The 288,358-nt window shown below is 43.1% G+C and overlaps 1 protein-coding gene across 1 annotated transcript; it reads right to left on the bottom strand.

Annotated features, from left to right (window-relative positions):
- Positions 1–52,092: 52,092 nt before the first annotated feature.
- Positions 52,093–260,918, bottom strand: LOC121540392 (insulin receptor-like). The gene is made up of 20 exons (XM_041849235.2): positions 259,711–260,918; positions 187,828–188,376; positions 105,100–105,424; positions 78,135–78,274; positions 77,758–77,905; positions 77,335–77,549; positions 76,863–76,989; positions 76,204–76,442; positions 75,800–75,967; positions 75,391–75,589; positions 59,470–59,753; positions 59,161–59,309; positions 56,846–57,002; positions 56,467–56,563; positions 56,294–56,361; positions 54,700–54,929; positions 54,137–54,410; positions 53,740–53,869; positions 53,144–53,278; positions 52,093–52,878 (listed from the first exon to the last, which is right to left on the bottom strand). The coding sequence occupies exons 1-20, from the start codon at positions 259,787–259,789 to the stop codon at positions 52,518–52,520; spliced, it is 4,074 nt and encodes a 1,357-aa protein (XP_041705169.1). The 5' UTR covers positions 259,790–260,918; the 3' UTR covers positions 52,093–52,517.
- Between the last annotated feature and the right edge of the window lie 27,440 nt (positions 260,919–288,358).

Here is a 288,358-nt window from a genome sequence, read left to right as displayed (position 1 = left end):
TCAGAATCTGTAATAACACCTAGGTTTTTCACTTGGTGTTTTATCTTTATTGCCCGTGAATAAAAATGTGCGGCCAGATTCTCTCTCTTTGCTTTGGCTCCAACAATATGTACCTTGGTCTTGTCTTGATTTAGCTGGAGGAAGTTGTGAGCCATCCAAGTATTTAAATCACTAATACAATCAAATTTTCCCATGGAGCTAAAATCCTTTGGTGACACAGAAATGTAAAGTTGTGTATCTTCTGCGTAGCAGTGAAAATCAATGCTATGCTTTCTGATAACGCTGCCAAGGGGTAACATATATAAACTGAACATTACCGAAACCAAAATCGAACCTTATGGAACGCCACATGTGATATGTATTTTCTCATAGTTATGTTCACCAATGGGTGACAAACTCTTGACCGGTTGAATAGGTCCTAAACCAATTTAGAACTGGGCCGGAGAGGCCAACCCACCTCTCCAGTCTGTACAGAAGAACATCATGGTCAGCAGTGTCAAATGCAGCACTTAAATCCAAGAGTACAAGGACAGAGAGCTGTCTGGCATCTGTGTTGGCTCTAAGATAATTTACCACTTTAACTAAGGCTGTCTCTGTGCTGTGGTGGGCGCAAAAAGCAGATTGGATTTTTTTTTAAAGACAGTTGGCACTTAAACAATTATTTAGCTGTTTGAAAACCAATCTCTCCAGAATTTTGCTTAAGAATGGAAAGTTCGTGATTGGCCGAAAATTGCTAAGAGCTGAAGAATCTAGACTGTGTTAACTAACTTACATATGAGTCTGTCCTTCTGCGGTGTGCAAGTTGGGTTCCTCTGGGTCCAGCTCCTCTGCAATACAACAGTACCACAAAAACATTTTCAAACCATGTTATGTAAAGGGTGAAGATTAAAATAATTGATCCTTGTGTGAGGGATGATGGAGCTGGTTCATGGTGTGTTCAGTTCATACATTCTGACTGCAGGATGTTTTTCTGAGGCCCTTTGGGGGTACAGGCGGCCAAAGGCAGCTCCCTCTATACACGCACACATGTACGTACACACACACGCATACACTGACCTCCTGCTGCCCTCTTAGAGGTCTCCACCACGCGAGACACGTGTGCAACACGAACACGCTCATCTGTGGCAAGGATCTCAGATCTGGAGTATGTCCTCCCAGACCGACCACACTCCTCCTACAATGATGCCAGACATACTGTTTTAATTTAAAGTTGTTTACACCTATTTTACAAAGTCGTCAATTGATTGAGAACATATTCTTATTTATTAGTGTTGCAGTTTAGTAGAGAAGAGAGGGGTATAAAGTGTAAAACTGCATACTGTTACTACTTATGGACAGTGCATAATTTGACTTATGACAGGTTATCTTTCTGGTTATCTTTTCTTCAACATATGTTTATACCCTCCGAACTGAGTGCAATGTTCAAACACGCCAGGCGTGACAGTGGTTTGGCATCATTACCGTTTCTGTCTCCTTGGCTTTAGAACTGGAGAGGTCTGTCCCATCTGGACCATTTGACTCCTCCACTTCTTGCTCAGGGCATTCTGGGTAGATGAAGGAGTGGAGGAGAGAGTCGTCCCTCTCTCCATCACTGTCTATGGCTGTTGGGTCAAGACTCAACCTATAGAGAGAGATGTGCACAGAGATGATCAAACATGAAATGCCATCTAGCAGACGGCCAATGCTTTTTTCCAAAGCGAATTACAGTAGTGTGTCATTCATTTTTGTATTGGTGACGCCAGCGGGAATCGAGCCTGCGACCCAGGCCCTGCTACTGCCATGCTCTACCGACTCTACCGAGCCACAGAGGACCATATGTAGGAGATGTTCATACTATTAGCATAAAGATATGTACATTGTTATTGCAACTTGACATGATATGCCATTGTCTCTGTCTAGATCTAAGACTGTTTGTGCATGATCTGTTTCTATTTAGGGTCGTTGGTGCCTAAAATAAAACGGCAAGTTAAATTTAGAGAAGTCTAAATGGCTTATCAGATCGTGAAAATGATATCCATCATTGCAGATGACTCATGCCACAATGAAATGGCCATTTTAAAATATGGTGGAAAAGTTGAAAGTAGAAGAAAAATGAAAAGTGAAAGAGAAAATGTATGTTGTTGTGGCTGGTGTTTGGGTATTTCATAAGTCGTTCTCTATCTCGGCGGAGCCACAGTGGCCTTGTCTGCAATGCAGTTTTCAACCCAAACTGTTACAAAAGTAGCTGACCAAACCACTAGAGAACTTTCTGAACTCATTTAAAAACAGCGAGAACTAGAAGCGGAAGTTCTCTGCTCTCTGAGATGTGACCACGCACATGTTACTTGGGGATAATAATAGCCACATCCAGGGCTTATTTGTTGTCAAGAGTGAAGTCTTAAAGTAGAAAACCAAATACAGAGAAATACAGCTCAAAACTTCCCTTTTGTACACTTACATTAAATATAATTATTATTTTATAATAATAAATAATAAGCCATTTAGCAGACGCTTTTATCCAAAGCGACTTACAGTCATGCGTGCATACATTTTTGTGTATGGGTGGTCCCGGGGATCGAACCCACTACCTTGGCGTTACAAGCGCCGTGCTCTACCAGCTGAGCTACAGAGGACCACATTTTATGTTGTGTTTAAATATTTCTGATTGATATTTACTCAGATTGATATTGTCATTACATTTGCTCAGATATTGTCCTCAATTGACAGCAATTACCTTAAGAATTGTTTGACAATTATATTGTTGATAAACGTTTAACATGATCAGACTAATAGACATGTTATCATACAGCACCGTTTTCACACAGACTGAGCTAGCAGTGAGTTGAGTGGAGAGAACCAGGCCTTACCTCCTCCCCAGGTCGATGGGAGACACAGGCATGCCCCAGCTGTGTCTGCGGGACGTGGACATGGACCTGACTAGGATGGGGAAGCTCTCTGGGTCAGAGCCCACCTCCTGAGCCCCGCCTGGTCCCCTTGGTCCATTCAGATACACCATAGTGCTCACCACTACTACTGAGTCACTGTTATGGCTGTCCGTGGCACTGCCTGACTGCAACAGATTGCGGTTGATCTCGGTGACCACAAAAGTGGGATGGGGTATGGATCTGTTTTCAGTCTCTTGGTAGGGATGGGGATGGGGGTGGGAGCTGTGTTGGGGACTATCTCTGTCTCTACTGGGAGAGCCCAGGGCAAGAGGGCTGGTTTCAGGGGCAGTAGATACAGATACCCCCTGAAGGTCTTTGTAATACTCTGAGTCTATGAGAGAGGAGCTTAAACCCAGCAGATCCTCCACACTGCTGTCTACATCCACATCCAGGCCTGGGTAATCATAGTCACTCTCATCATCCTGGGGGGGGAGGGAGGGATAGAGGGAGGGAGGGAGGGAGGGAGGGAGGGAGGGAGGGAGGGGAAAAATAGTGGGGTCATAGAGAGAGAGGGGGTGGGAAGAAGAGGGGAGGGAGAGAGAGCTTGTTTTTGAAGAAGTTGTTTTTGAATGAATAGAGTGTGAAAGAATGACAGAGAAGGAGAAGAAAGCCTCTCTACCTTCTCCTCAGTGGCGCCGTTGAAGAAGACATCCTCAGCAAAGGAGGCTGGGGACAGGGAGGAGGAGGATAAGGAGGATGCCTCTGAGACGCTCACACAGGGCTGCTGGGTAGTACTTGGCTTACACTCTGACCCTGCAATGGGAACAAACACATCTGACATGTCAGTTACCCATGATGACCAAACAGAAAACAAGCTGGCTTTTCTGTGGTCCAGGTTTATGCCCTGATAATAGGGTGCCAATGAATGGATGAAGGTGGAACTGTTTGATAGAACATGAGGTTAGCCCTGCTCTTAGGCATAAGGAGGGCATTGAGGAAGAGTGAGACAAAATCAACCCACAACAAAACCGTATAGGGTATGAGTAGTATGGCCAAGTATAGAGATCAGGCAGGATCACCAGGAATTCAGCAAAAATAAAATAAATAAAATAAAAATATGTTCCCAAATATTCCCACGAATATAGAAATATACTTTTGGGGGTTAGTTGTGGTAAATTTGCAATGTACAAATTATTATAATTATGTTTCTGGCCCCCCGACCTTCCGCTATGACAAAAATAATTGCCTACACCTGCTCTAAGGTTTCCCAGTTATGTCTGGGCTGAACAGGGAACCCTACCCATGAGGTACAGAGCCCAGTCACAGAGGAAAGGCAAAACCCCAGACCAGCTACAACACATTAAATCACATATTTATTACGGGTGTAGCGAAATGCTTGTGTTCCTAACAGTGCAGTAATATCTAACAATTCACAACAATACACACAAATCTAAAAGTAAAATGAAATTAAGAAATATATAAATATTAGGCCGGGCAATGTCGGAGTTCGGAGTATATACGCGTTGTGTGGGGGTGTGTGTGTGTGTGTGTGTGAGTGATGGGATGTATATACATTGTGGACAGCCCCCTTTCTAATTTTCTCTACTTTTGCATATGTTTGATACTGAATGTTATCAGATCTTCAACCAAAACCTAATATTAGATAAAGGGAACATAAGTGAACAAATAACACAACAATTACATATTTATTTCATTTATTTCATAAACAAAGTTATGCAACACCCAATTCCCCTGTGTGAAAAAGTAATTGCCCCCTTACACTCAATAACTGGTTGTGCCACCTTTAGCTGCAATGACTCCAACCAAATGCTTCCTGTAGTTGTTGATCAGTCTCTCACGTCGCTGTGGAGGAATTCTGGCCCACTCTTCCATGCAGAACTGCTTTAACTCAGTGACGTGTGGGTTTTCAAGCATGAACTGCTCGTTTCGAGTCCTGCCACAACATTTCAATTGGGATTAGGTCTGGACTTTGACTAGGCCATTCCAAAAACTTCCAATTTGTTGCTTTTTAGCAATTTTCATGTAGACTTGATTGTGTGTTTTGGATCATTGTCTTGCTGCATGACCCATCTGCGCTTCAGCTTCAGCTCACAGATGGATGGTCTGACATTCTCCTGTAGAATTCACTGATACAGAGCAGAATTCATGGTTCCTTCGATTAAGGCAAGTCGTCCAGGTCCTGAGGCAGCAAAGCATCCCCAAACCATTACACCACCACCACCATGCTTGACCTTTGGTATGATGGTCTTACTGTGGAATGCAGAGTTTGGTTTTCGGCAGACATTACTGGAACCATGTCGTCCAAAAAGTTATACTTTTGAATAATCTGTCCATAGAACGTTCTTCCAAGAGTCTTGATGATCATCCAGGTGCTTTTTGGCAAACTTGAGTCATCTTTTTGGACGAGATGGGTCCCATTGAGTGTAAGGGGGCAATTACTTTTTCACACAGGGGAATTGGGTGTTGCATAACTTTGTTTATGAAATAAATGAAATAAATATGTAATTGTTGTGTTATTTGTTCACTTATGTTCCCTTTATCTAATATTAGGTTTTGGTTGAAGGTCTGATAGCATTCAGTATCACAAATATGCAAAAGTAGAGAAAATTAGAAAGGGGGCAAATACTTTTTCACAGCACTGTATGTGGATAAAAATATTTAGTATATCTGTAGAATACGTAGGATAAAATAGTGTATATAGAGTGCCTTCGGAAAGTATTCAGACCCCTTGACTTTTTCCACATTTTGATAGGTTACAGCCTTATTCTAAAATTGATTTTAAAAAATTAAAAAATCATCAATCTGCACACAATACCCCATAATGACAAAGCAAAAACTGTAATTAAAAATTGCTAAATTATAATTTTAAAAAACCTGAAAAGAAATTTACAGACCCTTTACGCAGTATTTTGAAGCACCTTTGGCAGCGATTACAGCCGCGAGTCTTCTTGGGTATGACGCTACAAGCTTGGCACACCTGTATTTGGGGAGTTTCTCCCATTCTTCTCTGCAGATCCTCTCAAGCTCTGTCAGGTTGGATGGGGAGCGTTGCTGCACAGCTATTTTCCGGTCTCTCCAGAGATGTTCGATCGGGTTCAAGTCCGGGCTCTGGCTGGGCCACTCAATGACATTCAGAGACTTGTCCCGAAACCACTCCTGTGTTGTCTTGTCTGTGTGCTTAGTGTCATTGTCCTGTTGGAAGGTGAACCTTCGCTCCCAGTCTGATGTCCTGAGTGCTCTGGAGCAGATTTTCATCAAGGATATCTCTGTATTTTTCTCCGTTCATCTTCGCCTCGATCCTGACTAGTCACCCAGTCTCTGCCGCTGAAAACCATCCCCACAGCATGATGCTACCACGACCATGCTTCACAGTAGGGATAGTGCCAGGTTTCCTCCAGACGTGACGCTTGGCATTCAGGCCAAAGAGTTCAATCTTGGTTTCATCAGACCAGAGAATCTTGTTTCTCATGGTCTCAGAGTCCTTTAGGTGCCTTTTGGCAAACTCCAAGCGGGCTGTTATGTGCCTTTTACTGAGGAGTGGCTTCCGTCTGGCCACTCTACCATAAAGGTCTAATTGGTGGAGTGCTGCGGAGATGGTTGTCCTTCTGGAAGGTTCTCCCATCTCCACAGAGGAACTCTAGAGCTCTATCAGAGTGACCATCGGGTTCTTGGTCACCTCCCTGACTAAGGCCCTTCTCTAACGATTGCTCAGTTTGGCCGGGCGGCCAGCTCAAGGAAGAGTTTTGGTGGTTCCAAACTTCTTCCATTTAAAAATGATTGAGGCCACTGTGTTCTTGGGGATCTTCAATTTTGCAGAAACTTTTTGGTACCCTTCCCCAGATCTGTGCCTCGACACAATCCTGTCTCGGAGCTCTACGGACAATTCCTTCGACCTCATGGCTTGGTTTTTGCTCTGACATGCACTGTCAACTGTGGGACCTTATATAGACAGGTGTGTGCCTTTCCAAATCATGTCCAATCAATTGAATTTATCACAGTTGGACTCCAATCAAGTTGTAGAAACATCTCAAGGATGATCAATGAAAACAGGATGCACCTGAGCTGAATTTTGAGTCTCATAATACTATTGTGTCGTCTGCAAACTTGATGATTGAGTTGGAGGCGTGCCTACGCAGTCATGGGAGTAATAATAATAAATATTTAATAATATGCCATTTAGCAGACGCTTTTATCCAAAGCGACTTACAGTCATGCGTGCATACATTTTTTTGTGTATGGGTGGTCCCGGGGTTCGAACCCACTACCTTGGCGTTACAAGCGCCGTGCTCTACCAGCTGAGCTACAGAGGACCATGAGTTCAGGAGGGGGTTGAGCACGCACCCATGTGGGGCCCCTGTGTTGAGGATCAGCGTAGTGGAGGTGTTGTTTCCTGTCTTCACCACCTGGGGGTGGCCCGTCAGGAAGTCCAGGTTCAGACCCATGGCTCCGAGCTTAATGATGAGCTTGGAGGGTACTACAGTGTTGAAGACTGAGCTGGAGTCGATGAACAGCAGTCTTACATAGGTATTCCTCTTGTCCAGATGGGATAGGGCAGTGTGCAGTGCGATAGCAATTGCATCGCCTGTGGATCTATTGGGGCGGTATGCAAATTGAAGTGGGTCTAGGGTGTCAGGTAAGGTGGAGGTGATATGACCCTTAACTAGCCTCTCAAAGCACTTCATGATGACAGAAGTGAGTGCTACTGGGCAATAGCCATTTAGTTCAGTTACCTTTGCTTTCTTGGGTACAGGAACAATGGTGGACATCTTGAAGCAAGTGGGGACAGCAGACTGGGATAGAGAGAGATTTAATATGTCCGTAAACACTCCAGCCAGCTGTTCTGCGCATGCTCTGAGGACGCGGCTAGGGATACCGTCTGGGCCGGCAGCCTTGCAAGGGTTAACACGCTTAAATGTCTTACTCACATCGGCCACGGAGAACAAGACCCCATAGACCTCGAAAGCAGCCCGCATCGGTGGCACTGTGTTACCTCAAAGCGGGCGAAGAAGGTGTTTAGCTTGTCCGGGAGCAAGATGTCTGTGTCCTGGTTTTCCTTTTGTAATACACAATTGTCTGGAGTCCCTGCCACATACATCTCATGTCTGAGACGTTGAATTGCCACTTTGTCTCTGTACTGATGTTTTGCCTGTTTGATTGCCTTACGGAGGGCATAACGTCACTGTTTGTATTCAATCATATTCCCAGTCACCTTGCCATGGTTAAATGCGGTGGTTCGCGCTTTCAGTTTTGCGTGAATGCTGCCATCTATCCACAGTTTTTGATAGTCACAGTGATAAAAACATCCCCTATACACTTCCTGATTAACTCAGTCACCGTGTCAGTGTATATGTCAATGTTATTCTCAGAGGCAACCCGGAACATATCCCAGTCCGCGTGATCAAAACAATCTTGAATCATGGATTCCGATTGGTCCGACCAGCGTTGAATAGACCTTAGCATGGGTTTCTGCCTATAGGAAGGGTGGAGCAGAATGTAGTCGTGATCTGATTTTCTGAAGGGATGGTGGGGTAGGGCCTTGTACCCATCCGGGAGGGAGAGTAACAATGTGTTGATAGAACTTTGGTAGCATTTTCCTCAGATTTGCTTTGTTAAAGTCCCCAGCTACAATAAATGCGGCCTCAGGATATATGGTTTCCAGTTTGCACAAAGGCCTTGAGGGCCGTCGTGGTATCAGCTTGAGGGGGAATACACACGGCTGTGACTATAACCGAAGATCATTATTTTGGGAGGTAATACGGTCTGCATTTGATTGTGAGGTATTCTAGGTCGGGTGAACAAAAGGACTTGAGTTCCTGTACGTTATCACAATCACACCATGAGTAGTTAATCATGAAACATACACCTCCGCCTTTCTTCTTCCAAGAGAGTTCTTTATTCCTGTCTGCGCGATGTACTGAGAACCCAGATGGCTGTAGGGATGGGGACAATATATCCGGAGATAGCCATGATTCCGTGAAACAGACTATGTTACAGTGTCTCTCTGGAAGGAGATCGTCGCCCTGAGCTTGTCTACTTTATTGTCCAGGGACTGAACATTAGCGAGTAATATACTCTGAAGCGGTGGATGGTGTGCACGCCTCCTGAGTCTGACTAGAAGTCCACTCCGAATACCTCTTCTCCACCGGCGGCATCTTGGAGCAGCCTCTGGGAAAAGTTCAATTGCCTTGGGGGGTACGAACAAAGGATCTAATTCAGGAAATAGAGTGGTGTGAAAAAGTGTTTGCCCCCTTCCTGATTTCTTATTTGTTTGCATGTTTGTCACACTTAAATGTTTCAGATCATCAAACAAATTTAAATGTTAGTCAAAGATAACACAAGTAAACACAAAATGCAGTTTTGAAATGAAGGTTGTTATTATTAAGGGAAAACAAAATCCAAACCCACATGGCCCTGTGTGAAACATTTAAGTGTGACAAACATGCAAACAAATAACAAATCAGGAAGGGGGCAAACACTTTTTCACACCACTGTACGTATTTCTGGTTACCGCCACTCTGATATCCAACAGTTATTTCCGGCTGTATGTAATAACACAAAAAACGTTCTGGGCTAATAATGTAAGAAATAAAACACAAAAAAACAAAATACTGCAAAGTTGCTTATGAGCTAGAAGCAGAGCTGCCATGTCGGTCCTTTACTTTGCTGTTGCATTAACAGATTCCTAACACATTCACGTGATTTTGCAAACCACCGTTACCACGGGCAACCCTGTTAATAACAAATAATGTATTAAAATTCTATAGTGGTTTCCATAATAGAAATCTCAAAGGGCTTCATTAGGCTCCATGTCATATGCAAAAATCCAGGATTTGTCCACCCACTGGCTCTAACAAACATGGCAAGAAACTTATCGCACAGCAGACCGCATATGCTGTGTAGAGATGGTATTTTACCACATATATATATATATATATATATATATATATATATATATATATATATATATATCAGTGGGGAGAACAAGTATTTGATACACTGCCGATTTTGCAGGTTTTCCTACTTACAAAGCATGTAGAGGTCTGTAATTTTTATCATAGGTACACATCAACTGTGAGAGACGGAATCTAAATCCATAAAATCCATAAAATCACATTGTATGATTTTTAAGTAATTAATTTGCATTTTATTGCATGACATAAGTATTTGAGCACCTACCAACCAGTAAGAATTCCGGCTCTCACAGACCTGTTAGTTTTTCTTTAAGAAGCCCTCCTGTTCTCCACTCATTACCTGTATTAACTGCACCTGTTTGAACTCGTTACCTGCATAAAAGACACCTGTCCACACACTCAATCAAACAGACTCCAACCTCTCCACAATAGCCAAGACCAGAGAGCTGTGTAAGGACATCAGCGATAAAATTGTAGACCTGCACAAGGCTGGGATGGGCTACAGGACAATAAGCAAGCAGCTTGGTGAGAAGGCAACAACTGTTGGCGCAATTATTAGAAAATGGAAGAAGTTCAAGATGACGGTCAATCACCCTCGGTCTGGGGCTCCATGCAAGATCTCACCTCGTGGGGCATCAATGATCATGAGGAAGGTGAGGGATCAGCCCAGAACTACACGGAAGGACCTGGTCAATGACCTGAAGAGAGCTGGGACCACAGTCTCAAAGAAAACCATTAGTAACACACTACGCCGTCATGGATTAAAATCCTGCAGCACACGCAAGGTCCCCCTGCTCAAGCCAGCGCATGTCCAGGCCCATCTGAAGTTTGCCAATGACCATCTGGATGATCCAGAGGAGGAATGGGAGAAGGTCATGTGGTCTGATGAGACAAAAATAGAGCTTTTTGGTCTAAATCCACTCGCCGTGTTTGGAGGAAGAAGAAGGATGAGTACAACCTTAAGAACACCATCCCAACCGTGAAGCATGGAGTTGGAAACATCATTCTTTGGGGATGCTTTTCTGCAAAGGGGACAGGACGACTGCACCGTATTGAGGGGAGGATGGATGGGGCCATGTATCGCGAGATCTTGGCCAACAACCTCCTTCCCTCAGTAAGAGCATTGAAGATGGGTCGTGGCTGGGTCTTCCAGCATGACAACGACCCGAATCACACAGCCAGGGCAACTAAGGAGTGGCTCCGTAAGAAGCATCTCAAGGTCCTGGAGTGGCCTAGCCAGTCTCCAGACCGGAACCCAATAGAACATCTTTGGAGGGAGCTGAAAGTCTGTATTGCCCAGCGACAGCCCCGAAACCTGAAGGATCTGGAGAAGGTCTGTATGGAGGAGTGGGCCAAAATCCCTGCTGCAGTGTGTGCAAACCTGGTCAAGACCTACAGGAAATGTATGATCTCTGTAATTGCAAACAAAGGTTTCTGTACCAAATATTAAGTTCTGCTTTTCTGATGTATCAAATACTTATGTCATGCAATAAAATGCAAATTAATTACTTAAAAATCATACAATGTGATTTTCTGGATTTTTGTTTTAGATTCCGTCTCTCACAGTTGATGTGTACCTATGATAAAAATTACAGACCTCTACATGCTTTGTAAGTAGGAAAACCTGCAAAATCGGCAGTGTATCAAATACTTGTTCTCCCCACTGTATATATATATGTGTGTGTATATATATACTACTGTTCAAAAGTTTGGGCACTTAGAAATGTCCTTGTTTTCCATGAAAACATACATGAAATTAGTTTGAATAGGAAATATAGCAAAATGAATAGGAAATGTAGTCATTGACAAGGTTAGAAATAATGATTTTTAATAGAAATAATAATTGTGTCCTTCAAACTTTGCTTTCGTCAAAGAATCAATAGGGTTGAGCTGTGCTTTGGGTCATTGATCTGTTGTAGGAGGAAATTGGCTCCAATCAAGCGGCGTCCACAGGTTATGGCATGGCGTTGCAAAATGGAGTGATAGCCTTCCTTCTTCAAGATCCCTTTTACCCTGTACAAATCTCCCACTTTACCACCACCAAAGCACCCCCAGACCATCACATTGCCTCCACCATGCTTGACATATGGCATCAAGCACTCCTCCCACATCTTTTCATTTGGTCTGCGTCTCACAATTTTTTTTCTTTGTGATCCGAACACCTCAAACTTCGATTCGTCTGTCCATAACACTTTTTTCCAATCTTCCTCTGTCCAGTGTCTGTGTTCTTTTGCCCATCTTAATCTTTTATTTTTATTGGCCAGTCTGAGATATGGCTTTTTCTTTGCAACTCTGCCTAAAAGGTCAGCATTCCGGAGTCGCCTCTTCACTGTTGACGTTGAAACTGGTGTTTTGCGGGTACTATTTAATGAAGCTGCCAGTTGAGGACCTGTGAGGCGTCTGTTTCTCAAACTAGACACTCTAATGTGTTTGTCCTCTTGCTCAGTTGTGCACCGGGGCCTCCCACTCCTCTTTCTATTCTGGTAAGAGCCAGTTTGCGCTGTGCTGTGAAGGGAGTAGTACACAGCGTTGTACGAGATCCTCAGTTTTTTGGCAATTTCTCGCATGGAATAGCCTTCATTTCTCAGAACAAGAATAGACTGATGAGTTTCAGAAGAAAGTTATTTGTTTCTGGCCATTTTGAGCCTGTAATCGAACCCACAATTGCTGATGCTCCAGATACTCAACTAGTCTCAAGAAGGCCAGTTTTATTGCTTTTTTAATCAGCACAACAGTTTTCAGCTGTGCTAACATGATTGCAAAAGGGTTTTATAATGATCAATTAGCCTTTTAAAATGATAAATTTGGATTAACAAACACAACGTGCCATTGGAACACAGGACTGATGGTTGCTGATAATGGGCCTCTGTACGCCTATGTAGATATTCCATTAAAAATCAGCTGTTTCCAGCTACAATAGCCATTTACAACATTATCAATGTCTACACTGTATTTCTGATCAATTTGATGTTATTTTAATGGACAAAAAAAATTGCTTTTCTTTCAAAAACAAGGACATTTCTAAGGGACCCCAAACGTTTGAACGGTAGTGTGTGTAATATATATATATATATATATATATATATATATATATATATATATACAGGTAAAAGTCAGTAAATTAGAATATTTTGAAAAACTTGATTTATTTCAGTAATTGCATTCAAAAGGTGTAACTTGTACATTATATTTATTCATTGCACACAGACTGATGCATTCAAATGTTTATTTCATTTAATTTTGATGATTTGAAGTGGCAACAAATGAAAATCCAAAATTCCGTGTGTCACAAAATTAGAATATTACTTAAGGCTAATACAAAAAAGGGATTTTTTAGAAATGTTGGCCAACTGAAAAGTATGAAAATGAAAAATATGAGCATGTACAATACTCAATACTTGGTTGGAGCTCCTTTTGCCTCAATTACTGGATTAATGCGGCGTGGCATGGAGTCGATGAGTTTCTGGCACTGCTCAGGTGTTATGAGAGCCCAGGTTGCTCTGATAGTGGCCTTCAACTCTTCTGCGTTGTTGGGTCTGGCATTCTGCATCTTCCTTTTCACAATACCCCACAGATTTTCTATGGGGCTAAGGTCAGGGAGTTGGCTGGCCAATTTAGAACAGAAATACCATGGTCCGTAAACCAGGCACGGGTAGATTTTGCGCTGTGTGCAGGCGCCAAGTCCTGTTGGAACCTGAAATCTCCATCTCCATAGAGCAGGTCAGCAGCAGGAAGCATGAAGTGCTCTAAAACTTGCTGGTAGACGGCTGCGTTGACCCTGGATCTCAGGAAACAGAGTGGACCGACACCAGCAGATGACATGGCACCCCAAACCATCACTGATGGTGGAAACTTTACACTAGACTTCAGGCAACGTGGATCCTGTGCCTCTCCTGTCTTCCTCCAGACTCTGGGACCTCGATTTCCAAAGGAAATGCAAAATTTGCTTTCGTCAGAAAACATGACTTTAGACCACTCAGCAGCAGTCCAGCTCTTTTTTTCCTTAGCCCAGGTGAGACGCTTTTCGCGCTGTTTCTTGGTCAACAGTGGCTTGACACGAGGTATGCGGCAGTTGAAACCCATGTCTTTCAAGCGTCTCTTGGTGGTGGATCTTGAAGCCCTGACTCCAGCAGCTGTCCACTCCTTGTGAATCTCCCCCACATTTTTGAATGGTTTTTTTTTCACAATCTTGACTAGGGCGCGGTGATCCCTATCGCTTGTACACTTTTTCTGACCACCGTTTTTCCTTCCCTTTGCCTCTCTATTAATGTGTTTGGACACAGAGCTCTGAGAACAGCCAGCCTCTTCTGCAATAACCTTTTGTGTCTTTCCCTCCTTGTGCAATGTGTCGATGGTCGCCTTTTGGACAGCTGTCAAATCTGAAGTCTTCCCCATGTTTGTGTAGGCTTCAGAACTGGACTGAGAGACCATTTAAAGCCCTTTGCAGGTGTTTTGAGTTAATCAGCTGATTAGTTTGTGGCACCAGGTGTCTTCAAAATGTAACCCTTACACAATATTCTAATTTTGTGACACACGGAATTTTGGATTTTCATTTGTTGCCACTTCAAATCATCAAAATTAAATGAAATAAACATTTGAATGCATCAGTCTGTGTGCAATGAATAAATATAATGTACAAGTTACACCTTTTGAATGCAATTACTGAAATAAATCAAGTTTTTCAAAATATTCTAATTTACTGACTTTTACCTGTATATACACACACAGTGGGGGAAAAAAAGTATTTAGTCAGCCACCAATTGTGCAAGTTCTCCCACTTAAAAAGATGAGAGAGGCCTGTAATTTCATCATAGGTACACGTCAACTATGAGAGACAAAATGAGATTTTTTTTCTCCAGAAAATCACATTATAGGATTTTTTATGAATTTATTTGCAAATTATGGTTGAAAATAAGTATTTGGTCAATAACAAAAGTTTCTCAATACTTTGTTATATACCCTTTGTTGGCAATGACACAGGTCAAACGTTTTTTGTAAGTCTTCACAAGGTTTTCACACTTGCTGGTATTTTGGCCCATTCCTCCATGCAGATCTCCTCTAGAGCAGTGATGTTTTGGGGCTGTCGCTGGGCAACACGGACTTTCAACTCCCTCCAAAGATGTTCTATGGGGTTGAGATCTGGAGACTGGCTAGGCCACTCCAGGACCTTGAAATGCTTCTTACAAAGCCACTCCTTCATTGCCCGGGCGGTGTGTTTGGGATCATTGTCATGCTGAAAGACTCAGCCACGTTTCATCTTCAATGCCCTTGCTGATGGAAGGAGGTTTTCACTCAAAATTCATTCATTCTTTCCTTTACATGGATCAGTCGTCCTGGTCCCTTTGCAGAAAAACAGCCCCAAAGCATGATGTTTCCACCCCCATGCTTCACAGTAGGTATGGTGTTCTTTGGATGCAACTCAGCATTCTTTGTCCTCCAAACATGACGAGTTGAGTTTTTACCAAAAAGTTCTATTTTGGTTTCATCTGACCATATGACATTCTCCCAATCCTCTTCTGGATCATCCAAATGCACTCTAGCAAACTTCAGACGGGCCTGGACATGTACTGGCTTAAGCAGGGGGACACGTCTGGCACTGCAGGATTTGAGTCCCTGGCGGCGTAGTGTGTTACTGATGGTAGGCTTTGTTACTTTGGTCCCAGCTCTCTGCAGTTCATTCACTAGGTCCCCCCGTGTGGTTCTGGGATTTTTGCTCACCGTTCTTGTGATCATTTTGACCCCACGGGGTGAGATCTTGCGTGGAGCCCCAGATCAAGGGAGATTATCAGTGGTCTTGTATGTCTTCCATTTCCTAATAATTGCTCCCACAGTTGATTTCTTCAAACCAAGCTGCTTACCTATTGCAGATTCAGTCTTCCCAGTCTGGTGCAGGTCTACAATTTTGTTTCTGGTGTCCTTTGACAGCTCTTTGGTCTTGGCCATAGTGGAGTTTGGAGTGTGACTGTTTGAGGTTGTGGACAGGTGTCTTTTATACTGATAACAAGTTCAAACAGGTGCCATTAATACAGGTAACGAGTGGAGGAGAGAGGAGCCTCTTAAAGAAGAAGTTACAGGTCTCTGAGAGCCAGAAATATTGCTTGTTTGTAGGTGACCAAATACTTATTTTCCACCATAATTTGCAAATAAATTAATTACAAATCCTACAATGTGATTTTCTGTAAAGAAAATGCTCAATTTGTCTGTCATAGTTGACGTGTACCTATGATGAAAATTACAGGCCTCTCTCATCTTTTTAAGTGGGAGAACTTGCACAATTGGTGGCTGACTAAATACATTTTCCCCCCACTGTGTGTGTATATATATATATATATATATATATATATATATATATATATATATATATATATATATATATATATATATATATATATATATATATATATATATACAGTACCAGTCAAAAGTTTGGACAAACCTACTCATTCCAGGGTCTTTATTTTTACTATTTTCTACATTGTAGAATAATAGTGAAGACATCAAAACTATGAAAAAACACATATGGAATCATGTAGTAACCAAAAAAGTGTTAAACAAATCAAAATATGTTTTATATTTGAGATTCTTCAAAGTAGCCACCCTTTGCCATGATGACAGCTTTGCACGCTCTTGGCATTCTCTCAACCAGCTTCAAGAGGTAGTCACCTGGAATGCATTTCAATTAACAGGTGTGCCTTGTTAAAAATTAATTTGTGGAATTAATTTCCTTCTTAATGCATTTGAGCCAATCAGTTGTGTTGTGACAAGGTAGGGATTGTATACAGAAGATAGCCCTATTTGGTAAAAGACCAAGTCCATATTATGGCAAAAACAGCTCAAATAAGCAAAGAAAAACGACAGTCCATCATTACTTTAAGATATGAAGGTCAGTCAATCCGGAAATTTTGTGCAGTCGCAAAAACCATCAAGCGCTATGATGAAGCTGGTTCTCATGAGTACCGCCACAGGAAAGGAATTCCCAGAGTTATGTGTGGTTCCCACCGTGAAGCATGGAGGAGGAGGTGTGATGGTGTGGTGTTGCTTTGTTGGTGACACTGTCTGTGATTTATTTAGAATTCAAGGCACACTTAACCAGCATGGCTACCACAGCATTCTGCAGCGATATGCCATCCCATCTGGTTTGCGCTTAGTGGGACTGTCATTTGTTTTTCAACAGGACAATGACACAAAACACACCTCCAGGTTGTGTAAGGGCTATTTGACCAAGGAGAGTGATGGAGTGCTGCATCAGATGACCTGGCCTCCACAATCACCCAACCTCAACCCAATTGAGATGGTTTGGGATGAGTGAAGGAAAAGCAGCCAACAAGTGCTCAGCATATGTGGGAACTCCTTCAAGACTGTTGGAAAAGCATTCCTCGTGAAGTTGGTTGAGAGAACGCCAAGAGTGTGCAAAGCTGTCATCAAGGCAAAGGGTGGCTACTTTGAAGAAACTCATATATAAAATATGTTTAACCCTTTTTGGTTACTACATGATTCCACATGTGTTATTTTATAGTTTTGATGTCTTCACTATAAAAAAATAAAGAAAAACCCTTGAATAAGTAGGTGTGTCCAAATTTTTGACTGGTACTGTATATATTGCATAGTCTGTAATATTTCAGATCAAATATAAAACCTAAGTTTGGTGTCCCTGTAATTAAAAATGACCATAGCTAGACTGTTTAATCACTTACTCTCAGCCAATGATGTGTTATTAGTCTACTAAGTTATTAGTTTGATCTCTGAGTTGTTCATGTTCAGTCTCAGAGAGATGCCTACCTGTGGAAGGCCTGCCCTTGGATGTCTGGTTGGTTGTATAAGACACATTCAGACACAGCCAGCCCCAGTCTGAGGAGAGGAGCTGAGGTTGAACTGAACTAGGGTTTCCTCACATAATGTTGAGCCCAGGTAAGATATAAACCAGACCACACAACCCCCAGGCCACACTAGAGACTGGAGACAACCCACTCCACACGTCCTGCCTGCTGCTATAAACCAGGACCCTGCTCTCCGCTTCTCTGCTCCCCGACGCCACGGCCAAAGACGCTCTTCTATAAACAACAAATGATTGTTGTGGTTGCGGAGTGCGACGTGGATGTATTTTCTAGCGTAAATCACTCTCTCAGTCCAAAGGAATTACAATGTCCCCTGCAGTGGAGAGAGAGTTTGTTTGCGTCATCCAGATCCAACTGGCTACAGATGTAGGATCTTCATTTTATCATCCTGTTGCTGGAGAACTTAACACAAAATGTAAAACCTGTAGTGTATTTGAGGTTTAAAAAGGCTTCTGAAGTTTGTAATTTCCACTTTGAAATGTCAGACTTGATTTTCCCTTACGAACATTTTTGCAACCCCTACAAAAATGTCCATGAAATGTTATCCACATTTCCTATTGCTGCAGGGTTATTTTCCTGCTGTAGCAAACTGGCTCAATTTAAGATCCTACATCGGCAATTGTAAACCTGCCTGAGTTTGGGCTGCAGCTTGAGGCTTGTAGCACCAGCAAACATAGCCTTTTATGGTAGGCCTCTCATATCTACAATGCATTGAGGGAGATTAAACAAAGGGCCTGCCAGGCTCTTGGAGTGCTTTGGTTCAGCCTGTTATGTTCTGTTCCCCCCATGTAGACACACACAAACCTCTACAGACCCATAGAGAACTGTTGACAAACTAGCTTTACATTTAACTACGGTTGTGGAGGTTAGGGCCCTATTCAATCCATATCGCGGATGTTCAGCTTTACAGCGTGATTGAAATTTAAAGGCAATGTTCCCGCTTTAGCAGAGACGCAGCATATGTTGGCTCAATTGGAGAGAAAAATACCCACCTTTTTTATCATATCCCATTATCCAGCAACTCCCCAACAGGCTCGGGAGAGGCGAAGGTCGAGTCATGCGTCCTCCGAAACATGAACCCCCCCCCACACCAATGTGTCAAAGGAAACACCATTCAACTGACGACTGAAGTCAGCCTGCAGGCGCCCAGCCCGCCACAAGGAGTTGCTAGAGCATGATGAGTCAAGTAAAGCACCCCCGGCCAAACCCTCCCCTAACCCGGACAACCCTGGGCCAATTGTGCAACGCCCTATGGGACTCCCGGTTTTGACAGCCTGGGATTGAACCCGGTTCTGTAGTGACGCCTCAAGCACTGCGATGCAGTGCCTTAGACCTCTGCGCCACTCGGGAGGCCCTACTTTTACATTTTTAATGCGGAATCTGTAATGCTTCAGCTTTACAGATTGAATAGAGCCCTAGGCACAGTATGAAGTGACCTGTTGTGGTGCTATGTGGTGTTAAAATGATTACAGAGACTAGCCAAAGGCAGAACGGTTTGTTTCTGTACACTGATTTGTTGTACTCTACTTGTACCTGATTCCTATCCTTACAGGGGCAATCTGCAGTTCAAACAATAACAAAGCCCCACCCTGCCACTGTTTTTGGCAACAGCTGAGGGATGGGGCTGCAGAAATGTAACCACTCTCACATTCACAGCGAGCGCTATGGATGCAAGGAATGACCATCCATGATATTACAATTATATATTTAACCATGTTTTGAGGCTATACAGTGTTTGTTTACAATTACATTGTTTACACACAGTGGAATAAAATAAGCTTGTATTTTAGGTTCTGATGAGGTACGACTGTTGAACTAAGCTCATGAGATATATATGATTGATATTCTTCAAGAATCAATCGGTATATAAAACTGGATGTAGCAATTGTAGATTTCCCCTTTAATAACTGCATTTTAGTGGTTAAGTATACTGCTAAACCATTACTGGCTTATAACACAATATATAACACCTAGATAATCTTAGGTTCTATAGATCCTCCAAATGAACTCAAACTCTGACAACATAGATGTACTTTAGCTAAGAAAGCCTGTATAGATAGGCCACCAATGAGCCGTATTCAAAAACATTGATGACGATGGTATGTGTTTTTGAGAGTCCAGAGAGGACAGTTCAATGCAGCAAAGAGACAGTATAAACAAGGAAATTACAGATAACAGTCTTAACCACACCACACCAGCCAAAGATGCTCATTTGTACACAGTCATCAAAGTCAATGTATCACCCATGACCTAAATCAGAAGATGCTGATACAATCAGGCATGATATGATATGGCAGTTGACTTTTGCCTACATGAGCTAAACTGACCCTTGATCATAACTGTTTTACAACATGACTCATAATCAGATCAGACACTCCAGATGTGCTATTTGTTCATGATATATTTCTACAGACGCAATCTCAAGCCAAACCATCAACATCATGACAATCAACCCATTGCTAAGTATAGTTAAGAAGAGGTAAGACCATTCATGTGAACAGAGCTATGCATCTGAATCACATATCCTCATTAGCTACCATATGTGTTGAAGTAGCATGATGAAGCAATAAAATCATTCTTGTCAGTTGGTTTGTGTAAATATACAATTCACTACATTGCCTCCAGGATAGAGTATTTACATAAAGATTGCAATGACCTTATGGTGTCTTTTGCGTTCATCTTTAAAGATGCGTGACAGATGTATTGTTAAGGTGAAAGAAAAAACACGTGACATGAAATATGTGGACAGGACACACATCAAAACATCTATCATCGCACATCCCTTTGAGACAGGCACTTTGATCATCAATTCATTACACTGTCTGATAGCACTGAGCTCTCCACACCAAATGCAATAGAAAAAGCATCATTATACAACATCAATATAAAACATGCTGAGATATAGTATATATATTTGCTCAGGTTAATAACAGAAAGACAAAAAAATATATGATTTCTTTGCAGCCGAGCACACATAATGCATGTTCAGACAGAACCATCCAGGGACAACCATATCTAGAACCCTGTAGATAACAAAAATGTAAATTCAAGACGTAACCCTAAAGATGCCATTATCTGAATAGACTGTAAGACCACTGTCTGCATGATATCAAAAAACATAATTTTCAAAGTGAGATAAATAAAAAAACTGAGAAAGACAGAAACAACATGCAGTAGCAGCAGCTGAAGATTATACCTCTCTTGAAGGACCATCGTTTCATCCAGAGCTTGGAGAAAGAAGGCCAGGAGTTGTTTAAAGGAGAATCCGCCATAGAGAAGACTAGCTGGAGCTGGTCAGCTCACAGAGCAACACTGAGACTGGGGCCGAGTGAGTGAGGGACGGCGTGAGAGGAGGGGGGACGAACAAGTATCCAAGGCAGAGTCGGATCAGGGAGCTGCTGGGGATTACCTAACCTCAGATAGGGTGCATTCCAAATAGTACCCTGTTACCTTTGTAGTGCACTACTTTTGACCAGGACCAGGGAATGAGGGGAGAGAAAGAGAGAGAGAGAGTGGTGCTAAAGGACAGAGGGCAGCAGCAAGCTGAGAATTAGGAGGGAGAATTAGTGCTCAGGGGCCTCATTTATAAGCATTGCATACATTTTTTACTAAATATCTGCATGCACCATTTCCGAAAAGACTGGGCATGCACAAAACTATAAAGATTTTTAAACTTGGCGCACGCCATACAGTGGTTCCTCAATTATTATTTTTTTGCTTATGCCGCGACACGGAGGGCACTTCTCGAAAGCGTATTCCGTTTGTACATATTTTGAAGCATGGATCGATGCAAGCTTCAATGGAAAGTATGCAAAGAAATATGACGCAACCATGTAAAAAACAACGTAACATTTCTTGAAATCAGTGGCGGCCATTATTTAAGCTGAAGCGAGAGAAAATACACTCCGACTTTGGAATGAAATGTTGCCTATTCACATCTCATATGTTGCATAACTGCAATATTTTATATTGATACGTTAATAAATACATGCTGTGTTAATTTTGGCATGTTTACCTGACTACGTACCAAAGATCGCAAGCACATAATACAGTGCTTTGCAAAAGTATTCATCCCCCTTGGCAATTTTCATATTTTGTTTCATTACAACCTGTAATTTAAATGGATTTTTATTTGGATTTCATGTAATGGAAATACACAAAATAGTCCAAATTGGTGAAGTGAAATGAAAAAAATAACTTGTTAAAAAAAATTCAAAAAAATTAATAATGGAAAAGCGGTGTGTGCATACAGTGAGTGTCACGCCCTGACTCAGGGGACGCTTATATGTTGAGTCAGGGTGTGTATATTCGTTGTTGTGCTTTTTCTATGTTGTATTCTAGTATGTATACTCTATCGTTTACTCTGTCGTTTACTCTATCTTTGTTATTTCTCTTTATCATTGTTAAGTAAACCTTGACCTTGTTAATTCCTGCGTCTGCGTCCTGCCTCTTCGTATACTCAGTACGCGTCACACTTCCATGCAAAATACCAACTGTCTGTTCACCTCTTAAATTCTATTGTTATGTTATAAACCACGCTCCCTTTCGGATGCATAGAGTAAAAACTAGAAAGTATAATAGCCTATTTAATAGTGTAGTATCTAGACAATTTATGACTTTGCTGATGTTTGCAAATGGTGTGTTAGAGGAAGTTGACTCAGCTTGAGGAAGCATCTGGAGAGCATTTCTATAGGGGCACCCTAAAACAGAAGAAGTATGTTATGTGGAGTCCTGGGATTGGCCTGTAGGGAAAACCACCCATATCAGGTTACATAGGATATAAATACCTTGGTTGGGACAAAGGATGGGGAGAAACAACATATTAGAGATTGGGTCCAGTTGTTCTCCGGATTTTCTGCAGAAATCTGTAAATTGACGCTGAAAGTAAAGATGTAATAAACAATTATATTTGAGGACAGTGTCAGCGGATTTCTTGTCATCACAGCATCTCAGCATCGTTCTCGACACTACATGAATGGCGACGAGGATTTTGGGACGTGTTGCGTCTTTTCTCAGCGTTCCATTCATGGGCGCCGAGCTGACTCCCGCTCAAGAAGAATGCAGATACGGTGAGCTTTCTCACAAACTTTGGCCGCTGGTCAGTTCGTGTGCTTGTGTGTGTGTGTGTGTGCGTTGAAAGACTGCACCGTCAAAGGACTTATGTGTGCGCTTTGCTGTTATTTTCTGTGTGATGAGAATCCGTTCTAAATTTCTAAATTTGTTTGTGTTGAAAGCAACGCAAACAGGGGGGAGTGTCTATAGGAATTGATAACAGCGCCGGAGAAGATGGCTGCCGTTTTACAGCCCTCTAACCAATTGTACTATTATGTGTGTTTTTCCGCGTTATTTGTAATTTATTTTGTACATAATGTTTATGCCATCGTCTCTTATAACCAAAAAGAGCTTCTGGATATCAGGACAGCGATTACTCACCTCGCATTGGACGAAGACTTTTTCTTCAACGAGTCGGACGCGAAGGATATTCTACAGACACCCGGCAAGGCCCAGATCCCCGTCATTCGCCTGAGGAAGAGACGGAGATATCGTGGACGTAGGTCGGGGTGCCTTGTAAGGATCCGACGGCAGCGAGTAAACTGCCTCTCCCATCAATACTATTAGCCAACGTTCAATCTTTTGAGAATAAAATTGACGATTTAAGATTACGGTTATCCTACCAACGGGACATTAAAAACTGTAATATCTTATGTTTCACGGAGTCGTGGCTGAACGACAACAATGATACCATTCAGCTAGCAGGCTACACGCTACATCGGCAGGACAGAACGGCTGGCTCCGGTAAGACAAAGGGTGGCGGTCTCTGTATATTTGTAAACAACAGCTGGTGTACAAAATCAAATACTAAGGAAGTCTCGAGGTTTTGCTCGCCTGAGGTAGAGTATCTTATGATAAGCTGTAGACCACACTATTTACCAAGAGAGTTTTCAGCTATATTTTTCATAGCTGTCTATTTACCACCACAAACCAATGCTGGCATTAAGATTGCACTGAATGAGTTGTACAAGGCCATTAATCAACAGGAAAACGCTCATCCAGATGCAGCGCTCCTAGTGGCCGGGGACTTTAATGCAGGGAAACTTAAATCCGTTCTACCTAATTTCTACCAGCATGTCAAATGTGCAACCAGAGGGAAAAAAACTCTAGACCACCTTTACTCCACACACAGAGACGCATACAAAGCTCTCCCTCGCCCTCCATTTGGCAAATCTGACCATAACTCTATCCTCCTGATTCCTGCTTATAAGCAAAAACTGAAGCAGGAAGCACCAGTGATTCGGTTAATAAAAAAGTGGTCAGATGACGCAGATGCCAAGCTACAGGACTGTTTTGCTAGCACAGACTGGAACATGTTCGGGGATTCTTCAGACAGCATTGAGGAGTACACCACATCAGTCACTGGCTTCATCAATAAGTGCATCGATGATGTCGTCCCCACAGTGACCGTACGTACATACCCCAACCAGAAGCCATGGATTACAGGCAACATCCGCACTGAGCTAAAGGGTAGAGCTGCCGCTTTCAAGGAACGGGACTCTAACCCGGAAGCTTATAAGAAATCCCGCTATGACCTCCGACGAACCATCAAACAGGCAAAGAGTCAATACAGGTCTAAGATTGAATCATACTACACTGGCTCTGACGCTCGTCGGATGTGGCAGGGCTTGAAAACTATTACAGACTACAAAGGGAAGCACAGCCGCGAGCTGCCCAGTGACACAAGCCTACCAGACGAGCTAAACCACTTCTATGCTCGCTTCGAGGCAAGCAACACTGAAGCATGCATGAGAGCACCAGCTGTTCCGGACGACTATGTGATCACGCTCTCCGTAGCCGATGTGAGTAAGACTTTTAAGCAAGTCAACATTCACAAGGCCGCTGGGCCAGACGGATTACCAGGGCGTGTACTCCGAGCATGTGCTGACCAACTGGCAAGTGTCTTCACTGACATTTTCAACATGTCCCTGACCGAGTCTGTAATACCAACATGTTTCAAGCAGACCACCATAGTCCCCGTGCCCAAGAACTCTAAGATAACCTGCCTAAATGACTACCGACCCGTGGCACTGACGTCTGTAGCCATGAAGTGCTTTGAAAGACTGGTCATGGCTCACATCAACAGCATAATCCCAGAAACCCTAGACCCACTCCAATTTGCATACCGCCCCAACAGATCCACAGATGATGCAATCTCTATCGCACTCCACACTGCCCTTTCCCACCTGGACAAGAGGAACACCTACGTGAGAATGCTATTCATTGACTACAGCTCAGCATTCAACACCATAGTGCCCTCTAAGCTCATCACTAAGCTAAGGATCCTGGGACTAAACACCTCCCTCTGCAACTGGATCCTGGACTTCCTGACGGGCCGCCCCCAGGTGGTAAGGGTAGGTAACAACACATCTGCCACACTGATCCTCAACACGGGGGCCCCTCAGGGGTGCGTGCTCAGTCCCCTCCTGTACTCTCTGTTCACCCATGACTGCATGGCCAGGCACGACTCCAACACCATCATTAAGTTTGCCGACGACACAACAGTGGTAGGCCTGATCACCGACAACGATGAGACAGCCTATAGGGAGGAGGTCAGAGATCTGGCCGTGTGGTGCCAGGACAACAACCTCTCCCTCAACGTGACCAAGACAAAGGAGATGATTGTGGACTACAGGAAAAAAAAGAGGACTGAGCACGCCCCCCATTCTCATCGACGGGGCTGTAGTGGAACAGGTTGAGAGCTTCAAGTTCCTTGGTGTCCACATCACCAACGAACTATCATGGTCCAAGCACACCAAGACAGTCGTGAAGAGGGCACGACAAAGCCTATTCCCCCTCAGGAGACTAAAAAGATTTGGCATGGGTCCTCAGATCCTCAAAAAATTCTACAGCTGCACCATCGAGAGCATCCTGACTGGTTGCATCACCGCCTGGTATGGCAACTGCTTGGCCTCTGACCGCAAGGCACTACAGAGGGTAGTGCGTACGGCCCAGTACATCACTGGGGCAAAGCTCCCTGCCATCCAAGACCTCTATACCAGGCGGTGTCAGAGGAAGGCCCTCAAAATTGTCAAAAACTCCAGCCACCCTAGTCATAGACTGTTCTCTCTGCTACCGCACGGCAAGCGGTACCGGAGTGCCAAGTCTAGGTCCAAAAGACTTCTCAACAGCTTCTACCCACAAGCCATAAGACTCCTGAACAGCTAATCATGGCTACCCGGACTATTTGCACTGCCCCCCCACCCCATCCTTTTTACGCTGCTGCTACTCTGTTAAGTATTTATGCATAGTCACTTTAACTCTACCCACATGTACATATTACCTCAACTACCTCAACTAGCCGGTGCCCCCGCACATTGACTCTGCACCGTTACCCCCCTGTATATATAGCCTCCCTACTGTCACTTTATTTTACTTCTGCTCTTTGTTTTTCTCAACACTTTTTTTTTGTTGTTGTTTTATTCTTACTTTTTTTGTTTAAAATAAACGCACTGTTGGTTAAGGGCTGTAAGTAAGCATTTCACTGTAATGTCTGCACTTGTTGTATTCGGCGCATGTGACCAATAAAATTTGATTTGATTTGATTTGATTTGATAACACTTGGCACAGGGATATTTGGAAAATTGAAAAATAATACAATGAAAGAATAGAAAGGCCAGGAACTAAGGAAAAATGTATACTAATTAGGACGTCGTTGATCTATGGTAAACCCTCAAACGAGGCGATCATTAGGATGGGCCGAAAATCCTGAAAACTCACTAGGTTGATTTTTGAGGTCAGTTCTGGGGACTGGTGTTTGTGGTAGATACATTAGGTTGCAAGTTACCCCTCGACTTATAGTTGACGAGGTATATGTTCGATGTAACCTCTCATTGGATATCCGCAAACTCGAGGTAGCATACATTTAGGAAGGAATAATGAGAAATAAGGAACGACGGTAGCATGCTTTAGAGGACCGTAGGAGCGGATACAAGCCTCTTGAATTGTGTGTGTGAGAGAGAGAGCCTGAGTGTGTGTGGGGAAGAAAAAATAATAATAAAATAAAGACGTCTCTGTTGTGTTTAAACTGTGTGTCCACTCATGTTAGGATAAGATTTATGTTAGAGATATATACATATATAAGTTTTGGTTGAGAACAGGGGTTTTAGTTTTTTGTAAGGAAATATGTAAGTTAAGGTTAAAATCTTATGAGCCTCTATAAAAAGAGAACGTTTAATTACTGTTAGAAGATTATGAGCCTACAGGGAGGAGTTTTAAGAGTGTATAGAGATGTTTTGTAATGGATAAGAAAATAACTATAAATCTGCAGATTAGGATAAGTGAAGATAAGTAACTTCGAAGTAGGATTTGTGTTCTATGTTTTGTGTTGGTTTGTGAGTTCTGTTAAGTGTTACTGTTTGTCTGTTTTGGGGGAAATAACGGAGGGACAGCTGGTCTGTCTACTTTCTGTTGTTTAGCTGCTTGGGAGCTCTTCTCACTCTGAAATCGCATTGGTGAATGAACTGCGCATGTGTGGGATTTTATGAGTTTAGAGTTACGTAGAGTAAATATGCCACTCCCCTACCTGCACTGAGCTGCTGTGACATGCAGACAGAGAAGAAGGGGGAGACTTACACACGAATAAAGTATTCTGTTTGTTAAATCGGCTGTTGCTTAACGATGAAACTATTTGATTGAGATCTATTGAATTTATAAATGAGAGATATGTTGACGGATTAAAAATAAATAAAATAAAATGTTATTGAGCTATTTATAATATTCCTGAGTTAAGCTGTTTGCTTATTTCTTAGCGCGAATGTGAACATAGGAGTGCATAAAATACTAAATTCTTGTCTGTTCCTTTGTTCTCCTGTGATATGAGAGACGATAAGGAGGAGAAAGAGAGAGAGAGGAGGTGCTGACGAGTGCCTCACGCGACAGGGTGTGCTGCAACGGATCAAGTCAAATTAAGGCTAGTACTGTTCTGTTCACAAAACTTACCTTCCCATAGAGGATATTTTGTGTGCCTAGCTTATTTCATGTTGTGACAATTTGACAGGGACTTGGCAACAGACTGATCAATTGATGTAATTGAGAATTGCACATTGGAGTTTTTTGTGTATGAGTTGGTTTGATTCGAGTTGTGTTGGAAATCCAGCACTGACATTATTCTGTAAAATTAAGGTCATTGGGTGCTTATTAAGCAATTGGTTTGTGAGTGCTGTAGTGTTGCTGGATTAGAGGTCTTTCTTTTTTTGGATTGCTCTGAAGTTGACTACTTTCATTTACTTTTCCTGATCGGATGTGGTAAGATTGCCACTAATCAATAATTTGGTAAAATAAAATATAATAAAAATGAATAAATAAATTAATTGATGAATAAATTAATTGATTAATTAATTAATTAATTTGGGGGGGAAATGAAAAAAAGAGGGAAACATAAGCTACATAGTCTAAAGTATTTTTTGGTTTACAAATTAATTGGTTTAAAATAATAATAATAATAATAATAATAAAATAATTCACAATAAAGGAATATAGAAGAGTTGTTACAATGGGGAAAAAGGACAAAAACTGATGAAAGATACCAACGATAAAAGAAACAGAGGTATAGAGAAAATAGTAAAAGAGGTGAAGGTAACAGAAAAACTAATGGCAGAAGTCAATACACCTTTCTCACATACGGATTCAGCAAAAAGACCCCCACCTTACGAGAAAGAAGTAGAGTTTAAGGACGTCTATCCTCAGCTTCCAATGATCATTCAGGAGGGTGATTATTGCATCAGAGATGAAGATGAACGAATAATAGAGAGAGGAAAAGCAGAAACGACCATAAAGATGAATCCAAACTCCAAAAGTAAGAAGAAAACGAGATGTCTGGAAACTAAGGGTGGAGTGAGGTTCAGGAGAATGGAACTTGAAGATGATGATGATGATGATGATCAGAGTGATTCAGATGAGATCATAGGTGGATATGACCCTGTGATCAGAAGGAGGTTGGCCAGAGAGGAAAGAGGGGGTGATGGAAGTTGGGAGAAAGATACAAGAGATTCGATCTCTGATGAAAGTGAAGATGGAGAAAGCAATGAAGATTTGGAGATTAAAGGTGCTTTATGTTCGGGAGGATTTTATTCTACAATGACTAGCACAGAAGAAATAGAAAGAGATATAGATCATATAGCCCATCAAGTGGATCTATACAGGAAAAAGGAACACAACCAGAAAGAACAGGACAAAGAAACTCTCAGAAAACTCAATGAAATACAACTGGTGGAGAATAAGAAGGAGAAGAAATAAGCTTTGGTTATGTAGAATCAGTGTGCACCAAGTCAACAATCACTGCTACAGCTTCAACTGGACCAGGTCAAATGCAATTGTACCAGCCACAACTAGTGGTACAAGTTGTTTCATATCCATAGACAGTTTCTGGAGAGACACAGAATTGGAGAGGAAGAGGACGAGAAGGCTTAGGAAGAGGAAGAGGAGGAAGATTTAAGCCATACTTCCAGCAATCTTTAGAAGTGTGTTATAATTGTGGACAGGTTGGTCACTTTGTCCGTGAGTGTAATGGGCCAGGAGGAAACATCAGAGGGAATTTCAGAGGAAGATATAGGGGCCAGTGAAGATCATCTGCAGGACAGGTGAACCTTATAGGGGCCTGGAGCAAGGATTCTAGGGGTGCCGAGAAGATCCGAAAGGGGGGTGTCAGCTGGTAGCACCAGTTAGGGGTAAAATATCCAACAATTGAGGTGAAAATAAACAACCGACCATTGGAAGTGATGGTGGATAGCGGAGCTGTTTTTATCTGTGTTCAGCCTGAAGATGTTACACATCTCACTATGTCAAATCAACTAATTAGGACAGGGATTTGAGGGAGTGAAACAGTTGATTCCTCTTACGGAACCAATTGAGCTCTGCTATAAAAATCAGAAAATTACAATACCCATACTGGTATCAGAACATACACCTATTGCATTGTTGGGAAGAGATGCATTGTGTAAGTTGAACTGTAAAATAAAAAGTACACCAGACGGCTGTCTGGTAGAAGTGCCAAAGGAAAAGGGTTGTCAATTGTTGATGATGACAGAGATGGATTCGTCTACAGTATTCTGGATTGGAAATCTCAGTGAAGATTTTTTGAAGCAGGCTAAAATATGGGATAAATTTATTGTGGCAAATATGCCAGATGCGAGGCTTCCGGAATATCGATTTCATTGTACGCTCAAGTATTTCAAGAATGCTGCCCAATCGAACTCAGAGGAATGGTTGAGTCATCAACCAAAGAAAGTTCAACTCAGCTTATGTTGAATAATTTTAGGTCCACAAGGAGCAGCTATGAAGATAAACTTAGACGATTATCTGGATAAAGAATTGGAGATTGAGAAGAGTGTGCCACATGTGACCTTGTTGGTTTCTGAAAGCTATGAGCAGAAGCAAATAGGAGAAATGATGACAGAAGCAGAGAAAGCTGTTTTCGTACTGATGAAAGAGAATTTGGCGGATTTGGAGGAGTGAAGATCAGCGATTTCTCAAAATAATGATTTCGGCTCAAGGACAAGGAGAGTCATAAGCTGTATGGATGACACATGAATCTATTTGCAGTGTGAAGATGGATTAAGACCCTATGAAAGAGGAGATGTTGCAACAAGTTCAAGAATGTTTGTTGTCTTTGGAGAAACCATGAGGGGTTGATAGTAGCACCTCTAGACCTATTAGGTCTGATGATTTAGGAAGCTATGGGTTAGCTAATGTTGCAAGGGGGGAGAAAGGAGAAAGATAACAAAGGAGTAGGGTTTTTGGGAACCATATTTGCTTGAATAGGTTGACTACGTCATAGGCAGGTGCACAATCTGTCTGAAAAATAATGTTCGCAGGGGTGTGACTGTTATTCTTGGTTACATTCCTACACCAAGAGGTGCATAGGATGTCCAACTAAGCTAAAATATGCTCAATCGTTTGCCAAGTTTTTGTGTAAAGAAGTCATAAGCAGGTGGGGACTTCCCGATCAAATATCCTCAAATTAGTGGTAGAGAGTTTTGTGGATAAATCAGTGAAATGGTTTTTGGAAAAATTGGGGAGAAAGGTCAGACCAAAACGTTACGAAAACTAGGGTTGAAGTAACTCTAGGACAGTTAGCTCAGCTTCAATGTAAGTGCACGAGAGAGAACAGTGGTGAAGGGAAATTTAGAGTTCAGTGGGAAGATAGATATGGCAGGAGTTTAGATCTGTTAGGAGCAGTTGCATTGAGAAAGTACAATTCCCAGCAGGAGGATCAAGGTGATTATAAATGTATTTTTTTATAATCAACAGTTTGAAAGTGAGCGATTAGAGTTGGGACTGAGAGTTAATGTAGTGAGACTAGTGGTGATAGATGGAAATATAAGTAAAGAGTTCAAAGCTTTAGGGAAAATAAATGAATCAACAACAATGACATCAACACTTCAGCCTATTACAACAACAGTGAGAAGCAATTCAACTCTTTCAACATTGACAGATATTAAAGCTATAAATGTATCACATTTGATTATAATGGAGCGAATCGCTCCAACACCAATTTTAGAGGAAAAGACTGTCATTAGGGTTAGGATGGGTGGTACAGCTCATCTTCCTTGTAGATGTGAGAGAAGGAGTGGGGGAGGTGATATTCCTCCCACGTAGAGAGATAATTATGGAGAAGAAGTGTTGTTATCAGGACCAGAAGTAGAAGCTGTTTCATCTAGTGAAAGGAAGTATATTTTGTACAACGACATGAAGTGGAAGAGGGTTATGAGTGATTGCTAACTTATTTTGAGTAATGTTACAGGGGTAGATCAGGGAGAATATGTGTATATCAAGTATGTGTCAATCTTATGCTTTATCATGGCTGTTGTATCAGCAACAATCATTAACAGATATAATGATGTCGTTGTCGAAGCATTTGTTTAGGCCTAGGTTTAAGTGTTCTTGGTTAAATGAATTACCCTATGTGAATTTGTTAGATAGGAGGGAAAATCAGTTAACAGCGATTCCTGAAGCATTGGAGGTGAAACCCGTGAGGGCTAAAAGCTGTTTTTGTTCAAATAAAAATGATGGAAAAAGTATGTTTATGGGAATATCAGATTGTGATGATTATATGATGACTTTGGGTAAGCATGAACATAAGGTTAGCAATGAGAAATATAATGTAACTTCTATGTTCTAGTTAGTAAGAAGAGCAGGACTTTGAGGGTGAAAGATCAGCTTTTGCATGGCAATGTGACTATTGGGAAATTTAGAAACATCTGGGGTTTGTGGTGATAAAGCATATATATTCTTACCCTATGGATGGACAGGATGTTGTTACATGTCGACGTTGAAGCTTCCATATGAGGTTTTTACCATTAAAAGAGGGGAAGCACCGGACACAGATACATCTGATTCTAGGTTTGGAAATAGGGTGAAAAGAGACATGGCGAAGTTTCATAGTCTGGAAGCCTACCATTGGAGGATAAGTCTAGGAGAGAAGTGGGGACTTTGAGTTTTTCCATGGTATGGTGTAAAATTTTTGGCAGATCACATTGATAATATTACCTATACTTTGCAGGGTTTTGCAAATGAAACGATAAGAGGGTTTGACCTTCTTTCAAATACTCAAAGAAGTCACAGACTGACGCTGTTGAAACATGACATGGCTCTTGACTATATTTTAGCAAAACAAGGTGGGTTATGTTTGGCTATGAACTTGAAGGGGGATGATTGTTATACTTTGATCTCCGATAGTTCCGATAATATTACTGGTGTTATAGATGCATTGAAGAATATAAGGGATGCGTTTGGTAGATCTGAAGGAGCTGGATGGTCAGCGAAGGCTTGGTTGCAAGATCAGTTAGGCCAAGTGGGAGAAGTGATAGTTCAGATTTTAGTGGAAGCTCTTATAGCGCTGTGTGTGATGTTTTGCTTTTGTACTTTGTTATTGACTTTTGCGAAGGCTATGATATTGAGATGGGTTAGAGTTGTGATGCCTGGAGACAACAGTCAGATGCAGTTGTTAACTGTTACTGATCTAGATGGAGATTAACAAGTGGGACTCAAAGGAGTATTGATGGATAGATATCAATTTTGAATATCCGATCATTTTTCACATGTTTTTACATATTATTGTGATATTTAGTATTTTGTGATGAATCAAAGGGGGGAAATGGAATGTGATTAATTTTATATATCATTTTTATATCATTGTTGTTATTGATGTTTTAATTTGCATGTGTTGTTTTGCAAAATATACTGTTTGGTGTTTTCTTTTCTTCCAGAAGCATATGGGGGAATGTAATAATAAAAATAAAATAATATGCCATTTCGCAGACGCTTTTATCCAAAGCGACTTACAGTCATGCGTGCATACATTTTTGTGTATGGGTGGTCCCGGGGATCGAACCCACTACCTTGGCGTTACAAGCGCCGTGCTCTACCAGCTGAGCTACAGAGGACCACGTAGAAGGGGGGGATGTGTAGAGGGGATTCAAATACTCAAACATGGACAATATGAATGGACTGGAGGAAGTGGAACAAGGAAGGTGTGGAAATGTTCAGATTCCATCATCGACGCTGCATTGAAAGTCGACACTGCTGAGGAGCTGCAGTGTAGTGGACTACATTCCAGTGTTTGCACTGATATGAATACATATTTGCATGTGTAATACATAATTTGTGTCATATTCTTTCTGTATTCATTTTTGAAGAATGATATTTGCTGTTGTTGGGTACATGTGGGGATCTCAGATGTTTTTTGTTTATTTCGTGGATGCTTAGGGATATTAGGTCTAGGTAGGGACAGAGAGAATCCACAGGAGGGTCCGATGGGTTGACCAGCCTGAATGTGGACAAGTTTGATTGTATTTTGTTTTCTGAGGCTTTCATGTGTATTCAATTGTATCATAGTTTAAAATGCATTGATCAAGATTTATGAATTGATCTGGAGTACTTAAGTGGTTGCCTGGGGCAGAGGGGCCGTGAGAGAATTTTACTGTCTTGATTGATTGATGGATATTTGGAAAGAAAGCTGCCAGACAGGTTTTTCGCTCTCACACTCCATAAAGATTTGTTCATATTTCATTGAAATTTATTCACACTCCATAAAGATTTGTTCATATTTCATAGAAATGTATTTACACTCCATAGAAAAATGTGTTTACTCTCCATACATTTTGGTTTATTGTTAAAGTTACTCAATAAGAGAAATTGTTACTTGTCATAATCCTATTCTTTTTGTTTTCGGGGGGAAATATGTAGTATCTAGACAATTTATGACTTTGCTGATGTTTGCAAATGGTGTGTTAGAGGAAGTTGACTCAGCTTGAGGAAGCATCTGGAGAGCATTTCTATAGGGGCACCCTAAAACAGAGGAAGTCTGTTATGTGGAGTCCTGGGATTGGCCTGTAGGGAAAACCACCCATATCAGGTTACATAGGATATAAATACCTTGGTTGGGACAAAGGACGGGGAGAAACAACATATTAGAGATTGGGGCCAGTTGTTCTCCGGATTTTCTGCAGAAATCTGTAAATTGACGCTGAAAGTAAAGATGTAATAAACAATTATAATCGAGGACAGTGTCAGCGGATTTCTTGTCATCACAGCATCTCAGCATCGTTCTCGACACTACAATAGCCACAATTTAAATGAGAGATGTCATGGTTGTTGTATGGCTACTTCGGGAATATGAACTCATCATGGTCAGAAAAGGTGCAGAATTTATTCTGCAATGATCATGGAAATGAAATAAATAACAGAAAATAGATGCCTATTTCTAATAGTTTAGAATGCAAACATAAAATAAATAGATTTTTCGCTATTCCCACTAATGCAAATGATTGCATCTTGTTATATTTAGTTACCTGTTTTTTTGTTTATGAGTAAGAGTGTCATCATATATTCCCCATTTGCACAAGGCTACTAGGCTACTTTTGCCTTCTTGCAATGCAATAATTCAACATCTAGAAACTGTGCCTATGCATGGTCTAAATTTTGCAGGAGGATAAGCACTTTCTCACGTCATGTTCAGTTATTATAAATTACAACTTTTGCGTGAAAACTGAGGCACGCATGTTTTGGGGCATATTTTGTGCTCAAGCAAGGTTTATAAATGAGGCCCCAGGAGAGTGATGCCTCATCACACCGACAACAACTTTGCGTTTTGGTACACCAGAAGTACATTCATTTCCAATGGAACGATGCGTTTGCCTTGCAGCATTGCATTGCAGAGGCAGTTGCAGTGCGTTCTGTGTGGTGCATATGTTGGATTTATCGAACGTATGCATCCAATTGTATGTGTAGACGAATTGACAGAAATGGTAGTCCTCTGTAGCTCAATTGGTAGAGCATGGCGCTTGTAACACCAGGGTAGTGGGTTCAATCCCTGGGACCACCCATATGTAAAAATTTATGCACACATGACTGTAAGTCGCTTTGGATAAAAGCGTCTGCTAAATGGCTTATTATTATTATATTATTAAGGTGAATGTTGAACTTTTGTTGCACACATATCCAGATGATGCTGCACACCATTTTGCGCAATGACACTATCAGTGTGATTGAGGCATGAGCTCTCTGGCAAGATGAGAGCTTTGCGATCACAGTTGATCTTAATATGCTTGATTTGAAAAATAAAGTAAAAGCTCAAAACTGCTACCTGGATCCCAAAGTGAATAGAAATAGAGTGTTTTATTGCCATCATATAGTAATGTGTAAGATTCACAAGAAGTGGACACTTATGAGTAATCTACTCTGTTAGTTAATCAGTCCACTTATTGGGTTGAGCATGGAGAGGAACTGTAACTAGAGGTGATTGTCAAAAGTAATGCAGATCAAGTGGAATAGTTGCTTGACTTTCCCACTGGCAGAAAACAGGCAGTTTTACCACACATTGAACAAGACATTTAGAAATGTTCAAGACATTTCTAACTTGCAATACCTAAACATGTGCAATGTAATAAATCACAATGAGTTATGAGACATTGCTCATGTCCAAGTATGACCCTGCTAAAATGTGTGCCTCTTATTAGACAATGTAAAGGATATGATATGTGGTGAGATATGAGAACATAAAAATGTTTTACTCACCTTCAATAGATTTGAAACCCTATCCAGACACCACCCAGACAAATACATTAAAAGCAACTGGGCAGCAGAGAATAGAGATGATTTTATCCAAAAGGTTATTGTGTTCTAACCATGTTCCCTTGATGAGCGTACGAACTGCACAGTGAGAAGATATACAAACAAACTAAACCGCAGGTTTTAACATCTCATTAAAGCTTCCTCTTTATGCTTCTCTAGGGGAGAGTGGTGTAAGTTGAGCTGTTTTTTTTTACATTCATCATCACTCCGTCAAGGGAATTATAGTATTCTATCTAACAAAGATATCAACATATGCACTATACATACAAAAGTATGTGGGCACCCCTTCAAATGAGTGGATTCGGCTATTTCAGCCACACCCGTTGCTGACAGGTGTATAAAATTGAGCACACAGCCATTCAATCTCCATACACAAACATTGGCAGTAGAATGGCCCGTACCGAAGAGCTCAGTGACTGCTAGAGCTGCCCTGGTCAACTGTAAGTGCTGTTATTGTGAAGTGGAAACATCTAGGCGCAACAACGGCTCAGCCGGCGAAGTGGTAGGCCAAACAAGCTCACAGAACGGGACCGCCGAGTGCTGAAGCGCGTAAAAATCGCCTGTCCTCGGTTGCACCACTCACTACCAAGTTCCAAACTGCCTCTGGAAGCAACGTCAGCACAAGAACTGTTCGTCGGGAGCTTCATGAAATGGGTTTCCATGGCCGAGCAACCACACACAAGCATAAGATCACCATCCGCAATGCCAAGCGTCGGCTGGAGTGGTGTAAAGTGCGTCGCCATTGGACTCTGGAGCAGTGGAAACGCGTTCTCTGGAGTTATGAATCATGCTTCACCATCTGGCAGTCCAACGGATGAATCTGGGTTTGGCGGATGCCAGGAGAACGCTACCTGCCCCAATGCATAGTGCCAACTGTAAAGTTTGGTGGAGGAGGAATAATGGTCTGTCACTGTTTATCATGGTTCGGGCTAGGCCCCTTAGTTCCAGTGAAGGGACATTTTAACGCTACAACATACAATGAGATTCTAGACGATTCTGTGCTTCCAGCTTTGTGGCAACAGTTTGGGGAAGGCCCTTTCCTGTTTCAGCATGACAATGCCCCCGTGCACAAAGCAAGATCCATACAGAAATGCTTTGTTGAGATCGGTGTGGAAGAACTTGACTAGCCTGCACAGAGCCCTGACCTCAACCCCATCGAACACCTTTGGGATGAATTGGAACGCTGACTGCGAGCCAGGCCTAATCGCCCAACATCAGTGCCCGACCTCACTAAAGCTCTTGTGGCTGAATGGAAGCAATTCCCCGCAGCAATGTTCCAACTAGTGGAAAGCCTTCCCAGAAGAGTGGAGGCTGTTATAGCAGTAAAGGACCAACTCCATATTAATGCCCATGATTTTGGAATGAGATGTTTGACGAGCAGGTGTCCACATACTTTTGGTCATGTAGTGTATTTCAGGATGTTGTGAATCCCTGGAAATAATCAGAATTAATGTAAATATTACAGTTTTGAAAACATAGCTTGTCCAAAAAAAAGTGGTCTCTTGTCACAACTTACTCTGGGTATGGTTAAGCCGCCTACACATTTTTATACTAAATGAAGTATTAGCACTACCTTTTGAAAACCATGTCTATATTTATTTCCCAAACACATTTCAACACAATCACAATGTTTTTTTTTGTATTTTAATCATTTTAAACATCTTTAACACAAGCTTAATACCTAACAAACATTTTGTACTTTTGTAAACACTTAACATAGGCCAGGTCCTGTTGATACCTCATATCCCAGCAATAATGCCTTGCATTACGCCTGGGAAGAAAACATTTAAATTTGCTCAACTTGCCATTGGCTCAACTTACCCCATGGCCGTTGGCTCAACTTACCCCAAGGCAAACATTTTGAATATATTAGCCCACACAGCTACAAGGATGCACTTTCATGCTAGGTGTAGGACCTCATACTGAAGCTTACTGAGACCCCAACTGATGTATTGAACAATCTTAAAATTATCTACTTTGGTTTAGGTACAAGCATCATTGAACCTCTAACACAATACATTTATATGACTTGGTGAAAATAACCATTCTTAACCATGCATTTTCTCAGTTCATATACTTTCACAAGCATTGAGGACAACTTTATACAAATTCCACGTGGCTCGTTTACAAGCTTTAAGCGTTCAACTCTGTAAAGCCAATAATTCTGATAAGGTTTCACTACTAGTGTGATGCTAGTACTAGTTCTCTCTATCTGTCATAATGCATAACATACTCAAACAGAGACAGGCTGTGCAGGCTTGGGGAACAAGTTGAGCGGAACTTGTGCGCTCTGTAGTGGTTTTAGTGGGGAGATTAGACCTTTACATTGACACTGTTTATTGTACTTGAGTGTGAGACTACAAAGGGTGTTGATTAAGATGTAGACCTACTGTCTTGCCTCCTTAATGTTTTAACTTCAGACCTGCCTACTTCTCACTTAAAATAGTTTTTGTGTTTAATAGAATAGGGAATGGATCATGTCAGTTCTATACATTGCATTTGGGTCTACAACATGCTCCAGTTCACTAGCAGTGGGATATGGCATTCACTCAGACAGCAGATATCTGCATTGAACTAATATACTTGGAATGACCCTGTGATTTACATTGGAGAAACACTGCTCTTAACAATGTGACACACCCACATTTTGATTCACGTGTGGCTTGACAGTCCATCTATGCAGTGTCAAGTCACCATTTAGTGGCCTATTGACGTTGATGTAAGTCAGTGTTTGGCCCTGGGCCAAATTCACAAAGCGTCTCAGAGTAGGTGTGCTGATCTAGGATCAGGCCTGCCCCTGTCCATATAATCTTATTCATTATGATCTAAATGGCTAAACTGATTCTAGATCAGCACTCCTATTCCTACTGTTCCTGGAGGGCTGTATTTACGTGTCTTCACTGACATTTTCAACCTCTCCCTGACCATCTGTAATACCTACATGTTTCAAGCAGACCACCATAGTCTCTGTGGAGGGCCGAGCACACCCCCATCCACATCGACAGGGCTTTAGTGTAGCGGGTCGAGAGCTTCAAGTTCCTCGGTGTCCACATCACTAAGGAATTATCATGGCATCCGACCACAAGGTGCTACAGAGGGTAATGCGTACAGCCCAGTACATCACTGGGGCCGAGCTCCCTGTCATCCAGGACTTCTATACCAGGAAGTGTCAGAGGAAGGCCCTAAACATTGTCAAAGACTCCAGCCAACCAAGTCATAGAGTGTTCTCTCTGCTACCGCATGGCAAGCGGTACCGATGCACCAAGTCTGGAACCAACAGGACCCTGAACAGCTTCTACCCCCGAGCCATAAGACTGCTAAATAGTTCATTAAATAGTTAACCAATAGCTACCCGGACTATCTGCATTGACCCATTTTACACTAACTCTCTTGACTCATCACATACGCTGCTGCTACTGTTTATTATCTATCCTGTTGCCTAGTCACTTTATCCATACCTATATGTACAGTACCAGTCAAAAGTTTGGACACACCTACTCATTCAAGGGTTTTTTCTTTATATTTGTACTATTTTCGACATTGTAGAATAATAGTGATGACATCAAAACTATGAAATAATACATATGGAATCATGTAGTAACCCAAAAAGTGTTAAATAAATCAAAATATATTTTATATTTGAGATTCTTCAAATAGCCACCCTTCGCCTTGATGACAGCTTTGCATACTCTTGGCATTCTCTCAACCAGCTTCATGAGGTAGTCACCTGGAATGCATTTAATTTAACAGGTGTGCCTTGTTAAAAGTTAATTGCATCTATAAAGAAAAAGCCTGGATTGAGTATGTTTGTCCAAACTTTTGACTGGTGCTGTATATATCTACCTCAATTACTTCGTACCCCTGCACATCGACTCGGTACTGGAACCCTGTGTATATAGCAAAGTTATCGTTGTGTTATTATTTTTCTATTATTTCTATTTCTTTCTCTCTGCATTGTTGGGAAGGGCCCGTAAGTAAGCACTTTGCTGTTAGTCTACACCTGTTGTTTACGAAGAAGCATGTAACAAATATTTGAATAAAGAGGTCACACGAGGATCCTATTCAGTTAAACATGAGTTGGTCCAGTTAGTCAATGTTGACCTTCCAGGACCAGATCCAGGATCAGTTTACACGTCCCAAATCCCATCGGGGGGGGTGGGGGGGTGGGAGGGTTGCAAAACCGGCCTTAGACCAGTCTAAAATGAATATGAAATAATGGAATTTAAGAACAGCTCATGTTCTGTTGTTCTCTCTCTGGTTATGAAAAATCTGCCCCTACTCCTAGTCAGAGGCATATATTTAGAGTTTCGCCAACTTACAATTTTAATATTATTCTAAATCTAGACATTCAGTTACATAGCATTGAATAAATATTTCCCATATTATGTTAATAGTGAGCTAACATGGCTGCCATACAATGTTGTAATGTCATGTAAATGCATCATAATGCAGAAACCTCAATGTCCTAACTCTCTAAATGCATGGTTCTACTCCTAGTACTGTACAAACAGTTTGGCAGATACTAGCGGTCTGCACTGCAGTTCACTCAAGTGGATCAGTTTAAAATGGCAATGGCGTCACAGTATCATCTGGAGAGTGATTGCTACATTTAGTTAATTTGACCTAGCTGACATAAAAAAATTGAAATGTCCACCACAATAAGACTAACAGGTTCTGCTTTAGTGTAATCATGAGAATGTCACGGATTCAGCCGAGGCTGCCCCTCCTCCTTGCTCGGGCAGGCTTCGGCATTCGTCGTCTCCGGAGTACTAGCTACTACCGATCCATGTTTCTATGTTCGACTTGTTTTGTCTCTATTGGTCACACCTGTTTCCCATCATGTAGTTATGTGCGTAAAACGGCGAAATAGATATGCCGAACATCAACGAGACAAAATGACAATAACACACAAAGGCCAAACGTAAAACAAGGAACTTATATGTTACACAATCAACACAAAATAAGCAACAGGTGTATAAACTAGACAACACAAGACAAACACCGAAAACATCGATCGGCAGTAGCTAGTACTCCGGGGACGACGAACGCCGAAGCCTGCCCGAGCAAGGAGGAGGAGCAGCCTCGGCAGAATCCGTGACAACAACGGCCGTGGTCCCACATATCGGTGGATTTTGTTACGGACCTTCCCCCCTCACAAGGGAACACCACGATCCTGGTCGTTGTGGATCGGTTTTCTAAGTCCTGCCGTCTCATTCCTATGCCAGGTCTCCCTACAGCCCTACAAACTGCTGAGGCCCTATCTTCCGGCACTATCGGGGTACCTGAGGATATTGTGTCGGTTCGGGGTCCCCAGTTCACCTCAAGGCTCTGGAGGGCGTTCATGGAACGTCTGGCGGTCTCGATCAGCCTGACCTCAGGTTTTCACCCCGAGAGTAATGGGCAGGTGGAGAGAGTTAACCAGGATGTGGGTAGGTTTCTGCGGTCCTATTGCCAGGACCGGCAGGGGGAGTGGTCGGGTTATATCCCCTGGGCAGAGATGGCCCAAAACTCACTCCGCCACTCCTCTACTAACCTTACTCCTTTCCAGTGTGTGTTAGGTTATCAGCCAGTCCTGGCACATTGGCATCAGAGCCAGATCGAGGCTCCTGCGGTGGATGAGTGGTTTCGGCGCTCGGGAAGAGACCTGGAACGCTGCTCATGTACACCTGGGGCGGGCCATCAGGCGACAAAAGGCGAGCGCTGATTGCCACCGCAGTGAGGCCCCGGTGTATGCACCGGGGGACCGGGTCTAGCTCTCAACCCGAAACCTGCCCCTTCGCCTGCCCTGCCGGAAGCTGGGTCGGCGGTTTGTGGGGTCATTTAAAGTCCTGAGGAGATTGAACTAGGTTTGTTATAGGTTACAGCTTCCTCTTAATTACCGTATTAACCCCTTGTTCCATGTGTCTCTCCTCAGGCCGGTAGTAGCTGGTCCACTCCAGGAGTCTGAGGTACGGGAGGTTCCTCCGCCCCCACTGGACATCGAGGGGGCACCGGCGTACTCGGTCCGTTCCATCTTGGATTCGAGGCGTCGGGTTGGAGGCCTGCAGTATCTCGTGGAGTGGGAGGGGTACGGTCCGGAGGAACGGTGCTGGGTCCCTAGGAGGGACATCCTCGATCCCTCCATGTTGAGGGATTTCCACCGTAGTCATCCGACTCGCCCTGCTCCGCGTCCTGCTGGCCGTCCCAGAGGCCGGGGTCGGCGTCAAGGGGGGGTACTGTCACGGATTCAGCCAAGGCTGCCCCTCCTCCTTGCTCGGGCAGGCTTCGGCGTTCGTCGTCACCAGAGTACTAACTACTACCGATCCATGTTTCTATGTTTGACTTGTTTTGTCTCTATTGGTCACACCTGTTTCCCATCATGTAGTTATGTCTTCCCTATTTAACCCTCTTTCTCACACTGTGTGTTGTGCGTGTTTGTTCATGTTTTGGTTGTCGTAGTGAGCGGGTTTGTTCCTCCCTGAGTGGAGGTTAGTTCTTTCATTTTTACCTACGAGGAAAGTACGTTTTTCGATTAGCTCTGTGTCCTGCGCCTGACTTCGTCCTACCGCATTACACTGACGCCTTGACAGAGCAGCAGGACATAAGGGTTCTTAGTTCCATTATGCCTGAAACATATTCCTCAAATACACTTTGAGCTTAAGGAGCACAACAAGAAAAACATATTCTCCAATAATTGTATCCATAATTTTAATATAAACAGTTAATTGTAGAATAATTTACACACAGCAATAATTTTTTTTTCATATCATTCCAAAATGTTCTGTACATGTCACTGCTTGGCTCTCCTTGAAAACATAGAAAAAATAAATTGTCAAGCGTTATTTAGTCATGGCACATTTTGATCCTGTACATATGCGTTTGTGTAATTGTGTGTGGATGTGACAAGATAGTTAATATGATATTTATATGTGTGATATACATAAAGATAATGGCACATTTTGATCCAGTGTTGGGATGTAGCTATCTTTGTGGTGGTACATGGGTGTGGTACACATACACATATACATGTCACCTGTATATGCATCTATGTGACAAATAATGTAGCTATACATAATGTATCAATGATGAATACATCAGTATATCTTCTAAAAAGAACATGGCAGAGGTTCATAAAGAGGTATCCTGCCAGCCTACACACACAGCATTCTGTGGCCATCTATGTTCACAGAGGGAGAAGGAGCAGCAATCAGATAAATAAACACAACCCATGGCAAGACTTTAACCGAGGACGATACAGACAGCTACAACTCCACCTAGGGGCTAGAGCTACCTTAACATGTAGCGAGCTGTGTCAAAATGGAGTAGACCACTGACAAGATAGCATGACTAGGATCCCTTTACGCCCTAAACCCTCAATATCATCACGACCACCCCCACCACTACTATACTGAACCCCCCACCTACCCCTCATCCATCTGTCAAACAATTACGCTTCAATAACCTTGTTGACTTGACATTGAATAACAAAAACAAAAACTTTCAGCAAGGGCAAATATAATATATCATTATTACATCAATGCCTATGTAGATGTAGACTCGCTGAATCCGTTTTAAAAGTGTTGTCTCTTTCTTTAAACCATACCAACTACAACCTTACCCACGTATACATTTCATTACACTACTAACAGACATTGTACATAATACATAGCTGAAGGTGTTTTTCTTCATACTGGCCCATGGTCATGTTAAATGCTTGGCAGTGTTATTAACACTACCAGGTTAAGAACCACCTACACATTAGATTGGGATATAACCATAGTTTCTGATATTCGTTATAGCTTATTTATTTATTAGGATTTCATGTTGTGTTTTCCTCAACGAACGTGCAGTGGTCTTTTCCAGTTTTTCACATTGAAAAGCGAATGTCAACTAAATCTAGATTCGTTTTCTGTAGGCTGTTGGTCAGAAAGAAATGATGTTTTATTCCATAACATAGCAATGGGATGATATTTTGAGATTAAAAATATAAATAAAATACATGCTTAACTGGTGGGCGGGGGTGGGTAAAAACACATGAGTTGTTCACAAACATGGGAACATGCATTTACAATAGAATAGAACATGATCAAATGAATGTTTCAGGCCACATGTCATATGATACACAGGTAGCACATCCAGCCAGAGTTGTGCTGCTCCAAAGTACATCTACAGTACAGAACTTGTATCTGCTCTGCTCTGCATAGTGGGGGTAGTGTCATGAGTAAAAAACATCAACTTTTAAATTTTATTTAGAGAAAGTTATATACATAGATAATAATGTTCAATTCAATAATGTACAAGAGTAGTAAAAGTTTACAGACAGAAAAGTTATTGTATTAACCCTCCTTATTTTGGCAACAAAAAAAAAGGAATAGAAATCAACATCTCTAAATGTAATACTTTTTTATTTTTAAAACAATAAAATACATACAATGCTTTGTTCTCAACCTGCACCGCAGCACTAGCATGCTCTGTCAAACTGCATTTTTAGGTTATCAGAGTAAGTAAGCATTTCACTGTTAGTCTACACCTGTTGTTTACAAAACGTGACAAATAAAATTAGATTTGATTGATTTGAGTTTCAAACTAAACCTAAACTCACCTAAATCAAGTGATTCGATTTTTCACGGATATTTGCCACTATTTACAGTTCTTAACGTTTTGATTAGTTAAAAAAAATGGACAGTACGCATTTTAAATGGGAGTTATATTCTCCCCATGTCATGCAATCAATTGTTGCTAATTATACATGATCCCATGTGCTATGGGTGTTGGGCTCTAATCAACAAAGAGAGATGGTCGAGATACAAAATTCTATTAGCATCAAATTAAAAAACTATCAACTGTGGATGGTTGGGTTCATGCACAATTCAAGCAAGAACTTTCCCCCAGTATAGACAAGAAGTTCAACATTTTGGTGAAACCATGAATATCATTCACATACAGTAATTATCCCAATACAGTTATATCATGAATCATCCAGCCAAACAAAGGGGATGTGTTACTTCCCTCCCTCTGACTGCAGCTACAAGTACAGAACACACCTATCTCCTGTCTTAGAATGCATAATATGTTAATACTCCAGTATTCTCCTGCTGTGACGTTGGGGGTGAGGAGAGGAGACAGTCCAGACCAGAGCAGAGCAGACTAGTCCAGTCCAGGGCACTGAGGGTCTGGCTGGCTGTGTAGTCAGGAGGAGGGCGGTCAGTCTGAGCAAGGCACTATGGGACAGAGCCCTGGCTACGCACTCGAGTCCTGCTGCTAAACTTCAACATCCAGCCAGCTGGGGGTAGTGAACACCACTTATCACAATGAAAACAAGCATTCAATCAGATCATCATGTTGATTATCTTTAAAGGCTGAAAATTAGATTTGCAAGAGGTTGGTTGTTTGTTGACAACTTGTAAGCTACATCTCCCAAAAAACATAATTTGCTAGGATGCCAAGAGAACTTGCACTTCAGTCAGAGACAGGTAGGTAGCTCCTTCCATCCTCCAACCCCCCATGCTAATGCCTCCCTGAGAAGTTAAAATCTATAATTAATGTTTCTGTTTTTATGGCACACAGGATTGTCCTAGTCCAGCTCTCTTAAGGTAAAAAGTCATTTGACCAGCGGAGGCATGCAGTGTCCAGACAGACCCAATCCATGGCATTGATATAATAATAAGGTAATTTCTTGATATTCACAGTAGAAAAAAATACATACAACATTAAGGGAAAACAACAATAGAACAACAGAGAAATAAAAACACTTCTGGAGGATACATTAAAAGGCCTTGAGACTAAATGCTGTCTGTATTTGACTGAGCAGAACCGGGAACTCTGGGAAAGATATATATATATATATATATATATATATCACATATATATACACAGTGGTTTGCGAAAGTATTCAACCCCCTTGGCATGTTTCCTATTTTGTTGCCTTACAACCTGGAATTAAAATTGATTTTTTGGGGGTTTGTATCATTTGATTTACACAACATGCCTACCACTTTGAAGATGCAAAATATTTTTTATTGTGAAACAAACAAGAAATAAGACAAAAAAACAGAACACTATTCACCCCCCAAAGTCAATACTTTGTAGAGCCACCTTTTGCAGCAATTACAGCTGCAAGTCTCTTGGGGTATGTCTCTATAAGCTTGGCACATCTAGCCACTGGGATTTTTGCCCATTCTTCAAAGCAAAACTGCTCCAGCTCCTTCAAGTTGGATGGCTTCCGTTGGTGTACAGCAATCTTTAAGTCATACCACAAATTCTCAATTGGATTGAGGTCTGGGCTTTGACTAGGCCATTCCAAGACATTTAAATGTTTCCCCTTAAACCACTTGAGTGTTGCTTTAGCAGTATGCTTAGGGTCATTGTCCTGCTGGAAGGTGAACCTCCGTCCCAGTCTCAAATCTCTGGAAGACGGAAACAGGTTTCCCTCAAGAATTTCCCTGTATTTAGCGCCATCCATCATTCCTTCAATTCTGACCAGTTTCCCAGTCCCTGCCGATCCCACATGCCTTTTGACAAACACCAAACGTGTTTGCTTATTTTTTTCTTTAAGCAATGGCTTTTTTCTGGCCACTCTTCCGTAAAGCCCAGCTCTGTGGCATGTACGGCTTAAAGTGGTCACATGGACAGATACTCCAATCTCCGCTGTGGAGCTTTGCAGCTCCTTCAGGGTTATCTTTGGTCTCTTTGTTGCCTCTCTGATTAATGCCCTCCTTGCCTGATCCGTGAGTTTTGGTGGGTGGCCCTCTCTTGGCAGGTTTGTTGTGGTGCCATATTCTTTCCATTTTTTTATAATGGATTTAATGGTGCTCTGTGGGATGTTCAAAGTTTCTGATATTTTTTTATAACCCAACCCTGATCTGTACTTCTCCACAACTTTATCCCTGACCTGTTTGGAGAGCTCCTTGATCTTCATGGTGCCGCTTGCTTGATGGTGCCCCTTGCTTAGTGGTGTTGCAGACTCTGGGGCCTTTCAGAACAGGTGTATATATACTGAGATCATGTGACACTTAAATAAAGTCAACCTGTGTGCAATCTAACTAATTATGTGACTTCTGAAGGAAATTGGTTGCACCATATCTTATTTAGGGGCTTCATAGCAAAGGGGGTGAATACATATGCACGCACCACTTTTCCGTTATTAATTTTTTAGAATTCTTTGAAACAAGTAATTTTTTTCATTTCACTTCACCAATTTGGACTATTTTGTGTATGTCCATTACATGAAATCCAAATAAAAATCCATTTAAATTACAGGTTGTAATGCAACAAAATACGAAAAACGCCAAGGGGGATGAATACTTTTGCAAGGCACTGTATTATGGGCTTGCAATCTACGGTACGTAGGCAGGTAAACAGCATGTATTTATTAACGTATCAAGAAAAAAATATTGTAGTCTGGCAACATTTCATTCCGAGGTCATTTATTACGTGGTTGCGTCATATTTCTTTGCATACTTTCCGTTGAAGCGTGCATCGATGCATGCTTCAAAATATTTACAAACGGTGTACGCATTTGAGAAGTGCCCTCCTTGCTCCGTTTCACATACTTTGATTTGGACTCATCCGCCGACCCTCTCGTGGTCCAATTTGCGTGCTCGGAGCACGGTAGTATGCATTTTGAGAAACACGCAGGTCTTATCTTTTTAATTTCTTTAAAGGGGCTGCGTTGGGTTTAGTGGGATTCTATATTCTGATAGTATTATGATGATGTCACAGCAGTGGTCACAGGCGGGCAGAGTCCCTGTCCTCTGATTTGGACTACAGGGATACCAACAGACTGATAGACGGAGAGAGATGCTGTAGTCTCGAACTGATTCCTGCAAACACACACTGAGGTAGACTGTGGCCAAACACAGAAAATACAACTACCAACTCCTTTTCACATTTATAGCTCTACTCTTTTTTTTATTTTATTTTTTTACCTGACTTTCAATATTTAAAACACTTTGACAAAAAAGCTAACTGTGATTTTTGTACAATGATAATAAAATAAATAAAATATGAAATATCTGTAATTTTTCAAAGATGATGGTGATCTTCTGAATTAAAAATTGCATACACTTGTATACACCGCCATAAAGAGACAATGGCAGTATGTAGAGATAGAGATCCACCATTTATCTCTCGTTATGGGCATGTACTGTATGCACAGTTGCAAGGGAGGTTTCCCACTTTTCCTTTCTTTTTTACCGGACACTATATTCTTTAGTATTTATAAAGTAAAAAAGTATGAGAGTGTAACTGATTGAGGGAAAAAAACATTTTGGGGGGCATTCGAGTAACATCTAGAATTGGAGTAGATCAAATTCTCAAGAATCAGCGAAAACCAAAAAGGTGTTTTAACACTGTTTAAACTTTGAACACCATAGCACTAAGTGGACTTGCCATTTAACCCTTACAACAACAGACCAACAACTAGCCCACTAGCCCACAAGCTGATGTTCCCCATAGAAACAGATTGATGTAATTTAAGTAGCAACTGTCATATATCTTTCAACATCTCTAAATACCTCGTCATCTCTAAATTCTACTTGAGATTTACGGTATGGATTTAGCTCCCATCGACAAGTGATATTTCTCTCCCTCTGTCTAACATGTATAAATACACACACACACACACACACACACACACACACACACACACACACACACACACACACACACACAGTGTAGCTACACGCATTAGCATGAGTATGTGCCAACAAACAAACAGTAACCAGCCTGTACAATGTACATCCATCTCTCTGGTCTGTGGTTGGTTGAGAAGGCACTGGGTGGAGGATGATGCGGTTCCGCCATCTCAGATACAGACAGACATACAGTGGTTTGCGAAAGTATTCACCCCCCTTGGCATTTTTCCTATTTTGTTGCCTTAAAACCTGGAATTAAAATGGCTTTTTGGGGGCTTTGTATAATTTGATTTACACAACATGCCTACCACTTTGAAGATGCACATTTTTTTTATTGTGAAACAAACAAGAAATAAGACAAAAAAACAGAACTTGAGCGTGCATAACTATTCACTCCCCCAAAGTCAATAATTTGTAGAGCCACCCTTTGCAGCAATTACAGCTGCAAGTCTCTTGGGGTATGTCTCTATAAGCTTGGCACATCTAGCCACTGGGATTTTTGACCATTCTTCAAAGCAAAACTGCTCCAGCTCCTTCAAGTTGGATGGGTTCTGCTGGTGTACAGCAATCTTTAAGTCATACCACAGATTGGATTGAGGTCTGGGCTTTGACCAGAGTACCTTCTTCCATATGTTTGGGGAGTCTCCCACATGCCTTTTGGCAAACACCAAATGTGTTTGCTTATTTTTTTCTTTAAGCAATGGCTTTTTCTGGCCACTCTTCCGTAAAGCCCAGCTCTGTGGAGTGTACGGCTTAAAGTGGTCCTATGGACAGATACTCCAATCTCCGCTGTGGAGCTTTGCAGCTCCTTCAGGGTTATCTTTGGTCTCTTTGTTGGCGCTCTGATTAATGCCCTCCTTGCCTGGTCCGTGAGTTTTGGTGGGCGGCCCTCTCTTGGCAGGTTTGTTGTGGTGCCATATTCTTTCCATTTTTTAATAAAGGATTTAATGGTGCTCCGTGGGGATGTTCAAAGTTTCTGATATTTTTTTATATCCCAACCCTGATCTGTATTTTCCACAACTTTGTCCCTGACCTGTTTGGAGAGCTCCTTGGTCTTCATGGTGCCGCTTGCTTGGTGGTGCCCCTTGCTTAGTGGTGTTGCAGACTCTGGGGCCTTTCAGAACAGGTGTATATATACTGAGATCATGTGACACTTAGATTGCACACTGGTGGACTGTATTTAACTAATTATGTGACTTCTGAAGGTAATTGGTTGCACCAGATCTTACGTAGGGGCTTCATTGCAAAGGGGGTGAATACATATGCACGCACCACTTTTCCATTATTTATTTTTTAGAATTTTCTGAAACAAGTAATTTTTTTCATTTCACTTCACCTATTTGGACTATTTTGTTTGTTTATGTCCATTACATGAAATCCAAATAAAAATCTATTTAAATTACAGGTTGTAAAGCAACAAAATAGGAAAAATGCCAAGGGGGATGAATACTTTTGCAAGGCACTGTACAGAGATAGAGGGGTAAACAGTGATAACTGGGAGATGATGAATGGGCAGGTTAGGGTTAATAACACCAGGCCTATAACTGTAAGCTCTAAACAGCCACACAGGCTCAAACTGCTGAGTGGACGCAGGTCAGATTTACTTACCCTTAGCTCCTGTCTGTGCTTTTCTGTCCCTTATCAATGCTTCTGACAATAGACAATGAGTACCACTGCCTTTGGCTAGAGGGTTAATGGGACAAATAGAGATGTGTGTGTGAACTACTAATGATTGGGCTATTTGTACTTCTCAATGGGAATGCCTTGTAGACACTTTTCAATCAATCTTTATGTAGTTAACACCAATTTGTGATTTGCGCCACATACAATGTGCGTGTGTGTGTGTACTTTAAAAACAATCAGGGCTTTGTCTTGTGCTGGGAAGAAGCTGACAGGAATGTTTAAATGTCTGTATGGAACATAATAATATGACTGTAAATGGACAGAGGTTTACACTTTCATGACCCATCTTTAGATATTGGAGTGATGGGTTACAATCCAAATTGTGGGGAGGGGTACACCACAATCCAAACGGGAGGGTGTGGGATTGAAAGAAACCCAAATCAAAGGCGGGGGGAAATAAGTTCAATATCTTTTTCTTTAGGGTAGGAGGGAGAAGGGGTTATGAATAATGAGCACACAGCAAGTCCGAACACGGACTCCACCGCCAATAGTAGAATGTCACCTCAGCCCTGGGGGGAAAGCAGCACTTGTACAGCTACAGCGTGTCCAGGTGATAGAGGGAGTGGGATTAACAGTCCCCCCCCATTACCACCACCACCAGTAACACCACCTCCCTCCTTTAGTACACACACACACACCTTCATCTAACTGCTCCCTCCCTCCCTCTCTCTCGCTGCTGCTGCTGCCGCCCGCTATGAACTCTGAATGCAATAGGAACTTTCCGGAATGTTCGAATCAAAAGCATTCAACCACAGTAACATGGAAAATTCCACCAGCAGCCTGATTCTGACCTCCTTCCTGTGTCAGCGAACAGTACAGCCAATGGGCTGTCATTATATGGGGAGGCGGCGAAGGGTGGTGGTAGGGTCAAAACAAACCCAGTTGTATGAGGACAAGGGGGTTGTGATGCTAGCCACTCATATAAAGCACTGCAGTATATCTCTCTCAAAGTCCTGATGCTATGTGGTCCTGCAATACATCCACCTATATGGGCTTCTGACTCAATCTCCAGCGGAGGAGATGGAGAGCTAGATCGATCTCCTCTGACCCTACTATAACCCTATTAACACCACTACCAACAGCACAAGCCAAGACAGTGAAGTACAATCATCAGGCCAAGACAAACTGTCTGTCCAAGCAAGCAGACATCACATCTCTAGCCCCACCGATAACATCAATCAATCAAACAGATAGCTAATGATCAACCAAAGATAGACACATTTTAACACAATCACATAAATGTTAAACAATAGATAACAACATGGACGTCTACACCATGGCTCCATCAGACCAAGGCACCATTCATTCCCATTTCAGTTTTTGGTAATTGTCGTTCTAGCATAGTGGCCACCCAAACTCTTCCAATGACAGGAAGAACAATATTTGAAAGATGCCGTGATTTTTCTAAAATAGTGGGCTGCCCTTTGTTGCTGAGGAGAACAGGGTTCTCCTGAGGGTTTGAAAGAGAAGTAAAACCACGTGTGGAGGTCTAAGACACAACAGAGCACTGGCGGCCGATTAGTGTGATATCTGGGGTTAGAAAAAATATATATAAAAAAAGAGACTGACAAAAAAAAAACATCTTACCAGCAAAGCCTCTGATGAAAACATTACAAATATGAACTATGTACAAAAAAATCAATATTGTATATATTCTATATAAAATATTGATATAAATACCAATATTCCATATATACTATATATATTATATATATTCTATACCCACTAAAATATATGAAAGCAGCAGCTATTGGTCAGTCTGAGGAACTATTTTGTCCAACTTTTAACTGTTTAAATATCCTTCAGCCATAATGTGAGGACACAGAAATAAAACTGAAAGAGAACAGAGACAAAAAAAAAAGCGAATAAATTAGAACTATTCACTAAACACCAAAATAATCTCTGTAAAGTTTGGAATTCTGCACAAAACAAATAAATAAAACGTTTTCCTCTACGAATGGACATTTGTTCTAGAGAGTCTTTGCCATCCCATGGTTCAAAACTGTTTAGTCATTGTTCAAAGGAAATTAATACAAGCATTGATAGACACTTCTCTTTGTTTACAGGCCACGTATAAAAAGGCCACTATCTGAAAAGGTTTTCACTTGAAAAACAAAACAAGAGAATGGAAGAGATGGGACAGCCTGGAGAAAAAGAGAGAAGGAGAGAAATAAGAATGTTCACAGTTTTTTTTCTTTTTCCATCAACCAGTCCTGGAAACTTGGCAATAGTGAAAACAAAATAAAGATAGTAGAAAGTTGTAGTAGATGATTCTGGATAAATGCAAAAATGTCTTTCAACATATACCAAAATGTTTGCATCCCGTGTTCCACCATGCTTGGCAGCTGTGGGGAAGAAAATACATGTCCTGAGATCAGTTTTTTTGAAGGGCTTCTGCATTAAAATAGTTTGAAAGCATAGAATGAAGGGGTGAAAAGAGGAGGAGGAAAACCTTAGGAAATGTTAGGAAGGGCTGGATCTGGGTAATGATAAGATTCGTCCGTTTTTCTTGCCACCGTTCATGTGCGTGTAGGGCACGTGTTCCTCGTAGTTGCCCCTTAGGCTCTGGCTGGGTCCATTGTCTCTGGATAGACTGTCGCTGTCGTCTCTCTGGGAGTAGGATGACGGGTCCAGTGGGATGCTCTCCATGTTCTCCAGGTCCAAGTCAAACTCCTCTGTCTCGGGGAGCTTGTTCTCCTCGCTGTAGAAGAAGGAGACCTCCTGGAAGCTGGGGTGAACGTCCTCCTTCAACATCTCGATGATCTCCTGGAAGGTGGGACGCATCTTGGGGTTGTACTGCCAGCACATCGTCATCAGGTTGTGGCTGAGGGAGGAGAAGAGGGAGAAAGATGAATGAATGAGAGAAAGAGAATCTACGGGCTCTATCCACAAGCAGCTCACCTCTGTTGGTCCCCATTGAAGCAAAACTAGCCGTAGGAATACTGTAGGCATGTTGTAGTGGTAACTCAAACGCTTAACCAAGTCAAAATATATACCTCATGTACTTTGTATGGTTGGTACGGCATATCAATGTAAAAGACTACAGATCCCACAATGCACTAAAAGTATACAGTGTTTGAGACACTTACATCCTCTCAATACAGTTCTCTGGTCTGTCCAGGTATCCTCCGTCCATGACGAACTTGAGGACCTGTTCGTTGGACAGGCCCTGGTAAGGCTGCTCTGCTAGGGTGCTGACCTCCCACAACACCACACCAAACGACCTGGGGACAGACATGTACAACACATTATTATCTCAAGCCAAAAACAATAAAAGGATGTGAATAATGAAATAAAGGACTAGTGCCCTCAAATTGAAATCTGGACATCAAAGCCAGTTCCACTGCCCTTTTCATTATTCACCACTAATAAGGGACTGATTTAGACCTGGGACACCAGCTGGGTGCAATTAATTATCAGGTAGAACAGAAAACCATCAGTAGTCTGGATCCACGTCGGCTGTAGGGTAAGATTGAAATACCCCTAGACTAGTGTAACAACTGAAAAAAAAAAAAAGTGGTTATAGAGTTACTGTAGAAATTAAGAGGTTAAGATGGGGGGAGTGGAGAAAGATGTTCTTCTCTCAAAAAATAGGTTAAAGAGATTGAATAGAGTGGAATAAAAAGATTGAGCAGAAAGGCCCATCTGACATCCGTGGCAGCCAGGTGTGTCCTGCTGTACTCACCAGCAGTCTGAATGTGCGGTGAACACTCCGTCCTTCAGAGACTCAGGAGCCATCCACCTGACAGGAAGCAGACCCTTCCCTCCCTTACGGTAGTAATCCGTCTCATATATGTCTCTGGTCATTCCAAAGTCTAAGGGGATGGAGAGGAACAGTTAAAAGACAACCTACAGTAAATAGCATCATCACATCATAACCCTAACCTAATCCTTCCTGTAGTAGTCTGTCTCATTGATGTCTCTGGTCATGCCAAAATCTGGGAGACAGTCATACATCAACCACAGACACACGAGACACAGTCGTTATGAACCCAAGGCTCACACACAGTCATGATTTACTTGTTGAAACTGTAACACCACAGAAAGAATCACATGCACTCTTTTATTCTACTGTACTCTACCTCCGATCTTGACGGTGTTGTCCTCAGCCACCATGCAGTTCCTGGCGGCCAGATCTCTGTGGACAAACTTTTTGGCGTTGAGGTAGGCCATGCCGTCTGCTATCTCCCCCGCCATCTGAATCATCTCCTTCAGTGTGGGAGGGGGTTTCCCTGTGGGGTTATTCTCAGAGTCTGGTCTGAGGCAGCGTAGGAAGCTCTTCAGATCCCCGTGGGTCATCAGCTCCATCACCACCAGAGTGGGCTGGCCTTTAGACACCACCCCCAGCAGACGCACCTACAGACAGAGAGAGCAGGGAGAGTTAGGACCATTGAGATATTATACATTTCTCTATATAAAAACTTGAGAAAATCTACTCAATTTAAACGTATTCCAATGCATGGCACGTACGGCCATGAAACAGTTTCTGTATGTCTCCATCTTGCTGAAAACTATCAATCTACAGTACAGCGTATCCACCCTGTCAACCTTCTTACCAGAGAACACATTCTCAGTCATCATACCCAGATAATAACAAGGTAATAGCTACTGGTTAGTAATGAAAGTGAATGAATAAGCTCCTAACCACGTGGTGGCAGCTGAAGGCCTTCATGACAGACGCTTCGTTGAGAAACTCTATCCTCTCTCTCAGACTGGCCGACTCGTTGACCGTCTTCACCGCCACGCGTGTGTCCGGCTCGCCCTTCACGATGTCTTTGGCGATGCCCTCGTAGACCATGCCAAACGAGCCCTGACCCAGCTCCTTCAGGATGTTGATCTTCTCCCTCGCCACCTCCCAGTCATCAGGCACGTACACTACACAATACAAAAGAAGAAAGTTGTCCTTTTAGTACACACTTTTTTTTGTATTACCGTAATTTTCGGACTATAAGCAGCGCCTTTTTTCCCATTTTTCGACCCTGCGGCTTATATAACGGTGCGGCTAATCTATGGATTTTTACAGCTAACGGCCACTAGAAGACCTCCTAAATCTATGGATTTTACAGGTTACAGTCCACCAACTTTAACTCTATGGGCTCTATGACCGGTCCGCGCCCCCCACCTTTAAGCGGCGGGCTCCAGCAGGAAAAGCTGGAGGCCGGAAAAGAGTGAGACAGGTAGCTCGCAAAAGTAAAAGTGGAACCGAGAGTGGTACAAGAGACAGAACGAGAGACAGAACGAGAGCAAGACAGACAGACATTACGAGAGCGAGACAGTTTGTGCAAAGGAAGTTTTCATGCACAAACCCTCATTATGGAAAACAAACGTAGAAATGCATATGATGCAGCTTTTAAGTTAAAGGCAGTCAATCTGGCTGTAAAAGAAGGAAATAGAGCTGCTGCACGTAGCCTTGGCATCAATGGTGAGACGTTGGAGACGCCAGCGGGAAGAACTGTCTCAATGCAAAAAGTCAAAAAAAGCTTTCAGAGGTAATAAAAGCAGATGGCCCGAACTTGAAGACTTTCTTGAAGATTGGGTGAACACACAGAGAGCAGACGGCCGAGGTGTTTCCACCGTGCAGATCCAACTGAAAGCTGAAACAGTCGCCACCGAAATGAAAATTGAACATTTTAGAGGTGTACCATCCTGGTGTTTCAGATTTATGAGACGAAAGAGACTCTCCATCAGGGCGCGGACGACTGTGTGTCAGCAACTCCCTCCCGACTACCAGGAAAAAATAACAAACTTCGGCGAATTCACACAAAGAAAGATGGAGGAATATTCCATCGGACCGGACCAGATCATAAACAGTTTACACAGCACAGTATATGTTCAATTTGTAAGTCGCTCTGGATAAGAGCGTCTGCTAAATGACGTAAATGTAAATGTAAATGTAGCTACTATTGCACTAAATGGTAACACTTGAATACGTTATGCAAATATGCAACTTGTTTGTTGAAATGTTAATAAATGGGAGCTTCCTCAAGCAGCCATCTCTTTCCCGACAATCCCCTCTGTGCACGAATCCTTACATATGGTAATTAAACATTAAAACACCTGCGGCTTATAGTCCAGTGCGGCTTATATATGTACACATCATTCAATTTAGCTGCTGCGGCTTATACTCCGGTGCACCTTATAGTGCGGAAAATACGGTACACTGTTTTTAGCACGTACACTATCTCACAGTAAAACAAACTTGCAAAAATAGTTTGAGGTGTGGGGTTGGTTGTCCTTACCGTCATTAGCGCTCAGGTACTCTGGGTTGGACGAGGCGATCAGAGGTCCAGTGGGTCCCTCAGTTTGTCTGGAACACACAGTCCTTGCATATTTAATTTGTCTATTTGTCTTGCCAGGCTGTCATTGTAAATAAAACAATTAGACCAAAAATCGAAAATCAATCAATTCTTACTTCTTCTTGAAGATCATGAAGACTCCGCCTCCTACGAATAGCAGCAGGATAAAGCAGATGACTGGGCCAATGATAATCTTCAGTGAACTGGTGTCCTCTGCAACAAACACAGCAGCCATTGGTCAGTAATTTACATTTGAGTCATTTAGCAGACGCTCTTATTCAGAGCAACTTACAGGAGCAATTAGGTTTAAAGTGCCTTGCTACCCTAGTCGACTCAGGGATTCGAACCAGCGACCTTTTGGTTATTGGCCCAACACTCTTAACCTCTAAGCTACCTGCCGACCCAGTCACTCTCATAGAAACATGAACTGGTCAAATGTGTTCCAGAAAGTGTAAGCAGGTCCAGTGCCCATTGGAGCATGCAGGCATGACTTACCATCGGGCATGAAGAAGAAGGTGGGTTCGGTCCAGGAGCCGTTTCCTGCCAGCGACGTGGCACGGATCCTCACGGTGTAGTTCCCAGGATGCACCACTCTCAGCCTGCAGCCTCCAATCTGGGTGTAAGTCTTCCTGGACACGCAGTGATGCAGCTCCTGGAACACATTATTATTACATGGTTATAGAGTGGTTATAATATGGTTACATCATGGTTATAGCATGGTTATTCCACTAAGTCACACATAAGGCTTTGTATAAACAGTGTGACTGTGAACACCAGAGTTTATAATACAGATGTGTGTCTTTCCCTGAGGCTTCTCCTCAACAACAAAGTAGGTGCCTGTGAATCAAACAGCTTTTAACCTAGCATACTAGCACTCAAGCTTGTAAATTATTTTATTTACATAAAACAAAAACAAAAAAAGCATATCTTCTTATCTCTCACACTGAAATATTTGAAATAGCTTCCTTTAACCCCTTACACTCCTGGAAATTGGCCTATATGGATAGGGACAAATTGTAATGTTTCTAACAGAAGAACTATAAAAAGCATATGCATGACTATGGTAGCAATTGAAATAGAACACTTTGTAGATAATCAGACCAAAGGCGAGGACACAATTGTTCCAAACATTACACTGTTGATTTTATTAGCATTTTACATTTTCTGTACTTTTCACAGTATTTGTCAATAAGGAAATCTGAAAATACTCTGGATACATTCAGTAACATATTCTTCGAAATGTTGGAATAGGTACAAAATAAGAAAAATTATTAAAAAGGGGTTGAGTGAGAGGTCTAACTGGTGTCTCCAAGTGGCCACACACCTCTCAAAAACTGTGCACAGTTCCTAAGTAATTTAGGAACACCTGTAGTTTTTTGTTTGGAAGACAGCCCTGCGTCCCAACCATCACACAATTACTGTTGTTGTTTACGCAATCCAAAAACGTTCTATTATAAATCGCAATCTGGGTCAGGTGGGCATCACGTTGAAAGCTTATTATTTTACCAACATGGCTAGCTAACTTATAAAATACAATCTTACAGTGTTAGGCTTTCAAAAGGAACTTCATACAAACAGATTGTAATTTTGGTGCGCATAGAATGGAGTCTTGAATGCATTCAAGTGCATGTTCTGCGTCAAATGTTCTTCACAATACAACAAACATTCTGTTCAGGACAACCCAGTGTATAACGCATGTCATCCTTGTAACTGTGGATCAAACATAGCGATCATAAACATTGATACTGTACATGACATGAGTTTTCAAATATGGAAATGTGAAGTACACATTTGGACTCATGGGTGTGTGGTTAGCTTGTATGACATCAAAACGGTATTTATTATAATCCTCAACGTCTCATCTTGCAGAACACATCGACTCCTCTCGATTTACAGCATTTCCCTCACTCAGACAACAACAAATGTAAAAGTAGCCCAACTAGCAGGTGGAATGGGGATATCTTCTTGTCGCACACGGTGCTCAAGTTTATAATGTCTGTCCGTCAAAACCTGCGAACTGTGAACTGCGCTGTGAACCTGGAGAACCTGCGTTCTGACGTCATGTTTAGCATGTTACTGTGTAGTCACTGGGTTCCAATTTAGGCGTTTATCAATGACAAAATCTGCCATTTTCAACCCATATACAGGATGACAGGGGCTGTGAGTGGAACGGGTCAAGCCACTGAGTGTCAGTAAAAAGACCAACACATTGTTATTACAAAGCAACCAAAGCTCTTCATTCTTTGGTTACTGAGATATCTATTTGATTACACGAGCAGACAGAGGCACAGGGAGCTTCCTGCTCTCCCTCAGATTGGGGAGAGGGGGGGTGGGGGATGCAGGGGGGGAGCACACTGTCTCTTCCACCTCATTCTAGTCTGTTCCTGTTTCTATCTCACAGCCCCCCCCCGGGTCAGGCAGTGCAGTAGTGAATAGCAATGAGTGATGAGTCCACACATTCATCACAGCAATGAACACACACACACACACACACAAACACACAAACAAACCCACACACACAAACACCAATGTATAAGGGGTGACAGTCAGGACTATAGACAGATCATTGATTTCCTTTAATGGTTGTGGTTGCTTTTCAGCATAAGGAACAACACCATGTTTATGAGCCCGGACAATATGGTTGAAAAAGGATGAGCAAAGATCAAATTCAGACTGTAGCTACCATCTATACAAGTAATACATTAAACAAAAACCTTCAAATTCTGTAGACTCAAAAACAAGAAAGAGCAAAGGGGAAATCGATTGATAGAAACACAGTTAAGTTATTTCATCCTAGTATTCATACTAACCTCAAGGTCTCCCAACCTCTTGTAGTTGACTTCGTACAGGATGATCATGCCATTGGGGGCTTTGGGCTCCAGCCACTTGATGTGGACAGAGTCTGGGTGCTCCGACACCATCTCATGGGTCACCTGGCCCACAATGTCATCAGCTTTCTCTGCAGGGAGCGGAGCAGAACACAGGAAGAACCATCAGCAAGGGCAATATGAAAGAAGAAATAAGTGTGTCTATACTGTGTGGTGTACAAACATGCATAATGTTACTCGCAGACAAGCTGTTGTTTATTAGTGTGGGTCTGACTCCGTGTATAGCCTTACTCTCAGGCATGGTGCGGGCGCTGACGTAGGTAGCCATGCTGCAGCGTTGGGGGTCTGTGGGGTGGTTGCAGGCATGGATCTCAATCTGGTAGCTGGTGAAGTGGCGCAGGTTGGAGATGACCGTCGACTCCTTGGCGTACACCACCAGCGTCACCTTGGAGCCTTCCGCCCCCTCGCCCTCTGGGCTGGGCGTGGTGGACGCGTTGGGCAGCGTGGGGGGAGTGGTCAGGAAGCGCGGAAGGGTGGCGTTGGCCACGCCCACTGAGCGGCGCCGACGAGACGGTCTGATGGAGAAAGGGGGAGGAGAGAGTGAGGAGGGAGAGTAGAGGACAGGAGAAGGAGATGAGAAGCCAGGTGAGATGAGGCGTATTATGGTAACAAAGAGCTAAGACGACAAATTTGTCAGCGGAAGTCATTATGAACAAACTTTCAAAATAACCAATAACCTGGTTGTCCTATACTGGGACTTACCTACCTACCTACCGACCTACCTACCGACCTACCTACCGACCTACCTACCATATAGATCTCTGCTGAAGATCAATGTTAGTTACTCCAACCCAGAAACCCATTGTATCTACCCAACACAGCCCACAACACCTAAATCACAGGTGTTTGACCAATTACATTCATGGTCTTCCTATTCTCCATGCAGGGTTAGGTGAAGATAATGGTAAGCAGTCCTGTTCTCTGGTCACAGTTAACTCAGCTATGCTGCCTGACCTTTAAAACAAAAAACATCTCCTCTACACCCATCACCACTAGATGGAGCGCCGGAGCCTTCAGCTAGCCTAGCATCCAGACGTCACTGGGTTTGTTTACATCGGAGTTGAGTGCAGACTGAGAAGTGCTGGGAACAGAACAGGGAGAGGCTGATGGAGAGAGTAGCTTGCTACATTATGGTCCTGCTGCTACAGAGAGTAGTAGAGGGAAGATCCAACTTCCCTCTGGGTCAGAAATCTGCGTTGTGTTTTTTTCTCTTTCTAATGGTTGAGGTTCAAATTGAGGGATGTTAATCTGACCTTGGATCAGATCCCGTGGTTAGACTAAGGCAACTTCTTCCTCAGCAGGCACGGTGACAGCTGCATGGAGGGGCTCTATCTATCTGTATAACAGTGAGTCTTCAGAACGCTGGCTGCCTGGCTGGGCCCACAGTGATGATGTCACAGGCCTACCTAGATCTAATTACAGGCTCTCTTTGACAGAGTGCTTGCTGCCTGGTGATGCACAGACAGACAGCAGAACTGAACATACTCACCCATCACAGCCATGTCACTACACTGCACTACCAGAGAAATACAGACAGTCAGTAGAACAATAGACAGAAATCCACTAACTGGAGTCAACCAAAATGGCAGCAAAAAACAGAACTAGCCAGGTCTGAACCAGGTCTGGACTGGGTCACGGTGGGTTCCAGACAGTCCATTCATTCACATGGTCCTCTGTAGCTCAGTTGGTAGAGCATGTCGCTTGCAACATCAGGATAGTGGGTTAGAGTCCCGGGACCACCTATACGTAAAATGTATGCACGCATGACTATAAGTATTTTGGGATAAAAGCATCTGCTAAATGGTATATATTATTCCCTCTACTGTTGTCTCTCTCTGCCAGTCATAGCAGCACCAGTAGGGTTTAGAGGGGATGAGGGGAATGAGGAGATAACTAGGCATGATGATGACACCAGCCATACTGGATCACCCCAGGTAGAGACAGGTTAACATACTGTGAGAAGGAAGTCTGAGTGACTGTTTCAGCCCAATACCTTCATAAGAGAAGGTGGGAAAGCCATTAAGTTGTGGTGCCATTTCCAAGGCAGGGGTAGCTGTGTTTTACGTTAAGGGATTACAGTGGAGAGACAGAGTGTCTATGTGGTCCTGTCATTGCGTGACGGAGAGGAGATACAGGAGGCATACAGGATTGTCACTCACTAGGCTGTCACTGTTGTGTGTCTGAACTCCTTGTTCACAAGGCTGTCACTGTTGTGTGTCTGAACTCCTTGTTCACTAGGCTGTCACTGTTGTGTGTCTGAACTCCTTGTTCACTAGGCTGTCACTGTTGTGTGTCTGAACTCCTTGTTCACTAGGCTGCACTGTTGTGTTTCTGAACGCTTTGTTCACGAGGCTGTCATTGTTGTGTTTCTGAAGGCCTTGTTCACTAGGCTGTCACACACACCACACACAGGGTCGGGCTAGCTGGATGGCACGCTAGAACACACACACACACGCACACGCACACGCACACACACACGCACTGTATAATCCGGGGACAAACAAAGGGAGAGCAGGGCCCCTGCCTGTGAGGCTGTGCTGTGATGGAAGGAGCACAATGTTCCTGTGACCATGTGAATAACAGCTACAGGGTCACTCTCAGTCAGGGCTCAGACACCCTAACCAGCTACTAGACTACAGCTTGCCCAGCCAGCCTAGCAGTTAGCATAATTACCCTCGCCTCAGCAACTATTACACAAATGCCTTCCTATGGTTAAAAGGGGAAAGTGTGTGTATGTCACAGTGTGTGTGTGTGTGTCTATTTATGTGTGTGTGTCACAGTGTGTGTGTGTCAGCCCAGGGGCCTCTCATGTCAGTCAACAGTGCATCTGAAAGCCAGCTCTGCTTGCTATTCCACCTGCCAAATCAAATCAAATCAATGTTATTCGTCAAATGCGCCGAATACAACAGGTGTAGACCTTACAGTGAAATGCTTACTTACAAGCCCTTAACCAACAATGCTGTTTTAAGAAAGAATACCCCCCCCAAAAAATGAATTAAAGAGCAGCAGTAAAATAACAATAGTAAAATAACAGTAGCGAGGCTATATACAGGGGGTACCGGCACAGAGTCAATGTGCGGGGGCACCGGTTAGTCGAGGTAATATGTACATGTAGGTAGAGTTATTAAAGTGACTATGCATAGATAATAAACAGAGAGTAGCAGCAGCTTAAAAGAGGGGGTGGGGGTTGGGGGTGGGGGACAAAGCAAATAGTCTGGGTAGTCATTATTATTAGATGTTCAGTAGTCTTATGGCTTGAGGGTAGAAGCTGTTTAGAAACCTCCTCCCTATAGGCTGTCTCGTCATTGTCGGTGATCAGGCCTACCACCGTTGTGTCATCGGCAAACTTAATGATGGTGTTGGAGTCGTGCCTGGCCATGCAGTCATGAGAGAACAGGGAGTACAGGAGGGGACTGAGCACGCACCCCTGAGGGGCCCCCGTGTTGAGGATCAGCGTGGCAGATGTGTTGTTACCTACCCTTACCACCTGGGGGCGGCCCGTCAGGAAGTTCGGGATCCAGTTGCAGAGGGAGGTGTTTAGTCCCAGGGTCCTTAGCTTGGTGATGAGCTTTGAGGGCACTATGGTGTTCTCACATAGATGTTCCTTTTGTCCAGGTGTGAAAGGGCAGTGTGGAGTGCAATAGAGATTGCATCATCTGTGGATCTGTTGGGGCGGTATGCAAATTGACTGGGTCTAGGGTTTCTGGGATAATGGTGTTGATGTGAGCCATGACCAGCCTTTCAAAGCACTTCATGGCTATAGATGTGAGTGCTACGGGTCGGTAGTCATTTAGGCAGGTAACCTTAGTGTTCTTGGGCACAGGGACTGCTTGAAACATGTTGGTATTACAGACTCAGACAGGGAGAGGTTGAAAATGTCAGTGAAGACACAGCGCATGCTCGGAGTACACGTCCTGGTAATCCGTCTGGCCCTGCAGCCTTGTGAATGTTGACATGTTTAAAGGTCTTACTCACATCGGCTATGGAGAGCGTGATCACACAGTCGTCCGGAACAGTTGATGCGCTCATGCATGTTTCAGTGTTACTTGCCTCAAAGCAAGCATAGAAGTAATTTAGCTCGTCTGGTAGGCTCGTGTCACTGGAAACCTTGTGGCTGTGCTTCCCTTTGAAGTATGTAATAGTTTGCAAGCCCTGCCACATCCGATGAGCGTCGGAGCCGGTGTAGTACGATTCGATCTTAGTCCTGTATTGACGCTTTGCCTGTTTGATGGTTCGTCGGAGGGCATAGCGGGATTTCTCATTCGGGACTCGGTGCGGATGTTGCCTGTAATCCATGGCTTCTGGTTAGGGTATGTAAGTACAGTCACTGTGGGGACGATGTCATCGATTGACTTATTGATGAAGCCAGTGACTGATGTGGTGTACTCCTCAATACAATCGGAAGAATCCCGGAACATATTCCAGTCTCTGCTAGCAAAACAGTCTTGTAGCTTAGCATCTGCTTCATCTGACCACTTTTTTTATTGACTGAGTCACTGGTGCTTCCTGCTTTAGTTTTTGCTTGTAAGCAGGAATCAGGATGATAGAATTATGGTCAGATTTGCCAAATGGAGGGCGAGGGAGAGCTTTGTATGCGTCTCTGTGTGTGGAGTAAAGGTGGTCTAGAGTTTTTTTCCCTCTAGTTACAAATTTAACATGCGGGTAGAAATTAGGTAAAAGTTTCCGGCTACTAGGAGCGCCGCCTCTTGATGAGCGTTTTCCTGTTTGCTTATGGCTGTATACAGCTCATTGAGTGCGGTCTTAGTGCCAGCATCGGTTTGTGGTGGTAAATAGACAGCTACGAAAAATATAGATGGAAACTCTTGGTAGATAGTGCGGTCTACAGCTTATCCTGATATACTCTACCTTAGGCGAGCAAAACCTCGAGACTTCCTTAGATGTCGTGCACTAGCTGTTGTTGTTTTTTTTAGGGGGTAGATCAGCTTTAATATTGCAGATAGATTGTAACTTCCATCAATGTAATTGTCTGCATCACTTCCAATCCCCCATATGTTTTTTTTTCTGTTTTTTCCTTGCATATATATACACATTATCTCACAAAAGGGAGTACACCCCTCACATTTTTGTAAATATTAGAGTATATCTTTTCATGTGACAACACTGAAGAAATGACACATTGCTACAATGTAAAGTAGTGAGTGTACAGCTTGTATAGCAGTGTACATTTGCTGTCCCCTCAAAATAACACAACACACAGCCATTAATGTCTAAACCGCTGGCAACAAAAGTGAGTACACCTCTAAGTGAAAATGTCCAAATTGGGCCCAAAGTGTCAATATTTTGTGTGGCCACCATCATCTTCCAGCACTGCCTTAACCCTCTTGGGCATGGAGTTCACCAGAGCTTCACAGGTTGCCACTGGAGTCCTCTTCCACTCCTCCATGACGACATCACGGAGCTGGTGGATGTTATAGACCTTGCACTCCTCTACCTTCCGTTTGAGGATGCCCCACAGATGCTCAATAGGGTTTAGATCTGGAGACATGCTTGGCCAGTCCATCACCTTTACCCTCAGCTTCTTTAGCAAGGCAGTGGTCGTCTTGGAGTTGTGTTTGGGGTCGTTATCATGTTGGAATATTGCCCTGCGGCCCAGTCTCCGAAGGGAGGGGATCATGCTCTGCTTCAGTATGTCATAGTACATGTTGGCATTCGAGGGGGCCCCAAAACCATGAGTGCTGCCGGCACTGTAGATCCCCAGTGCCGGCAGCACTCATGCAGCCCCAGACCATGACACTCCCACAACCATACTTGACTGTAGGCAAGACACACTTGTCTTTGTACTCCTCACCTGGTTGCCGCCACACACACTTGACACCATCTGAACCAAATAAGTTTATCTTGGTCACATCAGACCACAGGACATTGTTCCAGTAATCCATGTCCTTAGTCTGCTTGTCTTCAGCAAACTGTTTGCAGGCTTTCTTGTGCATCATCTTTAGAAGAGGCTTCCTTCTGGGACGACAGCCATGCAGACCAATTTGATGCAGTGTGCGGCGTATGGTCTGAGCACTGACAGGCTGACCCCCCCACCCTTTCAACCTCTGCAGCAATGCTGGCAGCACTCATACGTCTATTTCCCAAAGACAACCTCTGGATATGACGCTGAGCACGTACACTCAACTTCTTTGGTCGACCATGGCGAGGCCTGTTCTGAGTGGAACCTGTCCTGTTAAACCGCTGTATGGTCTTGGCCACCGTGCTGCAGCTCAGTTTCAGGGTCTTGGCAATCTTCTTATAGCCCAGGCCATCTTTACGTAGAGCAACAATTAATTTTTTCAGATCCTCAGAGAGTTCTTTGCATTGATGTGCCATGTTGAACTTCCAGTGACCAGTATGAGGGAGTGTGAGAGCGATGACACCAAATTTAACACACCTGCTCCCCATTCACACCTGAGACCTTGTAACACTAACGAGTCACATGACACCGTGGAGGGAAAATGGCTAATTGGGCCCAATTTCGACATTTTCACTTAGGGGTGTACTCACTTTTGTTGCCAGCGGTTTAGACATTAATGGCTGTGTGTTGAGTTATTTTGAGGGGACAGCAAATTTACACTGTTATACAAGCTGTACACTCACTACTTTACATTGTAGCAAAGTGTAATTTCTTCAGTGTTGTCACATGAGAAGATATACTCAAATATTTACAAAAATGTGAGGGGTGTACTCACTTTTGTGAGATACTGTATATATATATATATATATACACTGCTCAAAAAAATTAAGGGAACACTAAAATAACACATCCTAGATCTGAATGAATGAAATAATCTTATTAAATACTTTTTTTCTTTACATAGTTGAATGTGCTGACAACAAAATCACAAAAAAATTATCAATGGAAATCAAATGTATCAACCCATGGAGGTCTGGATTTGGAGTCACACTCAAAATTAAAGTGGAAAACCACACTACAGGCTGATCCAACTTTGATGTAATGTCCTTAAAACAAGTCAAAATGAGGCTCAGTAGTGTGTGTGGCCTCCACGTGCCTGTATGACCTCCCTACAACGCCTGGGCATGCTCCTGATGAGGTGGCGGATGGTCTCCTGAGGGATCTCCTCCCAGACCTGGACTAAAGCATCTGCCAACTCCTGGACAGTCTGTGGTGCAACGTGGCGTTGGTGGATGGAGCGAGACATGATGTCCCAGATGTGCTCAATTGGATTCAGGTGTGGGGAACGGGCGGGCCAGTCCATAGCATCAATGCCTTCCTCTTGCAGGAACTACTGACACACTCCAGCCACATGAGGTCTAGCATTGTCTTGCATTAGGAGGAACCCAGGGCCAACCGCACCAGCATATGGTCTCACAAGGGGTCTGATGATCTCATCTCGGTACCTAATGGCAGTCAGGCTACCTCTGGCGAGCACATGGAGGGCTGTGCGGCCCCCCAAAGAAATGCCACCCCACACCATGACTGACCCACCGTCAAACCGGTCATGCTGGAGGATGTTGCAGGCAGCAGAACGTTCTCCACGGCGTCTCCAGACTCTGTCACGTCTGTCACATGTGCTCAGTGTGAACCTGCTTTCATCTGTGAAGAGCACAGGGCGCCAGTGGCGAATTTGCCAATCTTGGTGTTCTCTGGCAAATACCAAACGTTCTGCACGGTGTTGGGCTGTAAGCACAACCCCCACCTGTGGACGTCGGGCCCTCATACCACCCTCATGGAGTCTGTTTCTGACCGTTTGAGCAGACACATGCACATTTGTGGCCTGCTGGAGGTCATTTTGCAGGGCTCTGGCAGTGCTCCCCCTGCTCCTCCTTGCACAAAGGCGGAGGTAGCGGTCCTGCTGCTGGGTTGTTGCCCTCCTACGGCCTCCTCCACGTACTGGCCTGTCTCCTGGTAGCGCCTCCATGCTCTGGACACTACGCTGACAGACACAGCAAACCTTCTTGCCACAGCTGGCATTGATGTGCCATCCTGGATGAGCTGCACTACCTGAGCCACTTGTGTGGGTTGTAGACTCCGTCTCATGCTACCACCTAGAGTGAAAGCACCGCCAGCATTCAAAAGTGACCAAAACATCAGCCAGGAAGCATAGGAACTGAGAAGTGGTCTGTGGTCACCACCTGCAGAACCACTCCTTTATTGGGGGTGTCTTGCTAATTGCCTATAATTTTCTCCTGTTGTCTATTCCATTTGCACAACAGCATGTGAAATGTATTGTCAATCAGTGTTGCTTCCTAAGTGGACAGTTTGATTTCACAGAAGTGTGATTGACTTGGAGTTACATTGTGTTGTTTAAGTGTTCCCTTTATTTTTTTGAGCAGTGTATATACACAAACATACACATACATACATATACGCATATACATACATATATATACATACATATCCTTTAAAAATATATTTCCCTTTATTACTTTCCAACCCCACCATCCTAATTGGAGTAAACTAGTGAACAACAATGCTTAGGCCTCTACTTCATGCTTATACATACTATATACATTTTATGGACACAGTCAATAATTATATTTTGTTTGTTTTTACTCCTGAACTTCCACCGATCATTTTCATGATGTCCATCTGGTATGCTTCTATATGCCATATCTTTCTAACTGTGCTCTTACACAAAAGCTCACAATATATAACCTATATACTTATTATGGACACAGTATGTCTTAGTTGTTGTTATTAGTCCAATCCTTCAGCTCCATTCAACACCTCCCATCTATCTCTTAACACCATCCATATTGGATTTCTATTTGCCATATATTTTTCTACTGTACTGTGATGTTTTACAAAAGCTCTGAACCTTTCTATTCTCATTGTTTCTACAGTTTGTGAATTGAAAATAAACATTTTTGCTAAAAGTATTATTATATTATTGATCGATTGACTATGTCTTTTCAGATCACCCAGTAGTGCTATCTGCAGGGTCAGCTCCATGCAAATATTGCAATCCTTCAGCCATTCCTGGACCTTTGTCCAGAAACAAGCAACAAATGGACAGTACCAAAACAACTGATCTAATGATTCTGTCTCTTCACAGCAAAATCTGCAGAGCTGGGAAGATTGTATCCCCCACACAAATAATATTATATTGGTAGCAAGAATTTTATATAATAATATAAATTGAAAAAGTTTTGAATCCGACGTCGTTTTGCGTAACAGTTCATAAACACTATGCCATGGAATCGGTACGTCAAAAATCTCTTCCCAACTATTTTGCAATCTATATGGGACGGCTGTCAATCCTTTGGTCCTTAAATGAAACTGGTAAACTTTTTTATCTATCACAATTTTCTTTAACCAATTATGTTCTTTAATGCAGGGCTGACAGACAAGTTCCTTACTTTATCCCCCCTTCCACTTTCCTCTTCCATTTTTGCGTTAATGCTGCAATTATTTGGTTGTAATTTTGGGTAGAGCAGACATTTCCATATGTTTTTGTTAGCTGCATGTGCGACATAACTCCACCATTCCTACCGATAATATCATTTACGAAGATTATACCTTTTTTAAACATTTTCAAAAAAAATAACGGTTTTTATTAATTAGTATATTTGAGTATAACCACAATATTTGTTGCATTATTTGTTCTGTCATTTCTGGAGGATTAAATTGAAATTGCAACGAACTTTCTATGGCTTGTTTTAGAAATAGTGATATTTGGGAGGTGATTTCCTTTTCATACAGTGGGGAAAAAAAGTATTTAGTCAGCCACCAATTGTGCAAGTTCTCCCACTTAAAAAGATGAGAGAGGCCTGTAATTTTCATCATAGGTACACGTCAACTATGACAGACAAATTGAGGAAAAAAAATCCAGAAAATCACATTGTAGGATTTTTTATGAATTTATTTGCAAATTATGGTGGAAAATAAGTATTTGGTCACCTACAAACAAGCAAGATTTCTGGCTCTCACAGACCTGTAACTTCTTCTTTAAGAGGCTCCTCTGTCCTCCACTCGTTACCTGTATTAATGGCACCTGTTTGACCTCAAACAGTCACACTCCAAACTCCACTATGGCCAAGACCAAAGAGCTGTCAAAGGACACCAGAAACAAAATTGTAGACCTGCACCAGGCTGGGAAGACTGAATCTGCAATAGGTAAGCAGCTTGGTTTGAAGAAATCAACTGTGGGAGCAATTATTAGGAAATGGAAGACATACAAGACCACTGATAATCTCCCTCGATCTGGGGCTCCACGCAAGATCTCACCCCGTGGGGTCAAAATGATCACAAGAACGGTGAGCAAAAATCCCAGAACCACACGGGGGGACCTAGTGAATGACCTGCAGAGAGCTGGGACCAAAGTAACAAAGCCTATCATCAGTAACACACTACGCCGCAATGGACTCAAATCCTGCAGTGCCAGACGTGTCCCCCTGCTTAAGCCAGTACATGTCCAGGCCCGTCTGAAGTTTGCTAGAGTGCATTTGGATGATCCAGAAGAGGATTGGGAGAATGTCATATGGTCAGATGAAACCAAAATAGAACTTTTAAAAACTCAACTCGTCGTGTTTGGAGGACAAAGAATGCTGAGTTGCATCCAAAGAACACCATACCTACTGTGAATCATGGGGGTGGAAACATCATGCTTTGGGGCTTTTTTTCTGCAAAGGGACCAGGACGACTGATCCGTGTAAAGGAAAGAATGAATGGGGCCATGTATCATGAGATTTTGAGTGAAAACCTCCTTCCATCAGCAAGGGCATTGAAGATGAAACGTGGCTGGGTCTTTCAGCATGACAATGATCCCAAACACACTGCCCGGGCAACGAAGGAGTGGCTTCGTAAGAAGCATTTCAAGGTCCTGGAGTGGCCTAGCCAGTCTCCAGATCTCAACCCCATAGAAAATCTTTGGAGGGAGTTGAAAGTCCGTGTTGCCCAGCGACAGCCCCAAAACATCACTGCTCTAGAGGAGATCTGCATGGAGGAATGGGCCAAAATACCAGCAACAGTGTGTGAAAACCTTGTGAAGAATTACAGAAAACGTTTGACCTGTGTCATTGCCAACAAAGGGTATATAACAAAGTATTGAGAAACTTTTGTTATTGACCAAATACTTATTTTCCACCATAATTTGAAAATAAATTCATTAAAAATCCTACAATGTGATTTTCTGGAATTATTACAGGCCTCTCTCATCTTCTTAAGTGGGAGAACTTGCACAATTGGTGGCTGACGAAATACTTTTTTTCCCCACTGTAAATATGCACTAGCTGTTGTTTACAAATATACATAGACCGCCACCCCTTGTCTTACCAGAGGCTGCTGTTCTATCCTGCCGATACAGTGTATAACCCGCCAGCTGTATGTTATTCATGTTGTTGTTCAGCCACGACACGGTGAAACATAAGATATTACAGTTTTTAATGTCCCGTTGGTAGGATACACGTGCTTTTAGTTCGTCCACTTTATTATCCAGCGATTGTACGTTGGCCAATAGTACCAATGGCCAAGGCAGATTAGCCACTCGTCGCCGGCTCCTTATCAGGCACTCTGATCTCCCGCCGCGATATCTCAGTCTCTTTCTCCTGCGAATGACGGGGATGAGGGCCCTGTCAGATGTCTGGAGCAAATCCCTCTCGCCCGACTCATTAAAGAACAATTATTTGTCCAGTTCAAGGTGAGTAATCGCTGTTCTGATGTCCAGAAGCTATTTTCGGTCATAAGAGACAGTAGCAGCAACATTATGTACAAAATAAGTTACAAACAATGCGAAGAAACGAACAAAATACCACGGTTGGTTAAGAGCCGATAAAACGGCAGCCATCCGCTCTGGCGCCATTACAACAAAGAGCTTTTGGTGCCGTCAAAACATTATGCTACACGGAGAATCTCTTCTCACTGTCACGGATCCCTCCGGTACTGCTGCTCATTCCGTTCACCAGTTCCGGAGGTCTAAGTCACCTGCTTTCTAGGCGTCACTGACATGGATCATTACCACCAACCCCGGACTGTCTTGGCTCTTTACACACACCTGGTTCCCATTCCCCCTGATTAGTATGTGTATATATGTGCCCTCTGTTCCCCATTGTCCTTGTCGATTATTGTCCCATGTCTGTTGGTCTCGTGAGTACCGTGTATTGTGCTCTTGTTGTTTACGGGTGTCGTCCCATGTATTGTGTAGAGATTACACCTTGCTCTTTGTTTGGGTTACATCCCTTTTATATATATATATATATATATACACGTGTTTGTGTTGGGTGGAGTAATAAAACCCCTAATACGTATTCATGCACTTGTCTTCCTATCATTATACAACGTGACAGAATAATCGACCCATAAAAATGGAGACAGCGGGAAAGGCAGAGCTGGAGACCATTGTAGAGACAGTCCAGCATCACGAGGACTGTGTCTCCAGACTAGGCAGCACCATGAACAGCGTGCTGGCAACCATCCTGCGGTTGGAGGGGAATGTGCAGTCCCTCCAGTCTCCAGCACTGGTTACGGTACCAGCCCCCACACCACCACTATCTGCCTCCGTTCCATCTGAGCCGGTCCGCAGAATACCCCTGTCCTTCCCGGAGCGCTTTGACGGTGAGCCAGTGAGATGCAAGGGACTCCTTCTGCAATGTGACCTGTACCTCGCTCGCTACGCCGAGGCTGTCTCCGGGAGAGACAGGGTTGCCACAGTCATCTCGGCACTGACCGGACGGGCCCTGGACTTGGGTGCAGCGTTTTGGGAAACGGGTGGACCCGAGGTCGAGTCCTACGAGAGCTTCACCCTCCTCTTCCTCTCGGTGTTTGATCATCCTGTGGAGGGCCGAGAGGGGGGTGAGGGTCTACTCCGGCTACGCCAGGGATCTAGGACCGCCTCGGAGTTCACCCTGGAGTTCTGGACCATCGCGGCCTCCACCTGCCTTCCGCAGCGGACTGCAGGAGGAGGTACAGATGGAGTTAGCCTGCCGTGATGACAACCTGTCACTCGACCAGCTCATCAGCATGGCGATCCGGTTGGAGAACCTCCTGCGGTACGGACGAAGACCTGCACGGAATCCGGAGCCCATGGCTACACCTGCTCCGTGGCCAGAGCGTAGGAGAAGGAGGAATTTTGGCATCTGCTCCTATGGTGGAGAAAGGGGTCATTTCTCCCCGACCTGCGCTCTATCCACTAATAGGCGAGGAGGTGACAAGCCAGGGAATTCCCCTGCTCCAACCCAGGCAGAGGAGAGGCAGGAAGAGGAGACCCCCATCATCCCTCCGTTCCGTATCATCGCGCCAGTGGTATGGGACGTGGACGCCGACATACGGCAGGCCCTGCGTACGGAACCCGCACCTGCACAGTGCCTGGAGAACCGCGTCTACGTGCCCACGGGTGTGCGGGACCGACTCCTTTCCTGGGCGCACACAGCGCCTGTGTCGGGTCATCCTGGGATAGGCCGTACAATCGCCTGCCTGACTGAGAAGTACTGGTGGCCAACCTTGGCTAGGGATGTTCGGGTTTACATCTCTTCCTGCTCCATCTGTGCCCAGTCTAAGACACCCAGACACCTCCCTTATGGAAAGCTCCTTCCCCTGCCGGTTCCACAAAGACCCTGGTCTCACCTCTTGGTGGACTTTGTCACTGACTCACTGACACCCCCCCACCAGGGGAACACCACTGTTCTCGTCGTTGAGGACCGGTTTTCCAAAGCTTGTCGCCTCCTTCCTCTGCCTGGGCTCCTGTCGGCCATGCAAACCGTGGAGGCTCTTTTTACGCACGTCTTCCTGCACTACGGGATCCCGGAGGACATTGTATCAGACCGTGGTCCTCAGTTCACCTCACGCGTATGGAAAGCGTTCATGGAACGCCTGGGGGTCACGGTCAGTCTCACCTCTGGGTACCGGCCTGAAGCTAATGGGCAGGTGGAGAGTGTCAATCAGGAAGTGGGCAGGTTCCTGATGTGTTACTGTCAGGACCGGCCGGGGGAGTGGCCGGATTTCTTACCTTGGGCTGAGTACGTGCAGAATTCCCTCCGCCACTCCTCTACTAACCTCACTCCTGTCCAGTGCGTGTTGGGGTATCAGCCGGCCCTGGCACCTTGGCATCCGAGCCAGACTGAGGCCCCTGCGGTGGACGAGTGGTTTCGGCGCGTTGAGGAGATCTGAAACGCTGCGCACACTCATCTCCAGGGGCCGTGCGTCGGCCGACCGCCACCGCAGTGAGGCACCTGTTTTCTCTCCAGGTGACCGGCTCTGGCTCTCCACCCGGAACCTGCCCCTCCGCTTGCCCTGCCGGAAGCTGAGCCCGCGGTTTGTGGGGAAGTTGAAAGACCTGAGGAGGGTTAATGAGGTAATGCACCATTTGCAACTCCCGGGTGATTACCGCATTTACCCGACTTTTCATGTGTCTCTCCTCAGGCCAGTGGTGCCTGGTCCCCTCGCTGAGGCTGGACCCAGTGACGCCCCGCCTCCTCCTCTGGACATCGAGGGAGGTCCGGCGTACTCGATCCGTGAAGTCCTGGATTCGAGGTGGGGCGTCTCCAGTACCTCATTACCTCATCGACTGGGATGGGTATGGCCATTAGACATCGTGGACGCTTTGCTGACCAGGGATTTTCACAGTCAGCGCCCTGACCAACCCGCACCGCGTCCGTGTGGTCGTCCCCCGAGGCCGGTGCCGTCCCGCTGCACCGCGTCGGGGGGGGTACTGTCACGGATCCCCCCGGTACTGCTGCTCATTCCGTTCACCAGTTTCGGAGGTCTACATCACCGGCTTTCTAGGCGTCACTGACATGGATCATTACCACCAACCCCGGACTGTCTTGGCTCTTTACACACACCTGGTTCCCATTCCCCCTGATTAGTATGTGTATATATGTGCCCTCTGTTCCCCATTGTCCTTGTCGATTATTGTCCCATGTCCGTTGGTCTCGTGAGTACCGTGTATTGTGCTCTTGTTGTTCACGGGTCTCGTCCCGTGTATTGTGTAGAGGTTACACCTCGCTCTTTGTTTGGGTTACATCCCTTTCATATATATATACACGTGTTTGTGTTGGGTGGAGTAATAAAACCCCTAATACGTATTCCTGCGCCTGTCTTCCTGTCATTATACAACGTGACACTCACATGTTCCTGGAATCCCAATCAAAGGGGAATGGAACGCATAGAGCATAGAGAGGCTTTCACTAATTAAACCTCCTTGGTCTGCTTCAGAGCTCCTCCACAGCCCTGATGCTCCATCATCACGCTTGGGTTGAGCAGGCATTTCATTTGTCACACGGAGAGAGAGACATTTCCATTTTCCCAGCGTTTTCCGCCAAGGCTAGATAACACTGCTAGGTGTGAATTACCCCCTCCCACTCTCCCATGAATTAGTGCTTCAAATTATGCATAACACCACAGACACAGAGCTGCTGGCTGTTGTGCTCTGATTGGCTGACAAGGTGAGGGGTGCTGGGCATTAACTAATCAAAAGGGGACCATCGCGCTCTCCCAGAAGCTTGGCTGGTGTGTAAAACCTGTGAATTACGACAAATAAAAGGTGTAATGGGTTCGCACTCAAAAAGATGTCTCATAAAACTTACTTCATTCTTAGATTGTTTCATATTTTTCACTGCATCAAGGATAGCGTACACAGACGTTTCGGCTTTGCAGCCTTCAGTGTGTAGGATCAAATATTTTTATTTCAAAACTATTCTGAGGTAGTGTACCCCAAGTTCCCCTATGCACTCACTGCTAATTGCGGAGCGGTAATGTGCTTAACCATGCCGCTGCTAAAAACTCTGGGTTAAAAATTGGTGCAGTTCGCACATATTTAGGAGTTGAGAAATAAATAAAGTAGGAATGGAAAGCTGGGATCGCCCTCTTTTTAACAAAGGCCATTACAACTGCTGTTTTCGCGATTGCAAGAATTGTTGTGCATTGACTGCTTGTCAGAATGCATGTTTCCCTCCCTATGGCACTCGTAACTTCAATGCACCAAGAGAGGAATATTTTTCTCACATAGAACACACAACAAGCCGACTAGGTAAATAGATAAACTATTCTACTATGGGGTAGTCAGATATTTATATTAATTACTCGTTTTGTTTGCAGAGGAAAACCAAATGTGGGCTGTTCTAGCATCTACAAAGTGCTCCTCAGCAGAAAATATTTTTCATGTTCCATTTCATTTTTTGTGGCGGCAATTATTTTTCCGTGGCTCAGTGCCACAGCAAAATGAGTGCAGTGGAAACACTGTGCTATCATACCTGACTTCAAACACTTCGTTGTGGATGTAGTTTTCGAAGGTTTTGCGGTACTCAGACTCTTCAGCCTCCTTCTTGAGCTGGGTGTCTGTTTTGGGGCAGGCACAGCAGTGGCTCCCTGGCCCAGACTCATCTGTCTGGTTCCACTTTTGCTCCTCGTCAGTGTCTAGATGGGTGGGCGCCCGCGACGGCAGCTTCATTCCTGCACACAGACAGAGAGAGATGGTTACAATCACAACTGTCACGTTCCAACTGAATCCCAACCCAAAATAGTGGACCCTGAAACCCCTTTCTCAATGGTCAACAGATCATCAGACACAAAACCATGAGATCATTTGATATGATTGATTTACCTTTTTTTAACTATAATATGAAGTAAACATCTGAATAATGACAATCCTCTGTGTCTCACCTTTTTGACAGTAGTCAAACTTGTAGAGGTCGCTGTCCTCGGGCTGCTGCTGACAGAACACCAGGTAGTGAGTGATGTTGCCATTGGGGTCCGTGGGGGGCTTCCACTTCAGGATGATCTGAGAGGACGAGTTGGATGAGGAGATGGGGTCCAGCGGCACTGACGGCTCTAAAACATAACAACACACAACAAGGTTAAAGTAGGGTTTGTCATCATACTGGCGGGTTGGGACGTATTGGTGGATCGCATCTAGTTTCCCGAGTCTTTGGTTACGTAAAAATACAAATTACTTGAGTTAAAGCTAGCTAGCTAGATATATTGTTTTGTGTATTTGTTGGGTCACAACAAGATTTGATATGTAGTAGATTAGAATGTTGTAAGGACGGAAGACTGTTTTGACTCACTGGTGGCATTGGTGCGGACGTAGATGATCTCACTCTTGGCCCCGAGGACCTGGTGTTCATCTGAGGCGGAGAGCTGGGTCTTGACCATGATGGCGTACTGGGTATAGGGCTTTATAGTATGGATGAGGTAGCCAGGCTCCCCCTCCGTGGCCCGGGGTGGAGGGTCTACGTCAGCTATCACCCAGCTGTTAGAGCCACACGCATCCTGGCCATCAAACTCTGTCACATTCTTATAAGGCCTGGAGAAGGAAGGGGACAGAGAGAGACACACAGTAGAGATATACCGTAAGCCAAGTCAAACTCTGTCACATTCTTATAGGGTCTGGAGCTTTCTAAAGTGTTCTTAAATAATGACATGGTATGTTTGTCTTTTAATACTGCTTACCGGCATGTCCATCACACAGTACTTCTACCTCTTTCTGAATGTATTTGTGTTTCTTCTTAATTTATATGTATTCATGTTTTTCTACCTGCAGTACCTTGCCATAGAATAACGTCCGCTCCAGGGGTGTACATGTCCATCAAGCTGCCTCACCCTATAGAAACAGATGATCGGCTCCTTCCCTATGGGCCATTCTGGCTCAGACAAGGGTACTAACTTACTTGCAGCACAGTACACCTCTAGGTATTTATGTATTCATGTATTGTTTCCTACTTACGCCTCTTTGTAGAGGACCATGAAGCCTAGTAGGTCTCTGAAGTCCGGCGGCCAGAACGGTTCCCACTTGATGAGGATCTTGTCTGACTGCGTGCGCACTGTGGTGAACTTCAGGACCTGGTTCTCACCTGGAGACCAACAACAGAGACAGACATCAGCCAAATGAGAGGATTGATCAGGGCGAATCAGGGAGGTGAGAGAATAGCAATATTGTAGAAGAAGTAAAGAAAACTGTAAATACAGATCTGACCTACTGACCGCTTTTATCCAAAGCAACTTACAGTCATGCGTGCATACATTTTAGTATCAAACCCACAATCCTGGCGTTGCAAGCGCCATGCTCTACCAACTGAGCCATAAAGGGCCACTAAATACGTAATAGTAAATGTTAACCATAAGTAACCTTTGAGTAATAGCGTCTACTACATGACCATATGATTATATTTTTTGTCTAAAGTGTTGTCTGGTCTTACAGGAGGCCTGGTCTCCATTGGTCCTGCCGGCGATTTCATTCTTGATGTCTCTCCCCTTGGTGCCCGTCACCTCCTCCATCTTGCGGATCTCAGACATGCACAGCTTGGAGTTGTGAAGGAAGAACATGCGCCCCTGGAGGATGGTCAGGTTATGTTTGTTCCAGTCCCACAGCTGACGCAGGTTCTGGTTGTCAAGCGCGTAGAACGAGTAGTTCCTGAGAAGGTACATGTTGAGAAAAAGAACAAACTAGTCAGTCTGTAAGACCTAAGGCACATCTGATATGGCAGTAGAAGCAAAAAAAAGAAAAATAATCTGCACACTGGTCTATGCTCCCAAGTACTATGTTAATTTGGACAATGTTTCAACCCAAAATCTGATATGGAACCTTTTCCCTATATAGTGCACTTCTACCCGAGACCTACCCATCTTGGGTCAAGGTCTCCCCTCGGATGATGTGTAACTTGCGGAGGAAGGAGAGAGAGACGAGGGCATAGGCTCTCTTGATGGTCAGGTAGCCTGTTATCTCCTCCAGCTGACCCAGGTTAGCCTCCAGCTCTGCTGCTATGTTGTCTGATGGAAAGAGGAGAAACAGACAGTCAGTTCACATTGGTAGTGGATGAGGTGAGTTTCAATTACTTTCAATGTAAAGCATTTTGAGCACCTGGAAAAATCACTAAGAGAGTCTTTTAAGTGACTAAATAATATACTAGGTAGGTGAGGGTCGTTGAAAGGACCCTGAATTTGATAAGGGGTGGATAGATGATGGGGTATTGAAGGGGTAGGTGTATACTGTACTTACTCCCTCCACGGATCTTGATGATCAGGCTGCCGTTGAGCACAGTGCATCCTCTCAGAGCCTGGGCTGCTGTCACAGAGTCCACTGTCTTCAGCCCCGTACACATCTTAGGACACAGCCCTGCACACGGGGTACAGTTCAACCTGCAGAGAGAAAGACACACACACAAACACTAGTTGTGGCCCACTGTCACACACTCATAACACATGGTGTCACCTCACAACAAGCTAGCTGATAAGGAAATGTCATTTCATCCTAGCAAAGGAATGAAATAACGGTAGTCGGTGTGATCAAAATCAGTGTTGTCAAGTTTGAGACATTCCTCAAAAGATGCCAAAACCCCTTGAGGAACTGATTGTTGTTACAGCCCCACGCCATTACCCAAGAGGTGAACAATGTCCCCAGACAAGGAACACTTTCTCCTATCACCTCTATATCACTGTATACCAGTGGTCACCAACCGGTCGATCGCGGTCGATTACATTCCTAGTCGATCACCAACATTTCTGTAAAAAACCCAATGATAAAGCCTTGCGTTCCAATTTTTTAAATTAGTTTTGTGCTGTTGGCGGTAGGTGCACTTGATTCAGCAGCCCTAGCACCGGGAAGGCAAAGTGTTTCATGTGTCTGAAGTTAGAACTCCGCCTACCCGGCAGGCCCAGAGAGCAAATCAAGTGCACCTATAGGCCTACCGTTGGCCAATCAAATAGCTCAGATGACTCTGTTTGCAAAGTTGATACTGTGAGATTTAAACACTTTTAAAACCATTACTAGAGACAGACTCAATGAACACAACAAAGAGCTGCTGTTTTTATAAGTAAGTTATTCAGCACTGTCAACACTTTGTTTAACACTTTTGTAAGCCATAAAATGCGCATTCTCCCTACTTCCACTCATGCTACAACCAGCACTGCAGCTGCAATGAATGAGTATAGCAGTGTTCCGATAAGCTTGCGTTGTTCTTATTAGCAGCTTGTGTCTTTTTTTTATATAGAGGAATAATTCACTTTCTCTGGTAATACACACAGACTAAAAACATGAATTGGAGCATGAGGCTGAAATAATGCAATGCTACTTGAGTTTTGCCATCAGCTGGAAGACTGTGTCCACTTTTCTAAGCGGAGGGAGGGAGAGCGGAGGGACGGTGAGTCGGGTGAAGCCTTGTTCACAATACCCATAAGGTTCACATTTCAATGGGGACGTCTACAACGGAGTGGAAACGCAACGCCCCCTTCCGGTTAAAGGCTCCATTGCGAGACGGACGCCGTATACTTTGACATTTTTCTAACTTTGTGTCGTCTTCAGTCCAGCTAGAGTCTGTTGAAGAACAGGAAGTTACCAAACCACAGAATAAGATGAAACTCTGTGGTTTTCGGCTTTATGGGATAGCTAGCAACTTCAAATCCAATCAAATCAAATTGTATTTGTCACATACACGTGTTTAGCAGATGTTATTGTCACGTCCTGACTCAGGGGACGGTAATTTGTTGAGTCAGGGTGTGTATATTTCGTGTGGTGTTTATTTCTATGTTTTGTTTCTAGATCGTTTAGATCTATGTTGGCCAGGGTGGTTCCCAATCAGAGGCAGCTGTAGCTCATTGTCTCTGATTGGGGTCCATACTTAGGCAGCCTTTTGGCACCAGTCAGTTGTGGGATCTTGTTCCGTGTGAGGTATGTTATTAGTCTACCTTGGACGTCACGTTTCGTTTGTTGTTTTGTCGTGTTTTCAGTACGTGTAATAAAGATGAATGCATATCTCGCTGCGCCTTGGTCCTTCTCGTTCATGAGCGATCGTGACAGTTATAGCGGGTGTAGCAAAATGCTTGCGCTTCTAGCTCCGACAGTGCAGTAAAATCTAACAATTTCACAACATATACCTAATACACACAAAACTAGTAAGGAATGGAATTTAAGAAAATATACATACACAGTGAGGGAAAAAAGTATTTGATCCCCTGCTGATTTTGTATGTTTGCCCACTGACAAAGAAATGATCAGTCTATAATTTTAATGGTAGGTTTATTTGAACAGTGAGAGACAGAATAACAACAAAAAAATCCAGAAAAACGCATGTCAAAAATGTTATAAATTGATTTGCATCTTAATGAGGGAAATAAGTATTTGACCCCCTCTCAATCAGAAACATTTCTGGCTCCCAGGTGTCTTTTATACAGGTAACGAGCTGAGATTAGGAGCACACTCTTAAAGAGAGTGCTCCTAATCTCAGCTTGTTACCTGTATAAAATACACCTGTCCACAGAAGCAATCAATCAATCAGATTCCAAACTCTCCACCATGGCCAAGACCAAAGAGCTCTCCAAGAATGTCAGAGACAGGATTGTAGACCTACACAAGGCTGGAATGGGCCACAAGACCATCGCCAAGCAGCTTGGTGAGAAGGTGACAACAGTTGGTGCGATTATTCGTAAATGGAAGAAACACAAAAGACCTGTCAATCTCACTCGGCCTGGGGCTCCATGCAAGATCTCACCTCGTGGAGTTGCAATGATCATGAGAACGGTGAGGAATCAACCCAGAACTACACGGGAGGATCTTGTCAATGATCTCAAGGCAGCTGGGACCATAGTCACCAAGAAAACAATTGGTAACACACTACGCAGTGAAGGACTGAAATCCTGCAGCGCCCGCAAGGTCCCCCTGCTCAAGAAAGCACATATACAGGGCCATCTGAAGTTTGCCAATGAACATCTGAATGGTTCAGAGGAGAACTGGGTGAAAGTGTTGTGGTCAGATGAGACCAAAATGGAACTCTTTGGCATCAACTCAACTCACCGTGTTTGGAGGAGGAGGAATGCTGCCTATGACCCCAAGAACACCATCCCCTGTTTTTCATTCTCTCGGTCCCAGCTTTGATGCACCTGTACTGACTTCGCCTTCTGGATGATAGTAGGGTGAACAGGCAGTGGCTCGGGTGGTTGATGTCCTTGATGATCTTTTTGGCCTTCCTGTGACATCGGGTGCTGTATGTGTCTTGGAGGCTGGGTAGTTTGCCCCCAATAATGCGTTCGGCAGACCGCACCACCCTCTGGAGAGCCCTGGGGTTGCGGGCGGTGCAGTTGCCGTACCAGGTGGTGATACAGCCCGACAGGATACTCTTAATTGTGCATCTGTAAATGTTTGTGAGGGTTCTAGGTGCCAAGCTGAATTTCTTCAGCCTCCTGAGGTTGAAGAGGCTCTGTTGCGCCTTCTTCACCACACTGTCTGCGTGGGTGGATCATTCCAGTTTGTCGGTGATGTGTACGCCAAGGAACTTGGAAGCTTTCCATCTTCTCCACTGCGGTCCCGTCGATGTGGATAGGGGGGTGCACCCTCTGCTGTTTCCTGAAGTCCACGATCATCTCCTTTGTTTTGTTGACGTTGAGTGAGAGGTTATTTTCCTGGCACCACACTCCCAGAGCCTTCATCTCCTCCCTGTAGGCGGTCTCGTCATTGTTGGTAATCAAGCCTACTACTGTTGTGTCGTCTGCAAACTTGATGATTGAGTTGGAGGCGTGCTTGGCCACGCAGTCATGGGTGAACAGGGAGTACAGGAGGGGGCTGAGCACGCACCCTTGTGGGGCCCCTGTGTTGAGGATCAGCGAAGTGGAGATGTTGTTTCCTACCTTCACCACCTGGGGGCGGCCCGTCAGGAAGGTCAGGACCCAGTTGCACATGGCGGGGTTCAGACCCAGGGCCTCGAGCTTGATGATGAGCTTGGAGGGTACTATGGTGTTGAATGCTGAGCTATAGTCTATGAACAGCATTCTTACATAGGTATTCCTCTTGTCCAGATGGGATAGGGTAGTGTGCAGTATAATGGCGATTGCATCGTCTGTGGATCTATTGGGGCGGTAAGCAAATTAAAGTTGGTCTAGGGTGACAGGTAAGGTAGAGGTGATATGATCCTTGACTAGTCTCTGAAAGCACTTCATGATGACAGAGGTGAGTGCTACAGGGCGATAGTCATTTAATTCAGTTACCTTTGCTTTCTTGGGTACAGGAACAATGGTGGCCATCTTGAAGCATGTGGGAACAGCAGACTGGGAAAGAGGGAGATTGAATATGTCCATAAACACACCAGCCAGCTGGTCTGCGAATGCTCTGAGGACGTGGCTAGGGATGCTGTCTGGGTCGGCAGCCTTGCGGGGGTTAACAGGCTTAAATGTCTTAATCACGTCGGCCACGGAGAAGGAGAGGCCACAGTCCTTGGTAGTGGGCCTCGTCAGTGGCACTGTGTTATCCTCAAAGCGGGCGAAGAAGGTGTTTAGCTTGTCAAGATTGTCTGTAGACCCTGCCACATACGTCTCGTGTCTGAGCCGTTGAATTGCGACTCCACTTTGTCTCTATACTGATGTTTTTCCAGTTTAATTGCCTTGCGGAGTGAGTAGCTACATTGTTTGTATTCTGCCATATTCCCAGTCACCTTGCCATGGTTGAATGCGGTGGTTTGCGCTTTCAGATTGGCGCGAATGCTGCCATCTATCCACGGTTTCTGGTTAGGGTAGGTTTTTAATAGTCACAGTGGGCACAACATCACCTATACACTTCCTGATAAACGTAGTCACCGTTTCAGTGTATTCGTCTAAATTATTTTCGGAAGCTACGCGGAACATATTCCAGTCCGTGTGATCAAAACAATCTTGAAGTGTGGATTCCGATTGGTCAGACCAGCGTTGAATAAACAATGACCCATTCCTAGTGAGTACTATTTTAATAGTAATGTTAAATAATAAATAAAGGCTGTTAAGACTATTATATTATATGACTTTTGACTTAGAGAAACAAGTTGAGGAAAAAGTAACTAAACAAAATACATTTTATTATCCCCTGAAAAAAAATACACTGCTCAAAAAAATAAAGGGAACACTAAAATAACACATCCTAGATCTGAATGAATGAAATAATCTTATTAAATACTTTTTTCTTTTCATAGTTGAATGTGCTGACAACAAAATCACACAAAAATGATCAATGGAAATCAAATGTATCAACCCATGGAGGTCTGGATTTGGAGTCACCCTCAAAATTAAAGTGGAAAGCCACACTACAGGCTGATCCAACTTTGATGTAATGTCCTTAAAACAAGTCAAAATGAGGCTCAGTAGTGTGTGTGGCCTCCACGTGCCTGTATGACCTCCCTACAACGCCTGGGCATGCTCCTGATGAGGTGGAGGATGGTCTCCTGAGGGATCTCCTCCCAGACCTGGACTAAAGCATCCGCCAACTCCTGGACAGTCTGTGTTGCAACGTGGCGTTGGTGGATGGAGTGAGACATGATGTCCCAGATGTGCTCAATTGGATTCAGGTCTGGGGAACGGGCGGTCCATAGCATCAATGCCTTCCTCTTGCAGGAACTGCTGACACACTCCAGCCACATGAGGTCTAGCATTGTCTTGCATTAGGAGGAACCCAGGGCCAACCGCACCAGCATATGGTCTCACAAGGGGTCTGAGGATCTCATTTCGGTACCTAATGGCAGTCAGGCTACCTCTGGCGAGCACATGGAGGGCTGTGTGGCCCCCCAATAAATGCCACCCCACACCATGACTGACCCACCGCCAAACCGGTCATGCTGGAGGATGTTGCAGGCAGCAGAACGTTCTCCACGGCATCTCCAGACTCTGTCACATGTGCTCAGTGTGAACCTGCTTTCATCTGTGAAGAACACAGGGCGCCAGTGGCGAATTTGCCAATCTTGGTGTTCTCTGGCAAATGCCAAACGTCCTGCACGGTGTTGGGCTGTAAGCAAAACCCCCAGCTGTGGACGTCAGGCCCTCATACCACCCTCATGGAGTCTGTTTCTGACCGTTTGAGCAGACACATGCACATTTGTGGCCTGCTGGAGGTCATTTTGCAGGGCTCTGGCAGTGCTCCTCCTGCTCCTCCTTGCACAAAGGCGGAGGTAGCAGTCCTGCTGCTGGGTTGTTGCCCTCCTACGGCCTCCTCCACGTCTCCTGATGTACTGGCCTGTCTCCTGGTAGCGCCTCCATGCTCTGGACACTACGCTGACAGACACAGCAAACCTTCTTGCCACAGCTCGCATTGATGTGCCATCCTGGATGAGCTGCACTACCTGAGCCACTTGTGTGGGTTGTAGACTCCGTCTCATGCTACCACTAGAGTAAAAGCACCGCCAGCATTCAAAAGTGACCAAAACATCAGCCAGGAAGCATAGGAACTGAGAAGTGGTCTGTGGTCACCACCTGCAAAACCAGCCCTTTATTGGGGGTGTCTTGCTAATTGCCTATAATTTCCACCTGTTGTCTATTCCATTTGCACAACAGCATGTGACATTTATTGTCAATCAGTGTTGCTTCCTAAGTGGACAGTTTGATTTCACAGAAGTGTGATTGACTTGGAGTTACATTGTGTTGTTTAAGTCTTCCCTTTATTTTTTTTAGCAGTGTATTCATTCTGTCTTGAATGAAAAGGTCATATTTTGCAACTACACTTGTCCGTTCAGTAACGGGCAAGACTCTGTGAAGATTTCGTACGGCGTAATGAAATGTACGATGTAAACGGTGCATGAGAGGCAGTCTTACCGCTGCTCCCTCCCTCCCCTCAGACTGACCATCAGATGCAGGCCATCAGTCCAGTAAAACAATTAAGTGGCAATATGTTGCTCAAAGTGGCTAGAGAGGATGCAGTAATGAGAGAGAAAATAATATACTATGGAGAAATAGTATGCTACTGAAAATATTAGGATAAGCTATTCATCTTATAGGATGAACCATGAAAGGATTTCGATCTTATCTCATCGCTGCAACTCCCCAACGGGCTCAGGAGGTGAAAGTCGAGTCATGCGTCCTCCGAAACATGACCCGCCAAAGCGCGCTTCTTAACACCCGCCCACTTAACCCGGAAGCCAGCTGCATCCAATGTCTCGGAAGAAACACCGTTCAACCGAGGTCAGCCTGCAGGTGCCCGGCCCGCCACAAGGAGTCGCTAGAGCGCGATGAGCCAAGTAAAGCCCCCCCGGCCAAACCCTCCCCTAACCCGGAAGACGCTGGGCCAATTGTCCGCCGCCCTATGGGACTCCCGATCATGGCCGGTTGTGACACAGCCTGGGATCGAACCTGGGTCTGTAGTGACGCCTCTAGCACTACGATGCAGTGCCTTAGACCGCTGCGCCACTCAGGAGGCCCTCAACCAATTTTTTTAAACTAATAGGCCTAGGCCTATTCGAGGAGAGAAGCATCGATCGATCCTCTTGCTTGCTGAATGGCTACAAAATTGTCTACAGCATTGGTAATGACCTGGCAGGGAAGTTTGAATGGTGAAAACGATGTGTAGCTCTGGTGTGATGTGATTACATTGGCAAAATTGATACATTGCTGCACTGATTAATTGCAAACGTACAATACAGGCAGAGAGAAATGCATTAATTCACACTGTCAGTGGCCATGTGCAATCTGTCAGTAGCTAGATTTGCATCAAATTTGCGACATATTTTCATACAAATATTCAACATTTTCCCTCCAGAGATGTGTTTCCATCAAATTGCCTTGTTGCAGATAAAAGGCTGTGAGTGATGATGTAGTGCACATATAAAAATACCTTTTGAGGTTAAATTCCCATGTAGGCCTACTGAATAAAAATGTAAAGTTAAAATGGGTTTCCATGGCATTTTCAACTCTACTGATGGTTTTCTCACAATTCTTTTTTGAATTATATAGCGAGTTTGCCCACTCTGGTATTGCTACATGCACAGCGCTATCTGCGTGCTGTTGGCTAGAGCGCACGTATAGCCTGCCCTACATGATGAGATTATTATTATGGACATAAAAGCAATATTATTTTTATTCGTCAAACGGCAGCCAAGCATCAATTATCATATCACCAGAATAAGACCCTCGATATTTATTGGAAAGAAGCATCAAGCTCATCACCTTGCACTTTCACTACCCTGTGAAGTTCATCATCATTTATTTAATCTGTAGCCTAATAAACTGCATGCTTTCCCGACAAGTCGTAGTGGGAGGACCACACAACCTGTCACCAAGTTTACTTCGATATGATGGTTATTATATCAATATTTGTGCATAAAAGCGTCTCCACCGACATTTCTTGCATAATTCATTTTACCGACACAAAAAGATCCCACCTTCTCTAGCGTATTGTGTTTTGTCGATATTTGAAAAGTTAAATGTTCTGTTTCCATCAGGTCTGCCATTACATATTGACGGATTGTGGCAGGACAATATTTAGCAATTGGTGTGAACGGCGTCATAAACAAGACGTGCTCGTATTAATTTTTTGCATACAAATTATTTGTGAGAAAGGGTCTTAAGAGAAGAATTCCTTCTGATGCTCAACAAGTATCAAACAAGACCTTGAAATTGAATGACAAATAATGAATGAGTGCAGATCTGGGGATTTGCATAATTCTGTACATTATTTTGATAATTCATTAAATGAAGCCATAGGCATTCGGGAGAATTTGATTGTGTAATTCCCCTCGTCTACAGTAGCTAGCTGGGTGGACCTGGGAGACTTCCTCATCCCTCTCTTCCCCTCCTCCCTCGTTATTTTAGAGTTCCGACACACAGACACCAGACAGCACAATAACATGTCCCACCGGCCCTCCAGCTCTCTCTTTCCCCCTCTCTTTGTGTTTTTCCTCTCTCTCTCGCTCTCTCTCTGGAATCCAGGATGAAAGACGACAACATTCGGCAATAAAAGATGGGAAGAGTGCCTAATTGAAATAAGTGAGAGCGAAGGAGAGAGAAAGACAGGAAGTCAGCTAGAAAGGGAGAGAGAGAGAGCATGAAAGGGAGTGTGCACGAAAGGAAGCGACTGAGTGACAAGAGAAACAAAAGGGAGTGGGAGAAAAGGGGGAGAGAGAGTGAGGAAGTGGTTGCATAGTGGAAGTGTTTATGCGGTGAGGCTCAGTGATTGCCTTTCTCTCTGACACACAGAGAGCAGAGCTGAGCTACAGAGCTCTGATAGCTTTGCCTTTCAGGAATTCATTCACAAAACAGCCGAGCAGCCAGGGACCTAGTGAAAAGGGACTCGCCAGTTCATTCACAAAACAAGCACTAGTTTTTCTATTCACTCAAAAAGAACATAATGCTGCTCTTTAATACCACTTTCAGTCTTTGCATCCCTGACCACACATATCTGTTTTAGACATAAGCTAAAAGGCAATCGTCCACCCTAGTGTTGGTGGGGGGGCAATGGCAATCTGGCTTCCAAAACTCAACGATGTCGATGGGGAAGACAATGGCATCAAACGCCCCCTTTATCAGCCACCTATTTAATGCAGTCCACCACGTTTGCTGGCTGTCTTAATTGCCTGTTTATGAGCGTGTTAATAATCCCAGCACAGCACATGAAACCTGTAGAGTATGTGTTAGCCAGCGTGTGCTGAACCTGGCAATCTGGCTTCCAAAACTCAACGATGTCGATGGGGAAGACAATGGCATCAAACGCCCCCTTTATCAGCCACCTATTTAATGCAGTCCACCACGTTTGCTGGCTGTCTTAATTGCCTGTTTATGAGCGTGTTAATAATCCCAGCACAGCACATGAAACCTGTAGAGTATGTGTTAGCCAGCGTGTGCTGAACCTACCGGACGCTTCCGTTCATATCGAACCAAATGCTGCCGTGGGATTAGAGGTTCCATTTTATCAAGCTTTGCTTTATATATATTTTTGCATTTTTGTCATTTTAGCAGACGCTCTTATCCAGAGCGACACAGTTAGAGAGTGCATACATTTTTCATACTGGCCCCCCGTGGGAATCGAACCCACAACCCTGGCGTTGCAAACGCCATGCAATCTGGCTTCCAAAACTCAACGATGTCGATGGGGAAGACAATGGCATCAAACGCCCCCTTTATCAGCCACCTATTTAATGCAGTCCACCACGTTTGCTGGCTGTCTTAATTGCCTGTTTATGAGCGTGTTAATAATCCCAGCACAGCACATGAAACCTGTAGAGTATGTGTTAGCCAGCGTGTGCTGAACCTACCGGACGCTTCCGTTCATATCGAACCAAATGCTGCCGTGGGATTAGAGGTTCCATTTTATCAAGCTTTGCTTTATATATATTTTTGCATTTTTGTCATTTTAGCAGACGCTCTTATCCAGAGCGACACAGTTAGAGAGTGCATACATTTTTCATACTGGCCCCCCGTGGGAATCGAACCCACAACCCTGGCGTTGCAAACGCCATGCTCTACCAACTGAGCTACACAGGACGAGACCCGTAAACAACAAGAGCACAATACACAGTACATCAATCAGCCAAATCTGTCACGGATCCCCCCGGTACTACTGCTCATTCCGTTCACCAGTTCCGGAGGTCTATGTCACCTGCTTTCTAGGCGTCACTGACATGGATCATTACCACCAACCCCGGACTGTCTTGGCTCTTTACACACACCTGGTTCCCATTCCCCCTGATTAGAATGTGTATATATGTGCCCTCTGTTCCCCATTGTCCTTGTCGATTATTGTCCCATGTCCGTTGGTCTCGTGAGTACCGTGTATTGTGCTCTTGTTGTTCACGGGTCTCGTCCCGTGTATTGTGTAGAGGTTACACCTCGCTCTTTGTTTGGGTTACATCCCTTTGGTATATATATATATATACGTGTTTGTCTTGGGTGGAGTAAATAAAACCCATAATACGTATTCCTGCCCATCTTCAAATCATTATACAACGTGACAAAATCTTCTTGTTTTTACACTGACATTAAAATGTGGCCGGGTGGATAAACTCCATAATGATCATGGAAAGAAAAAACGAAAAACTTTACAGTAATACCCATTGGTCAACAACTTAGATTTTGAATCCAAACAACTCAGATGTTATAAAAAGGTCTCAGATGCAAAACAAATTATATTTTGTTCCTAGCGAGATTCTCTCCCTCTCTCACACACACGCCATCCACACACATGCCATCCAGTATGATGGGAAGGAAGTTGCTAGATTATACTTTTCATTCTGCAGCCAATGCGACATCAGGGACTGTTGGGAGTCCTTCGCTACTGCCTACCAGTCACAGCCCTGTCTGTGTGTCCGTGAGGGTGATTTGTGAGTCTGGTTACGGATGCTCCCTCACTCGGCCCAGCAGCGAAGGATAGTCCCTGATGTCGCAACGGCTGCAGAATTAAAAGGATCATCTAGCAACTTCCTTCCTATCATACTGGATGGCATGTGTGTGAATCGCTTTAAGAACGTATCGTACTACGAGACTTTAAGAAATGGCCTTCGGAACACTGTGTGAATCTCTCTCTTCTTTAAGCAATGTTCCTCATAAGCCTTAAGGCATGGACAGACCAGTAGGATTGCTAAGTGTCTGCCGGTCCGAGAGTACTTAGCACCTCTGAACAGAGTGCCAGACGTAATTTGCAAACCGAGTGCAAACCAATTATACATGTAGAAACGGGCAAAAATGACATCTGTCAGTCCCACACCGGTGGGGTAGTCCCTATAACACACCGTGCCGTCAGCAAACAAACGGCCCCCTACTGTACAGACCGACAATCAGTCTAGTGAGTTTTCTCCTTTAAGCACCTGGTCATCTCTATTAGTTGGCTGGATGCTGAGGAAAAGCCTTCAGCAGTGTGTAAACAGTCAGGAGGGAATTTAAGTAGCCCTATATTGCTCCCTCAAGTGGTTAAGAGTACAATAAAGAGCAATGAACTAATGAGAGGAGAAACAGGGGAAAATAAAGGTAAACAAAATAAGAAAAAAAAGTGGAGGAATGCAGCAGGTGGGTATACAGTATGAGTGTGTGTACACTCCAGGACTTCCAGTAAGTGTGTGTGTTTGTGTGTGTGGTGTTTGCCTATGTTTGCCTCCTCAATACATCTATTTCTACCTCTCCATATTTGGATGATGGGTATTTCCCCAGACTAGCCCAACACTCAGACGCTGTCCTCTGGAAAAAGCAACATAGCGCAGCTCACACTAGAGACACTGCCTAATACATTCAGCAACACGTTCAGTCCACAGCGGCCTGTCGACCTGCCTGCTGCCTTCCCTACAGAACACACTAAGCTATATGATAAACACACAAACACCATCAATCATGAGCCAGCGTGTGGCTTTGGGAGGGGGTCATGTCTCCACGTCTCTGCTCAACCAGTCTCTTCCTGTGACTTAACTGTCTACACTGTCCAAATGAAGCCAAATATCCAAGACTGTAGGCCTGATCACCGACAACGATGAGAGAGCCTATAGGGAGGAGGTCAGAGACCTGGTAGTGTGGTGCCAGGACAACAACCTCTTCCTCAACGTGAGCAAGACAAAGGAGATGATCGTGGACTACAGGAAAAAGAGGGCCAAACACGCCCTCATTCACATCGAAGGGACTGTAGTGGAGCGGGTTGAGAGATTCAAGTTCCTTGGTGTCCACATCACACCAACAAAGTCATGAAGAGGGCACGACAACGCCTTTTCCCCCTCAGGAGAATAAAATGATTTGGCATGGGTCCCCAGATCCTCAAAAAGTTCTACAGCTGCACCATCGAGAGCATCCTGACCGGTTGCATCACCGCCTGGTATGGCAACTGCTCGGCATCCAACCATATAACCCAATACATCACTGGGGCCAAGCTTCCTGCATCCAGGACCTATATACTAGGTGGTGTCAGAGGAAAGCCCAAAAAATTGTCAAAGACTCCAGTCACCAAGTCATAGACTGTTCTCACTGCTACCGCACAACCCCCCTTCATGTACCTGGCGCCGACGAAGATGGCGGCCTTGCGACTAGCTCTTAGGAAACATTGCAGTATTTTGTTTTTTTATGTATTATTTTTTACATTATTAGCCCAGAAAGTGTTTTGTATCATTACATACAGCCGGGGAAAACTATTGGATATCAGAGCGGCGGTAACTCACCAGCATTACGACCAGGAATACGACTTTCCCGAAGCAGATCCTTTGTTTGCTCTCCCCAGGGCAACAAAACTGATCCCAGCGGCTGACCCAAAACATCGATGGCGGAGGAGAGGCACTCGGAGCGGCCTGCTGGTTCGACTTAGGAGGCGCGCACACCACCCACCGCTTCCAAGTATACTACTCACTAATGTTCAGTCTCTGGTTAACAAGGTCGACGAGCTCCGGGCAAGGATTCTTTCCAGAGACATCAAGCCCTGTAACATACTTTGTTTCACGGAAACATGGCTCTCTTGGGATATTCTGTCGAAATCGGTCCAGCCAAATGGGTTCTCAGTTCATCGCGCAGACAGGAATAAATATCTCTCTGGCAAGCAGAAGGGCGGAGGTGTGTGTTTCATGATTAACGACTCATGGTGTAATTGTAGTAACATACAGGAACTCGAGTCCTTTTGTTCACCCGACCTAGAATACCTCACAATCAAATGCAGACCGTATTATCTCCCAAGATAATTTTATTCGGTTATAGTCACGGCCGTGTATCTCCCCCCTCAAGCCGATACCACGACGGCCCTCAAAGAACTTCACTGGACTTTATGCAAACTAGAACCACATATCCTGAGGCTGCATTTATTGTAGCCGGGGATTTTAAAAAAGCAAATTTGAGGACTAGGCTGCCGAAGTTCTATCAACATATCGACTCTTGTACTCGCGCTGCTAAAATCCTTAACCATTGCTATTCGAACTTCCGGGATGGTTATAAGGCCCTCCCCCGCCCTCCTTTCGGCAAATCTGCCACGACTCCATTTTGCTCCTCCCTTCCTATAGGCAGAAACTCAAACAGGAAATACCCGTGCTAAGGACTATTCAACGCTGGTCTGACCAATCGGAATCCACGTTTCAAGATTGTTTTGATCACGAGAACTAGGATATGTTCCGGGTAGCTTGCGAAAATAATCTAGACGAATACACTGAAACGGTTACTGAGTTTATCAGGAAGTGTATAGGTGATGTTGTGCCCACTGTGACTATTAAAACCTACCCTAACCAGAAATCGTGGATAGATGGCAGCATTCGCGCAAAACTGAAAGTGCGAACCACAGCATTTAACCATGGCAAGGTGACTGGGAATATGTCAGAATACAAACAGTGTAGCTACTCACTCCACAAGGCAATTCAACTGGCAACACATCAGTATAGAGACAAAGTGGAGTCGCAATTCAACGGCTCAGACACAAGACGTATGTGGCAGGGTCTACAGACAATCACGGACTACAAAAGGAAAACCAGCCACGTCGCCAACACCGACGTCTCGCTTCCAGACAAGCTAAACACCTTCTTCGCCCGCTTTGAGGATAACACAGTGCCACCGACGAGGCCCACTACCAAGGACTGTGGCCTCTCCTTCTCCAAGGCCGACGTGATTAAGACATTTAAGCATGTTAATCCCCGCAAGGCTGCCGGCCCAGACGTCATCCCTAGCCGCGTCCTCAGAGCATGCGCAGACCAGCTGGCTGGTGTGTTTACAGACATATTCAATCTCTCCCTTTCCCAGTATGCTGTTCCCACATGCTTCAAGATGGCCACCATTGTTCCTGTACCCAAGAAAGCAAAGTGACTAAGCAACTAAGCAAAAACTAAATGACTATCGCCCCGTAGCACTAGTCAAGGATCATATCACCTCTACCTTACCTGTCACCCTAGACCCACTTCAATTTGCTTACCGCCCCAATAGATCCACAGACGATGCAATCGCCATTACACTGCACACTGCCCTATCCCATCTGGACAAGAGGAATACCTATGTAAGAATGCTGTTCATTGACTATAGCTCAGCATTCAACACCATAGTACCCTCCAAGCTCATCATTAAGCTCGAGGCCCTGGGTCTGAACCCCGCCCTGTGCAACTGGGTCCTGGACTTCCTGACGGGCTGCCCCCAGGTGGTGAACGTAGGAAACAACATCTCCACTTCGCTGATCCTCAACACTGAGGCCCCACAAGGGTGCGTAATCAGCCCCATCTTGTACTGCCTGTTCACCCATGACTGCGTGGCCAAGCACGCCTCCAACTCAATCATCAAGTTTGCAGACGACACAACAGTAGTAGGCTTGATTACCAACAATGACGAGACCGCCTACAGGGAGAAGGTGAGGCCTCTGGGAGTGTGGTGCCAGGAAAATAACCTCTCACTCAACATCAACAAAACAAAGGAGATGATCATGGACTTCAGGAAACAGCAGAGGGTGCACCCCCCTATCCACATCGACGGGACCGCAGTGGAGATGGTGGAAAGCTTCAAGTTCCTTGTCATACACATTACCGACAAACTGAAATGGTCCACCCACGCAGGCAATGTGGTGAAGAAGGCGCAACAGAGCCTCTTCAACCTCAGGAGGCTGAAGAAATTTGGCTTGGCACCTAAAACCCTCACAAACTTTTACAGATGCACAATTAAGAGCATCCTGTCGGGCTGTATCACCACCTGGTACGGCAACTGCAACGCCCGCAACCGCAGGGCTCTCCAGAGGGTGGTGCGGTCTGCCCTCCAAGACACATATAGCACCCGATGTCACAGGAAGGCGAAAAAGATCATCAAGGACATCAACTACCCGAGCCACTGCCTGTTCACCCCGCTATCATCCAGAAGGCGAGGTCAGTACAGGTGCATCAAAGCTGGGACCGAGAGAATGAACAGCTTCTATCTCAAGGCCATCAGACTGTTAAATAGCCATCACTAGCACATTAGAGTCTGCTGCTGCCTATTGAAATCACTGGCCACTTTAAGAAATGGAACACTAGTCACTTTAATAATGTTTACATATCTTGCACTACTCATCTCATGTATATACTGTATTCTATTCTATAATATTTTACTGTATCTTAGTCCATGCCGCTCTGTCATTGCTTGTCCATATATGTATATATTCTTAAATTCCATTCCTTACTAGTTTTGTGTGTATTGGGTATGTGTTGTGAAATTGTTTGATATTACTTGTTAGATATTATTGCACTGTCGGAGCTAGAAGCACAAGCATTTCGCTACACCCGCTATAACATCTGCTAAACACGTGTATGTGACAAATACAATTTGATTTGATTTGAGTGCCAAGTCTAGGTCCAAAAGGCTCCTTAACAGCCTCTACCCCCAAGCCATAAGACAAATGACCACCCAGACTATTTGCATTGACACTGCTGCTACTTGCTGTTTATTATCTATGCATAGTCACTTTATCCCTACCTACATATACAAATTACCTCGACTAACCTGTACCCCCGCACATTGACTCGGTACCTGTACCCCCTGTACATAGCCTCGTTATTGTTATTTTATTGTGTTAAATTTTTTTATTAACTCTATTTTCTTAAAACTGCATTGTTGGTTAAATGCTTATAAGTAAGGTAAGGTTAGGTTATATTTGGCGCATGTGACAAATACAATTTGATTTGATTTGTATCCCAAATGGCACCATATTCCCTATATAAACTAGTGCACTACCCTATGGGCCCTGGTCAAAAGAAGTGGACTACATAGGGAATAGGGTGGCTTTTGGCAAGCAGACTAATGAAACCCAACAGAGGCGCTGTGCACTTCCTGTTCCAGAGCCTGCTGTTTACTGTGAAAGCGTCAGGTGACACTCACTCAGAGCCAAACAGGGAAAAGTATTTGGGGACACAGAGGAGCACGGCACACGGTCGGTGTTGTCACTCTGAGTGGGCGTGTGTGTGTGTGAAAGGAGTGTGTGTGTGTGTGTGTGTGTGTGTGTGTGTGTGTGTGTGTGTGTGTGTGTGTGTGTGTGTGTGTAAGGAGTGTGTGTAGAGTAGAGACTGTTTACGTCCTAGCCAGGTCAGGGGACACATATGACAGTGAGACGTGTGATGTTTTACCCTCCTCCTCTATTGTCATACTAATCTCAACTCTGCTGTGAGGTCAGACTTTAAACGTTAACTATACATGCTGGAAAATGACAGTAGTGTCACCCAGTCGGTGTGACTAATGTGGCCAAAACAAGAGTTGCCCACAAAACACCCAAACAGATTTGACCCACATAAACAGACTATGTTAACCAAATGACTATGAGTCTAGCTGAAGCTGACTGCAAGCTGACTGTGTTCTGTGAGCCATGATACGTGTAGAGGTGTACAGTACACAGTATGGGTTCAGTGAGTGCTGTAGTGTCTGCTGACGTCGCTGGCTGCTGACGCAGGTGATGGAGCTGACACGTATGGAAGGGGTTGACAGTGGTACACTGACTTCAGATTGAAGTAGTTGAGTTGATGGTGGTGTATCTACATCGAAGACTATCAACGTAGAATCCTGATGACTCTACACACTTCAGAGTGCAGCTGTGATCCTGCCGTGTTTGTAATGGTGATTAGACTGTATGTCACTGCACGTTTGTGTCCACTATGGCACCTGGTGTGACATCACAGCAGACACGTACATGGTAGAGTTGATGGTGGTATTAGCCCTTGATTATGACTCTCAGTTCCATTCCATTACACATAAGAGTTATTGGAGTCATTGGACGAAGGCGTCTTCTGTACGGGGGAGTTTTGTTAAGAGCCCCGACACTCTGTCTCAACATTAACACACATCGCTTGCGGTACGGTTTTGGAAGCATAAGGACCTTATCTTTCATATCAACGAGAAGTAATAATAATAATAAAAAAAAAGGTTAAACTGATACACACCTTTATAGGGTTAGTGTTCCAACACGGTCATATATCCATGTTACAGTGCTTGTTTACGGAAAACAGACGGAAGACAGAGGCGACCACCTGTGCTAATTAGCTACAGTGGGGGAAAAAAGTATTTAGTCAGCCACCAATTGTGCAAGTTCTCCCACTTAAAAAGATGAGAGAGGCCTATAATTTTCATCATAGGTACACGTCAACTATGACAGACAAAATGAGAAAATGTTTTCCTGAAAATCACATTGTAGGATTTTTAATGAATTTATTTGCAAATTATGGTGGAAAATAAGTATTTGGTCAATAACAAAAGTTTCTCAATACTTTGTTATATACCCTTTGTTGGCAATGACACAGGTCAATCGTTTTCTGTAAGTCTTCACAAGGTTTTCACACACTGTTGCTGTTATTTTGGCCCATTCCTCCATGCAGATCTCCTCTAGAGCAGTGATGTTTTGGGGCTGTCGCTGGGCAACACAGACTTTCAACTCCCTCCAAAGATTTTCTATGGGGTTGAGATCTGGAGACTGGCTAGGCCACTCCAGGACCTTGAAATGCTTCTTACGAAGCCACTCCTTCGTTGCCCGGGCGGTGTGTTTGGGATCATTGTCATGCTGAAAGACCCAGCCACGTTTCATTTTCAATGCCCTTGCTAATGGAAGGAGGTTTTCACTCAAAATCTCACGATACATGGCCCCATTCATTCTTTCCTTTACACGGATCAGTCGTCCTGGTCCCTTTGCAGAAAAACAGCCCCAAAGCATGATGTTTCCACCCCCATACTTCACAGTAGGTATGGTATTCTTTGGATGCAACTCAGCATTCTTTGTCCTCCAAACACGACGAGTTGAGTTTTTACCAAAAAGTTATATTTTGGTTTCATCTGACCATATGACATTCTCCCAATCCTCTTCTGGATCATCCAAATGCACTCTAGCAAACTTCAGACGGGCCTGGACATGTACTGGCTTAAGCAGGGGGACACGTCTGGCACTGCAGGATTTGAGTCCCTGGCGGCGTAGTGTGTTACTGATGGTAGGCTTTGTTACTTTGGTCCCAGCTCTCTGCAGGTCATTCACTAGGTCCCCCTGTGTGGTTCTGGGATTTTTGCTCACCGTTCTTGTGATCATTTTGACCCCACGGGGTGAGATCTTGCGTGGAGCCCCAGATCGAGGGAGATTATCAGTGGTCTTGTATGTCTTCCATTTCCTAATAATTGCTCCCACAGTTGATTTCTTCAAACCAAGCTGCTTACCTATTGCAGATTCAGTCTTCCCAGCCTGGTGCAGGTCTACAATTTTGTTTCTGGTGTCCTTTGACAGCTCTTTGGTCTTGGCCATAGTGGAGTTTGGAGTGTGACTGTTTGAGGTTGTGGACAGGTGTCTTTTATACTGATAACAAGTTCAAACATGTGCCATTAATACAGGTAACGAGTGGAGGACAGAGGAGCCTCTTAAAGAAGAAGTTACAGGTCTGTGAGAGCCAGAAATCTTGCTTGTTTGTAGGTGACCAAATACTTATTTTCCACCATAATTTGCAAATAAATTCATAAAAAATCCTACAATGTGATTTTCTGGATTGTTTTTCCCTCAATTTGTCTGTCATAGGTGATGTGTACCTATGATGAAAATTACAGGCCTCTCTCATCTTTTTAAGTGGGAGAAGTTGCACAATTGGTGGCTGACTAAATACTTTTTTTCCCCACTGTATCTAGCGTGCTCCGAACACCTGTGTGTAAGGATAACTCTGGAAGAGTAGCGGAAGTGTAGTTTCATTGGATGGAGGCACCCATAGCTGTATAGATCTGTGCAAAAATACTACAGTAAGTGTATCTTTTTTATTTGAAGGATTCTTTCTCGCTGATGAAAGATAATGGCCATATGTTTCGAAAGCCGTATCGCAAGCGACAATTATTATTATTATTGACGTTTCTAAACGTTAAAACACAGCGTCGGGATTCTAGTTCACATGAGCCAGTCATGGGTGAAGCTAACAGCTGAAAACTGTAGGAAGAAGGCAGAATGCCGCCTAGAGTTTTCGAGAGCTAATGGTGGTATATGGCTGTCAAGTTATAGATCTAAGACTTACATGGTAGAGTTGATGGTGGTATATGGTGGGATGTGCATCTTTCCCTTTCAAGACGATTCGATATGTATCTAGATACAGTACATGGGCTCCGATACGATACAGGAACGATACATTTTACTTTGAAACGAATCGATGTGATTCGGTTCGATACGATGCACTAACATTTGTTGCATAAACACATTCATTTTCCATTCTAAATTAAAATCTGCTGCTGATGGAGTTCATGAGCTGGGCCTCTCTGAGCTGTATCTGTCTGAGCTGACTTCTGTTTGTGTGTGTGTGTGTAAATGATGTAGATGGTGTATGTAGGCACCTGAGCTGAGCCATAAGGGAAACGGGGCATCTACCAGCCCACTATCAGTTAGGGGGAAATGTTTGCTTTTTGTCCCACCCCACTTTTGATCTGAAATCATCATCACCCACTACATAATTTGTTAGTTTTGCAGCAATTTTTTTTTAGAGCTAGTAATTGTCACGCCTACTCCCGCTCCGGTGCTCAACGTCGCCGGTCTGCTAACCACCGGTCCTGGCAACCCTCATTACGCACACCTGACAACCATCATTGTGCACACCTGCTCCACATCGTTAAGCACACCTGGACTTCATCATCACCCTGATTACTCTCCCTTTATTTAGCCCTCAGTAGCCTCAGTCTTCAGGCAGTATTGGTTTTGTTTACGTTCAATACGCTATTCCTGTTTTGATTATCTTCATGTTTCTTATTATTAAACTCACCTTCTGCACCTGCTTCCTGACTCCCTGCGTATACGTTACAGAATAATGCCTCTCAAGATATGGAATCTGCAGAAGTTAAGGATATCTCCCAGATGGTCGACGAACAGGAACACCTACTCCGTCAACACCACGACCAGCTGGCTTAACTGGTTACGGTAATGGATACGGTCCTCCGCGTTCTCCACCATCTCGACAACACCTGAGAGGATTCATCTCCAACTAGCGGAGGATCCTCTACCACGAGTCGTCCCAGAGAGCCAGTCCCCCAGCCCATCCAGCAGTCCACCCAGGGTCAGCGATATCACATGACCGTGGCAACCTCCCGTACAAATATGACGGGACTCCATCGAAATGCCGTGGCTTCCTACTCCAGTGCTCTCTCTATTTCGCCCATCAGACAGGAGCCTCCACCACCGAGAGGTCCAAGGTTGCCACGGTCATTTCCCTGCTGACCGGAAAGGCTTTGGAGTGGGCTACGGCCGTCTGGGAGAGAGGAGAGGAGGAGCTGGGTTCCTATGAGAGGTTCATGGCTCTTGGTTTCATCCGCACCTCCTCCTCCACTGCTTTGGCAGGCTTGTTCTTCGTGGCCAAGAAGGACGGAGGTCTACGCCCGTGTATTGATTACAGAGGCCTCAATTCCATCACCACTAAGTACCGCTACCCTCTCCCGTTGGTGCCGGCTGCGATCGAACAGCTCCGCGGTGCCCGTTTTTTAAACCAAATTGGATTAATGGAAAACGGTGATGCCTTATGGATTAGCCAATGCTCCGTCGGTGTTCCAGGCATTCATTAATGAAGTGTTCCGCGACATGCTCGGGCGCCAGGTGGTCGTGTATATCAACAACATCCTGGTCTACTCGGCCACCTTGGAGGATCACATCGCCCATGTCAGAGTAGTCCTGGAACGCCCCCTGGAGGATCACCTGTATGTGAAAGCGGAGAAGTGCCAGTTCCATCAGGTTGCTGTCTACTTCTGAGGATACCAGATCAGTCCACGGGGAGTGATGATGGAGGAGAGGAAGGTCGATGCAGTCAGGTCATGGCCAGTCCCATAAAGGGGCTACGATGGTGTTTGGGGTTTGCCAACTTCTGCCGCTGCTTCATTAGGAACTTCAGCTCTATCGCCTCTCCTCTCACCTCAAGGGTGGTACCTGTAAGTTGGTGTGGAGTCTTACAGCCGATGACGCCTTCCGTATACTGAAGGGGTGTTTCACCTCCGCCCCGTTGCAGAAAACCCAGATCCTATGCTGCCCTTCGTGGTGGAGGTGGACGCTTCAGCAGTGGGCGTGGGGGCCATCCTGTCCCAACGTCAAGGTAACCCACAGAAATTGTATCCATGTGCATACTACAAAAAAAAAACTGTCTCCTGCTGAGAGGAACTATGACGTCGGCGACCAGGAGCTCTTGGCGGTGAATTTGGCATTAGAGGAGTGGAGACACTGGCTGGAGGGTGCCAAGGACTCATGTCTCATCCTCACTGACCATCGGAACCTGGAGTACATACGGACAGCGAGGCGGCTGAACCTTCTGCACCTGCTTCCTGACTCCCTGCGTATACGTTACAGTAATGTATCAATATTTATCTTTACAAATTTGCTATGACATAGCCAATGAATATACACTGCTCAAAAAAATAAAATGAACACTTAAATAACACAATGTAACTCCAAGTCAATCACACTTCTGTGAAATCAAACTGTCCACTTAGGAAGCAACACTGATTGACAATACATTTCACATGCTGTTGTGCAAATGGAATAGACAACAGGTGGAAATTATAGGCAATTATCAAGACACCCCCAATAAAGAAGTGGTTCTGCAGGTGGTGACCACAGACCACTTCTCAGTTCCTATGCTTCCTGGCTGATGTTTTGGTCACTTTTGAATGCTGGAGGTGCTTTCACACTAGTGGTAGCATGAGACGGAGTCTACAACCCACACAAATGGCTCAGGTAGTGCAGCTCATCCAGGATGGCACATCAATGCGAGCTGTGGCAAGAAGGTTTGCTGTGTCTGTCAGCGTAGTGTCCAGAGCATGGAGGCGCTACCAGGAGACAGGCCAGTACATCAGGAGACGTGGTGGAGGCCGTAGGAGGGCAACAACACAGCAGCAGGACCGCTACCTCCGCCTTTGTGCAAGGAGGAGCAGGAGGAGCACTGCCAGAGCCCTGCAAAATGACCTCCAGCAGGCCACAAATGTGCATGTGTCTGCTCAAACGGTCAGAAACAGACTCCATGAGGGTGGTATGAGGGCCCGACGTCCACAGGTGGGGGTTGTGCTTACAGCCCAACACCGTGCAGGGCGTTTGGCATTTGCCAGAGAACACCAAGATTGGCAAATTCGCCACTGGCGCCCTGTGCTCTTCATAGATGAAAGCAGGTTCACACTGAGCACATGTGACAGACGTGACAGAGTCTGGAGACGCCGTGGAGAACGTTCTGCTGACTGCAACATCCTCCAGCATGACCGGTTTGGCGGTGGGTCAGTCATGGTGTGGGGTGGCATTTCTTTGGGGGGCCGCACAGCCCTCCATGTGCTCGCCAGAGGTAGCCTGACTGCCATTAGGTACCGAGATGAGATCCTCAGACCCTGGGTTCCTCCTAATGCAAGACAATGCTAGACCTCAAGTGGCTGGAGTGTGTCAGCAGTTCCTGCAAGAGGAAGGCATTGATGCTATGGACTGGCCCGCCCGTTCCCCAGACCTGAATCCAATTGAGCACATCTGGGACATCATGTCTCGCTCCATCCACCAACGCCACGTTGCACCACAGACTGTCCAGGAGTTGGCGGATGCTTTAGTCCAGGTCTGGGAGGAGATTTCTCAGGAGACCATCCGCCACCTCATCAGGAGCATGCCCAGGCGTTGTAGGGAGATCATACAGGCACGTGGAGGCCACACACACTACTGAGCCTCATTTTGACTTGTTTTAAGGACATTACATCAAAGTTGGATCAGCCTGTAGTGTGGTTTTCCACTTTAATTTATAGGGTGACTCCAAATCCAGACCTCCATGGGTTGATACATTTGATATCCATTGATAATTTTTGTGTGATTTTGTTGTCAGCACATTCAACTATGTAAAGAAAAAAGTATTTAATAAGATTATTTCATTCATTCAGATCTAGGATGTGTTGTTTAAGTGTTGCCTTTATTTTTTTGAGCAGTGTATATAGGACAACTTTGGATTCCACCCCCGTCTCATAATCGAATGGTTTAGACCGTTTGGAAGTTTTGATTACTTGGAGTGAGCTTCTCTTCTTCAAAGTCTCCCGCTTCAACCATGCAGTGCAGGTAGCAAAAGTTATTGTTGTCCTCATTATGAAATGATCAACTTGACCCAGCATATAAAAAATAAAAAATAAAATGATTGTTTCAAGCAAAACTACCAAAACTATTGCTGATGATGAACCTGAACAATCGAAATGAAATCTAATGATCAGCCTGTATAGCCAGATGAGAGTTCTCTCCGGGGGTAGTTTAGGCATTTGATCAAAATAACCTAGCAAATTACATTGGTTGTCACTCAACTGTGGCGTACCGCGGACAAGCCACCAGGGGGAGACTCGTCAAGGCCTGGTGACAGACGGAGTCTATATCACGCGGCGGTGGCTCTCTCTGCTGGATGTGCCAGGTCTCGACGGGTCCTCTGGCCAGGATTAATTGGGGCTGATTGAGTCTGGTGAGTAAATCAACGGGCCGATTGCTCACCAGCCATACGGGGCCCATAAAGCTGCCAGGAGGGCAGCACACGGGAGGGTTGGAGGTAGTGAGAGGTTGCTACTGGATCGACGTCCTCACGGTCTGCTAGAACCGAGGGGCTCTGTGTTCTACCCCAGAGGAGACAGCATTCCCCGGAGCCCAGAAGACGGTAACCCGGAGGAGGTCTCCTGGAGGAGACCGGTTTCTTTTCTTTTTCTTCATTGTTTTAAATAAACACCCTTGAAACTGAGGTATCGCACTTGTGTCCATGTCGGATCTGTGTAAACGTCTTGATCGAACCCCCGGTCTGCCACACAACTAATAAAGCCAACCCATTTTACAAACATTTTGAATGCTGAAGGTGACCCGCAGATGTGCCAGATCAGAAATAGGCCTACCTCTCGTTGGTCAGCATGCGAAGCTGCACAGTTTGACTAGGCTAGGGTTGTTGTTCGGCATGCAATATGACTTGTCGATCAATGACTGTCAACACAATTACATGCTTAGTTCGACGCTGAAGGAGAGGACGCAGTATTTTTTCGGAAGGTATAGTAAATTATTCGTACAATTATTTTTTGGCCCTTTTTCATGATATCCAATTGGTAGTTACAGTCTTGTCCCATCGCTGCAACTCCACTACGGACTCGGGAGAGGCAAAGGTCGAGAGCCATGCGTCCTCCGAAACACGACCCTGCCAAGCCGCACTGCTTCTTGACACACTGCTCGCTTAACCCGTTAGCCAGCCGCACCAATGTGTTGGAGGAAACTCCGTCCAGCTGGCGGCCGGAGTCAGCTTGCAGGTGCCTGGCCCGCCACAAGGAGTCGCTAGAGCGCGATGGGACAAGGAAATCCCAGCAGGCCAAACCCTCCCCTGACCCGGACGACACTGGGTAAATTGTTCGTCGCCTCATGGGTCTCCCGGTCACGGTCGGCTGTGATACAGCCTGGGATCAAACCCGCGTCTGTAGTGATGCCTCAAGCACTGCGATGCAGTGCCTTAGACCGCTGCGCCACTCGGGAGGCCGGGAAGTTATAGTAAATTGAGCAAAAACACTTAGTGAACTGGCAATTCATAATGTTTGAATCAATTTCCTGACCAATGCATGCTACATTTGGATGGGTTTGGAGTCCCGCGGACCTACAGTGGGGAAAAAAAGTATTTAGTCAGCCACCAATTGTACAAGTTCTCCCACTTAAAAAGATGAGAGAGACCTGTAATTTTCATCATAGGTACACGTCAACTATGACAGACAAATTAAGATTTTTTTCTCTCCAGAAAATCACATTGTAGGATTTTTTATGAATTTATTTGCAAATTATGGTGGAAAATAAGTATTTGTTCGACCTACAAACAAGCAAGATTTCTGGCTCTCACAGACCTGTAACTTCTTCTTTAAGAGGCTCCTCTGTTCTCCACTCGTTACCTGTATTAATGGCACCTGTTTGAACTTGTTATCAGTATGAAAGACACCTGTCCACAACCTCAAACAGTCACACTCCAAACTCCACTATGGCCAAGCCCAAAGAGCTGTCAAAGGACACCAGAAACAAAATTGTAGACCTGCACCAGGCTGGGAAGACTGAATATGCAATAGGTAAGCAGCTTGGTTTGAAGAAATCAACTGTGGGAGCAATTATTAGGAAATGGAAGACATACAAGACCACTGATAATCTCCCTCGATCTGGGGCTCCACGCAAGATCTCACCCCGTGGGGTCAGAATGATCACAAGAATGGTGAGCAAAAATCCCAGAACCACACGGGGGGACCTAGTGGATGACCTGCAGAGAGCTGGGACCAAAGTAACAAAGCCTACCATTAGTAACACACAATGCCGCCAGGGACTCAAATCCTGCAGTGCCAGACGTGTCCCCCTGCTTAAGCCAGTACATGTCCAGGCCTGTCTGAAGTTTGCTAGAGTGCATTTGGATGATCCAGAAGAGGATTGGGAGAATGTCATATGGTCAGATGAAACCAAAATATAACTTTTTGGTAAAAACTCAACTCGTCGTGTTTGGAGGACAAAGAATGCTGAGTTGCATCCAAAGAACACCATACCTACTGTGAAGCATGGGGGTGGAAACATCATGCTTTGGGGCTGTTTTTCTGCAAAGGGACCAGGACGACTGATCCGTGTAAAGGAAAGAATGAATGGGGCCATGTATCGTGAGATTTTGAGTGAAAACCTCCTTCCATCAGCAAGGGCATTGAAGATGAAACATTGCTGGGTCTATCAGCATGACAATGATCCCAAACACACCGCCCGGGCAACGAAGGAGTGGCTTCGTAAGAAGCATTTCAAGGTCCTGGAGTGGCCTAGCCAGTCTCCAGATCTCAACCCCATAGAAAGTCTTTGGAGGGAGTTGAAAGTCCATGTTGCCCAGCGACAGCCCCAAAACATCACTGCTCTAGAGGAGATCTGCATGGAGGAATGGGCCAAAATACCAGCAACAGTGTGTGAAAACCTTGTGAAGACTTACAGAAAACGTTTGACCTGTGTCATTGCCAACAAAGGGTATATAACAAAGTATTGAGAAACTTTTGTTATTGACCAAATACTTATTTTCCACCATAATTTGCAAATAAATTCATTAAAAATCCTACAATGTGATTTTCTGGATTTTTTTCCCTCATTTTGTCTGTCATAGTTGACGTGTACCTATGATGAAAATAACAGGCCTCTCTCATCTTTTTAAGTGGGAGAACTTGCACATTTGGTGGCTGACTAAATACTTTTTTCCCCCACTGTATGTACTCATATCTTAAACATTTGAACAGGGGGCCGATGCGTATTGGTGAATTGTTACACCCCTAGTATACGGCTTGTCATGTCATAGATCTAAGACTTACATGGTAGAGTTGATGGTGGTAAATGGCTGTCAAGTTATAGATCTAAGACTTACGTGGTAGAGTTGATGGTGGTGTATCCTGAGGGGCACTCTGGGATGCAGGCTTTGTTGTGGATGACGTACTCGTGGCAGTCGCTGCTCTTTCCATTCTTGCACTGATTGTGGAGGTCCTGGCAGAAGGAGAGAGAGACACATCGCCAGCCCTTGAAGGTGTAGTATCCCTGGGGACAGCGGTCTACGCAGGTGTCCTGGTGCTGGAGGTTCTGGCAGGCCACACAGCTGCTGGCGTTGCCTGCCTCCAAGCAGCCCCCCAGACACTGGTCATGGCAGCAGTGGCCATGCTGGGTACAGGCCCGATGCTTACAGGTGGAGGGACACACTGTGGAGGGAGAGAGAGAGAACGAGAGAGAGGGATGATGGTTAGAGTTCAAACTCAATACAGGGGGCTGTCTGAATTCAGTCTTGTCTCGGCTCGGACTGTAGATATTACTAACATCTGGATCAAATATATTACCCGGTCTCCCTGAATAAAAAGCATCCCCCCCAAATGAGTTGACTCACACCCAAATGTTTGTAGAGGTGCTGACTAACGGAGAGTAAACTGTGTAAAAAGAAAGAGCGTCGCACACTATATATGGGCATTTCCACTGAAAAGGACCCATGAGCACCAACATTTGAAGTTCATAGGAGCATACCAAATTGGGTGTCATATGAAAGCTAAGAGTCTACATTTTTGGGAAATGAAGGCATAGATAACATTTTCAACCATTTTCCATCTTAGACATTTGGCATAAGTAAAGGCTTTGATTTCTGGATAAACAAATGTAAAAGGGGGCTTAGAAAACATCTATCCGAAAAAGTAAAGGTATTAGAAATACATCAAAACACAATAATGTTGACGTAAAGAACGCTGCCAACTAATATCAACACTTAGATTTCGTTTTTGAGAAATTGTTTGCCTTCTGTAAGTTTAAGAAATACTGCCTTGTGCCTTGTAATTCCGTTACCAAAAACACACATATCTTTAAGATATTTTCTATATTCTCTCGCTCATTAGGAGGGAGGATAATGAAAGTTCACAAAAGTAACAAGTAAAGGTAGAACTATTAATTAGTTATAGTGATTTTACTGATACCAAGTTTGTTTATGAATTATTTAGTGATTCAAACTCATAATTCCATTACCAAATTGTAATGGAACAATAACAAAAATATGTAACGGAATTACTGCATCTGAATTGGCTACAATGGGAAATCATAATAGCCAAAAACCACAGTTGGGTCACCTGCTACTGTCCTCCCTTCCACTGGCATACTGTTATGTTCAGCTCATAACTGTTTTCTTTGTCTTTCTGTTGTCTGGTGGACAAACCAAGAGTGTTAAAACAGTATGTCTGGACAACCCCTCCCCCACTCTCTTGCTCTCTCTCTCACTCTCCAGTTAATGTCACCACTCCCAGCTCTTACTGACAGCTATCCATGAGCCCCCTATCTTTCCATTTATTGTAGCCAGAATCTTCACCAACTGAGCACCGACCTACACGGACGTCGAAAAGTAATTGAAATTTGGTTAGTCCACCCTGGCCTTGATGTTAACGTCCACAGGCGGACCGGACTGGACCAAATCTGAACCTATCATAGAAGAATGTTTCACAAGTTTGGATAGCACAGTGCAGTAGAATGCAGTAGAATACAGTAAAATACAATGCAGTACAGCACAATACAGTACAGTGAGTAGAGCACAGTCCAATACAATACAGTAGTACAGTAAAGGGTATAGTACAGTACAGTAGAATGCAGTATATTGTACTGTACTCTACTGTACTATACTTAACTGAATGCTACTGTACTGTATTCTACGGTACTCTACTGCACTGTACTGAACTCTACCCTACTCTGCTCTGCTGTGCTGTGCTGTATTGCAATGCACTGTACTCTACTGTGCAGTGCTGTCTTGCGCTGTGATGTCCAAACTTGTGAAACATGAGGAGAATGACATTCATATCCATAATTATGCATTTCTGTGTAGTATAGATCAGGGACCCATTATGTAATTCCGTTACCATAATGCCTTTACCGGGTGTAAATCCACTTCACTTACTGTAGTTTCAAACTCAAGGTGCCATGACATAGCAGACATCCCATTCTTTCTTTATCTTTGAATCTTAATTCGGAGCAGAGTTTTTTTTTTTTTACGTGGTCGCATATAAACGTGAGGGAGGTTTTACTGTCATTCTGTTACCAAAGTTTGCACCTGCCCAGTTCTTCCACTAAATTAGTTTTTGTAAAATGTTCAGTGCAAATTGTTAAGCGTAGTACTTGTGCATAGTGTTGTATGGTGTGTTAAACCTTTCGGGATGTAGTGTCTCCCTCAGCCATACAGCTGATCTCACTCCTGCTATTGGAACAATACAGCTCTTCTAACGGTAGCTAGAAACTGCCTTCCCAAAGTGCAGAGTGGATCGCCTCAGAGCCAGAATATCTCTTTGCTGTGTTTCTCAGGTAACGCTGGGGGGATATAGGTTAGGATCTGGGTCCCAGTCCAGGCTGGGCTTCCGGTAACGGTAACCGGAGCTGGCCCTGCAGCACTGCTGGGAGTCACCTCCACGGCCCACCGTGGAGACAGACACCCCAGACGAAACAGGCAGAAAAAAGTGAGGGGATTTGAGAGGCTGCAGTATAAAAGCTCTGTGTCTGTCCCGCGTGTTTGGCGAGCAGGAGAGACAGGAGCTGGCTGGGTCCAACTCAAACAACCACAGCACTCTACTCTCCTTTTACAACAACAGAATGGAAACGGGAGGTGGGAGGGGACAAAACACTACACCCAAAAATGGAGAAGGAGGAGAGAATGAGAGGTAGCGCTGAGGAGGGAGGTTGGAGGTTTCTGGCTCTGGGATCCAGGCTCTCGACTGCATGTTTTGCCTGTTTTTGTTGTTGTCAGCCGGTCGGTCTGTGCCTTAACGCCTCACAAAACATTATGGGCAGGAAGGGCTGGGGCTGGGCGGGAGGGGAAACCTCAGGGTTCTGTATGTATGGCTGCCTGCCGGCCAGTGCCCTCTGTGGAGGGAGGGAGCATCAAACGCACACCGACCCTGACCACACCACGGGCGGGAGCAACACAGAACGGAGGAACTGGCGAATGAGGAGGAGAGGAAGCTGCTGTCATCTGTTCTGTTGTAACTATTACTATTTCTGCTACTGCTACTTTTTACAGGTCTGTTAGTTTACTACTACAGTGTGTCTGTTGCCCTATGTTATATGAGAGAGTCCAATGGATGGAGGAGCTTAAGTGTGTATTGGATCAGCAGCATTAAAGTGAGGGGCCTGAAAGAGGTCACAAAAAGTATAACGTACCACCCCACAAAAAGCCTAAAATAGTCACAATACATGGGGCCATTGCTAGGGCCATCAGCACACAAAGGACAACCACATTCCTGCTTCTCACTGAGCTGAGCTGGCTTGAGGAAAGCTAGGCTGGACTGGGCAGGGGTATAGGCCTGGTCTGAGCTGGGATGGGGGTAGGCTGGGACTGGGGCTGGACTGGACAAGGCTAGAGTTTTGCAGATGAGAAATCCAGCTGTTTGGCCTGACACAGAGGTCCAGAGAAACCACCACACCACAGAGTGTCTTTCTCTCTCTCCCAGTTGCCTACAGCACATGCCTGGTGGGATGACCCCTTTCTAACAACAACCTAGTTCACAGTCAGAGCTACCTGGTCCCCGGCCATGGTAAAAATAACCCACCGCAGCGCAGCCTCAGCTGGGGTCGGACACAACACAACCATCCCAAAAACAGTGTCAAAACAACTTGCATCACAACTACCACATATATAAATATGGCAGCAGGACTTTCAGCTCTCCGTTAGTTACGCAACTTAAAGCTCCTTTGCTTTAGGTTTTCTTACGAGGGCGTCTGAGACAGTAAACATTCCACTTTACTCCACAAAGTTCCTTTTGACTGACTATATCCCCCTCCTGTTTATTTTACTAATGCCCATTACTCAGGTCTGCTCCAGTCACCACAACAACCACAATAACATGTGGTTATCTGCACACTTTCAGATTAGCCTAACCCATGTCTTCAAACAGAAACCCTGGTTAAAAATGTACTATAAACTTAATTCTAGTGATACAATACAGTGGTGATGTCAGCGAAGGTATGACTCTATACAAAAGCTAGCAGTCATTTGTGGCTAGAGCATTGTAAAACCTAAACTGAAACTGTAGAAAAAGTCCAAGTCACTTTTTCAAACATTTGTGTTGTGACCTACTTATTGTTTAAAAAAAGTGACGAGGTATGTGTGTATGCGTGCATTCTAGTATACAATATGGGGCTATCTGGGGCCGCTGTTAGCAGGGTGTGACGAAACAATCAGACAGACATCAGGCTGGGAGTCATCATCTTCCTCCTCAGGGCAAGACAACACACACAATTCTGAAATGTCCACTGCTGTGCTCACCCCAGCGGAAAACCTTCCAGGCCTGAAGCAATCCTTTGGTTTTTTGGGAAGGGTGATGATGCTGACTGAGCTCACTATTCCTCAACAGTTGAGAGGAAATATACTATTGGGAAAGGAGATGAATTGAAATGAGCCAGCCTTCGAGGGATGACATACGGTGAGGACATCACACGCTTACTGCCAGCAGAATAACAAGGAAGGACCCTTCTGCCTCTCAGCGAGGAGGCAGGGCCAGGCCTCCTCACTGCCTGTCTGAAATGAGAGAGGACAGATGTGGGCGTTGGTGATGAGAGAGAGGGAGGGAAGGACGGAGGGGGCTGGAGGAGAGATAGTGTGAGATCTGAGAGGGGTGGGGAGTTGAAGGTGGAGGTTGGGGAGCAGGCTGGCTGAAGGAAATGAAAGAGGGATAGAGGGATAAGCGAAGGACGGAGGTCAAAAACACGAGGGAGAAAAACAACTGAAATCTAAAACAACACCTAAGGCCTTATCCGACATACAGTGGGTTACGAAAGTATTCACCCCCCTTGGCATTTTTCCAATTCTGTTGCCTTACAACCTGGAATTAAAATAGATTTTTGGGGGGTTTGTATAATTTGATTTACACAACATGCCTACCACTTTGAAGATGCAAAATATATAATCCCTATAAGGGGCCACTGGGATTTTTGCCCATTCATCAAGGCAAAACTCCTCCAGCTCCTTAAAGTTGGATGGGTTCCACTGGTGTACAGCTATCTTTAAGTCATACCACAGATTCTCAATTGGATTGAGGTCTGGGCTTTGACTAGGCCATTCCAAAACATTTAAAACTTAAACCACTCAAGTGTTGCTTTAGCAGTATGCTTAGGGTTATTGTCCTGCTGGAAGGTGAACCTCCGTCCCAGTCTCAAATCTCTGAAAGACTGAAACAGGTTTCCCTCAAGAATTTCCCTGTATTTAGCGCCATCCATCATTCCTTCAATTCTGACTAGTTTCCCAGTCCCTGCCGATAAAAAACATCCACACAGCGTGATGCTGCCACCACCATGCTTCACTGTGGGTATGGTGTTCTCGGGGTGATGAGAGGTGTTGGGTTTGCACCAGACATAGCGTTTTCCTTGATGGCCAAAAAGCTCCATTTTTGTTTCATCTGACCAGAGTACCTTCTTCCATATGTTTGGGGAGTCTCCCACATGCCTTTTGGCAAACACCAAACGTGTTTGCTTATTTCTTTCTTTAAGCAATGGCTTTTTTCTGGCCACTCTTCCGTAAAGCCCAGCTCTGTCGTGTGTACGACTTAAAGTGGTGCTATGGACAGATACTCCAATCTCCGTTGTGGAGCTTTGCAGCTCCTTCAGGGTTATCTTTGGTCTCTTTGTTGCCTCTCTGATTAATGCCCTCCTTGCCTGGTCCGTGAGTTTTGGTGACCTGTTTGGAGAGCACCTTGGTCTTCATGGTGCCGCTTGCTTGGTGGTGCCCCTTGCTTAGTGGTGTTGCAGACTCTGGGGCCTTTCAGAACAGGTGTATATATACAGAGATCATGTGACACTTAGATTGCACACAGGTGGACTTTATTTAACTAATTATGTGACTTCTGAATGTAATTGGTTGCACCAGATGTTATTTAGGGACTTCATAGCAAAGGGGGTGAATACATATGCACACACCACTTTTCCGTTATTTTTTTTTTTTTTTTTTTTTTAAGTTATTTTTTTCATTTCACTTCACCAATTTTGACTATTTTGTGTATGTCCATTACATGTAATCCAAATAAAATCCATTTAAATTACAGGTTGTAATGCAACAAAATAGGTAAAATGCCAAGGGGGATGAATACTTTTGCAAGGCACTGTAGGAGTCAACCGTCTCTGCGATCAGAGCCTTTTTCTTTGTTTTTCTTCACACTGAGTAGTTAACACACACACACACAAAAATGCAACATACTTCCCTTCCCCTCCCTCCTCCCCTCTCTGTGCAGCTGCGTACATGCTGTGACCACGATGTGCTGTGTGTTGGCAGTCAGATTCCCAATCTCCCAGGAGGAGTACATGCCGGAGTACAGCTCCCACCCCAGATCCGCCCTCACCCTTAACCAATGTGTTTGCTGGCTGTGGAAAGCAGCCATTCAATGGCCCCTTCCATGTCGGGGAGGAGAGCCGCCCAGGGTTAACCCTTCGATAGACAGAACAGACTGGGCGCAGACAGAGGCACACTGGGAGAATACGTGCGGCCACCGCTCGCTGTCTAGGGGGAGCTCCCTCCTCTCTCGCTCTCCACTTCTTAGAGAGAGGGAGAAGAGGAGAGCGAGAGAGGAGCGAGAGAGGAGGGAGCTCCCCTACACAGTGAGCGGTGGCCTCACGTATTCTCCCTTTTACCCCCAGGCCTGCTCAGAGCCTACTACTCGCTAGCACAATGCTAACACTGCAGCTAACACTGGCCTGCAGCATTCCTATTCTGGTCACGCTAACAGTGCCAAACACAGCCCATTCATTCATTCCCCTCCTCACTCTCTCTCCATCCACAGCCCCAGCTCAGCCTGCGTCTCTCTCAGTGGGTCTCTCTCTCTCTCTCTTTGTGTGTTTGTGTCTGTCTCTCTCTCTCTCTCTCTCTGTGTTGTTGTCTCTCTCTCTCTCTGTGTCTGTGTTTCTCTCTCTCTCTCTCTCTCTCTCTCTATGTGTGTGTCTCTCTCTGTGTGTTTGCGTGTCTCTCTCTTGCTCACACACACACACACACACACACACACACACACACACACACACACACACACACACACGACACACAGGCACCAACAAGCTCTCATAGTCTCACATCAGAATTGTGAGTGTGTGCATATGTGTGTCTCTCTCTCTGTGTGTGTGTGTGTCTGTCTCTCTCTCCCTGTGTGTTTAAGTGTGTGTATGTGTGTGTGTGTGTGTGAGTGTGTGTGAGAGAGAGAGAGAGAGAGAGAGACACACACACAAGACACACTCACTCTCTGTGTGTGTCTCTCTCTCTCTCTCTCTCTCTCTCTCGCTCTCTCTCTGTGTGTGTAGCTCTTTGTGTCTGCGTGTCTCTCTATGTGAGTGTGTGTCTCTCCCTCTGTGTCTCTCTCTCTCAGTTTGTGTGTGTTTCTCGGTGTGTCCCTCTCTCTCTCTCTCTCTGTATGTGTGTCTCTCTCTCGTTATGGGGCTATTTTGCTTCCACTGGGCCCCTTGTTAAGGTCAACGGCACCATGAACTTTACCCAGTACCAGGATATTTAAGCCAAAAACCTGGTTGCCTCTGCCAGGAGGCTGTAACTTCTCTCTCTCTGATGTTATGGGGCTAATTTGTTTCCACTGGTCATGGGCCCCTTGTTAAGGTCAATGGCACCATGAACTTTACCCAGTACCAGGATATTTTAGCCATAAACCTGGTAGCCTCTGCCAGGAGGCTGAAACTTGGCCGCAAGTGGATCTTCCAGCAAGACAATAACCCTAGGCACGTATGAAAATCCACAACTAAATGGTTAATTGGCCACAAAATCAAAATTTTGCAATGGCCATCTCAGTCTCTGGACTTGAAACCCATTGAAAACCTGTGGTTTGAATTGAAGACGGCAGTTCATAAGCAGAGATGAAGGAAATCAAGGATCTTGAAGAATACTGTATGGAGGAATGGTCTAAGATCCCTTCCAATGTGTTCTGCAACTCATAATTTTTGGGGGGGAAAAAGGTATTGAAAACAGGGGTGTCAATAATTTTTAACCCTACCTTTTTGAAAAAGTATTACTTGTTAAACAAAATGTATTTCTCTCAGCAATTGTATTAGTATAAAATAAAATAATTTCCTAATTTTTTTGGAGCATACAATATAGCTCAGTATTTGAATGATATATTTTATACAGTCATTTTTGCTCATTATTATAAAGACTGTCAATAATTTCAGACCCCACAGTATGCGAAAACGTGCCTTTTGAATATGGCTAATGTTAATAGTTAGTAGCCTAGACAATGATGCATCATGCAATATTGGCACACTACACTTGTGGAAGACCAAGTGGAACAAAAGTAAATGTTGAAATTGGAGGTTTAAAATACCACTCTGGTAGCCAAGTTGACCTATTTTAAAAATAAATTCCATTGGTTGGTGGATATAACGTAAAATCAAATCAAATCAAATTGTATTAGTCACATACACATGTTTAGCAGATGTTATTGTGGGTGTAGCGAAGTGCTTGTGTTCCTAGCTCCAACAGTGCAGTAATATCTAACAATACAGAACAATACACACTAATCTAAAAGTAAAGGAATAGAGCTAAGAAATATATAAATATTAGCACGAGCAATGTCGGAGTCCGGAGTATAAATATACAGTGCCATCGGAAAGTATTCAGACACCTTGACTTTTCCCACATTTTGTTACGTTACAGCCTTATTCTAAAATGGATACATTTTTATTTATTTTTTGCAATCTACACACAGTACCCCATAATGACAAAGTGTAAACAAGTTTTTTTTTGTTTTTTTTTGTGCAAATGTATTAAAAATAAAAAACAGAAATACCTTATTTACATAAGTATTCAGACACTTTGCTATGAGACTCGAAATTCAGCTCAGGTGCATCCTGTTTCCACTGATCATCCTTGAGATGTTTCTACAACTTGATTGGAGTCCACCTGTGGTACATTCAAATGATTGGACATGATTTGGAAAGGCACACACCTGTCTATATAAGGTCCCACAGTTGACAGTGCATGTCAGAGCAAAAACCAAGCCATGAGGTCAAAGGAATTGTCCGTAGAGCTCCGAGACAGGATTGTGTCGAGGCACAGATCTGGGGAAGGGTACCAAAACATTTCTGCAGCATTGAAGGTCCCCAAGAACACAGTGACCTCCATCATTCTTAAATGGAAGAAGTTTGGAACCACCAAGACTCTTCCTAGAGCTGTCCACCCGGCCAAACTGAGCCATCGGGGGAGAAGGGCCTTGGTCAGGGAGGTGACCAAGAACTCGATGGTCACTCTGAAAAAGCTCTAGAGTTCCTCTGTGGAGATGGGAGAACCTTCCAGCACTCCACCAATCAGGCCTTTATGATAGAGTGGCCAGACGGAAGCCACTCCTCAGTAAAAGGTACATGACAGCCCACTTGGAGTTTGCCAAAAGGCACCTAAAGGACTCTCAGACCATGAGAAACAAGATTCTCTGGTCTGATGAAACCAAGATTGAACTCTTTGGCCTGAATGCCAAGCGTCACGTCTGGAGGAAACCTGGCACCATCACTACAGTGAAGCATGGTGGTGGCAACATCATGCTGTGGGAATGTTTTTCAGCAGCAGGGACTGGGAGACTAGTCAGGATCGAGGCAAAAATGAACGGAGCAAAGTACAGAGATCCTTGATGAAAACCTGCTCCAGAGCGCTCAGGACCTCAGACTGGGGCGAAGGTTCACCTTACAACAGGACAATTACCCTAAGCACACAGCAAAGACAACGCAGGAGTGGCTTCGGGACAAGTCTCTGAATGTCCTTGAGTGGCCCAGCCAGAGCCCAGACTTGAACCCGATCAAACATCTCTGGAGAGACCTGAAAATAGCTGTGCAGCAACGCTCCCCATCAATCCTGACAGAGCTTGAGAGGATCTGCAGAGAGGAATGGGAGAAACTCTCCAAATACAGGTGTGCCAAGCTTGTAGTGTCACACCCAATAAGACTCGAGGCTGTAATCACTGCCAAATGTGCTTTAACAAAGTACTGAGTAAATGGTCTGAATACTTATGTAAATGTGATATTTCAGTGTTTATATATATATTTTTCATATACATTTGCAAAACTTCTAAAAACCTGTTTTTGCTTCGTCATTATGGGGTATTGTGTGTAGATTGATGAGGATTTCTTTTTTAAATACATTTTAGAATACGGCTGTAATGTAACAAAATGTGGAAAAAGTCAAGGGGTCTGAATACTTTCCGAATGCACTGTATATACATATATCCAGTATATACATGAGATGGGCTGTATAGACATTATAGACAGTATGTGGATTGAATATATAGTATATCTGAAGAATACGTGGATATAATAGTATATACAGCAATAATTAAATAGGATGGACTTGACGGAATACAGTATATACATATGAAATGTGTAATACAGTATGTAAATATTATTAAAGTGACCAGTGTTCCATTATTAAAGTGCCCAGTCTTCCATGTCTATGTACATAGGGCAGCAGCCTCTAGTGTGCAGGGATGAGTAACCGGGTGGTAGCCGGCTAGCGACAGTGACTAAGATCAGGGCAGGGTACTGGGTGGAGGCCGGCTAGTGATGGCTATTTAACAGTCTGATGGCCTTGAGATAGAAGCTGTTTCTCAGTCTCTCGGTCCCAGCTTTAATGCACCTATACTGACCTCGCCTTCTGGATGATAGCGGGGTGAACAGGCCGTGGCTCGGGTGGTTGAGGTCCTTGATGATCTTCTTGGCTTTCCTGTGACACCGGGTGCTGTAGATGTCCTGGAGGGCAGGCAATGTGCTCCCGGTGATGCGTTGGTCTGACCGCACCACCCTCCGCGGACGGTGCAGTTGCCGTACCAGGCGGTGATACAGTCTTACAGGATGCTCTCAATGGTGCATCTGTAAAAGGTTTTGAGGGTCTTAGGAGCCAAATTTCTTCAGCCTCCAGAGGTTGAAGAGCCGCTGTTGCGCCTTATTCACCACACTGTCTGTGTGGGTGGACCATTTCAGATTGTCAGTGATGTGTATGTCGAGGAACTTGACACTTTTCACCTTCTCGATGTGGATGGGGGTGTGCTCCTTCTGCTGTCTCCTGAATTCCATGATCAGCTCCTTAGTTTTGTTGACGTTGAGGGAGAGGTTATTTTCCTGGCACCACTCTGCCAGGGCCCTCACCTCCTCCCTATAGTCTGTCTTGTCGTTGTTGGTAATCAGGCCTACCACTGTTATGCCGTCTGCAAACTGAATGAATGAGTTGGAGGCGTGCGTGGCCACGCAGTCATGGGTAAAAAGAGAGTACAAGAGGGGGCTGAGCACGCACCCTTGTGGGGCCCCTGTGTTGAGGATAAGTGTAGTGGAGAAGTTGTTGCCTACCTTAACCACCTGGGGGTGGCCCGTCAGGAAGTCCAGGACCCAGTTGCACAGGGCAGGATTCAGACCCAGGGCCCCAAGCTTAATGATGAGCTTGGAGGGTACTATGGTGTTGAAGGCTGAGCTGTAGTCAATGAACAGCATTCTTACATCGGTATTCCTCTTGTCCAGATGGGACAGGGCAGTGTGCATTGCGATGGCGATTGCATCATCCGTGGATCTATTGGGGTGGTATGCAAATTGCAGTGGGTCTAGGGTGTCGGGTAAGGTGGAAGTGATATGCTCCTTAACTAGCCTCTCAAAGCACTTCATGATGACAAAAGTGAGTGCTACGGGGCGATAATCATTTAGTTCAGATACCTTTGCTTTCTTGGGTACAGGAATAATGGTGAAAATCTTGAAGCAAGTTGGGACAGCAGACTGGAATAGGGAGAGATTGAATATGTCCGTAAACACTCCAGCCAGCTGGTCTGCCATGCAGCATGGCTAGGTATGCCGTCTGTGCCGGCAGCCTTGCGAGGGTTAGCATGTTTACTCACGTCGGCCACGGAGAACGAGAGCTCACAGTCCTCGGCAGCTGCCCGTGTTGGCGGCACTGTGTTATCCTCAAAGCGGGCGAAGAAGGTGTTTAGCTTGTCCGGGAGCAAGATGTCGATGTCAGCGATGTGGCTGGTTTTCCCTTTATAATCCGTGATTGTCTGGAGTCCCTGACACACACGTCTCATGTCTGAGCCGTTGATTTGCGACTCCACTTTGTCTCCGTACTGACGTTTTGCCTGTTTGATTGCCTTACGGAGCGCATAACTGGACTGTTTTTATTTGATCATATTCCCAGTCACCTTGCCGTGGTTAAATGTGGAAGTTCGCACTTTCAGTGTTGACGCGAATGCTGCCATCTATCCACAGTTTTTGGTTTCGATAGGTTTTAATCGTCACAGTGGGAACAACATCCCCTATACACTTCCTGATGAACTCAGTCACCGTGTCAGTGTATACATCCATGTTATTCTCAGGGGCAACCCGGAACATGCCCCAGTCCGCGTGATCAAAACAGTCTTGAAGCATGGATTCCAATTGGTCAGACCAGCGTTGAGTAGACCATAGCACAGGTACTTCCTGTTTGAATTTCTGCCTATAGGAAGGGAGGAGCAAAATGGAGTTGTGATCTGATTTGCCGAGGTGAGGTCGGTGGATGGCCTTGTAGCCATCCCGGAAAGGAGAGTAACAACGGTCGAGTGTTTTTGAAGCATGAGTACTGCAGGCGATGTGTTGATAGAACTTCGGTAGCGTTTTCCTCAGATTTGCTTTATTAAAGTCCCCAGCTATAATAAATGTGGCTTCAGGATATGCAGTTTCCAGTTTGTACAAGGTCCAGTGTAGTTCCTTGGGAGCAGTCGTGGTATCGGCTTGAGGGGGAATATACGCGGCTGTGACGATAACCGAAGAGAATTCTCTAGGAAGGTAATGCGGTCGGCATTTGATTGTGAGGTATTCTAGGTCGGGTGAGCTCGTCTACTTTATTGTCCAGGGACTGAACATTAGCGAGTAATATACTCGGAAGCGGTGGATGGTGTGCACGCCTCCTGAATCGGACTAAAAGTCCACTCCGAATACCTCTTCTCCGCCAGCGGCGTCTTGGAGCGGCCTCTGGGATAAGTTCAATTGCCTTGGATGGTACGAACAAAGGATCCAATTCTGGAAAGTTATATTCCTGGTCGAAATGCTGGTGAGTTACTGCCACTTTGATATCCAATAGCTCTTTCCGGCTGTACGTAATAATGCAAAGAACATTTTATGCTAATAATGTGAGAAATAACATTTTCACACATGGTCCTATTCAGACAATTCTTGTGAACTCAGTGTGGTTCGCTCAATCTTTTCCCACTGTGAACACGCCAAAGGAACTCAGACCCCTGTAAAAAAGCCTCTGAAATGAACTGAACTGAGACCATCTCGAGAGGTGGTCTGAGTTCGGTTTGCTTTAAATCCTCGGTTCGTATCTCTTTTTTAGGGCAATGTGATCACAAAGCTCCCCAGGTTCGCTTGTCATTATTACAGCACCACACTAGACTACTGCAACACCGTTTTCCCTGCCATAATCTCTCACATTGGCGCCACAAAATATCAAATAAAATAAAATGTTAATTGTCACATGCGCCAGATACAACCTTACCGTGAAATGCTTACTTACAAGCCCCTAAACAACAATGCAGTTTTAAGAAAAATAAGTTAAGAAAATTGTTTTTAAATAAACTAAAGTTTAAAAAAAGTAACACAATAAAATAACAATAACGAGTCTATATACAGGGGGTACCAGTACCGAGTCAATGTGCGGAGGTACAGGTTAGTTTTGGTAATTGAGGTAATATGTACATGTAGGTAGGGGTAAAGTGACTATGCACAGATAATAAACAGCTAGTAGCAACTGCGTAAAAAAAATTCAATGCAAATAGTCCGGGTAGCCATTTGATTAACTGTTCAGCAGTCTTATAGCTTGGGGGTAGAAGCTGTTAAGGAGCCTTTTGGACCTAGACTTGGCGCTCCGGTACCGCCTGGTATAGAGGTCCTGGATGGTAGGAAGCTTGGGCCGTATGCACTACCCTCTGTAGCGCCTTGCGGTCGGATGCTGAGCAGTTGCCATACCAGGCGGTGACGCAACCAGTCAGGATGCTCTCAATGGTGCTGCTGTATGACTTTTTGAGGATCTGAGGACCCATGGCAAATCTTTTCAGTCTCCTTAGGGGGAATAGGCATTGTTGTGCCCTCTTCACGACTATCTTGGTGTGTTATTTCCCTCATTAAAATGCAAATCAATTTATAACATTTTTGACATGCGTTTTTCAGGATTTTTTTGTTGTTATTCTGTCTCTCACTGTTCAAATAAACCTACCATTCAAATTATAGACTGATCATTTCTTTGTCAGTGGGCAAACGTACAACATCAGCAGGGGATCAAATACTTTTTTCCCTCACTGTACCAATAATATTTATATGTTAATAGTATCTTCTGATTACAATTATTATGTCTCATCTTTTAACTAACTAAATGCAACCTATTTGCTTCCAAAATGTTAGTAGGTACAGAGCATTTGGAAAGTATTCAGACCCCTTGACTTTTACCACATTTTGGTAAACTATTTAATCCATTTTAGAATAAGGCTGTAACGTAACAAAATGTGGAAGAAGTCAAGGGGTTTGAATACTTTCCGAAGGCACTGTATGTGAAAACACCCTAAGATCTTTGATAAGCTGATGCAAAATTTGTCACAGGGAAATAATCACTGCCAGCTGGTTAGGTTAGCATAGGGCTAAATGTACCAGGTTATCTAATGGGAACAACTAACATGTAGTGTTTTATCACGTGCAACTACATCCACGGTTTTAATTGGATGATGCCCATTTTGAGACTGAGAAAAAGTTTAAACTTGTTCGCAAGTATGGACCCACTGAAGAGGAGCTGTGTTTTTGTTGTATGAGGAAAAAGGCCCCAGGCCACAGATAGTTGTGTTGGGGATAAGGCTGTTGCAGTGACCGTATAAACGGCAGGTAGCTTAGGGGTTAAGAGCGTTGTGCCAGTAACGAAAGGTCGCTGGTTCTAATCCCCGAGCCGACTAGGTGAAAAATCTGTCGATGTGCCCTTGAGCAAGGCACTTAACCCTAATTGCTCCTGTAAGTCGCTCTGGATAAGAGAGTCTGCTAAATGACTAAAATGTAAAATGTAATGTAAATAAACGCCACACCGGCGCTCACGAGTTATGAAGGCAGTCAAATTCCACATGACTGTTTAGTGACAGTAATTAGGCTTCTCCAAGCTCTGATGCTGCTGCTGGTCATTAGTAGCCTACCAAACTTGCTAACTGCCTGGTACTCAGCACTCTATTGTTCCTCTAATCACTCTGACATCAATGCAAATCTAATCAAACACTTCATGAGAGCCCATGAGCTCATGTTGCACAACATTTCTATAGGCTATGCAATTGCGCGAGAAAACAGAGTGATGGCCTCTACCAAAAAGAGTAGGGATCCCATCAGCTTTCCATAGGCTAGGCCTACTATATTTATTTCTCAACTTTCCTAATATTAAGCACATTGCTTATATTTACAACAGGAGTATAGCCTATCTGGCTGGCATGAAAATGAACCATGCGAAAAGCATCCTCCATTTGCTATTTAAGTGAATAGATGACATATATTTTTTCCCGCTGCCCCTATTTCGATACAGGTGCATGATAATGGTCCATTCTAAATCAAAACACATTTCACACATATATTATTTAGTATATGTAAAGACAAGATTAAATCAAGAATAGTCTGATGGGTGACAATATTAGCCTATCACTTTTGAATTATATATTATCACTTGTGAATGATGCCCAGCATAAGAAACAAAGCCTTTTTTTTCCCACTTTTTCTAATCATTGTCGCACACCTCATGTAGCCTAGTCCATAGGCCTATATGTTTTGATAAGGTTTGTATTACAACTAAAGTGCCCAAATAACTTCCTAAAATTAAGCACATTAATCACCTTTACAAGGGGTGTAGAGCCTAACTGGCATACACTACCAGTCAAAAGTTTTAGAACACCTACTCATTCAAGGGTTTTTCTTTAATTTTACTATTTCCTACATTGTAGAATAATAGTGAAGACGTCAAAACTATGAAATAACACATATGGAATCATGTAGTAACCAAAAAAGTGTTAAACAAATCAAAATATAAGTTATATTTGAGATTCTTCAAATAACCACCCTTTACCTTGATGACAGCTTTGCACACTCTTGACATTCTCTCAACCAGCTTCACCTGGAATGCTTTTCCAACAGTCTTGAAGGAGTACCCACATACGATGAGCACTTGTTGGCTGCTTTTCCTTCACTCTGCGGTCCGACTCATCCCAAACCATCTCAATTTGGTTGAGGTCGGGGGATTGTGGAGGCCAGGTCATCTGATGCAGAACTACATCACTCTCCTTCTTGGTAAAATAGCCCTTACATAACCTGGAGGTGTGTTGGGTCATTGTCCTGTTGAAAAACAAATGATAGTCCCACTAAGTCCAAACCAGATGGGATGGCATATCGCTGCAGAATGCTGTGGTAGCCATGCTGGTTAAGTGTGCCTTGAATTCTAAATATATCACAGACAGTCAGCAGCAAAGCACCTCCAACACCTCCTCCTCCATGCTTTACAGTGGGAACTACACAAGCAGAGATCATCCGTTTTTGGTTAGAACTAAAAATCTCCAATTTGGACTCCAGACCAAAGGACACATTTCCACCGGTCTACCGTCCATTGCTTGTGTTTCTTGGCCCAAGCAGGTCTTTTCTTATTATTGGTGTCCTTTAGTAGTGGTTTCTTTGCAGCAATTCAAAACTGATTCACGCAGTCTCCCCTGAACAGTTGATGCTGAGATGTGTCTGTGACTTGAACTCTGTGAAGCATTTATTTGGGATGACATTTCTGAGGCTGTTTACTCTAATGAACTTATCCTCTGCAGCAGAGGTAACTCTGGGTCTTCCATTCCTGTGGTGGTCCTCATGAGAGCCAGTTTCATCATAGCACTTGATGTTTTTTGTGACTGCACTTGAAGAAATGTTGAAAGTTCTTGAAATGTTCTGTATTGACTGACCTTCATGTCTTAAGGCAATGATGCACTGTCATTTCTCTTTGCATATTTGAGCTGTTCTTGCCATAAAATGGACTTGGTCTTTTTCCAAATAGGGCTATCTTCTGTATACCCCCCTACCTTGTCACAACACAACTGATTGGCTCAAACACATTAAGATGGAAATAAATTCCACAAATTAACTTTTAAGAAGGCACACCTGTTAATTGAAATGCATTCCAGGTGACTACCTCATGAAGCTGGTTGAGAGAATGCCAAGCGTGTGCAAAGCTGTCATCAAGGCAAAGGGTGGCTATTTGAAGAGTCTAAAATCTAAAATATATGTTGATTTGTTTAACACTTTGTTAGTTACTACATGATTCCATATGTATTATTTCATAGTTTTGATGTCTTCACTATTATTCTACAATGTAGAAAATAGTAAAAATAAAGAAAAACCTTTGAATGAGTAGGTGTGTCCAAACTTTTGACTGGTACTGTATATAGTTTCCTGATCTTTCATATATCTCTCAGATATACGACAGACACTTCAGAACAAACTTCCTGTTGATAATTGTTTTTACTATCTGTTTATCCATGTATGAAGCTGTTATTCAATGTGTTTCTATGGGCTAATAGCAGGCCGAATTCAAGGTTTCATCAAAAAACATTTTTATATATACAGTGGGGGAAAAAAGTATTTAGTCAGCCACCAATTGTGCAAGTTCTCCCACTTAAAAAGATGAGAGAGGCCTGTAATTTTCATCATAGGTACACGTCAACTATGACAGACAAAATGAGGGAAAATAATCCAGAAAATCACATTGTAGGATTTTTAATGAATTTATTTGCAAATTATGGTGGAAAATAAGTATTTGGTCAATAACAAAAGTTTCTCAATACTTTGTTATATACCCTTTGTTGGCAATGACACAGGTCAAACATTTTCTGTAAGTCTTCACAAGGTTTTCACACACTGTTGCTGGTATTTTGGCCCATTCCTCCATGCAGATCTCCTCTAGAGCAGTGATGTTTTGGGGCTGTCGCTGGGCAACACGGACTTTCAACTCCCTCCAAAGATTTTCTATGGGGTTGAGATCTGGAGACTGGCTAGGTCACTCCAGGACCTTGAAATGCTTCTTACGAAGCCACTCCTTCGTTGCCCGGGCGGTGTGTTTGGGATCATTATCATGCTGAAAGACGCAGCCACGTTTCATCTTCAATGCCCTTGCTGATGGAAGGAGGTTTTCACTCAAAATCTCACGATACATGGCCCCATTCATTCTTTCATTTACACGGATCAGTCGTCCTGGTCCCTTTGCAGAAAAACAGCCCCAAAGCATGATGTTTCCACCCCCATGCTTCACAGTAGGTATGGTGTTCTTTGGATGCAACTCAGCATTCTTTGTCCTCCAAACATGACGAGTTGAGTTTTTACCAAAAAGTTATATTTTGGTTTCATCTGACCATATGACATTCTCCCAATCCTCTTCTGGATCATCCAAATGCACTCTAGCAAACTTCAGACGGGCCTGGACATGTACTGGCTTAAGCAGGGGGACACGTCTCGCACTGCAGGATTTGAGTCCCTGGCGGCGTAGTGTGTTACTGATGGTAGGCTTTGTTACTTTGGTCCCAGCTCTCTGCAGGTCATTCACTAGGTCCCCCCGTGTGGTTCTGGGATTTTTGCTCACCGTTCTTGTGATCATTTTGACCCCACGGGGTGAGATCTTGCGTGGAGCCCCAGATCGAGGGAGATTATCAGTGGTCTTGTATGTCTTCCATTTCCTAATAATTGCTCCCACAGTTGATTTCTTCAAACCAAGCTGCTTACCTATTGCAGATTCAGTCTTCCCAGCCTGGTGCAGGTCTACAATTTTGTTTCTGGTGTCCTTTGACAGCTCTTTGGTCTTGGCCATAGTGGAGTTTGGAGTGTGACTGTTTGAGGTTGTGGACAGTTGTCTTTTATACTGATAACAAGTTCAAACAGGTGCCATTAATACAGGTAACAAGTGGAGGACAGAGGAGCCTCTTAAATAAGAAGTTACAGGTCTGTGAGAGCCAGAAATCTTGCTTGTTTGTAGGTGACCAAATACTTATTTTCCACCATAATTTGCAAATAAATTCATTAAAAATCCTACAATGTGATTTTCTGGAAAAAAACTTCTCAATTTGTCTGTCATAGTTGACGTGTACCTATGATGAAAATTACAGGCCTCTCTCATCTTTTTAAGTGGGAGAACTTGCACAATTGGTGGCTGACTAAATACTTTTTTTCCCCACTGTATATTATTGTGTTACCTTAAGGGGTCCTAAAATTCTAAATCAAATAGCTAAATGATCCTCTCACTGCTTAGGGCTCCATATGACAAACACAAAGGGATTAGGCTCTGGTCAAAAACAGTGCACTATATAGGGAACAGAGTGCCATTTAGGATTCACTCCCAGTCTTTCTGTCGTGTCAATCATTATTAATGTGAGAGAAAGTTATTTTGTTGGCAGACCTGTTAATAAGGTGCATGAAATGGTAACACACACACACGTCCGCACAAGGCACACGCACACGCGGAGGGTCGGTGCTTCGCCTGAGGTGTTATTAAACTAGTGTGTGAGAGAGGCGGAAGGAAAGAGCTATCTTGTTCATCTTGGTGTTCTGAGCATTGCGCAACTTCCTCCCCCCAGAATGTCACTGTGACACAGTGTGTACAGAGTCATGCTGCAGACATTTTTTTTTTTTTTTGAGGAGAGACACCAGGGAACAAACAGGCCAAGATCTGTGCAGAGCTATAATGTCCTACTAGTATCCACAGCACAGACCAGCTATCTTGCCATCTAGCCACCTAGCACATGTCTGATGACATTACTGCCTCCAGGGGAGAGAGAGGGGCTGTGAGTCACCTGGCCAGTCACGCCTAGGCTAGCTAACCATTGCTTGTTAAGGACCCATCACCATCACCACTGACATGTATTGAGCCCCAGCACACCAGAGTTTGAATAATGATAGACAGGACTACAGCAGGCTAGCAGGCAAGTCTTTCCTCTTCCGACACAGGATAGGCCCAGGATAGTGTCGTGTCGTGCTGCCAGACAGACAGATCTCATTACAGACATTCAGGAGGAACGAGTATCAATAAATACACCCCCTCCTCACCTTCTCGCTCCCTCCCTTCCCTCCCCCCTTAACTTTGTCCCATCGGCCACTGACCACAGCATTTGATGTATGCAGCCCTTTTTCGCCCCAGGTCTGGACACACAAGCACACGTCCTGGCTGTGCTGAGTGGACAGAACAGTGACAGTGGGACGGTGGCGGAAAGTCAGCAGGAGCACGGCACAGGGCCGTCGGCCACCACACCACACATCACATCACAGCCATCCCCTGCCCTGTCAAACCAGAAATCATCTGACTTCACCTGTAAGGGACACACACTGCCGACCTACTTATCATCATCATCATCATCATCATCATCATCATCATCATCATCATCACACACAAACGGAGACACAGACACACAGAAGCATTACGCACAGCCACAAGCCCAAAGACAGACATCCCCACACAAGTAGGAATTGGCATGGGTAAGGTGGTTTCAAATCTTCCATGTACTCCATATCAATTGGCCAATTGTGCAGCCTGTGCAGTGCAGGCAGAAAGCAGATAAGAAACAGGAGGATTTCACAAACCACAATCAATATTTCACTGGGATCAGAAAACCCTAAACTACGAACAGTTTGCTCTTTTTCTAATTAGAATGTGATATTTTCCTATTTTCCTTTCAGGAAGCTTCCAAAGATTCTCCCGTTGCTAGTAGCGACCATTTCCTCTCACTTAGGACTGATCTCAGACACCAATTCCATGGCTTAACTCCCGCCATCTTAATACACTTTATTGACTGCAGTTTGCTAGATAAATATAAACTTAATCTGGGAAATTCAGTCACTTTAGCTGAAAGAACGGCCAGTCATGAGTAAGGCGTTTTTAAGCCATCGCCTCGGTCTGAATGGGCCATTATCATGTCATATTAGCAACAGTAACAGACAGTGAGCCTGGATACCCAGTCAGTCAGTCAGTCAGTCAGTCAGAGACAGACCAACTCGCCAGTCCCAGTCCGACCCAGCATCACTGTCCTGAGGTGACACAGAAGACAAATACCATTATTTATCAACTGGCTAATTGTCATGTTTCTCTCTCTTTCCTCAGCTTCCCCCCTGTTTCTCTCTCCTCTCCTCCTCCTCCTGTTTCTTTAGTCCTTTCTATCCTTCTCCTGTTTCAGGGGCGCTGGGTTCAGACTGACAGAGTCCAGCACAAACAACGAAGGGGGATGGATGGATGGAGATGGAGAGAGAGAGCGAGGAGAGAGAGAGGGAGGGAGAGAGTCCTGGATCCATACTGATTCTAGGGTATTTTTAATGTAATTTTGTATGACATACAGACAGATGCACACAAAAAAATCAGATGCAGTCATACAGAGATTGAGATGCCATACAGACAGAAGAACAGCGAGAGAAACAGACATTCAGGTAGACGTAAACATTAAACAAAGATGCAGACAAAGGCAAAGAGATGAAAACAAACAAAAAAACGATTGCAGACACAGATGTACACATACAGCCTCACCCCTCCTGTGTGTGATTGGTGGGGTTGCAGGCAGGGCAGGCTAACCGTCTGTAGTGCTGCAGCAGGAAGCACAGAGCAGCAGTGGAAGCAGTAGCCGAGTGGGATGTGTTGTAGTGTGGCGGATGGCTGCAGGGCAGTGGCTGGCTGGCTAACCTGCTTCATATTCACAGCAGCACAGCATTAAGCAGCATTGAGACTAGCCCAGCTAACACTGGGCGCTGAACCCAGGCAAGCACACAGCAGACAGAGGTGACAGACAGACCACTGCCTCCCTATAGGGCTACACTGTTTTACCAGTGACATACCGTGTGTGTTCTCATCCCTAACAAGCTACACTGACTTAACCCACGTGTGTGGAGTTTCCTGTCCTCTACTACGTTGTTGGTAATAGATTAGACCAGTTCACCAAGGTCAGCCTGACCTCCCTGTGCCCTTCTCTCTCTCTAATCCAATCTCTTCTTTACTGACCACCGGGAGCGAGTGATGGGGGATGAAGGGATGAGGGGAGGCGGAGAGCGGAGGGCAGGCTGAGGGGTGGAGTTGAGTGGGGGTAATAGATTCAATTGAGCATTAATTGAGCCAATTGCTGTTTTTTTCTATTTAAGCAACGCTTACAGTGTCAGTGCTCTTCACCTGTAATGTATAAAAATGTCAGGGCCATCTTGATAAATCACTGGTCTGTAGTCTAGCAGAGCCATGACCAGCCAGAGCGAGGGGAGGGGAGGGAAAGCCAAGCCCAGGCAGAGCCCTGGCCCCCTGTCCCCTGTGCTCCTGACTGTGTTCCAGCGGCAGCCTGGGGATTATCTCAGGGGCAGCAGCACACTACTACACTTCATCATACTTCCAACCCCGTTCATCATCATAGCATAGTACCTCATCCCTGCTCCTGTCCCCATCACTCCTCCCTCCCTACCCTCTTAACTATGTCCTCCCTGACTTCTTGCCACTCCAACCCCTGGTATTTCCCCCACCTCTCACCCCACTGTCCCACCCTCGCTCTTCTACTGGACTTCCACGTGTCCTGTTCTGTGTCATTGGGTCCTATGGAGAGAGCATTAGTTACTCTGGGTCACATACAACCATAATAGTACAAGCCCTGGTACGTACGACCGCATAGAGAACAAAAGGCAAGGATTTTTAACAATGTTATTCTGTTGTGTACGTTGCCAGGAACATCATCCAGGCCCTGTGGATGCCTGGGCCCATTTACGACTCCTCTCCTCTTTTCTCCTCTCCTCCTGGTTCTGTTTATTCCTTTTTCCCCTACCTTTTTAAGAGGGCGAAATAGAGCCGCTAAGAACACTCTAGCTTGCCTGCCTCCTGGTTATTTGCTGGAGTTGTTTTTGGATGTAAAGAATGGTGAACCGCAGGTGTTGATGGCCGCTGGGTAAAGTACAGTATGAACTGTAATCACTGCTGTTTAGGCCGCGACAGGGAGAGACAAGAGAGGGAAGGAGAGGGGGAAGGAGAGAGGAAAGGAGAGAGGAAGGAGAGAGGAAAGGAAAGAGGAAGGAGAGAGGGGAGGAGAGAGGAAAGGAAAGAGGAAGGAGAGAGGGGAGGAGAGATGAAAGGAAAGAGGAAGAAGAGAGGGGAGGAGAGAGGAAAGGAAAGAGGAAAGAGAGAGGGGAGGAGAGAGGAAAGGAAAGAGGAAGGAGAGAGAGGAGGAGAGAGGAAAGGAAAGAGGAAGAAGAGAGGGGAGGAGAGAGGAAAGGAAAGAGGAAAGAGAGAGGGGAGGAGAGAGGAAAGGAAAGAGGAAGGAGAGAGGAAGGAGAGAGGAAAGGAAAGAGGAAGGAGAGAGGGGAGGAGAGAGGAAAGGAAAGAGGGAAGGGAAGCCCAGTACAGGAGTATGGAGAGTTGAAGCACTAAGAGGTGCGACAGTGACTACAACACTGGGGTAACAGTGGAGGACTCAGAGCTAGATCAACTTTTCCATGAGAGAGTGTGAGCGTGGGTGTATGTGTCTTTGTCTGCAGCCTCCATTGTGGTGTGCTGTTGCATGGAGTTCACAGAGCGACTGTAATGTGGAACAAGTGGAACAGCCAAGGGCTGGAGTCAGTGCTGGGAGCTCTGTGGAGAACAGAGTACTTTCCACACTCCATATTGTCATGGCTAGCACCACACTGTGTGCAATAAGGCTACAAATCTGCCTCTGGCTCTCTCTGGACTCAACTCCTACAGTGCATTTGTGCTAAATGATTCAATAAATAACCTTGTTTGCAGATTAAGGCACAAGACTATCTGGGATATTGAGCCAACCCAGCGCCAGATGAGGCAAGGTGGCTGTCCTCACATTGTTATCTCTCCTTTCCTTCTTCTCACCTACTTCTTCTCCATCTCCTTTCTTCTATCCTCTCCTCTTCTCCCCTCTGCCTCTCCTTCTCTCTGTCATCCCTCTCTGTCCTCCTCCTACCCCTCTCAGTTAGAAGCGCCTCATTGTCTTCCTGCCCTGTCTGCCCACTAAATATGTCACTGTTGTAATGGTAATTCAAGTTCCAATAATTGCCGCACTAAAGACATTTCTCATCCAGACAGACAATTCATTGTGGAGAGGAGGGGAGATGAGGGTGTATGGCAGACGAGAGATATCGGAGTGTGTGTGCAGCTGACCGGCTGTTTCATGATGAGAGGAGAGGGATGGGCCCCCAACACATCAGCCATTACGGCTGTGGCGTGCAAACACACACACACACACACACACACACACACACACACACACACACACACACACACACACACACACACACACACACACCCCAGCAGGCCTCCTGGCCTCCATGTTAAAGACTGAGAGCAGCCGTGGCACAGCATAGCTATAAACAAACTATCATCCCATCCAGTCACCTGACCTGCCCTAACACTACCCTGGGAGATTGGGATGAGAGGAGGAGAGGGCTGGGGTTGACGTGCCATGTTAAAAGGGAGACACACAAACAGAAGGGGTGATGCGGCCGGAGAGCGAGGGAGGTAGGGATGAAGGGACGGGGGATAGACAGAGGGGTGAAGAGGGCGGGAGAGTGAGAGAAAAGCACCAGTAGCGTGGTGGGCGTCAAAAATATATACTGACAGAGTTGGCGTGAAGGCAGAGAGAGCGGGAGAGAGCGAAGGGAGGGAGAGCAGGACGGCGAGAGATCGTCCACTTTAGTCTTTTCTATCCAATTAGTAAAACAACATGAGAGGAATGCTGATTTGATGTATTAGGATCCCCATTAGCCGACGCCAACGGCGAAAGCTAGTCTTACTGGGGTCCGACACATAACAAGAAACATACATTACAGACAATATACTTTACAATTTACATACATTTAACAACATTAACATGTAGTGTGTGTGTGTGTGTGTGTGTGTGTGCATCTATCAGTTACACATACATGTCAGTACATACACACAACAAGTAGGTCACATGGGGGAGAGGCGTTGTGCCGTGAGGTGTTGCTTTATTTGTTTTTTGAAACCAGGTTTGCTGTTCACTTGCGCTATATAAGATGGAAAGGAGTTCCATGCACTGATGACTCTGTATAATACTGTACGTTTCCTTGAATTTGTTCTGGACCTGGGGACTGTGAAAAGACCCCTGGTGGCATGTCTGGTGGGGTAAGTGTGTGTGTCAGTGCTGTGTGTAAGTTGACTATGCAAACAATTTGGAATTTCCAACACATTAATGTTTCTTATAAAAACAAGAAGTTACTTTTCTCTTCTTTTTTTTTAAACTTTTCGAATCATCGCACACCTCATGTTTTGATAAAGTTTGTATCACAACTAAAGTGGCCAAATAATGTATAAAAATTAAGCACATTAATCCGCTTTACAAGGGGTGTAGAGCCTAATTGGCATACATAAGCAGCGCGTGAGTTTCAAGTTTGGGGAAGATAATTTTCACCATAAAAATGCACCCTCATAATTAAATAACTACATGCATAATGATTGGAATATTCATTTCTCGCACAGAATAGGTCAACTTTTGTACTATGGGGAATAATAGATTGACATAGGCTAGTGCTTTTGCTGTTTGTTAGGCCTCCTCATCTTGTTGGCTGACGAAAAGTAAATGTGGACAGTTCTTCCAATATCTTCAATATGCACCTCGGAATTGGATAAGGACAAGCACAGTTGCGTCCCCGATGTGTCTGTCTTCACTTGTAGCCTGTGAGAAAGACCCGATCAGTGATGGACAGCCATGTGAGTGAGAGGTGCTTCGGGGAGAAGGGCACAACGCAGCACTCCGGGCCAAGGGCACAACGGCCACTGGCCGCAAAAGGCATGGATTTTTTTAGGGTGCATTACGGCCACACAAAGGGGATACCACTGTGAAATTCAAGGCATTATTAAGTGCTTGTCAAATTGTGAATGCAAGACTGATGAAGAGTGTGCAGCCTGCGCAAAAAACAAAGCAGAGCTCATGCCTTTCAAGCAACTTTTTTCAAATCATCATTAGAGTCGCATCATGCAGCCTTACAATGTATTAAAAATCAAAACATATAGCCCAACAATTGTAGAAAATCTAAAGTTATATTAATAACTCTAAATTAAGCATATAGAAGTATCTGTTTATTTGTTAACCGCTCAACACAGAATAGCCGCATGTGCACACTCCCTCAAACTGTTTGGAGAAAATATCCTTTCTATTTTATTCAGCTTTGTTCAATTGTATTCTTCATTCTATAAAATAATATAAAATAATGCCACGGAATTCTAGGCAAATCTTGTCTGCTAAATGAACTACTGTAGCACCCAGCCATTTGGCATAGCCAGATCAGGACCTAACATAAGGAAAACTCAGAGTATGTTATTCTGTTCTTCTGAAATAAGACTACATTTTCTTCATATCATGTTTCTTTAGACCTGTCTAAAATAAAACATGGATTTATTGTGATGGTGAAGGCTATATTATATGATTTATTATACTTTTTTTTAAATGTAGATGTTCCAAAGGTCTGCATCAGTGGCTTGTAGGCTATGTGTGGAAGCCAGGAGATGCTAAATGTGTTTATGTTAATTAATGGTCAACTACCGTGAGACCGACAGTTATTTGCTTGACAATCACCGGCTGACAAATTTTCATGACCGCCACAGCCCTAGTTACCACCTCGGCTGAGAGGCCCTGCTGAGAGTCAACTCACTCTCCAAAATGGACGCCTGGGTTCAGGGACAGGCCAGAATTGCTGCTGTCAGCCCAGTAACTCCAGCCCACTCTGCTCTGCTCTGGCCTCATGTGATTGATGTGAATTACGCTGGATCGCATGCAGCACATAGGGCAGGCCACGCACAAGGAACGCTTCTCTCTTGTTTTTATTTTATTAGCCCCAAAAGATGAGTGTGTACACAAACACGCAGAGTAAAAAAGCCTAGAAAACAACATTAAAACACACAGCACATGACCATGACAAACTCCACGTGAGATCCTTGTTCTAGTTTTCCCTCCACTGATAAATCGCACAACAGATCTAGTCAGCTGATTTATAGTGGACACACAACGAGTAGGACACCGAAACACACACACACACACACCTCTTGAAATAAAGGGGGGCCAAGTAGTAATATGGAGTAGTTGTGTGTTGCGGTTATGACTTAATACAGAGATTTATGCAAGCAGTGTGTGTGTCTGTCACGCTGACAGTACTGGGAAATTTTTTTGCCACAACAATGCCATCATGAGAACACCGACAGTGGCACTCAGAGATGGGCCCGGCCTGCGCAGGCTAGGCCAGCCATGCTGAACATAAGCCATAAGACTGGCTGGTGACATACACACTGTCCCTTCCCACGCAACCAGCCATCCATACACAGCCTATGGACACCTCAGCCACAGGGTAAGCAGTTGTTTCTGGAGCAGAGCTGAGGAAGGTAAAGCAGAGGGGCAGTCCTCGTGGCCAAAAGCGGTCTACACAGAATACGCAAACGGAGCGTAGCACAATGTCGCAATGTCGTTTTTTGTCACAAAAGGGGTGGCTCCTTGTAGTGCGCTCCGACATTTGACGTACTCCCATGCCACATTAAAATTGTAATGCGCCATATGATCCCTTCCGTAGCCGTGGGGGCAATGTTGCGCAGGCAATGAAGCCTGCTTGGTTCCTTGATCTGATATTTAGGCTATAGGCTATGCATCAAAGTAGCCTATTTTGCACTGATAAGCAAATATAATCTTAGCGAAACAACATTGTTGTCACACCCTTATCTGTTTCAACTGTCTTAGTGTGGCAGACTACGCGGCAGTGTTTCAGACTACGCGGTAGACTTTAGCATGTTGGCCGCCAAGAGTGCCTGGAACCCGGAGTCTCTGTTCGATACCTTTCTTCATGGATTATCAGAGGAAATTAAAGATGAGCTCGCAGCTCAGGAGTTAACCCTGGACCTCAACTCCATCATTGCCTTAACCATAAGGATCAATGGGCGCCTACGGGAACGCAGGAGGGAGAGGAGGTCTGTTTTCGGCCCCACTCGTTTGTTTATGGCTGCTTGCTCGCCCCCGAAGAACCCCAGAAGTCCCTGACGCCTGCATTTCAGAGAGGATCCGAAGTCACCCGAGTCCCCTCGGGAATTATCGGGAACGGGCGACTCGCTTTCTACTGTGCCTATGCAACGGGGCAGAGCTAGATTGTCACCTCAGGAACGATTACATAGGCTTAACTCCAGCAGTTGACTGTATTGTGGTGCTACAGGGCATTACAAATCCACCTGTCCTGTAAAAGACCAGACTCATCAGTTAGGTACGAGTACTATGGTGGGCCATACTGGGAGTTTTCTAACTACCATTACTTATACTCCCTTTCATGTTATCCTGCTGTGGGGTGATCAGTCTAAATCTCTCCGGGTGCTCATTGACTCTGGGGCTGATGAAAGTTTTATGGACGCTACTCTGGTATCGGAGCAGGGTATCTCCACACAACTCCTCTCCGTTCCCATGGATGCAGGAGCACTGGACGGATGCTCCATTGGCAGGGTCACTCACAGTATGGTTCCCATTAACCTGCGTGTGTCGGGCATTCACAGTGAGTCCATACAGATTATTCTCTTTGAATCTCCCCATGTTCCTGTTGTTTTGGGATTTTCATGGCTCCAGAGGCACACCCCGTTATTGACTGGACCACTGGTTCTATCCTGGGTTGGATCCCATTCTGCCACTCACATTGCCTTAATGCGGCACAGCCAACCCCGGGACGTCCTCCTGTGGGCTCTGGTAAAGCCTCGGATTTCTCCACCGTTCCCACGGAGTACCAGGACCTCCTGGAGGTTTTCAGCAAGGCTCGCGCTACCTCCCTCCGCATCGTCCCTACGATTGCGCTATTGATCTCCTCCTGGGCACCACACCGCCTTGTGGGCGGCTATATTCCCTGTCTGGCCCTGAGACCAAGGCCATGGAGGAGTACATTGAGGACTCTGGCTGCTGAGAGCATTTGTCCTTCTGCCTCCCCTAACAGCGCAGGATTCTTCTTTGTGGAAAAAAAGGACAGGACCCTGCGTCCATGTATCGACTACCGGAGCCTCAATGACATCACGGTTAAGAATTGTTACCCTCTACCACTCATCTCCTCAGCTTTCAAACCTCTCCAGGGGACAAACATATTTTCCAAGTTAGACCTTCGTAACGCCTACCACCTAGTTCGGATACGCGAATGAGATGAGTGGAAGACGGCCTTCAACACAGCTAATGGACACTATGAGTACCTGGACATGCCATTTGGACTCACCAACGCTCTCACAGTGTTCCAGGCCCTAGTCAACGATGTACTCCGTGAAATGTTCAATCGATTTGTGTTTGTCTACCTCAACGACATCCTTGTTTTCTCCCGTTCTGCTCAAGAACACGTCCTCCATGTCCTCCTGGAGAACCAGAAGTGCGAAGTCCACTACTCCACTATTTCCTTTCTGGGATATGTCATCGCTGAAGGGAATGTTCAGATGGATCCTGAAAAGGTGAGAGCGGTGGTTGATTGGCCCCAACCCACATCCAGAGTGCAGCTGCAACGTTTCCTAGGATTTGCTCATTTCTACCACCGCATCATTCGGGGCTACAGCACCCTGGCGGCTCACTTCTCTGCACTCCCGTCAGTTCGTGGTTGAGGTTGACGCTTCTGATGTTGGAGTGGGGGCCAAAAGCTGCATCCCTGTGCCTTCCTGTCCCATCGTCTCAACCATGCTGAGAGAAACTATTACGTAGGAAATCGGGAACTTCTGGCAGTCAAGATGGCGTTGGAAGAGTGGAGGCACTGGCCGGAACTGGCCGAACATTTTAGAATATCTCTGCACCGCCAAGCGCCTTAACTCTAGGCAGGCCCGTTGGGCTCTGTTATTCACCAGGTTCAACTTCACCATCTCCTACCGCCAAGGGTCCAAGAATGTGAAGCCTGACACTCTCTCTCTCGCCTGTATAGTTCCGCTGCCACACCTTCTGATTCTGAGACCATCCTCCCTACCTCATGTCTTGCAGCTACAGTTGTCCCGGAGCAAAAAGAAGAGGTCAACATATGTTCGTCCGCTGCTGTCGGCGTCCCTGGAAGAGAGCTTGGTCTGCTCTTCTCAAGACCACCTCCAATATCGTTGACAAGTGGATCGCCACCGGACTCCGGCTCCCCACTATCGTCTCAGGCAGAGGGTATGGCTGTCTACACGTGACCTGCCCCTCCGGGTGGAGTCCCGTAAACTTTCCCCCCATTTTATTGGTCCCCTCCCCATCTCTAAAGTACTTAGTCCCACTGCCGTTCGTCTTCTGTTGCCCCGTACCCTCCGGTACATCCCACATGTGTCCAGGATAAAAGCCCTTGTCTCACAGCCCTTTGTCTCCTGTTTCCAGGCCCACCCCTCCTCCCAGTCTCATCGACGGCCATCCGGCGTAGGCGGTGAGAGGCCTCCTGAGTGTTCGGCAGGGGTTTCCAGTACCTGGTTGACTGGGAGGGTTATGGCCCGGAGGAGAGGTGCTGGGTCCCCACTAAGGAAATCCTGGACCCGGCCCTCATCGCCGAACGCACCATTGGGTGCACACTGCCTGCCCTACAGGACACCTACAACACCAGGTGTCGCAGGAAGGCCAAGAAGATCATCAGGGACCCCAGCCACCAAAGCCATGTCCTGTTCCCCTCGGTTCAATCACTCAGACACGAGCAGTACAGGAACATCATGGCAAACACTTAAAGACTGGCCAATAGTTTTTACCCTCAGACCATCAGGCTGCTGAATAGCCACCACTAGTCAGCTACTTGCTCCCCCCTCCTGCTACTCCCCCTATAGACACCCCCACACCTTCAACTCTCACTTACCTTACCTTATGCTCCCCCTATGGACATTCTCTCTCTTACTGCTCCACCCCGCTACTCCCCCTATGGACATGCCCCCCCTCCCAACAGACTTTTACTCTGCCCCCAGCCCCAACGACATTCATCACGGTTCCAGTTGTTAATATGTATATTATTACTTTTTTTTTTTTATTAAAATATTTGCTTATATTTCACTCAATGGTCATGCTGCTGCTCCCCCTATGGTCATTCCACCCTACCCCCTCAACAGTCTTTACTTTGCCTCCACCCCAATGGACATTTATTTATTAATCACTGCCACAGTTGTTATTATGTATGTAGTGCTATTTATTGCTGTTTTTTTAAATTACCTTTTTCATTATTTTATTTCACTTAGTCCTACTTGTTGGAGCTCAAAGCCTAAACGTTTCACTGTACCCTGCAATCACACCTACAACCCTGTACATGTGACTATTAAACATTCTGAATCGCTGAATCTTCTTTTGCTTTCACAACAAATGAGAAGACAACAAGAAAACCCAAGGATCCACCCAAAAAGTTATTTTGTCTAGAAGTATTAAGTAGTGATTGCAGGCTACTGTGAAATGGTAGGACCTGCTGTAGCCAACCACCTAGCAGTGTGCTTTTTCTCCATGACCAAAACATGATGTTCTATTTTTAGCTGATATGGGAATGGATACACAAGCAGTATATGAAACTGGGATAATGTTTTAGGTTACACCTGCAAGTATAAGAATATTTACCGGGCATATTTTTTAAAATTATAAATCTGATTATTTCACATGGAGATGAGGGAAGCTAAAAAGGCTAGCTAGCTTGCTATGTTTTTAGCCAGGCTAAAGCCAGCTAGGCAGGCTGTCAGCTAGCTACTACTATCAAGTAGGGCTGTCCCGACAAAAAAAAAATATATTGGTGACCAAAGGTTGTCTGTTCTTTTGACCAATCGATTGCTAGAAAAAAATGTTTTGTGTATTTTTCCATATATGTGTTTTAATAAAATCAACTATGTGCATTGAGCTTGTCTGATGCTTTAAGCTTACGTTTTGATGCCTCAAGAGGGTGCCAGAGATCTAGATAACCAGAAGAAAAAAACCTTTACCTGCTGGCTTTCGCAGATTCTGCCATTACTCTCCTGATGTTGCAGTAATAGGCTACACGAGGAGTTGGCAACCTTTCTCATGTGGAATGCCAATTTATCTTACCATTTCTACCGATCTGCGTGCCAGTTATGGTTTTCATATGCACATTTTCGTGAAACAGTTTCATTTAATTGATGATAAAGTCTTCATATCTCAAAATCATTGTCATGTGGTTAATCAAAATTCTATCCAAATCTAAATGAAAATAATACAAACCTAAAAAGTAACTTCTATTGCCATTGCCAACTATGTAAAAACAGCCTACATAAAGCCAACAAATAAAAACATTGCAGCCTACAGTTAGAAAAAACACATACATTTGTTACTGCTCGACTAAAACAATCTCGGTCAACCAACAGCCTAACGACCAAACAATAGACTAATTTGGGTCTGCCCTACTATCAAGGGAAGGTGCCTCTTCCTTGTGTTCATAAAATGAAAAGACAAAAATAAAATACTTTGCTATCGCACCCTTGTGAATCGGAGTGGGACCAAAAGGTGTCCGCTACTCCAAAAATCCCACTCCACCCACGTGCACACACGCACATAGATCAACAGAGTGGAGCTTGCAGTGACCTTAACTCTGCTTCCGCCTCCAACTCCAAACCTGGCTGGGCTGTATTCACTAGGGCCCAAAATAGTCACATCTTGAAATGTAAAATGTACAGTACGTTCAAGTTCTCCTCCGTTTCAAAAGTTTTTCTCCCGTTTTGGACATGACTCTGGAGCTACATATTGACCAGTCTCCATCTAGTAACCTACATACATGGAGTAGTTTAATATTGAGTGTCTCGGTTACCCTACATATTACAGCCTTGGTGGCCTGTTCCTATCAGCATAGTCCCATTTGGCACAGCCTGATACAGTTACTCTGAAGCATTTTTCGCATACGCCAAGATCACATAAGACACACACATGCCAAGCGGAATGTGGCGTAGCACTGGTTAGCAATTAACATTTCAAGATCATGACAAGGAGAGCCTTAGTCGCAGATGAATAACTGATTAGTCCCAGAAGAGAAGAGTAGAGAGAGAGCGAGAGAGACGCCTCGATCACACCAACAGCATATTCGCGCAAAATGGAACGCAGCATCATCTGGATATGTGTGCAGCAAATGTTCAACATTCACCTTCTGCTACCATTTCTGTCAAGCCGTCAACGCATACAGTTTGATGCATACGTTCGATAAATCCAACGTATGACCACACAGAGCGCACTGCTGCAAGGCAAACTCAGCGTTCCATTGGAAATGAATGTACTTCTGGTGTACCAAAAAGAGAGAGAGACGGGAGAAAAGAGAGAGAGAGAGAGAGAGAGAGAAGCAGGAGAAGAAAGAGAGATGGGACACACACCCAGCCATGCGATAGATACTTTATCACTTGTTTTACCCAGCAGACAGGTTATAGGGGTGAATTTGGCCATCAGGGTCAGGAGGGGTAGCCTCGTCTGCCAGGCTTACAGCAATATAGGTTGTTGTAAATTATACTGTAATATTTGTTGTGTGTTACAAATGATACATAAGACATACATAAAAAAGGTGTTATGACTAGTTTCATAAAGGTGTTATGAATGCCTTATGTATACCCCATTCAACTAAAGCAGTGATCACCGACCTTTTCTGAGTCAAGATCCCTTTCTGAGTCAAAATGCAAGCCGAGATCTACAGCTCAGATATTTTTTTTTTTAAACATGACTTTGAAAAACATATTAAGCCTATGCAACATTAACCAATTAAAAACAGTTCTGTAGCAATGAGGTTTGTGCAGTAGGCCAGAGACCCAATACATTATCACTGCATTATTTCTGCCTCATGCACAAATTCATGTTGTTACTCCTATGACCAGAAAAAGTTAAATATTCCTCAATATTAAAAAAACACACAAGCCGCTAATAATAACAACGCAAGCTTATTGGAACACTTTGCTATACTCATTCATTGCAGCTGCAGTGCTGCTTGTAGCATAAATGGAAGTAGGGAGAACACACATTTTATGACTTATAAAAATGTTGAACAAAGTGTTGACAGTGCTGAATAACAACTTAAACATGACCTTACTCATAAAAACAGCAGCTCTTTGTTGTATTCGTTGTCTCTCTCTAGTCATGGTTTCTTTTTACAGTCTATGGCTTGAGGAAAATGTGCAGACACGGTGATCTGAGCTATCTGATTGACCAGCGGTAGGCCTATAGGTGCACTTGAGCCTACCGGGTATACGTAGTTCTACCTTCAGACACTTGAAATGGTTCAAAATGGGAACACATTTATAAAATAATGTATTTTAAAAAACGTATTTACATAAGTATTCAGACCCTTTGCTATGACACTCGAAATTAAGCTAAGGTGCATCCTTTTCTAATTACCTGTGGTAAATTAAATTGATTGGACATGATTTGGAAAGGCACACACCTGTCTATATAAGGCCCCACAGTTGACAGTGCATGTCAGAGCAAAAACCAAGACATGAGGTCAAAGGAATTGTCCGCAGAGCTCCGAGACAGGATTGTGTCGAGGCACATATCTGGGGAAGGGTGCCAAAACAGTAAAAGACACGACAGCCCGCTTGGACGTCTCTGACAGAGAGAGCAGCTTTGTGTCTGAGTACATCCCCGAGGGAGATTTGCTTCCCTTACCTTGGAAGATCTGGAGAGAATTTCAACAGATCCAACCATATGTGTTCGAGCTGTTGGCTTCTAGCAACAAAGATGTTCGGAAAACGAAGTTCAACAACCCCTGCCCCGCGACGTGTCTGAATAGTATGCAACATAAAATGTAGCCTAGCTAACGTCGTAATAGCTAGCTAATGTTAGCCTGTATATAAACATTAGCCGTAAACATTATAAACCGGAGCCTTACCGATTTGTTTATTCACTGGTTCTCAGTTTATAGATAATGGCAACATAGCCATCAGTCTAAGCGTAAATCTGGCGATCATGACAGTGGTTTGATATGAGCTTCTTAGCTAACTAGCTATTTGCTTACTTTATCCATGCCAGTGTATTTCCAAGCCACTGTTTAGAATGAATGGAGATTTATTCATTAGCTGCAGTGATCTGCTTCTTGCTTACAACATATTTTTTTAACCCATAAGTGTTCTTGTGTTGGCCACTGCGAAAATATCTGCTGTAGAAATGTGCCTCAGGTAGGTTTCTGTAGCTTGACTAGAACTGATTAGTTCCAGTGACCATGTGTTGTGTTGCCTATGGGTTACCAAGCTATACATGTCCCATAGTCATCCTTATTTAGGCCTAATACACTAACGCAAACATTTATTGTTATACAGGTCATTGAGAAAATAGAGGACTCCAAGTTACAAGACCCTGTCCAATGCATGACCCTGCACCCTGTATTTGCTGAAGTGTGTTTGGCCCGATGGGCACTGCAGCATGCCTACTACATGGACAGATAGAGGAATGGGGAAGAGGAGTAGCAGACCAAAATAAATGAGTAGAGATGAGTCAGGCACCATGTTTCAGAAATGTAATGCGACATGACAGCAGCAATCACAACAATACAAAACAGTAATTGCTTCATGTTTTCTCTATTTACAGACATACTGCATCTCACAGTTTTGTTGGCTGGTGTTGGCAGTATTTGGGAAGGGGGATTTGCGTCGTCCTGCATTGTCCTCAGGATCCGTGCAGAGTTCCCTGATGTGACAGGAAACTACACTGGCTTCATTGCCCCTCACCACCACTGAACCTGGACCTGTGTCTTGCCACCGCAACACTTTTCTCTGGCGTAGCTGGAGCAGAGACTGTCTGGCACCTGTGCCAACAGAGCCTGGATGTGCCTGGGCACAGACAGAGCAGGCATTAACGTGTGATAAGGGACAAATCTCAAAATGGCTGGCATTAGGACTACTTTGTTATACAGATTAGTCTCTCACTTAAGTATAGAAAAACAGCCCATCATCAAAATGAAAGTAACAATGGCCTACCTAATGTCACGTGTTAGCAGACTTCTTCCCTCTCCATGCGGATGCTGTTGCCTACTTCACTGCTCTAGAGCAGGGGTACCCAAACTTTTTCACTCAGGTCCCCCTTCCAGCATTGGGGAACATTCCGTGCACCACGTCAATTTCTTTGGGCACAAGCACTGTTCATGAAACAAACTGTTCACACGCCTCGTTGGCGGAGATAACATTTTGCAGGTTTTAAAGCTCATTTTCTTGCAATTCTATACATTTTGCCATGTCTAATGTGTATTCATGTGATATTTGAGTGACTCAAACATTACAACAAAATCTATGGGCTAAAAAACCTAGCTAAAAAACCTTAGCTGACATGGGCTAGTTGATATGGACATTTCTGACAAGTTATAAATAGTTCTCTAAGGCAGGGTTTTCCAAACTCGGTCCTGTTTTGGCACCCTTCCCCAGATCAGTGCAGTAGCACTACACAGCTGATTCAAAGCTTGATGAGGATTTGGTTATTTGAATCAGCTCTATAGTGCACCCAGGGGAGGCCCCTGGACCGAGTTTGGGAAACCCTGCTCTAAGGTACACAATGACTGTCATTACAAGAGGATTCTACTATTACAACTTTCAAGAGAAACTGAGTTCCTAAAAAAAGTAATAATAATAATAAAACAATTGGGAGTGAACTCAGTTTGGGTGCCACTGCTCTAGAGGAGAAAAGGTTTTGAACCTACTGCAACGCATATCTACAGCTTTGGAACATAGATAATAAAATATAATTATAACTCACCTGAACAAGTTGGAGGTCCAGTACTTTGTTAGTTGTAAGGCACATTGATGTATAGCTTCCATATGTTGCACCGTGACCTATAGGGGTGAGACGGTACACTCAGTTTACTCTACAAGGGCAAATCATAAAGACCTTCTGATATATAGTACCGTGGTACATGTGGTGCTTACCTGGTGTGTCAGCTCTCATGTCCCCATTAAGTGTCACTGAATCTTGCTCTGAAGCCAGCTGAATGAAGACCCTCGGGTCAGTCTTCCACTGCCAATAGATAGTGGGATTTAGCAGTTTGCTGAGATGGTCGTAGTATGTTGATGAGCAGATAGTCTTCACCTGCAGCGCTGAGATTTACTGGAAAAAGGCAGGCCATCAGAAACCAATGCAATGTAGATTAGCACCAAGTTGAATATTGGTAAGTGAGTAAAGATCCACCTTATTGATTTCGACAAAGGATCCACCACTGAATGCTGTGGCTGCTGACACATGCACATTTCCAGCTGGGAGGTTGGTGTTGGCAATGTAGGGTTGACTTCTCCATTGCTTTTTGTGTTCACAATGAGGGCAGCTCTGCTTCACAATAAGTAGGGTGCCTACGGTGGTTATATGAAGGCTACAGGTGCAGGAGCATACAGGGCAGGAACGAAGTAACTGCAGGAGACAGTCTTCATAGACAATGTACTTAGTAGCCAAGGGTTCGGGATGACCTGAAACAAGCAAATAGCTACATAAACATAATGTTCTATCTGTGATAAAGCCTAGCTAGCGGGTGCAGGTCTACTACACTTCATGTGATTAGGCATCATGATACCATAGGTAAATGGGGTTAGTTAGCATAATCTTTTGACGATGCAGCTTGTAGCAAGTACATGCCAAGACAAACACTTTGCAGGTCGTTGTGTGTCTAGCTAGCTAGCTAGCCCATTTGCGAGGCAATGTTATTTTGCATTGTCACTGAAGGATGGTCGGCAATTATATAGGAATGTTGCTAACACGTTCCCATTATCATGCTTTGTTTACAGAATTGGCTTTGTTTAGCAAGCCAAATACTCAAAACAGTTTTTAGATGACCAGGGCAAAACATTTACACCAAGGAAAACATATTACAACAGCAAGGGTGAGCTAGCATACCTTTCTTGTCCGTCCTCAGCGTCTGTGATGGTTTCATCCAGAATAAAAGTACTATCCGACCCCTCACTAACGTTAGAATTGAAGGATTCGTCTACGCGTGGCCTTTTTACTGTTGTTGTTGTGGGGCAGGTGAATGCGGCATCATCAGCATCATCAGTCTCGCAAGAAACAGACAGACTTTTGCACAGCTTGGCTTTCTGTTAATTTAATATAGACGCTATTAGTGTTGAATTACCAGGTACAGCAATAACAATGTCACTATAGCTCAGCTGGTAGAGCATGGCGCTTGTAACGCCAAGGTAGTGGGTTCGATCCCCGGGACCACCCATACACAAAAATGTATGCACGAATGACTGTAAGTCGCTTTGGATAAAAGCGTCTGCTAAATGGCATATTATTATTATTATTATTATTATTATTAGCTGCATTGTCTGAAATTACTAAAGCTATAGCGTGACGTATAGGTAAAGTAATTGAAGTCAAATTTCACCTGCTGTCAGTTAGATATCCGATCTCTCCTGTGGCTTACAAATATATAAAACTGTTCCACATCAATATGACTACTGTAGACTAGGCCATGATAACAGGCTGTGATTAGGTATTTGTTTTTTTATTAGGATCCACATTAGCTGTTGCAAAAGCAGCAGCTACTCTTCCTGGGGTCCGACACAAAACATGAAACATGACATTATACTGAACATTAATAGACAAGAACACCTCGGGGACAGAACTACATCAATATTTATTTATTTTTTAACAAACGGCACATGTAGCATACATATCAATACATACACAAAAACTATCTAGGTCAAATAGGGGATAGGCATTGTGCCGTGAGGTGTTGCTTAATCTGATTTTTGAAACCAGGTTTGCTGTTCATTTGAACAATATGAGATGGAACGGAGTTCCAGGCAATAATAGCTCTAAATAATACTGTACGCTTTCTTGAATTTGTTCTGGATTTGGGGACTGTGAAAAGACCCCTGGTGGCATGTCTGGTCGGGTAAGTGTGTGTGTCAGAGCTGTGTGTAAATTGACTATGCAAACAATTTGGGATTTTCAACATATTAATGTTTCTTATAAAAAGAAGAAGTGATGCAGTCAGTCTCTCCTCAACTCTTAGCCAAGAGTTGTCATGAGCCCTCTCACTCCACCGGGTTACCACCTTAATTGGTTTCCACTATCTTCCACTCTGCTCACCTCCCTCTCTCTACTCAGCCTAACTAGCTCCACCTGTCCCTGCTCTGCTCGGCTCTAATTACTCTGCCAGCTGCGCTGCATTACCCACTAACCTCTCCCAGTATTTAAGGCCCTGTCTTTCAGCTCTCCGGTGTCAGATCGTCTGCAAAGCTCACACCCGGAACCTGTTTGCTCGCGCTTCTGGCTCACCCTGGTTTTGTGACCCCGGACCTGCCTGTTTTTTGGATACTCTTCTGCCTCAGGAGATCCAGACCTGCTTCTGCCATTACGACTCCTGACTACTCTTCAATCCCGGACTTCTGGACCACCAACCACCGGCGTCATCGGACGCATCGCTGCCACTGGGGGGAGGCACAGACCCAGCACATCGGACGGGATAACCCCTGGAGCCTTCACTCACTCCCTACATCCCTTTCCCCTTAAGTTTAAATAAACTTTCTGGTGTGACGCAATTGTGGTCCTCTTGTCGTCTGTCTGAACCGTGACAAGAGTGACTGGCATGCATAGTACTTATATCAGCCCTCTGATTACAATGAAGAGCAAGTCGTGCCACTCTGTTCTGGGCCAGCTGCAGCTTAACTAGGTATTTCCTTGCAGCACTCGACCACACGACTAGACAATAATCAAGATAAGACAAAACTAGAGCCTGCAGGACTTGGTTTTTGGAGTGTGGTATCAAAAAAGCAGAGCATCTCTTTATTGCGGACAGACCTCTCCCCATCTTTACAACCATTTTATCTATATGTTTTGACCATGACAGTTTACAATAAAAGGTAACGCCAAGTTAGTTTCCTCAACTTGTTCAAAAGTCACACCATTCATTACCAGATTCAGCTGATGTCTAGAACTTAGGGAATGATTTTGACCAAATACAATGCTTTTAGTTTTAGAGATGTTCAGGACCAGTTTATTACTGGCCACCCATTCCAAAACAGACTGCAACTCTTTGTTAAGGGTTTCAGTGACTTCATTAGCTGTGGTTGCTGATGCGTATGGTTGAATCATCAGCATACATGGACACACATGTTTTGTTTAATGCAAGTGGCAGGTCATTGGTAAAAATAGAAAAGAGTAGAGGGCCTAGAGAGCTGCCCTGCGGTACAACACACTCTACATGTTTGACATTAGAGAAGCTTCCATAAAAAAAAGGTTGAAAAGCAATAACACATATGTTTTCTCAACAACAGGTTATGGTCAATAATATCATAGGCATCACTGAAATTTCAGTACAGCTCCCACAATCTTCTTATTATCAATTTATTTCAACCAATCATCAGTCATTTGTGTCAGTGCAGTACATTTTGAGTGCCTTTCTTTATAAGCATGCTGAACATCTGTTGTTAATTTGTTTACAGAGAAATAGCATTGTATTTGGTCAAACACCATTTCTTCCATCAATTTGCTAAGAGCTGGCAGCAAGCTTATAGGTCTGCTGTTATAACCAGTAAAGGATTTACCACTCTTGGGTAGCGGAATTACTTTTGCTTCCCTCCAGGCCTGAGGACAAAGTCTTTCCTCTAGGCTCAGATTAAAGATATGACAGATAGGAGTGGCTATAGAGTCAGCTACCATCCTCAGTAGCTTACCATCTAAGTTGTCAATGCCAGGAGGTTTGTCATTATTGATCGATAACAATAATTTTTCCACCTTTCCCACACTAACTTTACAAAATTCAAACGTGCAATTATTTTCTTTCATCATTAGTTTTTTTTTATGCATGAGTAAGATGGCTCACAGTTCGTTGCTGGCATTTCCTGTCTAAGTTTGCCCACTTTGCCAATGAAGTAATCATTAAAATAATTGGCAACATCAAATGGTTTTGTGATGAATAAGCCATCTGATTCTGCCCATAATTTCATTTTAAGTACTCCAAAGTGTTTTTCCATCATTCTTTATATCATTGATATTGGCTTCATAATACAGTTTCTTCTTCTTTTTGTTGAGTTTAGTCACATCATTTCATTTTTTTTTTTGGGGGGGGAGGATGGATCAGCTTAATATTGCAGATAGATTGTATCTTCTATCAATGTAATTGTCTGCATCACTTCCAATCCCCCATGCTTTTTATATATATACTCCCCTTTATTACTTTTCAACCCCGCCATCCTTTCCCTACTTGGAGTAAATTAGTGAACAACAATGCCCAGGCCTCTACTTCCGGCCTATAATTACTATCTACACCTTATGGACACAGTTAATTTTACAATAATTCTATTATATATATATATATATATAAAAACAATTTTTTATTTGTTTATTTTTGCTCCTGAACTTCTTCTACTCTCAACCTCTCCGATCATTTTCATGATGTCCATCCGGTTTGCTTCTATATGCCATATCTTTCTAACTGTGCTCTTTTCCAAAAGCTCCCAACATACAACCTACAGTGGGGAAAAAAAGTATTTAGTCAGTCACCAATTGTGCAAGTTCTCCCACTTAAAAAGATGAGAGAGGCCTGTAATTTTCATCATAGGTACACGTCAACTATGACAGACAAAATGAGAAAAAAAATTCCAGAAAATCACATTGTAGGATTTTTAATGAATTTATTTGCAAATTATGGTGGAAAATAAGTATTTGGTCAACAACAAACGTTTCTCAATACTTTGTTATATACCCTTTGTTGGTAATGACACAGGTCAAACGTTTTCTGTAAGTCTTCACAAGGTTTTCACACACTGTTGCTGCTATTTTGGCCCATTCCTCCATGCAGATCTCCTCTAGAGCAGTGATGTTTTGGGGCTGTCGCTGGGCAACACAGACTTTCAACTCCCTCCAAAGATTTTCTATGGGGTTGAGATCAGGAGACTGGCTAGGCCACTCCAGGACCTTGAAATGCTTCTTACGAAGCCACTCCTTCGTTGCCCGGGCGGTGTGTTTGGGATCATTGTCATGCTGAAAGACCCAGCCACGTTTCATCTTCAATGCCCTTGCTGATGGAAGGAGGTTTTCACTCAAAATATCACGATACATGGCCCCATTCATTCTTTCCTTTACACGGATCAGTCGTCCTGGTCCCTTTGCAGAAAAACAGCCCCAAAGCATGATGTTTCCACCCCCATGTTTCACAGTAGGTATGGTGTTCTTTGGATGCAACTCAGCATTCTTTGTCTTCCAAACACAACGAGTTGAGTTTTTACCAAAAAGTTATATTTTGGTTTCATCTGACATTCTCCCAATCCTCTTCTGGATCATCCAAATGCACGCTAGCAAACTTCAGACGGGCCTGGACATGTACTGGCTTAAGCAGGGGGACACGTCTTGCACTGCAGGATTTGAGTCCCTGGCGGCGTAGTGTGTTACTGATGGTAGGCTTTAGTACTTTGGTCCCAGCTCTCTGTAGGTCATTCACTAGGTCCCCCTGTGTGGTTCTGGGATTTTTGCTCACCATTCTTGTGATCATTTTGACCCCACGGGGTGAGATCTTGCGTGGAGCCCCAGATCGAGGGAGATTATCAGTGGTCTTGTATGTCTTCCATTTCCTAATAATTGCTCCCACAGTTGATTTCTTCAAACCAAGCTGCTTACCTATTGCAGATTCAGTCTTCCCAGCCTGGTGCAGGTCTACAATTTTGTTTCTGGTGTCCTTTGACAGCTCTTTGGTCTTGGCCATAGTGGAGTTTGGAGTGTGACTGTTTGAGGTTGTGGACAGGTGTCTTTTATACTGATAACAAGTTCAAACAGGTGCCATTAATACAGGTAACGAGTGGAGGACAGAGGAGCCTTTTAAAGAAGAAGTTACAGGTCTGTGAGAGCCAGAAATCTTGCTTGTTTGTAGATGACCAAATACTTATTTTCCACCATAATTTGCAAATAAATTCATTAAAAATCATTCAATGTGATTTTCTGGAATTTTTTTTCTCATTTTGTCTGTCAAAGCTGACGTGTACCTATGATGAAAATGACAGGCCTCTCCCATCTTTTTAAGTGGGAGAACTTGCACAATTGGTGGCTGACTAAATACTTTTTTTCCCCACTGTATATACTTATTATGGACACAGAATACTTACATTATTAGCTATCTTTGTTATTATTTGTTGTTATTTGTTATTAGTCCCATCCTTCAACTCTATTCAATACCTCCCATCTATCTCTTAACACCATCCATATAGGATTTCTATTTGCCATATATATTTCAACCGTACTGTGATGTTTTACAAAAGTTCTAAACCTTTCTATTCTCATTGCTTCTACAGATTGTGAATTAAAAATAAACATTTTTGCTAAAAGTATTATTATATTATTGATCGATTGACTATGACTTTTCAGATCACCCAGTAATGCTATCTGCAAGGTTAGCTCCAGGTAAATATTGCAATCCTTTAGCCATTCCTGGACCTGTGTCCAAAAACAAGCTACAAATGGACAGAACCAAAACAAATGATCTAATGATTCTGTCTCTTCACAGCAAAATCTGCAGAGGTGGGAAGATTGTATCCCCCATATAAATAACATTCTATTGGTAGCAAGAATTTTATATAATAATTTAAATTGAAAGATTCTAATTTTTGAATCCGGTGTCGTTTTGCGTGTCAGTTCATAAACACTATGCCATGGGATCGGTACGTCAACTATTTTGCAATCTATATGGGACGGCTGTCAGTCCTTTGGTCCTTAAGTGAAACTGATATACTTTTTTATTTATCACAGTTTTCCTTAACCAATTATGTTCTTTAACGCAAGGCCGACAGACAAGTTCCTTACTTTCTCCCCCTTCCACTTTCCTCTTCCACTTTTGCGGTAAGGCTGCAATTATTTGGTTGTAATTTTGGGTAGAGCAGACATTTCCATATGTTTTTGTTAGCTGCATGTGCGACATAACTCCACCAGTCCTACCGATGATATCATTTACGAAGATTATACCTTTTTTAAACATTCTGTCAAAAAATAAAGGTTTTTTGTCAATTAGTATATTTTAATTTAACCACAATATTTGTTGCATTATTTGTTCTGTCATTTCTGGAGGATGAAATTGAAATTGCAACCAACTTTATATGGCTTGTTTTAGAAATAGTGATATTTGGGAGATTATTTCCTTTTCAAATAACTGCAAATGAGTTGTTGTAATCTGAATAAAGGGAAAAAGGCCTTTCTTGAACATTGGGTGAGACAATCTTACTAATTTGCTTGAGAACCAGTTCGGATTTAAGTATAACTTTTGTATGACTGAAGCTTTTAGTGATAGGTCTAATGCTTTAATATTTAATAATTTCTGTCCTCCGAATTCATATTCATTATATAAATATGCCCTTTTAATTTTGTCTGGCTTGCCATTCCAAATAAAATTGAATATTTTTTTCTCATATAATTTAAAAAACTGTTCTCTAGGCGTAGGCAAGACCATAAGCAAATAGGTAAACTGGGATAATACTAAAGAGTTAATCAGGGTGATTAACTCTTTGGTAGTAAGATCTTATCTATTTTTGCTAACTTTCTTTTAAAATTTATTGAAGTGAGATCATTTATTTCCTTTGGGATATGTATTCCGAGTATATCCACATCACCATCAGACCATTTTATTGGTAAACTACATGGTAATGTAAAAATTGTATTTTTTAGTGATCCAATACGTAATACAGTACATTTGTCATAATTTGGTTGTAATCCAGAGAGGTTAGAAAATGTATCTAGATCCTCGCTGTGGAGGGATTCTAGTTGTGGATTTAAAAGAAAACATGAATCATCAGCGTACAATGACACCTTTATTTTTAAGCCCTGGATTTCTAATCCTCTGATATTATTATTGGATCTGATTTTAATAGCTAACATCTCGATGGCCACAATAAATAGATATGCCGATAGTGGACAACCTTGTTTCACTCCTCTTGACAGTTTAAAACTTTCTGAGAAATAGCCATTATTTACTATTTTACACCTAGGGTTACTATACATGATTTTGACCCATTTTATAAGAGATTCTCCAAAATTGAAATGCTCCAGGCATTTATATATAAACCCCAGTCGAACTTTATCAAATGCCTTTTTCGAAGTCTGCTATGAATAGCAGGCCTGGTTTCCCATATTTTCCATAGTGTTCTATTGTTTCCAATACTTGCCTTATATTATCTCCAATGTATCTTCCATGTAAAAAACCTGTCTGATTAGAATGAATAATATCCGACAATACCTTTTTAATTCTATGCGCTATACATTTTGCTAGAATTTTTGCGTCACAACACTGAAGTGTAAGGGGCCTCCAATTTTGTAAATGGACTGGATCTTTATATTTTCCACTTGTATCCTGTTTCAGTAATAATGAGATCAGACCTTCTTCTTGAGTGTCAGATAATCTACCATTTACATAGGAGTGGTTAAAACATGCTAATAACGGTGCTCTTAGTATATCAAAAAAGGTTTGGTATACCTCGACTGGTATGCCATCCAACCCTGGAGTTTTCCCAGACTTAAAGTTTTTAATTGTATCCAGAAGTTCCTCCTCTGTAATTTCACCTTCACATGAGTTTTTCTGTGTGGCTGTTAATTTGACATTATCAATAGAAAAAAAATCTCTACAATTAGCTTCAGTTAGAGGAGATGGAGGCGACTGAAAAGAAAACATATGCTTAAAGTACTTTGTTTCTTCCTTCAAAATATCATTTGGTGAATTATGGGTGACTCCGTCAATTGTAACCAGTTTCATTAAGTTCTTTTTGGTAGCATTCCTATGTTTTTGTGCATTTTTCCCCATATTCCATCCAGTTTGCTTTATTGTTAAATTTATATTACACTTGATCTTTCTTGAATAAGTTTCTCCATTTCTTTTAGTTTTTCCTCTAATTTATTCTGAGCCTCTATGTTACAGTTTTTATTGCCATCTATCTGTTCTGTTAGACTTTCTATTTCCTTTGTTAGTATAAACTCTTTTGACCTAAATTGCTTTTGTTTTCGAGATGAGTACTGAATTGCATGGCCTCTAAAGGCACATTTAAAGGTGTCCCATACAATAAGGGGATTCGCTGTACCTATGTTATGTTGGAAAAAGTCACTTATAAATTCCTTTGTTCTAATTATAAATAAATTATCATCCAATAGGCTTTGATTAAATTTCCAATATCCTCGCCCACGTGGAAATTCAGTCAGAGTAATGTATATGCCTATTATATGATGGTCCGACCGCATTCTGTCCCCTATCAACACTTTTTTAAAACTTTTGGTGCCAACGAGAATGACATAAGAAAGAAGACAAGACGACTAGCTTGATTGAGTCTCAGCCATGTATATCTTACTAGATCAGGATATTTAAGCCTCCATATATCTACTAGTTCTAATGTATCCATGACGTTCACAATTTCCTTAAGAGCATGTGGGTGATTGTTTGTGGTGTGATTTCCTTTACGGTCCATTGAGCTATTTAAAACAGTATTATAATCACCCACCATAATAATATTGTCTTGAATTGCTTGCAGGGTTGATAATTTATTATATTGTCAAAGAATTGAGGATCATCAATATTTGGTCCGTAAAGGTTAATGAGCCATATCTGTTGATGGTCCAATAACATATTTAAAATAATCCATCTACCTTGCGTATCTATTTGGACAATTTGCACATTCGGATCGAAATTACTATTAATTAATATCATCACCCCTTTTGAATTTCTTTGCCCATGGGAGAAGTATATTCACCCCCCCCATTCTTTTTTCCACGCAACTTCATCTCGAATGAGTTTCCTGTACACAATAGATATTATATTCCTTCTCATAGAGCCATGTAAATATTGTTCTTCTTTTGTTATTATCAGCTAAGCCATTACAATTATAACTGGCTATACTTATTTCACCATACACCATAATGAGATACAAGTTTCAAGTCTATTTATCATTATATATGTTTGTAAATTTACCAATGAAAAATACCGTAATGATTGAGTGTCCATATAGCTGTACCGTGATATTTGCATTGCTACGGAGTAACCCTTCAATTGTACTCCACTAATTCCCCCGCTAAAGCCCCTCCCCATCCCAAGTTGAGCCGTCATCCCAGTGATCAGCATCCCACCCACATAATTTCTCAATTTGCAGTAATTTAGCCAGTCAGATGTGCAGCCAGACATACCAGCCACTCCTTTTGCCCCATCTCTTTCAACCATACATTTTTTCAATTCCTCATCAATCCATGGAGCCTTAACAGTTCTAACAGTCAGTTTCTTAACAGGTGCGTGTTTATCAATAATTGGAAGAAGCAATTTCATAAATTCATCAAGTGCAGCGTCTGGATGCTCCTTATTAATCACATCAGACCAACAAATATTTTTAACATCATCCACATAAGAGTCACAGAAAAATATTTTGTATGATCTCTTATACACTATTTTAGGCCCAGCTTTTGGAATTTTAGCTTTCCTGGATATAGCCACCATGATCACTGCATCCAATGGGTACGGATATAGCCTTAGAACAAAGTTCTACAGTGTTAGTAAAAATGTGATCAATACATGTGGATGATCTTGTTCCTGTAGTGTTTGTAAACACCCTGGTAGGTTGATTAATAACCTGAACCAGATTACAGGCACTGGTTACAGTGAGAAGCTTCCTCTTGAGTGGACAGCTTGATGAAAACCAGTCAATATTCAGGTCGGCAAGAAAGTAGACCTCTCTGTTTACATCCCATACACTATCAAACATTTCACACATATTATTTAGATACTGACTGTTAGCACTTGGTGGCCTATAGCAACACCCCAAAAGAAAAGAAAAGGCTTTATATGTGCCAAGTGAACCTGCAACCACAACACTTCAATAACACTTGACATAAGATCTTCTCTAAGCATTACAGGGATATGGCTCTGAATATATACAGCAACACCTTCCCCATAAGCATTTCCGTGTCTTCTATAGATGTTACAGTGGGGGAAAAAAGTATTTAGTCAGCCACCAATTGTGCAAGTTCTCCCACTTAAAAAGATGAGAGAGGCCTGTAATTTTCATCATAGGTACACGTCAACTATGACAGACAAATTGAGGAAAGAAAATCCAGAAAATCACATTGTAGGATTTTTAATGAATTTATTTGCAAATTATGGTGGAAAATAAGTATTTGGTCACCTACAAACAAGCAAGATTTCTGACTGATGTGGCGTACTCCTCAATGCCATTGGAAGAAACCCGGAACATATTCCAGTCTGTGCTAGCAAAACATTACTGTAGCTTAGCATCTGCATCATCTGACCACTTCTTTATTGACCGAGTCACTGGTGCTTCCAGCTTTAGTTTTTGCTTGTAAGCAGGAATCAGGAGGATAAAGTTATGGTCAGATTTGCGAAATGGAGGGCGAGGGAGAGCTTTGTACGCATCTGTGTGTGGAGTAAAGGTGGTCTAGAGTTATTTTCCTCAGTTTGCACATTTAACATGCTGGAAGAAATTAGGTAAAACGGATTTAAGTTTCCCTGCATTAAAGTCCCTGGCAAATTAGGAGCGCCGCCTCTGGGTGAGCGTTTTCCTGTTTGCTTATGGCCTTATACAGCTCATTGAGTGCGGTCTTAGTGCCAGCATCGGTTTGTGGTGGTAAATAGACAGCTACGAAAAATATAGATGAAAACTCTCTTGGTAAATAGTGTGGTCTACAGCTTATCATTAGATACTCTACCTCAGGCGAGCAAAACCTTGAGATTTCCTTAATATTAGATTACGTGCACCAGCTGTTGTTTACAAATATACACAGACCGCCACCCCTATTCTTACCGGAGGCAGCTGTTCTATCTTGCCGATGCAGCGAATATCCCGCCAGCTGTATGTTATCCATGTCGTCATTCAGCCACGACTCGGTGAAACATAAGATATTACAGTTTTTAATGTCCCGTTGGTAGGATATCCGTGATCGTAGTTTGTCTATTTTGTTATCCAATGATTGTACGTTGGCTAATAGGACTGATGGTAGAGGCAGATTACCCATTCTCCGTCGGATCCTTACAAGGCACCCCGACCTATGTTCCTGATATCTCTTGTCGGGTGTCTGAAGAAAATCCTTCGCGTCCGACTCATTTGACCGTAAGAAAAAATATTAGTCCACTACGAAGTGAGTAATCGCTGTACTGATATCCAGAAGCTATTTTCGGTCATAAGAGATGGTGGCAGAAACATTATGTACAAAATACGTTACAAATAACGTGAAAAAACACAAATAGCACAATTGGTTAGGAGCCTGTAAAATGGCAGCCATCTCCTCCGGCGCCATTCTGGTCCAAATGTAAGCAAGGTTTGAAATGATTATGTTTTAATCAAATAGTATATCTGTTTGGGCTTCTTGCGGTCAATTTGCAGTCTACAAATTATTTGTAATTATGTTTAGGCCCCATGACCATCCGCTCAACAAACAAATATCGTCCCGCGGCTGAATCTAGTTGATGATCTCTGCCTAAATCTAAAATTGATTGTGAAGCTCAACAAAGTCACGTTTGGATCATTTGAACATTCTCATTTCGGTACCATAACTTGATTGGGATTTGGGATTTCCTCAGAAACCGTTGTCCAATGTCCCACCAGTGTCACTCCACCTCAAAGCAGCCAATGAGATTCCTGGTATTTACCGAACAGCACAAGCATCAGATGTCCCAAATACTGTACATACTAGACATGCTTACCGGCAGCGTGAAGCTAAGCCTCTGAGGCAAATCGTTTGTTTCCCCAGCGGAGAACACAGAAGCACTTCTCAATGGCTGTTAAGAAGACTTATAACAGCAACTGAGTACACTACAGTGATAATTAACTAATAATTAACTCCATTTGCAGCCCATGATGAACCAATACAATGCTTTTCAAGCTTTGACGAGGAGTGAACGAGTGCACACTTACTTCAGGGAAAAGGGGGAGAAAAAATGGCAGTGGGCTAGTGAAGAGTTTTCATATATATATACCGTGTTGCATTCGCGAGCGTTGCAAAAGAAATGTACACATACATTTTATTAAATCAATTCTTCCAAACTGCTCGTGCGCATCAACAAGCGTAGCCATGCGCTAAAATAAAACGTTGTTCTATTGTAGACGCGCTGCAAGTCCCGCCTCTCTCATGTTCTCATTGGTTTTTAGGAGCATTTACCCACATGGGTTACTGAAAGATGAACGAGGGCCACACTCCAGTCCATTTGGTGGTGGTAATGCACCTTAAAGTTGGTTGCCAACTGCCATATAAAATCCACAGAAGAATAAACTAGTTTCCCCTTTTTATCTGTGTATTAATTGTCGGAGTAGAGAGCACACAATTTTGTTTCAACATGGGTCAAAATTATACAAAAACCTAGCAAAAAAAAGGAACATATGAATTTCAGGTAAAATAACAACCCAATGTTTATTTTCCAGGTCAAATTAGCTAGCAACAGCAAGCTAGCTAAATGTATATGAATGTTTCATGTGTGTTTCGATCTGTCCCCAAATTAATATAGTTGGTTCACAGTTGGTTTTGGTATTTTAACCTGCGAGTCATAAACGTGTCTGGTGGGGATCAACAAAATCAACACACGCGGAGCCAGTTTGGTCAGCATGTAAGACCACACTCAACGAGCTGTATAGGGCCATTCGCAAACAAGAAAATACACATCCAGAGACGGCACTTCTCGAGGCCGGTGATCCGTTTTACCTCAACTTTACCACCGTGTCACCTGTGCAACTAGAAGCAACAAAAGTTGTTCACCTTACTCAACACATAGAAACGCATACAAGGCTCTCCCTCGCCCTCCCTTTGGCAAATCTGACCATAACTCTATCCTCCTGATTCCTGCTTACAAGCAAAAACTCAAACAGGAAGTACCAGTGACACGCTCAATTTGGAAGTGGTCCGATAAAGCGGATGCTAAGATACAAGACTGTTTCACGATTCATCCGATAACATTGAGGAGTTTACCATATCAGTCACCGGTTTCATTGTCCCCTACGATGGAATCGGGGAGTGGACTGTGGATCGGTCTCCGTCTGTTCGTCTTTATTTTTAAAATTTTTGTTCGTACTTTAGTCACACAAGATATCTCAGACAGCACAGGCACTAATGTATTTTTTTTTTCACCAAGCAAGGACTTCTTGTATGGAGGTCAATGAGAGAGTGTTGAATTTGGTTAACAAAACATTTAATGGCTTATGAATGTTTCATGTGGCAGGTATAGCAAACTATCACAGATTACCAAGGGAAACCCAGCCGCAAGCAACACTGAACCACGCATGAGCGCACCAGCTGTTTTGGACGACTGTGTGATCATGCTCTCCTTTAAACAGGTCAACATTCATAAAGCCGCGGGTACAGACAAATTACCAGGATGTGTACTCCGAGCATGCGTGGACCAACTGGCAAGTGTCTTCACTGACATTTTCAACCTCTCCCTGACCGAGTCTGCAATACCTACATGTTTCAAACAGACCACCATAGTCCCTGTGCCCAAGAAAGCAAACATAACCTGCCTAAATTATTACCGCCCCTTAGCACTCACGTTGGTAGCCATGAAGTGCTTTGAAAGGCTGGTCATGGCTCACATCAACACCATCATGCCGGAAACCCTAGACCCAGTCCAATTCGCATACCGCCCCAGCAGATCCACAGATGACGGAATCTCAATCACACTCCACACTGCCCTTTCCCACCTGGACAAAAAGGAACACCTATGTGAGAATGCTGATCATTGACTACAGCTCAGCATTCAACACCATAGTGCCCACAAAGCTCATCACTAAGCTAAGGACCCTGGGACTAAACACCTCCCTCTGCAATTGGATCCTGGACTTCCTGACGGGCCGCTCCCAGGTGGTAAGGGTAGGCAACAACACATCTGCCATGCTGATCCTCAGGGGTGCGTGCTTAGTCCCCTCCTGAATTCCCTGGTCACCCACGACCGCGTGGCCAAGCACGACTCCAACACCATCATTAAGTTTGCTGACGACACAACAGTGGAAGGCCTGATCACCGACAACGATGAGACAGCCTATACGGAGGAGGTCAGAGACCAGGCAGTCTGGTGCAAGGACTGCATTGTTGGTCCACATCATCAACAAACTATCATGGTCCAAACACACCAAGACAGTTGTGAAGAGGGCATGACAACACCTTTTCCCCCTCAAGTGACTGCAAAGATTTGGCATGGGTCCCCAGATCCTCAAAAAGTTATACAGCTGCACCATCGAGAGCATCCTGACCAGTTGCATCACCGCCTGGTATGGCAACTGCTCGGCATTTGACCGTAAGGCGCTACAGAGGGTAGTGCGTACAGCCCTGTACATCACTGGTGCCAAGCTTCCTGACATCCAGGACCTAAATTATATACTAGGCGGTGTCAGAGGAAGGCCCAAAAAATTGTCAAAGGCCCAAAAAATGGTCAAAGACCATTTTGTCCCAGAGGGCCAAATCTTGGACCAAAAGGCTCCTTAACAGATTCTACCCCCAAGCCATAAAACTTATGAACAAACAATAAAATGGCCACCCAGACTATTTACATTGACCCCCCCCCAGCAGTGTTTTTACACTGCTGCTACTCGCTATTTATTATCTATGCATAGTCACTTTACAAATTACCTCGACTAACCTGTACCCCCGGACATTGACTCGGTACTGGTACACCCTGTATATAGCCTCGTTATTGTTATGTAATTTTCTTGTGTTACTTTTTATTTCATTTTTTAGTTTTAGTTTATTTAGTAAATATTTTCTTAACTCTATTTCTTGAACTGCATTGTTGGTTAAGGGCTTGTAAGTAAGCATTTCACGGTAAGGTCTACACCTGTTGCACGAACTCTTTCCACTTATCACATACGCTGCTGCTACTGCTTATTATCTATCCTGTTTACGAAGCATGTGACAAATACAATTTCATTTGATTATGTTGGTCTGTGTGAATGTCTGGGCTGAACATAGAGCTAGACAGAGGTTGAGCTTAGTGTGTTCCACTACTATATCCACTTAATTAACTAGGCTTTTATGCCGAGCTCTCTCCCACTAGAATGAACGATATGCATCTTCTAGCGATCTATTGATAGGATAGGTGCCTGTCATTCACAAAGTAAGCGATGACAGGGAACACTGCTGGTTTGACAGTCTGCTGTCTGTCCTGCCTCTCAGTACCTGGGTGTGTGTTTTGTGCGCTGAAAAACATACCAACACCATGCTTCACCGTAGTGATGGTGCCAGGTTTCCTCCAAATGTGACGCTTGGCATTCAGGCCAAAGAGTTCAATATTGGTTTCATCAGACCAGATAATCTTGTTTCTCATGGTCTGAGAGTCCTTTAGGTGCCTTTTGGCAAACTCCAAGTGGGCTGTCATGTGCCTTTTACTGAGGAGTGGCTTCCGTCTGGCCAGTCTACTATAAAGACCTGATTGTTGGAGTGCTGCAGAGATGGTTCCCCTTCTGGAAGAGGAAATCTCGAGCTCTGTCAGAGTGACCATCGGGTTCTTGGTAACCTCCCTGACCAAGGCCCTTCTCCCCCGATTGCTCAGTTTGGCCGGGAGGCCAGTTCTAGGAAGAGTCTTGGTGGTTCCGAACTGCTTCCATTTCTGAATGATGGAGGCCACTGTGTTCTTGGGGACCTTCAATGGTGCAGAAATGTTTTGGTACCCTTCCCCATACAATGCCATTCTAAAGAATAAAGTAATGACTTGTATTGCTAAATAATATTACACAGCTTTTTAATACATATCATAATAACAAAATGTAGCCTATTAATAGCTGAATATAGAGAGTAAGCATTTCAGCCTATAGGCACTGCATGACCCCAATGCATTTAACGGTGTTTTCACATATAGTCCTCTTTAAAATACCTGATCTCAGTCCTCTTTAAAGTTCACTGGGGTAAAAAAAAATAGTAAAAGCAAAATAGCTCAGTTCTCTTTGTATTCACACTGCCCTTGCCTTTGAATGAGGACTCAACTCTTTTGTAAGTTCACTTCACCTATTTTGTGGACCGAGTCCTCTTTGCATTCACATTTCTATGTTTAGAAAGGAACCAAGATCTTTTTCCAACATGCAATCAGAATGTGTTATCGGACAGCTAGATATACCTACTTACATTTTGGAAGCTATAGATTGCATTTAATTAAAATGTGAGACATAATAATTGTAAACAGAAGATACTATTAACATGTACATGTTATTGCTAACAGAACAAATAGCAATAGAATAACTGCAGAATAAATTATGATGTAATTGAAAATTGTACACCCAAGGTAGGCTACTGCCCCTTTAAGAATTAGAATAGATTTTGTACCCTATATTGCGATTCTCACCAAATAGGTTGTCTTCTCACACTATTCAAACCCCACAATCAATAAACAGCTTATGAAGCTCTTTTAGCCTATAGATCACATATAGCAAACAAATAATCTGAACTAAAAACTCCACACATTTTGGAATTTCTGTGCGTCCTTAACAATCGCTAATGAATATCCAAAAACAGCACACATTTTTTCCTGTGAACCTGCACATCATCATCTTCTCTTTTGTGGCACCAATGTGAGGTTATAGGCAGGGGAAACAGTGTTGCAGTAGTTTATTGTGTGGTGCGGGAATAATGACAAGCGAACCTGGGGAGCTTTGTGTTCAAATTGCCCTAAAAAAGAGAACCGGACCGCGGAATTCAAGCGAACCGAACTCAGACCACCTCTTGAGATGGTTTCAGTTCGGTTCGCTTCGGGGGCTCTTTTGAGGGGTCTGAGTTCCTTTGGAGTGTTCACACAGCACAAAAAATTAAGTGAACCGCACTGAGTTCACAAAAATTGCCTGAAAGGGACCAAGTGTGAAAACACCCTAAGAACTACACCATGTCCGGGCCAGTAGAAATTCTGTTCGGGCCAGTACATTTTTGGCCAACTGGCCCTTTTGGGCCAGTGAGAAGAAAAGTTCAAATTGGGCCCTGGCGTGCTTCATATGCAGCCACGGAGTGGTGGCGCATAGGCTATTTACTGTGCTTTGATTGACGAACAGGTGTCGAACTGACTGAATAAAGTCAATCTCATATCCTTGCCATTCATAAATCATACAACATAGTTACTGTATGTCCATGGTATCGCATCGGGACAAGTAAACTAAAGATCTCGTTTGTATTTTATATATGAAGTCCATCAGGACTTGCCAGACAATGATAATAAAGGGATACTTCGAAAATTTGGCAATGAAGGCTTTTATCTACTTCCCCAGAGTCAGATGAACTCATGGATATCATTTTTATTTTCAGTTCAAGGTAGCTTTGCGAGCCAATGCTAACTAATGTTAGCGCAATGACTGGAAGTCTATGGTATCTACTAGCATGCTAGCAGTTACCAAATACTTCCAGTCATTGCGCTAACGCTAGTTAGCATTTGCGCTAACGCTAGTTAGCAACTTCCTTCAAACTGCACGCAGAGACTTAACATTTCTATCCACGAGTTCATCTGACTCTGGGGAAGTAGCTAAAAGGCTTCATTGCCAAAATACTGAAGTATCCCTTTAAAGTGAGTGACTCGTCAGTAGCCTACCGAATCGCATCGGTAAGAGAGCCGTTTATTTCGCTCCCTAATTTGCATACTGGTAGGCTTTTTGGCGATTATCTGCAGATAAATTATAAAAACATTTGATGAAGATGGTGAATCCTCCTCACTGCTGGAACAATAGGTAGTGGAGAGATAGCCTCACTCTGGATCCAAAATATGATAACAGAAAACAGACTGAATTGTTTTAAAAGCAAATGATTCTTATATGGTATTTTAGGTCTACTGATTTAATCAAAGTGTTGACAATGGAATAATTAACTGCTGCTTTCTGTGTAGCAAAGCCCATGATTAAACACCTGCTTCATTCTTCAATAATACCTGTATTGCAGATAGCTGAGAAAATCCTCTTAAAAGGAAGCTTGAAGTCTGTAGAAGTTGATGAAACGAACACTGTAAAAGCGTGATTTAAAAAAAAATCAGTGTTCTTTCCTGATAGTTGCTGGTTGAAAATACAATCTAGCATTAGGATGTACCAGAGGCCACCAAAATAGAGCTTGTTCAGCAAAAATGTATAAACCCGGGGGGCAAGCCCATCCCACAGCCTGGGGGAGCCTGGCTGGCTACCTTTTCTATTTGTCTGGCAACTCCATGTGCTTCTGGAAAACACTGTGGGCTGTGAATGTTTGGGCTGAACACAGAGCTAGACAGAGGTTGGGCTGTGTGTATAACTGAGCTGAGCCTAGAGGGCATCAGCATGTCAAACCAGATATGAGGTGACAACTACAACAACAGGTAAACACACAGAGGAGAGGCCTGCCAGTAAACAAGCAGCTTTAGCTGGGAGCTAATATGTGTAGCTATATGGTGTAATAGAAACAGTCGTTTTGAATAGATCTTTACTCTTTACTCATCACAGAGGTGTGTGGGCGGGAGGAGTGCAGGCCGGCAGGTACTGTATTGTTTGTGGTACCCACAGAAAGGCTGAGGCCAGGGAACCGTTTGTGGACTGATAGTCGGGCCTGTTGACACAACACTGGACAGAAGGACAGTACTGGTACTACAACCTACCTACATGATTATTACAACTCTATCTCTCTGTGTGTGTGTGTGTGTGTGTGTGTGTGTGTGTGTGTGTGTGTGTGTGTGTGTGTGTGTGTGTGTGTGTGTGTGAGGTGAAGGAGGGGAAGGTTTACAGGATAGGTGACCAGCGGTGATTTGATCCTTCTAACACTTAAAAACAATCCCCAGCCCTCTTCTCCACTGGCTAAGGGAACATGGTTTTTCCTTGTATACGTCATGCAATCCCCCCTCCTCTCTCATACACACACACACACACACACACACACACACACACACGTCCCGTGGTTGAGGCTGCTGTATGCTAGATACCTAGCCGGCCTAGCCTTCTGCTGCTGGGAATAATCGGTGTACACACAAGCACACACGCATAGGAACATCATGTTCATACACACACACTTACAGTTGCTCTTCTGTTGCCTAGCAGCAGAGAAAACACACACCATCCACAGGTTCTCCTCTCCTGGCCCCACCCTAACCCCTCCCCTCCTCTATACACTCTGCATTTATCTGTTATTACTCTCCCAGCCAGCTATGGAATGCCGTTTGGGTCTTTGCTTGTCAAAAAAGATACACGTCAAATAACACTATTTGACGCCTCAAATAACACTATCTGACGCGTCAAATAACACTATTTGACGCCTCATATAAGCTTGTCGACCAATCAGGACCTGGATATGACTGCATGTCACATAATAATTTAACATGTTCATCAATTTTTTTATGATTACACTATCATTCGTATTTCATATGTCACAGCGATTCACTGATATGTATGCTATGATGCTGGTAAAGTTTTGTCTTGCGCACCTGCCACTGCCGCACTTCCCCAAGTTCTGGGACAGTGCTGGTCAGAAAACAAAAGTTAGCTAGCTGATGGATGCAAACAATGTTCTCCCCTAAAAACATAGCAAAAATACATATGTTTCAGTAGCTATAGTTAGCTATCCACAAACGATTCCCTTGCCTCAGCCTTTCTGTTGGCACCACAAACATTACAGTACCTGCACTCCTCCCTCCCACACAGCTATGTGTCATCATTTAAAATACCCCACGTTATGGACAGTTTTCGTATTTGGTTGATGATGGTCGGACCCGGTCCGGTCGAGCCACCCTAGTCAGATGAAGCTAGCTAGGTGCTTATAACGTTAGCTTGGGGCAACATGGCTAGGTAGCTGGCTAGCTTGTTTATTTCATTATTTAGCTAGTTAGCTAGTTATTTTCATTAACTGAAGTTCTATTTCATTAGGAGAACAACAAGTGGCTGCCTAGCTAATACTTAGTCACATGTATTCCTAAATCATTGCTAAGAATATTGAAAATGATTGCAGTTTCTGGTAATTGTTTTCAGTCTGGTTGCATTGGTTCTAGCTCAGTACCAAGCCAAAGCTAGCTAGCCCAGAAGTTGCAAATAACATCAAAGGTATGTGTGAGTGACTTTCTCACACTGCAAACCGAAGTCAACGTAGTAGGGAGACAGCCTACCTCCAGTTTCCAAACGGTCATCAATGTTGACAAAATTCTTGATTATTACCCTCACAAAAATTTTGCATGGTAGTACAATGAAAAAAATACCATGGTACTATCATGTTTTTTTGGTCACTGCCATGGCAGGAAAATACCATGGTATTTGCACCAATACCATGGTATGTTCCTGCCATCGTAGTGACCAAAAAAAAACCATGATATTATTCCATTGAACTAACTACCATGGTACAAAAAAATACCATGGTTTTGTACTAGCAGCATGTAGTGAAACATGAAAGCATGGTAATTGTTTACAATGTATTATGATGGTCTGTATCCCACCATTTTTGGGGTAAAGTGACCAAAAACATAGTAATTTATGATACTCACAAAATGCAACATTGACTACTCACTCAGCAAATGGCAAAGCATAGGTCTAGTACCCTCTTAAACCCCTTTAGCTCATAGTGAAAAACCACAACACACATGGTCTAGTAGTGTAGTGTACCCTCTTAAACCTTGGGACCTGGATAGGGTATAGTGAGAAGAATGACGGGAGTCTGAAACATTGAAGATATGAAATAATCTGGTGCTTCTCTCTTCAATACAGTTTTCAGTTGTCTCTCTCTCAATCAACTGACTTGGCTACTCTTATAAAATTACCCCTTTTTTCACAGCAACTATTTCCCTTTTTCTTTGATATTACAGACAAATTAGGACCAACAATAGTAGCCTGCCTCTGACTTTATCAGAAACTTGCCCATACTGGTATATAAATTCATCAATATAATACCAATCAACCTCTTTTGACCTTGGGGGTTTATTTATTTATTGCATTATACTGGTAATGCACAATTAATAAAGATGGTACCATATGATAATTCTTGGTACCATTTATCATAATCGTGCATTACCATGGTAGAATGTATAATGTGGTTTAAATCCACGTTTTTTCCATGACCCACATCTATACCATGGTATAAATGAGGCAATGCCATGGTATTATGTAGGTGTATGGCAGTACCATCATACTTCAAAGCTACAACCATGGTACATTTCCATGATTCAGATCTATACCATGGTATAAATGAATCAATACCATGGTAATATTTAGGTACAATGGCAGTACCATCATACTTCAAGGCTAAACCAATGGTACATTTCCATTATTCAGACTATACCATGGTATAAGTGAAAGTACCATATTAATACCATGGTATGAATGAAAGTACCATAGTAGTGCCATGGTACATTTTTGTAAGGGTATTCTGTATTTTGACTAGCTAGGATGAATCGGGTGCAACTGCTTGGGATGTGGCTGGCTGGCAGGCAGAAACAGCAGGGACTCTGATAGCAACAGGATCACCATCCTTTCTCTGCTGCCTCTGTGATGGTTGCATGTCGGGGAAAATGTTGGACTACTAAATAAGATACTGATCTTATTTAAATGCTCACACAGACATTTACCCATTCGATCAAACACATAATGGCTTATTACCAATGCGGTATGCAAACACATCATGGCCTGTTTGCAGACAATATTTTTTACAGCTTTGACAGTGCTACTGACCGTAGTTGTGACGCTTGGCTTGCGCATGCAAATTCAGCAGACATAACATTCTATAATAGAATTGTGTTGTTTGACAGGAGAGAGAGAGAGATGGAGAGAAACATTTTAAGGACTTGACAGGACACTCCTAGTCAGTGCTTTCACACCCAGTTAGTGAGCTGAACCTCACACTGTTATTGCAGTCTGGGTACTAGTGGAGCAGCTGGTAGCGTGTAGGCACCCACACATACACACACCTCCCTCGCTTGACGGGGGTGGGTTGTCCGTGGAGCCAGGAAATAGATGCATTAATAGAGGAGAGGCACACACATACAAACAGTAACAGGCAGGCATCATTAAAAAAAATGGTATCCTTAGAAACCCTTTTCTCTAAGGGTTTCTAAGGAAAGGGTTTGAAATAAATGCATTAGGCCCTAATCTATGGATTTTACATGCCTGGGAATACAGATATGCATCTGTTGGTCACAGATACCTTGAAAAAAAAGGTATGAGCGTGGATCAAAAAAACTGTCAGTATCTGGTGTGACCATCATTTACCTCATGCAGCACGACATCTCCTTCGCATAGAGTTGATCAGGCTGTTGATTGTGGCCTGTGGAATGTTGTGTCACTCCTCTTCAATGGCTGTGCGAAGTTTCTGGATATTGGCGGGAACTGGAACATGCTGTGGTACACGTCGATACAGAGCATCCCAAACATGCTCAATGGGTAACATGTCTGGTGAGTATGCAGGCCATGGAAGAACTGGGACATTTTCAGCTTCCAGGAATTGTGTACAGATCCTTGCTACATGGGGCCGTGCATTGTCATGCTGAAACATGAGGTGATGGATGGCACGACAATGGGCCTCAGAATCTAGTCACGGTATCTCTGTGCATTCAAATTGCCATCGATAAAATGTAATTGTTCGTTGTCTGTAGCTTATGCCTGCCCATACCATAACCCCACCGCCACCATGGGGCACTCTGTTCACAACGTTGACATCTCAAACCGGGCCATTGGCCCGGAACAGTTGAAACCAGGATTTATCCGTGAAGAGCATACTTCTCCAACGTGCCAGTGGCCATCAAAGGTGAGTATTTGCCCACTGAAGTCGTTTATGATGCCGAACTGCAGTCAGGTCAAGACCCTGGTGAGGACGACGAGCATGCAGATTAGCTTCCCTGAGACGGTTTCTGACAGTTTGTGCAGAAATTATTTCGTTGTGCAAACCCACAGTTTCATCAGCTGTCTGGGTGGCTGGTCTCAGACGATCCCGCCGGATGTGGAGGTCATGGGCTGGCGTAGTTGCACGTGGTCTGCAGTTGTGAGGCCGGTTGGACGTACTGCCAAATTCTCTAAAACGACGTTGGAGGCGGCTTATGGTAGGGAAATGAACATTCAATTATCTGGCAACAGCTATGTTGGACATTCCTGCAGTCAGCATGCCAATTGCACGCTACCTCAAAACTTGAGGCATCTGTGGCATTGTGTTGTGTGACAAACCTGCACATTTTAGAGTGGCCTTTTATTGTCCCCAGCACAAGGTGCACCTGTGTAGTAATGATCATGCTATTTAATTAGCTTCTTGATATGCCTGTCATGTGTATGGATTATCTTGGCAAAGGGGAAATGCTCACTAACAGGGATGTAAACAAATTTGTGCACAGAATTGTAGAGAAATAAGCTTTTTGTGCATCTGGAAAATGTCTGGGATCTTTTATTCCAGCTCATAATAATATGCCATTTAGCAGACGCTTTTATCCAAAACGACTTACAGTCATGGGTGCATACATTTTTGTGTATGGGTGGTCCCGGGGATCGAACCCACTACCCTGGCATTACAAGCACAGTGCTCTACCAGCTGAGCTACAGAGGACCACATGAAACATGGAACCAACACTTTAGATGTTGCGTTTATATTTTCTCATTCAGTGTACTTCCAAACTAGAGAACGTATTTTTTCTTGCTATATTTTTTTTAAATTCACAAGCTAAGTACAAAACCTGGTGGATTTGTTGTTCATCAGCGTCGTGGGAACCCCCATACCATCTCAGGAGCTGTTACATAAGGCTGAGGCAGACACCAGTACCGCTTCATAGTAATGGAGCACACTTGAATCAGGTTGGTCACATTTGATCTGGTTAATGGTCAAAATACAATCTGTCCTGGAATTAATCTAACCACCATTGATAATGTAATCAGTGTTGTGTGTATATATGTGTCTTCTATGTTGTAAGGAGGTGCCCCCTTCCACTGTGCCAATGAACTACTCCTGGGCCTGAGTGAGTAATGCCAACCAGTCAGTGCTATGCTAGCACGTGTCCCTTGTGAATAAGCTGTGAATCCGGATCTCTGATTGGCTATGCTAAACCGTGTATTTACTGTTGGCTTCCATGACTGTGTGGTGACAGTCTCTCTCTCTCTCCCTCCCTCTGTGATACAGGAGCTGGGTCGGATATAGTAGCCAAAGTCGTGCTGCTTCATGACCCGTATCTGTGACGAGAGGAGCCTGGTATCTGCCAAGATACTTTCAGTTGTCTACAGTGTCTACCACCTGGCCCTTGATAATAGTGTTCTGAGGAGTAGGGGGTTGACGCCTGAAATCAACACACATATCTGTCACGTCTAGTCATGCACCTCCCCTCCAGCGTTTGACGTCGCCGGTTTTCTAACCACCGGCCTTGGCTACCCATCATTACGCACACCTGCGCCTCATCATCAGGCACACCTGGACTCTATCACCTTCCTGATTACTCCCCATTTATAGTCAGGTCCATAAATATTTGGACATTGGCCAAGTTATTATTATTTTAGCTGTCTACCACAGCATATTGGAGTTGAAATGAAATAATTAATATGAGCTGAAAGTGGGTATTTACATCCAATCGGATGAACGATGTAGGAATTACAGCACTTTTTATATGTTGTCGTCCCCTTTTTAAGGGACCAAAAGTAATTGGACAATTGGCTGCTCAGCTGTTCCATGGCCAGGTGTGTGTTATTCCCTCATAGTTCATTTACAAGGAAGCATATAAAAGGTCTAGAGTTGATTTCAAGTGTGGCATTTGCATTATGTTGCTGTTAACCCTCAATATGAAGTCCAAAGAGCTGTCACTGCCAGAGCTGCACTGGTAGAGCATGGCGCTTGCAACGCCAGGGTTGTGGGTTCGATTCCCACGGGGGGCCAGTATGAAAAATCGATGCACTCACTAACTGTAAACAACTGTGGTGGATGACAGAATAATTATTTCCCTGGTGAAGAAAAAACACTTCACAACAGTTGGCCAGATTAAGGCTCTGTCGTAGCCGGCCGCGACCGGGAGACCCATGCGACGGCGCACAATTGGCCCAGCGTCGTCCAGGGTAGGGGAGGGAATGGCCGGCAGGGATGTAGCTCAGTTGGTAGAGTATGCCGTTTGCAACGCCAGGGTTGTGGGTTCGATTCCCACGGGGGGCCAGTATGAAAAAATAAAAATAAATAATGAATGAACTCACTAACTGTAAGTCGCTCTGGATAAGAGCGTCTGCTAAATGACTAAAATGTAAATGTAAATGTAATCAAGAACACCCTCCAGGAGGTAGGTGTTAAAGTCAACAATCAAGAGAAGACTTCACCAGAGTAAATACAGAGGGTTTACCACAACATGTAAACCATTGGTAAGCCTCAAAACCAGGAAGACCAGATTTTGCAAAAGAAAAAACCTGTACAGTTCTGGAACAACATCCTATGGGCAAATGAGACAAAGATCAACTTGTACCAGAATGATGGGAAGAGAAGAGTATGGAGAAGGGAAGGAACTGTTCATGATCCAAAGTATACCACCTCATCTGTGAAGCATGGTGGAGGTAGTGTTATGGCGTGGGCATGTATGGCTGCCAATGGAACTGGTTCCCTTGTATTTATTGATGATGTGACTGCTGACAAAAGCAGCATGACGAATTGTTTAGTGCTATGTTGTCTGCTCAGATTCAGCCAAATGCTTCAAAACTCATTGGACGGCGCTTCACAGTGCAGATGGACAATGACCTGAATCATACTGCGAAAGCAACCCAATACTTTTTTAAGGCAAAGAAGTGGAATGTTCTGCAATGGCCAAGTCAATCACCTGATCTGAATCCAATTGAGCATGCATTTCACTTGCTGAAGGCAAAACGCCCCAAGAACAAGCAGGAACTGAAGACAGCTGCAGTAAAGGCCTGGCAGGGAAGAAACCCAGCATCTGGTGATATCTATGGGTTCCAGACTTCAGGCAGTCATTGACCGCAAAGGATTTGCAACCAAGTATTAAAACTCACAATTTAATTTATGATTATGTTAGTTTGTCCAATTACTTTTGAGCCTCTAAAATTGGGGGGCTATGTATACAAATGGTTGTAATTCCTTCACGGTTCATACACTAATTTAGACAAAACCCTTAATTTAAAGATGAAAGTCTACACTTAAAGCACATCTTGATTGTTTCCTTTCAAATCCAGTGTGGTGGCGTACAGAGCCAAAATGATGCAAATTGTGTCACTGTCCAAATACTTATGGACCTGATTGTATACAGCACAATATTGTTATTTTCCATCAGGCGTTATTGACTCTGTTTCCATGTCCCAAAGCTACTCCTGTTTCTGTATTGTTTATTGTTCGCGTTCTATTAAACTCTCCAACTGCACCTGCTTCCTGACTCCCAGCGTCTACGTTACAATATCTTTAGTTTTTATCACATTCAGTTGTAAGAATGCACTGTCACACCAATGTACAAAATCATCAACAACAGTCCGTGGGGCAGTTTCATCGGCATGAAGGAGACTGACTAATACAGAGTCGCAGACAAACCTCAGGATGTGTCGTTTCTTATACTGGCTACAACAATCATCAGAGTACAGGATATAGAGGAGAGGTGAGAGGACACAACCCTGGGGAGAGCCTGCTGATGACGACAGCTCCCCTGACAGGCACCCATTCACCCTCTGGGTTCTGTTAATAAGAAAGTCAAGGATCCAGCCCACTACATTAGTTAGCATCTACACCAAAATGATAAGTTTGTTCACTAACAGGTGGGAATAGTGTTATAAAAGCCGACGAAAAGTCAATAAATAACACCTTGGCATGGGTTTTGCTACCCTCTAGATGCTTCCATAGAAGGTAAAGTTGGGCGACAGTAGCATCCTGTACACAACACTTATCCCTGTATGCACACTGAAATGGATTAAGAAGGTGTTGTGTTTTGTCCAGAAGCTCCTTCTTAATCAGTTTCTCAAAGGACTTGAGACCAAGGATGTCAAGGCGACTGGTCTGTAGTCATTGAGAACCTTTGGGGGACTGTTTTTGGCAACTGGGATCACAGTAGACTGTTTACATAGTTTTGGTACCCTCTGGTGGCTGGGTGATACTTAAAGATGTGATTAAAGATGGGTACTCAGCTGACATATGGAATTGTTTTAGTTATCAAGAAATAAAAATATTACATAAAATATTGAATTTGGCCTTTACTACTATAGCCCATAGAAATGCATCGAATAACACATTCATAAATGGCAAAAAAGACAGTCAAAAAAGAAATCATAAGGAATAAGGTTTTGAAGTGTCTGTCCTATATCTGAGACATATAAGAAATAGGCTTGGGCGGTATACTGTACATACCATATACTGGGGTATTTAGAAAAATACAGCTGAAACTATTTCTTTGTTTTTTTTTATATATTTGAATATTTGTAGCTACTTTTTAAGTAAATACCTGCATTCAACTTATGCAATGCGTTAGGAAATAAATAAAGAACATTGCGTTCTTCATTTCACCAGTCACATTATCATGTAGCTTATGGTAGTCCCCAGTCACGTGTCATGTGTTGTTGTTTGTTAACAAGCACACAATGACGAAATGCCGGAGCCTCGTGAGTCACTCACTGTCGTGCAGCATGTGCCAGGTGATCTAATTACAGAATGGAATTCACAACTAAATGTTTGCCAGCTAGATATCTTATAACTATTCAGTTAACTGTTTAAAATATGCTAAATGCTCTGCAGTTTGCATTTGGTTTGTTCATTTAGTAGCTAGTTAGCTATCTAGCTAAGCAGTTAGCTTCTTCCAAAAACAAGCATTCGCTTGATAACAGCAGAGAATCCCCCTCCTGGATCAAGAACCTTGGTGGCTAATGTTCGTTTTGCGCATGAGGTTCGTCTTCTGTTACATCCCACTTTTCATGTGTTTAGGATTAAACTTCTGTCTCACAGCCCTATGTCTCCTGTTTTGCTTTCTAGTCTTCCCGGTTCTGACCTTTCTGCCTGTCCTGACCCTGAGCCTGCCTGCCGTTCTGTCCCTGATTGACTCTGCCTTGGATTACGAACCTCTGCCTGCCCTCGACCTGCCCTTTGCCTGCCTCTTTGTTATAATAAATATTCAGAGAATCGAACTATCTGCCTCCTGTGTCTGCATCTGGGTCATATCCTGAGTCGTGATACCTACAGCTCGATGGTGGTTATACAAGGCTGCTATACTAAGCCTACTAATTATAATGACATTACTTATTATAATGTTGATCATAATAATAATAGTAATAATAACAATAAAAGGAGATCAAGAACAAGGAGGGTTATTATTATTACAACAATTTTAAAAATCTGACGATTTCAAACAGTGTAAACACTAAATTCATTCTAAATAATACCAGAGAGGCTGTTCTCACATAAAGTAAAGCCTTTATTACAGCAGATTAAAAACAGCCGAATTTGTGAAATTGTTTATCCGACATGTTGTGGATGTGTGAGGCTATTAAACAAACACTCAAACAGGCAACACAAGCAGGATCTGTCTTATTTCTGTAGATATATATGGATGATTTCTAAAGCCAGGCACATTTAACAGTTAGGCTGTTGATTATAGACCTAATTAAGTTGCGGTTTCCTCTCTCCTCACTTTTCTTAAGACAATTAAGGCAAGGGCTGTTTTCTCGTCTCCAAACTCCACTGCTGCCTCCGCCGCATTGTTCTCAACACCAAATATGCTGGGTAACTTTGCAATTATGCACATAGCAACATGGTCTAGGAAAAGGCGCCAATTCAACATCACACTGATGTTTCAGAACCGCGGACAGCTACCACTATCCAACTTGGGAGAAAACGCATTTGTTATTAAATAATATTATTTTTATTAGTGTTGCACCATTGTTCTTGTGTAATATAGCCATATACAATTTCAATAGCACATATCTTAGAGTGATGAACTGTGCCATCCCCACGGCCTCCACAATAGATTAGTCCACGCAGGCAGGTGTGAATCTGACAGGTTTCTTGTACACCATCAAAAAAAGAAAAGAAAATGTTGCTACAGCTCGACTAAAGAAATCTTGGTCGACCAACAGCCTTTCGACCAAAGAATCGACCAGTCAACAAAATGGGGTCAGCCCTAATGTATTTATAGCCTAATATAGACTAATTTATTTGTGTTCTGAGGAAATGTGAAAAATTGGTTTATATTCAAACTTTGGGTGGGAATAACTTTTTAATTACAGATGCAAAGGCCTACATGATGCAACCCTGCATAAAGCAAGCTCAGCCCTGTTATTAGTTATATTGTCCAATCATCAGCATTGTTTGTCTCTTTGTCTGTATGAATTCATTTGAACAAGTACAAGGTTGCTACAGTTTGACGGGGTTTTAATGTTTTCATCCTCCCTAGGGTCAGAAGTTTTTCCAGGAGATAAAAACAACATGACTTGATTAGAAAGAAAAGCTGGTCCCATCATAGCTCATTGCGTTTTTTACAGCTGATTAATTACTATGTCCTACCCTACTAGGGTCCAGAGTTGGTTAGTTTAGGCCCTACCAGATCAGGAAAAACTCTGGGCCACAAGAAAACAATTCCCCCACACCACTCTAGGACCTGAAATCAACACATAATTTTAAAATTGCAAAAACATATATTTTTTGTATGATCTACTATCGACACTATACATTTATTTTGGTGGTGGGGATGGGCTTCCATAGTTTACGTGGCTCAGTGCAGGCGGCAATTTCAGAATGTGACAGGCTGTTACTACGATTACTACAATAATCTACTGGGAGGCACAGTCAATGGTCCCAGCCTGCTAGCAGATACCCATAGACTTCCAGTCATTGCGCTAACGCTAGTTAGCATTAGCTTGCGAAACTACCTCTATATTCCTTCATATTGGACATAGAGACATAAAAATGGTATCTACTCGTTTATCGCACTCTGGGGGCCTCATTGCCAAAATCCCAAAGTATCCCTTTAAGAGCGCTGGGCCAGTAACTGAAAGCTCGCTGGTAAGTGAATCCACTGCAGCGTAATTATCACATCATAGCATATCCCATTGCTGCGGCAACAGGAGGGATTATTCCACCACCAGGCAGGCCAGAGAGATCATGTGATTCAACAGGGTGACAGCCTCTTGTAAAACCACCTGTAATTAAATCATAGAACAGTGGCGATATGAAAGGAGGTCATAAGGAACTAACCACATATCCTCTGCCTTTTTATGGCTCACTAAAGAAATGCGTGGAAGTAATCTATATTTTTTTATACAATCACTATTAAACTTCCAAAGATAAAGATCAAAACACTATATAAACTCCCTATAACAAGCATACCACTGGGCAGTGACAGCCATGTCCTCTCAGCCAACATGTGCCTGTGAGTTCCATCTCAGAGGAGTTCCAGAATGCTGAGCCCTGTGAGAACCTGATGAGAGAAAAATGCAAAATGGCCACCGACTGCCATAGTCTAATTAACGGTGACTAACCCCAATTCGTACACATTTGTGTATCTATTCAAGCATTGATTGACATGGTAATGGACCAATAGTATTGGAGAAAAGTAGAAATAACTGACCCCTCTGACGCTGTACGTTAAATTGTGATGTGTCACGACATAACGTACGGCACGCATTATGAAACTCATTCTGTGCCGTACAGCCTCTTTCCACCAGGTGTAGCGCTTCTCTCGCAGATTAAAAACAAGAAATGATCAAAGGTGAGTGTAATGGTGATTGTAAAGTTCATTACTTGTGAGTTCATCAATAGTTCATTCAATCAATTGTTAATTTGTTACATAATCACTGCTAGCCATCATGACTCTAAAAAAGAACGTGACAGCCAAGGTTTAATTGTGAAGATACATTTTGCGCCGCCCTAAAAACCCTATTCAAATTCGACCCAAACCTTCAAATAGGTATGTAATGAGACATTATATAAACTATTTATAGTGTTTTATTTCAATTTTAGAGGTGATAAGTTGGACAAATCAGGTGAAAAAAGCCGCTTCCCCACACGACATATCTCCCCCTTTCACTATCACACAGTAGCTTTCGCTTCCCCACCCGCCATTTTTAAAAGACCCGGCGGAGCTCCATTGCCTTCTTCAATCATGCAGAGACGGGCAGCATGAAGGTCTCGTCAATGATTTTGCTGGAAAGGGGAGAAATTGTGCTTTACAATGGTTTTCATATTACAGTTGACCTGGAAGTATTACGTTTTTGGGGCGCTAAAATAAAGTCAAATGTATGGAACAGCGCAATGTACGAATGTTCGTTAGCTAACGTTAACTGGCTGGGCCCTGTAGCCTATCATTCCTTCCCTACCCTCCTGTGATGCAGCAGCAGGAATACCAGAGGTTGGCTGGCTGGCCCAGCAGGCACTGACAGGAATGCTGTGTGTACCCGGGAGCAACACTTGAAAAGCACAGCCATGTTTGTTTTTCATTATTTGTTTTGTTTTGGCCCCTTCTTCTCTTCTATGGACTCTTACTCTTCTCTTCTTCTCCCAGTCTGCCTGTTTGCAGGCAGTACTCGTCTCGGGTCCTCCTTCCCTCTTCGTTCCTTTTTTTTCTCCCTCTGTCCTTTTTTTCCACCCACTGAAAATATATATATTTTTAAAGAAAACCACACTGGGCCACACATTTCAGCAGATGAGAGTGATATGGCGGCCACTCAAGGGAAACTGGGTTCATCAGTGTAAATAACGTGGAGATGACCCGTGGTGAGTTTTCAGCCCGACACTTGAAAGAGAGAATGATAAAGAGGTGCTGACTGGTAGAGCAGGACACTGATCTATGGAGGAGGAAGGTGTGTGTGTGTGTGTGTGTGTGTGTGTGTGTGTGTGTGTGTGTGTGTGTGTGTGTGAGACAGTGATCTGTGGAGGGAGGTGGCAGGAGAGAAACTTATTAAGCAGGACAGAGGTGAGTGAGGGGGAAATCTAAAACAGTCTCCCATCACTAGACTACATCTGCATCCAGAAACTCTGCATCCAGAAACTATTGGCCCTGTTGGTAGCCGATATCAACAGTAGGGGTTTACATACATTTTTCCTTGTCAAGTGGTCACATGGTCAGGAAAAACTCATAAAAGCAAAAGACAAGGCGACACAAGCTTTCATGTGTTGGATTCTAGCTTGAAATACACTTATTCATGTTACCATACTAGAACTTATTGATTACTTTACATGTATAATGAATGTATATGTTGGGGTCAATGGAGGGAGGATAAGAACTAGGTGTATGGAGAGTTACTGAGTGAGACAATGGGGGAGGCAGGAAGTTTACATTCTGTCAAATATGTTATTGTTAAATCTCATGGATCCTATGGAGGGAGGCAACAGCCTGGTTTCAGTCACTGATAAGGTAGGCCAGCCGTGGAGTAGGGAGGAGTGAGGAATTCGGCCCGAGGTCAGGTCAGATGAAGTGACAAGGAACAGTCCTGTTACACACATATACTTACATGCACACGAAGGCGCTAGCAGGAGGCGGGGCCATGACTACACCAGTGAGAGGAACCAATTAAGTTCCTGACTAGCAACAGAGGTGTATTGGCTGTCTAGATGTGCAAGGAGTTGACTCCGCCTAGTAGAAGGGTATAACTATATGTGCTTGTGTAAACATGTCTTTGTCTTTGCAGCTGTTTGACCCAGTGGGGAAATAAACTTGGTTTGAGCTTTTCCTTGTCATCCGTTTGAGTTTTTTCTCTGTTGTTTAGAAACTAACACATGTAAATCAACGCTTTTATGCTATAGCTTCTCTAACTGCCATTTCAGAACCAGTGCAGCCCCTGGCTAGCTACTAGCCTAGTGTGTGTATGGCCCTATGAAATATTGTATCAGTTTTTTCCCAAATTGCATTTTATCCATTTCGTTTTTCCAGGTTTCTGTTTTTCAGGTTTTCACTCTCAAAATATCACTGTTGTTATAGAAAAACAACAAAATTGGATGTTCTAAGTCCACAATGATGTTTAAACCACATCATGAGACCAATTTTGAGGTCTGGGAAATATCTAAGAAATGGGTGAAGATAACCTTTAAAGTAGATACCCTTTAATTTAAGTGTGCACCAGCAAGAGACTTGTTTGGTTAGTGGTGTTTCTATAGCACATGAGTTTGCTAAACAAATCGCCACTGGATTGCTGCAAATAATCATGATATCATTCTGCCGGGTAGGCATAGGCTACTTTGTAGTAAACATTTAATTTAGGTTTTTGGGAAAGCTTTTGCATCTACCAGAAGACGGTTATCATTATTAGCATCATCGCTAACGGCTACCCAAAGTGGTAGACAAATGTGCACACACAGACAGGGGCATTCCCACGTTGCCTCTTCAGAAAGTTAAAGGAAAATATGAATCACTGATGCATTTTGTTCATGTCTTATGATAACTAAGTTCAATAAATGTTTTAATATTGTTGAATTCCGTTTCAATGTCTGGATTCTGTGATTCCGTCCGCGTTCTATGCATCGCTGATTTTATAGTGCCCTATGTGTGTGTGACGCTGCAGAGAAGGATGGTACTGACAGTGACAGAGCCTTCATCTGGGACAAAAGCTGGGGGGGCAATGGTGCTCTGGGCGGCATGCGGACGAGGTGGCTGAAAAACAGTTGGAGGCAACAAAAGAGCACAGCCCTCCACAGCCTATGAACTTTGACCTGGAAAGTGCTCTCAGTGGCACAAGAGAAGGCTGCCTACGCGGCCGAATAACATTCACAATAGCAGAACACTGTGTGCCAGTGGAACAGACATCAACTATCTACACAGGAGATCTGCTATGTTTACTCTCTCTTACCTTTCTCTCTCTCTAGGTCAGTCTTTCCTTCCCTCTTTCATCAGTTTACCACTCTAATGTAATTGTTATAGGAAGAGACTCTGGATATCCCTGTTTTCTGTCTAAGAAATCTGTTCATAAGAGGAGAAAGGATCAGCTAATAGTTATCTTTGCCTATAATTAGCCTAGACAGCAATTAGTAGCTGAACAAACACCCCCCAGACCTCCCTCCTACCCTGAGTTGGCCTCCATTTCAGGCTGCGCTGCCTGGTTGAGAGTGAAAACCTGTTTACAAAGGGAGGGGAGAGGAGAGAGGGGCAGGAGGTAGTATCACTCGAAGTGTCTTATTGTGAGTTGACATCACCAGGGCCCAGTTGGTCCACTAGCCCTGCGTGTGCCCAACCAAGCCCTGACTTTACACACTGAAGCGGGCCGCAGCACCGATTGATGGAAGCCCTGCCCAGATCAGTCACTTGTCTGGCATCCATTACATGCCTGAGAAAAGGGACATTTTTATCATCCACGTGTGCCTGCCATCTTTCACACTCTCTCACTTTCTCCCAATCTCTCTTTTCAAAGCCGTGAAGAGGGTGAGAGCAAGAGAGCCTCTCCAGACAAAGAGAGCATTCACTTCTTCATTAGGGGGCATTCCTCCATCTCTCTTTCTCCCTCCCTCGGCCTCTCCGTCTCTCTCCTCTCAGGACACCTCAGGTGACAGAGACCTCATTACAGGCGGTAATCAAGGCTTATAAAAAAACATCAAACACCAGCGCACGTTACCATTAATAACCAACATCCCTTCTGGCATGAACATACCTACATCTATTCACAAAGACCTGATGACATGTTACTGGAGCAAAATAGTACAAAGCTATAAATGTCATCGCTATACAATTCTATACATTCTTGGAAAGTGAATATTTAACTTAATCATGACATTTGAGCCCTTTTCAAATAAAACATTTTATCCAAGAAATGCATGAAATCTAGGATAATGCATTTATTTATACAGTATCTTTAAGACCGTTGCCTTTTAATTTTAGGTCTAATCACTATCAACACACCACAGCACACTTATGGTTACGTACACTTATACATGCCGTTCAAGTCAACCAGAAAATCTGCAAAGACTTGTGACTGCTTGTAAAACCGGAGGAAATTGCAGCCTGAGCATGGTTTACAAAACCTACTCCATAACAAGAATGACCTCCTCCACTTCTCTCTGCTAGCTACAGTGGGGGAAAAAAGTATTTAGTCAGCCACCAATTGTGCAAGTTCTCCCACTTAAAAAGATGAGAGAGGCCTGTCATTTTCATCATAGGTCCACGTCAACTATGACAGACAAAATGAGAGAAAAAAAATCCAGAAAATCACATTGTAGGATTTTTATGAATTTATTTGCAAATTATGGTGGAAAATAAGTATTTGGTCAATAACAAAAGTTTCTCAATACTTTGTTATATACCCTTTGTTGGCAATGACACAGGTCAAACGTTTTCTGTAAGTCTTCACAAGGTTTTCACCACTGTTGCTGGTATTTTGGCCCATTCCTCCATGCAGATCTCCTCTAGAGCAGTGATGTTTTGGGGCTGTCGCTAGGCAACACGGACTTTCAACTCCCTCCAAAGATTTTCTATGGGGTTGAGATCTGGAGACTGACTAGGCCACTCCAGGACCTTGAAATGCTCCTTCGTTGCCCGGGCGGTGTGTTTGGGATCATTGTCATGCTGAAAGACCCAGCCACGTTTCATCTTCAATGCCCTTGCTGATGGAAGAAGGTTTTCACTCAAAATCTCACGATACATGGCCCCATTCATTCTTTCCTTTACACGGATCAGTCGTCCTGGTCCCTTTGCAGAAAAACAGCCCCAAAGTATGATGTTTCCACCCCCATGCTTCACAGTAGGTATGGTGTTCTTTGGATGCAACTCAGCATTATTTGTCCTCCAAACACGACGAGTTGAGTTTTTACCAAAAAATTATATTTTGGTTTCATCTGACCACATGACATTCTCCCAATCCTCTTCTGGATCATCCAAATGCACTCTAGCAAACTTCAGACGGGCCTGGACATGTACTGGCTTAAGCAGGGGGACACGTCTGGCACTGCAGGATTTGAGTCCCTGGCGGCGTAGTGTGTTACTGATGATAGGCTTTGTTACTTTGGTCCCAGCTCTCTGCAGGTCATTCACTATGTCCCCCCGTGTGGTTCTGGGATTTTTGCTCACCGTTCTTGTGATCATTTTGACCCCACGGGGTGAGATCTTGCGTGGAGCCCCAGATCGAGGGAGATTATCAGTGGTCTTGTATGTCTTCCATTTCCTAATAATTGCTCCCACAGTTGATTTCTTCAAACCAAGCTGCTTACCTATTGCATATTCAGTCTTCCCAGCCTGGTGCAGGTCTACAATTTTGTTTCTGGTGTCCTTTGACAGCTCATTGGTCTTGGCCATAGTGGAGTTTGGAGTGTGACTGTTTGAGGTTGTGGACAGGTGTCTTTTATACTGATAACAAGTTCAAACAGGTGCCATTAATACAGGTAACGAGTGGAGGACAGAGGAGCCTCTTAAAGAAGAAGTTACAGGTCTGTAACAGGCCATTTTGAAAGTCTTGCCATAGAATTTCAAGCCGATTTAAGTCAAACGTGTAACTAGGCCACTCAGGAACATTCAATGTCGTCTTGGTAAGCAACTCCAGTGTATATTTGGCCTTGTGTTTTAGGTTATTGTCCTGCTGAAAGGTGAATTTGTCTCCCAGTGTCTGTTGGAAAGTAGACTGAACCAGGTTTTCCTCTAGGATTTTGCCTGTGCTTAGCTTTATTCCATTTATTTTCATCCAACAACAAAAAAACTCCAGAGTCCTTGCAATTGACAAGCATACCCATAACATGATGCAGCCACCACCATGCTTGAAAATATGAAGAGTGGTACTCAATGCTGTGTTGTGTTTGCCCAAAACATAACGCGTTGTATGCAGGACAAATAGTTAATTTCTTTGCCATATTTTTTGCAGTTTTACTTTAGTGCCTTATTGCAAACAGGATGGGAGTTTTGGAATATTTTATTCTGTACAGGCTTCCATCTTTTCACTCTGTCAATTAGGTTAGTTTTGTGGAATAACTATAATGTTGTTGATCCAACAACAGTTTTCTCCTATCACAGCCATTAAACTCCGTAACTGTTTTAAAGTCACCATTGGCCTCATGGTGAAATCCCTGAGTCAGTTTCCTTCCTCTCCGGCAACTGAGTTAGGAAGAACACCTGTAACTTTGTAATGACTGGGTGTATTGATACACCATCCAAAGTGTAATTAATAACTTCACCATGCTCAAATTGATATTCAATATCTGCTTTTTATTTTGTTTTGACCCATCTACCAATAGGTGCCCTTATTTGCGAGGCATGGGAGAACCTCTCTGGTTTTGTGGTTGAATCTGTGTTTGAAATTCACTGCTCGACTGAGGGACCTTACAGATAATTGTACATGTGGGGTACAGAGATGAGGTAGTCATTCAAAAATCATGTTTAACACTATTATTGCAACATATTATGTGACTTGTTAAGCACATTTTTACTCCTCAACTGTATTAAGCTTCCCATAACAAAGGGGTTGAATACCTATTGACTCAAGACATTTCAGCTATTCATTTTTTATTAATTTGCACAAAATTATAAAAACATAATTCCACTTTGACATTATGGGGTATTGTGTGTAGGCCACTGACACAAAATCTCAGGCTGTAACACAATGTGGAAAAAGTGAAGGCTTGTGAATACTTTCTGAAGGCACTACTCTATTCCAGGCAGTGTACTGACTGAACAGAACACAGTAAAAACAATACAACTATTACTCATCCCAGAGTTTCCACTCAGCCATTAAGTTTAATGCTCCATCTAATGTACCTCCATGTCATGTGTGCGGAAGTCTTCATTCACTAAGCCCTAATTAAAAATACTCGCACCCAGCAGAAAGGAGAGAGAGAGAGAGAGGGAGAGGGAGTGCCTGCTTGTGTGTGTGCGCACCGCATGTGAGCGTACAGTTGGAACATTGCACAATCACTCAAGTAAATGGCATTTCTCCCCCTCCGTTAGTTACATTTTTACATTTACATTTTTAGTCATTTAGCAGACGCTCTTATCCAGAGCGACTTACAGTTAGTGAGTGCATACATTCACTAACTGTTACAAGAGGTGCCTTTCAGAAGTCAAATACAAGCCCTTCTATTACTGTTCCAGTTGGAGTCCTAGAGGACGGTGGAAGGGACTTGGGCAATGGCGGACGTGTAGATAGATAGAACACATGTCGGAAGGAAGGAAGGGGGGAATGGAAACTCTCTCTTGCCCTCTCCTCGGCTGAAAGACTAGTATGCACACTCCCCAAACACACACACACACCCCTCGCTGTGCGTGCGAGAAGCATTGCATCATGTTCTAAAATTGGCTCCTGCTTTGACACACACCACTTGACTAAACTAGTGCCTATCACATGACGGGGAGAGGACCATCAAACCTGCTCCGCTGCCCTTTCCCCATCAAAGGACACCACTCTCTCACTCCATCCATCTCTCCCTCTCCTTTTCTCACTCTATCACCCATTAGGGCAATTCCACTGTAACAGATTGATGCTGAGACTCTGATTTTTTACTTTAAACCAATGATTGCAAAGTTAAATAAACCAACTCTATGCACAAGGACGACCGAATTTCCACTGAAAATGGTACAGAAATACATTTACTTGAAGAACAGTGCAGATGCAAAGTTTAGTAACAGAATGATGGCACAAACAACACAAACGGTCATTCTGTTACCAAACTTTGCATCTACACTGTTCTTCAAGTAAACTGTGTTTTTGTAAAATTGTATCTACAGTGAGGGAAAAAAATATTTGATCCCCTGCTGATTTTGTACGTTTGCCCACTGACAAAGAAATGATCAGTCTATAATTTTAATGGTAGGTTTATTTGAACAGTGAGAGACAGAATAACAACAGAAAAATCCAGAAAAATGCATGTCAAAAATGTTATAAATTGATTTGCATTTTAATGAGGGAAATAAGTATTTGACCCCTCTGCAAAACATGACTTAGTACTTGGTGGCAAAACCCTTGTTGGCAATCACAGAGGTCAGACGTTTCTTGTAGTTGGCCACCAGGTTTGCACACATCTCAGGAGGGATTTTGTCCCACTCCTCTTTGCAGATCAAGTCATTAAGGTTTCGAGCATGACGTTTAGCAACTCAAACCTTCAGCTCCCTCCACAGATGTTCTATGGGATTAAGGTCTGGAGACTGGCTAGGCCACTCCAGGACCTTAATGTGCTTCTTCTTGAGCTACTCCTTTGTTGCCTTGGCCATGTGTTTTGGGTCATTGTCATGCTGGAATACCCATCCACGACCCATTTTCAATGTCCTGGCTGAGGTTCTCACCCAAGATTTGACGGTACATGGCCCCGTCCATCGTCCCTTTGATGCGGTGAAGTTGTCCTGTCCCCTTAGCAGAAAAACACCCCCAAAGCATAATGTTTCCACCTCCATGTTTGACGGTGGGGATGGTGTTCTTGGGGTCATAGGCAGCATTCCTCCTCCTCCAAACACGGCGAGTTGAGTTGATGCCATTTTGGTCTCATCTGACCACAACACTTTCACCCAGTTCTCCTCTGAATCATTCAGATGTTCATTGGCAAACTTCAGACGGGCATGTACAGTGGGGAGAACAAGTATTTGATACACTGCCGATTTTGCAGGTTTTCCTACTTACATAGCATGTAGAGGTCTGTAATTTTTTATCATAGGTACACTTCAACTGTGAGAGACGGAATCTAAAACAAAAATCCAGAAAATCACATTGTATGATTTTTAAGTAATTCATTTGCTTTTTATTGCAAGACATAAGTATTTGATACATCAGAGAAGCAGAACTTAATATTTGGTACAGAAACCTTTGTTTGCAATTACAGAGATCATACGTTTCCTGTAGGTCTTGACCAGGTTTGCACACACTGCAGCAGGGATTTTGGCCCACTCCTCCATACCGACCTTCTCCAGATCCTTCAGGTTTCGGGGCTGTCGCTGGGCAATACGGACTTTCAGCTCCCTCCAAAGATTTTCTATTGGGTTCAGGTCTGGAGACTGGCTAGGCCACTCCAGGACCTTGAGATGCTTCTTACGGAGCCACTCCTTAGTTGCCCTGGCTGTGTGTTTCGGGTCGTTGTCATGCTGGAAGACCCAGCCACGACCCATCTTCAATGCTCTTACTGAGGGAAGGAGGTTGTTGGCCAAGATCTCGCGATACATGGCCCCTTCCATCCCTCCCCTCAATACGGTGCAGTCGTCCTGTCCCCTTTGCAGAAAAGCATCCCCCAAAGAATGATTTTTCCACCTCCATGCTTCACGGTTGGGATGGTGTTCTTGGGGTTGTTCTCATCCTTCTTCTTCCTCCAAACACGGCGAGTGGAGTTTAGACCAAAAAGCTCTATTTTTGTCTCATCAGACCACATGACCTTCTCCCATTCCTCCTCTGGATCATTCAGATGGTCATTGGCAAACTTCAGACGGGCCTGGACATGCGCTGGCTTGAGCAGGGGGACCTTGCGTGCGCTGCAGGATTTTAATCCATGACGGCGTAGTGTGTTACTAATGGTTTTCTTTGAGACTGTGGTCCCAGCTCTCTTCAGGTCATTGACCAGGTCCTGCCGTGTAGTTCTAGGCTGATCCCTCACCTTCCTCATGATCATTGATGCCCCACGAGGTGAGAACTTGCATGGAGCCCCAGACCGAGGGTGATTGACCGTCATCTTGAACTTCTTCCATTTTCTAATAATTGCGCCAATAGTTGTCGCCTTCTCACCAAGCTGCTTGCCTATTGTCCTGTAGCCCATCCCAGCCTTGTGCAGGTCTACAATTTTAACCTTGATGTCCTTACGCAGCGCTCTGGTCTTGGCCATTGTGGAGAGGTTGGAGTCTGTTTGATTGAGTGTGTGGACAGGTGTCTTTTATACAGGTAACGAGTTCAAACAGGTGCAGTTAATACAGGTAATGAGTGGAGAACAGGAGGGCTTCTTAAAGAAAAACTAACAGGTCTGTGAGAGCCGGAATTCTTACTGGTTGGTAGGTGATCAAATACTTATGTCATGCAATAAAATGCAAATTAATTACTTAAAAATCATACAATGTGATTTTCTGGATTTTTGTTTTAGATTCCGTCTCACACAGTTGAAGTGTACCTATGATAAAAATTACAGACCTCTACATGCTTTGTAAGTAGGAAAACCTGCAAAATCGGCAGTGTATCAAGTACTTGTTCTCCCCACTGTATATGTGCTTTCTTGAGCAGGGGGACCTTGCGGGCGCTGCAGGATTTCAGTCCTTCATGACGTAGTGTGTTACCAATTGTTTTCTTGGTGACTATGGTCCCAGCTGCCTTGAGATCATTGATAAGATCCTCCCGTGTAGTTCTGAGCTGATTCCTCACCGTTCTCATGAGCATTGTAACTCCACGAGGTGAGATCTTGCATGGAGCCCCAGGCCGAGGGAGATTGACAGTTCTTTTGTGTTTCTTCCATTTGCGAATAATCGCACCAACTGTTGTCACCTTCTCACCAAGCTGCTTGGCGATGGTCTTGTAGCCCATTCCAGCCTTGTGTAGGTCTACAATCTTGTCCCTGACATCCTTGGAGAGTTCTTTGGTCTTGGCCATGGTGGAGAGTTTGGAATCAGATTGATTGATTGCTTCTGTGGACAGGTGTCTTTTATACAGGTAACAAACTGAGATTAGGAGCACTCCCTTTAAGAGTGTGCTCCTAATCTCAGCTCGTTACCTGTATAAAAGACACCTGGGAGCCAGAAATCTTTCTGATTGAGAGGGGGTCAAATACTTATTTCCCTCATTAAAATGCAAATCAATTTATAACATTTTTGACATGCGTTTTTCTGGATTTTTTGGTTGTTATTCTGTCTCTCACTGTTCAAATAAACCTACCATAAAAATTATAGACTGATAATTTATTTGTCAGTGGGCAAACGTACAAAATCAGCAGGGGATCAAATACTTTTTTCCCTCACTGTAGGCCAGGGGTCGGCAACCTTAGGCACGCGTGCCAGCCTTATATATATATTATTTTTGTGGCGTGCTAAGCCTTGGCTGGACGTTTATTATCTCAATTATTTTTGCCAGTTTAATAAATAAACTGGAAAAATCTTTTAAATTGCGTGCATTGGTTTCGAAATAGCATTGGTATTCACTGCAACGTTGTAGTTCCCAAGGTATGTCAATCCTGATTAGCCTATGGGCTTTCATGAATTTGCAGGAGTTTCATATTATTAGTTCAGCGCAAGATGACCCGCCTCTCCCGCCAAATTCAAAACCAAGGCAGCACTGAAGATGAGAGCTAGCAGCTAGCAAGCCTTCTTTTGTTATTTAAAAAAGTTCAGGGTGCTAAATGTCATCAGCAAAGATAAATAAGGCAGATGTCCGCTCATTTATTGCCTTTTGGACAAAGGAATATGGATTTGTTTTGCTGAAGGACCGGTCTGTTCGCGCTCTCTGTTGTAAAACTGTTGTTTGTCGGACATTAAGTGTACGGAATTATTTTGAAACGAGACATGAGAAAAACTTCAAGGATGAGGCGGACAAGGCTGAAGGAATCAAGAGGGCCGTGTCCAGGTATGAAAAGCAAAGCAGTGTGTTTACAAATCTACATGCAGTCAAAAATGTAGCTACAGAGGGGAGCTACAAAGTTGCGCAGTGCATTGCTAAACATGGAAAACCATTTACTAATGGGGAATATATCAAGGAGGCTTTCCTCAGTAGTTCACAGGCTTTATTTGATGGACTGCCTAACAAAGACAATCATCAAAGATTAAAGACATGCCTGTGTCTGCCAGAACTGTTGAAAGGTGCGTTACCGAGATGGTTGAAAATGTAAAGGTGCAGCAAACTGTAGCGTTAAAAGATGCACCTGTGTTTAGCGTGGCTCTTGATGAGTGTGGATGTTAATGGCATTCCATATCAGGCAGTTGTTGCAAGATACTGTGACTCAGAGCAGGTACGTGAGGAGCTGCTTTGTCTAAAACCCATGCTTGGTACTACTAAAGGGGAAGATGTAGCAAAAGCTTTCACAGATCATTTTGAGGAGAGAGGTGTCGATATTAAAAACATTTTCGCTATTACAACTGACTATGGTGGGGAAACATAAGTGATTCGCAAAGCTGATTGAAGATAAGATTGGCACTATATCATCAGTTAAATGTCACTGTATCATTCACCAAGAAAATCTGTGTTCCAAGATCAAACCCATGGTGCTAATGGACATCTCCTCTGTTTAGCAAGCTATGGAATTATTCAGTTTGTGGGCAATTAGATATTCAGTAGACACAATTAGTTGTTATGCACATATGAAAATCATAACTGGCACGCAGATCATTAGAAATGTTAGGATAAATTGTAAATTGGCAGTCCACACAAAAAAGGTTGCCGACCCCTGATCTAGGCCTATGTGCTAGCTAACAAGGTAGAACAATTTAACTGTTATGAACACACCCTCCTGTCAGTCTCCAACAGTTTGAACAGCATGCTAGCCTGTCCACATTGTTTAGATGTTGAATACCTGGATAAGATGCTTATTTCTCAGAATTAGTTGCCAATTTCTTATATAAATGCTTATTTTAATACTCATTGCACATTTATAAAACACAGACTAAACAGTTAGCACATAACAGTCTGTAGCTAAAATGCTGCTAGCGGTACATGGTGCCGCGCGTGACAGAAACTGAGCATTCATTTTCCAGAAACAATGTTCATTGATACTCCCGGTCTGCTCTCCGTCAACTGAGTCATAAAAAGGGTATAGTTAGAAAGGTTATGTTCTCCTCTATTACAGTAAAATAATGTCTCAATGTGTTTCGGTGTCCATATGGCTGATTCTGTTAGACAAACCATGAAATGCAAATAACAAATTCCAACTGCTTGTTGTCAGAGAGGAAGAAGTGATCTTTCATCTGTGTTGTTGTGAGTGGCAGGGGGAGGGGCTTGGTGTATGAATGGGAAGGTGTCATTGTGACATGAAGCACAGAAGTAGCGAAGGAGACAAGACCAAAAAGACAAAATGAGAATAAGCGGACAAACGCTCATAAAAAATATATTAGAATAATACTTGATTCTTGCGATACAGGCATTTGGAATTTCGCGCAAATCATACATTCAAATTAATCAAATTACTTTGATATATCGCCCAGCCCTAACATGCATACAAACACTCACACACACTGACCCTTCACATGAACTGATTCACACACACACAGATCCATCACACACACACAGAGAAGAGAGCGGATGACAGCAAGGGAGTGTGCAGTAAGATTTTTATTGGCACAAGCTACACCTTTCACCATCACCCCAGCTCTCTCTCTCTCACACTCCCTCCCTCATCTCTCTCCTCTTCCTCTCTCTCTCCTCTCCCAGCAAAAGCCTTTTCTCTTTCCAATGATATTGTCAGCATGCTTGTCTGCCTGAGAACTTTGAATTGTGTATGAGGCCAGCCTCTCTCTCTCCTTATTCTATAGTTACAAAAAACATTCCCTAAATGCTCCAGTCAATGAATTCAAATCAAAGGGGGTAGGCATGGCCCGTGACTTATTATAGAAAGAACAACAATCCCTCTCATTTCAAAAGCCATCTGTGCAAAAGCATCATTCATCTGAATTCACTGGGGAGGAAATCTCTCTTCCACACGGTTATCATTATCTCTCTGTCTCTCTCTCATCCATCCTGCTACTTTACAACAGAGAGACAGCCAAACAGACAGCTCTGGAGAATTCCTGCTAGCATGAGGTGAAATAACTTACAGGAATGGTCAGAGTGACATCCAGGCAGAGCTGAAGTTATTCTATATTTAACATCATAACCTTATTTTAATCTTCAAGTTGGCACAGGTAACAAATGAAATTGGATGAAAATGCCAAGCAATTAGGCCTGGACCTTCATACATTCACATATGCCAACTGAACATATCAGGAAAGTATCAGGAAAGGACCAAAGAAAACGTGTGGGCTACCAATGTTTGAGATATAATCATTTATATACAGTACTCTCTTTTGTGTGTTCTTTACCATTCTTTCAGAATTCCTTTGAGTATCTAAAAAGGCCACTTACTTCTCTGGCAGTGGTTCTGAGTCCAGCAGCGTTCTCCAAAGTGTCCGTTGATGGTAGTCTGAGGACAGGTGGTCTTCCCATGGGCTGTGCCCGGACACACGTCCCCACACTCCCGGTCGTTCTTATTGGCCATGATGTAATTGTCCTCCACCGTGTCCAGGATCTTGGACCAGTCCAGGGTGGAGAGGTAGCAGAGGTCCGGGTTCTTCTCCACCCTCACGGCTCCCCGGGTGATGTTCATGAGGCTGTGTAGCCCCAGCTCCTTCAGGTCCACCATCTCAAACAGAACCAGGGCATAGTTGAAGAACAGGTTGTTGCCTCGGATCACCGTCAGGTTGGGGAACAGGTCGCTGAGCGATTCTAGACCGTAGACCCTAAACAGGAGGAGGAAGTCGGTGACCACGGTCAGCTTGGGGTAGCTGAGGCCCTTGAAGTCCTCGGGCTTGGCCTTGAACATGAGGAGGATCTTCAGGTGGCCCTCGATTACTGTGCAGTTCTCTAACAACTGCAGGTTGGTCACGTTGTTACGGATGTCCTTACTCTGACAGACTGGGGGAGAGAGGAGAGAGAAAATAGAATGGGGAGAAGAGCGGGAGAGGAGAAGAGAGCGTGAAAATAGAGCAGGATAAAAGAGAGGAGGAGACACGTCAGTAGCCACCTTGATGAGTAGTAGTAAGACATTGTTTTATTTTGTAATTTCCTGGAACACTCAGCTGATTCAAGACAAAAATGTAAATAAATTGACGTAACATTGGGTTAGGGTTGGTTTTTACAACACAGGATGAGTGTAGAATTGTTCTGCTAAAAAAACACAAGAGGTAGATAACATCACTATTTTCTCTCTTCCAGCAACAACCATAAAACACTAATACATTACACACCATTCATAAGACTGCTGCATCCTCTTAGCTACTACTGCACGGCACCACAGCACCACGCAAAGCAGAGGGCCAGTCAACCCATTTACCTGTGACTATTTTCATGATACAGCACAATCCTTATTTAACACTGTATTATAACACTGTGTTAGCCCACTAAGTTATAGGTCCAATGCAGCCATTTTTATCTGAATATCAAATCATTTCTGGGTAACAATTGTGACTCGTTGCAGGAAACTAGGCGTATGTTGTGTGTCATTACTTTACAGGAGAGGCATTTGAATGTAAACATTTATTTTTTTTAGCAAAATGCATTTTTGGGGCAGAAATGCCTTCTGGAACATGTGAACATTCATGTGCCTTAATAACAAACGTTTATGCTATCTGTAAATACGAATAAAATTGTGAAATTAAGAGCCTAAATGGTTTAGCCACGGAAAAAGACAGCAACCTTCCCGCTAGCCATGATTGGCTGAGATAATGGATGGGCTGGACATGAGTTCAGATTGGAGATGAGTTCAGATTGGTCTGCCATGTAGCTCGCTTCTGTCTATAACATGAGCTGCTCAGTATGTGTAGGTAATCCTTTCTAACGCAGCTTTTTTGAAAGATATCATGAAGAACTGTGATAATGCTGCTAATGCTCTCCACTCTCTGGAGGACCGAGTTTTGAAGTCAGTGGAATGCCCGGTGGAAGCAGAGTATGATAGCTAAGGAGATGGAGAAAATGCAGGTGTTTGATTGCAAATATATGCAGAGGGAGTCGAAAAGAGAACACACAAAGGCTGTTGTATAAAACAACCATCTCTGGATTACATCTTTAAACTAAGGGCAACCATGGCATCTGTGACAGAGAGGGAGAAGCGTTCATCCATGTATACGGGTAAGAGAGTCTAGCTAGCTACATTTTCCGATATTATACATTTCAAAAATTGGGATTATGGTTCATTGTTTAGCTAGCTAGCTATAAACAAAATAATCCTCTATGCAAGTAACCATTTCACTGTACCGTTTACACCTTCTGTATCCTGTGCATGTGACAAATAAACTTTGATTTTATTTTATATAGTGTGTATTTACCAGAGACGGTAATGTGAAGAACAACATGACCTGCATCAAAGTCAAAGTAGGATATAACATTAGGCAAATGAGACAGTGTCCATGTTCAAAAATTCTCTGGTAGAATGCCCTGCTTTTATATTGTCACACTCACAACCGTAAGCTATTTTCTGTAATTAGCTCGACATTAACTTGTAAATAAGGATCTTGTTGTGAGTTTATTTTCCTGTAATAATGAATACAAATTAGCTAGTTAAGACGTTGTCAGCTTTATGATATGATCATTATTTGAACTGGCTAGCCAGCTAACTTAACGTTAGCTAGCTAGCTTTCAAGCTAGAAACTAACCAAAACATTGTTTAGAATGTTGTTTTTAATTGCCTGGTTTGCTAGATTGACATATACTAAATTAATTTTTAAACAGATGAGTTTATTGGTGTTAAAAAACACTATTTTAGACCACCAGGCTGCTGATGTCATTCAGCCTGTTGTTTTTGTGTGTATACTTTTTTCATAACGACAACGACAAGTTTGATGTCAGACGACAATAGAATGTTCATTGATATCACTGCGACAACTGTATACAGACATGTCGATAGACAAAGTATAAACCAGCTTTTAGTCTTGAAATCTTTGGTTGTTTAGTACACTACCGTACTGTTTAGCACATGGCCTCATGTGAATCCTTAAAGAGATGGGTGGGACTAAGGCTTAAGAAGGTGTGAACGATGCTGAATGGGTGTAGACAAAGAAGAGCTCTCCAGTAGGTGCACCAAAACATTCAAGGGCCATTTTCTCAAAAGTGGGGTTAGAAGTTCAAACCAGAATTACTTTCCCATTGTTCCTCCACTCTAGTGTATGATATACAATTTTATAGCTCTGAGTGTCTACTTCTATCCAAAGTAAAAAACACCATTTCAAATTTTGCTACTTAAGACCGAATCGAGCCGGTCGATTACAATTAAGTACCTTACTGTTATTGTTTTCAATTAAAATGAAAAATAAATAAAATAATAGCTTCTTAGCTAAATGCAATTTCTCAAGCAAGAATTTTGTTAGGACTGTCTGAGAGTGGTCTGAGAGAGAGGCTTAATTGGAGGAGCCTAATGGGAGGGATGTGTAACCTGAAAATTAGCTGTTATTGGCAGAGAGGAGGGCACACTCTTTGTTATTGGTCTATTAACTTATACCGCCTGGTGATGTCACCAGGCAGTCCAACAAGCCCACCCAGTCAAACAAGCTGACATTTTCAAGCATTCTTTTCAAACAGCTACAGTGGGGAAAAAAAGTATTTAGTCAGCCACCAATTGTGCAAGTTCTCCCACTTCAAAAGATGAGAGAGGCCTGTAATTTTCATCATAGGTACACGTCAACTATGCATTGTAGGATTTTAATGAATGTATTTGCAAATTATGGTGGAAAATAAGTATTTGGTCACCTACAAACAAGCAAGATTTCTGGCTCTCACAGACCTGTAACTTCTTCTTTAAGAGGCTCCTCTCTCCTCCACTCGTTACCTGTATTAATGGCACCTGTTTGAACTTGTTATCAGTATAAAAGACACCTGTCCACAACCTCAAACAGTCACACTCCAAACTCCACTATGGCCAAGACCAAAGAGCTGTCAAAGGACACCAGAAACAAAATTGTAGACCTGCACCAGGCTGGGAAGACTGAATCTGCAATAGGTAAGCAGCTTGGTTTGAAGAAATCAACTGTGGGAGCAATTATTAGGAAATGGAAGACATACAAGACCACTGATAATCTCCCTCGATCTGGGGCTCCACGCAAGATCTCACCCCATGGGGTCAAAATGATCACAAGAACGGTGAGCAAAAATCCCAGAACCACACGGGGGGACCTAGTGAATGACCTGCAGAGAGCTGGGACCAAAGTAACAAAGCCTACCATCATTTTGAGTGAAAACCTCCTTCCATCAGCAAGGGCATTGAAGATGAAACGTGGCTGGGTCTTTCAGCATGACAATGATCCCAAACACACCGCCCGGGCAACGAAGGAGTGGCTTCGTAAGAAGCATTTCAAGGTCCTGGAGTGGCCTAGCCAGTCTCCAGATCTCAACCCCATAGAAAATCTTTGGAGGGAGTTGAAAGTCCGTGTTGCCCAGCGACAGCCCCAAAACATCACTGCTCTAGAGGAGATCTGCATGGAGGAATGGGCCAAAATACCAGCAACAGTGTGTGAAAACCTTGTGAAGACTTACAGAAAACGTTTGACCTGTGTCATTGCCAACAAAGGGTATATAACAAAGTATTGAGAAACTTTTGTTATTGACCAAATACTTATTTTCCACCATAATTTGCAAATAAATTCATAAAAAATCCTACAATGTGATTTTCTAGAAAAAAATTCTCATTTTGTCTGTCATAGTTGACGTGTACCTATGATGAATATTGCAGGCCTCTCTCATCTTTTTAAGTGGGAGAACTTGCACAATTGGTGGCTGACTAAATACTTTTTTCCCCACTGTACATCTGGCCCTTCATTGGACACTGTGTTAACAAACCTCCAAACGAGCTTCAATGCCATACAACACTCCTTCAGTAGACTCCAACTGCTCTTTAACACTAGTAAAACTAAATGCATGCTCTTCAATCGAACGCTGCTGGCACCCGCCCACCCGACTAGAATCACTACTCTCGACGGGTCTGACCTAGAGTATGTGGACAACTACAAATACCTAGGTGTCTGGTTATCCTGTAAACTCTCCTTCCAGACTCACATTAAGAATCTCCAATCCAAAGTTAAATCTAGAATCGGCTTCCTATTTCGCAACAAAGCCTCCTTCACTCATGCTGCCAAACATGCCCTCGTAAAACTGACTATCCTACCGATCCTTGACTTCGGCGATGTCATTTACAAAATAGCCTCCAACACTCTACTGAGCAAATTGGATGTAGTCTATCACAGTGCCATCCGTTTTGTCTCCAAAGCCCCATATACTACCCACCACTGTGACCTGTACGCTCTTGTTGGCTGGTCCTCACTACATGTTCGGTCGTCAAACCCACTGGCTCCAGGCCATCTATAAATCACTGCTAGGCAAATCCCCGCCTTATCTTAGCTCATTGGTCACCATAGCAGCACCCACCCGTAGTCTGCGCTCCAGCAGGTATATCTCACTGGTCATCCCCAAAGCCAACACCTCCTTTGGCCGCCATTCCTTCCAGTTCTCTGCTGCCAATGACTGGAACGAATTGCAAAAATCTCTGAAGCTGGAGACTCTTATCTCCCTCACTAACTTTAAGCATCAGTTGTCAGAGCACCTTACCGATCACTGCACCTGTACACAGCCCATCTGAAATTAGCCAACCCAACTACCTCATCCCTATATTGTTATTTATTTTGCTCTTTTGCACCCCAGTATCTCTATTTGCACATAATCTCTTGCACATCTAGCATTCCAGTGTTAATACTAATTGCAGTTATTTTACACTATAGCCTACCTCCATAACTTGCTACATTTGCACACACTGTATATATATTTTCTGTTGTATTTTTTGACTTTATGTTTTTTTTACCCCATATGTAACTCTGTGTTGTTGTTTTTATCGCACTGCTTTGCTTTATCTTGGCCAGGTCGCAGTTGTAAATGAGAACTTGTTCTCAACTGGCTTACCTGGTTAAATAAAGGTGAAATAAAAAAAATAAAAAATAAAATAAAATAACAGCTGAATCTTCTCCTATAATGCGTAATGAGGTTGGAGAACACATGGCAAGGGATCTGAGACCATTCCTCCATACAGAATCTCTCCAGTTCCTTCAGATTCCGAGGTCCACACTTGTGGACTCTCCTCTTCAGCTCATCCCACAGGTTTTCTATGGGTTTAGGTCAGGGGACTGGGATGGCCATGGCAAAACCTTGATTCTGTGGTCAGTGAACCATTTTTGTGTTGATTTTGAGGTGTGCTTTGGATCATGGTCCTGCTGGAAGATCCAACCACGGCCCAGTTTAAGGTTCCTAGCAGAGGCTGTCAGGTTTTGATGGACTATCTGCTGGTACTTGATGGAGTCCATGATACCATGTATCCTAACAAGTTGTCCAGGGCTTTTGGAAGAAAAACAGCCCCACAACATCAAAGATCCACCACCATACTTCACAGTGGGGATGAGGTACTTTTCTGCATGACTATCTTTCTGTCTACGTCAAACCCACCTCTGGTGTTTGTTTCCAAAAAGCTCTCTTTTGGTCTTATCTGACCATAGAACCCAGTCCCATTGAAAGTTCCAGTAACGTTTGGAAAACTGTAGGCGCTTGAGTTTGTTGTTTGATGACAGCAGTGTCTGATCATAGTTTTGGAGACTTTCTGACCCCAAGACCCAACTAACTTCTGCAATTCTCCAACTGTGATCCTTGGAGATTTTTTGGCCACTCGAACCATCCTCCTCACTGTGCGTGGGGTCAATATAAACACACGTTCTCTTCCAGGCCGACTGTTAACATCTGCAGTTGCTTTAAACTTCTTAATTATTGCCCTGATAGTGGAAATGGGCATTTTCAACCGTTGAGCTATTTTCTTATAGTCATTTCCTGATTTGTGCAGCTCAACATCCTTTTGTTGCACATTATTACAATATTCTCGGGTCTTTCCCATAGTGACGGATGACTATGGGAATTTGGCCAGTGTGTCACCTCATATTTATACCCTAGTGAAACAGGAAGTCATGGCTTACCACTTAAGTGTTCCTAATCACTCAGGTGAACTTACAAATGTAAATATGAATGGGAATATACTTCAGTTAGATTTTACTTATAAGAGTTTCTAGGGGTGCCAATAATTGTGGCACGTTTCGGAGAAAAATATCTTTCATTTATTTCACATTCATTTTTTTCAATAATTTCACTTCAATTACAGGTTTGATTTTTGTGAATATTTTGAATGAAAGACCAAGAGGATAAACAGCAAATACATTTTTTTCACAGCCTGTTTTGCTCATATTTACCAAGGGTGCCAATATTAGTGGAGGGCACTTTGTGCTGTATTTCGAGAATAAAGGCAACATTTTATTTAGAGAATAAAGTTGCAGTTATATTTCAAGATTAAAGTAGGGGATATTTCACTCTGGCTCCCTGTTGCTGTGTGCGTCATCGTTGAAATGCCTGCAGTTAGATGAGCTGGTGAAACTATATTTTAAAATTGGCTTTAGTAACAAGGAAATCCTTTCTCTTTTAGCACATAATAACCATATTATTATAAGTAGGCATATTAGGAGGACCTGGAAGAGGTTATGCCACAGATTCTTTTCAGAAGGAGGAACCACACGGACAAGCTATTTCATCCAAGTCAGTGTGGTTACATACATAGGTAGAGACAGATGGCTTGTGTGTGTATGCATGTGTGTGTGGTATCCCCAAAGCAATACCATTCTAACGGCCATGGTGCATTGTCAGACTGCAAAGAGACATGGAGTTGCGTGCATCAGTCCATGTCACGGTGCCCTTCAAATTCTCTACAATGATATCCTCAATCCCCAGCGTATGTCAACATCTTGCATAGTATCTTTTAGAGAGTAACAGCTAGGCCAGCAGCCTATATGTAGAAATTAACGGTTAACTTACAAATGTGTGCGTAATGGCATGGTGTTTTATGTAGGCTAACTTCCAATGAAGTAGTCTCATAGGCCTATGCTTATTATCTTGTGTCACGGATTGCGTGAATAAAAGGATTGCACGTCCCTGTCGAGCTCAAGGGCTGCCCCCAAACCCATGTCACAGACCTTGCATAGCCACGGGGCATGGGTTTGGGTAAAGCCCTGTCATTATTTGAACCTAACAGCCAACAGGTCTAGTCACTAGCCTCTATAAGGTGAACAAGTGGGCCGCTATAGGTTTATAATAGGCTGCAAAATAGCGGTGTTGTAGCGAATGTGGAGAGCAACTTGACATTGGACACATACACATGCATAGCCCTCGGTCTCCACCAGGATGCCAAGATAATTTGTTTTATTGGGTGTGCTCACGTAGCCTACTAGCCTATAGTTATTAGAAGGATAGTTGCCATGAGGGGGGAATATTATTGTTAGTAAAGCACCATGGTTAAGGTTTTTGATAATTACCATTATGCACAGATTTTTTGCAAGTTGTTCGCCTAGGCTATACAGCAGAGTGATGTATAGCGAATTCAGAGGGCAGACTGACAGAGACTCAACTTCAGTTCTTTTCGCATTGTAACAGTGCCAAGAAAGTTTTTTTTTGTTTGAGCTCATAACGCACCATGGCCGTTGGAAGAGTGTATGCCTATTGTCTCAAATTTCCAGGGGGGGAAACGTGGTGTGTGTGCGCGAGTTCTTAGATAATTAGATTGATAAGCGTGAGTGCGCAGTGACGCCTGTATGAACAAGTGTATCAGATCATTAGATTGATGGCCATTTGTTGGTTTTGACCCAACTTTTTACCGCCCACACACAACCCGCCCATCTCTACCTATGTACAGTGCATTCGGAAAGACCCCTTTACCTTTTCCACATCTTGTTACGTTACAGTCTTATTCTAAAATTGAATAAATTGTTTTTTCCCCCTCATCAATCTATACACAATACCCCATTATAACAATGCATTTTAGCTAACAACTGAAAAATACATTCATTCATTCAAAAATTCAGACACTTTGTTGAAGCAACTTTGGCTGCGATTACAGCCTCGAGTCTTCTTGGGTATGACGCTACAAGCTTGGCACACCTGTATTTGGGGAGTTTCTCCCATTCTCTCAAGCTCTGTCAGGTTGGATGGGGAGCGTCGCTGCACAGCTATTTTCAGGTCTCTCCAGAGATGTTAGATCGGGTTCAAGTACGGGTTCTGGCTGGGCCACTCAAGGATATTCAGAGACTTGTCCCGAAGCCACTCCTGCGTTGTCTTGGCTGTGTGCTTAGGGTCATTGTCCTGTTGGAAGGTGAACCTTCGCCCCAGTCTGAGGTCCTGAGCGCTCTGGAGCAGGTTTTCATCAAGGATCTCTCTGTACTTTGCTCCGTTCATCTTTCCCTCGATCCTGACTAGTCTCCCAGTCCCTGCCGATGCCACTACCATGCTTCACCGTAGGGATGGTGCCAGGTTTCCTCCAGACGTGAAGCTTGGCATTCAGGCAAACAAGTTCAATCTGGAAGGTTCTCCCATCTCCACAGAGGAACTCTGGAGCTCTGTCAGAGTGACCATCAGGTTTTTGGTCACCTCCCTGACCAAGGTACTTCTTCCCCAATTGCTCAGTTTGGCCGGGCGGCCAGCTCAAGAAAGAGTTTTGACATGATCCAACCCTGCTCAAACACACTTGAGTCAGCCTATTTTTTACAATATGTTAGAGCAGGGCTGGAGCAAAGCCCTGCACACCCAATAGCTCACCAGGCCTTTCCTGGAGGATGGTTGGAGACCCTGCAACATTAAAATTACAAGCAAATACTTTGTCTTTATAAAATAATTCCCTCAATCAATGAACCAGGAATCAAATGGCTAAGGTGGGCGACTTCAAACCAAAGTAGCTAGCTAACTAAGACATGTTCATTTACAAGGCTAAAATATAATGTTTTCAGGGGAGATCATGTCAATTAGGCTATTCTAAGACTATTTTTTGTACGTTGTCAGAATTACATGACCAGTATTGAATAGTCTCTCTCTCTCACAAATTTGCTTTAACTGGGCAAATAACTCAATAACTACCAACGAATATCAATAAATGTGTACACGCAGCTCTCTTTGAAATCCAAAACGCATCTCGCGACTGTATAATTAAAAGACAGTTCGTGCCTGTCAACGCAGGCCTATAATAATTCAACTGTGATGCACTCTGCAGAGATTGGGAGGACAGTGCACAACACATTGCATCCAGAGGACACTTTGATCCAATTCTAAACGGAGTAGCCCAATATATCATGATTTTCGAGTGTGTTTTTTTTTTACTTGTCCATTCGGACAACTTAAATCTATAATCTGCATGTCCGACAATTTGTTTTACTTGCCCCGGGCATGCAGACAAGCGTTAATGTCGAGCCCTGGATACTGTATACTGGTTGTTGGGGTGGGATTGGCGTGTCTGTGGGTGGCTTTTTATCATTTTATTGGATTCCTCATGTCTTACTAATTGTTAGGAAGAATGATGGTCCAAATCAGATGTTAGGTACTATATTTATTGAAGATTATAAGAATCCTATATATTTAAATGGCCAATTTGACTCGGTTTCAGACTCTGTCACAGCCATAACGGAGTCCATGATAGTTTTTCCTCTCAAAGTAATAATGTAAGATTACTATTTTTTGAAAATGATTGTTTTTGTGTTCAGCCAAGCCTTTCCTTCAGAAAGGCTATCCATATTTTAACGTAAGACTGACACATTCTGACTTTTTCTAATATGTTTAGTCTCCACAAAAATCTTGTCTATTTCATGTCACACCCATAATACTTATTATTTGCATTTTTCCTCCAACATGCCAATATTTAGAAGTCAGCTTTTTTTGGTATAAGCTCCCCCAAAGGGGTACTATAGACACACACATCAAAAGTTTCCTTTATGTTTTGTTTGTCCATTCTGTGAGACATTTTGTTTGTGATTGTGTGTGTAAAAGTTACATCCATAACGCTGGAATTGCCCATAATTTCCTTTGTACCAAATATTTTTTCTAAACAACAAAAGGTAGAACTAACAACAAACCAACCAAAAAAACACTAAATCTCTCATGTGCTGTGTGTTGTCTCTCTCCCTCTTTGTGCAGTGGGAACCTACACTACAGTATGAGCAGGGAGCCAAAATCAACTCGTAAAAAGACAATGAATACAATTTCAGCTTATATTTAGCAGCACAGAGATAAAGATTGCCTGGTCGACCTGCATTAAATAACTGTCACAGTTTAGCTTTATTCTGTAAACAAACAAAATATTTTTTTTCAGAGGTGGAGAGAGAAAAAGTCACAACCAACAGGCTGTCAGTCAATTAGAAAGGAGACACGTTAGCAGTTATATAAACGAACCAGTCAATGGCACTCCACTCAAACACACACACACATACAGAGCACCTGCTGCCCTCTGACTAACCTCCCAAGCTTAATTGGATGAGTGAGGAAACGAATCAGTTAAAGAGAAATTGCAGAAAGGCAGAGCGGAAGTGGAGAAACTCCAAGTTGCAGGTCCATTATGATATTCTGAGAGAGCAACTTGGCATATATAACAAGGCAATTAGAAATGTCAGACAGGCTCATTTAAAAAAACTTGATCACTATTAAATCAGAATAATAGTGAGTGCTCTTCTCGACCATTGATGGCCTGATAAATCCTACCCCCTCAAACCTATGTGAACTTTCCTCCACATCTAAATGTGATGAGTTTGCTGCATATTTCAGAGATAAGATAACCAACATTAGGCTGGATATCAGTCACGCAACACCTGATGAGAAGTTTGATGATATGTGCCCTAGCCTACCGAGCAAAGGCACTATGGATTTATTTTCCCTGGTTGACACAGACATGCTCAGGAAAGTGATACCACAACTTAAGCCTTCTACCTACCTTCTCGATCCTATCCCCACCACCTTCGTCAAAACAGTTTTTTAATTGATTATCTGAAGAAGTGCAAGCTATTGTTAATCACTCCATGTTTACAGGCACTTTCCCCACTGCATTAAAAACTGCTATGGTGAAACACCTTCTGAAGAAAAGTAATCTAGATTCTTCAGCCCGTAGCAATTTTCAGCCAATCTCCAACCTTCCATTCTGAAGCAAAATTCTGGAGAAATTGGTGTTCAAAAAGCTAAATGATTTTTTAAGTGCCAGCAGTATTTTAAAAAAAATCCAATCTGGTTTTCATGCCCACCACAGCACAGAGACAGCCTTAGTTAAAGTGGTAAATTATCTTAGAGCCAACACAGGTGCCAAACAGCTCTCAGTCCTTGTAATCATAGATTTAAGTGCTTCATTTGACACTGTTGACCATTTTGTTCTTCTGGACAGACTGGAGAGGTGGGTTGGCCTCTCCGGTCCAGTTCTAAATTGGTTTAGGACCTATTTAACCGGTCGAGAGTTGTGTCACCCTTGGTGTACATGTCACGTGGCTTTCCACAAGGTTCGATTTTGGGTCTGGTACTGTTCAGTTTATATATGTTACCCCTTGGCAGCGTTATCAGAAAGCACAGCATTGATTTTCACTGCTACGCAGATGATACAAAACTTTCAATTTCTGTGTCACCAGAGGATTTTAGCTCCACGAATACATTATTAGACTGTATTAGTGATTTAAATACTTGGATGGCTCACGACTTCCTCCAGCTAAATCAAGACAAGACTGTGGTACTTATTGTTGGAGCCAAAGAACAGAGAGAATCTAGCCGCACATTTTAATTCACGGGCAATAAAGATAAAACACCAGATAAAAAACCTAGGTGTTATTTTAGATTCTGAACGAAATTTAGAATCACAGATTAGGGATGCTTTTTACCACCTGAGGAACATTGCCCAGGTGCGGCCGTTTCTTTCTCAGGCTGACACAGAGAGATTCATCCATGCTTTTATTACAAGCAGGCTTGACTACTGTAATGCTCTCCTGTCTGGTCTAGCCAAGAAAGCCATTGGTCAACTGCAAAACATGCAGAATGCTGCAGCACGGGTCCTGACCAAGACCAGACGGAGAGCACACATTACACCGGTTTTAAGGTCTCTGCACTGGCTGCCTGTGAGTTTTAGAATTAATTTTAAGATTATTCTACTGGTTTTTAAAACAATCCACGATTGTGCACCCGAATACATGTCAGACATGCTTTTAAGTTATGTACCCAGTAGGTCCTTCAGGTCTGGCACTGGCCTTTTAACTATCCCAAAGCCTAAGACCAAGAGGCATGGAGAGGCAGACTTGAGTTATTATGTCCCCAGCCTCTGGAACCTGAGGGTGCCGAAACCGTGGACATATTTAAAAGAGCTCTTAAAACACATATTTTTAGCTTTGCTTTTCCTTTGGGTCCATTTTTTTTTTTCTTATTTTTTTTTTTCTTATGTTTGTTGTGTAGTAAATATTTCAGCTTTTATTTTCATTGTTGAGTTGTTTTTTTCTGTAAAGCACATTGTGTTGCATTCTATGTCTGAAATGTGCTGTATAAATAAAGCTTGATTTGAAATGGTGGCCAGACCCACTCGCATTCCATTTACAGAAAGAAAGAAAAAACGTAGGAATACCCTGGATTCACATCACAACCCATTCCCTCTACAGGCGGTGTGCGGGGATGGGAGAGATAGAGGCTGAGAGGGAAACTCAGAGTGGGCCTGGTCCTTGTATAGGGGGCCTTGTTGTGGCATGGTTTAAATCCTCATCTCTAACTATTTTCCAAACATGGAGCATCCCCCGAGACTTTGGGTTAGTTCAGCTAAAGATGTTAGGCTAAAACACCATTAATACACATTACGCCTGCAGCTTTTTGGTAGTCAGAGATATTAGGCATACAGCCCACACGATTTATAACAATCTCTTGGGATTAGCTAGAATAATTTACTCAGTATCTGCCTAATATTACATCTTTTCATGGGTGGCCATTATAAACATGGTGATAAAAAAATCCTGGTTAGTGATATTTGAGGGGCTAAGCAAGGGAATTCCTAAACCAGTCCTTATCTTATTAACACATCTAGTCAGGCCCACAGGCAACATGTGCAACACTAACTGCATTGTCTTCAACTGGATACCCATTGCGCAATACAACATCAATAGAGTGCAAGAGTAACAACAAATTCTAACTGTCCAGTTTCTTCAACCACTAAATGAAACATGAGGACTAAAACAGGAACATTTGTTACCTACATGACAGAAACAACAGTTTTCCTGACTAGTGAAAATTTGTTCCTAAACATGACTTTGATAGTAAAGACAGCCTAGCTCCTCCCGTTGTAAGCTAATAGTCTACTTGTTACAAAGTCCTGAGAGGAACATGACAAACACAGAGCCATGAGGGCAATTCCAGCGTTATGGATGTGACATTTGCACACAAACTGAGAAACAAAATGTCTCACAGAATTGACTTATCAAGCATAAATTAAAATGTTAATGTGTATATTTGTAGAACCCTATAGGGGAAGTGTAGACACAATTACAACATTCTAAGTAATACTACTTTGAAGTAACGGAACAACTTATGGATGTGACGGAAATGGACATGCATGTTTCAGACAATGGGACACATCAGCAAAAGTCTGTGAATCTCAAAGTCTTAGAGTAAAATATTAATAGCCACTTTGAAAGTAAGGTTTGGCTACACACAAAAGCAACAATGATGAAAATATATATCCATTATGGATGTGACATTCTCCGTTATGGATGTGACGCTGTGCAAAATGAGTGTTTATATATTAAAGATTACTTCACAAAACTTAAATCATAATACTTTTGTTGTCATCTGAAAATGCAGTGTACCTCAAAGAACCAAGAAATCACCAGTATATTGAATAGTTATTCCAAAGGCTATCAAAGTGCACTCGTGGGTCCCACCTTAAAAAAACACAAATGAACAAATGTGCTAAAAAATGCATTTACAATTCTTTATTTGAAAATCTCTATTTTCATTGCGAATATGAGTGCTGCATACCTACATTTTACATTTTAGTCATTTAGCAGGCGCTCTTATCCAGAGTGCATACATATTTTTTTGTTTTTCATACTGCCCCCCCCCCCGTGGGAATCGAACCACAACCCTGGCGTTGCAAATGCCATGCTCTACCAACTGAGCTACATCCCTGCCGGCCATTCCCTCCCCTACCCTGGACGACGCTGGGCCAATTGTGCGCCGCCGGCCATTCCCTCCCATACCTCAACAATTATTTAAATAATTGCACTTTCATAATAACACTAGAAGTAAATGTTGTTATGGATGTGACATTCTGCATTATGAATGTGATAGGGTCCCAAAAGACAGACAGCAAATGATGACACTGCACTCAATTTCAAACGTACAATGTTTTAGTAATTTCATTCTAGATCATTAATGACAGATGTTTTATTTAAAATATTAAAAGTTATTATCAATCACCTACTGAGTAACAGAATAAAAATACAAAAACTCAAACTCAATTCAAAGTTGTTTTATAAGATCACGCTTTGTATTCATCTCACACCCTTTAATCTGCCAGTACAGTCTCTATGAAATGGTACCTCCTCCCCCTGCTGTCCACAAAAGGACACAGGGACTGGGCAACTTGACCTGCTGACACCCAAGCATTGTCGTCCTTGGCTGGCAAGATGTACACAAATCATGTGTGGTCATTTCTCCTTAAGAACTGCATTTCAACAGCATCGAAGTCAGTCTTTATCTGTTACCAGTCCCACAAACTGCCGGTATATACAGTGAATTCGGAAAGTATTCAGATCCCTTGACTTTCTCCACATTTTGTTATGTTATTGCCTTATTCGAAAATTGATTGAGTAAAATGTTTTCCTTATCAATCTACACACAATACCCCATAATGACAAAGCCAAAACAGGTTTTTAGAAATGTTTGCAAATGTATTAAAAATAAAAAACAGAAATAACTTATTTAGATAAGTATTCAGACCCTTTGCTAGGGTGCATCCTGTTTCCGATGATCATCCTTGAGATGTTTCTACAACTTGATTGGAGTCCACCTGTGGTAAATTCAATTGATTGGACATGATTTGGAAAGGCACACACCTGTCTATATAAGGTCCCAGAGTTGACAGTGCATGTCAGAGCAAAAACCAAGCCATGAGGTCAAAGGAATTGTCCGTAGAGCTCCGAGACAGGATTGTGTCGAGGCACAGATCTGGGGAAGGGTACAAAAAATGTCTGCAGCACTGAAGGTCCCCAAGAACACAGTGGCCTCCATCATTCTTAAATGGAAGAAGTTTGGAACCACCAAGACTCTTCCTAGAGCTGGCCGCCCGGCTAAACTGAGCAATCGGGGGAAAAGGACCTTGGTCAGGGAGGTGACCAAGAACCCGAAGGTCACTCAGAGCTACAGAGTTCCTCTGTGGAGATGGGATAACTTTCCAGAAGGACAACCATCTCTGCAGAACTCCACCAATCAGGCATTTATGGTAGAGTGGCCAGACGGAAGCCACTCCGCTGTAAAAGGCACATGACAGCCCACTTGGAGTTTGCCAAAAGGCACCTAAATGACTCTCAGACCATGAGAAACAAGATTATCTGGTCTGATGAAACCAAGATTGAACTCTTTGGCCTGAATGCCAAGCGGCATTCCATCCTTGATGTACAGAGAGATCCTTGATGAAAAACTGCTCCAGAGCGCTCCGGACCTCAGACTGGGGCGAAGGTTCACCTTCCAACAGGACAACGACCCTAAGCACACAGCCAAGACAACGCAGGAGTGACTTCGGGACAAGTCTCTGAATGTCCTTGAGTGGCCCAGCCAGAGCCCGGACTTGAACCCGATCGAACATCTCTGGAGAGACCTGAAACTAGCCGTGCAGCGACGATCCCCATCCAACCTGACAAAGCTTGAGAGAATGGGAGAAACTCTCCAAATACAGGTGTGCCAAGCTTGTAGCGTCACACCCAAGAAGACTCGAGGCTGTAATCGCTGCCAAAGGTGCTTCAACAAAGTACTGAGTAAAGGGTCTGAATACTTATGTAAATGTGAAATTTCAGTTGTTTCTTTTTAAATATAAATTACCAAAATTCAAAAGGCATTCGCACATCTGAGAAAAAAAGAAGAAACCTGCACACTGCTCTTGATAGTATCACTGTTCTTTAATAAGCTTTACGTATCGGCCTCAAGGCCTTCAACAGAGCTTTTGTGAGTTTTTTTAATTAGCACCCTTATGTACACATTTTGCTTTGTCATTATGGGGTATTGTGTGTAGATTGATGAGGGGGAAAAAACAATTTCATCCATTTAGAATGAGGCTGTAACTGAACAAAATGTAGAGAAAGTCAAGGGGTCTGAATACTTTCCGAATGCACTGTATATATAAAACGTATATCCCTTAAACAATGTAAACTACGCTTTGGTCCTATTATTTCTATTTGGCGCAAAATTGAAAAACAATGTAACTGGGAATCAAAATGGCATGCCCATACTCAGGCCTGGTCCTGGCCAATATACTGCCCGAGGTGAGAAAAAAATTGACACCCTCCCCGCAAAGATGAATAGTAGCCTAAGCTATACAGTGTCGGCCAGCAATGCACTTTAAGGAATGCCTATCCATGTGGTTTTTAAAACAGGCAGATGCATTGGCTTTATAGTCCTGATACCTGACAAAGACGTACGACTACTCATTTTGGCTATTCATGCTCTGGTGTCAAAAAGTAGCCTAAATTGAAAAACATTTGCCTAAATTATGCTGGAGGCCTATATAATTAGGCCTACTCCTGTCTTTACAGAAATGAATCAAATCATTCAAATTACTTCACAAGAGAGCATGGATTAGCCGCAGAGGATCATTAGCTTCTTAAAAAAAATAGCTGTGGATTGTTTCAATTCACTATGCCTAGTTGGGAAGCCCACAATTTCAGCAGCACATCTGGCAATAGGCCTAGCTGATTATTGCGTTTCGGCTGTCGGTGAAAAGCATCTAAAATACAGTACCAGTCAAAGGTTAGGACACACCTACTCATTCAAGGGTTTTTCTATATTTTTACTATGTTCTACATTGTAACACATATGGAATCATGTAGTAACCAAAAAAGTGTTAAACAAATCAAAATATATTTTATATTTGAGATTTTTCAAATAGCCACCCTTTGCCTGCGTTTGAGCCAATCAGTTGTGTTGTGACAAGGTAGGGGTGGTATACAGAAGATATTCCTATTTGGTAAAAGACGAAGTCCATATTATGGCAAGAACAGCTCAAATAAGCAACAAGACAGTCCATCATTACTTTAAGACATGAAGGTCAGTCAATCCAGAAAATGTCAAGAACTTTGAAATTTCTTCAAGTGCAGTTGCAAAAATCATCAAGCACTATGATGAAACTGGCTCTCAAGAGGACAGCCACAGGAAAGGAAAACCCAGAGTTACCTCTGCTGCAGAGGATAAGTTAATTAGAGTTACCAGCCTCAGAAACTGCAGCCCAAGTAAATCCTTCACAGAGTTCAAGTAACAGACATACAGTTGAAGTCGGAAGTTTACATACACCTTAGCCAAATACATTTAAACTCAGTTTTTCACAATTCCTGACATTTAATCCTAGTAAAAATTCCCTGTCTTAGGTCAGTTAGGATCACCACTTTATTTTAAGAAGGCTTTGGGATGGCCACTCCAATACCTTGACTTTGTTGTCCTTAAGCAATTTTGCCACAACTTTCGAAGTATGCTTGGGGTCATTGTCCATTTGGAAGAACCATTTGCAACCAAGCTTTAACTTCCTAACTGATGTCTTGAGATGTTGCTTCAATATATCCACATAATTTTCCTTCCAATTGATGCCATCTATTTTGTGAAGTGCACCAGTCCCTCCTGCAGCAAAGCACCCCCACAGCATGATGCTGCCACCCCTGTGGTTCACGGTTGGGATGGTGTTCTTCGGCTTGCAAGCTGCCCCCATTTTCCTCCAAACATAACGATGATCATTATGGCCAAACAGTTCAATTTATGTTTCATAAGACCAGAGGACATTTCTCCAAAAAGTACCATCTTTGTCCCCATGTGCAGTTGCAAACCTTAGTCTGGCTTTTTTATGATGGTTTTGGAGCAGTGGCTTCTTCCTTGCTGAGCGGCCTTTCAGGTTATGTCGATACAGGACTCGTTTTACTATGAATATACAGTGGGGAGAACAAGTATTTGATACACTGCCAATTTTGCAGGTTTTCCTACTTACAAAGCATGTAGAGGTCTGTAATTGTTATCATAGGTACACTTCAACTGTGAGAGACGGAATCTAAAACAAAAATCCAGAAAATCACATTGTATGATTTTTAAGTAATTAATTTGCATTTTATTGCATGACATAAGTATTTGATCACCTACCAACCAGTAAGAATTCCGGCTCTCACAGACCTGTTAGTTTTTCTTTAAGAAGCTCTCCTGTTCTCTACTCATTACCTGTATTAACTGCACCTGTTTGAACTCGTTACCTGTATAAAAGACCCCTGTCCACACACTCAATCAAACAGACTCCAACCTCTCCACAATGGCCAAGACCAGAGAGCTGTGTAAGGACATCAGGGATAAAATTGTAGACCTGCACAAGGCTGGGATGGGATACAGGACAATAGCAAGCAGCTTGGTGAGAAGGCAACAACTCTTGGCGCAATTATTAGAAAATGGAAGATGTTCAAGATGACGGTCAATCACCCTCGGTCTGGGGCTCCATGCAAGATCTCACCTCGTGGGGCATCAATGATCATGAGGAAGGTGAGGAATCAGCTCAGAACTACACGGCAGGACCTGGTCAATGACCTGAAGAGAGCTGGGACCACGGTCTCAAAGAAAACCATAAGTAACACACTACGCCGTCATGGATTAAAATCCTGCAGCACACACAAGGTCCCCCTGCTCAAGTCAGCGCATGTTCAGGCCCATCTGAAGTTTGCCAATGACCATCTGGATGATCCAGAGGAGGAATGGGAGAAGGTCATGTGGTCTGATGAGACAAAAATAGAGCTTTTTGGTCTAAACTCCACTCGCCGTGTTTGGAGGAAGAAGAAGGATGAGTACAACCCCAAGAACACCATCCCAACCGTGAAGCATGGAGGTGGAAACATCATTCTTTGGGGATGCTTTTCTGAAAATGGGACAGGACGACTGCATTGTATTGAGGGGAGGATGTATCGCGAGATCCTGGCCAACAACCTCCTTCCCTCAGTAAGAGCATTGAAGATGGGTCGTGGCTGGGTCTTCCAGCATGACAACGACCCGAAACACACAGCCAGGGCAACTAAGGAGTGGCTCCGTAAGAAGCATCTCAAGGTCCTGGCGTAGCCAGTCTCCAGACCTGAACCCAATAGAAAGTCTTTGGAGGGAGCTGAAAGTCCGTATTGCCCAGCAACAGCCCCGAAATCTGAAGGATCTGGAGAAGGTCTGTATGGAGGAGTGGGCCAAAATCCCTGCTGCAGTGTGTGCAAACCTGGTCAAGACCTACAGGAAACGTATGATCTCTGTAATATCAAACAAAGGTTTCTGTACCAAATATTAAGTTCTGCTTTTCTGATGTATCAAATACTTATGTCATGCAATAAAATGCAAATTAATTACTTAAATATCATACAATGTGATTTTCTGGATTTTTGTTTTAGATTCCGTCTCTCACAGTTGAAGTGTACCTATGATAAAAATTACAGACCTCTACATGCTTTGTAAGTAGGAAAACCTGCAAAATCGGCAGTGTATCAAATACTTGTTCTCCCCACTGTAGATACTTTTGTACCTGTTTCCTCCAGCATCTTCACAAGGTCCTTTGCTGTTGTTCTGGGATTGATTTGCACTTTTCGCACCAAAGTACGTTCATCTCTAGAAGACAGAACGCGTCTCCTTCCTGAGCGGTATGACGGCTGTGTGGTCCCATGGTGTTTACACTTGCATTCTATTCTATTCTATTTTTTTTGTTCTGAGGTCTTGGCTGATTTCTTTTGATTTTCCCATGATGTCAAGCAAAGAGGCACTGAGTTTGAAGGTAGGCCTTGAAATGCATCCACAGGTACACCTCCAATTGACTCAAATGATGTCAATTAGCCTATCAGAAGCTTCTAAAGCCATTACATAATTTTCTGGGATTTTCCAAGCTGTTTAAAAGGCACAGTCAACTTAGTGTATGTAAACTTCAGACCCACTGGAATTGTGACACAGTGAATTGTAAGTGAAATAATCTGTCTGTAAAACAATTGTTGGAAAAATGACTTGTGTCATGCACAAAGTAGATGTCCTAACCGACTTGCCAAAACTATAGTTTGTTAACAAAAAATGTGTGGAGTGGTTGAAAAATGTGTTGTCATGACTCCAACCTAAGTGTATGTAAAATTTCGACTTCAACTGTACATTCAGTAATCTTGCTCTGATTTGTCATCCTAAGGGTCCCAGAGATAAAATGTAGCATAGTTGTGTTTGATAAAAATATTTTTTTTATTCAAATGTAGGAACTGGGTTCTACAATTTGAACCCCTGCTGTCTCTGGCTCCACACCCACCCCGCCCTGCCATCTAGATGTGTGAAAGTTAGTGTATATGCTAATGATCCATCATGTATGACAATTTAATCTATTTTAGAATAAGGCTGTAACGTAACAAAATGTGGAAAAGACAAGGGGTCTGAATACTTTTCGAATGCACTGTACATTAAATGTTGTCCTCTTACTTCATGTAGCTAACATATTCATGTGTCGCCAATTCCTCTGATTTAGAAGATACTGTTGCACAAACAACATGCTGATTTAGGCCTACAATAGCACTGGTATCAGGCCGTTTGCTCTGACTCAGTACATTTATTAGCTAACTTGCGATTAGCATTAGCGGTTAACGCGAATTATTTTAGCCACAACTTGCTAAGAAAAGACAAACTAGCTGTTTGCAGACAGTAAGATGCACAAACTAATAGTGTCATTATAGAACGCTTGTGGATGTATATTAAGAAACAAAGTGGACAGCTGCATCGTTGTCATCAACATATTGTTGCATCTGCGGCATTGACCATGCAGACTGAAGAAGACTGTCGGCAAATGATCTCGAGCAACAACAGCTGCGCTCCTTGTGTGACAAGGGGCGGGGCTTGGTGAGAGAGAGGGAGAGAGACTACTCAAGTAGCGGAGTAAACTACCAAACAAAGTGGCGTATCACATTTAACAAACCAAATACTGAAATACCGTTATAGAAGGTAAAGTAAAAACCCAAACTGGTCCGTGCATCAATACCGGTATAGTAATATACGGTATACCGCCCAGTCCTATGTCTAGTTAATGTGCAGGCTGCAGGCCAAGGCATGGCAGATGGCACCACTGATAAAACAGCAAAATTCAAGGGCCATGCTGTCAAATGGGCTAAATTAAATCACAGTGGTGACTTTGGCTCTGCCTGGCCCTCCCAGACCCAGAACTCTGCCTGGCCATCCCAGACCCAGAGCTCTGCCATGCCCTCCCAGACCCAGAACTCTGTCTGGCCCTCCCAGACCCAGAACTCTGTCTGGCCCTCACAGACCCAGAACTCTGCCTGGCCCCATCAGACCCAGAACTCTGCCTGGCCCCATCAGACCTCTGTCTGGCCCTCCCAGACCCAGACCCAAGGAAGAGAAGGAAGCCAGCAAACCTCTCCTGGGGTGACCTTCCCTGTACCGACAATGTCACAGAGGAAAGGATGTCTCTCCGTCTGTTGGGTCTTTGAGGTATTCTGAGGCCAAATCTTTGTGTTAATTCCTTAGCTCCTTTGACTATACACAACTCACACAGTAACAGACAGTATTCTAAGCTGTCTCTTCAGCAGGCAGTAAAGTAGTAATAATGTACTGAATTTATTACACAATGTCCAAATCCAACCTGAAAATGTTCTCCTCAATTCTGCTGAGAAAAAAACAACTCTGGACGCCACTCACAAAACTTACAAACCAGGTGCTGCTCCAAACAAATAAAAACAGAACTCCAGGAAACGGCATTCCTCAAATAGTTTGGACACAAGAGAAAAGCCTATGAAACAAAGAAAAGCCTATGAAACGGGAGCAGGTAATGAACAGCAAACTGGGAGTGGCCTAAAATATGGGCCTGCGTGAGACAACAGACACAGAGGATAACATCAACACAGAAACATGTGATGCTCCTTTTCATCTTCCCACTTTACTGGCGAGAAGCAACAAGCAGCCTCAACAGTCTCCCTCAGGGCCTGAACAGACACACAGCCACCCCACAAACTAGAGGTATGCTGCTGCTGCTGGTAATACACCCTCCCTCCCAGCCCAGTCAGAAACAGATGGGTGTCGGTATCTCCACTATTTGGCCATCTCTTTCAACTTCCTGCCAAAGTCTTGGGAAGATGCTGCCAATAGAACTAGCCGCCATGTTTACAATACGACATAAATCAGGAGAGAAAAGTCTTTAGAAATGACTTTCTCTGAATTCAGATTTCAGAGGCAAAACCATTCCTCTGACGGTGTGGCCTTAGATGCTCCTATTAAACCCTTATGGCTTCCTCTCCTGGAAGGAAGAAAGGGAGGAAGGAAGGAAGGAAGGGGAGGAGGAAGGAAGGAAGGGGGGGAAAGGAAGGAAGGAAGGAAGGGGGGAAGGAAGGGGGGAGGAAGGGGGAGGAAGGAAGGAAGGAAGGAAGGGGGGGGAAGGGGGGGAGGAAGGAAGGAAGGGGAGGAGCAAGGAAGGAAGGGGGGAAGGAAGGAAGAAAGGGGGAAGGAAGGAAGGAAGGGGGGGAGGAAGGGGGAGGAAGGAAGGAAGGGGGGAAGGAAGGAAGGAAGGGGGGAGGAAGGAAGGAAGGAAGGGGGGGAGGAAGGAAGGAAGGGGGAGGAAGGAAGGAAGGGGGGGAGGAAGGGAAAGGGGAGGGAAGGGATGAAGGAAGGAGGGGGGGGGGAAGGGATGAAGGAAGGAGGGGGGGAAGGGAGGAAGGAAGGAAGGAATGAAGGGTGTCACACAGAGAGATGAGCATTAAGTGCAGGAAGAATAGCAGCTAACAGACGAGAGAGTGTTTTCTCTCCTCCCACACAGAGTGGCTGCCCGGGCTAGCCCCTTGGAGTCCTACTCTGCTCTGCTCCTGACGGCCATTACACTTAAAGGTCCAATGCAGCCGTTTTTATCTCAATATCAAATCATTTCTGGGTAACAATTAAGTAAGTTACTGTGATTTTTTTCAATAAAAAATGGTAAAAAAATAAACAAAAATAGCTTATTAGCAAAGAGTAATTTCTCAAGCAAGACTTTAGCTAGGACTGTCTGGGAGTGGTCTAAGTGGGGAGGGAAAAACTGAAAACTAGCTGTTATTGGCAGAGAGGTTTGGAACTCTTTCTTATTGGTCTATTAACTCATTTACCGCCTGGTGATGTCACAAGGCAGGCCAAAACTCTATCCCACCAAACAGGCTGACATTTTAGGTGGTCTTTTCAAACAGCTCTTACACTAAAAGGGCATTATCATAATTTTAAGAATTTCACAGTGTTATTCCAATCTCAGTGTGGAAATATAAAAACACAGGAAAATCACATTTCTGACTGCACTGGGCCTTGAATTATATGTCCACATAAAACACCAGCAGGGTCTGACACTCATGTCTGTGTGTCCGCTCTACTCCCTCCCTCTGCTGAGCAGAGCCCATTCACTCACTCAGACTCAGCAGCATAGTCTAGTTAGCTCAACAGCTAACAGGAACAGACAGATACTGCATGGGACAGAGACAGACAGTTCATGAGCCAGACAGACAGACAGACAATTATGCACTGGTGTCAATTGGATAGATAAGCCCTGAATGTTGACAGGGAAGCGAGTTCACATCTCAAATTACAATTGACCCTTCGCTAAGCCCCGCCACCCTTGGTTACTATTGCAACCTCGGACAACATTCTCCCGGGAAGCCCAATTCCCCATTCAACCACCGGCGAAATCCCTTCACAATGATCTCAAACTGTGTTTCTAATACACAATGAAATAAACACAGACCACCCTTTTGCTAATCAGGAAACTCTTGGGTATGTTGTGATGGACTATCATTACAATTGCTTCAAGGGAACCTGGTAAACGTATGTTTATAGCTAGTGTAGCTAGCCACTGAATGGCTCTGGATTCACTGTCAGCATGCATTCAAAGCTATAACAACTTGACATTTACATTTTAGTCATTTAGCAGACGCTCTTATCCAGAGCGACTTACAGTTAGTGAATGCATACATGTTTTTAATTTTTTTCATACTGGCCCCCTGTGGGAAACGAACCCACATCCCTGCCGGCCAAACCCTCCCCTACCTTGGACGACGCTGGACCAATTGTGCACCACCCATGGGTCTTTGGGAGCTAACTTTGGGAGCTAACTAGTACTCTCAAATCGTATCCTGATGTCAACAGCGGATGGGAGTTGTATTCATATACATTTTAGTCATTTAGCAGACGCTCTTATCCAGAGCGACTTACAGTTAGTGAGTGCATACATTTTCATACTGGCCCCCGTGGGAAACGAACCCACAACCCTGGCGTTGCAAGCGCCATGCTCTACCAACTGAGCTACAGGGGACTTCAAAACATAGCTAACTTAGCTAGCTAACATACAGTACATTTAGAAAAAACAAGTTATATTAAGTGGCTAGCTAGCTAGCATTAGCAAAGTTTGGTGGTCAATGAGACAGAGCTAGCTAGCCAGCTGAGCTGGCAAACAATCTAACAAAAGTATAATTTCAGATTCTAAAAATACTCCATCAACAGGCTCTGCATTTCAGGAATCACAGTAGCAAGTACTCCTGGTGCACTGTTTAAATTAACATTTATTTTTGTAAGAAAGGTCTCTGTTGTTGTCATAGTCTTCACTGGCTTTCATGCGATTTAAACATGAGCTTGTCCGAGGTGTCGGACTCGACGACAGTTGCTATCCATTGGCGTGCTATGATTGGTTACCCAAAATTCTGGTGCGGGGCTTAGCGAACAGTCAATTACTCAAAACAATATTTCCTGGGTGTAATTGTCACTTCTAGGCTTGAGCCAGGTGGGTGTATCAGTGACATATTCCCCTGTTATCAGGATTGGATGACAGGACATGCCAAGCCGTGGTCGATTCCACAGGGGTCACATCCAACGTCACAGAGGGAGTTACAGACAGTTTAATGCAAGCTCAAAAACAGCAAAGAAGACAATGGTACAATTCTTACAGCCTTGAAATAAGTTTGTAGTTATACTGGCATTCTCAGCATGTTAGGAGTGTGTAGCATACAGTAGTATGCCTCTGCTACAGATGATAAATACGATCAGTGTTACTGCAGCCACTCCAGCCCTCTCTGTGTGTGTCTGGAACAGGGCCACACTATGGAAGGAGACACTATGAGACGGAAGGAGGGAGAGACGGAGGGAGGAAACAAGAGGGAGGTAGTGAGACATGGAGGGAGAGATCAAGGGAGAGAGGCGGACGTGGAGGGAAACAGCCAGGTGAGCTCAATGGGGTGCTTGTCGGTGCTGTAGACCAGCAGGTCACACTGCCTACTGATGGAAAGCCTCAGTCTACCCACAGACCATGCCAAGTCACAGTCCCGCCGGCCCTCTCTCCCCACCTCTCCTCTCCTACTTCCCTCCATTGCCATCTTCTCTTCCTCTCCTCGGCTTGTGTGTCTGTACACCCCTCCCCTGCTTATTCTCCTGCCCAGGTCAGCAGCCCTTAACTCAGCATTTGTCTTCTTATTAGCCTCGCTGGCACCGTGAAGATTACAGCTCAGATCACATACATAGCAGCCCTGCCCTGTCCGTCAACACATTCCTTACAGGCAAACACCAGGGGCAACTAACACTTGGCCTGAAGGACCCCTAGTAAGGAGAGGAGAGGACGGTCCTCTTGGTAAAGACAGCTGCATTTAAAAATGCACAGGTAGGGTATATTATTAACACGTTGGCCATATTCGGGAAAACTTAACACTTACTTCTTTAAACTTTTTGGTTCCAATTAGGTCGTTCCATGTAATTTCAGCAAGCAAATTTGGGTGCAATCAATTCTCCTAATTTCTCAGAGATCAAATTATACTGAACAAAAATATAAACGCAACACGTAAAGTTTTGGTCCCATGTTTCATGAGCTGAAATAAAATAACATTTTCCATATGCACAACAAGCCAAGAAGAATCCATCCACCCGACAGGTGTGGCATACAAAAAGAAGCTGATTAAACAGTGTGATCATTACACAGGTGGACCTTGTGCTGGGGACAATAAAAGGCAGCTCTAAAATGTGCAGCTTTGTCACACAACACAATGCCACAGATTGGCATGCTGACTGCCGGAATGTCCACCAGAGCTGTTGCCAGAGAATGTAATGTTAATTTCTCTACCATAAGCAACATCGTTTTAGAGAATTTGGCAGTACGTCCAACCGGACTAAAAACCGCAAACAACATCAGCCCAGGACCTCCACATCTGGCTTCTTCACCTGCGGGATCGTCTGAGACCTGCCACCCGGACAGCTGATGAAACTGAGGAGTATTTCTGTCTGTAATAAAGCCCTTTAGTGGGGAAAAACTCATTCTTATCGGCTGGGCCAGGCTCCCCAGTGGGTGGGCCAATGGCCTCCCAGGCCCACCCGTGGCTGAGCCCCTGCCTAGTCATGTGAAATCCATAGATTAGGGCCTAATGAATTTATATAAATTGACTGATTTCCTTATAACTCAGTAAAATCTTGAAATTCTTGCATGTTGCGTTTATATTTTTGATCAGTATATATTTCAACAAAATAATGTTGCAGGAGTGCTAATCTTATCTGTTCCTAAAAACAAATTATTTCAGAACAATTTGTGATGGTGGGTGTCAAAAATCTCTTTCTTGTGATTTTGAGGTGGAACAACCCCATGTGTACTTTAAAACTGGTTTAATATTTTTCCATGCTCTACCACAGGGGATTCAAACATACGGCCTGTGTGCCGGAACCGGCCCGCGAGGGGGTCCAATCCGGTGGTTTGAGTAAATTTGTTTACGAACTCAATATATTTTCAAATGACTAAAGCCAAATCTAAAATGTGTAGAAATGATAACGGACCTATATTCATACAGTTTCTTGACTGTCAAGCACGCTAATTATCAGTGTGCACAGTCAATGGACCTACATTCATACAGTTTCTTGAATGTCCAGCTTGCTAATACTCAGTCAGGGAGGACTATTTTGGGGAAATCTTTAAGGCAAGGAAATACAGTGCCTTGCAAAAGTATTCATCCCCCTTGGCGTTTTTCCTATTTTGTTGCATTACAACCTGTAATTTAAATGGATTTTTATTTGGATTTCATGTAATGGACTTACACAAAATAGTCCAAATTGGTGAAGTAAAATGAAAAAAATACCTTATTTCAAAGAATTCTAAGAAATAAATAACGGAAAAGTGGTGCATGCATACGTATTCACCCCCTTTGCTATGAAGCCCCTAAATAAGATCTGGTGCAACCAATTACCTTCAGAAGTCACATAATTAGTTAAATAAAGTCCACCTGTGTGCAATCTAAGTGTCACATGATCTCAGTATATATACACACCTGTTCTGAAAGGCCCCAGAGTCTGCAACACCACTAAGCAAGGGGCACCACCAAGCAAGCAGCACCATGAAGACCAAGGAGCGCTCCAAACAGGTCAGGGACAAAGTTGTGGAGAAGTACAGATCAGGGTTGGGTTATAAAAAAATATCTGAAACTTTGAACAGCCCACGGAGCACTATTAAATCCATAATTAAAAAATGGAAAGAATATGGCACCACAACAAACCTGCCAAGAGATGGCCGCCCACTAAAACTCACGGACCAGGCAAGGAGGGCATTAATCAAAGAGGCAACAAAGAGACCAAAGATAACCCTGAAGGAGCTGCAAAGCTCCATAGCGGAGATTGGAGTATTTGTCCATAGGACCACTTTAACCCGTACACTCCACAGAGCTGGGCTTTACGGAAGAGTGGCCAGAAAAAAATAAGCAAACACGTTTGGTGTTTTCCAAAAGGCATGTGGGAGACTCCCCAAACATATGGAAGAAGGTACTGGTCAGATGAGACAAAAATTGAGATTTTTGACCATCAAGGAAAACGCAATGTCTGGCGCAAACCCAACACCTCTCATCACCCCAAGAACACCATCAAAGCTGTCATCAAGGCAAAGGGTGGCTATTTGAAGAATCTCAAATATAAAATATATGTTGATTTGTTTAACACTTTTTGGGTTACTACATGATTCCATATGTGTTATTTGATAGTTTTGATGTCTTCACTATTACTCTACAATGTAGAAAATAGTAAAAATAATGAAAAACCCTTGAATGAGTAGGTGTTCTAAAACTTTGGACCGGTAGTGTAAGTATTCACACCCCTGAGTCAATACTTTGTAGAAGCACCTTTGTCAGCAATTACAGCTGTGAGTCTTTCTGGGTAGGTCTCTAAGAGCTTGCCCATTATTCTTTTCTAGATTCTTCAAGCTCTGTCAAGTTGATTGTTGATCATTGCTAGACAACCATTTTCAGGTCTTGCCATAGATTTTCAAGTAGATTTAAGGCAAAACTAACTCGGCAACTCAGGAACATTCACAGTCTTCTTGATAAGCAACTCCAGTGTAGATTTGGCCTTGTGTTTTAGGATATTGTCCTGCTGAAAGGTGAATTAATCTCCCATTATCTGGTGGAAAGTAGACGAAACCAGGTTTTCCTCTAGGATTTTGACTGTGCTTAGCGTCATTCCGTTTCTTTTTATCCTGAAAAACTCCCCAGTCAACGATTACAAGCATACCCATAACATGATGCAGCCACCACTATGCTTGAAAATATGGAGAGTGGTACAGTAATGTGTTGTTTTTGATTTGCCAAGATACTATTCTGTGCAGGCTTTCTTCTTTTCACTCTGTCATTTAGGTCATGGTGAAATCCCTGAGCGGTTTCCTTCCTCTCTAGCAACTGAGTTAGGAAGGACGCCTGTATCTTTGTAGTAACTGGGTGTATTGATACACCATCCAAAGTGTAATTAATAACTTCACCATGCTCAAAGGGGTATTCAATGTCTGCTTTTTTGCGATGCATTGGAAAACCTCCCTGGTCTTTGTGGTTAAATCTGTTTGAAATTCACTGCTCGACAGGGGTACAGAGATGAGGTAATCATTCAAAAATCATGTTAAACACTATGTTGAACACAGTCTATGCAGCTTATTATGTGACTTGTTAAGCAAATGTTTACTCCTGAACTTATTTAGGCTTGCCATAACAAAGGGGTTGAATATTTAATGACTCAAGACATTTCAGCTTTTCATTTTTAATTAATTTGTAAATATTTTGAAAAACATAATTCCACTTTGACATTATGGGGTATTGTGTGTAGGCCAGTGACAAACAATCTAAATGTAATCAATTTTAAATTCAGGCTGTAATACAACAACATTTGGAAAAAGTCAAGTGGTGTGAATACTTTCTCAAGGCACTTTAAGAATAAAGTTAGAGGTTTTAGACTAATCTGATCAAATCTGCAATAAAACATAGAACTTCTTATATTCAGGCATGGCATCCAGAATCTGCTGTAATATTTCCTGTGTTTGTTCTTCCATAGCAACCCTCTAGGTCTTTCACTGTACTTACATTTGACAAAGAGATCCCTAGAGTAGCCAGACTGCAATTGTAAAATTGGTACAATTAATTAGTCTGTCATTTCTAAGTAACCTAAAATTCAATATGCACCTATAAGTAAAGGTCTGTGCTCAATGGAGGCACATCACGTACCTCATGTGCAGTACTTACTGTACTTGAATCCAATTTACTGCTGCACTATAAAGTGTTACTTGAATTGCACTCAATTTAATTCATATTGCTTTTGAAAACGCTGCATGACAGGAAGCATCCCTATACAGTAAAAATCATACATACCATAAAACTTCAATGAATAGCCAAGGCGTTTATTTGCTTAAATCACTGAACAGAACAGGCCCTTACAAGAGACAGGCTTCTATTTGAGTGAGGCATCTATTTCCTTAATGCACACAGCTTTTGCTCATTTGCATAGTTAATTGTTTAATTCCACCATTTTAATCAATTTATTCATTTCCTGCACTAATGTGTTATCATTTACACAGTGTCACTTATTTTTGTCTTAGTATGCTTTTATTTAAAATACAATAAAAACTTGTAAACAATTAATGGTAATCTCGTAAACAATTAATTTAGACCCGGCACTTATTTGAAACAGCCGTTTATTTGCTGAAATGTGTTCCATTGCACGGCTATTAAAAAGGGACAAGCGGCTGTTTGAGACTGCATTTAAATGTTTTACAGTACAAAAGAACAACACTTTCACACTCCTTGTCGCAAGTGCCGGTGGTAATGAGTGCATGGTTCCCAGCTTTCTCTGCCCCACTCCTTCCTCCCTCCCTCCTCTCCCTCTCCCCCCTCTCTCTCCACAGTAGAAGTGGTGCTCCAGCCTTGGCACACTGACAGTGAGCTGAGCAGCAATACTACACTTCAGGTCTCCCTGAACGCACCGCACGTCTACCAGACCTGCTCCCTCCTCCATCTCCCCAATCTTCCTCCTTCCCTCCTTCCTCCGTGCATCTCCTCTCAGCCTTGCTCCCTCCATCTTCCTGTACCCTATCTTCTCCGCCTCTCAAACTGGTGTTGAGGTTAGTTCAGTGTTCATTTTGGCACTCTTTTTTAGATTTAGTCTATACTTAGTAATTTTGAGAAAAATATCATTGTCTTAGTCACATTTTTGTCATTTAAATAATGATTTAGTCTAGTTATTGTCAAAATGACAAAAACAGTGGGCAATTTAAGTCAACTAAATGTCCTTTCATTTTAGTCACATTACATTTGTACTGCCTCATTAACCTATAGTAAACATAAATCACTGACTTCCATGTGCACAAACAAACATAGCCTTGTCTTACCAACATATTTTTCTACATAACATCCTTTTCTCTTCCCAACAGCAGAAATATGACAAACATATATAAAAGTAGTATGGATTACACCTCTGTCACGTCATTGCCATTGTTATCAATGTTCCACAGACGCCGCAGCCACATTGGTGTCCAAAGTAGAACGGGAACTAATGACTGTTTCGACCAGTGATGTAGTCGAGTCAATAAACATAGAGTCCGAATCGAGTCCCAAGTCCCCTGTGCTCGAGTCCGAGTCCAAGTCTGAGTCACCAATGGTCGAGTCACAAGTCCCTACTGAAGTCCCAGTCCCAGTGCTCGAGTCCTGGTCCAAGTTTGAGTCACTGGGTCCACATTAACTCACAATAAAGTTATTTACCCAGTCAGATATAGTATAGTGGCAAGATTAATTTAGTCAATAAATTGTTTGCTATCCTTTTCGTTCTGTGCCACCAAATGTTTGCATATAGGCTACTGGTAATGTTACCAGGGCAATGCTCAGTTGCAAAACGTTCTCGAACGTTGCAGATAGATATTCCATGAATATAGACAAAGTTATACGGCAAGGACCAGCCCTGATCGGAGGCAGAGCGGAGCCACACTCATCTCACCAGCTGATGTAGGCTGTGTGCCGGTTGTGGCTGGTCATTCCTACTGCTGATCAGAACTGTGCTGCTAATATGAATTGTGCTTCTCACTGAAAAGCTCTCAACTTCTCCGAAAACTCTTGTCTAGTCCACTTAGTAGTCAGATTTTAGTCACAGAGATAATTTAATCTAGTCTCATTTTAGTCAACTGAAATGAAAAGTATTTTTTGTTTAGTTATATTTTCTTCTGGGTCTGTTTAGTCAGTTATATGGTTCTATCTTAACAAACCTAACGCAATGGTAAATCTAAGCGCAGGCGCTAGCGCTATAGGTTCAGGAGTGTGTCAGAAATATTTTACCTATTTTCAATATTACAATTATCGGAGCACTTGCTGGCATGGAGTTTGGATGAATAAACAAGTTGTGGGTATGTCGAGGCTTAATCAGAATGTGCTCCATGGCTAAATATGTGGTTGCTTCGAGTTGTGCATTTACGGTCTTCTATGTATTGCCTTGGAATCAACTCCACAGTTTTATTTTATTTTATTTTATTTTTTATTTATTTTTTATATTCAACTCCACTGTTAGTCCGTTGCAGTTTGTTTAATGGCTTACAGAAATGAAATAACAAAATGTAGACTTATCTTTGCTAAATACATTAACTTGGACACAATTGCAGTCCACATTATTCTAAGTAATTGCATGGCTTCAATAGCATTCACACTGATATAGGGGCTAGGCCTACTGTAAATTGCATTATGGTTGAGCATGGACATGCCAAACATTGTCAATAAGCAATATTAAATTCATTATTGATAAGGCCTAAAAAGAGAATGCATTAGTCTAATCAAATTCTAAAGAAAACAACTTGTTTTAAAAATAGGTTATGTCACACTTACAGCCACCATAATCTCTTCCTGTGGGCATATAATATTAAAACATTGCAGCCTATGGAGGGTTTTTATGCACATCCAAAACGGGACCTGCATGGCTAAAATAAAGTGGGCCTGTCTACAATGCATGTTTTATTCCTCTCATACTTTATATTTTAATAAAGCTTTGGTGATTAAGATTTGATTTCCAAGCGGTCTCAGGAGCCAAACCCTTTATCGACAGTCTTGACTACTTCTCGATTGCATTGGGAAGACAAAAAAAAGCCTTAATTGAGAGAGGAGGCTATGCTTGGTGTTTAATCAAATAAAACAAAATGGTAAAAAACGGTTTCTGTTCCTAAATATGAAGTATACAGGCACCAAAAGCACATTAGGCTACTCTTGTTCCATTCCCATATGGGCAGTGTGCCTCACGGCTGGATAGGCTCGTTTCCACTGTCAAAATTCATGCCATAACCAACTGTGTTACCGCTAAAACCAGCTTTTAGTTGGTCTTAAATATCCCTACCAGCACTGACTGAAATTAGCACCTTGGATCATGTTTTTAAGGACATGCCTAAAATATTTCCAACCCGACTCGACGCGGGGAAGAGAGTAGGAGAGCGAGAAGGCAAGGGGACATAAAAATAAATAAATCTCCAACAAGTGTACAATAATTAATAATAGATTTAGTGTTTGGGCAACAGTATTGTAAACCATGGTTAAATTCTCCTGCTGTAACAGAGCCAAGCACAACATGAGTCGTGTCTTTGGCATGCTGTAGTATTTTGACTTTTGACTGAGCACACACACACACACACACACACCCTCTTCTGCAGCTAACTGTCTGCCGCGAGCATGGAACAGTATACACGGCAGGAGGAAAGCAGGAGAGGAGGCTCCATGTATGTCGGTCCATCTGTCTGCTTCTGAAGTGCATAGTACAAGGTCTCTACCTGCTTCTCTGTTTGATGGCTGCAAACAGGTGGAGGATTCCATGTTCCACATATTATTGTGCATGGTAGACCTTAATGCAATAAATGTATATAGCCAATCCTGCACAGAGTTATTAACATTTTGGTAGTCACTCAGCTACTACTGTCCACCTTATCAATAAAGTGTAGGGTGAAAACACGCTTTGGTGATTAAATGTCACTTCCTTATGTTATAAAATACATTTTACCAATACAAATATGATTATTCATGTTCTGAATTGTTCAGTGGGGTCTCTCTCTAAAATATGATTAACATTATATCCAAAAAGTCAGATTTCGTAACCTAATACATCCGATAATAAGCACCGAGCTCTGTTGAGATACGCTTGTTTTTCTGAGAAATCTTGGAAAAATAAGAGGTATTTCGCAATAATATGAAAAGCATATACTAAAATATGAAAATACTACATGTCATGTCTCAAAATCCATATCTATCTTACCTCTATATTGTTTTATGTCCTCCGGATTTAAGAAGAAAGAGGAGTTCAACGGTGAGCCTGTCAGTTTGCCTTAATTCTCGCACAGCATCCAGCCTACACTGACGCAATGCTATTTTCCAGATTTTTTTCCCTCTGGCCTCCATTGATTTAGTCATCTTAATCTCGGCCATCCTACAAGGGTAAAAACTCTAAAAACGATTGAACGGATTATGATATAGACATGAGGTTTGGACCATTGTTTTTCTTAGAGGAGTATCTACACAATTAACATATTATTTTACCCATTGGTCAACAGACTGCTTAAACTGAGAACATTGTATAAGTAAGGTAGCCTACAAACAGCATTTAAATAGTGTCAGTTTGCTTCAATCTGAACTCCCCACACCAGTCTGTTAAATCCACATCCTCCCTCATGCTAATCGAGAGTATTCATTCTAGGGGTGTGAACGTTTAAATGTTAAAACGTTTAAACTAAGTTAGGATCCTTAATGTTAAGAAATATCCTTAACCAAAAAAAGTTTTTTATATTTTTTCCTCCACATAATTATAATCATAGTGCAGTTATCACAAAACATACATGTGGTATAGCCTAACTAGACGATAGGCTATAAAGGCCTAGGGAAAGTTGTGTAATTTAAATAAAATGACAGAGGAAGAGGTGAACTTTAAGCTACTTGTGAATATGAGACACATGCAAGACAAGACATTGCGAGATGCAGATTACCAAGACATATGCGCACGGTTCTGACTGCCCCTCTTCTCTCTCCCTCACGCTGCCTGCTCTTTCTCTTCGCTAATGATGCGAGTGTGTGTTCAGTCTTCAGTCTGTTGCATGCAGAATATCCTAGCCTATTCATGGCACAGATGTCGCCGAGATTAGGCCAGTCTTGCGAGCACGGGGTACTCGTCGTTGCTGACTGGGTGGGGGTGTTTTTGTCTCATAATATTACAGTAGGCTCATTACAGTAGGCTACCGGTAGCCTGTATCGATGACCCTTTTCAGGCATAATGGAATGTGGCCCCCCTTGAAAGTGCCTCGGCTACGGCATGTTTGTTTGTCTGATATACACTACCAGTCAAAAGTTTGGACACACCTACTAATTCAAGGGTTTTTCTTTATTTTTACATTGAAGAAGAATAGTGAAGACATCAAAACTATGAAATAACACATATGGAATCATGTAGTAACCAAAAAAGTGTTAAACAAATCAAATTATATTTTATATTTGAGATTATTCAAATAGCCACCCTTTGCCTTGATGACAGCTTTGCACACTCTTGGTATTCTCTCAACCAGCTTCATGAGGTAGTCATCCGGAATGCATTTCAATTAACAGGTGTGCCATCTTAAAAGTTAATTTGTGGAATTTATTTCCTTAATGCGTTTGAGCCAATTAGTTGTGTTGTGACAAGGTAGGGATGGTATACAGAAGATAGCCCTATTTGGAAAAAGACCAAGTCCATATTATGGCAAGAACAGCTCAAATAAGCAAAGAGAAACGACAGTCCATCACTACTTTAAGACATGAAGGTCAGTCAATAATGAACATTTCAAGAACATTGAAAGTTTCTTCAAGTGCAGTCGCAAAAAACATCAAGCGCTATGATGAAACTGGCTCTCATGAGGACCGCCACAGGAATGGAAGACCCAGAGTTACCTCTGCTGCAGAGGATAAGTTCATTAGAGTTACCAGACTCAGAAATTGCAGCCCAAATAAATGCTTCACAGAGTTCAAGTCACAGACACATCTCAACTATTCGGAGGGGACTGTGTGAATCAGGCTTTCATGGTCGAATTGCTGCAAAGAAACCACTACTAAAAGACACCAATAAGAAGAAGAGACCTGCTTGGGCCAATAAACACGAGCAATGGCCATTAAACTGGTGGAAATTTGTCCTTTGGTCTGGAGTCCAAATTGGAGATTTTTGGTTACAACCGCGTGTCTTTGTGAGATGCGGTCTGAGTGAACGGATGATCTCCGCATGTGTAGTTCCCACCGTAAAGTATGGAGGAGGAGGTGTTATGGTGTGGGGGTGCTTTGCTGGTGACTGTCTGTGATTTATTTAGAATTCAAGGCACACTTAACCAGCATGGCTACCAAAGCATTCTGCAGTGATACACCATCCCATCTGGTTTGGGCTTAGTGGGACTATCATTTTTTTTTAACAGGACAATGACCCGACACACCTCCAGGCTGTGTAAGGGCTATTTTACCAAGAAAGAAAGTGATGGAGTGCTGCATCAGATGACTTGGCCTCCACAATGCCCTGACTTCAACCAAATTGAGATGGTTTGGGATGAGTCGGACGGCAGAGTGAAGGAAAAGCAACCAATAAGTGCTCAGCGTATGTGGGAACACCTTCAAGACTGTTGGAAAAGCATTCCAGGTGAAGCTGGTTGAGAGAATACCAAGAGTGTGCAAAGCTATCATCAAGGCAAATGGTAGCTATTTGAAGAATCTCAAATATAAAATAGATTTTGATTTGTTTAACACTTTTTTGGTTACTACATGATTCCAAATGTGTTATTTCATAGTTTTGATGTCTTCACTACTATTCTACAAAGTAGAAAATAGTAAAAAATAAAAAACCCTTGAATGAGTAGCTGTGTCCAAACGTTTGACTGGTACTGTACATCTTTCAAACCAAAACGTTTTTACGCTTAACTTTAGTATGGCGCCAACTTTTTGCAGACGTTTCTTTATATATGAAATGTATTGCCAGTGACAAAGCCTCTACTTTTATTAACGCCAAATACCAAAGCTGTGTTCGAATACCCATACTAACATACAGTATACTACATACTTAATGAGTATATACACTACATAATATTAGTTCGTTTGGGCACCCAAGATGGGCACCCAAGATGGCGTAGCAGTGCGGTCGTGTACTCTGTGTGTGTCCGTGTAAATAGCCTGTTTTTTGTATTTTTTATTTATATTTTTCGTACATATTTAAATATCACACTTTTCATCCTTCTACTAAATATACTTTCCTGCAACCCGCCTCACTCAATGTGGAACGGATTCTATTATTGGCTTACCTTTTATCTAGAATCTCCAGTTGAAACTAGCTAGCCATTGTCCGTGGCCTGCACTACCTACCAGCCGGCTCTAACCTGGATTATTATCGGCCAGTCTGCACTGTCTGCACAGCGCGTTATCGACCCAGAACATATCGGTTTTTCTGCCGGAATCACTGAATCACTGGACCTTTAACACCGGATCATCGCATACCTAGCTGCAACCAAATGGATGTTGTTGTTGGCTAATTAGCCTTGAGCTAGCCTCGAGTCAGGCCCATCTCCCGGCTATCTACCTCTCTGTCAACTGGACGTCACCTCCTAGAGTCGACACGGAGCCCCGCCGATCCATCACGACTGGTCTGCCGACGTAATCGTCTGTGGTTTCAACAGGCTTTCCGTTGCGACGACCACGAAGATCCATCTGCTAGCCCCGGGCCGCTAGCACACGCAAACAACAGCCGTGCTTCCTGCTAGCCTGTGCTGTAGCACCAATTCGAACTGCTCTCGGACTCACATATTGCTGTTCACTGGACCTTATGATCACTCAGCTGCACAGCTGATGCCTGCTGGACTGTTCCTTTACACGGTACCCTGTCCTGTTTATCTGTTTAGCCTCAGCCCAAACTTTCATCGCCATTACCAGTTGTTGTCTTAGCTCTCTCGAATAACATCTGTGATTGCTTTATGCCTCTCTCCCATGTCAATATGCCTTGCCTATTGCTGTTCCAGTTAGTTCTTATTATACAATTTCACTGTAGAGCCCCAAGTCCCTCTCAAACTGCCTCAAATAGCTCCTGTGTTCCACCCCCCATACACGCGGAGACTGGCTCAATCGGTGCCTCCAGTGATGCTCTCCCTTTCATTGTTACCCAACGCTTAGGTTTACCTCCACTGTACTCATATCCTTCCATATCCTTGTCTGTACAGAATGCCCTGAATCTATTCTACAACGCCCGGAAATCTGCCCCCTTTATTCTCTGTACTCAACGCAGTAGAAGACCAGTTCTTAAAGCCTTTAGCCGTATCCTTATTCCAGTCCTCCTCTGTTCCTCTGGTGATGTAGAGGTTAACCCAGGCCCTGCAGCCCCCAGTATCACTCCTACTCCCCAGGAGCTATCATTTGTTGACTTCTGTAACCGTAAAAGCATTGGTTTCTTGCATGTTAACATCAGAAGCCTCCTCCCTAAGTTTGAGTTATTCACTGCGTTAGCACACTCCGCCAACCCTGAAGTTCTAGCAGTGTCTGAATCCTGGCTTAGGAAGGCCACCAAAAATTCAGAAATGTCCATCCCCAACTACAACATTTTCCATCTAGATAGAACTGCCAAAGGGGGTGGAGTTGCAATCTACTGTAGAGATAGCCTGCAGAGCTCTATCATACTATCCAGGTCTGTGCCCAAACAGTTGGAGCTCCTACTTCTAAAAATCCACCTTTCCAGAAATAAGTCTCTCACTGTTGCCGCTTGCTACAGACCCCCCTCAGACCCCAGCTGTGCCCTGGACACCATATATGAATTGATTCCCCCCCCATCAAATTATCAACGAACCTACCAGGTACAGCCCTAAATCCGTAAACATGGGTACCCTCATAGATATCATCCTGACTAACTTACCCTCTAAATACACCTCCGCTGTCTTCAACCAGGATCTCAGCGATCACTGCCTTATTGCCTGCGTCCCATGACGGGTCCGTGGTCAAACGACTCACCCCTCATCACTGTCAAACGCTCCCTAAAACACTTCAGCGAGCAGGCCTTCCTAATTGACCTGGCCCAGGTATCCTGGATGGATATAGATCTCATTCCGTCAGTAGAGGATGCCTGGTTGTTCTTTAAAAGTAATTTCCTCTCAATCTTAAATAAACATGCCCCATTCAAAAAATACAGAACTAAGAACAGATATAGCCCCTGGTTCTCCTCAGACTTGACTGCCCTTGACCAGCACAAAAACATCCTGTGGCGTACTGCATTAGCATCAAATAGCCCCCGCGATATGCAACTTTTCAGGGAAGTTAGGAACCAATATACACAAGCAGTCAGGAAAGCAAAGGCTAGCTTTTTCAAACAGAAATGTGCATCCTGTAGCACTAACTCCAAAAAGTTTTGGGACACTGTAAAGTCCATGGAGAATAAGAGCACCTCCTCCCAGCTGCCCACTGCACTGAGGCTAGGAAACACTATCACCACCGATAAATCTACAATAATCGAGAATTTCAACAAGCATTTTGCTATGGCTGGCCATGCTTTCCACCTGGCTACCACTACCCCGGTCACCAGCTTTGCACCCTTCGCTGCAACTTGCCCATGCCCCCCCGCTTCTCCTTCACACAAATTCAGACAGCTGATGTTCTGAAAGAGCTGCAAAATCTGGACCCCTACAAATCATCCGGGCTAGACAATCTGGACACTTTCTTTCTAAAACTAGCCTCTCTTTCGTAACGTCTGAGATCCCAGGAGATTGGAAAGCTGCCGCGGTCATCCCCCTCTTCAAAGGGGGTGACACTCTAGATCCAAACTGTTACAGACCTATATCCATCCTGCCCTGCCTTTCGAAAGTTTTTGAAAGCCAAGTTAACAAACAGATCAACGACCATTTCGAATCACACCGTACCTTCTCCGCTATGCAATCAGGTTTCCGAGCTGGTCATGGGTGCACCTCAGCCACGCTCAAGGTCCTAAACGATATTATAACCACGATCGATAATAGACAGTACTGTGCAGCCATCTTCATCGACCTGGCCAAGGCTTTCAACTCTGTCAACCACCGCATTCTTATTGGCAGACTAAATAGCCTTGGTTTCTCAAATGACTGTCTCGCCTGGTTCACCAACTACTTCTCAGATAGAGTTCAATGTGTCAAATCAGAGGGCCTGTTGTCTGGACCTATATGAACCACAGGGTTCAATTCTTGGGCCGAATATTTTCTCTGTGTATATCAATGATGTTGCTCTTGCTGCTGGTGATTCTCAGATCCACCTCTACGCAGACGACACCATTTTGTATACATCTGGCCCTTCATTGGACACTGTGTTAACAAACCTCCAAACGAGCTTCAATGCCATACAACACTCCTTCCGTAGCCTCCAACTGCTCTTAAACACAAGTAAAACTAAATGCATGCTCTTCAATCGAACGCTGCTGGCACCCGCCCACCCAAATAGAATCACTACTCTCAACGGGTCTGACCTAGAGTATGTGGACAACTACAAATACCTAGGTGTCTGGTTAGACTGTAAACTCTCCTTCCAGACTCACATTAAGCATATCCAATCCAAAGTTAAATCTAGAATTGGCTTCCTATTTCGCAACAAAGCCTCCTTCACTCATGCTGCCAAACATGCCCTCGTAAAACTGACTATCCTACCGATCCTTGACTTCGGCGATGTCATTTACAAAATAGCCTCCAACACTCTACTCAGCAAATTGGATGTAGTCTATCACAGTGCCATCCGTTTTGTCACCAAAGCCCCATATACTACCCACCACTGTGACCTGTACGCTCTTGTTGGCTGGTCCTCACTACATATTCGTTGCCAAACCCACTGGCTCCAGGCCATCTATAAATCACTGCTAGGCAAATCCCCGCCTTATCTTAACTCATTGGTCACCATAGCAACACCCACACGTAGTCTGCGCTCCAGCAGGTATATCTCACTGGTCAGCCCCAAAGCCAACACCTCCTTTGGCCGCCATTCCTTCCAGTTCTCTGCTGCCAATGACTGGAACGAACTGCAAAAATCTCTGAAGCTGGAGACTCTTATCTCCCTCACTAACTTTAAGCATCAGTTGTCAGAGCACCTTACTGATCACTGCACCTGTACACAGCCCATTTGAAACTAGCCCACCCAACTACCTCATCCCCATATTGTTATTTATTTTGCTCATTTGCACCCCAGTATCTCTATTTGCACATCATCTCTTGCACATCTATCATTCCAGTGTTAATACTAATTGTAATTATTTTACACTATGGCTTATTTATTGCCTTACCTCCATAACTTACTACATTTGCACACACTGTATATTTTCTGTGGTATTTTTGACTTTATGTTTTGTTTTATCCCATATGTAACTCTGTGTTGTTTTTATCGCACTGCTTTGCTTTATCTTTGCCAGGTCGCAGTTGTAAATGAGAACTTGTTCTCAACTGGCTTACCTGGTTAAATAAAAGGTGAAATAAAAATTAATAAATAAATGTAGTATACTGTAAACGAACGGTATCCTTTCAGTTGAGCGTACTAGCACTACTTCTGTCTACCAGAAGTTGATGCTGTTGCTATGCAACCACTTGCTAGCTTGTTAGCATAACATTACTAGCTAGACATCTTACGACTTCGGGTGTGTTCGTTAATTCAATCTGGAGTGCTAGAGTGCGCTCTGGCATTCGTAAATTCAGAGAGTTTCGCTCTCATTATGGGCCCTAAAAGCATGGAAATAGTGTCCACCGTTTGTATACTTCGTATTTTGGCGACTGTAGTGCGACATCCGGGAACTTTTGGCATACTAACTATATCCATACTATGACCAATAAGCATGCTACATACTCAATTTAAGTCACAAATAGTATGGTTAGAGGTTAGTATGAGTATTTGAACACAGCTCTAGTCATGATTGTGGTAAAGTCCTGCCTACGGCTTAGTATGAAATGCAGCCGTAATGCTGAGAGGGCATTGGAACACAATATGCTCTTATGTTCTTAATGGTTGCTAGGCAGAGCCCGTTACTACTATCCTCCTGGCAGTTCTAAACTTTGCGAGGCATGTCACTTCACCCATCTCTTCACATAGACCACCACAAGCACTGTTTTCTTAAGCACAACTGGATGGATCCATAAATAATAACTGTGGGAATAAATATCACTGAATGACCAAAACCTTGGAATAAAGTAAGCTAATGCAATTGAAGGCAACAAATTGTTGCTTACTGAAATTCCCAAAGTCATCCAATTGTTATAATAGGATTTGAAGCAATAGCCTACCCACGTGTGGTCAACTATTTCAGCACCGTTTCGCGCTGCTTTGAGACAAACGTGGGGACTCGTCTTGAGAAATCAATCAATGTCAGATTTTTCTTTTCACTGAATCTCCATTTGGATATTGGTTAGGCTACAATTAGGCTGTAGAAATGTTAGCTAAAATGAGTGCTGCTCATGATCATCTCGTCTAGTTGGCTCATTTATTAGCACTGATCAGACAGATATTCAGTGAAACCAAATCACATTGATTGATTAAGTCACAGGCTTTTGGACGGAAGTAGGCCTAGGCTACTAAGTGAGTGGAGCAAAATAATGTACTTGTTAAGCTACATAACATGCTGGCCAAATTTTCTGATGACATTCTTTTTTTTTTTACCCCTTTTTCTCCCCAATTTCGTGATATCCAATTGGTAGTTACAGTCTTGTCCCATCGCTGGAACTCCCGTAAACATTCGGGAAAAGCGAAGGTCGAGAGCCATGTGTCATCCGAAACCCGACCCTGCCAAGCCGCACTGCTCGCTTAACCCGGAAGCCAGCCGCACCAACGTGTCGGAGGAAACACCATAAAACTGCCGACCGTGTTAGCGTGCATGGTGTACTGGTGTGGGGAATGTTTTCCTGGCACCTTGTAGAATCTATGCCCTGAAAAATATAAACTGTTCTGGAGGCAAAGGAAGGTCTGACCTGGTACTGGGTGTACCTAATAAAGTGGCCAGTGAGTGTATATGTGTGTTGACATCAGGGTAACCTAGTGTGTCTTGTCTGTTTAATTAACTATGGATTTCATGTGCATGGTGCAGCTATGTAGCTTATATGCTGCACAGACCAGTAACATAATTAAACTCCAAATATTAGTGTTATAATGTTTCTTTGGACCTGCCTAAAACAAATTAATAATGGATTTATTTGTGATGGTTTATGTTCAATGGATTTATTAAAGTAGACGTCCACCCACATCGGCCCACGTCTACTCCCACTCCTAAACTTGCCGCCATGTGCAAGGGAGATATAAAGGCTTATCCCGGCAAGAATGTGGTAAGAACGGAACTGTATGAATTGGGCTTTTTTTTACAGGCAACATACCGTAAAGTCTTATGTAAAGAGTATTAGGGTAGGCTACACTATGGCTTTTTAAATGCTGACACGAAACCTTCTCTGGAGATATGAATGGGCATTTTACTTGTCTGTAAATGAATGCCACTTCCGAAGCGGGACTAACGTCCATCACTAGGCGACCAGGACTGTCAATCAAATAATATCAAGCTGCTGCGCCAGAGATTTGTATAACTAACCCAAGATAGACCAGAGCCTGTCATTTCCCATGGTAGCAAATTAATCATAGTGGGCAGTACAAGCAAGGAGGTGGGCAGAGCCAAGCACGAGCTAGTGAGATCCTATTGGCGCGTTCTACCATTTATTTGCATATTTCCGTTAGGGAACGCCTAATCTGTGAAGTGCGCGTGTGCAATAACTCAATTCGCCCTTGCAATTCTTCAAAACAATGCTATTTTTATCAACTTTGGCAAAGGGTAAAGTCTACATAAACGCAGTCCACTCTGTTACAGATTCTAGTTTTGGAAACAGAAAACTGTATGGAGATCAAATGTTTCATTGATTGCTTCATCTTCTCCCAATGCCGGCCACTGGGCTTCCTCTCATCACCATATTTGGTAGTGAGTGGAAACGCCAACTGGATGCGTCACATTTATACATCCGGTGAAATATCTGGCTCATTGTTCGATCTGTGGCTGCACACAGCCTGCCTGAGCACAGACCAGTCTCTCCTAAAAAAAAAAGTACTTTAAAAGATTGTTAAATACCAAGACATTTAGTAGAAAGAAAACACATCTAGCTACCCTACCATTAGCATAAAAATGACCAACAGCATAAAAACAACACAGCAGCACATCAATCAGCAACGTTTATTGTTGTCAGGGAAACAATACAGAACATTCTATGCCGGGGCAGAATTCTACTGTCTAAAAAGGTACAAACGCTTCTGATGCAGCACTTTTTTAAATTGTCTCAATTTCAAATCAATGTTACTGTAGCTGCGTTTCACATCAGTAAAGGGTTGAGGTAGATAGTAGATATAACTTCATTGCCAGGCCCTAACGGTCATACATACAGTACGTAACAGGCCCATTATTCAAAATTGTGAATTGACGTGGAATTTTTCTTATCGTTTTAAAGGAAGATTTTACATTTGTCACATCCCTAATTCATTCATATTTTTCCTGTAGCTAGCAGGTTCCATTATTCAAATGGAAGCTTAGTTGAACGCATTTAGCTCCGTCGCTAGCCATATCAAGCTTACTGTACTTTCTCTACCACTCAACTCTGGCTCCACACAGATCACTGAACAGCCCTGTTCAAGCCAGGGAAAATATATTTATTTATTCATATCATTCTTGTTGCGAGACAAAACAGGTCATAATATATGCTGAGAGAGAGAGAGAGAGAGAGAGAGAGAGAGAGAGAGAGAGAGAGAGAGAGATGCCTGTGTGCATCTGCAGTGTGAGGGGAAAAGAACCACTGGATGAGAGTGAAACCCTCTCACCCTCCATAAAAACACAGAGCAAGGGAGGGATGGAGAGGAAGGGAGAGAGAAAGGGAGGGAGAGCTAGATGAATAGAAAGTGGGGAGATAGAGGAAGAGGGGGAGGGAGTGGAAAAGAGGCAGGGACAGAGGGAGAAAGAGAGGGAGATACAGAGAGGGAGGAAGAAGAGAGGGAGAGTGTGAGGTAGATCAAATCAAATTGTATTTACATTTTAGTCATTTAGCAGACGCTCTTATCCAGAGCGACTTACAGTTAGTGAGTGCATACATTTTTCATACTTGTCACATATTTGTTACATACACGTGTTTAGCAGATGTTATAGCGGGTGTAGCGAAATGCTTGTGCTTCTAGCTCCGACAGTGCAGTAATATCTAACCATTTCACAACATACACCTAATACACAGAAAACTAGTAAACACTTTCTGAGCTAATAATGTTAAAAATAATACATAAAAATACACAAAATACTGAAAAGTTTCCTAAGAGCTAGTCGCGAGAACGCCACCTTCGTCGGCGCCAGGGGCTGCGTGCGGCTCCACAGCAGCTCGCCCACATTAAGGGGCGGCCATATCCTGCACAGTAGGGGTAGAGTAGAGACAACCAGACCTTGTTATGGGTCGCACACACACACACACACACCTTTGTGTTTCAGCATTCCCCATCACCACTGATAACTAACACACACACGTGACCGCCCAGTGGGTCCATTAACACATGGATAACATTCCTAGAGAGTGAGGTTGGGCTCTAGCTCCCAGTCTGCAGTGGTTTTATCCTCATACAGACACATGCCAGGCCAGGCCAGGGAATGAGCCAGTCAGTCACCATATTGGGCTCCATTAGAGCAGTAAATAAAGTGTACGTCCATTTGGTGAAAGCTTGTCTTGCTACTGTTTTAGAAATATTCTTGAAGTAGTTTTTTTTTTAATGCAGAGACCAAGTAATTCAATTTACAAAACGTTTACTTTAGTCCACTCTTTATTTATTTGTCTTTATTTAATCATGTGTGTCCTTGAGAACACATTCCCTTTAACAATAATGACCTGACCGTGATAAAGCGCAATGAATCGTAGAGCAAGCCAACAGAGAAGTGACAACGTCAGACAACGCAGAAAAAACTCAACTCAAACTCTGAACAGTTAACATAGTAAACTAACAAGGGGATGAGGGTAAGGCTGGGGGGCGGGGTTGACTTTATAAACCAATTAGCATACCTGTGTTCTCTACCTGGAGAAACCCACCAAAGAGAGCGAAAGGAGGGGCCTCCAGTAGTGTGTGTAATGTTGACATGACATGTTATTGAATAAAGTGAAGACATTTGCATCTCCTGAAGGATCTGTGCTTTAAATAACCTGAAAATCAGCACTGTGTCTGTTCTGTTTTCCAGAATGATATCACTTTATTTAACCCTCTCTTAAAGAGAGAAACTGAACAAGTAGGCATAGTTTGACTGTTTCAAGCTCTCTTCCTAAACATATAAAACTTAAATTAGAGTGTGCAGGCAGGAGCACAAATTCTTAGAAAACATGGATATTATATTCCTTTGATAATAATAATAATAATAATAATAATAATATGCCATTTAGCAGACACTTTTATCCAAAGCGACTTACAGTCATGCGTGCATACATTTTTGTGTATGGGTGGTCCCGGGGATCGAACCCACTACCTTGGCGTTACAAGCGCTGTGCTCTACCAGCTGAGCTACAGAGGACCACAGTTGGTTAAGGGCAATATTCCATGGTAACAGAACGACGTAGAGACTCAGATTTCTCACCTTAAAAGGTATGCCAAACAAAATCTATTTTGCTAAGGTAAACAAACCACCCTTTGCATGTTTGGATATTATTCTACGCATATTATTCTAATGAGCTCCCCCAAAAAAAAAAAAAAAAAAACAAGACCAAACTGTACTGTAATGTGCTGTCCAAACTTGTGAAACATAGACATCTATGATTGGTTCAGATTTGGACTGACCAAATAACAACGTCCAAGGTTGTCCGATGCTCAGTGGTTGAGGATGTTGGTTACACTAAATGGAAAGAGGGGGCTCATGGGCTCATTAGGGCGGCAGGTAGCCTAGAGGTTAGAGCGTTGGACCAGAAACCGAAGCTAGCTTGGGAGCTAACTGGGAAGGGCTCATTAGGGCAGCAGGTAGCCTAGAGGTTAGAGCGTTGGACCAGAAACCGAAGCTAGCTTGGGAGCTAACTGGGAAGGGCTCATTAGGGCAGCAGGTAGCCTAGAGGTTAGAGCGTTGGACCAGAAACCGAAGCTAGCTTGGGAGCTAACTGGGAAGGGCTCATTAGGGCAGCAGGTAGCCTAGAGGTTAGAGCGTTGGACCAGAAACCGAAGCTAGCTTGGGAGCTAACTGGGAAGGGCTCATTAGGGCAGCAGGTAGCCTAGAGGTTAGAGCGTTGGACCAGAAACCGAAGCTAGCTTGGGAGCTAATTGGGGAGGGCTCATTAGGATGACTTGACTCTCGCTGCGCGACATACGTCATCAATTTTGACTACCAGGCGTGTCCGTATAGCCTCTCCCCTGAACATAACAGTAGGCCAGAAGCAGGTGACCAAACTGTGGTTTGTCATTACTATAATTTCCCATTTTAGCCAATTAAATTGCAGTCATTCTGTTCAATTTTACAGATTTTGTAACAGAATGCACTATGCAGAAATCACTCCACCATTTCCTGGTTGCTAAAATCCCCAAAATAGTTTAACCTGCTTTTTTACATTACTCACTGATCTGGCTTTCAAGTCTGTCTATGAAAATGCCCCTTTTGTAAAAAAAAAAATACCTGAACAATGCATAATGCACATTCACTAATAATGACTAGACATGATAGAAAATTAACACAGGTCTCATTAACAATCTCTCAAGTACAAGCCCACATGCTAGTGAGTAGCCAGCTAATCTTTATATTTCAACAGTTTAATTGTTATGAACACACCCTTCAGTCCATCTCCAACTGACTGAACAGCATGCTAGCCTGTCCACTTTGTTCAGATGTTGAAATCAAGTAGCCTACCTTATTTCTCAGAATGCGAATGAGTTGCAAATTCCTTATATAATTCTGTTTTATGCTTATTGCACATTTAGAAAAAACAGACTAGACAGCTAGTATAACAGTCTTTGGCTAAAATGCCTCTAGCAGTATGTGGTACCGCAATGCCGCGTGCGACAAACTGAGCATTAATTTTCCAGAATCAATGTTCATTGATTCTCCTGTTTTAGTAGTGTCTGCTCTGTGCGCAATTTGAGTTGAGACATAAAAAATATATTGTTAGAAAGGTTAACTTCTCCTTTATTACAGTAAAATAATGTTTTACTGTGTTTCGGGTGTCCATATGACCGATTCTGTTGGACCAAACCTCAAATGAAAATAGCAAGTTGAAACCGCTTGTCAGAGAGGAAGAAGTGATCTCTCTATTTAGTTGGCGTGAGTGGCAGGGGGAAGGGCTTGGTGTACGTGTTTAAATCGAGAGGAAGAGGCAAAGCGAGAGGTTTCACTCTCACCAAAATCTGTCCAAAATAATCCCAATGCGTTTCTATGGGCTTATTTTGGACCCAAGCTTGTCGCCTGCCTTCCCGCCTTTGGGACAACGACTCCCATTGTTAGGGCGGAGACATGAGCATCTTGTCTTTATATTCAGATCTCTGGTGTAAATGGGAAAGTGCACACAGTAGAGAAGGAGCGAAGGAGACAAGACCAAAAAGACAACATGAGAACAAGCAGACATAAAAATACAAAAATCTTGATTCTTGCGATACAGGCATTTAGAATATCGTGCAAAAACATACATTCAAATTAATCAAATTAATTCCATATAATCGCCCAGCCCTAGTTTGTATTTGTGGGGCTTTAGCTGAGATTGTTCTTTACAGAGTCAACTATATTTGTCCAGGCCTCAATTATTCCTTGACAAGCACCATTCATTACCCCTGTCGATAATTCTAATGTTTTAACTTCTAATAGTAACTGTATCCAATGGTTAAATGGGAGAGTGAGGTGGTTGCCATCTTTGAGTAAAAAATGTTTTGGCAGTAATCTTCTCTGATTGAGAGATTCAAGGGCTATCATCATTACATAACATAATATGTTGAAAGCATTGAATATTTAAATTCATGCACTGCCACATCATATGTAGGAATGTGCCTACCTGATTTAGGGGACACAGTGAACAGTTGGGAGACAATAGGCAATATTTCTTAAACTTACAGAAGGTACTTTCCAGCGTTATGGATGTAACATTTGCAATGAGAAACAAAATGTCTCACAGAATTGACTTATCAGGCATAAATGAAAATGTTAATGTGTATATTTGTAGAACCCTATAGGGGAAGTGTAGACACAAAATTCTAAGTAATACTACTTTGAAGTAACGGAACAAGAAATCTTATGGATGTGACGGAAATGGGACAGAGTCTTAGGGTAAAATATGAATAGCCACTTTGAAAGTAAGGCTTGGCTACACACAAAAACATTATGAAAATGTACCGTTATGGATGTGACATTCTCCGTTATGGATGTGACGCTGTACAAAATAAGTGTTTATATAAAGATTTCTTCACCAAACTTCATCATAATACTTTTGTTGTCATCGGAAAAAATGCAGTGTACCTCAAAGAACCAAGAAATCACCAGTATCTTGAATAGTTATTGCATAGGCTATCAAAGTGCACTCGTGGGTCAGATCTTAACCAACCACAAATGCGCAAAAAAATGAATTTACAATTCTTTATTTGAAAATATCTATTTTCATTGCGAATTAAGAGTGCTGCATACCTCAACTATCATATAAATATTTGCACTTTCATAATAACGCTTGAGGAAAAGGTTGTTATGGATGTGACATTCTACATTATGTGATAGGGTCCCAAAAGACAGACAGCATATGATGACACTGTACATTTGAAACGGAGTGCAATGTTTTAGTAATTTAATTGTAGACCATTAATGACAGATGTTTATTTTAATTAAATATTATAATCAATCACCTACTGCGTAACAGAATAAACAAAAAAACTCAAACTCACTTCAAAGTTTCTTTATAAGATCATGCTTGTATTAATCTCACACCCTTTAATCTGCCAGTACAGTCTCTATGAAATGGTACCTCCTCCCCCTGCTGACCACAAAAGGACACAGGGACTGGGCAACATGACCTGCTGACACCCAAGCCTTGTCGTCCTTGGCTGGCAAGATGTACACAAATCATGTGTGGTCATTTCTCCTCAAGAACTGCATTTCAACAGCATCAGTCAGTCTTTATCTAGCAGTCCCACAACCTGCCCTTACATCCACCGAGTATACCAAACATTAGGAACACCTTCCTAATTAATTTGCCCCCCTCCCTCCTTTTTGCCCTCAGAACAGCCTCAATTCGTCGGGGCATGGACTCTACAAGGTGTGGAACGCATTCCACAGGGATGCTGGAACATGTTGCCTCCAATGTTTACCACAATTGTCAAGTTGTCTGGATGTCCTTTGGGTGGTGAATCATTCTTGATACACATAGGAAACTGTTGAGCGTGAAAAACCCAGCAGCGTTGCAGTTCTTGACACAAACCGGTGCGCCTGGCACCTACTACTATACCCCATTCAAAGGCACGTATATGTTTTGTCTTGCTTATTCACCCTCTGAATGGCACACACACACACACACACAAGTCATGTCTCAATTGTCTCAAGGCTTAAAAATACTTAATTTAAGCGGTCTCCTCCCCTTCCTCTACACTGATTTGAAGTGGATTTAACAAGTGACATCAATGAGGGATCATGGCTTTCACCTGGTCAGTGTGTCATGGAAAGTGCAGGTGTTCTTAATGTTTTGTAGACTCAGTGTATACCTCTAACACTAGACAGGGATTGGTACACACATTTCATTCCCTTGTTTCTTTGAGCGAGCTGGACTCATTCCTCACTCATCCCTTATCTCTCCTATATCTTGACATGTCATTATGTTTATGTCTTTCCAATGAAGGGTTAACCTTCATTTTCATTACGTGAAATGGTAATAAATAAAAAAAGCAGTTTAATTTAATTATAACCTACCAGTGGCACAGGGTTTGCACTTTCGTAGACATTTGTCAGATTGTAAATCACCTCAGGCTTGACAGCTGCAGACTACACAGATAAAGACCAATATTGTCACTGGGGGGTACTCATACTTACTCAAGGAAGTAAACAAACTCTGCATGACCGGTGAAAGTTTATGGATTTTTAAGACATGAATTATGTTTATGAATTTTAAGACCTTTATTATGCCATGCAATGCTCCAGTTAGCAGAACAACGTGAGCACACCCGAAATAGATCACACACACCGATAAAGATTGTCTACTTGCTTCTTTGCTAACATAAACACACTTCGGAAGCAGTAGGAAGGGCATGAACATTTTATCATGATCGCGTTATGCAGTGATGCTGACAAGCGTTATGAAGCGTCCGTGGTCACATCAGTTACGCTTAGAACGAGTACTGACAAGGCCTTGATGAACGTTAGCTTTGGACAGAAAGTTTGCATACAATCACACTCAAAACACATCCACAATAACAACCTTTCCTCAAAAACGTTACGGATGTGACACTGCCTGTCCAAATCAGCGTTCGATCTTCACTACACTGTAGAATTCAATACTTGCACTCAAATTGACTTTTGTTTGATATTGTTTTATTAACCTTCCGACTTGGTCAGAAACACAGGGGTACAGATGTGAGTACCAAAACAAGTTATGTGAACCATAGCCAAATGCTATGAAATCTGGTTGACTGAAAATACTTATTTTGAGACTTTGTATCCTACTTTGTAGTAACAATAACATTCAATTTGGCAAATATAAAGGCCAAATGTAGTCTTGACTTCATAAAACACATATTCAAGGTAAATATGAAAGTAGTTTAATTAGGAAATAAGCACATTTGTTTTTTCATGCTCAGGTTGACCTTTGCTCAGAAGGCAAATCATTTTGCAAATGTATACATACAGTTGAAGTCGGAAGTTTACATACACCTTAGCCAAATACATTTAAACTCAGTTTTTCACAATTCCTGACATTTAATCCTAGTAAAATATTCCCTGTCTTAGGTCAGTTAGGATCACCACTTTATTTTAAGAATGTGAAATGTCAGAATAATAGTGGATAATTATGTATTTAAGCTTTTATTTCTATCATCACATTCCCAGTGGGTCAGAAACTTCCTGACTGATGTCTTGAGATGTTGCTTCAATATATCCACATAATTTTCCTTCCTCATGATGCCATCTATTTTGTGAAGTGCACCAGTCCCTCCTGCAGCAAAGCACCCCCACAGCATGATGCTGCCACCCCCGTGCTTCACGATTGGGATGGTGTTCTTCGGCTTGCAAGCGTTCCCCTTTTTCCTCCAAACATAACGATTTGTGGAGTGGTTGAAAAACGAGTTTTAATGACTCCAACCTAAGTGTATGTAAACTTCCGACTTCAACTGTTAATGTTTATATTAGTTGGCAAGGGTCTTAACTTAAACATTGTGTTTTGATGTATTTCTACTCCGCTGTAAAAGGCACATTACAGCCCGCTTGGAGTTTGCCAAAAGGCACCTAAAGAACTCCCAGACCATGAGAAACAAGATTCTCTTGTTTGATGAAACCAAGATTGAAACTCTTTGGCCTGAATGCCAAGCGGCACGTCTGGAGGAAACCTTGCGCCATCCCTACGGTGAAGCATGGTGGTGGCAAGATCATGCTGTGGGCGAAGGTTCACCTTCCAACAGGACAATGACCATAAGCACACAGCAAAGACAATGCAGGAGTGGCTTCGGGACAAGTCTCTGAATGTCCTTGAGTGGCCCAGCCAGAGCCCGGACTTGAACCCGAACGAACCTCTCTGGAGAGACCTGAAAATAGCTGTGCAGCGCTGCTCCCCACCCAACCAGACAGAGTTTGAGAGGATCTGCAGAGAAGAATGGGAGAAACTCTCCTAATACAGGTGTACGAAGCTTGTAGCGTCATACCCAAGAAGACTCAAGGCTGTAATCACTGCCAAAGGTGCTTCAACAAAGTACTGAGTAAAGGGCCTGAATACTTATGTAAAATTGCATTTTCTTATATTTAACAAATGTAAGTAAAAGGCCACAATACTGTGTACAGAACATAACTTCAGAACATAATAAAAAAAAAAAAATTCTGTCCAGGACTTATTTTTCCTCAGATTCATCTGGGGGAAAAATAAACAAACTATACTATGTGTTCGCCTTTCAGTTTCATCAATCGATTTATTTACGACCATCACATTTAAACTAATCAATTAAATCATCAAAACTGAACGACGCTATTCTTCGCACTCTAGCGACTTCTTGTGGCGGGCCTGGCGAATGCATGCCGACTTCGGTCAGTTGTACAGCGTCTCCTCCGACACATTGGTGCGGCTGGCTTCCGGGTTAAGCGAGCAGTGTGTCAAGAAGCAGTGTGGCATGGCTCTCGACCTTCGCCTCTCCCGAGTCCGTATGGGAGTTGCAGCGATTGGACTAACTACCAATTGGGGAGAAAAAGGGGTAAAAAAAAAAAACTATACAAAAATAAAACTATAATAATAATAAACTACCTTCAGTGAGAGACACACACACTACAATAATACAGAATGACAAAGTAGCACACAATCATCCACAACAACAGGCTCAAATGGCCGAGCTATTTAAAAAGACATAAAATGTTATTTTAGATTGACATTGGCCTATTGGATCTCCTAAAAGTGAGTTTTGACTTTGGACTCATTCAGTTTTTACCTGATTAAGTACAATACCATTGGAACTTAATGTTGAAAGTTCAATTTATATTCCTAAAACTTAAGTTGAAAATGATGCTGTTAAAAGACATTTTGATAAATAGCCCAATGTCAAAGCACAGTTAACTTGTCCAAATCAATAACAAATATGCAAAAACAGTTTGTGATATGACTTGTATATTTTTACGAGCACCTTATCAATTGCACACGCACCAAAAACCTTGTTGCAATAAGTCACTCATATCGATTAGGGGGAAATCAGGTTGCATGCGCTGTGGAAACTACCAAAACTCAAATGACACATGGAAACTGGAGATATTTTTACATCACTGGTTACAGGACAACCTGCAGAAGACAGTCAGCTAATGTTAAATTTCAATACAGGGGTCACCAACAGAAAGAGAAACACAAAACCGTCGTCAATCACTTATGTATCGATTTTCACATTGAAATCCATAGCGTGAGAGGGGGGAGATAAGGTTGTAGGTCCTGTTAAAACTAACACAGCTAAAAAAAAAAAATTAAAACTGAATCTGGGAATAATGGTTAGAGGACAACTTGTAGAAGACACCTTAATCCATTTTGAAGTGTTGCATTTTGATTGAAGTGGGTTGCCAATGCGGTAAGCGTAACTCAAATGTATTTTTGTTAAATCACTTGTTTGGGGTGTATGCGCTGTTTCAACTAACACTATTCAAAGGTCAAACGGAATCTAAGAATAATTTTTACATCACTGGTTAGAAGATAATTTGTTGAAGACAGTCATCTAAACTCTAGAATGTCGGATGGAGATTCTGGGAAGCTGACGAAACAGGGCAAAAACAAAATCAGTTGCTTTGTTATTTAACTTCCACGAATCACTACCTGGCATAGGATAACAACACTGACAAGCAGGGCCTAAAATTAACACGCCAAATGCGGGTTCATTTTGATATTGGCGGGTTAGATGTCTATTTCACCAGCCACGTTGGCGGGTGGTCAGGATTCTACAATGAAAGCATTTCACTCGCATTTCCGAATAAAAATAGTTTAAAGTATGAGCACATTTATAGCAAAATAAATTCTGCAGTAGCTGTTTTCAAAGTGTTTCTGTCATTTTGTTTCATAGCTGGTAGGTAATCACACAAAGAACTATGATATTTTGGTTAAAAGACTGTCACAAAAAATGAAATAACATTGAGCAATATACCACGTCACTTCTTGCTGGTAATACATTTATTGTTTTAGAAACATTACATCCAGAATTCTTTGGTTTTTGGTGTAATTATGGCTAAAAAGATTTTGTAGCGGGCCATTTTAAGGACATCCAGTTGCTCACAGCTGTCAAATGTGATATTGTATGAAGCACTCATTCTGATATAACATATCTGACATCACGCTCTGAACTCTGTTTGATATTCTATTTGTAGAACGCGTAGGGATGCATTCTGTGCTCAGTCATTAATTTCGATATGAAAAACATACAACATTATTCATTGGCGGGTGGTAATGTTAGCTTGCCAACTTTGATGCTAACGTACAGTGCCTTCAGAAAGCATTCATACCCCTTGAGTTATTCCACATTTAGTTGTGTTAGAGCCTGAATTCAAAATGGATTAAATTGATTCTCACCCATCTACATTTTGGAAAATGTATTGAAAACTAAATACAGAACTATCTTATTTACATAGGTATTCACACTTTGCAGAAGCACCTTTGGAAGAGATTACAGCTGTGAGTCTTTCTGAGTAAGTCTCTAAGAGCTTTCCACACCTAGATTGTGCAACATTTGCACATTACCTTTAAGAAATATTCAAGCTCTGTCAAATTGGTTGTTGATCATTGCTAGACAACCATTTTTAGGTCTTGCCATAGATTTTCCAAGTAGATTTAAGTCAAAACTGTAACTCAGTCACTCAGGAACATTCACTGTCTTATTGGTAAGCAACTCCAGTGTCGATTTGGCCTTATATTTTAGGTTATTGTCCTGCTGAAAGGGGAATTCATCTCCCAGTGTGTGGTGGAAAGCAGACTGAACTAGGTTTTCCTCTAGGATGTTGCCTGTGCTTAGCTCCATTCAGTTTCTTTTTTATCCTGAAAAACTCCCTAGTCCTTAATGATTACAAGCTTACTCATAACATGATGCAGTCACCACTATGCTTGAAAATATGGAGAGTGGTACTCAGTAATGTGTTGTATTGGATTTGCCCCAAACATAACACTTTGTTTTCAGGACAAAAGGTTAATTGCATTGCCACATTTTTTGCAGTATTACTTTAGTGCCTTGTTGCAAACAGGATTCATGTTTTGGAATATTTTATTCTGTACAGGATTCCTTCTTTTCACTCTGTCAATTAGGTTTGTATTATGGAGTAACTACAATGTTGTTGACACATCCTCAGTTCTCCTATCACAGCCATTAAACTCTGTAAACTCTTAAAGTCACCATTGGCCTCATGGTGAAATCCGAGTGGTTTCCTTCATTCCTCTCTGGCAACTGAATTAGGAAGGACGCCTGTATCTTTGTAGTGACTGGATGTATTGATACACCACCAAAAGTGTAATTAATAACTTCACCATGCTCAAAAGGGATATTAAATGTCTGCTTTTTTATTTGTACACATATACCAATAGGTGCCTTTTGCGAGGCGTTGGAATACCTCCCTGGTCTTTGTGGTAGAATTTGTGTTAGAAATGCACTGCTCGACTGAGGAACCTTACAGATAATTGTATGTGGGGTACAGAGATGAGGCAGTCATTCAAAAATCATGTTAAACACTATTATTGAACACAGAGTGAGTCCATGCAACTTATGTGACTTGTTAAGCACATTTTTGCTCCTGAGCTTATTTAGGCTTGCCATAACAAAGGGGTTGAATACTTTGACTCAAAACAACTCATCCATTTTAAATTCAGGCTGTAAAAACTTTGGGGGGAAGACAAGCTAACATTAACTTCATGTGTAATAATTTGCGCTATTGAAACAGACATACATCTATAATTTGCTTCTTTATCAACTGTAAATCGCAGCATTATTTCTAACACAGGTTGCTTACCTCACATTGCATTCCAAATTTCCCAGTCAGGAACAAAGTTTGTTGCGTGGAGTGCGTGATGACACAGCCGCCAGAGAAGGTAACGTCAAAGACAGTACTAATCTCGCCTCTCTTTTATAGCTAAATGGGTGATAGACTCTGCATCCAGTGGGGATTTGTTTAGCAAACTCTGCAATCACGTGTGCTACAGAAAGACAGCTAACCAAGCAAGTTTTGCTGGTGCTAACTTCAATTAAAGGGTATCTACAACCAAAAATGAAAATGTCTAAGATTTAGTAGTCTCATGATGTGGTTTAAGCATTGTTGTGGACTTAAAACATCCAATTTGGTTGTTTTTCTATTTAAAAAGTGTGATTGAGAGCGAACCCCTGAAAAATCCAAAACCTGGAAAAACAAAACTGAGAAAACAGAATTTGGAAAACACAACGGAATTAGACCAAAAATATAACTGATTTTATAGGGCCCTGTGTGGCCCTAAATCCAGCGATGGACAGGCGCGTAACACAAAATCAACGGTACCAAACCAAATATATGAATCTGTTTAAAGCAATTGATTTCATGTATTCATGATGACTGTAAACTTTTATATTAATATCAATCTGAAGCAAAAAGGATGTGTAATTCCCCAAAAAAATTAAGTGGTGAAAATGCAAGCTTGTGTAATGTAGTAACACAAACTGTCCACATTGGGGAAATTGGCCTAATATAAAATAATTCAATATTACAAATAATTCAATACTTTTATTTAGGACGACAGTAAATAAAAACACATTCACAGTTTATTAAAAATTACATTTACTACATTAACCATGGAGAGTTAAGAAATGCGCCTAACCTAAATGTAACTGTGTGCTCTAGACTAGAGCTTCCAGTGACTGTGCAGCAGCCTGAACCCTTTCACGTCCGTCTGACAAAAGGGCTTCCAACCCGGCTCTGCCTGATCTCAGCACTATAAGCATGGCTTAAGTTGGATTTTATAGCATAAAGTCATTGACAGTTAAAATAGGCCACATACAATCACGTGGGATTCCCTTTTCCAACCGCATCTCAATACAGTGACGATGGCCTTACATTAATTCACACTTTTCTATCTAGGAATCACCAGACTTCTAATGAAGAACGGCATCAGCTTTTTTTTTAATCAATGACACCAAGTCAGACATTACATAATATATTCCATGACAACATTATTCCTGACAAAAATAAATTCATAAAACCTTTGAGAAAATCCAGGGAGGGAATCCATTCATTTGACAAAATAATTACGTCAATTATTTTATTTAACCTTTATTTAGCAGAGTCCCATTGAGACTAGAACCCGACCAGTGTTTCTGCAGCACACATGTGCGACTTGCACCATTTTAAACCCCAAGTTTTTAGCAGCATCATGGTTAAGCACATTATTGCTTGCAATTTGCTGTGAGTGCATAGGGGAGAGTAGGGCTAAATGTAACACGGGTCAATTGTAGGGTAATGTGGGGTAAAATGCCACCCTACCTCCCCTAATAATGGTTGAGCAAGAGTACTGGCAAACAGGGCAAGTTTCTGTGAGAAGTACAGGCAGGGGGTGTTACCCCGGATGGTGGTTTACCCCAAGTTACCCTAAATGGTAAGCCTATAATATATTCACTGTGTTTATGCACGTTTTTGGGGACATAAAATTCATCAAATCGGATGCTACTTAGTTAAAATATTACATTTGGGATCTAGATAATGATTAGCCCAATAGGGTAACTGCAGAGGGGAAACCCCATCCCCATTTATTTATAGCCACTATGTTGCATCAGTTGGGGTACTGCTAAAAGCATATGTGATAATATGGACAACACATACAGTGGGGAAAAAAAGTATTTAGTCAGCCACCAATTGTGCAAGTTCTCCCACTTAAAAAGATGAGAGAGGCCTGTAATTTTCATCATAGGTACACGTCAACTATGACAGACAAAATGAGGAAAAAAAATCCAGGAAATCACATTATAGGATTTTTATGAATTTATTTGCAAATGATGGTGGAAAATAAGTATTTGGTCAATAACAAAAGTTTCTCTATACTTTGTTATATACCCTTTGTTGGCAATGACACAGGTCAAACGTTTTCTGTAAGTCTTCACAAGGTTTTCACACACTGTTGCTGGTATTTTGGCCCATTCCTCCATGCAGATCTCCTCTAGAGCAGTGATGTTTTGGGGCTGTCGCTGGGCAACACGGACTTTCAACTCCCTCCAAAGATTTTCTATGGGGTTGAGATCTGGAGACTGGGTAGGCCACTCCAGGACCTTGAAATGCTTCTTACGAAGCCACTCCTTCGTTGCCCGGGCGGTGTATTTGTCATGCTGAAAGACCCAGCCACGTTTCATCTTCAATGCCCTTGCTGATGGAAGGAGGTTTTCACTCAAAATCTCACGATACATGGCCCCATTCATTCTTTCCTTTACACGGATCAGTCGTCCTGGTCACTTTGCAGAAAAACAGCCCCAAAGCATGATGTTTCCACCCCCATGCTTCACAGTAGGTATGGTGTTCTTTGGATGCAACTCAGCATTCTTTGTCCTCCAAACACGACGAGTTGAGTTTTTACCAAAAAGTTATATTTTGGTTTCATCTGACCATATGACATTCTCCCAATCCTCTTCTGGATCATCCAAATGCACTCTAGCAAACTTCAGACGGGCCTGGACATGTACTGGCTTAAGCAGGGGGACACGTCTGGCACTGCAGGATTTGAGTCCCTGGCGGCGTAGTGTGTTACTGATGGTAGGCTTTGTTACTTTGGTCCCAGCTCTCTGCAGGTCATTCACTAGGTCCCCCCGTGTGGTTCTGGGATTTTTGCTCACCGTTCTTGTGATCATTTTGACCCCACGGGGGTGAGATCTTGCGTGGAGCCCAAGATCGAGGGAGATTACCAGTGGTCTTGTATGTCTTCCATTTCCTAATAATTGCTCCCACAGTTGATTTCTTCAAACCAAGCTGCTTACCTATTGCAGATTCAGTCTTCCCAGCCTGGTGCAGGTCTACAATTTTGTTTCTGGTGTCCTTTGACAGCTCTTTGGTCTTGGCCATAGTGGAGTTTGGAGTGTGACTGTTTGAGGTTGTGGACAGGTGTCTTTTATACTGATAACAAGTTCAAACAGGTGCCATTAATACAGGTAACGAGTGAAGGACAGAGGAGCCTCTTAAAGAAGAAGTTACAGGTCTGTGAGAGCCAGAAATCTTGCTTGTTTGTAGGTGACCAAATACTTATTTTCCACCAAAATTTGCAAATAAATTCATTAAAAATCCTACAATGTGATTTTCTGGATTTTTTCCCCTCAATTTGTCTGTCATAGTTGACGTGTACCTATGATGAAAATTACAGGCCTCTCTCATCTTTTTAAGTGGGAGAACTTGCACAATTGGTGGCTGACTAAATACTTTTTTTCCCCACTGTAGGATATATGAAAGGTCCAATATGTTCAAATAATTTTCACACATTTTACCAATATCTTATTGGGCTCATTCCTGGAGGTATAAATTATATTTTAGCATAATTGTATTTTCATCCGTTTGAGTAGAAGGTTCTTTTAAAAAGTAACCAGAACTGAGCTTCTCATTCTCTTTCTTTCATTGTGATAATAATGAAACATCACGAAAAAGTCTGCAAGGGTTCAGATAAGCATGAGATTCCCTTTTTGCATCCTTTTTATTGAAAATCAGTTATCAGTGGAATTATCAGCAGATAGATCCAGTACCAGTCAAAGGTTTGGAAACACCTACTCATTCAAGGGTTTTTCTTTATTTTTACAATTTTCTACATTGTAGAATAATAGTGAAGACATCAAAACTATGAAATAACACATATGGAATCATGTAGGTAGCAAAAAAGTGTTAAACAAATCAAAATATATTTTATATGAGATTCTTCAAATAGCCACCCTTTGCGTTGATGACAGCTTTGCACACTCTTGGCATTATCTCATCCAGCTTCACCTGGCCTGCTTTTCCAACAGTCTTGAAGGAGTTCCCACATATGCTGAGCATTGTTGGCTGCTTTTCCATCACTCTACGGTCCGACTCATCCCAAACCATCTCAATTGGGTGGAGGTCGGGGATTGTGGAGGCCAGGACATCTGATGTAGCACTCCATCACTCTCCTTCTTGGTAAAACAGCCCTTACACAGCCTGGAGGTGTGTTGGGTTTGTCCTTTTGAAAAACAAATCATAGTCCCACTAAGCCAAAACCAGATGGGATGGCGTATCCTCGCAGAATGCTGTGGAAGCCATGCTGGTTAAGTGTGCCTTGAATTCTAAATAAATCACAGTGTCACCAGCAAAGCACCCCCACACCATAACACCTCCTCCTCCATGCTTTATGGTGGGAAATACACACGCGGAGATCATCCGTTCACCCACACGCGTCTCACAAAGACACGGCGGTTGGAACCAAAAATCTCAAATTTGGACTCCAGACCAAAGGACTAATTTCCACCGGTTTAATGTCCATTGCTCGTGTTTCTTGGCCCAAGCAGGTCTCTTCTTACTGGTGTGCTTTAGTAGTGGTTTCTTTGAAGCAATTCGACCATGAAGGCCTGATTCACGCAGTCTCCTCTGAACAGTTGATGTTGAGATGTGTCTGTGACTTAAACACTGTGAAGCATTTAATTGGGCTGCAATTTCTGAGGCTGGTAACTCTAATGAATGTATCCTCTGCAGCAGAGGTAACTCTGGGTCTTCCATTCCTGTGGTGGTCCTCATGAGAGGCAGTTTCATCATAGCGCTTGATGGTTTTTGCGACTGCACTTGAAGAAACTTTCAAAGTTCTTGAAATGTTCATTATTGACTGACCTTCATGTCTTAAAGTAATGATGGACTGTCGTTTCTCTTTGCTTATTTGAGCTGTTCTTGCCATAATATGGATTGGTCTTTTACCAAATAGGGCTATCTTCTGTATACCCCTCCTACCTTGTCACAACACAACTGATTGGCTAAAACGCATTAAGAAGGAAAGGAATTCCACAAATGAACTTTTAACAAGGCACACCTGTTAACTGAAATGCATTCCAGGTGACTACCTCATGAAGCTGGTTGAGAGAATACCAAGAGTGTGCAAAGCTGTCATCAAGGCAGTGTGGCTATTTGAAGAATCTCAAATATATAATATAATTTGATTTGTTTAACACTTTTTTGGTTACTACATGATTCCATATGTGTCATTTCATAGTTTTGATGTCTTCACTATTATTATACAATGTAAAAAATTTTTACAAATAAATACCAACTCTTGAATGAGTAGGTGTGTCCAAACTTTGGACTGGTAGTGTGGATCTGTAAAAGGCCAATATATGTCGATAATATCGGTGAAAATATATTTAGGTCGGCCTCTAATTGAGACAAAGTTCGTTTTTTGCAAGGGAGCCCTGCAATATCACGAGAGAGGTAGGGAAACTAGGCCTACACCCCGAATGTTTTTCTCCTCAAACTGTCAGTGATGTATAGCAGAAGTCAAAGGGCAGCATGTATTTTTCCGTCTCAGGGTCATATCACTAGTGGACACTGAGTGCGAGAGGAAGATCTCGCTCTTAACACACACAAACCAGATTATAAATTGTGACAGCGAGAGGGAAGCGACTGAAAAGTGTACGTTGAGAGATAAAACCTGAAACATTTAGGAAGGGTGAACGAACCGTTCATTTATTTTACAGTGCATATTGCCTGCTTCCCCACAAACACCTTACAGACGAAGGACAAGGAAAGCCGTTAGTTCACAACCCCGGAGATTACTATTGCCTTTGTTAGACTTAATCTGTGGCATTTGGCCATATTCTAATTTAATAGACTAACGCCACACAATTACTTGTATAGAATAAAGAATCAAAAAGATAAAAAATGTAGGCTAGGGAAAACGCAACTTTTCAGACAAACATTTGCATCGCAATGGCTTAGGCTTTCTTTCTGAAACCCTAGCTATGTGTTTGTATAAAATACATTTCACAGAGAACATGGACTTATTTTAGAATGTGATCAAACAGAATGCTTTGATGCAGAAAATGACCTTAGTATTCGGAAAGTATTCAGACCCCTTGACTTCTCCCACAATTTGCCTTATGCAAAAAATTATTAAATTGTTTTTTTTCCTCATCAGTCTACACACAATACCCCATAATGACAAAGCAAAACACAGGTTTATAGAGAGACTACTCAAGGACATTCGGAGACTTGTCCCGAAGCCACTCCTGCGTTGTCTTGACTGTGTGGTTAGGGTCGTTGTCCTGTAGGAAGGTGAACCTTCGCCACAGTCTGAGAACCAGCTCCAGAGCGCTCAGGACTTAATCTCTGAACTCTTCATCTTTACCTCGATCCTGATTAGTCTCCCAGTCCCTGCAGCTGAAACACATCCCCACAGCATGATGCTGCCACCACCATGCTTCAACGTAAGGATGGAGAAAGGTTTCCTCCAGACGTGACACTTGGCATTCAGGCCAAATAATTCAGTCTAAGGCACTGCATCACAGTGCTTGAGGTGTCACCACAGCCCCAGGATCGATCCAAGGCTGTGACACAACCGGCCGCGACACCCATGAGGCGGCTCACAATTGGCCCAGCGTCGTCCGGGCTAGGGGAGGGTTTGGCCGGCCGGGATTTCCTTGTCCCATCGCGCTCTAGCGACTCCTTGTGGCGGGCCGGGCGCCTGCAAGCTGACCTCGGTCGCCAGTTGGACAGTGTTTCCTCCAACACATTGGTGTGGCTGACTTCCGGGTAAAGAAGCAGTGCGGCTTGGCAGGGTCGTGTTTCGAGGACGCATGGCTCTCAACCTTCGCCTCTCTCTCGCCTCTCTGTAGGGCATTTGCAGCGATGGGACAAAACTGTAACTACCAATAGGATATCGCGAAATTGGGGAGACAAAGGGATCAAAGTACCACAAAAATTAAATAACAAATATATTACAAAAAAAATTTAAAAAATAAGTTCAATCTTGGTTTCATCAGTAAAGATGTTTCTCATGGTCTGAGTCCTTTAGGTGCCTTTTAGCAAACTCCAAGCTGGCTGTCATGTGCCTTTTACTGAGGAGTGGCTTCCGTCTAGCCACTCTACCATAAAGGCCTGATTGGTGGAGTGCTGCAGAGATGGTTGTCCTTCTGGAAGGTTCTCCCATCTCCACAGAGGAACTCTAGAGCTCTGTCAGAGTGACCATCGGATTCTTGGTCACCTCCCTGACCATGGCCCTTATCCCCCGATTGTTCAGTTTAGCTCTAGGAAGAGTATTGGTGGTTCCAAACTTCTTCCATTTAAGCATGATGGAGGCCACTGTGTTCTTGGCGACCTTCAGTGCTGCAGACATTTTTTGGTACCCTTCCCCAGATCTGTGCCTCGAACAAAATCCTGTCTCGACCTCATGGCTTGGTTTTGCTCTGACATGCACTGTCACCTGTGGGACCTTATATAGACAGGTGTGTGCCTTTCCAAATCATGTCCAATCAACTGAATTTACCACAGATGGACTCCAATTAAGTTGTAGAAACATCTCAAGGATGATCAATGGAAACAGGATGCACCTGAGCTCAATTTCGAGTCTCATAGCAAAGGGTCTGAAATACTTATGTAAATAAGGTATCTGTTTTTTTTATTTGCAAACATTTCTAAAAACCTGTTTTCGCTTTGTCATTATGGGGGGTAGTGTGTGTAGATTGATGAGGAAAACATTTTTTAAATATATTTTAGAATAAAGCTGTAACGTAACAAAATGTGGGAAAAGGGAAGTGGTCTGAATACCTTCCGAATGCACTGTATGTACAGCCACCACCCAGGTTCTGGTGAGTGGTGACCATTTTGTGTGTTCTCTCCAACGAGGATGTCAACATCACATCGACCATGAGGGTTGACAACTGAATGGCAATGATTTATGGTTTCACTTGTGGAACAGCTGAACCTCCCATTCCCTTCCACCTCCAGCCCATAGGCTGCTGAAACACTTAGTCCCCCGGTCACAAATAATGGTTTTCACAACTCCCATTTTCTACCACTACATTCAGAGAAATGGGTGGGGGGAAAATCCTGGGGACAGATTTGTTTTACTTGTTTCCTAATACCCATGTATGTTCTTATTCATGAACATGGAGGAGTGGGCTTAGAGACAGAGAGACAGGCCACCCAAAGGCCAGAGAAGCCAGAGAAAAGGGCCCACCTCAGACTCCCTGGCAAGGACATGCTGTTCCCGTGCCAGATCGCCATTGAAGAGATCCATGGCCCGGAAGAGGTCAGCAGAGAGCTGAGCTGCAAACAGCAGGCTGTGACCTACCCCCCCTTAACTGCAACAGCACCTACAGGGTGGGCCACTTCAAACACATTCCGCACGCACGATACTGTGGGAAAATGCCACTGTGCGCTTCACTGCAGAGTGCCTGAGGTTCCAGAACAGGGGCCATGGAGCGAGAGAGACGCTACACAAAAACAACAGAGAGCCTTCTGAGAGCGATTCAAATAATATAATCTTTGAGAACTAATGATCACTAAAATCTAAACAGCCAGGGAGAATTGAAAATTCCAAAAACATTAATTTAGCAGTGTTTATTTTGTTATTATGTTTGAGAAAAAGAACACAGCATTAGCCATGGCAAAATGCATTGAATTTCAGGAAATTAGCTTTCAAACTGCAAAATGTTATCTCTGCTTAAATGGCAGAACATGTAGAATCACAGGAAATGTGCTATAAAACTGCAAAACGTTCTCAGCTCCATGGAGGAATGTGTAGAATTGCAGGAAATTAGCTTAAAATGCAAAAATGTATCTACACCACGTTTAAAATTCTCTTTTGAATTTGACATTTAATGTTGCATACTGCAGACACAACCAAACAGGAGACAGCTAGGGTAATACAGAAAAGGGGGCAGTAGAACAAGAGAAAGTTAGACGCACTCCCCAGTGAGCATACGACTTGATAAAGACGTCTTTTAATGGTTGAAATCTGGTCAGAAAGTCTTATAACCAAAGCACAACCAGATTAATACATCTTATTTTGATTGATATCTGGTTTTTGATTTAAATCTGATTGAACTACAGACCCGTTCTCTAAAGGCTACTCAAATAGCTTCTGAATATCAGACTACGATTACTCACCTCGTATTGGACTAAGATTTTTTCTTCAACGTGTCGGACGCGAAGGATATCCTATAGGCACCCGACAAGGCCCAAATCCCTGTCATTCGCATGAGAAAGAGACAGATATCGTGGACGTAGGTCGGGGTGCCTTGTAAGGATCCGACGGCGTGCGAGTAAACTGCCTCTTCCATCAATCCTATTAGCCAATGTTCAATCATTTGAAAATAAATTGGACGACCTAAGATTAAGTTTATCCTACAAACGGGACATTAAAAACTGTAATATCTTATCTTTCACAGAGTCGTGGCTGAACAACGACATGGATAACATCCAGCTGGTGGGATATACGCTACATCGGCAGGATACAACGGCAGACTCTATAGACAAGGGGTGGCGGTCTGTGTGTATATTTGTAAACAACAGCTGGTGCATAAAATCTAATACTAAGGAAGTCTCAAGGTTTTGCTCGCCTGAGGTAGAGTATCTCATGATAAGCTGTAGACCACACTATTTACCAAGAGAGTTTTCATCTATATTTTTCGTAGCTGTTTACTTACCATCACAAACCGATGCTGGCACTAAGATTGCACTCAATGAGCTGTATAAGGCCATAAGTAAACAGGAAAACGCTCATCCAGAGGCAGCGCTCCTAGTGGCCGGGGACTTTAATGCAGGGAAACATAAATCAGTTTGACCACATTTCTACCAGCATGTTAAATGTGCAACCAGAGGAAAAAAAACTCTAGACCACCTTTACTCCACACACAGAGACACGTACAAAGCTCTCCCTCGCCCTACATTTGGCAAATCTGACCATAACTCTATCCTCCTGATTCCTGCTCATAAGCAAAAACTAAAGCAGGAAGCACCAGTGACACGGTTAATAAAAACGTGGTCAGATGACGCAGATGCTAAGCTACAGGACTGTTTTGCTAGCACAGACTGGAATATGTTCTGGGATTCTTCAGATAGCATTGAGGAGTACACCACATCAGTCACTGGCTTCAACAATAAGTGCATAGATGACGTCGTCCCCACATTGACCGTATGTACATACCCCAACCAGAAGCCATGGATTACAGGCAACATCCGCACTGAGCTAAAGGGTAGAGCTGCCGCTTTCAAGGAGCGGGATTCTAACCCGGATGCTTATAAGAAATCCCGCTATGCTTTCAGACAACCATCAAACAGGCAAATAGTCAATACAGGACTAGAGTAAGACTTTTTAGCAGGTCAACATTCACAAGGCCGCAGGGCCAGACGGATTACCAGGACGTGTACTCCGAGCATGCGCTGACCAACTCGCAAGTGTCTTCACTGACATTTTCAACATGTCCCTGACTGAGTCTGTAATACCAACATGTTTCAAGCAGACCACCATAGTCCCTGTGCCCAAGAACACTAAGATAACCTGCCTAAATGACTACCGACCCATAGCACTCATATCTGTAGCCATGAAGTGCTTTGAAAGGCTGGTCATGGCTCACATCAACACCATTATCCCAGAAACCCTAGACCCACGTAATTTGCATACCACCCCAACAGATCCACAGATGATGCCATCTCTATTGCACTCCACACTGCTTTTTCCCACCGGGACAAGAGGAACACCTACGTGAGAATGCTATTCATTGACTAAAGCTCAGCGTTCAGCACCATAGTGCTCTCTAAGCTAAGGACCCTGGGACTAAACACCTCCCTCTGCAACTGGATCCTGGACTTCCTGACGGGCCGCCCCCAGGTGGTAAGGGTAGGTAACAACACATCTACCACGCTGATCCTCAACACGGGGGCCCCTCAGGGGTGCGTGCTCAGTCCCCTCCTGTACTCCCTGTTCACCCATGACTGCATGGCCAGGCACGACTCCAACACCATCATTAAGTTTGCCGACGACACAACAGTGGTAGGCCTGATCACCGACAACGATGAAAGAGCCTATAGGGAGGAGGTCAGAGACCTGGCCGTGTGGTGCCAGGATAACAACCTCTCCCTCAACGTGATCAAGACAAAAGGAGATGATTGTGGACTACAGAAGCTTCAAGTTCCTTGGTGTCCACATCACCAACAAACTATCATGGTCCAAACACACCAAGACAGTCGTGAAGAGGGCACGACAAAGCCTATTCCCCCTCAGGAGACTGAAAAGATTTGGCATAGGTCCTCAGATCCTCAAAAGGTTATACGGTTGTACCATCGAGAGCATCCGGACTGGTTGCATCACCGCCTGGTATGGCAACTGCTTGGCCTCCGACCGCAAGGCACTACAGAGGGTAGTGCGTACGGCCCAGTACATCACTGGGGCCAAGATTCCTGCCATCCAGGACCTATACCAGGCGGTGTCAGAGGAAGGCCCTCAAAATTGTCAAAGACTCCAGCCACCCTAGTCAGACTGTTCTCTCTGCTACCACACGGCAAGCGGTACCGGAGCGCCAAGTCTAGGTCCAAAAGGCTTCTTAACAGCTTCTGCTCCCAAGCCATAAGACTCCTGAACAGCTAATCATGGCTACCCAGACTATTTGCATTGCCCCCCCACTCTGTTTATTATTTATGCATAGTCACTAACTCTACCCACATGTACATATTACCTCAACTAATCAGTGCCCCCGCACATTGACTCTGTACCGGTACCCCTCTATATAGCCTCCCCACTGTTATTTTATTTTACTGCTGCTCTTTAATTATTTGCTTCTTTTTATTTTTTACATTTTATTTTATTTTTTACTCATCACTTTTTTTCTTTCTTAAAAAACTGCATTGTTGGTTAAGGGCTTGTAAGTAAGCATTTCACTGTAATGTCTACACCTGTTGTATTTGGCACATGTGGCAAATCAAATTTGATTAATAGACACCAATCGATTGTTCTTCAGAGGAAAAATATAAACAACATGTAAAGTGTTGGTCCCATGTTTCATGAGCTGAAATAAAAGATCCCAGAAATGTTCCATACGCACAAAAGGCTTATTTCTCTCAAATGTTGTGTAGAAAATGTGTTTACATCCCTGTTAGTGAGCATCTCTCCTTTGCCAAGATAATCCATCCACTTGACAGGTGTGGCATATCAAGAACCTGATTAAACAGCATGATCATTACACAGGAGCACCTTTTGCTAGGGACAATAAAAGGCCACTCTAAAATGTGCAGTTTTGTCACACAGCACAATTCCACAGATGTCAAGTTGAGGGAGCGTGCAATTGGCATGCTGACTGCAGGAATGTCCACCAGAGCTGTTGCCAGAGAATTGAATGTTCATTTCTCTACCATAAGCTGCCTCCAACGTTGTTTTACATAATTTGGCAGTACGTCCAACTAGGACTGTGGCGGTCATGATATTTTGTCAGCCGGTGAATGTCAAGCAAATAACTGCCGGTCTCACGGTAATTGACCATTAATTAACAAACACATGTAGCATATCCTGGCTTCCACGCATAGCCTACAAGTCACTGATGCAGACCTTTGGAACATCTACATCAGCGTACTTGTCGTCCTCACCAGGGTCTTGACCTGACTGCAGTTCGGTGTCGTAACCGACTTCAGTGTGCAAATGCTCAACTTCGATGGCCACTGGCACACTGGAGAAGTGTGCTCTTCACGGATGAATCCCGGTTTCAACAGTACCAGGCAGATGGCAGACAGCGTGTATGGCGTCATGTGGGCGAGGGGTTTGCTGACAACAACGTTGTGAACAGAGTGCCCCATGTTGGCAGTGGGGATATGGTATGGGCTGGCATAAGCTACGGACAACGAACACAATTGCATTTTTTCAATGGCAATTTGAATGCAAAGAGAAACCGTGACGAGATCCTGAGGCCTATTGTCATACCATTCATCCACCGCCATCACCTCATGTTTCAGCATGATAATGAGCCCCCCCGTAGCTCAGTTGGTAGAGCATGGCGCTTGCAACGCCAGGGTTGTGGGTTCGATTCCCACGGGGGGCCAGTATGAAAAATGTATGCACTCACTAACTCTAAGTCACTCTAGATAAGAGCGTCTGCTAAATGACTTAAATGTAATAATGCACGGCCCCATGTCGCAAGAATCTGTACACAATTCCTGGCAGCTGAAAATGTCCCAGTTCTTCCATGGCCTGCATACTCACCAGACATGGTCACCCATTGCGCATGTTTGGGATGCTCTTGATCGACATGTACGACAGAGTGTTCCAGTTCCTGCCAATATCCAGCAACTTCGCACAGCCATTGAAAAGCAGTGAGACCACATTCCACAGGCCACAATCAACAGCCTGATCAACTCTATGCGAAGGAGATGTGTCGCGCTGCATGAGGTAAATAGTGGTCACACCTGTTACTGACTGGTTCTGATCCATGGCCCTACCTTTTGTTTGAAGGTATCTGTGACGAACAGATGCATATCTGTATAGCCAGTCATGTGAAATCCATAGATTAGGGACTTTTTTATTTCAATTGACAGATTTCCATATATGAACTGTAACACAGTAAAATCTTAGAAATTGTTCATTTATATATGTTTGTTCAGTGTAGAAATGACACAGCGATGCCTTCACTTCTTGCGGCCATCACAGAAATCCTAGCCTAATTTTTACTAACAGTCTCTTATGTTCTAGATAGAATGTTCTAGTGTGGACCTGTTGGTCTTTATGTCTCAACTTTACAGGGAAGCAAACATTGAGCATCATTCTGACAGTCAGTTAGCAAGAGAAATATGCAAAGATTGTAAATTAGACATTTTCATTATGCCAAATTTCGGTGCAGCACAAAAATGCCACAGCCAAGTCTGAAAATAGCTACTCCAGATCCACTCATCTAGAAAATATTCCATATTGCTAGAAGAAAAAATGTAGTGTGGATCAAATACAAGTACGGCACAGCACCTTATCTTGTACCACGTCTTCATTATTATGCATGGCTCCGAGTCATGCTAACATAGGAGAGGATTATAGAGACGTAACCATATGGTATGCTGTGAAATTATTGAATCCTGGTCTGAAAATGTTGGGACCAAAACACAGGGAGTGTGGGGTTTATATTTCTCTCTCAGACATGGATAGCTCAAATAAAGCTAAGGGATATTGACTAGGCCAACGACTAACTATCAATATGCTTCAAATGTAGCTACATGCCACAATTTAAAAACACTGATTTGCCTTGTTTTTCAACCAAAATGTCCCGCATTAACACAATGAATAAAATGTCTCATAACAAACGGAATAGGATATACAGCTATAGCAGGAATATTGTTTAGTTTCTTCCATTTCATTACTACTCTGTAGTAAACATCCTCACAGTAATTGTCTGGCACATTGTGAAATGAGAGTGTGTGAATGTCAACATTGTTTTTGGCATTTATTTTGAGGGATGGACAAGCGTAAGCAATTTCATCTAGCTACGCAGCTAACCCATACAGTGGGTTTAGCGTTTGGGAGCAATGTGATTTAAAGATTCTATAAATGTTAGCAATCGATGCTGCTAGCAAGCTATATAAAAACGGTAGTCAGTAACTAGATAGGTATAGCCGAGCAAAACCCTCCCGTAAACAATTCCATGGAACGCACATCCACACCGCTCGCGATAGTTAATAAGCGTCATACTAGTAAACCCAATGTTTCACTCGCTAGCTAGAGCAAACCCACAATGTAGGCCAATCCTGAATTTATGGGGATTTCAGGGACCTTCTTAACGATGGCTAAATGCATTTACATTTCCAGCTACAAAGTGAGTGTGTGTAGCAAGTAGCCATGAAGAGGCCTACGCGTGCAGGCGAATCCTGCAACTTCCAGTTTAGATTCGCTGTAAAAGACCACCCTAGTCCAGTAACAGGAGCTAATCTGGCACTCCGGTTGACGCATCCACGCCAGGCCTCAATAATATATTTTTAAGAGGGGGCGGTGGGTATTCTGTAATAACTTTGCTAGCATATATTAGTAACAACATGGGATGCAAATGTGTTTCCCATAAATAGGTAAAATTGTCTCGTGAAAAATGGTGAAACAGCCATATTGTTCCAGTGACTACTGCAAATAATCCTTTACTTAAGAATCAAGGAAAACTCATTTTCAATAAATTCATTTCCCCCCCATGGGAACAACATGGAATTCAATGTTTAAAATGTTGTGCAGAAAAATGTGCAACAAATAATACGTTAGTAGAAGGGTGTGTATAGTGAGTCACATTAACCAGCAACATAACATTGTATTGCAACTATAGCGTTACTTACTTTCTCCATTTGTTAGGACACACTGGCATACAATGTAGATAAAAGTAACCAAAACAACCGCTGAGTTCCCAAGCCGCATTGTGACTTCGATTGTGTTCTCTTTTTGTGTGTTTCGACGATATCCAAAATTCGTTTAAGATGTGTTTCTAAGAAATCCAATACAAAAAAAAAGTATTCAGAAAGAGAAAACAAGTTAGCAAACTAGGTAGTCCAGTTTGCCCCCATAAAAAGGGGCCGGGGGTCCAACGTGGTATCTTAACAGCAATGTCTTCTCAGCTAACTTTGTGATTTCGGTTCTCCCTGAAAATGACCACTAAATAACGTGATCGTGGGTTCTGGCGACACGTTGGCGAATAAAAATCGTCATTTTCCACAATTGTATGGGATAGTTCACTTTCATCTGTTTGATATAACAGTCTTCCGATCCGAGAAAAAGAAATCCCACACCGCTAGCTAAACTAGTAAATAGGAGGTACCCGTTGGATCCTACTACTACTACTAGCCAAGGGCTCATTCCACGATAAACGAGGTTCCAATGTTGAAAGGCACCCAGAGACAGTATTTTCGTATCATAAAGCAATTCTTTAAGATAAATGCTTGGTAATTTAGAAATATGTGTGTCCTCTTCTTTCCAAAAATCCAGTTATGTAGCCGAACTTCTATAGACCCAAGAAGCTAGCTAACGCGAGTTGGAGAGTTGGCTAGCTTGCTGTAATCCACAGGTCGCTGAGTGTTTCATGCACTTCCAAGTATTGCACTTCACCGTATCAAAGGAAAAACACCTCGTTTTAAAACGTGAGAAGAGAAATGTGAACACATCCCAGGAACTTTGGATACGTGCAGGAAAAACGTGGATATATTTTTCAACGACCTTCCTCTGAACTGCTTCAGTCGCTACAGCCAGCCCACGACAAAATGAAAACACCCAAACAAAAAAAAGATACAGCGAACGTTACGTTTAGCCACTAAACAAATAATAGCCCCTGGTTCCAGCACATTGCTTCGAAGTGTGAGAACTCCAGTCTTCAGATTATCTAGCAAAACAGCTAATATCAAAAACTAACGAAGCTTCAAAACCGGCGATTAAATAAAGTAAATAACCGCTGTAAGAATCAGAAATATGAGGTAAACAAACTTAATGGCGTAATAAACTGCTATGTGGAAAAACTTCGATTACCGTATACGGCACCTCTCTCAGATTCCCACCTTTTCTTCTGTATGTCTATTCAGTAAACAACTACTGCCAGTCAGCTGGGGCAGATAGGGTACGTAGGAAAACACGGACTGGCGCAACCCCCTAGAAATGTGTGGATTGCAGTGTCTAGCGTTATACAAAACCAACGAGCCTAACAAAATTGTGTTAGTATGGAAACCCATTCCCGCCCCCATTTTTTTTTTATGGCCGGCTGAATTTCCCGATTTGGCCTCGTTTTAGATTTGGTTCATTAAAATGCTAGCGGCCATGACATAGAGAAAGATAGAGGACTCATTTTAAAGTAGTCAAAGTAGTGAACTGGGTGGAGATTCCAATGGATTGTAGCCTCAATGGTGCTGCCTATGCTGCCACAGACTATAATGTCACAGATTTAAAGATGAGTCCTATCTATCTCTATGGGCCATGACTGAATTCAAACATGAGTTGGTTTTGGGGTGTGATGTGGGTGTCTCGTGTGTGTATGTTGGCAAGAGGGACTTTGGATAGCCTATCTCCAGAGATAGTTAGGGACCATTAATATTTACATTTTAGTAATTTAGCAGACGCTCTTATCCACAGCGACTTACAGTTATTGAGTGCATACATTATATATATATATATATTTTTATACTGGCCCCCCATGGTGGAACCCACAACCCTGGCGTTGCAAATGCCATGCTCTACCAACTGAGCTACATCCCTGCCCTACCCTGGGCCAATTGTGCGCCACCCCATGGGTCTCCCGGTCGCGGCCGGCTACGACAGAGCCTGGATTCAAACCAGGATCTCTAGTGGCACAGCTAGCTCTGCGATGCAGTGCCTTAGACCACTGTGCCACTCGGGAGACAATATTTTCATGTTGCACACCTTTTAGTTTTCTCATTAAATTCTTTCAATATTTGAATATGAATTTCTACAATTTATAGTTGGTTTGAGGTTTTTAAGTAATTGACATTTGGAGCTATTGGAATTTTAACATATTTTAATGTAAATTGTGTAATTTATCTATGGTTCCTAACTAGCCCTATAGGTATATCCAAAGTCAACCCAAATTTACCACAGGCATTAGGATCAGGTCTCATGCAGCTGCACTCTGAATTGATGATTACTTGTGTGCTGCCAGCTATGGGCATGTGGGCAGGCTTGAAACAAACCAATACGCACAAAAGGCTGACTGGGGAGGTGATTTCCCAAAAGTCCCGCAATAAGATCTACAACGCTAATATTTATATAATCTCTTCACAGTTGTGTTCTGTGGGTGTCACTGAGTAGACTGATACCTCCTTTCATTTATCCACAATCCTTAGGTAAGGCTGTACAGTACATAGCTACCTCAATTACCTCATACCCCTGCATAGTACTGGTACTCCCTGTATATACACTGCTCAAAAAAATAAAGGGAACACTAAAATAACACATCCTAGATCTGAATGAATTAAATCATCTTATTAAATAATTTTTTCTTTACATAGTTGAATGTGCTGACAACAAAATCACACAAAAATTATTAATGGAAATCAAATGTATCAACCCATGGAGGTCTGGATTTGGAGTCACCCTCAAAATTAAAGTGGAAAACCACACTACAGGCTGATCCAACTTTGATGTAATGTCCTTAAAACAAGTCAAAATTAGGCTCAGTAGTGTGTGTGGCCTCCACGTGCCTGTATGACCTCCCTACAACGCCTGGGCATGCTCCTGATGAGGTGGAGGATGGTCTCCTGAGGGATCTCCTCCCAGACCTGGACTAAAGCATCCGCCAACTCCTGGACAGTCTGTGGTGCAACGTGGCGTTGGTGGATGGAGCGAGACATGATGTCCCAGATGTGCTCAATTGGATTCAGGTCTGGAGAACGGGCGGGCCAGTCCATAGCATCAATGCCTTCCTCTTGCAGGAACTGCTGACACACTCCAGCCACATGAGGTCTAGCATTGTCTTGCATTAGGAGGAAACCAGGGCCAACCGCACCAGCATATGGTCTCACAAGGGGTCTGAGGATCTCATCTTGGTACCTAATGGCAGTCAGGCTACCTCTGGTGAGCACATGGAGGGCTGTGCGGCCCCCCAAAGAAATGCCACCCCACACCATGACTGACCCACCGCCAAACCAGTCATGCTGGAGGATGTTGCAGGCAGCAGAACATTCTCCACGGCGTCTCCAGACTCTGTCACGTCTGTCACATGTGCTCAGTGTGAACCTGCTTTCATCTGTGAAGAGCACAGGGCGCCAGTGGCGAATTTGCCAATCTTGTTGTTCTCTGGCAAATGCCAAACGTCCTGCACGGTGTTGGGCTGTAAGCACAACCCCCACCTGTGGACGTCGGGCCCTCATACCACCCTCATGGAGTCTGTTTCTGACCGTTTGAGCAAACACATGCACATTTGTGGCCTGCTGGAGGTCATTTTGCAGGGCTCTGGCAGTGCTCCTCCTGCTCCTCCTTGCACAAAGGCGGAGGTAGCAGTCCTGCTGCTGGGTTGTTGCCCTCCTACGGCCTCCTCCACATCTCCTGATGTACTGGCCTTTCTCCTGGTAGCGCCTCCATGCTCTGGACACTACGCTGACAGACACAGCAAAACTTCTTGCCACAGCTCGCATTGATGTGCCATCCTGGATGAGCTGCACTACCTGAGCCACTTGTGTGGGTTGTAGACTCCGTCTCATGCTACCACTAGAGTGAAAGCATCGCCAGCATTCAAAAGTGACCAAAACATCAGCCAGGAAGCATAGGAACTGAGAAGTGGTCTGTGGTCACCACCTGCAAAACCAGTCCTTTATTGGGGCTGTCTTGCTAATTGCCTATAATTTCCACCTGTTGTCTATTCCATTTGCACAACAGCATGTGAAATTTATTGTCAATCAGTGTTGCTTCCTAAGTGGACAGTTTGATTTCACAGAAGTGTGATTGACTTGGAGTTACATTGTGTTGTTTAAGTGTTCCCTTAATTTTTTTGAGCAGTGTAGATAGCCATGTTATTTTTACTATTTATTTTTATTTGTTATTCACTGTGTATTTATTCCTTGTCACTATTTCAATATTTTATTAAATTGTTTATTTAATCTTTAACTCTGTATTGTTGAAAATGGACCCGTAAGTAAGCATTTCACTGTTAGTCTACACCTGTTGTCTATGAAGCATGTGACAAATACAATTTGATTTGAATATGAATGTCAGTATGCACAGTAGGCTGACTGGGGAGGTGATTTCCCACAGTCAAAGTCCCGCAATAAGAGTTACGATGCTAACTTTTGTTTAAACTTTTCACAGTTGTGCTCTTTGGGTGTCACTGAGTAGACCGTGCTGCCCAGCCTGTTATTTTTCTAATAGTAGATATAATGTTGAAGATCTGCAGTTGTTTCAAAGGTAAAAATTCAACATATTATACATTCGTTACCATAAAAACATGATCCTGTGGTTGAAATGTCACCCTTAAAACAACAGTTTATTACTTTTTTCAAATCCAATGTATTTTCCACGTAGATTCCATGAAAATTGACGTTGAAATAACGTTGATTCAACAAGTTTGTGCCCAGTGGGATATTCCTGATTGTTTGTTGTTCCTGGTCGTTCCCGTGCCTTCCTTCCTGTTCACTCATATAGATTTCTCCGCCGTCCCCTCGTCCAGCCCAGATCTGTGGTTGATTATCTGATAAGTGGGGTTAGTGAATCTCCAATCCTTGAAAGACAGATCAATGGTTCTGCCACTAGTTTTCCTCCCACTCAACTTAATTGCATACAAAGATGGGAAGGACAGTGGAGAATTAATAACGGTGGTGAGATTATGTTTGTAAATAATTAGTACATCCATAATAGATATGTGAGTGTGTGATGATACCCTGTCCTACGGAAGCACAGATGGGGTAACTACTGTAAGGTAATCTTCTCTAACAACCTGCCTCTCACTACAGCAATAGAAATGGGATGATACTGTCATCCAATACATTCATCACACATAGTCGGCAGCCTAGCGTTCAATTCACCAATTCAGAGGGTGGTGCGGTTGAGCCACGGCCTCGGCCTGTTCACCCCACTACCATCTAGAAGACAGAGACAGTAGGTGCATCAAAACTGGGACAGAGAGACTGATAAGCAGCTTCTATCCCCAGGCCTTCAAACTGTTAAACAGCCACCACTCAAACCAGTGCGCCAAGCACCTACTACTATACCCCGTTCAAAGGCACTTAAATCTTTCGTCTTGCCCATTCACCCTCTGAATGGCACACATACACAGTCCATGTCTCAATTGTCTCAAGGCTTAAAAATCCTTCTTTAACCTGTCTCCTCCCCTTCATCTACACTGATTGAAATGGATTTAACAGGTGACATCAATTAGGGATCATAGCTTTCACCTGGATTCACCTGGTCAGTCTATGTCATGGAAAGTTCCCAATGTTTTGTACACTCAGTGTAAATACTTGCTATACTGATGAGGTAACGTTATAGACACTACCATATACAGTGCATCCGGGAAGTATTCAGACCCCTTAACTTTTTCCACATTTTGTTACGTTATAGCCTTATTCTAAAATTGATTTAATTGGGGTTTTTCTCATCAATTTACACACAATACCCCATAATTACAAAGCAAAAACAGGTTTTTAGAAATGTTTGCAAATGTATTAAAAATAAAATACAGAAATATCACATTTACATAAATATTCAGACCGTTTACTCAGTACTTTGTAGAAGCACCTTTGGCAGCGATTACAGCCTCGAGTCTTCTTGGGTATGCCGCTACAAGCTTGGCACACCTGCATTTGGGGAGTTCCTCCCATTCTTCTCTGCAGATCCTCTCAAGCTCTGTCAGGTTGAATGGGGAGCATTGCTGCACAGCTATTTTCAGGGGTCTCCAGAGATGTTAGATCGGGTTCATAGTCCGGGCTCTGGCTGGGCCACTCAAGGACATTCAGAGACTTGTCCTGAAGCCATTCCTGCATTGTCTTGGCTGTGTGCTTAGGATCGTTGTCCTGTTGGAAGGTGAACCTTCGCCCCAGTCTGAGGTCCTGAGCACTCTGGTGCAGGTTTTCATCAACAATCTTTCTGTACTTGGCTCTGTTAATCTTTCCCTCGATCCTGACTAGTCTCCCAGTCCCTGCCACTGAAAAATATCCCCACAGAATGATGCTGCCACCTTCATGCTTCACCGTAGGGATGGTATTTACTTGTGCCTTTCCAAATCATGTATAATCAATTTAATTTACCACACGTGGACTCTAATCAAGTTGTAGAAACATCTCAATGGAAACAGGATGCACCTGAGTCTCGAGTCTCATAGCAAAGGGACTGAATACTTATGTAAATAAGATATTTCTGTTTTAGTTTTTTTTAAATAAATTAGCAACAATTTATAAAAACCTGTTTTTGCTTTGTCATTATGGGGTATTGTGGCTGTAATGTAACAACATGTGGAAAAAGACAAGGGGTCTGAATACTTTCCAATTGCACTGTAAATACCTGCTATGCTGATGAGGTAAGATAGGAAGCAATGTTAATTATATTGTGCTTACTATATGAATTAAAAGTGACATGCCATTCAGACCAGCCTTCCTGATTGAACTTTTGTAAACTACATTACCCTACTCTGCCCCTTAGTCACTGTCACTAGGCGGCTACCACCGGGTACTCTACCCTGCACCTTAGGGTCTGCTGCCCTATGTACATAGTCAATGAACACTGGTCACTTTAATTATGTTTACATACTATATATATATCTACTGCTGTACTGAATTTGGGAGTATTGTGTGCATTTACTGCATTGATTTATAGGAACTGGGAATATAAGTGTTTCGCTGCACCCGCCATAACTCCTGCTAAACTGTGTACGCGACCAATACAATTTGATTTGATTTGACCTCAGAGATCCATACTTTCATCATTGACGAGTGGATATAGTGCCAAAACTGCAGTCCATTGAATGACTGACAGTTACCATCATGTACTGAGCTGTAGCTGTGATAGCTCATCTAGTCCTGGTCAGAGTAACTAACTGTACAGCTTCCAATCCTTCCAGGCAGCAGCAGATATGTTTTATTCCCTCTCTGCCATCTCTCATCTCTGAAGTGTTATTATATTTCACTATGAGAGAGCAGAATAGAGGGAGATAGAGTGGAATAGGGAAAGAGAGCAGAATAGAATGATAGAGAGAGAGAGAGAAAGAGGGAGAAAGAGGGAGAGAGAAGGAGAGAGAGAGGGGGGGGAGCGATAAAAAGAGAAAAAGAGAGAGAGAAAGAGAGAGAGCGGTGCTGCAGCTCATTGTCTACCTCTCTACACTACTAGAGGTCAGCGTGACATTTACTGAGAAGTGCAAGTTTTCCAGAGACGCAGAGCACCGTACTCTGAGCTGAAACTATCCTGCCTGGAAGAGTGGCAGAGTGGTGGTGTGGCAGCGGTAGATACGGTAACCTTGGAGGATAATCTGTATCCTAGAAAGGCTTTCTTCAGGCACCTTTCCTCAGGCAAGCAGCAGCAGCTGCCACCCGAGCTGAGTTTAGAGTTTCTATCTCCAAATCTAACCGTATATGTGACCCATTTCAAGAAACTAGGCATATGTCGCACATCACTACTTCACAGGAGAGGTATTTGAAATATATATATATATATTTTTTTTAACGTTATTTGGCAGAAATTAGGCTTTTTTGAAAGATATATACAGCACCAGTGAAAAGTTTGGACACACCTACTCATTCAAGGGTTTTTCTTTATTTGTACTATTTTCTACATTGTAGAATAATAGTGAAGACATCAAAACTATGACAAAACACATATGGAATCAGGTAGTAACCAAAAAAGTGTAAAACAAATTAAAATATATTTAAGATTTTAGATTCTTCAAAGTAGCCACCCTTTGCTTTGATGACAGCTTTGCACACTCTTGGCATTCTCTCAACCAGCTTCATGAGAAATGCTTTTCCAACAGTCTTGAAGAAGTTCCCACACATGCTAAGCACTTGTTGGCTGCTTTTCCTTCACTCTGCGGTCCAACTCATCCCAAACCATCTCAATTTGGTTGAGGTCGGGTGATTGTGGAGGCCAGGTCATCTGATGCAGCACCATCACTCTCCTTCTTGGTCAAATAGCCCTTACACAGCCTGGAGGTGTGTTTTGGGTCATTGTCCTGTTGAAAAACAAATGATAGTCCCACTTAGCGCCAACCAGATGGGATGGCGTATTGCTGCAGAATGCTGTGGTAGCCATGCTGGTTAAGTGTCCCTTGAATTCTAAATAAATCACTGACAGTGTCACCAGCAAAGCACCCCCACCACATCACACCTCCTCCTCCATGCTTCACTGTGGGAACGACACATGCAGAGATCATCCGTTCACCTACTCTGCGTCTCACAAAGACACGGCGGTTGGAACCAAAAATCTCAAATTTGGACTCATCAGACCAAAGGAAAGATGTCCATTGCTCGTGTTTCTTGGCCCAAGCAAGTCTGTTCTTCTTATTGGTGTCCTTTAGTAGTGGTTTCTTTGCAGCAATTCGACCATGAAGGCCTAATTCATGCAGTCTCCTCTGAACAGTTGATGTTGAGTTGTGTCTGTTACTTGAACTCTGTGAAGCATTTATTTGGGCTGCAATCTGAGGTGCAGTTAACTCTAATGAACGTATCCTCTGCAGCAGAGGTAACTCTGGGTTTTCCTTTCCTGTGGCGGTCCTCATGAGAGCCAGTTTCATCATAGCGCTTGATGGTTTTTGCGAGTGCACGTAAAGAAACTTTCAAAGTTCTTGAAATGTTCCGTATTGACTGACCTTCATGTCTTAAAGTAATGATGGACTGTCGTTTCTCTTTGCTTATTTGAGCTGTTCTTGCCATAATAATAACTTTGTATTTTACCAAATAGGGCTGTCTTCTGTATACCACCACTACCTTGTCACAACACAACTGATTGGCTCAAAAGCTTTAAGAAGGAAAGAAATTCCACAAATTAACTTTTAACAAGGCACACCTGTTAATTGAAATGCATTCCAGGTGACTACCTCATGAAGCTTGTTGAGAGAATGCCAAGTGTGTGCAAAGCTAGCATCAAGGCAAAGGGGTGGCTACTTTGAATAATCTCAAATATCAAATATATTTTGATTTGTTTAACACCTTTTTGGTTATTACATGATTCTATATGTGTTATTTCATAGTTTTGATGTCTTCAATATTATTCTACAATGTAGAAAATAGTAAAAATAAAGAAAAACCCTTGAGTGAGTAGGTGTGTCCAAACTTTTGACTGGTACTGTATATATATACTGCTCTCAACAACATGGACTGCTCTCAACAGCATTGCTGCCCTGAATTAGACAAAGATCAGTGGGAAAAAGTTGTGATGGACTACTACTACGGTCAGTGTGAACCGGAGTGACTTGACACAACGCGGACCAAACAAGCTGTAACTACAAACAAACAGAGTTAAAGGGGTAGTAGTCTGCCCATGATGCATTCATCCGTGTATATGGGTAAGATTCCAACTACATTTTCAGATATTATATGTTTCAAATTTGGTCAGAAAATTGTTTTCATTGGCAAGTTAAAGCGTACTGTTAGGTAGCTAGTGAATGTTAGCTTGCTCGCTATCTAACATTGCGTGTATGATCTGTGTAGTAACATTATTTGTATATCAGAAAGCCATTTGCATTGCTAGTTATAGCTAGATAACATTTAACGTAGTTGGTTAGCTTTAGCTACCTGCAGATTCAATAATGATAAAATATTTATATATACTTTCTATTTTTATATTGCTACTATGCAAATACGCAAGTAACCATTTCACTGTACCGTTTACACCTTCTGTATCCTGTAGGTGTATCAAAACATTCAAGGTCCATTTTCTAAAAGACAGGAAAGGTGGTTGATGATGTGACAGGTGGCTGATAACTGAGAAACAAACATTCTGTATAATATAGAGAACCTTAAATTGCAAATAGTCCGGGTAGCCATAATTAGCTGTTCTATGGCTTGGGGGTAGAAGCTGTTAAGAAGCCTTTTGGACCTAGACTTGGCGCTCCGGTACCGCTTGCCATGCGTTAGCAGAGAGAACAGTCTATGACTAGGGTGGCTGGAGTCATTGACCATTTTTAGGGCCTTCCTCTGACACCGCCTGGTATAGAGGTCCTGGATGGCAGGAAGCTTGGCCCCAGTGATGTACTGGGCCGTACACACTACCCTCTGTATGCCTTGCGGTTGGATGCCGAGCAGTTGCCATACCAGGCAGTGATGCAACCAGTCAGGATGCTCTCGATGGTGCAGCTGTAGAACCTTTTGAGGATCTGAGGACCCATGCCAAATCTTTTCAGTCTCCTGAGGGGGAATAGGCTTTGTCGTGCCCTCTTCATGACTGTCTTGGTGTGTTTGGACCATGATAGTTTGTTGGTGATGTGGACACCAAGGAACTTGAAGCTCTCAACCTGTTCCACTACAGCCTCGTCGATGAGAATGGGGGCGTGCTCAGTCCTCTTTTTTTTCCTGTAGTCCACAATCATCTCCTTTGTCTTGATCACGTTGAGGGAGAGGTTGTTATCCTGGCACCACACGGCCAGGTCTCTGACCTCCTCCCTATAGGCTTTCTCATCGCTGTCGGTGATCAGGCCTACCACTGTTGTGTCGTCGGCAAACTTTGTGATGGTGTTGGAGTCGTACGCCTGGCCATGCAGTCATGGGTGAACAGGGAGTACAGGAGGGGACTGAGCACACACCCCTGAGGGCCCCCCGTGTTGAGGATCAGCGTGGCAGATGTATTGTTACCTACCATTACCACCTGGGGGCGGCCCGTCAGGAAGTCCAGGATCCAGTTGCAGAGGGAGGTGTTTAGTCCCAGGGTCCTTAGCTTAGCGATGAGCTTTGAGGGCACTATGGTGTTGAACGTTGAGCTGTAGTCAATGAATAGCATTCTTACGTAGGAGTTCCTCTTGTCCAGGTGGGAAAGGGCAGTGTGGAGTGCAATAGAGATTGCATCAACTGTGGATCTGTTGGGGCGGTATGCAAATTGGAGTGGGTCTAGGGTTTCTGGGATAATGGTGTTGATGTGAGCCATGACAAGCCTTTCAAAGCACTTCATGGCTACAGACGTGAGTGCTACGGGTCGGTAGTCATTTAGGCAGGTTATCTTAGTGTTCTTGGGCACAGGGACTATGGTGGTCTGCTTGAAACATGTTGGTATTACAGACTCAGTCAGGGACATGTTGAAAACTCACTACAAAATGAAAAGTGCCTTGTTAAAACAGGTAGGTAACTGAGGAACACCCCGTTCTCTATTAATGAACACTTTCCCCATGAAATAGTGGAGAGACGATGTGCCCTGTACCCCACTTTCAAAAGGCTCCGAGCAGAGAAGCAGACTGTTCATCTAGTGGTCTATAAATTGTATGTAAACCACCAAATGTTCAAGGACTCGATGTTTACAACGTGGCGGTGAGTAATAGCTACCTCCTGCTGAAGTAGTCCCGGATACACATTTGCACCGCATTATACAGTACAAATATGGATTAATTTGTTTTTTTACAAAAACATGATGGACTCGTTAAAAAAATACATACACTACCGTTCAAAAGTTTGTTCATTTTTTTTGTCCATTAAAATAACATCAAATTGATCAGAAATACAATGATTTTTTATGGAATATCTACATAGGCGTACAGAGTAACCATCAGTCCTGTGTTCCAATGGCACGTTGTGTTTGCTAATCCACATTTATCATTTTAAAAGGCTAATTGATCATTAGAAAACCCTTTTGCAATTATGTTAGCACAGCTGAAAACGGTTGTGCTGATTAAAGAAGCAATACAACTAGCCTTCTTGAGACTAGTTGAGTATCTGGAGCATCAGCAATTGTGGGTTCGATTACAGGCTTAAAATGGCCAAAAACAAATAACTTTATTCTGAAACTCGTCGGTCTATTCTTGTTCTGAGAAATGAAGGCTATTCCATGCGAGAAATTGCCAAGAAACTGAAAATCTCGCGCAATGCTGTGTACTACTCCCTTCACAGAACAGTGCAAACTAGTTCTAACCAGAATAGAAAGAGGATTGGGATGCCCCGTTGCACAACTGAGCAAGAGGACAAATACATTAGAGTGTCTAGTTTGAGAAACAGACACTTCACAGGTCCTCAACTGGCAGCTTCATTAAATAGTACCCGCAAAACACCAGTCTCAACGTCAACAGTGAAGAGGCGACTCTAGGATGCTGACCTTCTAGGCAGAGTTGCAAAGAAAAAGCCAAATCTCAGACTGGCCAATAAAAAGAAAAGAACATTTGTGAGACGCAGACCAAATGAAAAGATGCTGGAGGAGTGCTTGATGCCATCTGTTAAGCATGGTGGAGGCAATGTGATGGTCTGGGGGTGCTTTGGTGGTGGTAAAGTGGGAGATTTGTACAGGGTAAAAGGGATCTTGAAGAAGGAAGGCTATCACTCCATTTTGCAATGCCATGCCATACCCTGTGGACGGCGTTTGATTGGAGCCAATTTCCTCCTACAACAGGACAATGACCCAAAGCACAGCTCCAAACAATAACTATTTGCAATAACTATTTAGGGATGAAGCAGTCAGCTGGTATTCTGTCTATAATGGAGTGGCCAGTACAGTCACCGGATCTCAACCCTATTGAGCTGTTATGGGAGCAGCTTGACCGTATGGTACGTAAGAAGTGCCCATCAAGCCAATCCAACTTGTGGGAGGTGCTTCAGGAAGCATGGGGTAAAATCTCTTCAGACTTCCTCAACAAATTGACAACTAGAATGCCAAAAGTCTTCAAGGCTGTAATTGCTGCAAATGGAGGATTATTTGACGAAAGCAAAGTTTGAAGGACACAATTATTATTTCAATAAAAAATCATTATTTCTAACCTTGTCAATGACTACATTTCCTATTCATTTAGCTATATTTCCTATTCAAACTAATTTCATGTGTTTTCATGGAAAACAAGGACATTTCTAAGTGATCCCAAACTTTTGAACGGTAGTGTATATTAGGGAAGAGCCTTGTTGCTACTCTGTTCTTGCGTCCCAGCATGACAGACGCACCATCACACGTATTTCCAATGAGGGTTTTGGAGAGAAAGTCCTCAGTAAACTTCACACCCTCCAAAACAGATAATTCCCCAGCAGATAAATCATCCACTTCCACAATATACAGTGGGGAAAAAAAGTATTTAGTCAGCCACCAATTGTGCAAGTTCTCCCACTTAAAAAGATAAGAGAGGCCTGTAATTTTCATCATAGGTACACTTCAACTATGACAGACAAAATGAGAAAAATAAATCCAGAAAATCACATTGTAGGATTTTTTATGAATTATTTGCAAATTATGGTGGAAAATAAGTATTTGGTCAATAACAAAAGTTTCTCAATACTTTGTTATATACCCTTTGTTGGCAATGACACAGGTCAAACGTTTTCTGTAAGTCTTCACAAGGTTTTCACACACTGTTGCTGGTATTTTGGCCAATTCCTCCATGCAGATCTCTTCTAGAGCAGTGATGTTTTGGGGCTGTCGCTGGGCAACACGGACTTTCAACTCCCTCCAAAGATTTTCTATGGGGTTGAGATCTGGAGACTGGCTAGGGCACTCCAGGACCTTGAAATGCTTCTTACGAAGCCACTCCTTCGTTGCCCGGGCGGTGTGTTTGGGATCATTGTCATGCTGAAAGACCCAGCCACGTTTCATCTTCAATGCCCTTGCTGATGGAAGGAGGTTTTCACTCAAAATCTCACGATACATGGCCCCATTCATTCTTTCCTTTACACGGATCAGTCGTCCTGGTCCCTTTGCAGAAAAACAGCCCCAAAGCATGATGTTTCCACCCCCATGCTTCACAGTAGGTATGGTGTTCTTTGGATGCAACTCAGCATTCTTTGTCCTCCAAACACGACGAGTTGAGTTTTTACCAAAAAGTTATATTTTGGTTTCATCTGACCATATGACATTCTCCCAATCCTCTTCTGGATCATCCAAATGCACTCTAGCATACTTCAGACGGGCCTGGACATGTACTGGCTTAAGCAGGAGGACACGTCTGGCACTGCAGGATTTGAGTCCCTGGCGGCGTAGTGTGTTACTGATGGTAGGCTTTGTTACTTTGGTCCCAGCTCTCTGCAGGTCATTCACGGGGGGTGTGGTACTGGGATTTTTCTCACCGTTCTTGTGTTCATTTTGACTCCACGGGGTGAGATCTTGCGTGGAGCCCCAGATCGAGGGAGATTATCAGTGGTCTTGTATGTCTTCCATTTCCTAATAATTGCTCCCACAGTTGATTTCTTCAAACCAAGCTGCTTACCTATTGCAGATTCAGTCTTCCCAGCCTGGTGCAGGTCTACAATTTTGTTTCTGATGTCCTTTGACAGCTCTTTGGTCTTGGCCATAGTGGAGTTTGGAGTGTGACTGTTTGAGGTTGTGGACAGGTGTCTTTTATACTGATAACAAGTTCAAACAGGTGCCATTAATATAGATAACGAGTGGAGGACAGAGGAGCCTCTTAAAGAAGAAGTTACAGGTCTGTGAGAGCCAGAAATCTTGCCTGTTTGTAGGTGACCAAATACTTATTTTCCACCATAATTTGCAAATAAATTCATTAAAAATCCTAAATTGTGATTTTCTGGATTTGTTTTTCTCAATTTGTCTGTCATAGTTGACGTGTACCTATGATGAAAATTACAGGCCTCTCTCATCTTTTTAATTGGGAGAACTTACACAATTGGTGGCTGACTAAATACTTTTTTTCCCCACTGTATATATTTTTTAAAGGTACATCCATATCTGCCAGCTGAAGTCTGATGTATACTGTATAATCAAGGCGCCATTTTTTTTCAAACTAGTAGCATCATCGAGCATTAGGCTGATTTTGGGAGAGCACTGTACTATTCTTTCAAATTGTTTCCGCTTCATTTGAAATATGTTGCTGTATGTTGGAGCAAGCAACATTGGAATGGAAAATTCTCCCCGTGTCAAGTCCATTTAACTCCTGACAGTCAATTTCTTGCTCAAAACTATGAGTGGGCCTGTGACGTTTAGCCTCCTTGTAAGCTGTTCGGAAGACTCTGGCTCGCTAGTAGGCCTACTAGCTAGTTGATAGTGCCGGTTAGAGCTCTGCTACCCGACCCGAACCCGACGGGCCACGACCTTATACATCGGGGTTAGGGCCGGGTAGGGCCTGTTTTTTCATCAATAACTAGTAGGGTAGAGTTCGGGTATCACTAAATTGATCACTAACATTTTGAAGCTGAGCCATTTGCTCGTGCTCTGCTACACAGTACAGTCATATCTGACTAAGATCATAACATGGTGTCAGAAGTGCCTCAACCTCGTCAAATATAAGACCGGAGAGATTATTTCACAGAAAGTAATAATATTCCTTACATTTAATTTCTGTGAAATAATCTCTCCTGTATTATATTTGACGAGGTTGAAGCACTTCTGATACCATGTTATGATCTCTCATGTCTCGTCATTGAGCAGAGCAGCCCAAGCGGAGCCATTGCTATGGATACTCAGACTCAGAGCGCCATGAGCAGAGTGCATGCAGAGCAAGCTGCCTGCACGCATGGAGCGATTGACAGACAGAGAGGAGCAGCTAATGGATTTACTAACAGAGGAAGTTATTTCTGATTTCGGGTAAAGCAGGCCCAGGCATTAAATTTGGCAGAAGCAATCGGGCCTGGGTAGGGTAGGGCCTGAATGTCACAGGGATAGGTAGGGCTGGTGAAGGGCTCTAGTGCTGGTGTTGATGCTGAACTGGCAGGATTAGCAGCGCTGCTAGCTAAGGCATCGCCATCAGGAGCAGTTTACCCCTCACTCCTCTCATCCGGCACTGACAGTTCTCTGGCTCGTTTCGGGTTCGATTCACTATCTTTCTCTGGATTTTTTACTTGAAAAACGTAATCAAACTCGATTGGCTTTTCTTATCCATTTTTTATTTGGCTTTCCCACGTTTAAAATTCAGTAGGGAGATGACTAGCCTAGGCTATGTGACTTGATTATGTAGGGACCTCTTCAGTAGCTGACCACCACTGCCAAGACCTGTTTCAAGATCAGATACTTACCTCGCCGGCCCACCCCATAACTTCTATGTCCAAATAAGAGAGCATGTCTGGAATCAGTGTGGAAGCATGATTACACAGAAGAATCACCGCGCTTTTACATGATGGTTTTTCTGGAGGGCAGGAGAAATAACGAGGAGGCAACTTGATTTAACTCTGATCTGTTTTATTAGAATGTTTACAGTGCAAATAGTGAACAAAATTATAAATAATGCCGCGATAGGTACCTGAGCCAGGCAAATAGGTGCCGGCTCAAATTAAGCACTGAGTAAATAGCCTAAAGATAAGGCTGTCTTACAAACTAATGTAACAGTATTTATTCAACCTTAAAATGAGTAACACATCCATGGCCACATTTTGAGGTTACTGTAACTATAAATGTCTTATTATGTAATAATAGAAAGTGTGCCTGTTCAAGATAGCATGCAAAAGTTGCAGGTCTGTGGAGCTCTTCACAATTGCTATAATAATCTGTGCAGAATCTTAAACAGCATTGATCACATGCACAATGTACTTTTAGTGTAATCTCAACTGCAATCCAGATCATTTGGTTGTGCTATTAGATGAAGCACAGTGATAAAATACAAAATATTTGTCATTGTATTCCCATTTTAACTTTGTTGTCCTTTTAAATGGTTGAAAGCGCAGTGATAACACATTAAGATGACAAGTAAACCACAAATCTGACATTGTTTGTCCGTTGGAATTTGGTTGTGCTTTTAGATGGTTAAAAGCATATTGATGACACATTCGGAATTCAACAAACTTCTGGATGTCTTTTTGAGTGGGTGAATAAAGGTTGAAATCTCATTGCTCAACGTCTCAACCAAATATTACTAAAATGTCCATGCTGAAATGACGTGGTGTGCCCAGTGGGATGACACCAAGGCTGTCAGAGAGGGAACATGTGGGAAACGCCTCATTAGTCAATGTGGAGCACAACACTTCCCTTCCCTGATGCAGATAACACATGTCATGTCATGTCCTGCTCACTTAGTTAAGCCTTCACTGGGATCTGATTGGGGTATTTATACACATGCTCATATTTTCTCCCATGTTTTCTAAAAGGTCTGTTCATAGCAGCTGCTCTCTTTGCAGTGCGAGTCTCACGGCTGTTTTTAGGGCAACTCTCATCACAAAGTAGATGTGTAGGCTTATACAAAAGACATGCCTACTGCTTGTTTCTGTTTGTTGAAGTACAGCCTCTCTCTCCAACTTCCTTTTCCCCTCTATGCGAGAACATAAACATACTAGTTTATTTATTGTCCATCTGGGAAGTGGAGACACAATATGGGCCCATTTAGTTCCTCTCCTATTCTTGGTAAGCGATCGGAGCGGAGTTCTGGGTCCTGGTTGAGAGTGGGCTGTGGTCAGCTGAGTGTTAAGTGCAGGATGTAGCAATGTGTTCCAGGGCAGTAATGTGTTCCAGGTGCTGGGGCAGGGGCAGGGGCTATGGTTGGGGCTGGGGCTAGGACTGAGGCTGAGGCAGGGGCTGAGGCTGAGGCTAGGGTTGGGGCCGGGTCAGGGGCTGAGGCCGGGTCAGGGGCTGAGGCTGGGTCAGGGGCTGAGGCTTGGGCTGGGAATGTGCCCTGGGAGTGAGGCTGGGAATGCAGCCTGGGATTGGGGCTCTACTCAAGACCTTTGATGCCTGCTCCTGAGCAGCCGTCCGCAGGGGGAGTCCATGCACGTGCACAGATAGGAGTCTACCTGTGCTGAGCACATGCCCCTTTCCCCTCCCACTTGTGCCCTTTTGGGTGGTGGTCAAATGCTTTTGTTGTTGTATATAGTTTTTGTCGTTGTTGTTCTGAACCCACTGCCCACAAGTCGTCGTTACATCGTAAAGTCTCCCACCCCCCACCCTGCCTGTAGGCTGCACCGAGAATGTCTCTGTATGTGCCTGTTGGTCTGCCCTGTACGGAGATTGCGCATGCCCGGTATCCAAACATGCATGGCTGGAAATGCGATCACCAGTCGAGTGTGTGTAGCTAACCACTGGGCACAAACTGGTTGAATCAACGTTGTTTCAATGTAATTTGTCAAAGTATTGTGATGTGGAATCTACATGGAAAATACATTGGATTTGAACAAATGCATCAATGTAAACTGTTGTGTTCAACCACAGGATTATGTCATCATGGTAACCAATTTTCAACATAGACAAACCTTGTATAAAATCTGTTGAATTTGTACCTTTGAAACAACGGCAGATCTTCAACGTAATATCCACTATCAGAAAAATAACAGGCTGGGCAGCACCTCCTACTGGTGAGTTGATCTATCTACAGCTATCCCTTCTGTCTCCCAACCAGGATTTTAACCAAGCCCAGCTTAGCTTTCATATTTGTCACAGACTATTACCAATGTGTTATCATGAGAATGATTGTTGAGAAATCTCCACTTAATATATTCACTGTTGCTGTTGAAGTCATTCCAAAGGGTAGGTTCAACAGTGCAAATGAAATGTAACCATACTTTATCAGTAATATATCATCAATTGTGCTATTTAGGCCTACTGTATATAGCGTTTGGGAAGTCATCAACGGCTATTATCTAAATTCAGCCCAGGATTCAACTAAAAATAGACAATACAATATGCCTAGAGATTCAAGCTTTGGTTGATTTCCAATGGAATCTACAAGTTAATAATAAATATGTTGGATTGACGTCTCCATCTCAACCAAAAATTAAAGTTAAAGAATAGGATTACATTTGATTTGACTTAGTCCTATTCTTTAACTTTTTTGGTTGAAATGGAGACGTGAATCCAACATATCGATTAATAATTTGTAGACAAACTGGAATTAAAGCCAGACTCAGTAGCACAGACAGAGCTATCCAAGCAGAAGATACATCTGCTTAAAAAGTTGAAATTTGGTTGTGTTGACAATCAAACACAATTCAATATCAGTTTTGCAATACTATAAATAGCCTATTAACTTGTCGACAAATAAAATGATATGTTGGATTCGCATCTCCATCTCAACCAAAAATAAAAGTTAAAGAATAGGATTAAGCCAGCGGCTCAGGTGGAACTATCCAAGCAGTAGATAGATATCCTTTAAATATTGATATTTGCTTGTGTTGTCAACCAAGCATGATTCAATATTACTTTTGTAAGACAGTAAATAGCCTAATGTTAAGGCTATCTTAATGTAACAGTATTTATTTAACCTTAAAATGAGTAACTGGGGTCCAAACAGTGTTAAAACACAACAACAGCCTACATCATAAATAAAAATATACATTTTACGAGACATTATTCCATTATTACTCTAACATTACAAATTTACAATATAAAATCCACAATACCACAACATTACAATGTGTGTGTGTGTGTGTGTGTGTGTGTGTGTGTAGAGTGCGTGTGTTAGAGTGTGTGTGCATATGCGTGTGTTTGTGTGTCTCTTCACAGTCCGCGTTGTGCCGTGAGGTGTTGTTTATTCTGTTTTTTAAATCTGATTTTACTGCTCACTTGAGTTACTTGTTGTGGAAGAGAGTTCCATGTAGTCATGGCTCTATTTAGTACTGTGCGTTGTCCAGAGTCTGTTCTGGACTTGGGGACTGTGACGAGATCCCTGGTGGCATGTCTTGTGGGGTATCTATAAGTGTCTGAGCTGTGTGTTAGCTGTTTGAACAGACAGTTCGGTGCTTTCAATTCAATACTTCTCACAAAGACAAGTGGTGAAGTAGTCAATCTCTCCTCTACTTTGAGCCAGGAGAGATTGACATGCATGTTATTGATATTACACTTCTGTGTACATTTAAGGGGCAGCTGTGGCCACATTTTGAGCACCAGGCCCCGGAAAGAACTGTTCATGGCCCTGGTCCAGGCCACATATGCCTCGCCTCGCTGTCTCTGGAACATTTCACCTTGCTGACGGGGGTCCGGTCGGTAGCAAATAATAGCAACAGGAGGAAAAGGAAATTCATCAATGTTTGGCAGTTTGTTTGGCACTGCTTACTACTTCTGATTTTGTTTAGGGAAAGGGACTGTGATTCTGTAAAAAGGGGAAATTGTTTTGCGAGGGCCAAGTTATCGGCAGCAGCAGCGCTAGTGGAGCCTCAGTTTCCCCTGTAATTGATGGTGTAACAGAAACACCGTAATTATCACCTTGGATGTGGCGTTGTGCTGTGTGCGTTCAGGATGGGTGGTGGTAGTGTGGGGCTTGGCTGGTTTCCTCTGTAAACACACTGATACAATGCTGCCTCCTGCCCATACACACATACACAGTTTACGGTCACAGGAAGCTGTTTCGTTGCACCGCTCTGTCATTTGGTTTCACCGTGTTCCAGAGAGCAGCTTCCTGAGACCCTGGTCACACCAGTCCTGGGCCGCCGGGGGCCGCCAGGGTGGCTGACTTTGACCTAACCTTCACCATCATTTTCCAGAACACTGGATGACACTGACACAATTCCTCTCAAAAGTGGGATTCAGAGTCACCACCTCCGGGATTACTCTCCTATCATTGATAAAACTAATCATTTAGCCTGGCTGGGCCTGCTGGACTCTCTGTCTCCCCCGTACTCCCCTGGCTGCCTACCTGTCTGGCTGCCATGAGTGTGAGGAAGAGGAGAGAAGGGAGTGAGGGGAGAGATGCAACCTGATAAGTGTGTTGTTCTTCTGTGTGGAAAAACAAGAGCTTTGGGATTGATGTGTGGCTGAAGGTCAAGGTTTTCATACCACGAGGAGAACAATAGGCTAAGAGGCAGACTGGGGGACTGGGAGATGGAGGGTTGGGTGGCTGAAGGCGGGGGATGGTGGGGGTTGGGGACTGGAGGGCTGGAGGAGTGGGTGGCTGGAGGACTGGAGAGCTGGAAGGGTGGGTGGCTGGATGGTTGGAGGACTGAGGACCTGGGGGCTGGAGGGGTGGGTGACTGGGTGCCTATGTGTTGAAGGGGTTCACCATAGACACAGTTCTGATGGTAGTAGGTGCCAGCCGCACTGGTTTGAGTGTGTCAAGAACTGCAACACTGCTGGGGTTTTCACGCTCAACAGTTTCCCGTGTGTATCAAGAATGGTCCACCACCCAAAGGACATCCAGCCAACTTGACACAACTGGGAGAAGAATTGTAGTTAACATGGGCTAGTATCCCTGTGGAACGCTTTCGACACCCTTTAGTCCATGCCCCGACAAATTGAGGCTGTTCTGAGGGCAAAAGGGGATGCAACTCAATATTAGGAAGATGTTCAATGCAACTGTATTGGAATTATTAAAACAAACAGTCTCCTCTATATAGGACATACAGTGCATTCGGAAAGTATTCAGACCCCTTGCCTTACGTTACAGCCTTATTCTAAAATTGATTAAATTGTTTTCAATCTACACACAATACCCCATAATGACAAAGTAAATACAGTTTTTTAGACATAAAAAACGGAAATATCACATTTACATAAGTATTCAGACCATTTACTCAGTACTTTGTTGAAGCACCTTTGGCAGCGATTACAGCCTTGAGTCTTCTTGGGTATGATGCTACAAGCTTGGCACACCTGTATTTGGGGAGTTTCTCCCATTCTTCTCTACAGATCCTCTCAAGCTCTATCAGGTTGGATGGGGAGCATCGCTGCAAAGCTAGTTTCCGGTCTCTCCAGAGATGTTCGATCGGGTTCAAGTCCGGGCTCTGGCTGGGCCACTCAAGGACATTCAGAGACTTGTCCCGAAGCCACTCCTGCATTGTCTTATTTGTGTGCTTAGGGTTGTTGTCCTGTTGGAAGGTGAACCTTCACCCCAGTCTGAGGTCCTGAGCGCTCTGAAGCAGTTTTTCATTAAGGATCTCTCTGTACATCAAGGATGGAATGCCGCTTGGCATTCAGGCCAAAGAGTTCAATCTTGGTTTCATCAGACCAGAGAATCTTGTTTCTCATGGTCTGAGAGTCATTTAGGTGCCTTTTGGCAAACTCCAAGCGGGCTGTCATGTGCCTTTTACTGAGGAGTGGCTTCCGTCTGACCACTCTACCATAAAGGCCTGATTGGTGGAGTGCTGCAGAGATGGTTGTCCTTCTAGAAGGTTCTCCCATCTCCACAGAGGAACTCTGGAGCTCTGTCAGAGTGGCCATCGGGTTCTTGGTCACCTCCCTGACCAAACCCCTTATCCCCCAATTGCTCAGTTTGGCCGGGCGGCCAGCTCTAGGAAGAGTCTTGGTGGTTCCTAACTTCATCCATTTAAGAATGATGGAAGCCACTGTGTTCTTGGGGACCTCCAATGCTTCAGACATTATTTGGTACACTTCCCCAGATCTGTGCCTCGACACAATCCTGTCTCGGAGCTCTACGGACAATTCCTTCGACCTCATGGCTTGGTTTTTGCTCTGACATGCACTGTCAACTGTGGGACCTTATATAGACAGGTGTGTGCCTTTCCAAATCATGTCCAATCAATTTAATTTACCACAGGTGGACTAAAATCAAGTTGTAGAAACATCTCAAGGATGATCAATGGAAACCGGATGCACCTGAGCTCAATTTCGAGTCTCATAGCAAAGGGTCTGAATACTTACGTAAATAAGGTATTTCTGTTTTTTACTTCTAATACATTTGCAAACATTTCTAACATTTCTAACAGTTTCTGCTTTGTCATTATGGGGTATTGTGTGTAGATTGATGAGGAAAACAATCATTTTAATCAATTTTAGAATAAGGCTGTAACGTAACAAAATGTGGAAAAAGGGAAGGGGTCTGAATACTTTCCGAAAGCACTGTATACTGTGCTGTACCCTTTTTCAAACACTCAAGATTGTTTAAAGTCTACAGTTGAAGTCGGAAGTTTACATACACTTAGGTTGGAGTCATTAAAACTAGTTTTTCAACCACTCCACAAATTTCTTGTTAACGAACTATAGTTTTGGCAAGTCGGTTAGGAAATCTACTTTGTGCATGACACAAGTCATTTTTCCAACAATTGTTTACAGACAGATTATTTCATTTATAATTCACTGTATCACAATTCCAGTGGGTCAGAAGTTTACATACACTAAGATGACTGTGCCTTTAAACAGCTTGGAAAATTCCAGAAAATTATGCCATGACTTTAGAAGCTTCTGATAGGCTAACTGACATCATTTGAGTCAATTGGAGGTGTACCTGTGGATGTATTTCAAGGCCTACCTTCAAACCCAGTGCCTCTTTGCTTGACATGATGAAAATCAAAAGAAATCAGCCAAGACCTCAGAAAAAAGATTGTAGACCTCCACAAGTCTGGTTCATCCTTGGGAGCAATTTCCAAACGCCTGAAGGTACCACGTTCATCTGTACAAACAATAGTACGCAAGTATAAACACCTTGGGACCACACAGCCGTCATACTGCTCAGGAAGAAGACGCGTTCTGTCTCCTAGAGATGAACGTACTTTGGTGCGAAAAGTGCAAATCAATCCCAGAACAACAGCAAAGGACCTTGTGAAGATGCTGGAGGAAACAGGTACAAAAGTATTGATATCCACAGTAAAACGAGTCCTATATCGACATAACCTGAAAGGCCGCTCAGCAAGGAAGAAGCCACTGCTCCAAAACCGCCATAGAAAAGCCAGACTTTGGTTTGCAACTGCACATGGGGACAAAGATCATACTTTTTGGAGAAATGTCCTCTGGTCTGATGAAACAAAAATAGAACTGTTTGGCCATAATGACCATCGTTATGTTTGGAGGAAAAAGAGGGACGCTTGCAAGCCGAAGAACACCATCCCAACCGTGAAGCAAGGGGGTGGCAGCATCATGCTGTGGGGGTGCTTTGCTGCAGTAGGGACTGGTGCACTTCACAAAATAGATGGCATCATGAGGAAGGAAAATTATGTGGATATATTGAAGCAACATCTCAAGACATCAGTCAGGAAGTTAAAGCTTGGTTTCAAATGGGTCTTCCAAATGGATAATGATCCCAAGCAGACCTCCAAAGTTGTGGCAAAATGGCTTAACCCTCCCGTTGTTCTAGTGTCAAAATGACCCGCCACTGTGTTGAACCAACTTTATTTATTTTTTATTTTTTTGGGATCATTTGTGAGAACGAGGCAGTGAGACTTTAAAGAAAATATCACTGCCTCCTTCTCACAAATGATCCAAAAAATATAAAAATTAAATAAAGTTGGTTCAACACAGTGGCGGGTCATTTTGACCTTAGGACAACGGGAGGGTTAAGGACAACAAAGTCAAGGTATTGGAGTGGCCATCACAAAGCCCTGACCTCAATCCTATAGAAAAAGTGTGGGCAGAACTGAAAAAGCGTGTGCGAGCAAGGAGGCCTACAAACCTGACTCAGTTACACCAGCTCTGTCAGGAGGAATGGGCCAAAATTCACCCAACTTATTGTGGAAGGCTACCCGAAACGTTTGACCCAAGTTAAACAATTTAAAAGCAATGCCACGAAATACTAATTGAGTGTATGTAAACTTCTGACCCACTGGGAATGTGATGAAAGAAATAAAAGCTGAAATAAATCATTCTTTCTGCTATTATTCTGACATTTCACATTCTTAAAATAATGTGGTGATCCTAACTGACCTAAAACAGGGAATTGTTACTAGGATTAAATGTCAGGAATTGTGAAAAACTGAGTTTAAATGTATTTGGCTAAGGTGTATGTAAACCTCCGACTTCAACTGTATGAATACATGTTCATATCGTAAAACACATTTTTATGAGTGTGAACATAAGGAGAATGGGGGGTCTGACTGCAGATGGTTGCAGCTGGACTGAATAATCACTGAATACTGACACATCTTAAGCGTTTCAACTTAATAACTGCGCTTACAGTTTTATATAAATCTATTGCTGTAAAAACTAAAATAATTGTAGCAATGAATAATAACTGAAAACTGACTGGGTACAGCTGCTCAGAACTCAGATTATTACCTTTATCATGTTTGGTATTACTACTTATGTTGAGTCCAGGGAATGTTAAGTCGAGTAAAGAGACGGGCAGTGAGGGCATGCACAGAAGTTCAGTTTGATTCATGGAAAGCTTAATCAACATATTGCATTCACCCAGTCAATCACGACTGGCTCACCTGAAAATCCTCCTCTTAGCACAAGCAGCTATTTGGAGGAACCGGAACACTGTTACCTTGGTAACAGGAGAGAGGGTGGAGGTTGCTAGCTGGGCAGCCTGGCTGGCAGAGAGAGAACGAGAGAGGAAGGATTATGGATCTCAGAGGAACAGATAGAACAGATATCATATTGGATTATTGTGACCATCTGAGGGTGTGAGCAGAAAAACATATGCATCATGGAGCACATAATCACAGCTTTGCGCCAGGTGAGATGTTCGCGCAGGGTTTAGCCTAGCCATCCTGTCAGTGGCTTAATAATATTTGTCATCACACTCCTTGCAGATGAGTAGATCAGCAGGTCACTGTCTGCCACAACATGTCTGACTAACCTTGGGTCACCCCTTACACGAGACAGAAACTGTAATAGGCCTTCAGCTGTCTGTCTCAAACTATTATAAATGAGTTGTATCATAGAGGTCAAATGTATAGAATAGAGACATTGTTTACTCCATATGAAAGTGACATGGCTTCATTTAAACTGTAAACTCAATTAGATGTATGGAAATATTTGAAAAGACCATAGACCATAGTAGGCTATTGTTGCAAATAAGAAAGAGAGAGGAATACAGATGTCTCTTTCTCCCACAGTCTGAGCCAGATAAAGAGGTACACCTGATACCAGTGCCTGAGAGAGAGAAAGAGAGAGAGAGAGAGAGAGATATCAGACTACTGTGCAGAGGAGGAGGCCATGGGCACAGCCATGGAGATAGATTAGTGGGCACACCCCGCTTACGCAGATGCAACTGGTACTGAAAGATGAGTGGAGAGGTGGGGGAGAGAGATGTGTAGAGAGGTGGGGGGGCTAGCATCTTTGACATCGCCTGCTCACAACGGCATAGTTTCCAAACCATGAAAATATGCTATTTTGGGTGCTCAGCATTCAGCATTCAAAGCCATTAATACAAACTCAAATTGAGCACTTGTCTTTTGTTATGTGAGATATTGTAGATGATGACACCTAGCCTATTAGATGTACCTAAATATTGTGTCTAGCATTTACATTTTTGTGACAGTGTAACAAATATGTGGTGTATTTAAAATGATGTAGTATATACCCCAGGCAACTCCTGGGTAGACTTCATATCTAGTGCAGACAGTGTGTACTGCCTGCCTGCCTGTGCGTTCAGCCATGTGGCCGGATGATCCACGTGAGTAGAATGTCTCTGCAGTGCTCTCTCTCGTTAACCAAAGGGCTCCGGCTCCAGCCAATATGATTTCTTATCACGTCTGACTCTGAGAAATCCAAAGATGAATCTACAGTACGTCGGCCTGGTCTGGGAGGGAGAAGCACATTTATCTGCTTATGAAATGTGTTTTTGTCTGCTGGCACCACAAAGACACTTGGCTGAAATCAGGTTATGCCTCTGTGCTTAAGTTGTCTCCATTAGTTTTCTTCTCTTCTATCCTCCTCAGCCATGCTTCTGCAGCTAGCACAGTTTATCACTTTACTCTCCATTGTCTCTACATCCATAGGGATGATTGCATTGCAGTTCCAAATGAAGCATTATTTGTATTCTCATTTAGATCAAACTCCATGTTTAAAGGTAAGTATAGCTAGAGGGACAGGTGATTTAGGTGCCAATCAACGGTATTTCCCCCTTTCCCCCTCCCCTTTAGGAAATTATCATGAGAGCCTAATAAGGCCAGGTGTGACAAAGAGAGACAGACAATCAGACATGTCCCTGTGCCAAAGAGTACATCCCCTAATGCAGGGAGGAGTTTAAAAGAGGATAATCCTGTAACGTTTTGTCTGTTTAGCGGAATATATTAATCCTTTCATATGCAGGCGGTCGGTGGGCGCGATTGGGGGAATGAGGCTGGGGAGAGTGTGAGTGTGTGTGTGTACAGATTGAGGGGAGTGTGTGTGTATGCCTAGTAGAAATGTATCTCACACTGATGAGACTGATGGCAGGGGTAGAGCCCAGTGGATGGTCAGAGGAGGATTGTTGTAGTATAGGCTCTCTTATCTTGGAAACGTAAATGTAAATCCCCACCTTCTGGGAAATCTTGTTGGGGGTGGGGACAGTCTGACAGACCTCAATGACAATGTGGCTGTAGGCCTGTGTAATGCGGACTGCTCGTAGAATCCCTCTCCAAGACAGACCAATTTATACACACCACTGTATTCTTCTACATTGAACAGATACACTCTTAGAAAAAAAGTTTCCAAAAGGGTTCTTTGCGGAGGGATAGGTTCTACCTAGCACCAAAAAGGGTTCCCCTATGGGGACAAACCGAAGATCCCTATATCCCTATAAGAGTGTAAACGTTGGGAGAAAACAAAAGCTATGTGTGTCAAGATGCAGGTGTTCATAATGAGAACAACAAGACCTTTAACAATAAGCTTTGCTCCATTAAAGTTTGTCCTTTTAAACCTACAATAAGTAACTTTTTGGGCGACTATGCCTTCCATTCTGAAGTTTAGTTTTTGCATCTTTTACTTTCGGTTTTGTACACCAACTTCAAACAGCTGAAAATACACTTTTTTTCTGGTTATGAAAAGTATATTTCACAGTGGTTTAGATGGTACAATAATTCTCTACACAATGACTGCTTGTTTTGTTACATAAACTGAAATTAGGTGAACTATTAGAATTTAGCAACCAGGAACTGGAGGAGCGATTTCTGCACAGTGCATCTTTAAATCCAAAGAATTCCAACTACAAAACAACACAATGCACCTACTGACACAGAACACCAAAGTTAAAATACCAGATCGTTAAAGCTCTGAAGTTCAATTCAAAAACTCTATGACAAGCGTGAATGTCGGACTGAAAAAGTTTATGAGGCTGCTTTGAGCCACATCTCGTTCTAGCTACATTAACAATCTAATCACATAATCGCATCATTCTTTTTGCAAAACATAGTGGTATCGAGAATCCTCACGACCAAGTGAAGAATCTTGTAGTGTGTGACCAATGATGTATATACAGTTGAAGTCGGAAGTTTACATACACTTAGGTTGGAGTCATTAAAACTTGTTTTTCAACCACTCCACACATTTCTTGTTAACAAACTAAAGTTTTGGCAAGTCGGTTAGGACATCTACTTTGTGCATGACACAAGTAATTTTTCCAACAATTGTTTACAGACAGATTATTTCATTTATAATTCACTGTATCACAATTCCAGTGGGTCAGAAGTTTACATACACTAAGATGACTGTGCCTTTAAATAGCTTGGAAAATTTCAGAAAATTATGCCATGACTTTAGAAGCTTCTGATAGGCTAACTGACATCATTTGAGTCAATTGGAGGTGTACCTGTGGATGTATTTCAAGGCCTACCTTCAAACCCAGTGCATCTTTGCTTGACATGATGAAAATCAAAAGAAATCAGCCAAGACCTCAGAAAAAAGATTGTAGACCTCCACAAGTCTGGTTCATCC

Source organism: Coregonus clupeaformis, chromosome 26, assembly GCF_020615455.1.
Source record: "Coregonus clupeaformis isolate EN_2021a chromosome 26, ASM2061545v1, whole genome shotgun sequence".
NCBI classification, from domain to species: Eukaryota; Metazoa; Chordata; class Actinopteri; order Salmoniformes; family Salmonidae; genus Coregonus; species Coregonus clupeaformis.
This window is presented reverse-complemented; position numbering and strand designations above follow the sequence as displayed.

Bases quoted from the DNA above. Each gene is read 5' to 3' on its own strand.
- LOC121540392 (XM_041849235.2), bottom strand. From the start codon at position 259,789: ATGCGGCTTGGGAACTCAGCGGTTGTTTTGGTTACTTTTATCTACATT. The intron at 59,754-75,390 runs GTATGATAGCAC...TTTCTCCATCAG, and splicing joins AACGAAGTGTTTGAAGTCAG to ACCGTCTCGTCGGCGCCGCT. The intron at 54,411-54,699 runs GTTAGGAGCTTA...CTCTGTCTGTAG, and splicing joins CCTTCAGCTGCCACCACGTG to GTGCGTCTGCTGGGGGTGGT.